Source organism: Lithobates pipiens, unplaced genomic scaffold, assembly GCF_037356315.1.
Source record: "Lithobates pipiens isolate NorthernLeopardFrog02 unplaced genomic scaffold, aLitPip1_a1.2 Scaffold_25, whole genome shotgun sequence".
In the NCBI taxonomy this organism is placed as follows: domain Eukaryota; kingdom Metazoa; phylum Chordata; class Amphibia; order Anura; family Ranidae; genus Lithobates; species Lithobates pipiens.
This window is the reverse complement of record NW_027507787.1, coordinates 13,066,029-13,354,386: the sequence shown is the minus strand read 5'-3', so window position 1 is coordinate 13,354,386 and position 288,358 is coordinate 13,066,029. Positions and strand designations below refer to the sequence as shown.

General features: G+C 42.6%; 1 protein-coding gene across 4 annotated transcripts; it reads right to left on the bottom strand.

Moving 5' to 3' along the window:
- Positions 1-56,776: 56,776 nt before the first annotated feature.
- On the bottom strand, positions 56,777-196,920 carry RHOBTB1 (Rho related BTB domain containing 1). 4 transcript variants are annotated; one of them, XM_077454063.1, is made up of 11 exons: positions 196,784-196,920; positions 181,834-181,932; positions 92,249-92,450; positions 88,250-88,353; positions 75,763-75,948; positions 72,148-73,109; positions 70,132-70,250; positions 69,523-69,673; positions 68,100-68,188; positions 65,306-65,411; positions 56,777-63,193 (listed from the first exon to the last, which is right to left on the bottom strand). In XM_077454063.1, exons 3-11 carry the CDS (start codon positions 92,438-92,440, stop codon positions 63,021-63,023), a joined length of 2,082 nt encoding a protein of 693 aa, XP_077310189.1. In that variant the 5' UTR covers positions 92,441-92,450; positions 181,834-181,932; positions 196,784-196,920; the 3' UTR covers positions 56,777-63,020. The 4 variants fall into 4 exon arrangements, with proteins under 4 accessions (XP_077310189.1, XP_077310190.1, XP_077310192.1 ...); XM_077454064.1 differs by lacking the exons at positions 181,834-181,932; positions 196,784-196,920 and adding an exon at positions 115,278-115,434; XM_077454066.1 differs by lacking the exons at positions 181,834-181,932; positions 196,784-196,920 and adding an exon at positions 108,034-108,055.
- Between the last annotated feature and the right edge of the window lie 91,438 nt (positions 196,921-288,358).

Genomic DNA, 288,358 nt, shown 5'->3' with positions numbered 1-288,358 from the left:
TTTGCTTATATCTAACGCACACAATCTTCACACCGTTATTTGCTTAAAAGGAAACTATAATATTTTCCCAGGGATGACACACTCTGACTTGGTATTGTAATTTTGTCCTTAAACAGTATTAAACCTAAAAGCAAGCTTACAAATACTTAGGTGTGATGGCTGCATTAGTTTCCTTTTTTAGGCTTTCTTTCAATCTGGTGATCCAGCCAGCAAGTCTTGTTTGTCACAGCATAAGCTCCCCAGCAGAATGTATCAGTTTTCATAGATGAGACAAACCACCTAACACTGGCAGGGGTGATTAACCACTTCCCGACCATCTCCCATACATATGCTGTGGCAGGTTGGCTCTCCTGTGAGAATCCCCATACTGTATATGTACCTTTAAGAGCCATAGCATGCACCCGCCGGCCACACGCTTCAGGTATCCGTGATCGTAGGAACGAGAGCCAGAACAGGGATTCGTGTGTATAAACACAAAAATCCCTGTTCTGATTGTTCCTAATAAGTAGGAACAGTGATCCAGCTCCTTCTCTAGTCTGTCCCATTCCCTCACAGTTAGAAACACACATGAGGGAACACATTTAACCCCTTGATCATCCCCTAGTGTTAACCTATTCCCTGCCAGTGACATTTATACATTAATCAGTGGCTATTTTTAGCACTGATCTCTGTATAAATGTCAATGGTCCCAAAAATGTGTCAAAAGTGTCTCTGTCTGCCGCAATGTCGCAGTCCTGCTAAAAATCGCATGTCGCCGCCATTGCTAGTAAAAAAAATAAAAAAAAAATAAAAATGCCATAAATCTATCCCCTATTTTGTAGACGCTATAACTTTTTCGCTTATTGTCTGTTAAAGCGATGCAGTACCGTATCACAAAAAATGGCCTTGTCATTAAGGGGGCTGAAATGGTTAAAATTATCAGCTTTTAATTATTCAGCAAACCCTTTATCCCAAAAGTAAAAAAAAAAAGAAGTTTAAACTGGAATTTGGCTTTTTTTTGTAAATGAAATGGTTCTAAATCGAAACCATTTAACACTACCCCCCTCCCCTCCACCTCCCCAATGCTGCTGTCTGCTGTGCCTCCTTTTCCCATTCCTCCAGAGTTGTCTCACTAATACAGATGTGTTACTGGTCATATTTCCAGGTCAAAACACAGGGAACAAAGCCAAAGAAAAGAAAACTGCCACATCTAATGATTGGTAAGCTGTCATATGATACATTTTTGGTTTTGGGTTTAGCCTTGGTTCACACTATGAGTCACATGAGTGGGGTTTTTTTTAAACACAAAATTGTGCTGAGAATGCAGGCCCTGCACACTTTCAGCACAGTCATCGGCGCGGACCGGAAATCTCCCAATGCATATTTTCATGCTACTCCTGAAGAAGACCACATCTAAGCGCAGGAAAATGTTTGTCAGTAGCTTTCCGATCATGTGACTGCTAATCACAGTGGTCACATGACCCCAATGCCTGCAAAAAATAGACACATTTATCAGTGAAACTAGACCAGGGACACAATATCAACAAAGCATTACAGACTTGCAAAAGTACAAAAATAAAGGTCTGTGTTGCACTAACTCTTAGGCCTTGTACACACGGTCAGACATTCCGACAACCAAATCCATCGGATTTTGTCCGAAACTGTTGCATACACACGGTCGGACAAAGTTGTCAGAAAATCCGATCGTACTTAACGTGATGACGTTATTTCGTTAGGACGGGACTACGTTCAGGCTAGTAGCCAATAGCTTTGGTCTAGGAATTTGATCTGAGCATGCGTGGCATTTTGTCCGATCGGAATTCTCTACCCATGATCAGACAAAGTCCGATCGGATCATGTTGTCGGAAAATTTTATGGCCAAGTTGGAAAACTTGGTCCGTCGGTTACTCCGACGGAAACAGTCCGATGGAGCCCATACACTGTCGGATTATCCGACAACACGGTCCTATCGGACATTGTCCATCGGAATGTCCGACCGTGTGTACAAGGGCTAACACTAAGGCCCCTTTCACATTGTCAGTTTTTATAAGCAGACCTGAACTGACGCTCCATGCAGGTCTATGGAGCGACGGATGTCAGCGGTGACATGTCTGCTTACATCTGATCCGCTAAAATCAGACGTACGCAATACGTTCGCCATCCATCCTGACGGATCGGATCAGATGAGATCTGATGAAAACGTCCGATCCCTCCATAGAATCAGCGGCGCTCTAAAAGGCCCCTCTCAGTGAACAGAGAGGGACCTGTCATCTGCAGACTCAGCGGAGATCAACAGAGAGATCTCCCACTGAGCTGGTGGACTCCGCTAAAAAGAATTTGCCTTGTGTGGAAGGGGCTTAAGGGGTCCAGTGATTCTGAATGTACTTTCATTCTGTGCAAATTGGGCAAAAATGTAACTGGACCCTTTTTCTATTGCTGAGGAGGATAGGAAATACATATGTCTTTGTAACACGTGATACAATGTAACTGTTCTAGACAACTCTAGGAGAAATGAGCAAATGTAGCAATGGTTACATTTATTTGCTTATTCCCTCTTGCATGCTTGAGAATTGTTACATTGTATCTCTTCTTACAAAGACATGTATTTCCTATGCTCCTTGGCTCCATCAAGTGGCCATAATGCAGTATTCTACTATTGCCCATAGTAAAAATGCTCAGAAGAGAAAAGAACATGTGTTTTAGCATAATTTACACAGGACAAATGTAATTTTTTTATAAATAAATTCTTAAGCCTCAGTTTACTCTCCCTTATGCCGCGTACACACGATCGAATTGTCTGGCGTACCTAGTCCGACATACAATCCGGCAGACTTTCTACCGAATGGACTTGGCCACACACGGACACACAGAAAGTCCGACGTTCGCTTGCGCGATGACGTACAGCACGTACGATGGGACTAGAAAAAGGAAGTTCAATAGCCAGTAGCCAATAGCTTCCTTTTTTGTACTTGCTTCTGAGCATGCGTCATTCTTAGTCCGCCGTACTAGCATACTGACGAACGTATTGTCCGCTGAAACCCAAGTCCGACGGGAAGATTGGAGTGCAAAAATATTTTCTTTGTCCGCCGGACTTCACACTGGAAAAGTCCGCTGAAGCCCACACACGATCGAATTGTCCGCTGAAATGAGTTTCGGCGGACTAAGTACGCCGGACAATCTGATCGTGTGTACGCGGCATTAATTTAACTTAATGGCTTGGTGCATACTCACTTCTACGATTTTATGAGGAACCTGCAATGAAAGATACCAGTGCGGAGGTCCTGGTGCTGGAAGCCAATGACGCTTAGACATAAAATGACTATTGCAGCAGAAATTCTGTTTGTTAGAATGAATGGAAATCGCTAGTTCAGATTGTGCGACTGGTGCTGAGACCAGTATAAGGTAAACTCATTCACTGTACTCACTGGGGAGCTGCATGTTAGGTAAACATGATATATTGCAAAACAAAAAACGAGGTGAGGAGAATGATAGGGGCACTAAACCTATGCTTCGAGACTGCCATACTGACCACCTTCAAAAAAATTCTCACTGCCCGGAAGTGCCCCATCCTCTGATTTTAGTACTTTCTGTGTCCTTGACCTAAAATATGCCAGTGATGACAGAGCATAGTCATAACTCCTCATTTGCATACCTGATCTGCTTAAAGCGGATGTTGACACAAAAATTGAACCTCTGCTTTTCGGAAACCCTCCCCCCCTCCGGTGTCACATTTGACACCTTTCAGGGGAGAGGGGGGTGCAGATACCTAAGACAGGTATTTGCACCCACTTCCGGGCATAGACTCCTACGGGAGTCTATGCCTCTTCCTATCCCGCCGCGCTGTCTGCTGGGACACACACGGGTCCCCGAGACAGCGCAGACCATTCTCATTGCGCTGCACGACTCGCGCATGCGCAGTAGGGAACCGGGAAGTGAAACCGCAAAGCTTCACTTCCTGATTTCCTCACCGAGAATGGCGCCGTCAGCAGCCGAGAGTCGAGCGATTGCTTGGCTTAGGCTGCCGACATCGCTGGACTCCAGGAAAGGTAAGTGTCCATTTATTAAAAGTCAGCAGCTGCAGTATTTGTAGCTGCTGGCTTTTAACCACTTGCTTACTGGGCACTTAAACCCCCCTCAGTCCCAGACCAATTTTCAGCTTTCAGTGCTGATGCAATTTGAATGACAATTGCGCGGGCATACAACACTGTACCCAAATTAAATTTTTATAATTTTTTTCCCACAAATAGAGATTTCTTTTGGTGGTATTTAATCACAGCTCGGAGTTTTATTTTTTTCTAAACAAACAAAAAAAGATGCAAAAAAAAAATCATGTTTAATAGTTTGTTATAAAATTTTGCAAACGGGTCATTTTTCTCCTTCATTGAAGTGCGCTGATGAGGCGGCACTGATGGGCTGCATTGGTGGGCACTGATAGGCTGCACTGGTGGGCACTGATAGGCATAGTTAAGGCGGCACTAATAGGCACAGATAAGGCGGCACCGATGGGCACAGATAAGGCGGCACTGATGGGCAAAGATGGGCACAGATAAGGTGGCACAGATGGGTGGCACGGAGGGGTGGCACGGATAGATGGGACTGATGGGCACTGATAGGTGGCACTGATAGGTGGCTCTGATAGGTGGCTCTGCTGGGCACTGATGGGCGGCACTGCTGGGCACTGGTAGATGACACTGATGGGCACGGATATGTGGCACTGGGGTGCAGCACCTTTGTTGAGGCAGATTGTGGGCACTGCTGGGTGGCACTGGGGTGCAGCACCTTTGTTGAGGCAGATTGTGGGCACTGCTGGGTGGCACTGTGGGCACTGCTGGGTGGCACTGTGGGCACTGCTGGGTGGCACTGCTGGGTGACACTGTGGGCACTGCTGGGTGGCACTGACGGGGGGCACTTACTTTTTATTAATGTGGCACTGGCAGGGGGCAGGTGGGCACTAGCAGGGCTGGCCATGATCGGGACTGATGTCCCGATCACGGCCGCCGGTGATCGGCTTTTTTTTTTCTCCTCGCGCTGACAGCGCGAGGAGGAATAATAGCCGATTACCGGCTCCGTTATATCACATGATCAGCTGTCATTGGCTGACAGCTGATCACGTGATAAGGGGTCGGGATCGACCCCTTGCACGGATCGGTGATCAGGCGAGTCTCATAGACTCGCCGATCACAGAGCGCGCAGGCCGCTCGTGCACGGGACGACGTCAATAGACGTAGTCCCGGAAAAGGAGATCCGCGCTGTAGCCGTCATTTGGCTATAGCGCGGATCTCAAGTGGTTAATAATTTTGTTTTAGGTGGAATCCCTCTTTAAAGACCCAGGACTTGATGTCACCATTAGATCAGCATGAGAGCCAGGAATATACTATTCTCAGAAGCTAGATGTCTTCTATAGCAGGCTTCATATTTCTCTTAGCACAGGATTAGAGCATGGTTCACACAGATGCGATTTCAGATGCAACTTGAGTTGCACTGAATTGCATGACAATAGAAATAACATTGTTTCCAATAGTGCCTGTTCACATCAAGGAAGCACATCTGCAATACAACTTCCTGTGCTACTTTGGTGCGATTTACAGTGCGTTTTGGCCCCATAGTATACACAAACCACATCCAAAATGTAACCAATGTCACACTACAAATCGAGCAAAACTGCATCACAGCAGTGAGAACTGAGCTTAAAGTAGAACTGTAGGAAAAACATTCTTTTTTATTTTGGATAGAGTAAGGGAGGGTTATAACCCCTGTGAGATTTTTAATCGCCATCTGTGTCCTATTGCAGAGAGTTTCCTTCATTTCCTGTCCCATAGCCAAAAAGGAAGTGGGAGGAAATGCCTGAAAATGAAGGAATTAGGTTGTCAGACCTAGTGTCCCCATTGGAAGATTCCCCCTCCTATTACTTTTTTTGGGGACAACCCAAAATTTGGGATTTTCTTTTACTTTTATGTTCTATGATAATAAACAGGACAAATAGAGAGGGTGAATCACCCTAACGTGGGCTCAGACAGCAATAAAAACTGACAGGCGTTCTATCCAAAACTAAAAAAAAAAAAAAAAATTTTTTATTTTTCTGTCATTTTAAATTAAGCTGTAATCATTTTCACCACTAGATGGCACTAAAGTAAACAATAATCACCTGCCTGATTTTTCTTGATTTATACAGCAGAATTCAGCAAATGTGAAACAATATATATATATATATATATATATATATATATATATATATATCTATATATATATCTATATCTATATATATATAGATATATATATATATATAGATATATATATATATCTCTATCTATCTATCTCTATCCATCTATCTATCTCTATATATAGATATAGATATATATATCTCTATATATAGATATAGATATATATATCTCTATATATAGATATAGATATCTATCTATCTATCTATCTATCTATCTATCTATCTATATATATATATATATATATATATATATATATATATACACACACACATACAGGGCCTTGAAAAAATATTCATAACCCTTGAAATTTTCCACCTCTTGTCATGTTACAACTAAAAATTTTAATGTATTTTATTGGGATTTTATGGGATAGACCAACACAAAGTGACACATAATTGTGAAGTGGAAGGAAAATTATAAATGGTTTTAATTTTTTTTTACAAATAAATATCTGAAAAGTGTGGAGGGCATTTGTATTCAGCCACCTTTACTCTGAAACCCCTAACTAAAATCTAGTGGAACCACTTACTTTCAGAAGTCACCTAATTAGTAGTTAGTAAATAGAGTCCACCTGTGTGTAATCTCAGTATATATACAGCTGTTCTGTGAAGCCCTCATGGGTTTGTTAGAGGACCTTAGTGAACAAACCGCATCATGAAGGCCAAGGAACACACCAGACAGATCAGGGATAATGTTGTAGAGAAGTTTAAAGCAGGGTTAAGTTATAAAAAAAAATATCCCAAGCAGTGAACATCTCACGGAGCGCTGTTCAATTCATCATCTGAAAAGGGAAAGAGTATGGCACAACTGCAAACCTACCAAGACATGTCCATCCACCTAAACTGACAGGCCGGGCAAGGACAGCCTTAATCGGAGAAGCAGCCAAGAGCCCGATGGTAACTATGAAGGTGCTGCAAAGATGCACAGCTCAGGTGGGAGAATCTGTCCACAGGACAACTATTAGTCGTGCACTCCACAAATCTGGCCTTTATGGATGAGTGGCAAGAAGAAAGCCATAAGAAATCCCACATGTGGAAGAAGGTGCTCTGGTCAGATGAGACCAAAATTGAACTTTTTGCCCTAAAAGCAAAACTCTATCTGTGGTGGAAAACTAACAGTGCACATCACCCTAAACACACCATCAACACTGTGAAACATGGTGGTGGCAGCATCATGTTCTGGGGATGGTTTTCTTCAGCAGGGACAGGGAAGCTGGTCAGAGTTGATGGGAAAATGGACGGAGCCAAATATAGGACAATTTTAGAATAAAACCTGTTAGGCCGCGTACACACGGGCGGACTGTCCGCCCAACTAGATTCGTCAAACAGTTTGACAAACAGTCCGTTCAAAATTAGCATGAACGGACTTGACCACACACGACGAACGAACAGTCCGCTGAAAACTTGCGCGATGACGTGAACGGCACGTACGACGGGACGAGAAATTCGAAGTCCAATACACTGCAATGCAACCTTCGCCGTGTAAATTCTTTCTGAGCATGCGCGAGACTTAGTTTATCGAACAAGCCTACACATGAGCGGACTGTCCGCTCAAACCAAGTTTCAGCGGACAGTCTTACGGAAATTCCGAAAAACTTTGTTCGTCAGACTGTCTGCTGAAACTGTCCGCTGAAGCCCACACACGAGCAGACTGTCCGCTGAAACACTGTTCAGCGGACAAAGTTGGGCGAACAGTCCGCCCGTGTGTACGCGGCCTTAGTCTGCAAAAGACTTGAGACTGGGGCAGAGGTTCTCCTTCCAGCAGGACAATGACCCAATAGAATGGTTTAGATCAAAGCATATTCTTGAGTTACAATGGCCCAGTCAAAGTCTAGACCTAAATCCAATTGAGAATCTATGGCAAGACTTGAAAATTGCTGTTTACAGACGCTCTCCATCCAATCAGACTGAGCTTGAGCTATTTTGAAAGAAGAATGGGCAAAAATGTCACTCTCCTAGATGTACAAAGCTGGTAGAGACATCCCCAAAAAGACTTGCAGCTGTAATTTCAGTGAAAGGAGGTTCTACAAAGTATTGACTGAATACAAATATACACCACACTTTTCACATATTTATTTATAAAAAAAAAATGTAATACTATTTATCATTTTCCTTCCACTTCACAATTGTGTGGCACTTTGTGTCTTTGTGCCTATCACATAAAATTCCAATACAATTTATTTACGTTTTTGGTTGTAGCATGACAAAATGTGGAAAATTTCAAGGGCTATGAATACTTTTTCAAGTCACGGTATGTGTATGTGTGTGCATATATATATATATATATATATATATATATATATATATATATATATATATATATATATATATATGAAAAACAACGGGACTCTTACTTCAATGCGATTTCTTCTTTTAATCCAATGTAAAACAGTTACATGATGTACACAGCAGCCACTGTACAGTTGCGAGCAAGAAACTGCTCTTCATCAGGCTATATCTGGCTTATGTAACGTCCTACTGAACACACTAACATACATATACAAAAATCAAGGGTGTGCCGCACAGATGTCCGACCCAAATCACCAATCAATATAATCAAGAGCACCAGAATTAACCCCTTCAAAACAAAACAGGCCTGGAAGGAAGATTTGGGTCACTCCATTTCACCTTTAGACTGGCAAAAGTGCTTCATTCTGACTCACAAAATATCCTTAGCCTCCAAAGCTCGAGAAAAGTGATTCAAGTTGTTGACCCATTGGTACAGATGCCCCTCGACTTTGCACAGAATAAACCCAGCACTTCCGGATAGCTGCTGGCGTGGCATGTTATTCGAGGGAACATTACTCCACATCTGGTGGGAATGCCCCCCTTCATGCAAAAGGAGCCCCGACCAAGTATTGAATGCATACTATACTGTACATGGACACACTTTTCACTGAGCCAACATTTCTGTATTAAAAATCCTTTTTATATATTGGTCTTCTGTAATATTCTGATTTCCTGAGATACCGAATTTTGGGTTGTCACTCGCTGTAAGCCATAATCATCAAAAGTAAAAAAAAAAAAAAAAAAAGAAATGCTTGTAATATATCACTCTGTAACGCTTCTATATAAAATATATGAGTTGACTTTTTGAATTGAATTACTGAAATAAATAAACTTTTTGATGATATTCTAATTTTATGAGATGCATCTGTATATATCCCATCATTTATAGACACTATAACTTTTACACAAACCAATCAATATACACTTATTTGGATTTATTTTTATCAAAGACATGTAGCAGAATACATTTTGATCAAAATTTATGAAGAAATTTAGATTTTTTTTTTTTTTTAGTATATAGCAGAAAGTAAAAACATATTTTTTTCCACAAAGTTTAGGTCTTCTTTTATTTATAGGTATACATCCATGCCACCTATCAGCACCCATCCATGCCGCCTATCAATGCCCATCCATGCCACCTATCAGTGCCCATCAGCGCCTCCTTTCTGTACCCATCAGTGCCCCATCAGTGCCGCATATTAGTGCCCATCAGTGCCGCCTTATCAGTGCCTGTCAGTGCAGCCCCATCAGTGAAGGAGAAAACGTACTTATTTACAAACATTTGTAACAGAAACAAAAAAAATTCCCTTTTTTATTTATTTAGCAAAAAGTAAAAACCCCAGTGGTGATCAAATACCCCCAAAAGAAAGCTCTATTTGTGTGAAAAAAAATATATACATTTTGTTTGTTTACGGAGTTGTCAGTTAAAGTAGCTCAGTGCTGAATAGCAAAAGAATGGCCCGGTCATGAAGGGGGTAAAAACTTCCAGGGCTGACGTGGTTAAAGTGGAGGGCCACCCTGAAAAAAAAAAAATTAAAAATTACAAAAAAATCTAAAAAAAAAAAATGAGAACATTTTTTTTTTTTTACTTACCAGAAGTGCCTGTTGCTAGGCACATAATCCTAATCTTCCTCTTCCTCCTCCACGGAGATCTTCTGGTCTTCTCTCCTCGTCGCGGCGTCTTCTGGGTAATGGGTCGCGCTGTGTTCTGGGAACTGTGTGTTCCAGAACACAGCGCGTCCCATTCACAAAGCGCTGCGTGACTCGCGCATGCGCAGTAGGAAACGGGCAGTGAAGCCGTAAGGCTCCACTGCCTGTTTCCCTTACAAGGAATGGCGGCGCCGGGACCCGAGAGCCGAGGGACGGGTCGGCCTCGGGCGGCCGACATCACGGGCGCCCTGAACAGGTAATTGGGCTGATTAAGTCTGCAGCTGTAGTGTTTGCAGCTGCTGACTTTTTTTTTTTTTTTTTTTTTTTTAAACGGCCCTCCGCTTTAAGAGCCCCCGTCACCAACTTACTACATTAAGGATTTTGTGGGATAGACCAACACAAAGTGGCACATTATTGTGAAGTGGAAGGAAAATGATAAATAGTTTTCAATTTTTTTAATAAATAAATATGTGAAAAGTGTGGGGCGTATTTGTGTTCAGCCCTCTTTACTCTGACACCCCTAACTAAAATCTAGTGGAATCAATTGCCTTCAGAAGTCACCTAATTAGCAAATAGAGTCCACCTGTGTGTAATTTAATCTCAGTATAAATACAGCTGTTCTCTGAAGCCCTCGGAGGTTTGTTAGAGAATCTTAGTGAACAAACCACACCAAGAAGGCCAAGGAATACACCAGACAGGTCAGGGATAAAGTTGTGGAGAAGTTTAAAGCAGGGTTAGGTTAGAACCAAATATCCAAAGCTTTGAACATCTCATGAAGCACTGTTCAATCCATCATCCAAAAATAGTAATAGTATGGCACAACTGCAAACCTACCAAGACATGGCTGTCCACCTAAACTGACAGACTGGGCAAGGAGGACATTAATCAGAAAGCAAACAAGAGGTCCATGTTAACTCTGAAGGAACTGCAGAGATCCACAGCTCAGGTGGGTGAATCTGCCCACATGACAACTATTAGTCTTGCACAAATCTGGCCTTTATGGAAGAGTGGCAAGAAGAAAGCCATTGTTGAAAGAAAGCCATAAGAAGTCCAGTTTGCAGTTTTCAAGAAACCATGTGGGGGACACAGGAAACATGTGGAAGAAGGTGCTCTGGTCAGATGAGACCAAAATGTAACTTTTTGGCCTAAAAGCAAAACGCTATGAGTGGTGGAAAACGAACACTGCACATCACCCTGAACACACTGTCCCCACTGTGAAACATGGTGGTGGCAGCATCATGTTGTGGGGTTGCTTTTCTTCAGCAGGGAAGCAGGGACATGGGAGCTGGTCAGAGCTGATGGGAAGATGGATGGAGCCAAATACAGGGCAATCTTGGAAGAAAACCTGTTAGAGTCTGCAAAAGACTTGGGAGTGGGGAGGAGGTTCACCTTCCAGCAAGACAACGACCTTAAACAATGGAAAGGTTTTGATTAAAGCATATTCATGTGTTAGAATGGCCCAGTCAAAATCCAGACTTAAATCCAATTGAGAATCTGTGGCAAGACTTGAAAACTGCTGTTCACAGATGCTCTCCATCCAATCTGACAGAGCTTGAGATATTTTGTAAAGAAGAATGGGCAAAAATGTCTCATGCCCCTGTTGAAGACACTCTTTGTCGAAACGCATCGAGCTCGCATCTAGCACCCCACATTGCTTTTATTTTGTCCTTCTTGTGATCACTTGTCATAATTCATGTCCTTTTTTATGACTTTTTAAATAAATACCTAATGGTAATTTTTTTGACCTGCACCATATGGAGCTTTCTTTTTTCTTCATTACCATTCTTGTGAACCTCACCTGCATCCGGGGCCCGAAATCCAATTGGGTCGCACCCGATCCGGACAACTTGAGGAACATCCTGAGAGACGCCCCCCACGGCTTTTTGACTGTTTGGAGCCTTCCGAGAATCCGGTTTGACTACTTCCAATCCATCATCCGCTCCCATGTGTAGACCCCAAGCGTTTTTGACTCAACTTTCGTAAGACTGGCGAGTCCACCCCATCTGGTAAGAGTATTCCACCTACCTTCTAGATCACTTCAGACAAGTTGATACATCTGGTTACACCTGATCAGTGAAACGTCTATCTTTTCTGAAGAAATTTTTTTATCACAATTCACGTGTATTAGTTATATTATAGAGGACTTTATCCACTGTTTTTTTTTTCAGCATACATGATTGTCTATACACAGATATTTTCCCTTGTGAATATATAATTATTTAAATTAGCGCTACACTATTTGTTGCTTTATATTTTTGAACTTTGTTTGTTTGAAGTGTTGGCAGCTGGTTTTCACTCTTTCTTTAGTTTAATATAGCGCAGTGTTTTCCCCCCTACCTCTACAATGTAAAGTAGTGAGTGTACAGCTTGTATAATGGCGCGTACACATGACTGGACTTTTTGTGTGGGCTCCATCGGACCTTTGCTTGCCAAAAATCTGGCAGACTTTAGAAATAGAACATGAACCGAACAAAAACCGACGCTAGGGCAGCTATTAGCTACTGGCTATGAACTTCCTTATTCTAGTCCAGTTGTACGTCATCACGTTCGAATCCGTCCGACTTTGGTGTGATTGTGTGTGGCCAAGTCCGTTCATTCGGAAAGTCAGTCGGAACTCCACCGAAAGTCCATCGGACCTAGTCCCTCGAAAAGTCCGGTCATGTGTACGCGGCATTACAGTGTAAATTTGCTGTCCCCTCAAAATAACTCAACACACAGCCATTAATGTCTAAACCGCTGGCAACAAAAGTCAGTACACCCCTAAGTGAAAATTAGTCCAATTAGCCATTTTCCCTCACCGATGTCATGTGACTCGTTAGTGTTACAAGGTCTCAGGTGTGAATGGGGAGCAGGTGTGTTAAATTTTGTGTTATCGCTCTCACTCTCTCATACTGGTCACTGGAAGTTCAACATGACACCTCATGACAAAAGAACTCTCTGAGGATCTGAAAAAAAAAAATTGTTGATCCACATAAAGATGGCCTAGGCGAGTGATGGCGAACCTTGGCACCCCAGATGTTTTGGAACTACATTTCCCACGATGCTCAACTGTACTGCAGAGTGCATGAGCATCATGGGAAATGTAGTTCCAAAACATCTGGGGTGCCAAGGTTCGCCATCACTGGCCTAGGCTATAAGAAGATTGCCAAGACCCAGAAACTGAGCTGTAGCAAAGTGGCTAAGACCATATAGCAGTTTAACAGGACAGGTTCTACTCAGAACAGGCCTCGTCATGGTCAACCAAAGAAGTTGAATGCACGTGCTCAGCGTCATATCCAGAGGTTGTTTTTGGGAAATAGACGTATGAGTGCTGCCAGCATTGCTGCACGTGCACTCAACTTCTTTGGTCGACCATTAGTTCCAAAACATCTGGGGTGCCGAGGTTCGCCATCACCGGCCTGGGCCACCTTTATGTAGAGCAACAATTCTTTTTTTCAGATCCTCAGAGAGTTCTTTGCCATGAGGTGCCATGTTGAACTTCCAGTGACCAGTATGAGAGAGTGAGAGCTATAACACAAAATTTAACACACCTGCTCCCCATTCACACCTGAGACCTTGTAACACTAACGAGTCACATGACACTTGGGAGAGAAAATGTCTAATTGGGCCCAATTTGGACAATTTCACTTAAGGGTGTACTGACTTTTGTTGCCAGCGGTTTAGACATTAATGGCTGTGTGTTGAGTTATTTTGAGGGGACAGCAAATTACACTCACTACTTTACATTGTAGCAAAGTGTCATTTCTTCAGTGTTGTCACATGAAAAGATAGAAGAAAGTATTTACAAAAATGTGAGGGGTGTATTCACTTTTGTAATATACTGTATATATATATATATATATATATATATATATATATAAAACATATATGAACAACATAGCCCAGTGTACAACATATACAATTACAGAAACATCAACACATCACCATAAAACCATAGATATCCCTTAGCAACCGGTACAGCCCATAGCAACCAGGCAGACGCCATAGCAACAGCAGAAAAACACAAGTCATCCCCATAGTATATACCAGACTGAATGTACAATACATATATATAATGATCATATTCCTCACAGAGAAGTAAAAATAAATAGATTCACTTTTTTTGTGGTAAATATGATTATTATTAGGACCTGTGTGATGTATACCCTAAAAAAAGATACACCGGACCCCATCAAATGTCCTCTTATCCAGCTTTTATGTTTTTTTGTATTTGCTTTGCAGGTATGGTATTAGCCCCCGTACACATAAAATCCATCAGATTTTTTCCGACGGGTTTTGTCCGAAACTGGTATTGCGTACACACGGTCGGACAAAGTTGTTGGAAAATCTGATCGTTTAGAACGCGATGACGTTTGTTCGTTACGACGGGACTACGTTGCGGCTAGTAGCCAATAGCTTTGGTCTCGTAATTTGATCTGAGCATGCGTGGCACTTTGTCCGATCAGAATTCTCTACAAACCATCGGACAAAGTCCGAACGGATTTTGTTGTCGGAAAATTTGAGGTCCTGCTCTCAGATTTTTTCCGTTGGAAATTCCGACAGAAAAAGTCAGATAGAGCCCACACACAATCGGATTTCCTGACAATATAATCCGATCGGACCTTCTCCGTCGGAATTAATGACCATGTGTACGGGGGCTTACTGTTATACTGTAATTTTACTTTATTTTATTGTTAACCATCATTTGCATAGCAGGTATGTCATTCAGCTACAGCACTGATTTATTTATCTTGACAGCAACAGCGTTTGCTCCCATGATATGTAAAGCCGTGACTCCAGTGCTGTCGGAGGTGATTTCACCACCACAGTTAAATAAAAGAGCATCTATGCCGAAGCATGGGGGCAGGGGTGGAGGAGTGATTTGCTCCTAACATTAGGGGCGGATTGCCCCCATGCTTCAGCATATATTTTTTAGGCACAGATTGCGTTAAAGAAAATGTTTTAATTTTACTATGTTTTATTGTATTTGCTTTGCAGGTATGGTAAGTCTTACTGTTATACTGTAATGTTACTTTGTTTTATTGTTAACACTGTTTTGTATGCCAAGTTTACTAGAAAGGGCATATAGTGGCGTGCAGAGGGGTCATGCAGTAATTTTAGTGTCAACATTTGCGACACAGGAAGTGATGTCATCATGTGGAGCCTTTCCAGCGTTAAGCAGGTTCTGGGCCATTTTCACTTTATAAGCGATGCTGTTGCAGGGGGTCCACAGCCCAGATGACGATTTTGGACTCACATTCATTATGTGTTAATCCTTGTTTATTTGATGTGTTTCTGTTCAACATTAATACCCTAATTTCTGTCTCATTTATGGTATAGTTATCATACTAGCACATTTTTCACCATAACTACATTTTTTTTTTAGAAATGTCACTTTTTCTTTGTTTGATTCACATTTCACCATGTATGAATTTGTTTATTTGATATATTTATGTTTAAGTCACATTTATATCATTTATTTGTAGCACTGACCCCCCAAAGGAGCTGCTGGTTTTATTTGGGCCTGCACTTTGCTAATAAAACCCACTGACTTGGCTCAGCCCCCTTGACACAGCTGTGGTGCAATACAATACAGTACAATATAATATAACACAATATACCTGTATTAACACTTCAGGATCCACTGGCTCCACCTGCTGGGAGAAAACAATACTCCACACAACCAGGTACTTAACCAAAGTATATTTTACTATAAGTATTGGCAAACAGGTGGTTACAATAATTGTGCTGTCATCCCAACATAGAATGACAGAACAATGACTTTTGATATAACAATTATAAACAATATAATTACAAGGGAGCTCCCTTTACTTTTATAGCTATGTGTGAGATCTCACTTAGAGTACTCAGTCTTTTTGGTCTTCTTGTCTTCACTAGCAATGATAATTCCTTATCATTTGTAATCCAAGGGTTAACGTAATTAAAGTTGAGTTAAGGATGATCTTAGTGTTGCTTCTGTAATTATAATACAATACTTGAGATGCGATAGTAAGTAGGCCTTATGCCTGCCTAATGTCAGTTGCTATACTCCTCCTCCGTGGGACTATGGATCCCAGCGAGGCCTGTATATAAGTCTGACTAGGTGCAAAGTTTAGTAAACCCGCTCACCAACTGGATCAAAAGCTTGGTATGGTAACTTTGGTCCGGTGTTTGGTGCTTGCTTCTATGTCAGCCGTCTCCGTCACGTTCCGTTCCAATAGGTGGACCTGGTCTTCCGATGCTCAAACGAGTGTCTCTGGATCTTCCCAATCCGATCACTGTGTCTCTGGCACTTCAGGTCACTCCCCCAACCGAGCAGGGTTGTGCTCCGCAAGGGCAATTGGCCACTTCCTCTGGGAATATTAAGGTGGTAGCTATGGCGCTCTCCTGTAACAGTGCATGAAATGCATACTACATATGAATTACAAATGCTGAAGTTGTTACCAGCCTTCTTAAAGTGCTAATACTACATAAATTCTTATGTGATAATCACAGTGCAAATTACAAGTGATAAATAAAAACAAAAAATGTTACAAAATACCAAAAAATACTGAAAAAAAATGAAAAAAATGTGAAATTATTTAAAAAAAAAACTGAAATTAAAAATGCTCTATATTTCACAGCTATGTGCAATCGAAAGTGCTCATGTGCTTTAGTGCAAAATACGCGCATATAAAGCCTATGGAACTTGTATCATCTTCACAGAATAGAATTCATTCCAAAACAATAAAATAAAGTTCATTTAGAATTATTGAGAAAAAAACAAAAAATCTTCAAAAGAATTCCACAAAAGTTCAATTAAAGTGACTTGTGCTCAGTGCCTGGTGTATCCTGAATCACAACCGGTGCGTTTTCCGTGCATAGGACAAATTGCCGCACTCACCAGCTCCCCTGCCCCTGCAGGGGTTAACTCGCCTCCACAGTGTGAGCCCCTGTGTCGCTGTATAAAGCTGGTCCGGTTAATGTTCAGTTACTCCTCATTTCCTCGTGTTTATATAAAAAATAATAAAGCATCCATAGTGTAGTACTGTTTAAAATGAATGCCTTTATTACATTCAAAAGTGGCTACTCGCATAAATCAGAGGTAAAAAACATTCGTAAAGTACAAACACCGCCGCCGCCTCGTGAGAGAGAGTGTGTACACGTTAGGCCACGCCCTACGCGTTTTGTCATTGGACGTCGTCTGGAACCTCTGATTTATGTGAGTAGCCACTTTTGAATGTAATAAAGGCATTCATTTTAAAAAGTACTACACTATGGATGCTTCACGCCCGAACATTAGCCTATAAGGTGAATATCCAGTGGTGTCACTCTTGGTAGTGTCCCCAACATGTTCAGGAGAGTTCTGTTGAACCTTTCCGGTTGAAGGTCCCCTTGTGGGTGATAGGGAGCAGTCCTGGACTTCTGTATGCCTAGTAGATCCAACAGTCTTTTTATCAGTGTGCTCTCAAAGTCTCTTCCTTGGTCTGAATGTATCCATCGAGTTAGACCATAATGGACGAAGACCTTTTCCACAAGAGTCTTTGCTGCTGTGGCTGCTTGCTGGTCTCTAGTAGGGAACGCCTGGGCATAGCGGGTGAAGTGATCTGTAACTACTAAGATGTCCCCTTGCCCACTCAGGTCGGATTCCAAACATAGAAAGTCTATGCAGGCCAGATCCACTGGCCCAGTGCTCTCTAAGTGACCCATTGGGGCAGCCCTCTGGTGCAAGGTCTTCCGTTGAATGCACCTGAGGCAGGATTGACAATAACTCTCCACTTCAGTCCTCATGAGAGGCCAGTAGAATCTGACCCTTATGAGTTGAAGAATCCTCTCAGCTCCCAAATGACCATGGTGGTTGTGCAGAGCGATCAGCACCCTCTCTCTGTGTTTTTCCCGGCAGGAGCAGTTGCCACTTCTCTTCGGGATCTTCAGAGGGGCCCCTTTGGTAGACCATCCCTTGTTGTACCTGCAACCGATCCCACTCTTTCTGTAGTAGCCAGGCTTCTTTCTGGGGGCTCTTCTGCAGAAAATCAGGCTGTTTGTTCTCCAACGCCTTCAGTACTAGCCCACAGAGTGAATCTTCCTCCTGGTGTCTCCTGAGATCCTTTTTTAGATAGCTTGGGAAGACCCTCTTGCATAATCTGGGAGACGTTACACCTGGGCATCCCCACTGAGGACACTCCCACTTCTTCAGCTCGGGCCCCACCTTTTCCTTGCTGTCCCTTCACAGTGAGCTCTTACTCCTTCAGGGGTAAGGTGAGTTCAATCTTCCGAGGGGTTTTGGGAGTCATGGGGCCTTCTTGACAAGGCGTCCGCATCTCGGTTACCAACCCCTGGTCTGTACTTCAGGCTGAACGTAAACGCCGAGAGAGCAGCCAGCCACCTATGGCCGGTGGCATCCAGCTTCATGGTGCTGAGCAAGTATGTGAGGGGGTTGTTGTCCGTCTTTACGACGAACTCCGCCTCGTAAAGATAATCCTTCAACTTGTCTACCACTGCCCACTTCAGAGCCAGAAATTCAAGTTTGTGAGTGGGATAGTTTCTTTCAGCAGGAATTAGACTTCTGCTCACATAGGCAATGGGCCGCAGATGTCCATCACATTCTTGGTAGAGCACTCCTCCTAGCCCATCTCGGCTGGCATCCATATGTAACTCGTAGGGTTTGGCGGGATATGCATAGGCCAAAACCGGAGCAGTGGTAAGGCTCCACTTCAATTGCCTAAAGGCTTCCTCACAATGTGGGGTCCACTGGTCCTGGATGGACTCTTTCTTCTTCCTGTGCCCTTCCTTTGGTTTCCAAGACTGATCTGGGTCTACACCAGCTTCTTCCTGGTTCTCCAGGAGCTCAGTGAGTGGGCGGGCTATTTTGGCAAACCCTTCCACGAATCTCCTGTAGTACAAGCATAAATCTAGGAATGATCTGAGTTCAGTCACATTTGTGGGCCTGGGCCAATAAGTGACGGCCTCCAATTTCTCTGGATCTGTTGCCACTCCCTCCTCAGACACAATATGTCTTAGGTAGTTCACTGAGGGTTAATAGAATTGGCATTTTTCCATGGAGAGCTTCAGGCCTTCGTCATGAAGCCTCTTCAGGACTTTCTCCAGGTGTTCTTCGTGCTCCTCCAACGTTCTCCCAAACACTATGACATCATCCAGGTATACCAGCACTTCAATCAGGTTCATGTCACCCACTGTCTTCTCCATCAATCTCTGGAAGGTTGTTGGGGCTCCAGGCAGACCTTGCGGCATCCGATTGAACTCGAAGAAACCCACAGGGGTGATAAAAGCGTTTTTTCCCCTATCTTCAGGACACATGGGGATCTGATAATACCCGCTTTTTAGGTCCAACACACTCTCCATCCAGGCAGGGGTAAGAGGTGTGTTCTTCAGGGAGAATTCTTCCTGGGGAGTTTCTCCCATTGAGCCACACACGAGACTGGGGTTGCTGGGCTGTCACTTCCTGTACCAAGTTCAATGCTTTGATAAAGCAAAAATCATTTAAGTCCAATATCAGTGTTTGGCTGCTAGATGGCGCCAAACACTAAGCCATAGAAACATCCGTAGACTTTCATTGTAAATGCTAACATAATTTAGTAGGCAAGGATGCTCCATATTTATGCAAATTTGCTTTTTGCAACCTTAGTGCTGCACTTATTTATTCTCAACAATTGGTCCCTTTAGCACCTGATGGATTATACAGTATATATATATATATATATATATATATATATATATATGTATGTAGAAGCTAATTGGATTTGAGCCTGGCTATATATGATTTCTTTTGCATAGCCCAGGTCAGTGACCAGACTTGAACCTGTAGCTTTCCTACAACTTTTGTCTATCTGCACCATACTGGCTCTATATCCACTGGAGCATTTGCAATTTGCAGAGTAGAGTAGGGACTGGCCAGAGAGGGGTTACTTTGAAGCAGTTGGCCAGCTTAAATATGCATTGCAATGTGTGTGAACGAAAAATCCCTGTTTTTTTATTCAGTTTTTCATAGTAGTGTGTATAAAAGGGTTCATTCTGTTCTTTTTATTTAATCCCGGACAGGGTTTCTGACAGGTGGTTCCAAACCTTGTGGAGAACTAAGCACAGAACTTTTGCGAACATTGGCTGCCTCAAATTTTTCTGTCTCTTTATGTCAGCCCAAACAGACTCCATGATGGTGAGAGCAGGGCTCTGTGGGGGCCAAACCATCACTTCCAGGAACCCTTGTTCTTTATACTGAAGATAGTTCATAAAGCGGGGCTCCACCCTAAAGTGGAATTTCCGCTCATCTGCTACCCCCTCTCCCTCTGGAAGGTGCCAAATGTGACACGGGGGGGGGGGGGGGGATTCAGAAAAGATAAGATGAGATGAAGTAAGCTCAGACGGACGTGTATTAAGAAGAGTTACTAGTGGGTTGTGTGACAATGTGGTCTGAAAAAGAGTTGACATCATTACAAAAATGTTAGAGCAAAATTTGGTGACCACCAGGTATGTCCACCAGATGTGGTGTTTATGCATTCCCATGTCTCCACAGCCACTGAAGCATGTGGAAGGATAATTTAGTATGTAGTTAGCAACATCCAATAGGACTAGATGGCAGAAGGTCAGTATTATATGTTTTTTGTGCTAGAACGTTTTAAGAGGACCTAGTCACTGACAAATCTCCCTCCAACAATATAACTCTAAGCCCTTGTACACACGGTCAGACATTCTGACCACAAAATCTGTCGGATTTTTTCCCGACAGATTTTGTCCGAAACTGGTGTTGCATACACACAGTCGGACAAAGTTGTCGGAAAATCCGATCGTTCAGGACGTGATGACGTTCGTTTGTTACGACGGGACTACGTTCAGGCTAGTAGCCAATAGCTTTGGTCTCGTAATTTGATCTGAGCATGCGTGGCACTTTGTCCGATCGGAATTCTCTACAAACGATTGGACAAAGTCCGATCGGATCATGTTGTCGGAAAATTTTATATCCAGCTCTCAAACTTTGTTGGTCGGATATTCTGACGAAAAAAGTAGATGGAGCCCACACACGGTCGGATTATCCAACAACACGGTCCGATCTGACTTTTTCCGACCGTGTGTACAAGGGCTAAGAAGATATCAAGGTCTGTTACCACTCAGTCATATATGCAGGTGGGGCGTTGTAGGATTAGTTAAAAAAAGTTTTTTTTCAATACAACACCAGTAGAAATTTTCCTTAAATCAACCCAAAGACAAATAAGTCCACTGGAACTTGTTGATGGTAATATTTATATACAGTAATGAGGATAAGAATTGCACTGAAGATCAAGAAACAATACAATGTATTAGGAAATTGGTTTGTTGCTAAGGATTACAATGGAAAAGGGCTAAAAAGGAGTTGAGGGGGAGTTGTTAAAAGAAAAAAGTATTAGGAATAATAAAAGAAATAAGACAAATAATGCTTTTATTACTAGGTTTGGAATGCAGCATAATCAGCTTAAATGGATTATGAATAAATATTGGTCAGTATTGGTGCATTCTTGTAAACATGTTTTATTTTCAAATTTTTGCATAAAACAATGCAGAAGCTAAAAGTAATTTACAGAAATGTTGTCATGTAGAACATTTTAGACAAATGAGCCATGATCACAATAAACACAAAATCCCAACCAGGCCAGACATCTACAGTCCATAACCAGTGTCCTGCCATAGAGGAATATAGCAAAATAATCATGCTATTCAAATATAAAAAAAAAAACATCTGGGACATGGCAAGACCAAGTATCATTTAGGTGAACACAATTCCTAAATTTCTGTAAGAATATACTTCAGGCACTTTAGCTCCAGAAGATTTGGCTGCTCAATGACCTGGCCATTTTTTGTGATACTACACTGCGTCGCTTAAACTGACAATTGCATGGTCGTGCGACACTCTACCCCAAAAAAATTGCCGTCCTTTTTTTTCCCACAAAAAGAGCTTTCTTAATCGTACATCATGGGACACAGGGCCATAGTAATTACTATGTGGGTTATAGGCCACCTTCAGGTGATGGACACTGACAAACCCTAAACAGGAAGTTGCCTCCCTATATAACCCCTCCCACTACTGGGAGTACCTCAGTTTTTTTCGCCATTGTTTAAGGTGTTGGTCACGAGTAAAGATGTACTGTGCTTAGCTCCACTGGAGCAATCCTTGCTGGGGCTAGCTATGCAGTTGGATCCATTCAAAGTGTCTTTTCAGGCCGAATTGAATGGCACCCGGGCCTCATGACGGAAGTAATGAGGTTTAGCCTGTAACGCTTCTCTTTTTAGAGAGCTGGACCCTGGGATACAGTGCTTTGGTGTTTTCAACCATAAAGTTTTTACTGGCAGGGTGCTTTACGGGTCCAGGAGTGTGAGTTCCCCAAGGGTCCCCGGTTCCTGAAGGTTTTGTAATGGAGCCCACCGTGAGGGGGGTGAGGTTTCTAAGGATTTTTTAAATTTTCTTATGAAATGTCTCCTTTAACCAGTTGCCGACCGCCGCACGCCGATGTACGTCGGTAGAATGGCACGGGCAGGCATAAGGACATACATGTACGTCCCTTGCCTCCCGCGGGTCGGGGGCCCGATCGGGCCCCCGCCCGGTGCCTGCGGCGGTCGGTTTTCGTCCGGGAGCGATCCGGGACGAGGGGGCGGCCATTCATTCATGGCCACCCCCTCGCGATCGCTCCCGACGAATAGAAATCCCCGGTGACATCACTTCCTCTCCTGTAATGTAAACACAGGAGAGGAAGTGATGTATTCTCTCCTCCGTGTCGGTATTTTTCGTTCCGACACGGAGGAGAGCGGATCGGTGAGTTGCACCAACACTCTACACACACAGTAGAACATGCCAGGCACACTCACACCCCCCCTTTACCCCCCGATCACCCCCCCAATTACCCCTGCCCCCCAGTCACAGTGACACCAATGTCATTTTTTTTTTTTTTTTTGCATTGGTGTCATTTGTGACTGTAATAACTGTTAGGGCAGTTAGAGTTAGCCCCCTTTAGTTCTAATGTACCCCCCTAACCCCCCCAATAAAGGTTTAACCCCGTGATCACCCCCCGTCGCCAGTGTCACTAAGGCTGGGTTCACATTGCAGCGGTTTATGAGAACGAATGTGATTCGCACCGCACTGCAGTGCAAATCACATCCGATCTCTGTGCGATTCGAGTTCAGCCATTCGCCGCACCCGCCACACCCGCCGCACCCGCCGCAAATTCGCACGGGACCCTTTTTTTGGCCCGCAGCAGAATCGGATCGCATGGGTGTTCACACCATGCGATCCGAGTTTGCAGATCGCACTGCGATATGCGAACTGATCTGGGGGTGTCAGTAACATTTCACTGACACTCCCAGCAGTTCGCATAGGGCAGTGTGAACTGCCGCCGGGAGGCATGCGATGCGGGAACCCGCCGCGGATTCGCGGCGTTTCCGCATCGCTCCAGTGTGAACCCAGCCTAATAAGCGATCATTTTTCTGATCGCCGTATTAGTGTCACAGGTGACGCTAGTTAGGCAGGTAGGTATTTAGGTTCGCCGCAGCTTTTTATAGCGCCAGGGACCCCCATATACTACCGCATAAAGCCCCCTGATTGCCCCCTAGTTAACCCTTTCACCAGTGATCACCATATAACTGTTACAGGTGACGCTGGTTGGTTAGTTATTTTTTTATAGTTTCAGGGCACCCGCCATTTATTACCTAATAAAGGTTTAACCCCCTGATCACCCGGCGGGTGTCATTTGTGACTAATAACTGTTAGGGCAGTTAGGGTTAGCCCCCTTTAGTTCTAAGGTACCCCCCTAACCCCCCCAATAAAGGTTTAACCCCGTGATCACCCCCCGTCGCCAGTGTCACTAAGGCTGGGTTCACATTGCAGCGGTTTATGAGAACGGATGTGATTCGCACCGCACTGCAGTGCAAATCACATCCGATCTCTGTGCGATTCGAGTTCAGCCATTCGCCGCACCCGCCGCACCCGCCGCAAATTCGCACGGGACCCTTTTTTTGGCCCGCAGCAGAATCGGATCGCATGGGTGTTCACACCATGCGATCCGAGTTTGCAGATCGCACTGCGATATGCGAACTGATCTGGGGGTGTCAGTAACATTTCACTGACACTCCCAGCAGTTCGCATAGGGCAGTGTGAACTGCCGCCGGGAGGCATGCGATGCGGGAACCCGCCGCGCATTCGTGGCGTTCCCGCATCGCTCCAGTGTGAACCCAGCCTAATAAGCGATCGTTTTTCTGATCGCTGTATTAGTGTCACAGGTGACGCTAGTTAGGCAGGTAGGTATTTAGGTTCGCTGCAGCTTTTTATAGCGCCAGGGACCCCCATATACTACCGCATAAAGCCCCCTAATTGCCCCCTAGTTAACCCTTTCACCAGTGATCACCATATAACTGTTACAGGTGACGCTGGTTGGTTAGTTATTTTTTTATAGTTTCAGGGCACCCGCCATTTATTACCTAGTCTCACTAGTGTACCCCTAAATTTAGGGGTGTCTACTTTCCAAAATGGGGTCATTTGGGGGGGGTTTGTGCCATCTTGGCATTTTATGGCCTTCAAAACTGTAACGCCCTTAGAAAGCCTGAAGGCGGTGCTTGGTTTTCGGGGCCCCGTACGCGGCTAGGCTCCCAAAAAGTCCCACATATGTGGTATCCCCGTACTCAGGAGAAGCAGCAGAATTTATTTTGGGGTGTCATTTCACATATGCCCATGGCATGCGTGAGCAATATATCATTTAGTGACAACTTTGTGAAAAAAAAAAAAAAAAAAAAAAAGTTTGTAATTTTCCCGCAACTTGTGGCAAAATATAAAATATTCCATGGACTCAACATGCCTCTCAGCAAATAGCTTGGGGTGTCTACTTTCTAAAATGGGGTCATTTGTGGGGGTTTTGTGCCATCTTGGCATTTTATGGCCTTCAAAACTGTAATAGGTAGTGAGAAGTGAACTCAAAAATTTACGCCCTTAGAAAGCCTGAAGGCGGTGCTTGGTTTTCGGGGCCCCGTACGCGGCTAGGCTCCCAAAAAGTCCCACATATGTGGTATCCCCGTACTCAGGAGAAGCAGCAGAATTTATTTTGGGGTGTCATTTCACATATGCCCATGGCATGCATGAGCAATATATCATTTAGTGACAACTTTGTTAAAAAAAAAAAAAAAAAGTTTGTAATTTTCCCGCAACTTGTGGCAAAATATAAAATATTCCATGAACTCAACATGCCTCTCAGCAAATAGCTTGGGGTGTCTACTTTCTAAAATGGGGTCATTTGTGGGGGTTTTGTGCCATCTTGGCATTTTATGGCCTTCAAAACTGTAATAGGTAGTGAGAAGTGAACTCAAAAATTTACGCCCTTAGAAAGCCTGAAGGCGGTGCTTGGTTTTCGGGGCCCCGTACACGGCTAGGCTCCCAAAAAGTCCCACATATGTGGTATCCCCATACTCAGGAGAAGCAGCAGAATTTATTTTGGGGTGTCATTTCACATACGCCCATAGCATGTGTGAGCAATATATCATTTAGTGACAACTTTGTGTAAAAAAAAAAAAAAATTTTTTTTTTTTGTCATTATTCAATCGCTTGAGGCAAAAAAATAAAATATTCAATGGGCTCAACATGCCTCTTATCAATTTCCTTAGGGGGTCTACTTTCCAAAATGGGGTCATTTGGGGGGGTTTTGTACTGCCCTGCCATTTTAGCACCTCAAGAAATGAGATAGGCAGTCGTAAACTAAAAGCTGCGTAAATTCCAGAAAACGTACCTTAGTTTGTAGATGTGACAACTTTTGCGCAAACCAATAAATATACAATTATTGACTTTTTTTTTACCAAAGACATGTGGCTGAATACATTTTGGCCTAAATGTATGACTAAAATTGAGTTTATTGGATTTTTCTAATAACAAAAAGTAGAAAATATAATTTTTTTTCAAAATTTGCGGTCTTTTTACGTTTATATCGCAAAAAATAAAAATCGCAGAGGCAATCAAATACCATCAAAAGAAAGCTCTATTTGTGGGAAGAAAAGGACGCAAATTTTGTTTGGGTACAACATTGCATGACCGCGCAATTACCAGTTAAAGCAGCGCAGTGCCAAAGTGTAAAAAGACCTCTGGTCATTTACCAGCAAAATGGTCCGGTCTGAAAGTGGTTAAAAAAAGTAAATATTGTCATGCCTAAGAGTCATCTCTGGGGCTGTATAGAGCACGTACCTTGTCATGCTTTCCTAAATGATCACGCTGTGTCAGCAGAAGCATCAGGCTTCCTTCCGGTGAGAAACTCAGACCTCTGGTAAGATTGGGGGGGATTTTTTCCACTAAAAACCCCCCACCTGGACAAAGCTCTCCCCCTCTCCCTGGATAGGGGGAAGCCAAAACGATCTGCGATGCCACTCCATTTTTTTCACAGGCCCCACACGGTAGCTTGTCACAGGTCTCCTCATCACCTCCCCCCCTCCCCCCCCACACACACACACATGATCACACACGCCAATCCCGTCAGTTTGTAGGCCCGCGTGGGAAAACCCTCTTTTGAAAATGGGGCCATGAAATGTTTGCAAATATTACTAAAGAGGAAAAGGTTAGCAGGTTTAATCGCATCCCAGTGTGGGACAAAATGCAACAGGTTCCCTTCCATTACCCAGGACCCTCAAACTAAGGAACTGGGGGTGGGAGAAGATGAATTCCCTCAGGGGATCATGGTGAGGCTGATGACTCCTCTTCTGAGGGGTCAAATGCAGGGGGATCAGCTTCACAATCTGTAAGATTGATGGTGCAATTTCTTACTGAATGGTCCGCTCCACATTTATGCTACCCTTAACTGAGTGTTTGGGTTCACTAAAGCCTCCTCAAGCTGTGCATGCCTTTTCTGTCCATTTATTACTGGAAAAGATTTTTGTATCTGAGTGGGTTCACCCAGAAAATATTTTTTTCCCTCCTAAAAAGTTTTTTCATACTTTATCCTATGGGCGAAAAAATTCACTAAAGGTGGGGATACCAGCAATTGACGCTGCTATATCCTCTGTGAATAAAAGCTTGACTTGCTCAAGGTTATCCTGTTTAGCAGGCCCAGGATCTGGCAAGCTACTAGCAGCTTTATGTTTGCAATAGTCAGTATGAGATATTCTATCCTTCAGATCTCGTGCCTTTTCGATAAGCGCCATGCAATAAGCTCCAGGCTAGTCTTCCTTTTTGCAGTGAAATGGTTGTTTGGGGGTGATTTGGGTAATACATCCAAAGATTTTCTAGTGGAAAAAATACACCTTTGCCATTTAAGAAAAGGAGTAAATGTATTTCATTTAAATAAGGTCCTTCTCCAGTGCCAGGGGCATCAGCCTCCAGGCAGTCACAACGGCCTCCGTCGTCAATTATCAGGGTCAACCCCAGGGACAAAATATAGATACACCCAGAAAATTGTACTCTTGCCCCAGGGAAAGATCAGCGCCATAAAGAAACTGATTCAGGTGGTCGAAGCAAAGAAGAATCCCTCTATTCAGCTTTGCATGAGGCTGTTGAAAGATAGTGACTTAATTCGAGGACATTCCTTATGCTCAGTTTCTTTCGAGGCTGCTGTAGAACAGTATCCTATCGGCTTGGAACAAGAAGGTCCAAGCTTTAGATTTCCCAATGTGTCTGACTCCAGAGGTGCGCCGTTAATAACCAAAAATCTGCAAAGGAGAAAATCCTTCCTACAGTTTCCTAGGAAGTGGTAACAGCAGGGCTCGAGTCCTGCGGGAACACGTGGGAACGGCGTCCCTGCACTATTTTCACAGCGGGAACGCTGTTCCCTTTGCAGGACTAGAGCCGCCCGAATGAGATCTAAGCAGAGTAGCGTCTATAGAGTGTCTATGGTCTATCCCAGATGATGTCACAAGCCAATGGGGATAGACGAGAAGAGAGGAGGGGCCGCCGGGGAGCGAACAGTGCTGTGTGAAGTGAGGGAGAACTTACTACAGCCAAACGCTTCCTGCACTACTCTGCATACTGTCTAGTAAGATGACGATGTGCCCCCTGGTGTGCTATGTGCCCTAATGTGCCCCCTGCCCTGATGTCCTATGTGCCCCACCATGCCCCATTATGTGCCCCATGCCGTAATGTGCCCCCTGTCCTGATGTCCTATGTGCCCCACATTATGTGCCCTGATGTGCCCCATGCCGTAATATGCCCCCTGCCCTGATGTCCTATGTGCCCCATTATGTGCCCCATGACGTAATGTGCCCACTGCTCTGATGTCCTATGTGCCCCACTGTGCCCCATGCCATAATGTGCCCCCTGCCCTGATGTCCTATGTGCCCCACTGTGCCCCATAATGTGCCCTGATGTGCCCCATGCCCTGATGTGCCATGTGCCCTGATGTGCCATGTGGCCTGATGTGCCCCGTGGCCTGATGTGCCCCGTGCCCTTATGTGCTATGTGCCCCATAATGTGCCCTGATGTGCCATAATGTGCCTTGATGTGCTATGTGCCCCATAATGTGCCCTGATGTGCCATAATGTGCCCTGATGTGCTATGTGACCCATAATGTGCCCTGATGTGCCCCATGTGCCAATGTTTCCCCATGCTCTGATGTGCCATGTGGCCTGATGGGCCCCATGCCCGGATGTGCCCCGTGCCCTTATGTGCTATGTGCCCTGATGTGCTATGTGCCCCATAATATCCCCTGATGTGCTATGTGCCCCATAATGTGCCACAATGTTCCCTGATGTGCCCCATGCCCTGATGTGCCCCATGCCCCTGTGCCCTGTGCCATGTGGCCTGATGTGCCCCGCACCCTTATGTGCTATGTGTCCTGATGTGCTATGTGCCCCATAATGTGCCATGATCTGCCATAATGTGCCCTGATGTGCCATAATGTGCCAACATTTCCACCATACCCTGATGTGCCATGTGGCCTGATGTGCCCCATGCCCTGATGTGCTATGTGCCCCATAATGTGCCCTGATGTGCTATGTGCCCCAATGTGCCACATAATGTGCCCTGATGTGCCCCATAATGTGCCATAATGTGCCACATGCCCTGATGTGCTATGTGCCCCATGCCCTGATGTGCCACGTGCCCTGTGCTCTGATGTGCTATGTGCCCCATAATGTGCCCTGATGTACCCCATAATGTGCCCTGATGTGCCATTATGTGTCCCGTGTCCTGGTGTGCCATATGGCCTGATGTGTCCAATGCCCTGATATGCCCAATGCCTTGATGTGCCCCGATGTCCTATTTTTTTTATTTTTTATTTTTTGGTGGGGGAGTGGATCTTGGGTGGGAGTTCTCACACTTTTTTCCTCAGGACTTGACCCCTGGGTAACAGCATATACCAACCTTTTTTAGGTTTGGGAGCAGTCCTGGAAGAGGCAACTGTCCAAGAGAAGTTGTCCAGATCAGAAATTACCTTGCCCATTAACATTCTAGAGATTTGGGCAGAGCACTTGGCCCTGAGGGCCTGAATGTTCAGTTTACGGAATTGTCCTGCAGGATCCAATCCGACATTGCCACAGCAATGGCCTATATCAATCACCAAGGGGGCAGAAGAAGTTGTGTGGCCAAGAGAGAGGTGAATCATCTCCTATCTTGGGCAGAAAACAATGTACTTTGCCTATCGGCAATCTTTATTCTAGGAATAGAAAATCGGCAGGCGGACTACTTGTGTCGCCAGCAGTTGTTCCTGGGAGAATGGTTCCTTCACCCTGATATCTTCCTGCCAATATGTCAAAGATGGGATATCCCAGACATAGATCTGTTTGCGTCCAGGTTCAACAAAGAAATCGATAAATTGTGTCAAGAAGAAAGGAACCGCTAGCACGTGGAACAGATGCCTTGGTGTTCCCGTGGAATCAGTTTTCACTGATTTATGCATTCCCTCCTATTCTGCCTGCGTCCATGACTTCTTTGCAGGATCAAGCAGGAAGGGAAGTCAGTGATTCTTATGGCCCCCAGCGTGGCCCAGGAGATCTTGGTATGCAGAGATCATAAGGATGGTGGTAGGGTCCCATGGACCCTAACACCACGTCCAGACCTTCTCTCGCAAGGTCCGGTATTCCATCCTACCTTACAAAGGCTAAATTTAATGGGTTGGCTATTGAGACCCACATTCTGAAGAAACCTGGGCTGTCAAGTTCAGTGGTATCTACTACCTTGGTTAATGCAAGGAATCCGGCCTCCAGAATCATATATTATAGAGTCTGGAAGGCATATGTCTCCTGGGATGAATTGGCACCCCAGGAAGCATGTCATAGGTAGAATCCTTGACTTCCTGCAGATGGGGTTAGAAATGAAGCTGTCCTTTAGTACTTTCAAAGGCCAGGTCTCAGCCTTATCGGTATTGTTTCAACGACCACTTGCTTCGCATTTGGTTTGTAGTCTTTTTCAGGGGGTAACGCGGCTTAATCCCCCGTTTAGGTGAACCCTGAAACTTGGGACTTGAATTCTGTTCTGTTGGCATTACAAAAACAGCCTTTTTGAGCCAATATGACATATTCTCTTGGACCCTTTGACAAGGAAACTAGTAAATCTGGTAACCATATCTTCTGCAAGAAGGGTATCAGAGTTGGCTGCTCTTTCTTGCAAAGAGCCATATTATTATTCACAAGGATGAGGTAGTATTGCGTCCTCATCCTAACATTCTACTGAAGGTAGTGCCAGGTTTTTTACCTAAACCAGGATATTGTTGTACCTTCATTTTTCAGAACCCCGTTCTATCGAAGAAAAATCACTACATTCTCTTGATGTGGTGAAAGCAGTCAAGGCGACTGCTGAGGTTCGAAAAACTGATGTTTTGTTTAAAGAGGTAGATTCCACCCTCTCAAATCAAAGCGCACTCCTCCAGGGCTGTTAGTGCTTCGTGAGCAGTGCATCAGCAAGCCTCCATGGCTCAATCTGCAAGGCCTCAACTTGGTCTTCAGTCTAAACATTTACCAGATTTTATCAGGTGGATGTAAAAAGACATGGGGATGTCACCTTTGGGCGCAGTGTGCTGCAGGCAGCAGTATAAGTCCTCTGATCTCATGTTGCCCTACTTTGGTTGTGTCTCCCTCTCCTCAGATGGCATTGCTCTGGGACATCCCACATAGTAATTACTATGGCTCTGTGTCCCATGATGTACAATTAAGAAAATAGGATTTTTATAACAGCTTACCTGTAAAATCCTTTTCTTTGAAGTACATCACAGGACACAAAGGTCCCTCCCCTCTTTCTGGTATACACATGTATTGCTTTGCTACAAAAACTGCTCCCAGCAGTGGGAGGGGTTATATAGGGAGGCAACTTCCTGTTTAGGGTGTGCCAGTGTCCATCACCTAAAGGTGGCCTATAACCCACATAGTAATTACTATGGCCCTGTGTCCTGTGATGTACGATTAAGAAAGCTCTTTTTGTGGGAAAAAAAAGGATGGCATTTTTGTTTGGGTAGAGCGTCGCACGACCATACAATTGTCAGTTTAAGCGACGCAGTGTAGTCTGTGTCCCGTGATGTACTTTAACCACTTGCCGACCGCCGCACGACGATGTACGTCCATTTTTTGAAGAGGGATATCTCGGTAACGGCAGCAGCTGCTGCCACAACCGAGATATCCATCTCTTCAGGCGGTGGTCGGCTGTACGATAACGGTGGTCTCCGCGGCGGATTCGCCGCGAGATCACCGCTATCGGCGGCGGGAGAGGTGCCACCCCCCCTCCCGCCGCCCTCCCGCACCTTCCGCCGCTTACCGGAGCCGTCGGTAGCGGCGGAGGCGATCGGGTCCTTCAGTCTGCTGGGTATGGAGACGAGTGAGGCTAAGATGGCCCCCACTCGTCTCTATACCATAGGAGGGCAGAAGCGACGTCAAAACGTCACTTCCGCCCATACCTCTTAAAGGTATATATTTTTTTTTAAATGTCAGATTTTCTTTTTTTTTTTGTTTTTTTTTTTTTTGTTGCATTTTAGCCCAAATATGAGATCTGAGGACCTTTTGACCCCAGATCTCATATTTAAGAGGACCTGTCATGCTTTTTTCTATTACAAGGGATGTTTACATTCCTTGTAATAGGAATAAAATAAAAAAAAAAAAAAATAAAATAAATTAAAATAAATAAGAAAAAAAAAAAAATTTTTTAAAAACACCCCGTTACGACGAGCTTGCGCACAGAAGCGAGCGCATACGTGAGTAGCGCCCGCATATGAAAACGGTGGTCAAACCACATATGTGAGGTATCGCCGCGATCGGTAGAGCGAGAGCAATAATTCTAGCCCTAGACCTCCTCTGTAACGCAAAAAATGCAACCTGTAGAATTTTTTAAATGTCGCTTATGGAGATTTTTGAGGCTAAAAGTTTGACGCCATTCCACGAGCGGGCGCAATTTTGAAGCGTGACATGTTGGGTATCAATTTACTCGGCATACCATTATCTTTCACAGTATAAAAAAAAATTGGGCTAATTTTACTGTTGTCTTATTTTTTTATTCAAAAAAGTGAATTTTTTCCAAAAAAAGTGCGCTTCTAAGACTGCTGCGCAAATACGGTGTGAAAAAAAGTATTTCAATGACCGCCATTTTATTCTCTAGGGTGTTAGAAAAAAACAATATAAAATGTTTGGGGGTTCTAAGTAATTTTCTAGCAAAAAAAACTGTTTTAAACATGGAAACACCAAGTCCGAAAAAGAGGCCTGGTCCTTAAGTGGTTAAAGAAAGGGATTTTACAGGTAAGCTATTATAAAATTCTATTTTCTTTTGGGGTATTTGATCACCTCTGCGTTTTTTATTTTTTGCACTATAAACAAAAGAAGAGTGACAATTTTGAAAAAAAAAAACACAATATCTTTTACTTTTTGCTATAATAAATATCCTACATTTTTATTTAAAAAAAAGAAAAAAATTTTTTTCCTCAGTTTAGGCTGATATATATTCTTCTTCATATTTTTGATTAAAAAAAATCACAATAAGCGTATATTGATTGGTTTGCAGAAAAGTTGTAGCGTCTACAAAAGAGGGGATAGATTTATGTCATTTTTATTATTAGTTTTTTTTTTTACTAGTAATGGTGGCAATCTGCCATTTTTATCTGCGATATTGAGGCCGACAAATTGGACACTTCGACACATTTTTGGGACCATTGACAATTATTCAGTGATCAGTGGTATAAAAATGCACTGATTACTGTATAAATGCCACTGGTAGGGAAGGGGTTAACTCTAGGGGGCAATCAAGGGGTTAACTGTGTGTCCCTCACTGTGTTCTAACTGGAGGGGGGGTGGGACTGTCTAGGAGGAGAGAGAGATCAGTGTTCATACTTAGTATGAACACACAATCTGTCTCTACTCCCCTGAATGAACCGCTTTTATGTGTGTTTACACGCACAGAACCTGGCTCTCGTTCCATCATGAGTGATCATGGGTGCCCGGCAGTCATCGTGCCTGCTGGGCACCTGCATCGGTTCTGGGCACACGATGCGGGCGTGTGCCCCTCGTGGCTAAAAAGTAAAGTGACGTAAGGTAACATCGAGTTGCCCAGCCGAGCCAACCTGCCGCAGCAAAATTGCGGCGGCTGCTCTGGAAGTGGTTAAACAGCCTTTCCTAAAAAAAGGAAAGAAAAAATTAAAAAGGAAATAGTATAGGTCATTGAAACATAGAAACTAAAGATCAGTGAATTCATTGCTAGTGACTAACACTCAATAAGCATTTTATATGTTTGTTCTGCCTCCAACAGGATATCCATTAAAGTGTTACTAAAACCACAACAGTAGAATCAGTCTGTATATGCAGTAAAACATGCTTTTTATACTCACGTTGGAACCTAAGGAGTTAAAGAGGATGTAAACGCTCTCATATACCCAGTGGAGTGAACAGCCTCAGATGATGCACAGGGATGAAACAAATCTCCCTACATAAGTTCTACATGCATATCTGCTGTCTTCAACTTGCTATATTCTTTAGAAATCTAACATTGTGTTAGAATTTTTACTTCCTCATTCAGCAGTAGGAGTGGATTCCTGGCATACACTGTGTGTGAGCTGATTGGAGAAAAGGCACCCCCCTCCACCCCTCCACATTGGCAGAAGAACAAAGATACTTGCAGAGCTTTGCTGTGACAAGGCAAGCTCTCTGCTAATCTATTTATAGCACCCACCCCAACACAAATTTCAGGCTGCTTTTATCTCCAGTGTCGGAGAACTTGTCAGAAGTTATCATACTGATAATAGAGGAATGAAACACAGAAAGACACAGGACTTAGGGTTTTGGGGAGAGAAAAGTAAACACTACAGATATATGTGCCCAGGTCAAATTACATGAATCGGGTTTACATCCACTTTAATCCTCTGTATTGTGTCTAAAGGCTATTTGATCCTGTCTTGTCTGATCCTCCCTTTCTTACACAGTCTCCAATCCATCTTCTGTTAGTACCGAGCCTTGGGGGCACTCTGCACATGCTCAGGAAAATGACAACTCCTCCTACAAGCTTTAACCACACACCGATACAAGTCACAAGACTACTCTAACTGCTGATGTGAAAAGGTATTTATATTTACTAAAATAATTGCATTTCCATGTTCTGTGTACTGTTGAAGTCTAGCTATAGTAAATTCATGGTCCTAGCTTTAGTAACACTTTAAGTTTAGTAACACTTTAAGTTTAGTAACACTTTAAGTTGTTTTGCCTGCAATATCAGATTTGACCAAAAGATGGAGCCAGTGGTAAATTCAGAAACTAGAAAGTGTTCAACCTTATTAAAGTTCCCATTATCCTTCACTCTAAGAAAAGAAAACAGGTGCATCCTGGGAGCTAAGAGACTAGAGAGAAAGAACCAGCTATCAGAGCCACGTGTACATGGAACGTTCATCCCCTTACATCAGCTAATGGGAACATTGCTGGTATGAATTGTTTACTGCCATGCATAGCTTAATTGTCTATTGTATTTTCTGTATGTTTCATATACTGATATATGCACTTTATCTGTTTATTCTCTTTTGTTAATAAAACTTAAAGATTACACTTATTGCAGAATAGAAGGGCTTAGCTACATGTCGAGTTATACATAGGAAAATGTGTAGCGAGGACAGAGTAATGTCCATCATTTGTAGGGCTCCCAGGGAATTAGTGAGCTGGGAACCTGCATACCGTGCTGTGTATTTGAATGGACTCATCAAGTGCACTAACTCCACTCTATCAAAAGTTTTTTCAATAAAGCCATCCATCTCCTGAAAAAATAAGCGGTCTGTGTAGTGTTTCGCCATCCAGTTTTCCTTATAAGAACAGTATTGATGCGTTTTGAGAGAACACATACCCAAAAATCGAATGATTGTATATGCAATTTTTTTAAATAAATACACCCTAAAGCCCCGTACACATGAGAGGACTTATGTCCGACAGACTTCCGAAGGAGTTCCGTCGGAGTTCTGCCGGAGTTCCGACGGACTTTTCGGCGGAGCGGACTTGGCCACACACAATCACACTAAACTCCGACGGATTCGAACGTGATGACGTACGACTGGATTCGAATACGGAAGTTCATAGCCAGTAGCCAATAGCTGCCCTAGCGTCGGTTTTAGTCCGTCGGAATAGCATACACACGAGCGGAGTTTTCGAAGGGACCGGGTCCGGCGGAGTTCCGTCGGGAAAATTTGAAGCATGTTCCATATTCTAAAGTCCTTCGGACTTTGGCGAGTCAAAAGTCCGTTGCAGCCCACACACGATCGAATAGTCTGACGGACTCAGTCCGTCGGACTTTGGATGTTGAAAAGTCCGCTCGTGTGTACGCGGCATAAGGGTTAGCATGGTAAACATTTGAGAAAGCACCTAGGGGTCTAGTTGCTGGCTGGAAAAATATCCATATGTAATATTTTATATATATATATAAATATATATATATTTTTGTCCTGAACATAAACATATGCACACATATATATATATATATATATATATATATATAAAACATATAATGTGTGTGTGTATATATATATATATATATATATATATATATATATATATATATATATAATGTATTTAAAATACTATACATTTCCTTGGAATCTTGTCTCTTTTGCCATGTGAAGTTAGAAGAGAAGCTTGTTGGCACTGGTCCACTGTACAACCTACTGTACAACAACAAGGTTTTCAGTAAACAGTCAAGTGGGTGGAGGAGGGCAAGGCACATACCTACATCTACTACCACTCCCATTGTATGTTTCCAAAGCTTTCTATTATGGTTGGAGATCTGACCCAGTCAGTGTTACCTGCTTCTTTGAAGCTGCGAAAAGGAACTCACTGAGGAGCTGTCCATGGTTTACACGATTTTAAAATGATTTCCTGGAACATTTGCTGCTGAGATAGATTTATTCTAGGAATAAAAAAACATTCACTTAACATTTAATGTGCATCTCATAATAGCTTTTTGCTAAAAATTTTCAGTTTACACTATTATTATTTATGTAATATTGATGTTATTTTTTCCACAAAATGACTATTAAAGCGGTTGTGAAGGCAAGACATTTTACCTTGCATTCACTGCATTAAAGGAGTTGTAAACATATCATACTTACCTCCACTGTGCAGTTCATTTTGTACAGAGTGGCCCCGATCCTCTTCTTCTGCGGTCCCCCAATGGCACTTGAGGCTCCTGCCTGCATCAGGAAACCCCCTAGGAGAAGCACTCTCAGTGGGGGTTAATGTGCAGGCACGCTCCTGAGTCCAGCATTTGCGTCCATAGACACAGAATGCTGGACTCGACCCGGGCGCCCACGTTATTGGATTTGAGCGACAGCAGCGGGAGCCAATGGCTGCTCTGATATCAATCTATCCAATCAAGAGCTGAGACAACAGGTAGAGAGGTAGAACACTTCTCCACCGTGGGAACAAGCGGTCTCAGGTGAGGGTCTGGGGGGTCTGGTCAGTGACAGAAGTTTTTTCACTTTAATGCATAGGATGCATTAAGGTGAAAAAACACGAGGGTTTACAACCCCTTTAAAGAGGATCTGCAGTCTGCACACATAATTTGTAATAAAAACATCTTTGCCTTTCTGAAGCTTCCCTCCAACCACTTTACATATTATTTCATATATACTGTGATCCTATACTTGCTAAAAATGCTGCAGAAATCTCCCTCTAAGTCTGGCTGGAGCCATTTCAACTGTGGGCAGCTGAAGCTGCTGCCTGTTCACTTCCTGGATTTATACAGACACACAGAGGCACACCTCCAGCTCTACAGCCCTTCAGCTCTTATTGACCCTCTTATGACTCACCCCCTCCCTTCCTAGCAAACTCTAAGGAGAGTGAGAGAGAGAGAGCTGTGCATGATGTCATAAGCCTAGGCTACGGCCAGAGAAGAAACAGGAAGTGGGCTGTATAAGGTATTTACTGTCAGAAAATAAAAGTTTTACTATCCAAAGTTAAAACAACAAGGGCAGAAGATTTAATAAATGGAAAGTTAAAAAAAAAATTACTGAAGGTCTGCTTTAAGATAATAAAAAAAAGGTCCCAGTCATTTTATTGTCCCCTCACCTCCACAAATACTTACCTGAGTCCTCACTCTATCCAGCATTGTGCCTGTCTGGAGGGGCTCTCTCCTGTCTCTCCCTGCATTAACAGGACAGAGGCAGCAGTGGGAGCCAATCAAATCCTGAGGAGGGACTGGGGGGGGGGGGGGTACAAGGCATCCTGTGTGTTAGTGGACACACATTGCGCAGCTTAGGAGCGAGCCTGCATGTGCACCCGCCCTAGGAAGCTTAAGGAATGAGGTAAAGCTCTGCTGACGTCCATTGTTCAAATATGCGCAAGCAAAAATACCTTTTTTTTTTTGCAGGTGATTGCATCTTCATTGCAAAGTAAATTTAGCTGATCAACCCCTAAAGCCCTATTTTGTCATGAGTTATTGTATTTCATAAAGAACTCAATTCACAAAGGTACATATAAATGCTTTATTTGCGCAGGTTATTTTATTAGCATTAGTCATATTATAGCACTGACAGTGGTATGCCGTGTACACACGAGTGGAATGCCCGACAGAAAAAGTCAGACAGCTTTTCATCATATTCCGATCGTGTGTGTGCCCCATCGGACTTTTTACATCAAAAATTCTGACGGACCTAAAAATAGAACATGTTCTAAATATTTCCAACGGAACCAATTTCTATCGGGAAAACCGCTCATCTGTATGCTATTCCGATGGACCAAAAACGGCGCATGCTCTGAAGCAAGTACGAGACGGAAGCTATTGGCTACTGGCTATTGAATTTCCTTTTTCTAGTCACATTGTACATGTTGTACGTCACCGCGCTCTTGACAGTTGGAGTTTGGTGTGATCGTGTGTACGCAAGACAGTTTCAGCGGAACTCCGTCGGGAAAAAAAACCTTCAGAGTTTATTCCGTCGGGAAAACCAGTTGTGTGTGCAGGGCATTACTCTCAAACTTCTGTTAGTATGTTGAGATAAAATAAGGAGTTAAATTAAAATAACGAGTTAATCTTAATAAACAGAGTCTAAACTGCCACTTCTAAGCAAATGGACCAGTTTATTTTCACCTCTCCAATACTCCCCTACCTCTCCTGCCATGGCCAGCATTGCAAATTAGGCTTGGCTCACACTGCTGCAACATGGGAACTGACTTATGAGACCCCAAGTTGCATGACATGTCAAATCCAATATTTCTCTATGTCAGCTGTTTTCAGTGATATTATATAAGTCGCTCTGACTTTAGAAATGGTTCCTGCTCTACTTTGGTCTGACTTGGTTGTGATTTCAGCCCTTGTACAGGCTCCTAAATAGCATCCAAGTCACATCAAGTCTGAAATAAGTTGCAGGCAAATTCATACAACTTTGCTGTCACAGCAGAGTGAATGGGACCTTACCCTGCAGTTTAAGATATGGGGGGGGGGGGGGACTTCCTAACATGATGTAGTTGCTCTGTCTCAAAGCCTGAGAGCTGTCACATGACAGAGGGGATAATGTCTAGTGTCTTGGATAATGGATAATGTCTTCTCCACTGAGCTCTGACTCTGGCTATTTTGGTGGTAGCCACTGAGGAATAAACAATTACCGCTGTTAACACCAGCACTAACTGTGGTTTATGATATCCTCTGCTGAATATCTGTCTGTGTTTAGGGATTTTTTTTTCTGCTATTTTACTCATTTCAGAGATAGATGTAAAAAAAAACACAGATTTTTACATACTGTCCCTGGTTTTACTGAGACTAGCAACCCTGATGGGGCCCCCTAGTGGCCCGGGGCCCTTGGGCAGTGCCCGAGTGGCCAAATGGTCAGTCCGCCCCTGCCCGTGGAACAAATAAAGATCATGGATTCTCAAGGATTTTTGTCTGATGTTCTCATTGATCTATTACACATTCTGCCATTTCACTCAGCCCTGATGAAGGGAAAAATTATCTCCCCCTGAAATGCATTGGCTATCCTTTACTCTTCATGATTTAACCAGCTGAACAATAAAAGATTTGGTACTTTCAGGGATTTTTGGTTTTCTCATTGACCTTTTACATTTTGGAAGATACAGCAATGAAGCGATGCAAAGGTGAGCATAAATTGGTTGGGATAGGCCTTTAAACAGACACCGGGGTTGATTTACTAAAACTGGAGAATGCGAAATCTGGTGCAGCTGTGCATGGTAGCCAATCGGCTTCTAAATGCAGCTTGTTCAATTAAGCTTTGATAAAATATCCTGGAAGCTGATTGGTTTCTATGCAGAGATGCACCAGATTTGACACTTTCCAGTTTTAGTAAATCAACCCCATCAATCCGATAACCAGCTTGTGTTAAAGAGACAGCTGCACTGATTTTCATAGAAATGTAGAAAAGTGATGGCAGAAAAAGACCTAGTAGTCCATCAAGTTGGCCCATTTTTTTTCGTCTTTAAAGCGGAGGTCCACCCTAAAGTGGACCTTCCGCTCATCGGAACCCTCCCCCCCTCCGGCGCCACAATTGGCACCTTTCAGGGGGGAGGGGGGTGCAGATACCTGTACAGTACAGGTATCTGTACCCACTTCCGGGATAGCTCTCTGCGGAAAGGGGCGTATATTACGCCCCTTTCCGCAAGTGCCCGCCCCTTCCCGAAAGTGCCCCGCTGCCTGCTGGGAAAACACACAGATCCCAGAGGCAGCGGGGACCGTCCTTATTGCGCAGCGCGGCTCGCGCATGCACAGTAGGGTACCGGGAAATGAAGCCGAAAGGCTCCATTTCCTGATTCCCATACCCAAGATGGCGGCGGCAGCACCCGAGATACGATCTACAGATCGGCTTCGGGTGCCGACATCGCGGGCGCGCTGGACAGGTAAGTGTCACTATTTTAAAAGTCAGCAGCTGCAGTATTTGTAGCTGCTGGCTTTTAAAAAAAAACAAAAAAACGCGGAGTCCCGGTGGACTCCCGCTTTAACTACTTTCTGCCCCCACTGTAGCCAAAAATTTGAAACGGCGCAGGCTCACTTTGCTGGGATGTCTTTCTGTGCATGCCCTGTGATAGGGGTAAAAGGCCACATGATCAGCTGTGTCCAATGACATGTGTCCGATGTAAACACAAGCCAATTATTACTTTCCTTTCCTCATGCTGACAGAAAGAGGCGGGGAGAAGAGAGCCAATAATCGGCTTGTGTTAAAAGGACATATACACTGATAATCAGGGCACTGATTATCATAGAAAAGTGACGGCAGAAAAAAGACCAAGTAGTCCATCAAGTCTTTCCATTTTTTTTTTCTTAACATTTTTGTCTGAGTATAGATCTATGTTTGTCCCAAGCATCTTTGAAACCATTTACTATTGGCTGTCTCACTACCACTGTTGGTAGTTTTTTTCCAAGCGTCCACTACCCTTTCAGTAAAATAATACTTTCTAAAATTGATTTTGAACTTTCCTCCAGTTAGTTTGAGGTTCTCTAACTGTAGGGGGGATGGGCTACCTAGGACATGACAAAGATCGCTGTTCCCGATGACTGGTAACAGAAGATCTCTGACATGCCACTAGGCAGAATGGGGAATTGCCTTGTTCACATAGGCAGTTCTCCATTCTGTCTGTGTACACAGCGATCGCGGGTCGCTGGCAGACATCAATTCCATGGGACCCGAGGGCACGCTTCCGCGGCATATGCATGCCTGATTGCCTGAGCCTGACATTTAGTTTGCTCTGTGCACTGTGTATCATAAAAAAATAAAATGTCATGCTTTGTTACAGTTTGGTGATGTTGATCTCATGCAGACACTTACTGCCTACATGCGCCCCAGCGATGGGGGCAAAGCACACAGACCGACATACACCTACAGTGATTTGCGCAGGAGAGCTGACCTGCCGCAGTATAAAGACGGCGGCTGGTCGGCAAGAGGTTAAAGGTTTCAGTGTCATTATTATCAGTGCAGTTCAAACAGTGCCCACCAGTGCTGCCAATCAGTGTCACCTATCAATGCCCTTAAGTGCTGCCTATCAGTGCTGTCTATAAATGCAGCTTCATCAGTACCTCCTCATCAGTGCCCACCAGTGTTGCCTCATCTGTGCCCATCAGTGGCAACTCATCAGTGCAGCTTCATCAGTACTTCCTCATCAGTGCCCACCAGTGCCCACTTATCAGTGCAGCCTCATCAGCGCACACCATTGAAGGAGAAAAATTACCGGATGCAGCGCAGGCTCACTTGCAAAATTTTAAAACAAACTATGAAAAAAGATTTTTTTGTTCAAAATTTTCAGTCTTCTTTTGTTTGTTTGGCAAAAAATAAAAAACCCTGTGGTGATTTGGGTACCACCAAAAGAAAGCTCTATTTGTGAGGAAAAAAATAAAATATGATAAAAATGTCATATATGTTAAACATCTGTCTTCTTCCTCTCCTTGCTAAAAATCTCACCAAAAGTCAGTTACAGCCAGGTTGAAGCTAGCTGTGGTTTAAAGAGCAATAATCTGTGCCATAGTCTTCATGAATTGACTTCTACTCTCAAAATACTTAAAAAATCTATAATATAACATGCTGTTCCATACAGTAATGCCTTAGGGATATGAAAAATCTATGTCCCTCAGTAAAGCAAAAAATAAATAAATATGCAAGCTATTGAAATTAGTGCCAAAAGTGTATGCATGGTCTATTATAAGCAGGTTTATTGCAGAGATGCCTAATCTTTAAATATCAAGGACATCTCCAGGGACATAGAATTCCAAGGACAAATCTCCAGAACCTTGGACTGTCCTGGAAATCCATAGTGGCACACGTTATATGTATGCAGTTTAGCTACACCTCTCCTGCTGAATCTTCATGTCACCAGGTCAGAGGTGGGCATGGCAATCACAAGTAATTATAGTTAGATTAGAGATGTTGTGACGGTCCCAGCTAGCTGCATCCATGACGAATCCAGTTTTCAAGGAAAAGATAAAAGCTCATAAATATTACATGCGGCTTCTCAAGGTCAGGCAGAATAGTCCCAGACACTCTAGGTTTCATTATCTCTTTGCAATATCAAAAAAAAATAATAATCCTGCATGCTGTATAAATGATGCAGCTGGATGAAGGGTTGTGTGCAGTATCCGTTCCCAGCGACTGCAGCCACTGACATTCATTGCTTGGTGAACATGTTGGCAGCTGTTTTAACAAAGAGCTCATGTGTCAGTCATAGAGGGATTTAAAATGGAAAAAAAGCACTTGAGATTTACAGTTGGGCTAAAAATACTTTCTGCTAAGAGACAAATGACAAATTGCTCAGCCAAGGTGATATCTTTATTGGCATTCACTGCTCTGAAAGCTGGATTTAGGAAGCAGGGAGGCTGAGATCATTACAATAGCAACGCGTTTAGGAAAAAAAAAAGAAATGATGATTTTAAGCTTTGCAGAAGCCGTCAGAATTGATATTTTTGGGTAGGGCTAAGAACAGTGTTGCATATAAAGCCAACCTTCATATGATTGTTAATCTAAAGCTATGTTGAATCTTACTAGAATGAATATGTAAACGGTAATAGAAGGGTTAAAATACCTATCCTGGAGAAAATGCCATTGCAGGCTCCTTTCAGTGCTGGTCACTGGACCAAAAGCTTAGAACTGGACTCCAGGATAAGCAAATATTGTGTAACTACATTCATCCTGAATCTTGGTGTGCTTTGTGTATTTCTCCCAAATCTGTACAGTAATCCAACCCATCAAGCAATCCATAAAGCATAGCCTCTGTGCAGGAGATTCCTATAATAGAGACCGGTCACTGCTGCTCCCTCTCCTTGTGCAGGGTGACTGGTCTTGTCTCCGCCCCATCTGTAGTTTCCTATAGGTAGCCTATAGTGGGTGGAGCCTGCTCAGTCCCTCCAACAGCTTTGTTCTCTGCACAGGCTATGTACAGCACAGTGGGGGAGTCACTGCTACTTTTACAAGGTAATACAGGCATACCCCACTTTTAAGTACACAATGGGGTTTATTTACTAAAGCTTGATAGTGCAAAATCAGGCTCAATTCTACATAGAAACCAATGAGCTTCCAGGTTTATTCACCAAAGCTTAATTGAACAAGCTGGGGTTAGAAGCTCATTTTTTTCTATGCAGTAGTGAGCCTGATTTTGCACTTTCCAGCTTTAGTAAATAAACCCCACTGAATACTTAAAAGTGGGGTATGCCTGTATCTAGATTTGCTATGGCATTTGGTGCTCAAGTGGTTATTGAGGAAACAAAATTAAAGTTTTTTTGTCCAGAGCTCAGCTTTAAAGTGTTACTAAACCCATAACAGTAAAAAACTGTCTGTATGTGCAGTAAAGCATGCTTCTTATACTCACTGTGGAACCTAAGTGGTTATCCTGTGCATTGTGTAAAAAGGCTGTTTGATCCTGTCTTCCCTGATGCTCCCCTTCTTCCACAGTCCCCAATCCATCTCTTGATAGAACAGAGGCTAGGAGACGCTGCATATGCTCAGTTTAGTGTATATTACTAGAGAGTTTTGTTTTTCTTGGGAGGGTGCATGTGATCAGGACAGGGCCAATCAGCACTGTCCAGACAGAGGGCCACGGGTCATGCAGCCTGATAGGACAGTCAGAGCAGAATGAAAACTCCTCCAAGTTTTAACTAGACACTAATAGAAGTCATAGGACATTTTATTATACAAACATTGATAAAAACATCATAAAACGTGTAGGTGTATGAATAACATATGGCATGTAGCCAGTAATACTTGTTCCCAACAGATGATGTTCTTGAGTATAGAGTAGTCCAATGCATTGCACAAAGCTAGATCTCCGCTTTTTCATGGAAACTCAATATGCATCTAGACTTTAAATTAAATTTAAAGGAATATAATTACAATCACAACAATCCACATATAATTTTGTCATTTTACAGTAACAAAAAAGGTTACAGTCAAAAGATATTCCATAAATATTGTTCTTGCCAATTTCATCAAATTCTGGCTGTGCATAATTTCCATCATAGAAAGGGACCAGACCAATCCCCAACCCTGTGTTCCATGGTGCCAGAACCTAGGATTCAGTCTGACAGACACTGGACCATAACTTAGATGGATTCAGGCGGGCAGCAATAACATGTCTAGTATATCATAATTTAAAGAGAACCTGTCTCAACGGTTCCAAAATGTCTATGACAGCATTCACACAGAATGTCCGGCTAGCGTGACTAAGCCTGCTTTTATAAAGAGCCATTAGCAGACATTCCTCTTTATCCCAAAATGGGGCATACTTGATGTCATCCCAAACAAAGGTAGTGTAGGGTGGGGGGGGACAGTGTAGTCTGCATCCACGAGACATCCGCAGCCAAAGCCTACCAACTCACGACCCCTCAAAAAGGTACATGCCCCCCCACACACACATGCATACATACACCACCACACATAAACCACCTAAACACAACAAAGGATTTACATGTTCTTAAAAAGCCGTAAAAGTATTTTAAAACAAACCATTACTCATCTACTGTATGTATTTATATTACAGATAAATGAATCTTGAAAATGTACAACAAAGTCACTGAAACCTGTATTTTTACCTATGATTTTCTGCTACAGAATTTTGGAAGCCTATAAGCCTTCTAATGGTAACACATAGCAGGTGTTCCTTAGCTTTGAAGAACCTTCTTGTGATCTTTGAGAATGAATTACTTTATAGTGCAAGCAGCTAGAGAGGTCGGGGAGGTCTCTTACTGCTTGTTGAGAATGTGTAAATGCTTTCATCTCCATAGTCTGGGTACAGGTGCAATTTAAAAATGGATGTAAGCCTTAACTGTTTGAAATTTTAGTGATATTTAGCTCAGTGGGGGGGGATTCAATAAAGCATAAAGCATTTACAAACACATTTCTGGTGGTATGAACCCTTTTAAACAGCCTGTGCCTAATGTATGAAAGCCTTGCAGCATGTGTGACAGACTCATGCAACAAATTTAAACAGAATTATTGACAGTTCACAGATTACTAAACTGACAGTAACTAAGACCAACTCTAAGTTGGCGCACAGAGAGATGCCAGTGCTCAGAGTGGGGCATGTACATACTGGTAAGCTGTCATGAATGTGAAAGCTTCCTGGTCAGGGATTGTGGGTTGCGTCCACCACCATCCAAGTGACTAATGAGGTAATGAGGCCCCACTCATCAGCTGCCAGCTGAAAGATTCCCTAGCCAACAGCTGAATATAATCAAAGGCACCAAGAATGTTGGCTGACATCATTACTGAAAAATGACAATTACAATATTTGGTCACTGATTAGACTCTCCCAGCTAGCAGCTAAATGAGACCAGGGATGCGTCTTTGTGTCAGGATCAGTCTACATACTAACTGGTATTCACCAGAGCTCCTGGGGGTGGTGATGGATTTTGCTGTGGGTTAGTACCAGGTTGCGGTCCTCAGGACCACCACACCAGGGGGTGAGCAGGCCAGTGTCCAGAAGTGGATAAGCAGGTAAGAAACAGAAGTGTAGTCAGTAAAACAAGCCAAAGGTCAGAAACGAGTAGCTGCAGGTTGGGATCAGGCATAAGCGTAGTCGAGGAACAAGCCAAGGATTGATAACGAATGGTAGCAAAATATGGACAGCAGCAGGGAACAGTGAGATGATGGCTGAAGAGAGCACAATAATCTGGCAAACCGGAAGTGCAGAGATATGGCTTAAAGTGGTTGTGAACCCACAAAAAAAAAAAAAAAAACCTGCAAGACAAAGGCATAGCATACTAGCTCATTATGAAATACTCACCTCAGATCGAAGCCCCCGCTGAGGTCCCCACACACTGCTCCAGCCGGCGACATTGCTCCTGGAGTTATTTCCGGGTATCGCGGGCTCCGGCGCTTTGATTGGCTGGAGCCGCCAGTAGTGGCACGTCAACTGAAGCAACGGCACGAACGAGCCATTGCTTCAGTGTGCATGTGCTGATGATGTCGGCCCATGCTTATACAGGGGATATCTCCTAAACCTGCATGGTACCAGGGTAGCTACAGGTAAGCCTTATTATAGGTCCCAGGTTCAAGTCCAGGCCCTGGCAGATTGGTTGCTAGGATGCTGTCAGCTTTGCAACCTATTATGCTGTGCAGCTGACAGCATTATAGCAACCACGGACAATGTGCAGCCCGAGGCTGAACATTCACTGAGGATGGAGTTTCCAGCATGTACACTCTGGCCTTGGAACCATGCCTTAACTGAATAATGTACCTTTTTTCAATAGGCAGGAATGTACATTTGCACAGGCACCAACCTTTATTGTGTGAAAATATAACACAATCATAAAGCGTGATTCTGACACTCTTTATGAATTTCAGGATGTATATCATAGACAACTGTCATGTGTTTTGATAAAATACTGTTTTCACCTTTTTTTTTCATTCTCCAGCCTCCCTCAGCCACTTCCTGTCTACATGTATGCCCTCCAGCACTGGCAGCACATCGTTACTCTGGACTAGCTTCCTGACCATAACAATAGTGAACCATGTCCGGGCAATGTGTTTCAGCATGGCTGCTTGTAGTCTCCACCAGAGGCTCACGTGATAGTGTGCCAGGCGGGAACAGTTTTGAAACAGCTGTCACCATATAATTGGTAGAGCCTGAACGAGAACCATTCTGGCAGAATCGCAAGGTATAATTTGATTGAAAAATGCAGATTTATAAGGACTGGAAAGAATTTTTGAATGACGTTAACATGCTAATGCCGTTAACGGGTTAGCTTCACTTCCCATTTCATGAACCTATTTATTGGTCAGTGAGGCTACTCCACATTAAAGGGCCAATAGGGATTCTCAGGGAGTGGAGGCACCCTAGACTTTTACAGAGAAAGTTAAGATTTTCATAAACCTTCAGTTGCCTATTTAGCTAAGATTACTGAACTTTTTTTGGATGCAGTTTTTGTAAACTCCACCCATGCATTTTTCACCAATAATACAGTTTCAACTCATAAGTTGTGCCCCCCCAGTTAAAATGCAATTGTTACGTTTACATTTTTTTTTTACTTTTTTACATGGGACAAGGTAATGATTCTATTCCCAAGGTTGGCGTATAACCTGATCACAAAGTTAGTTATCAGGTGATACGCCAAACATTAACTTGATCACAAACAAACTCTTTGCAATCCACTTTGATGCCAAAACACAGGATATCCAGTGTTTGATAAACAGATGTTCCAGAGCCAACAAAGATTATTTCACAATAGTCTAAAATACCTTTGCTTAAACAGACCTTAAAAAGGACTTTGATCAGTTGTTTTAGGCACTACTATTTAGTTGAGAGAGGGAAATGTTGTAAGGTTATGGGGGTAAATTATGGATATGTCCCCTTTTACTTATCCCGATAAGTATTATTTTTTTGCATAACATCTTTCTATTTTGCTCACTTTTCTGCAATGATTAACAGAAAATATAAGACCAAATTCAGATTAGTGCCCTGCCTCATAGGATCTTACAATTTACCATCACAAACCATAGTTATTAACATTCCCAGTAGAGCCAGTTTGCTTGAAAGCCAACCATTATATATTAGGATTGTGGGTGGAACCCCTGACAAACAGGACCCAGATCTTTGGAACCAGCTGGTTTGGTCCAGTTTCTCCACCAGTTTTTATTTTTTTTCTGCATCAGCAACATGTAGATCTGGCAGGTCCAAAATAACAGAATTTTGAATTCAATTGAAAAATGTAATAAATTCAAGAGAACGAAGGTCTGCTTTTACTCCCCAAAACATGCATAGCAGCCACCTGTGGAAATGGTGCTTTATTTTACAGAAGTTCTCAGAAGCCCTAAAGACCACAGTGTAGTAACACTGTATACAAACAAATGACTTAAATTTCCTTGGTGCCATCTGCCTTTTGGGTCTCACTATTGGTTAATAGGGCTGTCTACTACTAGGATAGTACAACAACAAAAGCATAAAATTATGGTGGGGGTCTCCAAGCACAGAAACTAAAGCCGCTATTTGCATGCTACAGCTACCCAAACTTTAGGTGTTTCTAGGAGAACTAGAAAACGATACTATAGATATCTGCAAAAAAAAAAACTAAAGTGAGTTCTTCATTTTTGAATACTATCCTCAGTATAGTTTCCTGGAATGCAGCTTTAAAGGCCAAATTCAGCTTTACTGTTTTAAAGCGGAACCTCACCTAAAAGTGCACGTTCTGCTTATCCTCCTTCAGCTTGTGTACTATTATTTAAGTTTTTTTTGGGGGCAGGTACCTTTTTTTCTGACAGGTACCCACTCCCACTTAACTATTATCACCTAGACGAGAATAACGGAAGTTGGTCCCCCTCCCTGCCCACAACCTCCTGGGACACGTGACAGCTCCCAGGAGACTGCAAGACCAGTCTGAAAGTGCATCGCATCATGTGCATGGGCAGGCGGGAGCCGCAGCCAGCTTCCAATAGTCAAGATGGCAGTGCTGAGGACCTGAAGAACCGGCTTGGGTGATGAACAATGCTGGACTCCTGGGCTGGGTAAGTGTCTGTTAACAGTAATTGTAGCTCCTGACTTTTAATTTTTCTAATATCGCGTACACCGGACTTTTCAACATCAAAGGTCCGACGGAACAATTCCGGCAGACCATTTGATCGTGTGTGGGCTGCAGCGGACTTTTGATTTGCAAAAATCTGACAGACTTTAGAAATGGAACATGTTTCAAATTTTTCCGCTGGAACTCCGCCGGACCCAGTTCCTGCCGAGAAATCCGCTCGTGTGTATGCTAGTCCGACGGACAAAAAACGACGCGAGGGCAGCTATTGGCTACTGGCTATGAACTTCCTTATTCGAGTCCAGTCGTACGTCATCACGTTCGATTCCGTCAGACTTTGGTGTGATTGTGTTTGGCCAAGTCCGTTCATTCGGAAAGTCTGTCAGAACTCTGTCAGAACTCTGTCAGAACTCCGTCAGAACTCCGTCGAAAGTCTGTCGGACCTAGTCCCTCGAAAAGTCCAGTCGTGTGTACGCGGCATTACACTGACTGTGGTTCCTGTTTAGTTAAAATTATTGTACTTGTGCCCCAGAAAATGTTTACTTTGAAGGATTAGTCCACCTTAAAAAAATACTCTATGCAGTTCATGAACACTATTTCATAATTATAAACTAAACCAGTTTTAAAAGTATCCATTTATTTGCTCCTCCCATGCTTGTAGGTAGGATGGATTTGATTTAAATCAAGTCAATTTAAATCATGATTTAAATCACTAGTAAAAAGGCTTGATTTAAATCAACTCAATTTAAATCAGGATTTTCAAAGAGCAACTGTCATCTCTGTCCCGCAGCGGCTCCTCCGCTGACCCTCTAACGGGGCTGTAATGCGGCAGTGACACAACAAGGTGAGGGACATGGCGGCAGTAGGTGAGTGAATGTCCGCCAACAGGCGCTGCCATGATGGATCTGAAATTACAGGTGCTCTTTAAATGTAAGGACTTATTCTTACTGGTAGTTAGAATCTTTAATATTTGCAAACAAAATGAAGGTTTCCTATTCAGAATAATAAGCTGTCAGGTTAGTAAAATAGTGATATCAGAACCGATTTTAGGTTAATCGGTTAATCACACATAGTTGGAGAACTATTCAAATTATTTTATTTAATTAAAACAATACCATTATATTATATATTCGTTTATTTGCTTAAACATCAATGTCTAGTAACTGAAGTGCATAAACAAAATATCTTTGAAAAAACTAACAAACATAAGAACTTAAACTGAATATATCAGCTGGGTCCACATAAAAAAAAAAAAAAACTTCAAACACGGTTCTTTCATCACAGCACTTCTTCTCATGATGTTGTTTCATTCAGGCCACCCTTTTTCATGCATTGACCCCAAACTGGGTCTCTTTTACGGCCTGCTGCCATTTTGCTCCTCAAGGGAGGAATAAAGCACTTCATGCTATGTGCAGAAAGATCACAAGGTTTATAGGCTGCTTTGAAGGTTTCACTTTCATTTTACTGCTTGCCCTTCCTCCTTACACTTAGAGCCTGGTATAGATGCAATTCTCTTCAAACAATCATAACATTTGTAGTGTACATAGATTTGCAAAACAATGGGATAAAGGAATATTACTGAACTTTTTTCATCTCATGGTTACTGTGATATTGAATGAATGCATCAATGCAGCGCATGTTATCTCAGCTTGCAGAGCTTGGATTCATTGAATGAATGTACCAAAAATGTAATTATTGCAGATTATACAGCCTCATGCTATATAACTAAGCTCCATTTCATGCTGAATAAATGAAATTATTAATGTATCGTAAATAGAAAACAATCTTGCGGCCAGAGAGAGCGTTGTGTCAACATCGCAAGGAAGAAGAAGAAGAGAAGAAGGCGGCAGCGACAGAAGACCAGGCCAACGCTAGTAAAAGAAGATAAGTATAAGAAGATAGCGGAGGCCTGGCAAGAAGAACCGAAGAGCGGGACAAGACCCTGAAGTCAGAAGAAAACCCCAGGACGGCAGCGACGACGAAGAAGAAAGCCAGGCTCCTCCGCTAGTAAAAGAGCTAGCAAAAGAGCAGAAGATAGCAAAGGAGTCCAGCGAGAAGACCCCCCAAGACGGAAGAAGAGAAGACCACCGGAGCTGTCTAATAAATTATTTTAAAAACTTGTGTTGTGTTTTTTTATTTACACATTTTTCACCAGGTGAATGCGTAGGGGTACATCGTACCCCATACTCATTCACATAGAGGACTCCCGGATTCCGATAAGCCCCCCACCCACAGACACCATCAACCAACGGCCCGGGTTTTCGGGAAGAGTCCCTTGTCCTCATCAACATGGGGACAAGGTGCTTTGGGGTGGGGGGGGCCGCAGGGCCCCATGTTGGGGGCACGCGGCCTGGTATGGCGTATGGCTCAGGAGGGGGGGGGGGCGCTCGCTCGTCCTCAACCCCTTTCCTGACTGGCCGGGCTGTGTGCTCAGACTTTGAGGGGACCCCTACGCCATTTTTTTGACGTAGGGGTTCCCATTTAAATCCATACCAGGTGACGGGGCTAGCGAGGTGTCAATCTCGCCGATGGAGGCGGCGACATTCACTTCCTTCGCTAGTCCCGTCTACCTGGAGCCACGTTGAAAATGAACGGACTTTATTTCGTGTGTGGGCAAGTCCATTAGACTAGCACACAGATGGGCGGATCGTCCGGACTGCTGAGTCTGGCGGACAATTTTGAGTCAAAACCTCTTTCTAAGTCCGCCAGACTTTTGGAAAGAAAAAGTATGCCGGAGCCCACACACGGGCGGATTGTCTGGCGGACTCTAGTCTGCCGGATAGTCCGATCACGTGTACGCGGCATAAGGGGCACTCATCCTAATGGCTGGTCTGAGAGGAGGATGGAGCTGCGTAAAGTGTTTGGGGCATGCTTTCCTTTGAACGAAAATGGCCTATAGTTAAAAGAGGAACATGAATGGATCATTTAAAAATCGGATTTGTTTAAAACTATGGATTAGTGTTTATGGACTGCATGGAAAGAGATGAACTAACCCTTTTAACACAGTAGCCCATGCAGCATTTCTGCCAGCAATTTTTTGGTGGTTACAATGATCAGAGTGTATCTGCTATTTATGCAATCTAAACTGACTGGTAATACTTGAGCAGATAAAAATGAATATTAATGAGAGTCTGAGCACCCCCATGTACTGACTTTAGAAACATACATGCTTTAGAAAAAAAATAATCCAGTTTAAACAGACTTGTAACTCCAGACTCATTACATAGTTCTGGTTATATTCATAATATGGGGAAAGGTTGTAGGTGATGTTTGTCATTAAACATGTGTGTATTTACTGTACATTCACTTTAAGTGTTCATAAAATGACACGTATTTATCATGTTCCTTAACGGAGTCATCTGTAAGCTTCAGTATTGCTGCCTGTGGGACTGCATATGATTCTTATGCCGCGTACACGCGACCGGACTTTCCGGGCAGATTAGGTCCAATGGTCTTCCCGACGGACTTTCGGCAGAGTTCCGATGGACCTTCTGAATGAACGGACTTGGCCACACACGAACGGACTAAGTCCATTCGAAAGTCCGTTCATTTTGAACCTGATGACGTAAACAGGACTAAACAAAGAAGTTCAATAGCCAGTAGCCAATAGCTTCCCTTGCGTCGTATTTGGTCCGTCGGACCAGCATACAGATAAACGGTTTTCCTAATAGGAATTGAGTCCGTTGAAACATGTTCTATTTCTAGGTCAGTCTGATTTTTTTTTATATGAAAAACGATCGGATTAGCCCACACACGATCGGATTGTTCGACAGACTGATTCCGTCTGATCTAGTCTGCCGGAAAGTCCAGTTGTGTGTACGCGGCATTATGCTTAAAAACAAATGTAGTAAGAGAATGGAAGGTAGGTGTATACTGAACATGTATTTAGGCTAGGTTCACATATATGTGGGTGCGGCAATGCGTGTAAATTGTACACGCTCCCCCACCCGCAGGCAATATTTGTGTAGGTAATATTCTTAATGGCGCTCCCATGCATCTGAAAACGCAACACGTTTTTGGGTGTGGGAAACTCAATTTTAAAAAGACACAGGGATCCGGTTCCTGCATTTCCCAAAGGTGCAACAGCCTATTCAAGTAAATGTACTGCTGTGTCTGCCGTTTGGCCGGCTTCTGTTGGGTGAGCATGCTGGAAAACCAGCAGTCGAAGCCAATTGCTATTGGCTGAGAGCAATAACCAGAGTGTTCTGGGGGGGCGACACATTAGAACAGCAGTGGAGGTTGATGTACTAACATTGGATTGTTGGTACAGCAGCTCTGACCAGAGCTGTCAGTTTTGTTTTCGTTCAATCCACCAGGTTGAATGAAAAAAAAAAAGTGGTGTGTACCAGGCATTACAGAGTCAGTACATGTAAATGTAAATCAAATTGGTTACTGTGTGGCCTTACAGGGCACTTCTTATGAAAGACAGTTTGGTAAATGAGAGCCTGGGGTTAGTTTTAAAGTAGGATTCCAGCTAAAGCCGAACTAGTCTTAAATTCAGTGCCTTGAAAATGTATTCATACCCCTTGAAATTTTCCACATTTTGTCATGTTACAACCAAAAATGTAAATGTATTTTATTGGGATTTTTTGTGAGATAGACCAACACAAAGTGACACATAATTGTGAAATTGAAGGAAAATAATAAATGGTTTTCAATTTTTTTTACAAATAAATATCTAAAAAGTGTGGCATGCATTTATATTCAACCCCCTTTACTCTGATACTTAACTAAAATTTAGTGGAACCAATTGCCTTCAGAAGTCACCTAATTAGTATCTAGAGTCCACCTGTGTGTAATTTATTCTCAGCATAAATACAGCTGTTCTGTGAAGCCCTCAGGGGTTTGTTATAGAACCTTGGTGAACAAACAGCATCATGAAGGCCAAGGAATACACCAGACAGATCAGGGATAAAGTTGTGGAGAAGTTTAAAGCAGGGTTAGGTTATAAAAAAAATATCCCAAGCTTTGAACATCTCACGGAGCACTGCTCAATCCTTCATACGAAAATGGAAAGAGTATGGCACAACTGCAAACCTACCAAGACATGGCTGTCAACCTAGACTGACAGGTTGGGCAAGTAGAACATTAATTAGAGAAGCAACCAAGAGGCCCATGGTAACTCTGGAGGAGATGCAGAGAGCCACAGCTCAGGTGGGAGAACCTGTCCACAGGACAACTACTAGTTGTGTACTCCACAAATTTGGCCTTTATGGAAGAGTGGCAAGAAGAAAGACATTGTTGAAAGAACGCTATAAGAAGTCTTGTTTGCAGTCTGCGAGAAACCATGTGGGGGACACAGCAAACATGTAGAAGAAGGTGCTCTGGTCAGATTAGACCAAAATTGAACTTTTTTGACCTAAAAGCAAAACGCTATGTGTGGCGTAAAACTAACACTGCACATCACCCTGAACACACCATCCCCACTGTGAAACATGGCGGTGGCAACATCATGTTTTGGGGATGCTTTTCTTCATCAGGGACAGGGAAGCTGGTCAGAGTTGATAGGAAGATGGATGGAGCCAAATACATACACAAAACCTGAGACTGGGGCGGAGGTTCACCTTCCAGCAGGACAATGACCCTAAACATACAGCCAAAGCTGCAATAAAATCCGGGGTGTCCAAACTTTTTTTTCAAAGAGGGCCAGATTTGATAAAGTGAACATACGTGAGGGACGACCATTTTGCCTGACATTCTTTGAACCATTAAAATTAGGTCTAAGTGTGTTTGTCCGAGCACTAATACACTGCCCAACAAGAATTCTCCTGCCTTTGCGGTTATGTGTGGTGAAAAGATGACTCGGGCGTGTTATTTAGATATATATATATCTTTTGTGGCCTGCTCAGGACTAAGGGTGAGCTTGGGCGTTATTTGGATATACTGTATTTATCTGCGTTTAACACGCACCTTCATGCATCATAAGAGGGAAGTTTCAGGAAAAAAACTTAAATTTTAAATAAAGAACTTTGAAGCAAAATAAGGGTCACAGTCCATCAATGCAGCCTGATCTGTGCCTTCCTGCAGCGTCAACAATGCCCATCAATGCAGCCTGCACATTGCCCATCCGAAGCCTCTCTATTGCCCATTAATGCAGCCTGTACATTGCCCATCAGCAGCCTCTCTCTCTAGATGTGCACACCTGGTAGAGACATTCACAAAAAAACTTGCAGGGAAAGGTGGTTCAACAAGGTATTGAGGGGGCTGAACACAAATGAACGCCACACTTTTCACATATTTATTTATAAAAAAATTGGAAAACCATTTATCATTTCCCTTCCACTTCACAATTATGTTCCACTTTGTTACCCCTAACTAAAATCTAGTGGAACCAATTGCCTTCAGAAGTCACCTAATTAGTATCTAGAGTCCACCTATGTGTAATTTATTCTCAGTATAAATGCAGCTGTTCTGTGAAGCCCTCAGAGGTTTGTTAGATAACCTTAGTTAACAAACAGCATCGTGCACATTGTTGGTCTATCACATAAAATTCCAATAAAATACATTATGTTTCAAGGGGTATGAATACTTTTTCAAGGCACTGTATGCTCTCTCTCCCTCATAATGCCTATGCTAACTAACCTGTATAAAAAATATGTATATGCTTACCTAATATTCAGCCCGCTTTGGCTCGTCACCTGATCCCCTGTGTTTGACAGTGCCATCTGCAGGGGAATGAGTGACAGCTCCCAACAACGGCTGGGAAAGCCAGGCGCAGTTACATCACCCATATGGTCGGTTGTCTCTCCTCTTCCTTGCAGCTGCCACTGGCTAACACGGAGTAGCCTGATCACATGATCAGATTGGTACTTGCTGAAAATAGTTAAGGATATGCATCATTTTTTCACAGGTTAGTTAGTATAGGTGTAAGGAGAGGGGAGGAGACATTTTTAGGACTAGTTAGGCTTTCTCCTGAACTTTATTGGGGAGATATCTGAGCTTGAGTTCCTGGGTCTGCATACCTAGCATTGCTATTTTGTCTGTCATTATCTATTCACTCTCCTATTTAGGAGCCGTCCACCGCAGCATTGCCTATACCTGCACTTGAGAAAGGAGCGCGCATGCCCGAACGAGGCTTGAGCAAGCTCAGAAACGCGTTGTGCTCTCGGATACCCCCCGCCTGACGTCACACGCTGTCTACGAGCCAGTCTGTGTCTCTGTGCATCACAGAACACAGCAGAGCTTCCCCTATCGCGCTGTGCAGGAGGATTCATCCAGTAACAGCACCAGCGAAAGGGAACAGTGATTTGACTATCAAACGGAGGACAATAATAATTATGGATGTGAGTGAGACTTTTATTGATTGTATAAAATAAATGCACTTTTTACTGATTTGGCGCTCTTGTATATATTATTTTATTGGTATCCTATTCATGAGATGACGTCACTCTAAAGAAGCAGCTGCCGCAGGTGATTGTGCACATACATCCCTTATCCTCTAAGGACAGCAAGCAACCTTTCTGGATTTTCAGCAAATTCCAAGTACTGTTTTCTCAGATAACTTTTTTTAAAAAAATCTTGCTTTGATAAAAACTGTTTTTAAATTTATTTTAATGAACAATACAGACTGAACTGAAAAGGACACACCAGTATCTTTTAAAGCGCTAGTATCTTGTGTTTTTTTTTTATCACCAGCTGTGGTGAAACTACAAGTCCCATGAGACATTTCAAGACCCTGACAATCACATGCATGACTCCTAGAGGCAGAGGCATGATGGGATTTGTAGTTTCACCATAGCTGGAGGGCCGAGGTCGCCTACCCCTGCTATAGTGGTTTACAACCACTTCAACACACGTGTTAACTCAATGTATAGTCCAAATGGGCCCTTAATCTTTTAGACAAAAACAAACACAAACAAAGCTTTATATTTAAACAAGTTTATTGACATTTTCTTTTTTTGCAAAATAAAAAACATAAAATAACCACAAAGATAAAGGCCATAGGCTGTATTAACCAAATGAACCAGCCACTTGGTTAAATCAATTGACATTTAAGATTACAACAGGATATTATTGCATATACCCCAGATGTGTTAGTAGAGTTGTAACATTTGGCAAGTTTACAAACTGAGCTTTGGTTGTGAAAAACCGACTGCTGAAACATTATTCCCAAAGGGTCAGAGCTGACGTTAGAGAGTGATTGTGGATTGCCGCTTCCATGTTTTCAATCAATACCCAATGTAAATTAATTGATTCGATTTCTCCCACCTAATCAGTAACAATATCTATTTTTTTTTTTCTAAGACTTTCCATTCTGTTCATTTTGCTGGTATATTGCAACAGAGTGATCCTGTTTTATTAGCACCTGTATCTACAATGCTAAACGAAGCTGTTAATGGCATTGCCAAGAATGGACCCTGTAAAAACCTGAATTTCAGTCAATAGAATATGGCTTTCTACAACTCTGGGGTTAGAATGCTTTCCTATAATTCTACAAATGCTTTATTACATACTACCAACCATTATTACTCATGATTATAGGGGAAGGCCTACAAAGGAAATTTCCTCCTACAAGAGTTCTCCATTTTCAGTAAAAAGAGGGAATCCCCTGCAATGGAGATGTGATGAGTAGGGTTTTAGACTGAAATAAGTCTTGACTTTGTTTTCAGACTAAGAAAATCCAAACCAAGCTGGTTGCAGTCGGAAGGGGTTCAAGAGGGAAGAGGGACCCAAGACCCCTTGAACACTTCCATTGAAAGCTTTTCCAGTTTTATTTTTACTGAAAGTGGCATATCCCTAGCAAATATCCATTATTGAGAAAGGATAAACCTAGAATACAAGCTGCCCGTATAACGGTCATATAGATACCATTTAAAGATATACTTAAAGCCCAAATGAAGTCACAGAACTGAACAAAAACATTTTTAGAGCAATACCATTATTTTCCCATTATAGAACTTGCGCCAGGTGTCATAAATATGACTGCAGTCCAATAGCAACAGAAAAGATCCAGTGCAGTAATGCACAGACCCCTGTTCTGACAGGTCAACAACAGAGGTCTGTGTGTGAGGACACTTGTGCTGAGGGGTGTGGCTGTTACTCAGCTCTGCCAGCACAGAGCAATGCAATAATGAAGGCAGGGAGCAGCATTTCACCAAGCATACAAGTTATTTTAAAGGCATTTCCTAGCACAAATTAGTCACAAATCACAAGTGCTATAATAAGATGAAAAGGTATGATGCTTCAGTTGGACTTTAAATAGCCTGAAATGGTGGGTAATATACAGTATAAAGTATATACTGTACACTGATGCACAAAAAATAATACTGCAGTATGTACCGTATAAGGTCTATATATAAACATTCCATTACATATATTTGTGAATGTCAGCGACTGGTACTTTATGCAAGACACCTTATCTTTTAGGATTAAAGTCTGAGACATCATTTGCACCATCTTCACAAAAATTTTACAGAACTTAAATATAAATTGTAGAGACTAAACTATCTTTAGCAGCATCATTATTTATAGGAGACGGGATAATTTAATCCTGTAGTGTCGAAGGACTTTCCTAATTTATTTAATGGTCAAAGGAAAACTGTACTAAGAGAAATATATGTAAGGTGCTGTTGCTTAGCGATCCTTTACAAAATGCTAGCTACCTGGCTGCCCTGCCTATTAAGTGACTTTAAAAATTGAAATCACTGACACAGAACAGCTTTAGCGTTCAGGAATGTCATACTTGTTCCATGAGCACCAATTCCAAAGAATCAGTATGAAAGCAAGGCATGTCGATTTTTCTTAAGAGATATTACTATTATTATTATTATAGCAGCTTCAATAATTCTCTCATGGCAAGAATAGGTTACAGTAATGAAATGGTTTCAGAGAAAATAGATTAGTGATGTACAAGCAAACACACGTCAAATTCTGTGTTTGTAATAGGGGAATCCTTAGAACTTAAAGCGGAGGTCCACCCTAAAGTGGACCTTCCGCTCATTGTAATCCTCCCCCCCTCCGGCGCCACAATTGGATAATCCAGGTAACTGCACCCACTTCCGGGATAGCTCTCTGCGGAAAGGGGCGTAGATCTACGCCCCTTTCCGAAAGTCCCCCGCTGCCTGCTGGTAAACACACAGATCACAGAGGCAGCGGGTCCATCCTTATTGTGCAGCGCGACTCGCGCATGCGCAGTAGGGAACCGGGAAATGAAGCCGAAAGGCTCCACTTCCTGATTCCCATACCCAAGATGGCGGCGGCAGCACCCGAGAGACGATCAAGAGATCGGCTTCGGGTGCCGACATCGCGGGCGCGCTGGACAGGTAAGTGTCACTATTTTAAAAGTCAGCAGCTGCAGTATTTGTAGCTGCTGGCTTTTAAAAAAAATAAATAAAACGCGGAGTCCCGGCGGACTACCGCTTTAAAGGCTAGGTTCAGCTTTTGATTAAAATGGACTATGCAGTCAAGGGGTTCCAGTAGGTTAAAACACGCTGTGCAGTTTTTAAAAATATCACCTAATGTAATTGCAATACCCGTAGGCCCCCAAAGCCTGGAGCGCTCACTTGATATTGGGGGCGAGCAGTCAACGCAGGCCAAACCCTAGCAACAGCACATTGCCAACAATGGTCGTTTTTCAGTAATTTTCATAATTCCAGCATTTACATTAGGAAATATTTTTCAAAATGGTCCAGTGTATTTTAACCTACTTGGACCACTTGATTGCGCAGTCCATTTCACTTAACAAGTGAACTTAGCCTTTAAAGTGGAACTTCACTCTCTCAAAAAACATTGACCATTTTTAATCCTTATGTTGCTAGCATTAATAAACAGATAGGAAGGTATATCATATTTACTTGTTTTAAACATTTTACACTTTTTTTAGTTACTTTCTGGTTTCCAGGCCTAGCCAAATGATGTCATATCCCAGGAGTCTTCAAAGAAGAGGCAGGGCTTTCTCAGCTAAGCACACCCTCCTGGCTGCATGCCTGAGCTAAGGGTAGCTAGATTCCAGGAAGTAAATGCTACATGAATCATCTGCCCTTACTCAAGATGGCAACAGCCAGAAATGCTAGGGAGAATTTTCGAAAGTGAGTTCTCAGCAAAATAAAGCATGGAGACCGGGATGGGTGGGCCAGTTTGCTTTGAATACTAAAAATGAATTAAATAGTGTTTTTGGTTTGTGGTGCTCAAATACAGTGTACATCTCTTTAACATATCATTAAATGTAAAGGGTCTTAAAACCTAAAATACACAAATGACTAGTAACATTCACAAACACATATATAGAATACCAGAATATGTAAAACATACCCAGCATAAGTACATCTTTATGCCTATCCCAACAGTAATCAAAGAATGTTATACGGGGATTGTATTTAAGGTTTATTTTAGCAGTTTTTGCTCATTATTTCTTTCTATTTATGGTTCTGCTTAGGCTAGGTAGGCGATTTGGGCCATTTGGTACCATGTTGCTACATAACAAAGTTGTAGATATTATTCTTAGCTGTATTAGAGCATTTATGCGGTCATGGCAAGTATAGCTCCAATAGAAGACCATACCTGCTATAATATTGATTACGATGAATTGGCCCAGAAATAGCTCTGGTTCTCTTCCTATTGTATACACATTGTTTTTTGTTTTGTTTTTAATTAACACTGAAAATTCACACAACAACCAAATTTAAATAAGAAAGAAAAGGTATTTGAAAGAAATACTGATACACATGAGCATATACTGTAAATTCACTACATAACAAAAGGGAATTTCCCTATGCACATCCCGAAGATAGTGTCTGAATGAAATGCATCGAGCTACAGCTTATGTGACGTCCAAAAATTCACTTGGAAGTATATGGTTTAATGTAAACCTGACAAAATAAGCAGAGTAATGTTTCCTGAAGAAGTCATCTATGACCATTATTAGGTCATGTCCATCCGATGTCACAGGTGACATAATTAGTGTGATTCTGTTACTATGTAACTAATCAATGCATGGGGAAAACCTGTTACTATTATGGCCTTATGTACTATTGAAGACCCATTCACGGGTCTATTACCTGCCATAAAATGCATGTATTTTATCGCATAAAAATGTGTTTCAGGTAAAAAAAGGCCATTCATTACTATGTGGCTAGTTCCCACCTATGCACTGTAGCTTATAAAATAAAATATGTAGCATTTTCCTTGAAGCCACGCTCTGGCCAACATTTTTTTTTTTTTAATTTAGAGCATGGACTACTGTTAGGTATTTATTGCCGTTGTGTCCCTATTTGGGAGATTTATTTTTTCTTTGTGCCAATTGGATTGGTTTTAGATATAACCTTTCCTCACTCTGTGCAAAACAAAAGCAAAAAAAATAAAATTGTTGGCTGCAATTGGCCCTAAAAGCATGCATAAGTGCCTGTGAGAAGACATACAGTAATGCACATCATATACTGTACATATGTTACTGCATGCACCTAGGTGTGAAAGGGCCTTGTACAGTCCCTGAGGAGTCCTGGATTTTTATTAATTTCAATTGTGACATGTCTATCACAGATAAAGATTCATAGTCTAAAAACCTATGACATGCCTGCATTGACAGGTTACAGGAAACAGCAGGGACAGGTAAGTAATATACACCTAAGAAAGCAAAAGAATCAAAAAAAAAAACATCATTCTATATATTTTTATATATATATATATATATATATATATATATATATATATATATATCATCACAGTATAAAGCACATAGAGCTTCAGGAAAAAGTCTGGCCAGGTTCACTTTAAATCATTACTTCTCTGCACAGACGGTGGAAGACCACTGCTATTAAATGCATGATTCTACATGAGAAGTAGATAAGTATTTAGGTTAGTAAGACATTTTGTCTGCGAATAGGGTATATATGTTGCCCTGAATATCCCTGTGAATAGAGCCCTTCCAGTCTAACGTAGGCATTTCACATAACATGAATATTGATATATTCAAAGACAGTATAAAAAAAAAAAAATAAGTTTCCAGTGAAGTTGGAAACCAGGTCACTGCTGGGTTGTAGTGTCCACATCCTACATATTAAGTTTCATTTCTGGTTATACAGAAAACACAAATATTATTACTTGTTTTTTGGGATTTCTTCTCTATTCTTAACACTTAACTATTTATTTTATCTACTTTTTAAAGAATTTTAGATTTTTATATTCTTAGCGAGCAGAAAAAAAATTAAAATGTGCCTTATTTGCAAAATCTGGCATTTTTGCCAGATCCTTGAGAATTCCTAAGCAATGCTTGCTAAAAAAAAATGTAACTAAGCAGAGTACATTGCTATAATGTTGACACAGGCAACAGGCTGCTCAGGGCTCGCTTAAAGGTAAAGCCATTGAGGCTAGAGGCCACAAGCTAAGCAAAACCTAATATACTCATTCAGCTTGAGTTTTTTTTATCTTTGTAAGCTCCACATTTTACATTCACTGTGGGCCTTCATATTTGTTTAGCCTGCCCTGAGGCGACCCTCCTCTGAGGAACTAGTTTGATTATTTTTTAAGTGGCACAGACAAATTTTGCATCGCTGTAACTGCTGATCATGCAGGCTAGTTATTAATTCAAAAAATACCTGAATTTGAAGATTCTTTTTGATTTCCAAGAGCTGGGATTTAAGCAGTAACATAAGTACATACAGCTTTTGAACATGATTGTCCTAGACAGAGGTTAACGTGAAACAATTATCTTGCATGTTACAGAACTTTGATCCCAACTTTTAAGAACACAGTACGAGCAGAACAGATGGAGCTTGCGCTCTGCAGTATAACAATATAATGCATAAGCGCTTGTCCTTGTATTGGCTTATTTGCTCCAAAATTAGAGATCCCTGTATTTAGTGTCATGTATTTTCCTCAACACACCTTACTTAGTCAATAGATGACCATTCTGAAAATCGGTAATTTATGCCTATTCATGCCTTAAACCTTTCCAGTGACACAAGGGGTCCACATGGACCCCCTTCCAGCTGAAAGTAACAAGCTTTTTGACCTGCTTGAAGTGAATTGTGCTTTGATCTTATAAAAACATTAAATGCACACACGTGGATTGAAATCAGTGCTTCAAAAAGGTAACTACTGTACAGCTTGTTTGAACATTAAGACAAATTCATACACATGTGTTTTTCAAGTCTGCAATGAAGTCATTGCTTAGGCAAAGGCCGCGGAGGAGGAGCTCCAGAAGCACCACTTGCGCTTTGACCGGTGTTTATTAAGGACACTGTCTTCCTTCTCCCTTTCCTTCTTCACTCGCTGGTAGTGGTCTTCTTCTTTTAGGTACCAGACGGGTGGCCATCGATGTCTTTCAAAATATTCTTGATTTTCTGCAAAAAGAAATGGAATAGTTTTACAGCAGGGAAATCATGAAAGTCTATCTTAAGGTAGTTCTAATGACAGGACACTTTTAGCCTTAATGCATTCCCTGCCTTAAGGTAAAGAATGTCCCAGTATTTGTATGACCCCCTCACCTCTATATATACTTACATGAGACCTATCTCAATCCAGTACTGTGCCTACATGCAGCAGTGCTGCTCTCACTTCCTCTCCTCACAAGACTCAGTGAGAGTAGTAGGAGTCATTGGCCCCTGCTGCTGTCAATCAAATTGTGTGGGGAGAGAGCAGGGGCAGGGCATAGTTACACTGTGCGCGTCTATAGGCACACACAGCCCGGTTCAGGAGCAAGCCTGCAGTTGCACTCCCATAAGAAGCATCTTCCTATTGTGGCACAGAGAAGTAACCGAGAGCACCAGCAGGGTACCCCAGATTTGGACGTCAGGGCTGCCCTGTGCAGTACCACTGCACAGAGCAGGTAGGCATAACAATTTATTTTAGAAAAAAAAGAAATAATAAAAAAATAAGCTTTACAACCACTTTAAAGCTAAACTACAGACGGATCGCTTTATATAAAGTGGAAATCTATTTTTGTGGACTGCCTCATCAGCTTAAAAAAATTGGCAAAGATATCTAAATCACAAAACTGGTTTGACAGAATTACAGACAGCTCAGCCAGGAGGGTGACACTGCTTTCTTTTACAGTTAGGGAATACAGTGCTGTCAGTTTGCTGATTGGGCAATAAAGGAGCAGCAACACACTGTTAAGACATCGATTCTGCTCTCTTCTCCTGTCGGCATGTTCCCGGTCAAAACATGCACATGCAACAAAGTCTGTCTGGCTTCTACTGCCCCCTCCATTTAAAGTGTGGTTGAGGAAAGGATGACAGCAGCCCAATACCAAGATACTTATGAAAGTTAGATGTACATTTAATTATTTTTAAATACAGAACTTCACTATGTGGTGTTCTAATAAATATTTGCCTGAAAATTAGCTATAAAGTTTCCATAGACTAGCAGATTTTGTTCTTTAACTTTCTAGTAGACAGGATAGGATCATCCATGTAAAACAATTCCATTGTACAACTAGGTCCAACCAAAAGCAGATAGTTATGCTGTTAAAACGAAGCAGTAAGAAGTACCACTGCACTAGAATAAAAGGTCTCCCTAAGCAGGTCTAATACGATGACCTGGTTAAAGTGAAAAATGGGGCAGATGGAAAGATGGTGTAGCTTCAGGATTGTTATAGCCAGGTTAATGAACCTCTGGGTCACCAAATGGAAATGATGGCCGAATCCAAAACAAACGAATTATGCCGCGGCTCTCACTCTAGATGTGTTTTCAGATTAGCGTTGTGCTTTCTGTAGTATATTCCCCACAATGTACAGCCAACAATAAAAGGCAGTATCGTACTGCCATCATATACATTCACAGCTGTGGTCTATGATAAATTAGGCTCTGAATCCACTAGGTTGATATATCATTCACAATCCATTATCAATCACCCATAAGTGATATATCAGTCACAACAGGTGACAATTAGCAGGTTATTTAAAAAAAAATGTTAATTAGCTAATTAGCTGGCATATCATCCACTAGGACTCTAGCCGACAAGCACAAATCATTTTAAATGTAAACAGTGGATCCATGTAGGAAGGACAATGAATGATGGTGGTAATTGCATGCTTTCATTTCCTAGCCTGCAGCAGAAAAATGATAAACTGGAATCTAAATGGTTGCTATAGGCCACACCTGTACTATTCTTCACTCCAGTTTTTTCCCACATGAGGTCTAGTATGTTGCTAAGTAACCATACTGACTAAAATGATATTCCCTTAACCCCTTCACACAAGCAAATCTGATATGCTTACTATCTTTCCAAGTTTAATAGCATTGCTTAACATCTAGAATGTTTAATGACTTTGTAAAAAAAAAGGATAAGGTTAACAAAATAAGTGGTAATAGTGAATTTAGGGAAATGCATTAAATAATCCAAGCTCATCGTGTTATATAATATAGTAAATTTTCATGAATATTTGTCATACAAGGCTACCTACAAAGAGTGCAAATAACAGGTTTGAATAAACAGCATTAGATTTACCCACCAGCAGATTTTGCTTTGATGTCTTTGCGGAACTTGGAGCAAACGCTGTTATAATTGGTGCAGATATGGTGCAGGCACCAGGCAGCCAGCTGATGTGCATTGTGAAACTGGAAGTCAAATATTCAGCTCAGTTAATACAAAGCCCAATAAGTAACATGATTATATTTGACATTGTTGCAATTATTTTGAATACATTTGGTCAGAGTAAGCACAGCGGGGCAACAGCTTTTAAGTTTCTCAGTTTATCTCACTCTTTCCTTAAAGTGTTTGTTAACCCAACAAAAAAAAATGCTGCCCCTGTCCCTTTAATGTGCAATTAGCAGCATGGTGCTTTTACTTTTTAAATGATCCCTCTGTATCACCTACAATAGTAGTTTGATAATGCTAAGTCCTGACTCCCCCTTGAGTTCTGACCACGATTACCATGTCTACTAAGCCGAGAGATCGTAGTCTGTGCGTGTCTGCATCACACACAGCTCTTCTAGTCTCCATTGTGCCCGTCTTCACCTCCTCCACCTACTTAAAGCGGAGGTCCACCCTAAAGTGGACCTTCCTCTCATTGGAATCCTCCCCCCCTCCGGCGCCACAATTGGCACCTTTCAGGGGGGAGGGGGGTGCAGGTACCTGTACAGTACAGGTATCCACACCCACTTCCGGGATAGCTCTCTGCGGAAAGGGGCGTAGATCTACGCCCCTTTCCGAAAGTCCCCTGCTGCCTGCTGGGAAACACACAGATCCCAGAGGCAGCGGGTCCATTCTTATTGCGCAGCGCGACTCGCGCATGCGCAGTAGGGAACCGGGAAATGAAGCCGAAAGGCTCCACTTCCTGATTCCCATACCGAAGATGGTGGTGGCAGCACCCGAGAGACGATCGAGAGATCGGCTTCGGGTGCCGACATCGCGGGTGCGCTGGGCGGGTAAGTGTCCTTATTTTAAAAGTCAGCAGCTGCTGTATTTGTAGCTGCTGGCTTTTAAAAAAAAAAAAAAACGGCGGAACTCCCGGCGGACTCCCGCTTTAACCTGAAAAGCTCCTATCCCCTCTGTATTAAAACAAGAAGTTCCCCTGTGTCTGTGTTTTATCATAAATATGTTTATCTGTACAGATAACACATTGGATCCCTGCGATCACATGACTCCTCAGCTCTGTCTCTCCTGTCCTCCCCAGCTGACGTCAGTGGCAGTGCTAGCCACCCCCCCCGGAACTCTCAGCTGGCAGAGGAGAGAACAGGCAACTGGTGGTAGGAAGAAGGTGTGTACAGCTAAACATATTTATGATACAACACAAGTACAGGGGATTATGTAATATATATGACTTATTGTTCCAATACAGCAGGGGTGAGAGCATTTTATACAAGTGGCTTAACAACCACTTTAAGTGTTTATGCAAGCCATTAATACCTAAATCCACACATTAAAAGTAGTAACACAGATAATTACAGTTTCTCATACAACCCCTTATTATTTTTAAATATTGTATTAACCACTGGCTCAGGACATTATACTTAAAGTGGAACTTCAGTCATTTTTTAAACTTTCCATCTATTAAATCTTCTGCCCTTGTTGTTATAACTTTGGATAGTAAAACATTTTTTTTCTGCCAGTAAATACTTTATACAGCCCAATTCCTGTTTGTTGTCTGGTAAAAAGTCTAGGCTTATGACATCATGCACAGCTCTTTCTCTCACTCTCGTGAGAGTTTGCCAGGAAGAGAGGGGGAATGAATCATAAGAGAGCCAATGAGACATGCAGAGCTGGAGGTGTGCCTCTGTGTTAATCTAGGAAGTGAACAGGCAGCAGCTTCAGCCGCCCACAGTTAAAATGGATGCAGCCAGACTCAGTGGAGGGAGATTTATGCAGCAAATTTGGCAAGTAAAGAATCACAGTATATATAAAATAATATGCAAAGTGGTTGGAGGGAATCTTCGGAATGGCAAAGATGTTTTTATTACAAATTATGTGAACAGACTGCAGTTCCTCTTTAACTTGTGTCAACTGTGCAAATTTCATTTTGGTGCCCAGGATTACCATAAACCAAATGCTACAGTATGAGTAGGTATGGGCATACCAGTAAACCTCAGGATTTGAGGCATTAAAAAGGTGCTGAAAAATTGGCCCTGATGTGCTGCCTGCACATCGGGCCGTTTTTTAAGCACCTTTTAATACCTCAAATCCTGAGGTTTACTGGTATGGAAGTGCCAGCTATTTGTGGACAGTGGCAAATTAGACACTTTAGGAGTAATGGCCATGGTAAAAACAAACCCGTCTTTACATAACCTAAATAAAAATATGAGCTTAGCACAACTGGCAGAATAACCCCTTGGACCTGAGAAAATTATTACTTGCATGATAAAGTATCACAAAATTTGTTCTGAGTTACAATTAATTAGGAAAACTAATGCTTTAGCTTCCGTGCACCTTTGTACTTCAGTGCTTGAGGCAAAAAGTATAGAGCAGATTAACATCAAACACGCCAACTGATTATAATATATATTATATATATATATATATATTTTTTTTTTTTAAGAATATGAATATACTACTATATTTGTGGAAAATTGGTAGACATTATTAATGTATAATCTGCTCATTTCTTTCTCCATTAAGACGGCATGTCAGTATGACATTGTGAATATCTGCGTTTGTCTTGATTCACAAAATTCCATGACTGCTTGATCTTCAGCTAAGATAATCCCTACTTAACATTTACATCTGCTCTCCTTCTGCTGCCAGGTTGCCCCTAGTGCTTATACAGTAATATGCACTATGCCTGATGGAACAACTGTCATAATACTGACCTGAGCCAATTCCAGATAAGTCAGCACTTCATGATCAATATCCAGCCCATTCATTGCAGCTTTGGTCAGCTCTTGCACAGCATGCTGTTCTGCAGGACAAAGCACATTTTATGCTGTATTACAACCATTATAAATAATATAATGATTTGCTGATGTAAAAAAAAAAATACACAGGATGCAGAATCTATTATTAATCTTTATGCAAACTGACCTAACATTTAGCCGTATGTTGCAAAGTATAAAAAATTTAGTTTCATCTTTATAATAATTTGAAACTAAAAGTAGCAGTGAGATTATTCCATTAGTAATTAGCATTTGTAACTTTATTTACATTAATGCAACTAGGATTGTACAGGCTTTGAAAGTATCCGTGCTGCCCAGTGGTAAAATCACTGAAATTTGCTTGCCCCCCAATGACATATCGTCCACATGTGTGAGAAAAACTGCACCATTTTTCATTAGGTATACAAATACTTAAACTATCCTATAAAATGCGTTCAATAGTTAAAACATTTATGCCTTTCCTGCCCTGCTCACTATCTCAAATTTCTTGGAGAGAAAATGTTAAATTAGCCACATTGGGAGGATGATTTGGAAATAAAGAATCTGAACCTCAGGGGACCTTGCTCCCTCTTTTTTATTTAACATACACATTGACTATTCAGTGTATATCATTTTTCATTAGCAATTCTATACAGTATCATGCTATCAGTAGAACTAAAATAAAGACAAATATTTCCCAGCCACTTAACTGACCATAACTCTTCTTCGGTCGACCGAAGTCCAAAAAAAGTAATTACCTGTGTGTTTTGTGGCACAACTGCACTACCACTATTCATAATGTATGGCTGTCTCATCCCATGTAGTCAACACAAACTTCAGCTGAGACCAATGTTTTAATGGGATGTTTTCTTTTCTATCTCAGTCATTTCTTTGCTTGTGCTGTCTTTATTAAGAAACATTGGAAAAATTCCCCCCTGAAGTAGCTGGGTCTAAAGATGCCTATAAACAGGAAATTTTGACCAATTTTGGCCATTCGGGAATGGTCATCTTGTCTAGGGGTAGCGGTAGGCCCCAACAATCGAGAACTAGAGTTTAGCTAGTTGGATTTCTCTTCCATGTGGATAGGCTGTAGTCTGCATTTTTATGGAACGATCGTTTATTCAAATAATTATTTGGCAGTCAGAATGTCTTTTTGGAATTTAGTGATTAATGTACAGGGATAGGGATAACTGTAGAAACTCACTCAGGTTGAACTGGATGGACCGGTGTCTTTATTCAACCTTACTAACTATAAAACTAAGATTATATTCAGGTTACCAGATTCATGTAAGAAGGCTGAATTTCAGTAAAGCTTTACCACGTTATCATTAGTGTGCTTGTATGAATTATGATCCATGTGCACATATTACTTTGTTCTCACCTGTGAGAGCAACCAAATGTGGAAGGCAGATTCTGTTGGCCAATGCAATCAGCTCCAATGGATCCATCTCTGGTGTGCATGATAGCTGCTTAGTATACAGATAGTCTAAGACTGCTTGCATTGATGATTTGCTTACATTAGGAAGTATGACCTGTAAATATGAACAAATGTAAAGAAATCAGCTGAATATGCATATGCAAGCAGCCAACCAATTATGATCATCACTCTGATGCTATAATATCTTTTTGCTGTTTATGTGCAGGAGACTTTGTATATTGTAAATCAAAAGTATGCCTTTAAACAGTACAGACAGTTGTTAACTTGGGATCATATTAATATTTGTGGAAGAATGTTTAGTGAAAGCTTCTACTAATGGACAATTGGGAACCACAAAAGGAAGCGGCTTACTTTGCATATTATAAAATTTGTCCTTGCTTGAACATATGCCAAAGTTATATTTAGTTTCACCAGTAGAATCAAAATAGCTGAAACAAGCCAGCTCACAAGAGGTCATTAAAGAGTTTTGATAATGAGTATATTATAAAGCAATAAACAGCAAATCATACCATACAAAGGCTAAAAACATACTGTATAGTTACTGCCACATACCTCATTATTTGCACTTTCTACAAAGGAACCCCCAAACATTGCAGACATCCATTCACAGCTGCAGATTAGAAGTGGTTTATGGGCACTGATGCTTCCATCGTCCAATTTAAAGGTCACATCTGAAAATATGAAACCATGGTCACTCAGTTTGTGCTCCCTACAGTGTCCTCAATGCTAGCAGAAAATTCCCCTCCCCTTATTTGTATGATATATTAGGATGGTAGGCATATTGCACTTGAAGAGGAGCTACAGTCATTTTTGTGTTTATGAAAAGTCAGCAGCTACAAAAACTGTACCTGCTGACGTTTAATAGACAGACACTCACCTGTCATAGGATCCAGCGATGTGCTCACTTAAGCCACCCCTTCCCTTTGGTCTTCTGTCCCCAATACTGGGATCCCAAACGTGGGTACCCAGCTGTGTCAGCTAGCGACTTCACAGCTGCCTGTCCACTGCATATGCACGAGCCGCGCTGCGCATTGTGAATGGCCCTGCAGTCTTTTAGGACCTGTGAAGTGTCCCAGAAGACTGTGGGGAGGGAGGTGAAGAGAATAACTTTTGCTTGGATTGTCTCTAGGCCTGTCAAAACCAGGTACCCCCCCCCCCCCCCCCCGATGTCATTTGGTGAAGAGGAGGGGGGAGGAGGCCTGAAAGCACAACTTTGCCTTTTGGGTGGAGCTCCGATTTAAGCAATTTTCTTTTTGTACTTAAAGTGTGAACAGCTACAGAATTAAAAATGTACAAAAAATGTTACCTTAAATATACCAAAATAAAAAAGAAACTACAACTAAGGGCCTAAGTTCTGGTACAAGAGATATGCACCATGTGATGACATAACTGCAATTTGCATGCTACTAATGCTACTAAGTCATCACACATTATCCCCATATGCTCTCATTACATATTGTTGATCAGTGGGGGCTGTTTTTTTTACACAGAGATTTGCAGAAGCTTCCAGTTACAGAAGGCGTTTGTATTGAATCAGACAGCTTCTGTAGTTATGCCACTGACTGTCAAACTCTACATTGTTTTATCTGCAAAGCATCCTTGAAAAATTGTGTACCCCTTTTGAAATCACAAAAGTGTAAAAGCACTAGTAAACGCACTAGAGCTCAAGCTGGGATGCCCAGAGTCATTAAGGACTATGGATCTACAGATGTGACTTTACATTGTTCTAGAGCAACTTCAAAAAGTTTGATCCTAATGCAATATACTTCATATCTAGAAAACTAAAATAAAAAGTATATGGCACAATTTGCGCCCTTCTGCTTTTCAAACAAAGTAACCTTTCTCTCAAGACACAATGGGGGTTATTTACTAAAACAATTTCATGCAAAATCTGGTGTGGCACTGCATAGAAGCCAATCAGCTTCTAGGTTTTATTGTAAAAGCTTAATTGAACAAGCTGAAGTTAGAAGCTGATTGGCTACCATGCACAGCTGCACCAGATTCTGAGTGCTGCAGTTTTAGTAAAACTCTCCCAGGTAGAACAATCAAGCTAAAATAATCATCTTTGAATGTGTTCTTAACAGGAGAACAAAAATGATGGTCTCATCTCAATGATCTTCCCATTAGCTTCCCATTATGGGAAGACAGAACATACACATATAAACATCAACACAAAATAAAACCCTTATACTGTAATCCCTCAATCAGTATGTGTAGAATGTTTCAAAATGACATTCTCCTTTTTAAAAGTTAATGAGTTGCATGGGAGGAAAAAAAATAGTATGACCTTTGAAAAGATAATGAAACATACTTATAAAGAAAAGAGGACTGCAGCTCCAAGATAAAGAATACATGACTACAGGCAAAGCATTTGACCAAAAAGTCAGTTAGTATTTGATATTCAATTTGACCAATAAGGTTTTCGAAGTGAAAAGAGGTCAATAATGCTGTTGCAAAGCTGTAAATTTGACTGGATGAAGGTGCAAAATTTGCAATTCTAATTCAGACTGAGGTGCTCAATAGATGATTTAGCTGAAAAGAGCTGCAACCAAAAGGCAATTTACTCACCAGAAAACGTTGCCTTAGAAAGACATTCCTTGATTCGATTTGCTTTCCTGACGTGGAATGCTTTTGTGATCTCCTGGTTCATAAAGGCTTCTTTGTTTGTAATGTTTTCCACCATCATTCTCAAGTCAAACACTTCTAAGATTTCTGCAATTTGTGCCACTCTCATCAAACCCTTCTCATTTTCATCTAACTGTCCTGTGTACAGAAACCGTAGCACAGTCTTAAAAGGCCCATACTGTATTGAAGAGTCCATTCGGACCACAGTCATTGAACAAGTTCTGTTTGAAATTGGGTTGACCATCAATTCTTGGTGCATGCTAAGAAAGCCTTTGCTCCATGTCGACAGTGCAACACAAGCTTCTCCTTCACAGTCTGTAGTGAGTAAAGTATCATCACTTCTTGATATCCGAAGACAGGCATTTGAAGGTTTCAAGGAAGCCCCATCTGTGTCCTCATCTGTATCAAGACTTAATGTCCTCATTAGCAAGTCCTTGGTAGCCTTTTCTTTCTTGCAGTGCCTGTCAGCAGAATTCTGAGACTGTTCGTATTCCATTAAAAAAAGGTCATAAAATTTTGAGGAGGAGGTAGCAAGGTAAATTTTATGAGCGAAGATCTGTTTTTGGCCCTGAAGTACAAACATGATATCTGCACACAATGAATTGTCCAACAAATTTCCAGCATCATTCACGTTAGACTCACTGGATTCAGGGATTTTAATAACTGGTGGTGGTGATTTGGGTGGAAGAAATGGCGCTTGGAGTAAAGGTTTCTGAACTCTCTTTAGATGAGACTTCCAAAACTGGAGATGTCTTCTAGAGATCAAAGCTGCTCTGATTGCATTGTCAAAAACATCCTTTATCCCAAACTGATCAAAAACACTGGTTTCGTAATATGGAATACCAAGTTCCTTTGCAACTTCTCGTCCTCTCTCTGGTGGTAAGATGTCTCCTCTTTTTATAGGTCTGCAAAATCAAAATAAATATGAAATTGAGTATACCTAATTCAAAAATAATATCTTAAAGACGAACCCCAAGGAATAAAGAAACGTTGCGTAATAAATCTTGAAATAGATTTGCATGTCAGCTAGTAATATTATCTGCTATTTGTCTTTAAACCCCATAAAATAAAATAAAAGAGAGAGAGAAATGTAGCCCATCAGTCAACACACTGGCATCACTGGTCTAAAACCTTGGTGGAGGGCACTCTACACAGTATATTGATGCAGAGGCTAGAAAAGACGCAACAAGGACCAGGACCCTGTGCATAGCAGAAACTGTCCAGAATATACCTGAAAGGGTAAGTATATGAATAAAATGCAAAGAAATGCATCAGGAGAGTGGAGATGGACTTTAACCACTTGCAGACCGGACCAATTTGCTGGTCAAAGACCAGACCCCTTTTTGCGTTTCGGCACTGCGTCACTTTAACTGACAATTGCGCGGTAGTGCGACGTGGCTCCCAAACAAAATTGACGTCCTTTTTTTCCCACAAATAGAGCTTTCTTTTGGTGGTATTTGATCACCCCTGCGGTTTTTATTTTTTGCGCTATAACCAAAAATAGAGCGACAATTTTGAAAAAAACGCATTATTTTTTACTTTTAAATAAATAAATAAATATCCCCCAAAAATATACAAAAAAACATTTTTTTCCCTCAGTTTAGGCCGATACGTATTCTTCTACATATTTTTGGTAAAAAAAAAATCGCAATAAGCGATTATTGATTGGTTTGCGCAAGTTATAGCGTTTACAAAATAGGGATAGTTTTATAGCATTTTTATTAATAATTTTTTTCTTATTTTTTTTTTTACTAGTAATGGCGGCGATCAGCGATTTTTATTGTGACTGCGACATTGTGGGGGACCCATCGGACATTTTTGACACATTTTTGGGACCATTGTCATTTATACAGTAATCACTGCTATATAAATGCAGTGATTCCTGTGTAAATGACACTGGCAGTGAAAGGGTTAACCAGTGGGTGGCAGTGTAGGGGTTAAGTGTTCCTAGGGGTGTGTTACTAACTGTGGGGGGGTTGGGCTTTCATTTAGTGAACACTGATCTCTGCTCCAATCACATGGAGCAGAGATCAGCGTCACTAGTTGCTAGGCAGAATGGAGAAATGTTGTTTACACAGCATTTCCTCCATTCGGCCGCTCCGTGAGACGATCGCGGGGATGCCCGCGGCGATCGAGTCCGCGGGTCCCGCGACCGGACTCACGGGGGTCCCGACCAGCGCGGGAGCGCGCCGCCAGCGGCGCGCTCCCGATGGCAGGGCGGCATTGAATATTGGACGTACCTGTACGTCAATATGCCTGCCCGTGCCATTCTGTCGACGTACATCGTCGTGCGCTGGTCGGGAAGTGGTTAAATTAAGTTGTCAAAACTGAAATTTTAAATCAGGTTCTTAAGTTGGCTTACAAGAGGAAAACATATTAACCCCCCTAGCGGTAATCCAGTCTGGCTCGGGTTGGGATTTTAATTACAGGAGCGGTAACCCCGAGCCAGACTCTGGATCGCTTCGCTCGATGCAGGGGAGGACACAGGGAGAGTTGCTCACCTTGTCCCCTGGATCCAGCGATGTCCACCGCGCTGTGTGATCGAGCCGTCCTGCGCTCGATTCACAGTGCCGAATGCCGCCGAGCTCCGTTCCCTGCGGCGTTACGGCGCACGGGAGCGGAGAATGGCGGCAAATTCAAAAAAGTAAAAGTACACAAAACACACACAACACTGTAATCTTACAGATTACAGTATACACACCCCCTTTGTCCCTAGTGGTCTGTGCAGTGCCCTGCATGCACTTTTATATTATAAATACTGTTTTTTTCTGCCTGAAATTTGGAGATTGTCCATAGCAACCAAAAAGTGTCCCTTTTTCAGTGTTTTAGGATTTGATTACATTATTGAATAATTTTTATTATTCTTTATTATATTATAAACTTTATCATACCCGGGATGTCTGCTAGACTCTGGTTTGAACAGATTTAAGAGCGTTATTCCTAAGAATTACAGGACTACAAAATAAAACGCCAGATTTCCATGCAAAATAATTGTACCGCTTTCAGCACCTTATTCCAGACTGAATCATACCGCCAGGGAGGTTAAGGTAACTTTCATGCATGTGCTAATACCTACTCGTAGTAAACAGATAAAGAAAAAGATGGGGCAGTGATAAGTAAGAAAAACTGTTTCCATCCTCCAAACACAAGAGCAAGGGTAGGTTATATAAAGCCCTGTGTGTGCATTTCCTTTGCTAGTATTTTGGTAAGTAAAATAGTTTAAATATAATTTTTTTTCAATTCTGTAGAATATCGCTTGACAAATCAAAATAGTCAAGTGAAAAAATTTCCTCACTTAGAGCACAAGAGAAAGTGAGTGGAAGTCTCCCACATACGGCAATTGAATCCGGCAGAGGATCTAAAATTTCCTCACTCTATCCAAAACAAAAGATAAAAAATAGTTTTACTGAAGTTCTACATTTTTATTCAAGGAGTTATCTTGAGTCATCCGAGTTACACCTTGCATTAGAAATCATGAAAGGTGTTCAGCTGATCTTCAACGGTATAGCCTTAATATAGGCAATGGCAATGGGGAGGATTATTTGTTTAAGCACTTACCTAGCCAGTGGTCGTCTTGCCCTATTAACTGCTTCAAGATCGGCATATCGCAGGTCCAGCTGGCAGCCAACCAGTATGACAGGGGTGCGAGGACAGAAATGCTTTATCTCCTGAGCCCACATGGTTTTTACATGATTTAGGGAGTTGGGATTTGCGATTGAGAAGCACAGGACAACCACATCAGATCTAGGAAAACATACAATAGGACATATACAATTACTAAACTCTATTCTGTATGCATAGGTTACCAGATATCATAAATAAAGAAAAAGAAAGCAAACAATTACTTGATTGTACAAGTTAGGCAGTGTTGGAATGTTGTATAAGATTATATGTGCATAGTCAACATCAATCCATCATAGAATAATTATACATTGAAAATATTATAGTAGGAAATCTGAGATCCTCCGGAATCTCTGAATCAAGGGAATGTTGCAATTGGCCCTTCACACAAGTACTGGCAAAAATAACTCTTCATGTATATGTGCACAGTCAAATCTGTTTCTCTAGAGCAGAGAATATGACCAAATTTTATTAAAGATTTGGCTACCTTATGCCCCCTCTCAGGGATGGTCCTTATTTGTCACTGCACATTAAAGTGGTAAAGTGTGGTAAAGTGGTAAGTGGTACATTAAATGTAGTCCTGTTTAAAATCCAGTAATACATGGTCTCATCCCGCTCTCACATGTTCAGTTGCTCTGCATTTTTAGGCACTGACGAATTTGTAGAGGCCGCTCTGCTGACAGCCTTAAAGCGGAATTAAGCCATCCTATCCTTTACAGCTAGGGAAGCTGCTTCTGTTTGATCGCCAACTGCCATGGTGCTGAACATGTAATCAGTTATGACGCCAGCTATTTGATGGTTTGACAGTTTGGTTGAGCACATAAGCAAACGTGACAGTTATCAATCCCGGCATTCCAGGAATGTAACTTTTTTGAAACCATTAAATCAATAGGTTTAGTTCCGCTTCTTTGATTTACTGCTGTTCAGGGGCTCTGCGTTTCAGCAAAATGGCAGCCTCCAGCAAGAAGAAACAGGAGCAATGCTGGAGGCAATTTACAGCACACACTCATTTTGGTAGCATAATTATTAATATGCAATGTATGTTGCTTGCTAAAGAACAATCATCTTTTATCAAGCTGTTATGGGAAAAGTTCCGCTTTAATGTTCCAATTTTTCTTCCTTTGCTAGAATGACACACAATGAATAACTGAGATTACTGTGATCATTCCATACAATGTAAAAGACTGAAAAAATCTTACAATTTGCATTACGGAAGGCCCCTGACTGTCAGCTGTCTCTGCACAGACATGGGTAGCCATCACAACCAGTAGCATGTTCCACTCTATATAGTCTTTACATGCCAAGTTCTCTCAATACTGTACGAGTTAATACTGAACCATCAGAGCTGAGATCTAAATGCCTTCTGATCATACGCCCCCTGTTCTTTTTCTAGATCTCAACAGAATGGCAGGAAGATCACGTTAGACACTCGGTTTCTAAAAATAATATGCTAATACACTAACACTGCAGGTTTCTCCTTGTTAAAATATGAAAAAGGGTATCTATGCCAATTATAAAACTTAAGAAAATGCTTTTTTTTTATTTTTTATAGTTGTATTAAAATTGAGCAGCATCAGTTGTCTTAATTATTACATGTATTAAGTAAGGCACTGCTGGATCAATGATGTGTAGTAACCCCCAAGAGTGCATGTCATGCGTTTAAAAGATGCAGAAGATGGATGCAGAATGCTTGCCATAGTTCGCTGCTCTTTTCTTAAATAAATAAAAGCACGTGAATGAATTACAGCATTATCTTTCTTTTTGGTAGGATAAAGAATGTACAGTATACCTAGTGATAAGCACAATTAACTTGCTGTAGTTATATGCATGAATGCTTCATACTATGGGAACGCCCCATTAAATATTGGACGCGTAAGATAAATCTGTTCCTGTCCTTCCAGCCTGATGACATTAGCTTCCCTAGTACAGACTTGTATCACATGACCAGCTTTGATACACAACTGCTGATCTCTACAGCTCTGCTCTAATAATCTTCTATTCACGTCAATTCAGACTTTACAATGGTAATTATAGGGGGCTCAGGAACATAATAACCACTTTATTCATTGTGAACTGCAGTTAGTCATCTATTTTGCTCTCTTTGCTGCTTATATTTCAAGCGTCGCCTCTACATTATTAAAAAGTAAATTATAAAAAAAAAAAAAAAAAAAAAAAAAAAAAAACAGGTCATAGTAACTGAATTTGTCATAGTTTTACTAGCTTATTATGACCTTTCATTTGTATGTGACAGAAACAGGCCTGAATTCATCATGTCTGCAAATAAACGTATTATAAAGTTGGAGAAGATCTTTCGAATGCCCGTATCTTGGCGCTGCATGTTTTTAGCTCAGGATTGCTTACTACCAAAAAGGCCATAACTATAAAGGATTTCAGCATTGAGCACACTGCCAGTCTGTAAATGACTTAGCCCTTGTACACGCGATCGGAGATTCGGACGGAATGTGTCCGATCGGAGCGTTTTGTCGGATATTCCGACTGTGTGTGGTCTGCATTGGACTGTTTCTGTCGGAATATCCGTCGGACCAAATTTTCCAACTTGCCTAAAATATTTTCCGACAAAATGCTCCCATCGGACATACTCCGATCATGTGTAGAGAATTCAGATCGGACAAAGTGCCACGCATGCTCAGATCAAATTCCTACATCAAAGCTATTGGCTACTAGCATGAACGTAGTCCCATCATAACGAAATTACGTCATCACGTTCTGAAAGATCGGATTTTTCGCCAACTTTGTCCGACCGTGTGTATGCAACAGTTTCGGACAAAATCCGACGGATTTGGTTGTCGGAATCTCAGACCGTGTGTACAAGGGCTTAGAATGATGACTTCATACTAGTAATCATTTAAAAAATGTTTGCTATCCGACCGCTGATGCCTAAATACAGATAGTGAGTATGCATGGGGCGGTTACACTTTATTCTGGCCTCCGATAAAGCTCCATCTTTAAATGTTTTCTACAACATCCTCATAACACAAGAAATCCATATGCTAGGCATCTGCAAACTCCGCTTCCAGTAAATGCTTATACAGTATGCAGGAACCAATTGCCTTGACTTCTTATATTAAGTGTCACACTTGGGTAAAGCTGTTTTTGATATTCTGAACTGCAGCAACTCTAGTGAGAGTCTTTGTTTGTTAAGAAATGGGGGACTGAGACAGCAGAGGGTTTTGGCGGATCAGGGGTTCCCCCTCACCCTGTAACACTCTTACACTATTCAGATCGAATTTGACTTTGAAATTCTTCAACTTCACTTGAAATCGCACAATTTCAAAGCCCTATCTCATTGCGACTTCAGGTGCAACTTGGCTGACATCTGTACGACTTCATCCACAGATATCTAAGCAAGTCGCACCTGAAACCGCCAAAAATATCGCAGGAACCTTTTATCAAAGTTGGCGTCTCACCTATTTGAACAGTTCCCATTGCTGACACCCCACTCTCCCACACCAGTACTTCATTATCAGTGTCCACCAGCAAGTAGTGATAGGAGTCCCCTTTTTAGTGCAGTTTAAAGTGGTAGTAAAAAAACCCTGCAGTACAATAGCATAATGCATCGCATACTAGCACATTATGAAATACTTACCTCAGAATGAAGCTCCCGCAGTGCGCCCGGTCACCGCTGAGGGAGCAGACATTTTCCGCTGCGTTTCTTCTGGGATCGCTGGCTCCGGCACTGTGTGTGACCGGAGCCGTGATGACGTCACTCCCGCACATGCACGTGGGAACCCTCCATTTTGGCAAGTTTCCGACAGCATACATCGGACCTGCAGAGTGCCTGCACCGCAGACGTCAGCAGCTGCATGCAGGCTTAGGAGATTATTTTTACCTACAGGTAAGCCTTATTATATACAACCATTTTAAACAGTGGAATATACACTAGCACACTTCTCCCATGTAAGGAGTGAGTATCTCCCATGGTTAAGAGAAGTGGGATTTATCTTTTATTTTATGAAATGTGTAGGACCCACTGAAAATGAGATACTTTGACGCAGTGGCGGGCTTAAGCATGGTGTAGCCATATGGTGTGACCAAATACCCATATCTACTTATTAAGATCAGGTGTTTTAAGTAGCCTTGTAAGATTTGAAAGTAACTTTTTTTTGTGTGTGCGCGCTATTCTCTGTGGTTGTAATTGCCAACAATAGGGTGAGATTTGTCATGGAGTGAGAGGAGAGGCTCTTTACGGGTGCTATGCATTCAATATTTTTAGTGCTATAGCACCTGTAAAGCATCTCGGTGTGAAAGCAGCCTTAATACTCCAATGATCTACTGTTCCACTGGTGCTGTAGGTGGGTTGGATACCTGCTCCCCCAGGCCCTATGCAGTGATTTCTCCCGCCGTCTGGTATATCCCATAATCATGAACAAGCTGGCATGAAAAATCACTGTGTATGGCAGGAGAAGCAGATATTCACACACCTGAAAGTGTGGAATACCTGTAGTGGCCGTTGGGCAGTGACTAGGTACACACGGTTATTTATTCACATTAACTGCTGCTATAGTCATAAAAATAAATAAAACTCCACATAAAACTTGCAGAGCTTTATTCATATTTATTTTTATTGTATTTTTTGGTGTGGGAATACATGACAACAGCTGCAGCAATCATTTATATTATTTGAATTTGGTTCACAATTTGCATGGTAGTGCGATAGTCATGTTAAACCGGGTTCATTTTCACATTGCTTGTTTCTAAGTAAGAAACCCTACACAAAAGGATTATGGATGGATTATACCAATTCCTACATAGTTGGTGCATCTCAAAAATCACTTTTTTTTTTTTGCTCTGGGTTGCAGTGAAATATAAAAGCTCAAGGCACAAATACTAATACCACTTTAGACATACAGAATTAAACTTTTCCCCTTTTGTGACAATGACAATGTAGTTGAGCCACATTAAAGACAGAAAAAATAAAGTGCTTTATATAACTGCTCTACATATTTCTAACCTCAACTTAAAAAGACTTCTAAAGCTATAAATATCAAAACCAGGCACTGCTCCAACTATCTAGATGATATCCAGTAACTTTTTTTTTTACGAAAAAAAATAAAAAATTCAATCCAAGACTTTGCCCAGGGGCTAAGTACTGATTAAGCTAGAAAGTGCGCTGTAAAGTGCTTAGAAGCACAATGAAAGAATCCAAACCCGTCTGTTGCTTAAGTGTATACATTGCTTGTTCAGATTACCCGCAGCCATTATAAAAAGAGTTTGTACCTTTCAATACTGCTCCATCTTGTTACAACATTATGTGGCTCTGTATATATTGTTGCTTTCTCATCTGTTTAATTCACAAACTTTGCCAACATTACAACCAATGCTTTTTGATGCACATGGATTCATGGAAACCAGCTCCCTATATGTACAGTCATTATAAAGAGGCCATGGATAAGCACCCTTCAAAAAAAAAAGTTAATAAATGGTAATCCCTGCTCTTCTATTAAGCATCCAGCGTTATTAGTCAATGCTCCACTGATCCTGTCATTTAATGCAGCATGGGAGTGCAGGACCTGAATGAACCCGCAAGAGTCTACAAGGGTGGAACTGGGAGTGACGGTGACAGTTTGCAGATTAAAAGAGTAGCTTCAGATGCCACAACCGCCAAAGAAGTAAGTTCACAGAGAAAATTGGGATAGGGTTGCTCATATTTAACAATGCTGCTTAATAAAACTCAACTGAAAAATACCTTTAAAACATGAATGACATCATGGTGAATGAGAAACTGACGGCTATCCTTTCAGATATACATGACAAATTTCGGAGTTTGGCAACCGTGGATCACGTATACCTTCTCGGTTTGACAGTGGGCTTCTCTCGATTTAACACTCCTCTGGCGCACAGCCTGTGGACTCTTTCTTCCTCTCATCTACTAGCTTGTTCCTCTTTCTTCTCCCCATTATACTTTGTTCATTGAATCTATACGTTTATCAGGCCGCCAGATGGTCGTGCACTGGTCGGGACGGTTATACTTATAATCTAACATTGCATCCACTTTGATATGGAGACTCTTAATTGCAAACTTTATGTATCATTATTCTAGGTTCTATAGATGGACTATTTTGTTTACAGGTATTCTATAGCCTTGTACACACGGTTGGAGAATCCGTCGGAATGTGTCCTATCGGACCGTGACGTCGGATAATCCGACTGTGTGTGGTATCCATCGGACTGATTCCGTCCGAATCTCCGTCCGACCCAATTTTCCAACATGTTGGAAATATTTCCCGACCAACTGGGCCGGACGGACCTAATCCGATCATGTGTAGAGCATTTTCATCGGACCAAGTGCCACGCATGCTCAGATCAAATTCCTACATCAAAGCTATTGGCTACTAGCCTGAATGTAGTCCCATCGTAACGAAATTACGTCATCACGTTCTGAAAGATCGGATTTTTCGCCAACTTGCCCCGACCGTGTGTATGCAACAGTTTTGGACACAATCCGTCGGACTAAATCCGACGGGCAAAATCCGACGGATTTGGTTGGCAGAATCTCCGACCGTGTGTACAGGGGCTATGACTCCTAGGGTACCTTGGAATGTTCTACAGGATGTTTCATTAGAAACTTCCATAACTTTACTGTTTAGGTGTCCTTTATACTGCTGTTCGGTTATAATTTCTGACTGTCTACTACGCAATGTAAAAAAAGAAAAGAAGGAGGGCGCACCGACCTAGTGCATTACCACTAGTAAAGCTTTATTCAAATATAAAAACAGCAAGATGTATACTCACAAACGAGTATTGATAGAAGGCAAAATCAATAAAGCAAAATCCACTGTTCTGAACATCGGCAAGCCAGGACCTGACGTCGAGTGGATCGAACGATCGACCCACTCAACGTCAGATCCTGGCTTGCCGATATTCAGAACAGTGGATTTTGCTTTATTGATTTTGCCTTCTATCAATACTCGTTTGTGAGTATACATCTTGCTGTTTTATATTTGAATAAAGTTTTACTAGTGGTAATGCACTAGGTCGGTGCGCCCTCCTTTTCTTTTTTTACATTGCGTAGTAGACAGTCAGAAATTATAACCGAACAGCAGTATAAAGGAGACATAAACAGTACTTTTACAATCTTTGAGCTTTCCTGAAGTATGATTATCCCATTACTTATTATAATATATTACTTTAGCTGTTAAATACATTAAAATATAACACTGCCATAAATTAAAAAATGGTTGTAAAAAACTTATATGTAGGAACCTAACTACTCCATAAAAAGTTTAACATTGTAAAGCAATCTGCTAATAACCTGCAGTGCAATATAAGCCAACAATGTCTTACTTACTTAACTGTGCAGGCATTGGCAGAAGTTACAGTAGCAAACGACGTGCTTAATACAAGAGCATGCACCGGCCACATCTGATGAAACCCTGTGAAGGACTGCTCTTTTCAACCTGTGCCAAACCACACATACCAAATGGATGCAGATCACTTAGCCATTCAAATAAACCACCACTATGTGAACAAGCCTCTGTAAAGCTGCTCACTGCATGTATACCCATCTGCAGCTGATTTCAAGTGTTCTTAGTCTACTTCAGTGTTTCTCAACCTTTTTTCAGTCAAGGCACCCTTTACAATTCCACACAATTTCCAGGCACCCAATTCTAAAATTTAAATTAACAAAATGAATAGTTTTACATAATGCAGCAACACATATGCATAGGACACCCAACATCAGCAGAGATGTATTCTTCCAAAGCAAACACTTTTGCACACTGGTACTGACTAGTATTACAATGTTTCTCTTCTCCCTCAGTTTTTCTCTCTCACTCAGCTAATGTAACCCCAGTTCTGATGGAGAGGGTCAGGGGAGGGGCAAACAAAGGTGTTGTGCCGATGCCCAACGTACTCCTTGTCACGGTTTGTTAGTACACCGGTGGCTAGAAGGTTGTAATGTGCACTATGAAAACTTGTGGCTTTATATAACTAATAGGCTGGCTTGATCCACCTGCTGGCTTGTACACAATTTTTAGGCAGTTGCTAGGCATTTTGCCAAGGCATCCCTGAAGGCACCCTGGTTGAAAAAGGTTGGTCTACTTTTAGGATATGTAAATATCCCACTCAATCACCACACCTAGAAACAATAGTGTAACAAAATAGAAGAAGAAGGGTTGATAAGTACATTATAAAATTAGGCAATAGCTGTATCTTCTTTAACAATAGCCAACCACATTGCTTTTCATGTACACCTACATGGACCTAAAGCCAATGCCATATTGCTGTGTGCGCCACTAAGCTCACAAATTCTAACACTATAGAAAATGAAGACCTTACTGCAATAGGAATCTCCAGTACTGCAAATTACATTTCTTTTGCAGAAAAGAAGAAGAGTCAAAATGCCAATTTCAGGTTAGGTCTTTTTGTGGAAGCAGACAGAGGTGTAAAAATGGTGAAGTTTAAAGTAGATGGGCTTGAAGACTAAACACGAAGCCTAATTACAATTAAGATTAATTTAGCAATTAAAAACAATACATTTGTGGTTTTTGTTTATTACCACTTTAAGTGTAAACCAGATTTATATATCAACCAAATGTATGCGTGAGTTAAATCAAAGCAGATAAAGTTAGGACAGCAGCCAGTAAAATTCTTTAATTTATGGTGCTATATAGTTACATGCAAGAAGACGAGAAGGCGAACATAAAATGAGATTATGTATCGGTTACTTGTTTACTTGGTGTCAGCTGACAACCTCTGCAAAATCAGTACAACTTCTAGGCTCATGGTAAAGTCAATTTTAAATGTCAATTTTAAATTTTAAATTTGCTATCAAATTTAGAGAATTTTGTTAATACATAAGCTACAAAGGTCTTTTAAAGGAAGCCTCTAAAGAAGACAAAAAACATTGCCAGTAACCATCTACTAGAGGGTTGATTTACTAAAGGCAAATAACCTGTTCACATTGCAAGATAATTTTCCTTAGCTTAGTGAATGTGGTTAAAACTCCCTTTGCAAAGAATACCCAATCACATGCAAGGTACATTTAAATATTTTTGCTTGCACAGGATTGGATGATGGAAATTAGCAGAGCTTCACCTCATTTTTTAAGCTACGAGAAAACACCCTTGCAAAGTGAACAACCCATTTGCCTTCAGTAAATCCAACTTCATACAGTATACTATGTAAAGCATAGAATAGAGTCTACTGATCAGTTTATACAGAAGGTAATACCAACTGATTCTACAAAGGTAACATTTTGTACAAAGGTAAAAAAACAAAAAAAAAAACAAAAAACCACATTACCTAATATAATTTCAGGTAATCAAATTTGATGTTTGTCATTTTACTCATATTTGCAACAAGTATACGTGCAGTCTACACTTTAGTTAAATTCTAGTCAAAGTCTGTACATGCTTAAGCTAGCCAATGGTTTGTCATACAATATACAGTATATTTATTTACATGGCCTAGAACATCCCACATCAAGAGGGTATAAAGCACCTGCTAGTGTTGAGCTGCCCTGCATTTCTGCACGTAGACTCCAGCCTATATTAATCCTAAGTATACACTGTTAAGTAATTAAATCTGTGTGTGTGTGTGTATTCGAGGAACGCGACCCTTCTTAGGGACAGCCTTCTGTCAACAGATTACTTGGAAGACTTATTCCAGCTAGTGACCCTCGAAATAAGTAGACTAGGGTCCAAAGACAGGTGGCATGGATTTGATGTTGGAGGAATTAACCTCAAAGTGTACCTGCCACACAGACTCGGCCAAAATCCTGGTTTTATTTGCTTGATGAAGGATTTAGAGAAAGCCGTCTATCAAATCACTAGGTGCCAATTATGCTGCTGTGGTGCCTCAGTGATACCTCTACTGCCTGATGAATTGGTATGCTGAATATCTTTTACAATGACTCACTTAAAACCAGAAACTCAATATTAAAGTGGTTCTACTAAAGCCTTAAGGCTTTTTACCCTAATGCATTCTATCCCCCCAGCCCACTGCCCCCCCCCCTTTCCTTATACTTACCTGAGCCTGATCCAGCGATGTGCACGAGAGCAGCACTTCTTACCATCAGGGAGTGGAGGGCAAAGCCAAGCCATCAGGCCTGTGTCAATGGATGCAGACAGGGTGGCTTGGGAGCGAGCCCGCATGAGTGTCCCCATAGAAAGCAGCTTTTTATGGGGGCATTTGCCGAAGAGGAGGAGCCTGGATTGCTGATCGGGGGACCCCAGTAGAGGAGGATTGGGGCTACTTTGAGCAAAACCCTTGCACAGAGCAGGTAAGTATAACATGTTTATTATTTTATTTTATTTTAAAAAATCTGAAGGGCTCATTTTACTTTAACATGACTACTTACACCTAGGCCCATGCCTAAATGTCTGTGTTGGTCATGGCAACCAGTCAATGTTAACTGTGCACGGAAGGCTAAATTGTATTGGTTGCTTTAGGCAATAGAGTTCTCCCTTTAAAGTGTATTTTTAGGCAAAAACCTTTTTATATTTTTGGACAGAGTGGGGAAAAGGTGAAACCCTCTATTCATTTTTTATTGTCATTCACCCTATATTTGTACTTGTGGCTGTTGCCCCAGAGAAAAAGTGATTGGAAAGCCAACATTTTCCAGTTGTTCCCAAAAACAAGGATGTCAAAGTCTTATAACGAGGAAAAAAAGGGCAATTACTCCCATTTTGAGAGGTTTCCACTAATTTCCTGTTTCTTCAAAGGTATCCAAAGGTTTAAAAAAGATATCCAAAGGCTATACATAGACTTAAATCACCTTAATATGTATAGTCTCCCAAAACTGCACATTGGAGTGCGCCAAGAACAAGAACTCTATATGAATGGGGACCTTGGCTTGTGGGCTCCGTGAGGGTAGAGACCAATGTGAGTGTGCAATGTACAGGGATATGGACAATTGCAGACACTCACTCGGGTTGAACTGGATGGACTGGTGTCTTTATTCAACCTTACTAACTATGAAACTCCTCAGACTGACCTGTTTGGCATAGTGGCCAGAGAAAGCTCCAGTAACTGGAATTAAATTTTCATTCCACCCATGACCCAACAGACTTCGGTGTTGGCAAAATAACAAAAAGACTTCCTTTAGACTGCATGGATGACACTGTCCACATAACACCTGAGAGAGAGAGACATTTATCCAACAATGTGATGGATAACATGCAGTTGTAATAAAAAAAGAAAAAAAAAAACATGTATTTTCTAGACCAGAACGGTGTTTGTCTGCCCTAGGCTGTAGCTGAGGAATTTATCAAGTGATTGTGTCAAAGTTTCTACAACACCTGAAGACAAGTGAATCTGAATCCTTCATGGTTTTCGTAACATTTTCCACCATGTTGACTTTTTGTCTCTGATAACCTTTTTTATGTGCAGAGGTAGGTTACATTTAAAGTGTATCGTGTTAAGTATACCATTAATCAGATCCTCTGTCAATAATAAATCCTGTGCATCTTTTTTTGGGTAACGTTCATTTTTAGCAGCAAGTCCTTGGTGATCCTGCCAATTCAATTGCTGGAGCATTCTGACCACGCTAAGCACAAAAGCGGATCCATGCTGGTTTGGTCAGTTTGCGTCCACTGGCTTCCAACCCAAGCTTTAGGATGTCGTGCTGACACACACGGTGTGCCTGATGATTCCGCGGTCAGTATAGATAATAACCCCAAATACAGCCCTGCTTGATTGACAGCACCTGCTATCACGGGTCTTACTGTCAATACATCAGCTGAACACCGTGTGGCTTGCAGCAGCCCTGATCAACACAAAGTAGAAAGACTACAAAATTATTTTCCCACCTGATGTAAATGGGATCTACTTCCAATTTTCCAGTGCATAAACATGCAGGCTTCAGCATACGTGTTTATGTAATGTATGTTAGGTTACCTACATATCTGACCATCGTCAAATGTCTACATGGGTAACTTTACTGTTGAAGCGTAAAATGCGAGAAGTAACATACTGTGGTCGATTTACTAAAACTGGAAAGTGCAAAATCTGGTGTAGCAACCAATCAGCGTTTAACTGCAGCATGTTCAATAAAGCTTTGACAACAAAATAAATAAACAAATAAATAAACTGGAAGGTGATTGGTTTCTATGCAGAGCTGCACCAAATTTTGCACTCTCCAGTTTTAGTAAATCAACCCCACCGTCTAAAGCCTTCTTATGAGCACCATGTTGGTATTAAGGGGATGGTGACATGGGCTGCTTTATTAACCTTTTTAAAGATTAAACATTTACAGACATTAAAGGATTTCTATGTTCCTGTCATGCCAAACTGTGCTAAATGGAAATGCATGGTGTATTCGGGAGAACATGCATACTTTGTGAAATAGGATACCAGTCATTGTAATCCTAATGCTTGTACAAACCGCTGTCCTTTGGATATTGTCAAATTAAACTTTGCTTCCCCAAGCCAGCAACATAAAGGGAAAGTAGTATTAATTTACCGTCCATAGGCAAAACGTCTGTCCTTGTGATGGTCTCCAAAGGTGTCCCACAGCCTTAACGAAACACTCACTTCATCGACCACATCCCGGGAGCGCTCGAGGACCTAAATGAAAGCCATAAATACAAGAAATGCAGGTTTACTGCTGCAACAACCTCCACTTTTCTAATAATCCTGCAGCATGTGCACTATTTAAGGTGACATCACAGAATCTTTGCTGAAATGCACTATGCTTGGACTACTAATGAACTATTCATTCTATGTCTGCAGTTTCTTCTATATATTAGCAAGCTGAGATTAAAGGGCCTCTTAATCTAAAATACAGCAACGCTGCAAGGAAACCTGGAATACTCATTAACATGCTTTAAACATTTCAGAATTTACAATGCATAGCTCAGATAAATGCTGTATAGTAAGCATAACTTTCTTACAGTAAACCACCCTTTTTTGTCATCGATTCTTTAAGGTTATAAAACAGTAACTCTATATGGTGACTGAATGACAGTGGAAGAACAGCAAACATAGGAGGCCAATGCTGAAACATTAAGACCCCTTTCACACTGGGGCGTTTTTCAAGCGTTTTTCAAGGGATTTAGCGTTAAAAAAAGCGCATGTAAAGCACTTGAAAGAAGCCTCATCTGCAGTCCCAATGTGAAAGCCCAAGTGCTTTAAGAGCCCTTTCACAATGTCAGCACCCGAAAAACGCTCGTAAATCGCCGCTTAAACTAGCAGCGCTTTACCAGCGTTTTTCGAGCATTATTGGGGCGCTTTTAACCCCTGCTAGTGGCCAAATAAAGGGTTAAAAGCGCCCACAAAACGCTGCTGCCAATAGCTTTGTTTAGGCGTTTTACAGGCGCTTCCCATTGATTTCAATAGGAAGGGGCGCTTTAGGAGCGTTGTATTCACCGCTCCAAAAGCGCTGCAAAGAAGCTGCTTGCAGGACTTTTTTTGACGCTTTGCCAGCGCAGCGCCTCAGTGTGAAAGCACTCGGGCTTTTACATTGGGATTGCAGTTGCAGCTTCTTTCAGGCGCTTTTTTTAACACTAAAGCGCCCGAAAAATGCCCCAGTGTGAAAGGGATCTCGGTGTGAAAGCACTCGGGCTTTTACATTGGGATTGCAGTTGCAGCTTCTTTCAGGCGCTTTTTTTAACGCTAAAGCGCATGAAAAACACCTGAAAAACGCCCCAGTGTGAAAGGGGTCTTAGAGGCAGAGAGATCCATACTAACCAATCAGATTTCAGCTTTTTTTTTTTTGCTTTGAAACAAGGATTCGGATTAGTTGCTGATACTGCACCTTCTGCATTATTCTCTTACCCCTTTCAGTAAAATCAAAGTGGCTCAAATAGCTGCTACTGTAACTGTCCACTAATGTGTCAGTGGAGGGCAAATAGACTGTTCATTTTGCAAAAGATGTTGTACTTTGCGAGTGAATTTTCCCCAGAGCTTAAAAAGTGGAACTTCACTCTCAATCAACATTGACCATTATTATTCCTTATGCGGCTAGCATTAGTAAATTGATAGAAAGTATATTAAACTTTATTTTACATTTCTTCACTTATTTCCTAGTTTGCAGGTCTAGGCAAATGATGCTATACATCCTAGGAGTCTTCAGGAGGGGTTTTCTCAGCTAAGCACACCCTCCTAATGTACCCATCAGGGCTGATTCATTAAAACTAGAGAAAAGAAAATGTGCACTAAATGCTTGCTTCCCTTTTCCATAGAATTGGTTACTAGTGGCAACAACACGTGGAGTTTTTTTTTTTTTTTACCAAATTGACCATGTGATATTTTTGTGCTACTATACTTGTGGTTGTATATACATTATTACCAGTTTTTTCCTTCAATTCCAAGCTTGTCTTCTAAGGGCTTATGCATTTGCCAAAATATAATGTACAATATTAGAAAATGCAAATATGTATGTACAATTGTACAGTTCTGTAGTATATATACTACTGCATGCATGCATACATAAATACATACATAAGTACATTTTCAAAATTTTAACAATGTAATCTTAATACCTAAATCAAAATGTTATATTAATATATTTAATAATTAATAATAGTTAAATACTTTAATAATTAAAATGTATTTATTTGTAATATTTTGCTACCCTAAAAATCACTGAGGGGCTGCATGAACAACTATTATTTTTGTAAAGGTAAACATTAAAGACAGAGCCAGCAGGTGAATGATCTGTCCCTGGAAGGTTATAGATGTAACAGGGCGAACTAGAGAAGTGATAAAGCCATTTGCCAAGACAACAAATCTGTGTTCATTTTAAGAACTCTATCAGATTAAGGGGGAATTAAAAGAAATATCCTTAACTGGGTGTTTGTGGCAAATACAAAGTTACTGGACTGGTGAGAAACATGCTGTTGAAGTTGAATGATATTCAATTGCAGCAAAGCAAACAGAAGTAAAGGATCAGAATTAAATTTAGGAGTTCAGTCTGTTATTCAGTTTGAACTAACAAAATAAAATCTGAACAGGATATGAGTATAGCCTCGTACACACTACTAGCTCTGGGTTGAACGAAAAAAACAACAACAGTTTAGGTCGGAGCTGATGTACTAACAACCTGCTGTTAGTACAGCTATCTCCTCTGCTGTGCTATTGTGTTCTGTTCTGACACTCCGGTCAGTGCTCTCAGCCATTGACTGAAAGCGCAGACCAGGAACCGGTTCAGCAGACCTTTTTTTCGGTCCTGACGCTTCAACAGAAGCCGGCCGAAGGACCTGCTTCTGATGGACCGATTGCCATACACACGGGCTGAATGTCAGAGGGATTCTACTGAACTGGCCAATGGTGCCCGACATTCGGCTCATGTGTACTAGGCTTAAGGATGAGAGATATGCAATTAGAGGATTTAAAAGGCAAGGGGAGATCAAGACAAAGCCAATATATTTCTTCTATCAAGCATTCCCTATATATCAAAACATCAAAAGATATGTGTATGGGTGGCCATACAAGTAACAATCTGATCGAACGATACAGCATATGCCGCGTACACACGAGCGGACTGTATGGCGTACTTAGTCCGTCAAAACACATTTCAGCGGACAATCCGCTCGTGTGTGGGCTTCAGCTGACTTTTTCAGCGTGCAGTCCGGCGTACTAAGAATTTCGGATTTTTCGAAATTCTGTCCGTCGTACTTTGGTTTCAGCGAACAATCCACTCGTCAGTAGGCTAGTTCGACGGACTAAGAATGGCGCATGCTCAGAAAGGATTTACACGGCAGAAGGGTGCTTTGCTGTGTATTGGACTTCCTATTTCTAGTCCCGTCGTACGTGCTGTACACGTCATCGCGCAAGCTTTCGACGGACTGTTTGTGCATCCGTGTGTGGTCAAGTCCGTTCAGTCGAAAGTACGACGGACTGTCCGTCGGATTGTATGACGAACTAAGTACGCCATACAGTCCGCCCGTGTGTACGTGGCAATAGAATCTATGAATCATCAAATTGGCACATACTGTTTTAAGCAAAACCAAATGATTTAATTGAAATTATTTTTATAAATCTGCAAGTAAAATCCAATTTTAGGGAAGTGGATGTGATCGATAAGTGTATAGCACATCAAACAATCCTTTCGATTATATTTTAGAGCGGACAGTAAATCTAAATTGACAAAACCCTCATATATAAAACCGTTCAGTATACGGCCACCATATTTTGGAAGCCCTCCTAGCCCTCTTCCATTAAATTGTATTTTAAATGTAACTGTCCCCTATACTGTAAGTGTTGACAAGTTATTGGCATGATATTTCCCATATAATGATAATGTTAAAGATCTATGGATACCAAGCAGTTTGACAAGCAACTACTACATAGTTCAAAGAAATTTTAAGCATGCCAGAGAATTTCTGTAACTGTATTTTTTAACTTGAACTAATCACCAAAACATTGCTTGATTTAGAATATTATGGAAAATTTGGGTTTCACGAAACAGCTAGGAAATCTATTTAGCACAAGAAATCTTAAAGTGTGTAGCAAGACTTACCTCTTGGCAGACCCGGTACTGATCAATTGCCCATACTGTAGGTACATGGGTGGCCAGGAGTTGGTACTGCGTTAAGGTGGTGTTGCATGCCCTTGCGCAGATGAGCCGTGTCTTTCCCACAGCATTGTCTCCCACGACCACACACTTTATGGTTTCCACATTGGGCCGTTCGTAGTCCATATCAGTGTCCATTTATACAGGCCTGAGAAGGAAAATTGTGACGAGTTACTACAAAGCATTCAGTCATCAAGTAATGAACAGAATAAGCATGTTCCTGCTTTTAAACTATCTGAACCGCCCACAGCTATTAGGTCAGCCTATGACAAAGTACACCTCGATGAGGTAAATATTTTGACACCCTTTGTTCTTTCTAAAAAAAAAAACTGTCACATCAGGGACATATGGAATGTGGTTTGGTTTCTTCAGTTCATCTGAATAATATAAACATATATACACATACTCATAAATCTTTTCTCCAAGCACTACGGAAACTACCTAACAATTTATGTCACTCAGATAGTAACCATTATTAACCACGTGACCTCTGGAAGGTTTTACCCCTTCACGACCAGTCCATTTTTCGCTATTCAGTACTGTGCTGGTATAACTGGCAATTGCTCGGTCAAAGGCAATACTCCTTTTGACATTCTAATCTTTATAATGTCTTTTCATGTATTTACCAATTTCTTCCCACTATTGTTGGGAAGTGCATTAAGGACTGATTCACACCATGTAGAAACCAGCATTTTTGCACCTGATCAACACCAGTCACCACAAGGCTTCATAGGAAAAAAAACAAAAAAAAAAACATTTTTTTGTGTTCCATTCGTACCACAATACTGATGTGTGGTGTGGAAAACTGCAGACATGCAATATTGGGTAGAGGTAGACCGATATGAGTTTTTCTCTGGCCGATGCCGATATTTAGAAATCATGGCGGCCGATGGCCGATATATGATGCCGATTTTTTTGGGCCGATATGTTAGGCCGATTTTTTATTTTTTTTAATCCCCCTTTATCTCATAAAATCTAACACACCTTTCCCACTGGGGCGTTTTTCAGGCGCTTTTGGGCTAAAAATAGCACCTGTAAAGTGCCTGCAAAATGGCTCCCCTGCAGTCTGTGTGAAAGACAGAGTGCTTTCACACGGAGGCGATGCGCTGGCAGATCTTAAAAAAAAAGTCCTGCAAGCAGCACGTTTGGAGTGGTGTATACCGCTCCTCCACCACTCCTGCCCATTGATATGAATGGGCATCACTGCCGAAGCGCATGCAATACGATTTGGCAGCGGTGCTTCACGGGCGCATTTAACCCCTTCCTCGGACGCTAGCTGGGTTTTATGTGCCCCACTAGTAGCCAAATAGCACCACTAAAATGATGGTAAAGAGCCGCTAAAACTTGCAGCGTTTTACCATCAATGCCTGCCCACTCCAGTGTGAAAGCAGCCTTCATGAGTGATATAGAAAATTTCTTACATTTAAACATTTATTAAACAAAACAAACCTCCAATCAGTTTACTTTTATGTATGATTTAGAAAAAAAAAAAAAAAAAAAAACACCTATATATTAAATAAAAACAGGTAGTCAAAACTTTTGGACGAAAAAAAAATTGGCTAACTTTACTGTTTTAATTTTTTTTTTAAATAGTGTATTTTTTTCCCCAAAAAATCCTCTGTGCAAATGCTGTGTGACATAAAATATTGCAACAACCGCTATTATATTCCCTAGGATCTCTGCTAAAATATATATATATAATTTTTGGGGGGTCTAAGTGATTTTCTGGCATAAAATACAAGACTTTTACTTGTAAGCAACAAGTGTCAGAAAAGATTTAGTCTTTAAATGGTTAAACTGAGAACTCTACACACAGAGATGAGTTCATTCATTCAAGTGTAAACATTGTATCTTTTTGTTCTTCTCTTGGCAGGCTGCCCAGAGAGGAGGAAAGTCGTTTCTATGACGACTCAGGCAACTTACACTGACTTCTATTACAGAAGTCATTTCCAAGTCCCGCTAAATCGGCCTTTTTATCAGCACAATCGGCCGATGCTGATTAATTAAAAAACGGCAAATATCGGCCGGCCTATATATCGGTCGACCTCTAGTATTGGGTGGTACGTAGGCCACAGCACTGCATCATGCCATGGTGCAAAGACTTCAACAAGTCTCGAAACAGTACATTGTACCCCCACCCCCCTCACCTTCCCTCAAAACAGACTTCAACATGCACGCTAAAAGAATGCAGATATTGGGAATGGGCCCTAAATGTTCAACCCGGCCAAAGCAAATATTTACGTATTTGAAGCCTACTTGACAATATCACAGACCTGATAATTATGGCTGGGATATCTTGCAGTTAACTAATGCAAGACATATTAGAAGCCCCAGGCTTTATAAGCCAATAATATTCTGTTCATTACTAAAATATCACTTCTAGGTGGGCTGACTATTCAATGGTTAAATATATTGCATGCAAAACTGCTAACTTGAAAATGAATTCCATGCATGTTAGATTTTTACACAGTTACGTTGGTCCAGCTTGGACCAATGTAACTATGAATATACCATACCTGAGCCTAGAAGCTAAAAATCACTAAAGTACACACCACTACTCCAACAATCTCCAGTAGCTTCCAAGTCTTTTGCTGAGTGGCCATCCTGATGCATTGTGAACACAGGAGGTTGGCTACTCAGCACAGAGAATTGTTTGCATTTTCTGAATAAATGCAAAGTGTTCTTTGATTGGACAAGGTGGGAAGTATGACGTCACCAACCCGCCTCTCCTCCTTGTTCAATTAGAGATTGCTTTGCATTCATTCATAATATGCAAAGCATTCTGTGAATTGCACCCAAGCTTAGTGGCTGACCTCATGTGTTTACAATGCATCAGGCCAGCAGCTCTACACAGGACCAAGAAACAAGTGGAGACCACCGGAATAGTGGTGTTTACTTCAGTGGTGTCCAGCTTCCAGGGCCACCAGCCAGGTATGAAATATACATTGATCCAAGCTGGACCAATAAAACAAAATATACCATGTCTGGAATTAAAAAATGTATAAAAACAAAGGGGTTGATTTACTAAAACTGGAGAGTGCAAAATCTGGTGCAGCTCTGCATCATCTCCTAACTTCAGCTTATTTAGTTAAGCTTTGACAAAAAAACTCTGAAGCCGAATGGTTTCTTTGCAGACCTGCACCAGATTTTGCACTCTCCAGTTTTAGTAAATCAACCCCAAAAGGTTTCATTTTTTAGTTTTGATAGAATAATAAAATTAGACAAGAGTAATTAGAACTTAGAAATTTTTTTTTCCTTCTGTGTTCCTCCTTTTTTTACAAAGAGTGAAAGTATTGGAAAATCCAAAACAGAAAATCTTCCATTGGGGACACTTGTTCTGTAGACAACACTCTAAGTCCTTGTACACACGGTCGGAGATTCCGACGGAATGTGTCCGATCGGACCGTTTTGTCGGATATTTCGACTGTGTGGTCTACATCGGGCTGTTTCCGTCGGAGTATCCGACGGACCAAGTTTTCCAACAAGTTTTCGGACAAAATGCTCCGATCAGACATACTCCGATCATGTGTAGAGAATTCAGATCGGACAAAGTGCCACACATGCTCAGATCAAATTCCTACACCAAAGCTATTGGCTACTAGCGTGAACGTAGTCCCGTCGTAACGAAATAACGTAATCACGTCAGATTTTCCGACAACTTTGTCCGACCGTGTGTATGCAACATTTTCGGACAAGATCCAACGGATTTGGTTGTCGAAATCTCTGACCGTGTGTACAAGGGCTTAGTCCTTGTACACATTGTCGGACATTCCGACAACCAAATCCGTCGGATTTTGTCCGAAGGATTTTATCTGAAACTGGTGTTGCATACACACGGTCGGACAAAGTTGTCGGAAAATCAGATCGTTCAGAACGTGATGCCGTTATTTCGTTACAACGGGACTACGTTCAGGTTAGTAGCCAATAGCTTTGGTCTAGGAATTTGATCTGAGCATGCGTGGCACTTTGTCCGATCGGAATTCTCTACAAACGATTGGACAAAGTCCGATCGGATCATGCTGTCGGAACATTTTTATATCCAGCTCTCAAACTTTGTTGGTAGGACATTCCGACGGAAAAAGTCTAATGAAGCCCACACACGGTCGGATTATCCGACAACACAGTCCGATCTGACATTTTCCGTCGGAATGTCCGATCGTGTGTACAAGGGCTAAGAGGGCATTTTCACTTCTGAAATATTTTCTAACTTCCTTCTAAGTCTATAGGACAGGACGCAAAGGGAAATTTCCACAACATGAACAGGAGTGTTAAACATTTCTACTCTAGCCAAAATGGAAAAAAAACTTTTGGCTTTAGATATACTTGAAGGTGTCCATGCATGTATCAATTATCAATAATTCATTTGACATCTGCTCAGATACCATTGTGATGGAATGAAAAGTTAGCTGCAATCGGCAACCATATATCATCTTGCTTCTTCATCCATTCTCTGGCAAAGAAGTCAAGTGACCACACTGCACAGGCCTGGCCATATGTGTGTTTAGACACATGTGATGGATACTGCACCACCCAAGATACGTCTTGAATTGGATCTCATGGCCATTTTTGTAACAGGTCAGTGGTGATTAAATTGTGTCTGATAATTACATTACCATTAATAAAAGATTCTTTATAATAACAGAAGCGTATTTACCGCTAAAGTAAACAGCTATAACAACAAAAGCACGCAAGTAAACTGGAAAAAAACATTTAGGGATATCCTGCTGTTTAGTTGAGCATTGCTAATAATCAGATTTTAAATTGTTTTAGTAAATGCAGAACCATAAATTGCAAATAAAACATACGCTCTACCTGAGGTTTTACTGCAGTGCAGTAATTATACCTGTTCGTTTTCTACACGTACTCCCATAGGAAATAGTTATTACACCACTTCAGCGTCTTTGCTTTCTAGAACACGTATCTATTCTCAGAGCTTGTTAACTGGCACCAGGAGAAATTATGCTAAATATTACAATGCCTTATGAGAGGCAATCTGTGCAAGCTTTCTAGAAAATATGATCTATATTTAATTTTCGAAAACAGTGTATGCAATTACAAGAACTTCAGATTTCTTTAAAGCAGCAGAGGTTGTTTAGTCAACCTCTTGGATCTCGGTAAAGTTCTCACAGCTAAGACAACCTGAATCCTCTCTTTTATAGCTGTTGTTGGATCAACTGCGGGGAATGGAGGGGTGCAGGCCTGGCCTCCTGACTAGGGCTGGCACTACATGTACTTTGTCCCTTTAGGAACAGAGTATTAAAATAGAATTTATAATGATAGATCTTCTTCAAAGTATATCTAAATTCAAGAGACTAGAGGGGAGTTAAAGCTGAAAAGAAAAAAAAATCCTCTCTTTCAGTTAGGCTGCCCCTGCCATGCAAAGCCTAGAGGGCCGCCAAATGCAGTTTTCCTTCTGCTCCCTCCAGGCAGTAGTATTGGTGCCCGCAGCCTCTTTTCTCCCATGCTTTGGTGGTCGGATGCCCTCTAACATCATCAAGACCAATGCAGAGCCTATTGTAGCCCTATCCTGGATGTGAGGACGCTGAGGGACAGTCCACTGCTGGAGCGTAGGGTAGAAGAGGAGAGTGTGGGATGTCTGAGAAATAAAATTGATAAAAGTAACACTGCTTCCCCTAGACTTAAATTAACATTTATAAAGAGAAGTTCACATTTAAAAAAAATTAAATAAATGCACACCTTTTTGCAGGAGCCTGTAAGAGCCGGTTCACACAGGGGCGACTCAGATCCGACTTCAAGTCGCCCCAAGTCACCTCAGGTCGCACAACATGTAGAAATCAATGTAAGTGAATGAGAGCTGTCTTAATGCACACTACTGAAGTCGCTCCGACTTCAGAAAAGGTTCCTGTACTACTTCAATCCGACTTGTAGGCGACTGGTACCCATTGATTTCAATGGAGGTCGCCTCCAAGTCTGATCTCCGTCTATACGGTGGCGACTCTCAGAGAATTATTAGCTCTCAAAAGGAGTTCCCCCCCTGAGAGCTCATTCTCTGATTGGCCACGGCAAGTCGCCTGGCCTGGGGCGACTTAAAGTAGTGTTGTAAGTCACGTCCAAGTCGCGTCCAAGTCGCCTCCAAAAGTCGTGTTGAAAGTCGTGTTGCCCCTGTGTGAACCGAGCCTAAAGCATTGCACTCATGATCAGCAGATGAGCAGAAGGTCCACCACTTGCTGTCACTAGAAGCAGGCTGGCGGGCAGCGGCTGCACCCTTACAACGGGTGGAACATGTTCCCAAGGGTGAACTTATCCTTTAATCTGTGTGGGGGCAGCCTCATCTCAAGGGAGGGTTTTTTTTCCTTCTCCCTGCTGTTAATTTATTTTTGCTACCTGTGTCTCATTAGGGAGTTTTCCCTTCACTTCCTATCCTGTAAACTCAAAAAGAAGTGAGAGAATATATTTATGTGAAGCTATCCCCTCTCTTCATGGGAATATGGGTCCCCAAGGGAGGATTTCTTCTGGTGGCAACTCAAGATTTTTCAGTTACCCTCACTTTCATCCCCGGTGACACCGGTGATCAGGACAATTAGAAAGAGTGACATAGCGCAATGAAAACCTGATACTGGTTCTAGTTCCCCACCACACCAACCAAATAAAAAAAAAAAAAATTTTGCCTGGAGTCATACTTTAACGACATGTTACACTTGACAGCGCCTTCAGGCAGAAGTGGAAAAAATGTGAGGGCTGTCACTCCATTTTTTTAAGCCTAAAGCTGCTAACCCAGAACAATAATTCCGTAAATCTATAGTTGCGTTTGAACCAGATAGTAGGTTGTTATTTATTAAACTGGCCAGGTCCAGCTTATTACTGGAGTAATTATCAAAGTCTCAATATGGCAAGCCTGGAGCGCTCTATTGATAGGAAGCAACATACAGCAATTAAAGTGGTGGAGAGTTTGTGTCAACTTCTGGATATTACAGAACTTCCGAAGAGGCTAAAAACTCAGAGTATCATATAGTGTAAAATAGACCAAATATATAATACTTCTATATAAGAAATGCATGGGTAAATCCAGCCTGTGAGCGTGCTTTATTACGCCAGAAAAATCTCCAACTCATCCAATCAGAGAACACCCTGCATTCATTAAGCAAATGGAAAGTGTTCTCAGGCCTGCACTTCATGGGTTACCTGTTCACTTTTGTCTAGGGGATTTTTCAGAGTGGCGATATACTTACCTAATCCACGGCCGCTCCTGTCCCACTGCACACTCACATCTTGTGAATTGGCTTTTCCTGACGTCATCACGCCCATAGAGCGGTGTACTGACAAAATGTCGAACCTGGCAGAATGAGCAACCCGTGTCACTTCTGTTTTTTTTAAACCATCATGAATTGCAGATTGTGAAGAATTGCTGTTTATTTCCACAAATTGCTGTTTGGACACAACACCGGCAACCAAATAGAGTCCGGTGGACGATATGAGCGGAGATTGTTACTCCGCTCCAAAACAAGAAAATGGCTGCCGCTGAGGCGGCGACAACTTTGTCCTCATTAGCCACTGTGCTGTGAAAACAGCAAACTCTTCCCATAGTGGACTGTATTCGGTAGGTGGTGTTGTGTCCAAACACCAATTCGTCCAAATCAGCAACTACTGCTGGTTTAAAGAAAGAGGAAGAAATGTGGTTCGATTTTCTGCCGAGTTGCCTATTTTGTCAGAGTACCAGCTCTTGATGTAAGGACAAACACCAACAGTCCTGGATGATGGGGAGCGCAGTCTTCCGGAGGATCAAAGGACTAGGTAAGTACAGCTTTTCCTTGCACCCCTGGACAAAACGAGCAGTTAGCCCATGCAGTATGGAAAATACTTTTTTCTTCCATGGCGTTATGCTTTAAAGCTCAATATTTTGCCTTGCTTTGTTCATCCCTCCCTTCTTCATCAACATGCTTGCTAATTATATTTTTTATTTACATATCGTAATTAAGACACATTGGGGTTGATTTACTAAAGGCAAATCCACTTTGCACTACAAGTGCAGTCGCTGTAGATCTAAGGGGGGCACGCAAGGAAAATAAAAAACAGCATTTTAGCTTGCACACGATTGGATGATAAAATCAGCAGAGCTTCCCCTCATTTCAGATCTTCCCCTCATATCTATAGCAACTGCACTTCCAAGTGTACTTTCAGCGCACTTTCAAGTGCACTTGTAGTGCAAAGTGGATTTGCCTTTACTAAATCAACCCCAATGTCCTCATCACTGAGACTCTTTGATTCTCTATATAACGTAGGCAAATCAAGGCTGGTGGGAGGGGCTACATATGAAGGAGGAGGGGCTCCTAAAAAACAGCCAATGTATGATACAGAGCCTTCGTGATGGACAGAACTGAAATCCAGTAAATGAAAGGGGCAAGCCAGGGACAGTTCAGCTGAGATGGAAAAGGGCTAGATGATCTTGGGTATCCTCCAGCCAGCAAATGGGGCAGGCCCTGACATGCTGCAGTTTCTAGTGCATACTGTGGGATGCTCACAGGCTGCAATAAAATCAGAGTAAGCAATTTCAATACAGGAGGAGTCAGATGGTAAGGCTGGAGTTTTGCTTTAAGCAGAGTGAGCGCTGATTTATTACCAGTTACTACATCAAAAAAATAGCACTCTATTGAATAAGAACAATATTGTCATCTTTTTGTTCTTAGTTGCTTTTGTAAATGCTTACTGGATATTTATCATATTATAATATGAAAAATACTTTGACAATACTTACACCAGGAGCACGCACATACATCAGTACCATGCTCTCCCGAGCACGGAATACCAAGACAAAGTGTTCTACTTCATGTTGCAATCATGATTACAATGTGTGACAGCAGATAAGGGAGGGAAACCAGGAAAGAGACGTGCAACTTTCATCAGCTAACTATTAGAACAAATTGTCACAATAACTCTCACGTGGAGCTGTAAGCTGACCATACACATTATGAATGACACAGGATATTTATTTATTTTTATTTTTTTGTGTTCCATTTTCTGCCACTGGTAAAATAGAAACTTCCCCGGGGATAGATCATGTGCTAGAACTTCCCCCAAAGTCATTGCCATTTAATTAGTAAACAATTGTTTATGTCCAAAGTCTGAACGTGTTACTCTTTACACTAATTTGAAATTAGTACTTTAGTTTTAGTTACCTGAACTTGGCAAAAAATAAAATAAAAAAAAGTGTCCTAAAGAAGGCTGTTCTTTTTCATTTTTTCTATATATATATATATATATATATATATATATATATTTTTATTTTTTCTTAAAATCATATAATAATAAACGCAATACACAGTATAGGCTCTTTTTTTAAATACATGTTTCCCTATTTTTTATTAATATATATATATATATATATATATATATATATATATATATATATATATATATATATATTTTTTTTTTTTTTTTAAATAAACCAGCACACTGGAAAAAGTGTTAACATATTGTAATTGGTTCCCATAGTGTTCCCATTCCCAATCTGCTACCTGCTCCAACATGGTGTGATTGTCTGTACTGGCTTGAAAAGAAATGAATGAAAAGAGGGAGGATAGGCAGCGGCCTGATACAGATTCAAAACTAGGTTCAGTCTGTTTCTGTTGAAACAATTTCACAGACTTGGGACCCATGTATAAAAAAATAATACCTCGCAAATATCTTAAGAATTGGCACAGACACGATGATTGATCCCCGTATTATTTATAAGAAGATTTTCTCTATCTAGTGGACTGGTGCCTTTTTTGATTGAGGCATTTCAGAAAATGTCCACATTGTGGCCACTAGATGGAGCTGACAATCATAAATGCATTACAGGCAATTAGGGGGGATCATGTGTTGTGCCAGAGCAAATGCTTAGGACATTCACACAACAAATTTCTATACACAGACCCCTAAAGCTGATCATAGATGGTACGAATCTTGGCCTGTTCCTACTAAAGCATGTATGGGCAGGCTGATTGTACCCAAGTCGATCCATCGACTCGAGTACAACCAGTATGTCAGATTTTTCATGCAATTTTTTCCAGCGGATATAGCTGCTAACAATAATCGTTGTGTGTTCTCCAGGCAGTACCCCCCCTCCCTTTCCGGAGAGAACACAATAGTTCCACGACTGTGTTGATGGAGGAATCAAGTGATTTTCTTTCCTGCAACCTCTGGTTGCAGGAAAGAGAATCACACCATCTATGTTTGGCTTTAGTCTGGGTGGGAAAGGCATTTGGATAACCTGAGTTTATACAAAGCTTAGTGTGGTTTAGTGATCAGAAGACCCCCTGGAGTAATAATTGCCCCACTGTAAGCCCCTGTACACACGGTCGGAGATTTCGACAACCAAATCCGTTGGATTTTGTCTGTCGGATCTTGTCCGAAACTGTTGCATACACACGGTCGGACTAAGTTGTTGAAAAATCCGATCGTTCAGAACGTGATGACGTAATTTCGTTACGATGGGACTACGTTCAGGCTAGTAGCCAATAGCTTTGGTGTAGGAATTTGATCTGAGCATGTGTGGCACTTGGTCCGATCAAAATTCTCTACACATGATCGGAGTATGTCCGATCGAACCAGTTGGTCGGAAAATATTTCCAACAAGTTGGAAAATTGGGTCCGACGGATATTCAGACGGAATCAGTCCGATGCATACCACACACAGTCTGATTATCCAACAACACGGTCCGATAGGACACATTCCGACGGATTCTCCGACCATGTGTACAAGGGCTCAGACAGCCATATTAAGTGAAGCTGGAGACACACGTAAAGAAAATATTACCACTGAAGCTGGCCATACAAAACACTCATTTCATCTGAATCCTATTAACTAGCTGAAGTCCCAGCCATGGTTGTCCCTGCTGACACCACCCAGCTCGGGAGGAAAAGTCAAATAGTGACCGCCACCAATCAGCTGCAGTCACTGTTTGGGTATACAATAGCTGGGAAGGGTCACTTCTCTATCTCTTCTATTTATCCTAGTTGGGGGAAATCTACGGATTTATCTCACCCAGGCTGCTGGGATGAAATGAGAGAAATCACTACATGCATGGCCAACTTAAGGTGCCTTGGACCCATATGGGCATAGCTCAAGGTACCCAAACGCAGTCACCAAAATGTTCAGAGAAGTAACACAATAACCCAAATACATGTCAGATAGCCTTACTATTCCCCCTTATTTATGGCGGTGCAAAACCGATGTATTTTGGAAATATACATACTATATGCATTGGATTGGAGTGCGTGAATTCAAGGCCGAAGCTGTTCAGGAAACCCGATTGTACTATACAACCAGCTGTAGAGCGTCTCCATTATAGCTGCTTGAAAGGAGACTTTCTAACTTGAGCGTCTCTGAATGTTACGTAAGAAACACTATCACAAATCTGGAATTTACCTCTCCACAAACTATATAGTGTCAGCAAATTGGTACCAGGTAATTTCCAGTAAAGAAGCCATGGGAAGCCATGACTCACTATTACTAAAAAGGAAATGAAGGTACAAAGTTCAAGAGCATCCTCCGTTACATTCTGAGGGCAATGTCACATTTCAGCATTGGGTCTGCAGCAACTAAACAGTGACAGATGCAGTTATGATTGTTAGGCAGTAATCTGCCAGCATACTGTCATACAAGCATGCAGGCGGATTATATGCTACATAGAAAAAAAAAACAAAAAAAAAAACACACATGTAGTGTCTTAGTACAACGCTCCTTGTGTGCAAAAAATATGCTGAGTTATGCTGTTCAGCATTGAATTCTATGATCCTGGTCCATTCACAGGATTTCCAAAACCTTTTGCGATTACAGATACCCATCCGATTGCCCAATATGTTCACAACCGTAGGAAAACAATCGGGGGGGGGGGGGGGCAGGGAACAGGTACATACCTGGTCAGATCTGTATCTTAGAATTTTAGCCCCCCTCACAAAGCACCCCCCTACAAAGCACAGCACAGCGGGAAGCCACCTGGCTTCACTGCCGGTTTCCCATGATGCCAATACCTGGACCTGAGACCGATTGAAGAATCAGTTCAGGTGAGGACAGCACTGGATCCCTGGGCAGGTAAGTGTCCTTATATTAAAGGTCAGCAGCTACAGTATTTGTAGCTGCTGACTTAATTGGGGGGGGGGGGGGGGGACTGGAGCTCATCTTTAAGGAGATGCTGGGGCTGGGCAGAAAGGGAATAACATAGAAACAACAAATCAGTAATAAAAGTATCTGTAATTAGTGAAATGATCACTGTTTTTGTGCAATCAAAACATGGAATCGAGGTATAGTTACTGGCAGTGTTACTAGATGTCCCTCTCTAGTAATGTAGGAGGGGTAACTTCACTCTGAAGAACATAAAGCAAACATGTCAGTGACATCAATGGGGGTTATTTACTAAAAATGCACGGTTCAAAGTCTGGTGAAGCCCTTCACAGAAACCAATCAGCTTCCAGTGTTATTGTCAAAGCTTAATTGAACAAGCTGAAGTTAGATGATTGACTATCATGCACACCAGATTCTGAGTGCCCCAGTTTTAGTAAATCTCTCCCAGTGTATTGAAAGTAAAGCTGCCCATACCTGGCTAGAATCAAACCAATTCCTCCATCCTTGCTATACAGTAGAGATGGAAGAATCTCCCTCTGTGCCCATTGTATTTTGGTCCTGTATACCTGGCCCTGCCAGCTGTCAAAATATCCATTTGATCGGAAGCAGCCAATGTCTTTCACCTGGCAACTTTGTATTGAAGGATGTTGGGTGGGAAGTGGCTGACAGGGCCACCCACTTAGCAAACTTCAGTCAGTTCATTAGGAACCGGATGAAATTCACATAGTGTATGACCAGCTTAATATTTCAAAGTGCCAGAACCACAAGACTTTGATACTCCTCTAATTGATCTTCTAGATCCCAGGAGGCCACCAACACAGGGTCTTGACACCTGCTAAGCTAAGGCTTAATGTACACGGAATGTTTTTACAACCTCTCCTGAACAATTTAACTTGACAGATAGTAACCCACAATTAAAACATCCATTTGCCACGTTTTTTTCCCCCCAAAACAGTCAAAAATGAAAAATGCCCGTAAGCGAAATGTGAGTTTAGAAGCGTTTGGTTCTTGAAATCCCTCTAAACTCAGCATCTAAACTCATTTTTTTGCTTTTACAAAAAAGGCATAACAACATTAAATGAACCTGTGTACATGTACATACAAGATAACATTGGATGAGTTCAGGGGCAGCTGAAAAAAAGCATCCAACTGCCTCTGAACGTCCGTTTACCAGCAGCATCTCTAAGGCCTCTTTCAAGCTGTGCTGCCCATTTGCAGTGCATTTCGGCCACTACCGGGGCGCTTTTAAACCCCGTTAGCGGCCGAGAAAGGGTTAAAACCGACCGCAATAGCACTGTTTTGCCGGCGGTATAGCCCCACTGCCCTGTTGATTTCAATGGGGAGCAGCGGTGGTGGAGCGGTAAACACACCGCTCCAAAGAAGCTGCTGGTAGGACTTTTCCTGATGTCCTGCCAGCGAGGGCTTTCACACAGGAGACAATGGAGCAGCTGTTTGAAGCTATAGCACCTGCAAAACACCCTCGGTGTAAAAGGGGTCTTACTCCTAATTTTCCCTGCCTTAGGCCCCTTTCACACTGACGATCCGTTCAGGCCCGCCTGTCAGTTTTTCAGGCGGACCTGAACGGATGCTCCATAGAGGTCTATGGAGCGTCGGATGTCAGCGGTGACATGTCCGCTGACATCCGACCCCGAAAAAGTCTGACGGAGGAAAAAGCTATTTTTCCATCCGTCTGCGGAGCGGATCGGGTGACGACGGACACTGCGGTCCGTTGTCATCCGATCTCCCATAGGGGAGAGCGGCACTGTGACAGGTCTGTCCCTGCGCAGTGTGCAGAGACGGACCTGTCATCTCCCTGCTCAGCGGGGATCGACCGAGTGATCCCCGCTAAGCAAACGGATATCCACCCCGTGTGAAAGGACCCTTAGGCTCATACTACTTTTAATGTATTAAAGTACATTCTCACCAACAGCATTTTCCACAATATTAAAATCTAACAGGGACAGCGTGCCTTCTCTTGTTGGTCTATATAAAAGAAAAGTTGCAGGGTGATTTGTTTGGCGGGTGATTTGAATTAAGAGTGTAACTGAAAATCTCTAACTGAAATAGACCTTTTTTAACTGAAGTTTACAAGTGGAACTAAACCCTCCTATCAGTTTCAGCCAATGAAGCTGCCATCTTGGCCTCTATTTGATCTGTAACTGCCATAATGCTGCACATGTGATCAGTTATGACACCAGCCATTTGATGGTTTGGTAGACAGAACAACATATCATAAAACTTATCAACGATTATAAATGTTACAAAAATCGTTTAAAAAATCAAGTATGGACAGCAGCCAGAGCAAGTACGTAGACCCCGCAGTTAAAAAAAAAAAAAAAAAAAAACATCTGCCAAAAGCTGAAATATGACCTTTGGATTGTTTAAAATGTCTATGCCAAATTCCTGCCCAGCTTGATGAGCTCTCCAGCCACAGTACTACTACTACTACTACTACTACTACTACTACATGTCCCTGTATATCAGCTGGTAATGAATACAGTCTTTATAGCTCCACAGCAGCTGGAGTGACAGTGTGGTTGGTTTACTAAATCCGATGCGCTCCGAATCTGGTGCAGCTGTACATGGTAGCCAATCAGCTTCTAACGTCAGCTTTTTCAGTTAAACTGTGGTAATAAAACATGGAAGCTGATTGGTTTCTAAGTTGCACTAGATTTTGCACTCTCCAGTTTTAGTAAATCAACCCCACAGGCGTGGGCGTGTGCAATTTTAAAACATGACATGTTTGCTATCTATTTACTCGCCATAACATCATCTTTTATATTTAATACAAAAAAAATAGTTATGTATTGTTTTTTTTTTTTGCATTAAAAAAAAAAAAAAACGTATATTTCCAAAACAGTTACTGCTGCGTAAATACTGTGTGACATAAAACAAATTGCAACACCCACCAATTTATTCTCTAGGGCCTCTCTTTTGAAATATATATACAATTTGGAGGTTCCAATTAATTTTCTAGCAAAAAAATACTGATTGTTACATGTAAACATAAAAGTGTCAGTAAAGGCCTGGAGCTAAAGTGGTTAAAGAATTGCACTAACATGGATCTTTGCAGCAAGTCCCCTAAAAACAAAGTCGCCTCACCTGGTCTCCAGCATGCGGTCAGCACATAGGATTCTCAGTCTGCCTTGATTGAACTGTCAGTGGAGATGGACCTCTGATGCTGGCATTTACAATAATTGAATGCTGCCTCACTGGACAGAGGCTGCTCTCTGAGCGAGAGGCAGACGGGAGCTGTTCATTTGTTGAACTTTACTATATGTATATATAAGCTCCAATCCAGTCATAGAATGCAGTCAGTATGACTCACGTTTATAAGACAGGCTTACAGGTGTGCCCGCTACCTAGTCATCTCCTGACATTACCTGAGCACAGGGTGCAGCTTCCATCCTGCTGTTCAATAATTAAACACTGATACACGCCACAGACATTTCCGTCCTCACCGCCATCCCTTTCACCTTTTTATGTGCTTGGCAACATGTACATATTTCCACCATTGTTTTGTTTACAGGTACAGCATGTGTAACAAAGCAGGATAGGGCGCTTATTAGGCTTATATAACAGTAAATATATACAACCATACTATTATCCATGTGCAGAGCCTAAAATAAAAATAAAACACCATAGCAGCTAATCGTTCTTTACTAACCTGCCAGCAGCAAGCTGGATTCTGATTGGTTGGTGTAGGTTTGGGGCCCATTCACACGCAATGAGCTGCATTGGGCAGCACTGTAAAGACAAGGCACAGGCAAGTCCTATGAGTTCAGTTCACATTGCTGTGTTGGACAAAAAGTAGGACATGCTCTGTACAGTACACAGCTTGCTACGGTATACAAGGATGAATGAAATGTCATTTTGTGACATTTCAATAAAGTTGGGGGAAAAACAAAACAAAAGGAAACCGTGTCATGCATTATTTACAACTCACTGACACCACCGCTCCCTTCACAACACCCACCAGCAGCTGTGCTATGAGGAGTCCAGCACCCTTTGAATTGACTTATTAAATGCGTCAGTGCTCTGTACTATATGTATACATACACGCAAAGTACTGTATATCTGACAGTGGATGTAAACCCAAATTCCAGTTTTCGCTGTGTCTTTCTTATTAAAAGTGTATTAAACCCAGTGGCGGCTGTTGGTAGATTTGTTTGGGGGGGGGGCACAAAAAGTGCACCCACAGCCACCCCTCTCCCTCAGCTGGTCACCCCATCAGGTTCCCCTTCCCCTTCTCTCCTCCTTGGCATCCCAGGCGGCTTCCCCTTCTCCTGCTCCCTGCTCTCCTCCGCAGGCATCACGGGCAGCTTCCCCTTCCCCTGCTCTCCTCCGCAGGCATCCCAGGCGGCTTTCCCTTCCTCTGCTCTACTCCTTGGCATCACAGGTGACTTTCCCTTCCCCTGCTCTCCTTCACAGGCATCACAGGCAGCTTTCCATTCCTCTGCTCTCCTCCTCGGCATCACAGGTGGCTTCCCCTTCCCCTGCTCTCCTCCTCGGCATCACAGGCGACTTTCCCTTCCCCTGCTCTCCTTCACAGGCAGCTTTCCCTTCCTCTGCTCTCCTTGGCATCACAGGCGACTTTCCCTTCCCCTGCTCTCCTCCGCAGGCATCACAGGCGACTTTCCCTTCCCCTGCTCTCCTCCGCAGGCATCACAGGCGACTTTCCCTTCCCCTGCTCTCTTCCGCAAGCATCACAGGCGACTTTCCCTTCCCCTGCTCTCCTTCACAGGCATCACAGGCAGCTTCCCCTTCCCCTGCTCTCCTCCGCAGGGACCACAGGCGGCTTTCCCTTCCTCTGCTCTACTCCTCGGCATCACAGGTGACTTTCCCTTCCCCTGCTCTCCTTCACAGACATCACAGGCAGCTTTTCCTTCCTCTGCCCTCCTCCTCTGTATCACAGGCGACTTTCCCTTCCCCTGCTCTCCTTCACAGGCATCCCAGGCAGCTTTGCCTTCCTCTGCTCTCCTCCTCGGCAACACAGGTGACTTTCCCTTCCCCTGCTATCCTCCGCAGGCAACACAGATGGCTTGCCCTTCCCCTGCTCTCCTTCACAGGCATCCCAGGCAGCTTTGCCTTCCTCTGCTGTCCTCCTCGGCATCACAGGCAACTTTCCCTTCCTCTGCTCTCCTCCGCAGGCATCACAGATGGCTTGCCCTTCCCCTGCTCTCCTCTGCAGGCAAACTGGGTTTGCTCAGAGCCCCAAGCTCACTCTTTTTTAAAGCCTATTCATCACGTGCTTCAAACCCCCCCCCCCCCCCCCATTAGAATCTATGCATCCGGCGCCCTGTATGTAGACCAGGGAGCCGGATACATGGATGTGGGAGGCGGCACTTGTGCGCCCCTAATGGAAGGGCCACCACCGATTAAACCCAAAACAAAAAATGTAATATATTGCAGCTTACCAATCATTAGCTGTGGTGGCTGCATTTGTTTTCTTTTTTTCTTTAGCCTCCAGCAGATTTAAATACACTAACAAACTGAAGCTAAACTTCAGCTAATACTTTTTAATCAGTTACAGCAGTTTGTTTCTTCTTTTGGGACAAAGGTTTTACATAAAGAAATAAAAGCTGATCAATGTAAGTATCTCTGTCAGTGGTAATTGGTGTGTCTCATCTCTAACTGCAGGAGGGCTTGTTCTTTTGAAAAACAACAGACTTACTGGCTAGATCATCCAAAGAAAATATAAGAAAGCCAGTCATCACATCTAAGAATTTATAAGCTGCATGTTTGCAATGTTTGCTTTTGAATTTATTACTGCTTTAAGCTAGGATTTATAGGAGGAGATTTACTAAAACTGGAACAATCAGAATCTGAAGATATTCATAGTAGCTAATTAGCTTCCAGGTTTTTCTGTCAAAGCTTAACTGAACAAGCTGAAGTTAGAAGCTGATTGGCTACCATGCACAGATATACCAGATTCCGAGTGCATCGGTTTTTAGTAAATATCCCCCACTCACCCAACAGCCAACTAAATGAAATGGCACAGCAGGCTCACAATGATGCTGTTAATTATGAGGTAGTGACTTAGGCTGCGATTTTTTTGCTGCGATTTTACTGCTTTTGCAGTGCAGTTTTTAAACGATATGTGACTCCAAAACCAGACCAAAAACTCATCGCGGGTGCGTTTTTGACACATTTTCCATTGCCTTCAATGAGAAGGTGCGTTATTGATGTGTTTTTTTTAACTCCCCAAAAATGCTTCTCAGTGCTTAAGCAGCCTTAGTCTTGTCATCCTCCAACAGGAAGTGTTGTTAATGGCAGGATCTCCAGGTAAAACATTTTGCAATAAATAAAATATTCTCTTAAAGTCTATCTATACCCTGTTGTTAGTTTTGGATAGCACGGGGAACGGTTAGAACCCTTGTCAGGTTTTACTACTACCCATGGCGCTGTTATTAGGCCGAACTTAGATGGTGCGATTTCCTTTCCTGCATCCACAGGTTGCAGAAAACAAAATCGCTTGATTCCCCCATCAACACTGACATCCCTCCCTTGAAACTATTGTGTTCTCCCGGGGCTGTCCCAGCCAGGAGTACTGTGTGTTCTCCAGGAGTACACACAGTGATTATTGCTAGCAGCTACAGCCGCTGGCAATAATCACATAATAAAGCCACCATGCTTGTTGTACCAAAGTCGTTCGATGGGTCGACTTGGGTATGATCAGCCTGCCCATAGATGGTTCAAATCTCAGCCAGTCTCTGCTGAACTAGCCAAGATACGATCCATCTATGGCCGGCTTTAGAGACTTTCCTCACTTTCTGTTCTGGGGACAACCTTTTATGCCCCGCAAACTTGTGAATGAGGCCATTTGTGATTTCCTGTGGGAAGCTCAGTGGGGATCTCTGTAAATAGGTGTGGGCAGGAAACCCCATTAGAAGCAATAGGAGCCCCAGTGCCAGCAGCTATTTGCATGTAATTGGACATGCAGCGATTACCTGCAGATGATCGTCCCTGAATGCAGACTGTGTGCATCTAGGGCTGATTAGTTAATGCTGCAGACAATTAAAAAACGATTCCTCCCACTGACACCAACGAAGGGACACCATTCCTCCCACTGACACCAACGAAGGGACACCATTCCTCCCACTGACACCAACGAAGGGACACCATTCCTCCCACTGACACCAACGAAGGGACACCATTCCTCCCACTGACACCAACGAAGGGACACCATTCCTCCCACTGACACCAACGAAAGGGACACCATTCCTCCCACTGACACCAACGAAAGGGACACCATTCCTCCCACTGACACCAACGAAAGGGACACCATTCCTCCCACTGACACCAATGAAAGGGACACCATTCCTCCCACTGACATCAAGGAAGGGACACCATTCCTCCCACTGACACCAACGAAAGGGACACCATTCCTCCCACTGACACCAACGAAGGGACACCATTCCTCCCACTGACACCAACGAAGGGACACCATTCCTCCCACTGACATCAAGGAAGGGACACCATTCCTCCCACTGACACCAACGAAAGGGACACCATTCCTCCCACTGACACCAACGAAGGGACACCATTCCTCCCACTGACACCAACGAAGGGACACCATTCCTCCCACTGACATCAAGGAAGGGACACCATTCCTCCCACTGACACCAACGATTGGACACCATTCCTCCCACTGACACCAACGAAGGGACACCATTCCTCCCACTGACATCAAGGAAGGGACACCATTCCTCCCACTTACACCAATGAAAGGGACACCTTTCCTCCCACTGACATCAAGGAAGGGACACCATTCCTCCAGCTGACACCAACGAAAGGGACACTATTCCTCCCACTGACACCAACGATTGGACACCATTCCTCCCACTGACACCAACGAAAGGACACCATTCCTCCCACTGACACCAACAAAAAGGACACTATTCCTCCCACTGACACCAACGAAAGGGACACCATTCCTCCCACTGACATCAAGGAAGAGACACTATTCCTCCCACTGACACCAACGAAAGGGACACCATTCCTCCCACTGACACCAACGAAAGGGACACCATTCCTCCCACTGACGCCAACGAAAGGGACACCATTCCTCCCACTGACATCAAGGAAGAGACACTATTCCTCCCACTGACACCAACGAAAGGGACACCATTCCTCCCACTGACATCAAGGAAGGGACACTATTCCTCCCACTGACACCAACGAAAGGGACACCATTCCTCCCACTGACGCCAACGAAAGGGACACCATTCCTCCCACTGACATCAAGGAAGAGACACCATTCCTCCCACTGACACCAACGAAAGGGACACCATTCCTCCCACTGACACCAACGAAAGGATAACCATTCCTCCCACTGACATCAAGGAAGGGACACCATTCCTCCCACTGACACCAATGAAAGGGACAATATTCCTCCCACTAACACCAACGAAAGGACACCATTCCTCCCACTGACATCAAGGAAGGGACACCATTCCTCCCACTGACATCAAGGAAGGGACACCATTCCTCCCACTGACATCAAGGAAGGGACACCATTCCTCCCACTGACATCAAGGAAGGGACACCATTCCTCCCACTGACACCAACGAAAGGATAACCATTCCTCCCACTGACATCAAGGAAGGGACACCATTCCTCCCACTGACACCAACGATTGGACACCATTCCTCCCACTGACATCAAGGAAGGGACACTATTCCTGGCTTTAAGGTTTACATAGAGTTGCAGAGCAGGTCCAGAACATCTAGAACACCGGGTAATGTCAGCGACAATTGCTCGTGTAGGGGGGTGCTTTCCTTTGTTAGAACTGTTTAACTTTGGTGGAGCATGTACACTTCATTCACGTCCATGCACCTCTGTATGTTGCGACATTTGGTGCACTAAAGCAGACGATGACCTATACAATCTCTGTACAGTCTGACTTTCTTTCCAACTTTATTAAAATGTCACACAACGACACATCATTCATTTCTATGCACCTCTGCACATTGCAATGCACTGCTGGGACATGTGGAGCACTAAGGCTGATCCCTGAGCATTCAATATGATTGTAGAATCTCTGTGTGATCTTATAAGTATTTACAACACAATGATTACCTTTTTTTTAATAAAATCTTTATTGTAGTGTCACACAAAGACACTTCATTCACATCTGTGCACCTCTGCATGGCGTCATGCACTGTGGTGACTGTCAGTTACACTGCATACAAATGTAGCATGTCTAAGATTCTGCGCTGCATTGTTGTGTGAACAGAGATAACACGGATCTCTGTGTGCTCCTGTATTGTTCTATGCAGAGATGCTGTGAATGAGCCCCGTCCATGGAATTGTCAACTCTCTGATGTATGACTACAAGGATTGCTCCTTCCTAAATAACACAACCTCCTGCACACACGGCTGGAGCTGTTAGCGGTTGTGTGGAGGAAAGGTGAGGATTGATTTGTAGTGCTTGTCAATCCTGTCTGCAGCATGCCATCCCATGGACCCCCTGTGTGTGTATACACCCCCTCCCCCCCCCCCCCCCACCATCTGCTGTGTGTATTCACAAGTCATACGGCTGAGTCCCGTCATGCCTGCCTACAGGAGGGTTGTCACAGCAACACACAACGCACTCTACAGACACAACACACACAGCACACTCCACAGACATAACACAATCCATAGAAACAATGCACAACACACTCCACAGACATAACACAGTCCACATACATAACACACGCTATAGGCACAATACACAGCACACTCCACATACAGCACACTCCACATACATAACACACGCTATAGGCACAACATACAGCACACTCCACACACATAACACACGCTATAGGCACAACACACAGCACACTCCACACACATAACACACGCTATAGGCACAACACACAGCACACTCCACACACATAACACACGCTATAGGCACAACACACAGCACACTCCACACACATAACACACGCTATAGGCACAACACACAGCACACTCCACACACATAACACACGCTATAGGCACAATACACAGCACACTCCACATACATAACACCGCTATAGGCACAACACACAGCACACTCCACACACATAACACATGCTATAGGCACAACACACAGCACACCCCACACACATAACACACTCCATAGAAACAATACACGGCACACTTCACATACATAACACACTCTACAGAAACAACACAAAACACACCCCACATACATAACACACTCTATAGACACAACACACAGCACATTTCACATACATAACACACTCCATAGACACAACACACTCTAAAAACACAACACACACAGAACACTCCACAGACACAACACACTCCATATACATAATACACTCCATATACATAATGCACTCCATAGAAACAACACACAACACACTCTATAGACACAACACACACAGAACACTCCACAGACATAGCACACTCCATAGAAACAACAAACAACACACTCTACATACATAACACACTCTATAGACACACAGTGCACGCCACATACATAACACACGCCATAGACACAACACACTCCATATAAACAACACACAAACTACATAGACACAACACACAAACTACATAGACACAACACACAAACATACTCCCATTGAGACAACACACTCTATTGACACAACTTACACACACACACACACACAGCATGCTCCAAAGACACAACACACACACAAACTACATAGACACAACACACCACATAGACACAACACACACTCCATACAAATAACACACACACTCCATAGACAGAAGGTCCATGGCACATAGGAAGGGGACAGAGATCCTGCTGCCATCCGCCCTGATCTCCTGGATTTCCTGCCCCCTCCTCCTCCTCCTCCTCTCCCGTTATGTCTCCCCATCATCAGTGTCCAGGAATCCGCTCAGCATCCCTCCACACCACTGCTCAGGCCGGCGCTATGCCCCTCTACACACCTGCTGTGTCCTCTCCCCGCTCCTCAGTGCTTGTCCTCCAGGCAGGTCGGCTAGGATCGGGCTGCAGCCGTCTCATGGTCCTCTCCCCGCTCCATCTTATGGGGTGAACGTTCCCCTTCTCTCCATCCCCGCCCCTCTCTGGGTTCTAGCCCCGCCCTCCCGCGGCACACAGACAATCTGTGAATCGAGCACACAGCCGTCTAATGCAACCCGATCTCCAGCTGCAGCAGCAGCAGCAGCAGCTCGCCTCGTGACGTCAGCGCCCTCCCGTGCTATTTATATCCGCCCGATTGGATTTCATTCATGAAAAACAACGAGGGAGGCGCGCGCACCGGGGGAGCTGGGCGCGCTCGCGGCAGGCTGGAGGAAGCAGAGGCTGTGTATGTGTGTGAGAGAAGGACTGTGCACGGGCCTGCTACGGACAAGGGTGCAGGAGAATGACGTCAATGCCATGACGGCATGACAGTCTGCCCTGGGGAGGGGGGCATTGACAAGTAAACAAAGAAGTGGCATTAGGACATGAGGGAATTGTCCCCACCTGCAGCAGGTGCCACCATTGACACACATTCCTATTATTATACAGGATTTATATAGCGTCAGCAGTTTGCGCAGCGCATTACACTATTTCAATGTACAAAAAAAGGAAAATAAGTTGCTGAATCCAAAAATCCCCCGCTGCATTTATGTGCAAAAGTGCAGTTTGACACATACAAAAATATGCGAGTCTGCAGGTGAGTGGGGACCATTCACAATTATTAGGACCACCGTGCGTCCTCTGAAAGGCAGCGCGTTTCTAAGTGTTGGGACAACATACAATTGTGTGTGCATTCCCCAAACACAAAGGTCTGAATGTATCCGTAAACATCTGCAACACTTTTCTAGTGGTATGGTCCCTTTATTATTATACAGGATTTCTATAGCACCAACAGTTTGCGCAGCACTTTACAACATGACAGCAAGCATTACAGTTACATTACAATTTAATACAGGAGGGATCAGAGGGCCCTGCTCCTTAGAGCTTACAATCTAAAAGGGAGGGTCTAGGTAATAACTGTGGGGGATGGACTGATGGAGAAAATAAAAGTACAGTTAGGCCTCTTTCACACGGACGATCCATTCAGGTCCGCCTGTCAGTTTTTTAGGCGGACCTGAACAAATGCTCCATAGACCTCTATGGAGCGTCGGATGTCAGCGGTGACATGTCCGCTGACATCCGACCCGCTCCGATCCGAAAAAGAGAAAAAAAAACTACTTTTCCATCCATCACCGGATCGGGTGACGACGGACTCTGCGGTCCCTCGTCATCCGATCTCCCATAGGGGAGAGCGGCGCTCTGACAGGTCCGTCCCTGCACAGTGTGCAGAGACAGACCCGTCATCTTCCTGCTCAGCGGAGAGATCGACGGAGCGATCCCCAATGAGCAAGCGGATGTCCACGGGGCAGATCATCACTGATCTGTCCTGTGTGAAGGAGCCCTTAGGTGGAGGCCTAATATGCTTTTCTGAAGAGAAAGGTTTTCAGGGATCGCGGAAAAGTGGATAGAGTTGGAGATATTGAAAAGTTGGTACCTTGCGCCAAAAAATAACAAAGTGAGTTAGAATAAATTAACAGCTGCTCCCCTAACTAAGGTAGGTGGGTCAACTTTAGATAATAGTGAGTGATATTTGAGGGGGCACTCATAGAGTTCAATAATATGGTGCAATAATATTTACGTAGTCCTATAAAGCAATACTTCTATATTCATATTAAAGTGCAATGTGCCATAAAAAAATTGATACAATCCATATACATAATAATTGTGAACAAAATAGTGAAAAATTTATAAAAAGTTAATAGCAAAAAAGTCTTAGCGAATATGACTCTTCTGTGCTGATTATCTTCTAAGTGGTATCATTAGTGAACAGTCCATCACCAACTGGAATTAATACACCCAATGTGCTCCATATGTGGGTTCTGCTTACCAGATAGACACGACCTCTTTAGTTAAAAAGCAGGTCAAGTGACGCTTTAGCCAGCCTCAACCAAAGGACTAATTTCCGAGCTATATGCCAGACTGGGGGCTAGAATAACAAGTACCTTCCAAGAGCAGAGCGGGGTGGGAGAGAGAGATGTGGGGGCAATGACTACGGAACGATGGGACAAGATCTTAGAACGAGGAGCATTGGTCTCAAATTCCCCCTCGTAGAAAGTATCCCACTTGTTTCTAATATATAGAGTTTACTATGCCCCCACAAAAATGTTTAAACGTGGATGGAGACAAAATGATGAGTGCCCCAGGCGTAAGGCGACTGGAGATTTTATCCATATGGTGTGGAAATGCCTGAAGCTATTTAGATACTGGCTGCAGATAGTAGATAGAATAAATAAAACCTTTAGGACCATATTAGAACCAGTGGCCAAGACATGCCTATTAGGAAGCACGGAGGAAGGTAGAGTCCTGACTGGTGCCACCGAAGTAGTGTTGAGGTGCCTGTTTCAGGCGAGACAACTAATAGCACAGAAATGGCAGGCACAGATCCCCCCAACTGAAGAACTGGGTTGAGACTATCAATTCAATAATTTGGAGTGAGAGAGTGGCATGTATTAGGCAAGGCAACCATGGAAAGTTTGAAGGAATGTGGAGGACTTGGCTGGACGAAATGGGGTGTCCCCTATGAGGGGAAGGTGAGGAGCAGGTGAGAGTTTCTCCCTCGTTCTCCTCCATCCCCTCGCTTTTGCCTTTCTCTCCTTCGAGACCCTGGACGTTCTCCTCCTTCATACTTCTTCTACCCCTAGAGGTGGCCTCCCCCCCCCCCCCCCAGGTGGCTATGCAATTAATAGAAATACATGTACAATTAATGATTGGGGGGGGGGGTGTAGGATGGGGGAGGGGGGGAGGGAAGGTAAAGTAATACAGGCATACCTCACTTTTAAGTACACAATGGGGTTTATTTACTAAAGCTGGAAAGTGCAAAATCAGGCTCACTACTGCATATAAACCAATGAGCTTCCAGGTTTTATTACCAAAACTTAATTGAACAAGCTGGGGTTAGAAGCTCATTGGTTTCTATGAAGAAGTGAGCGTGATTTTGCACTTTCCAGCTTTAGTAAATATACCCAATTGAGTACTTAAAAGTGGGGTATGCCTGTAATAGTTTTATGTACTATAAGACACTATATGATATTTTATGATGTTGTATGCTTTTTTTTTTTCTATTTGCTATCTGAAAAACAATAAAAAGAAAATCATTTTTTAAAAAAGTAATGCTTTTAGCAAGATAAACTTGCTGCAATGAAGGAGACTGTTGAGGCAAAAACTTCTCCTCCGCAAGACCATTAATGGGGTATGTGAGAAAAGATAAAAAGTTAAACCAATAGTGTAATCCTATTTATTAAAACATAAATGAAAAGACAAGGCCAAGTGGCTGCTAACATATATCGTGCCTTAGCCCGGCACTGAGGCTGTTCGCGTGTGTTTGGATCTAACGGTGTCTCCCGGCTCGCACTTGTGGCTGCAGGGAGAAGAAACAAATAGATCGCCATTTGTGTACAGAATTCTATATGTTTGTGACTGACCACAGCCAATCAGCAGGTGTACAGCCATAGCCATTGGCTGTAACCTGCTGACATACTTGTGCTGTGTAAAACCAGCACAGGTCAGCAGGGGGCGAGCGCATGCTTGCTGCATGCTGCAAACCCAGAAGTTCAGCAGCGACATACAGTTATGCTGCCTAGCCTGCAGCTGCCGTCCATCTGCAGTAAATGTACTCTGGGTGGGCAGCAAGTGGTTACCATGTGTATTTTAATTAATTATAATAAGAAGAAATAAACAAAAATATTTGAAAATACTGTATATTCCCTTTGATGCTTATGCTGCCAAGGTTTTGGCGTTTTTGCTCAACATAGTTTGCAGGAACTAGAGACATATTTTCAGACGATAAAGGCTTCGTTCTCACCATACATGCATAAAAACCAATGGACAAAAAAAAAAAACCACAGGGGTTGATTTACTAAAACTGAAGAGTGCAAAATATGGTGCAGCTCTGCATAGGAACCAATCAGCTTCCAGGTATTTTTGTCAAAGCGTAGATTGAACAAGCTGAAAGTAGTTTATTTCTTCTTATTATAGTTGTTTATTTCTTCTTATTATATTTAATTAAAATATACATGGTAACCGCTTGTTCCTCACCCAGAGTACATTTACTGCAGATGGGCGGCAGCTGCAGGCTAGGCAGCATAACTGTACGTCGCTGCTGAACTTCTGGGTTTGCAGCATGCAGCAAGCATGCGCTCGCCCCCTGCTGACCTGTGCTGGTTTTAAACAGCACAACTTTGTCAGCAGGTTACAGCCAATGGCTATGGCTGTACACCTGCTGATCGACTGTGGTCAGTCACAAACATATAGAATCTTAGATTGGCTACCATGCGCAGATACACCAGAGCTTGCACTTTCACAGTTTTAGTAAATCAACCCCACAGACTTGACTTGTAAAGAATATTTTAGGTTTGTTCACACTATGTGCAGAGATGTGCATTTTTCTAAGGTAGGTCTCTGCAAGGACACAAGGAAAACAACTGTTTTCCATGTGCCCCGTTCACACCATAACATTGGTTTCTGCACAGAAAAATGCATACATGTTGCCTATTTCTCCACAGTAGAAATATGCACAGGAATACCAGGGTTGTGGTATTGTTCTCTGTGTCCTTGCAGAGACAGGTGCAGAAAAACGCATGTCCCTGCACATGGCGTGAGCAAGGCCTGTGACAGATAAGCCATAATACGTTATTAACAATACAGATCATTTAACAGAAAATGTCAAAAGAACACGAACATCCTGAATTTCTAGAACTGACCAAAGTGTTAGTTTCTTTCTAAGAATGATATATAAGATAAAAACTGATAGAGACATCCTGTCTACAACGACGCAGGAAATCAGGCAGCGTACCATATGCAGCTTAGCTGCTAACATCAGTACAATGTACATTCAGTTTCAGAAAAGGGAAGAAATTCTCAGAATTGGGATGCTTTTCAAATAGAACATTTGTAAATTTCTCAACACAGATTACCCCAAATACGTCTATATTATTATGTATCCAATGCTCTCTTCTGGCAGGAAGGTCTGTAAACTAATAAATGAATGCAACAATTCATAGGGAAAATTAACAAATTATTAGCAAGTGACACATTCAGTTTTAGTGATCACTTGTTATTAAAGTGCCCCTCTACTGATAGGAAAAAACAATATACAGAAGAGGAGCCAGCAAGGAAAAGTGGGCATTGCAGTTCATTTAAAGTGGAACTTCACTCTCCAAATCAACATTGATTATTTTTAATCCTTACGCTGCTAGCATTAGTAAATAAATAGGAAAGTATATTATATGTACTTGTTTTAAACTTTTAATTTTATTTTTTTATATTTCTTTAGTTACCTCCTGGTTTCTTGCCTAGGCAATATCCCAGGAGTCTTTAGCAGGGGAGGAGGGCTTTTATTAGCTAAGCACACTCTCTTGTGTGCTTGCTTGACCTAAGGGCAGATGGATTCCAGGAAGTAAATGCTACATGAATCATCCGCCCTTACTCAAGATGTCCACAGCCAGAAATGCTAGGGGGCTGTTTTTCAAAAAAAAATTCTCAATTCAAATAAGGCATGGAGACATACATGGATGGGGAAGTTTGCTTTGAACAATAAAAAAATGAATTAAATGGATTGAAAAGTCTCAGGGCTTTTCACCTTAATGCATATGCTATAAGGTGAAAAGACTTCTTTGCTACAGCTGCCCCCAGAGCCCCCCTTTTTCCTACCTGAACCCATCTATTCCAGCACACCAGTCGCTGTCTCTGTCCTCATTGGATAGATTGATAGCAGCAGAAGCCATTGGCGGCAGGGTGGAGTCAATTGACGCAGCAGTGGGAATAGGGAGCGCGTATGCACAGGTGTCCCCATGGAAAGCGGCTCTCCGTGTGGGGCATCCTGATGAAAAAGAGGGGCCAGGAGTGCCAACAGGGCACCCCAGAAGAGGAGGATCGGTGCCACTCTGTGCAAAACCCTTGCTCAGAGCAGGTAAGTATAACATGTTTGTTATTTTTATATTTAAAAAAACACTTTAAATAGTGTTTTTGATTTGTGGTGCTCAGATACAGTGAAGACCTGTTTTAATGAAGGCAAACAGGCTGTTCACGCTGCAAGAGGAATTTTCCTTAGCTTAGTGAATATGGTGGAAATTCACTTTGCAAAAATACCCAAGTAAATAAAAAAACTGTATATTTGCCTACACATGATTGGATGGTTGAAGCCAGCCGAGCTTCACCTCACTCACTAAGCTAAGAGAAAATTCCCTTGCAAAGCCTATTTACCTTTAGTAAATTAAACCCATTGACTTTATTATTTTCAATAAAAATATGTTTGTGTATGTTTTGAGAGTATTATCCCCCACCTCCAACAGACTGTTTGAACCACTTCCACCAATACTGGCTGTCTGCCTTCTCTACCCTTCTTTTGCCACAGTGCAAAGTTCTAGAGCAGGTAAATATTAAACTCCAGATAAGGCAGCCAAGAGAGGTTGCATTTGGCACTATGGTAAATAGACTCATCTCTATCCAAACGTGGGTTTTTGATTAACAAATCAGTTTAAAATACATAGTCAATGCCCCATAAGTCTATAATATCCCTCACATACAGATACTTAGTGGGGTTCTTTAACATATTTGAAAAGTTTTTTGGGGTCACAATCAGGGAAAAAAATAATATATATTGTCTAGTATTAGCTAATATACAAATTTGCACTTCTAAATAATGTTAACATTTTTTAAGATGTATTTTTTAAGGACATATACTTTTCTTTTAATTCAACTACTACAACAATTATTATTTTTTCTTAAGGACTGGCAAATGCAAAAAAAAAAAAAATGTTAAAATGAATGTTTTTATTTTTAATAATGCAATTGTATTTGACAGTTACACTATTAAGTAAATTTCACTGCAGATGTTTATTGCATCCTGAGGGTGGCAGTGTTCACATTTATTTATTACGGGTACTTGTGTAGCGCCATTAGCCACATTCACATCAATCTTAGCCCTCAAGAAACTTCCAATCTAAGGTCCTTAATTCAAATTCATGCATACACATATTAGGGTCAATTTAGACAGGAGCCAGTTAAACCTACCGGCATATCTTTGGAGAGTTGGAGGAAACTGGAGTACCCGGAGGAAATCCGCACAGGCACAGGGAGAACATTCAAACTCCATGCAGGTAGTGTCATGGTTGATATTCAAACCGGTGACCCTAGTGCTGCTAGGCAGAAATGCTAACCACTTGCGGGCTGAAGAGTTTTTTCAGCACAACCTCTACTTTGCATGTGATCATTATTTTGGAGCTGATATAGTGATGCAATGATCACAAAACACTCTGATTGATTCTTGATCATCAGTAGGGACACCAGCAGTCATTGACAACTGATGATCACTATGATCACTATTATTTAGTAAAGGCAAATCCACTGTGCACTTTTAATGCATTTTTGCTTGTACATGATTGGATAAAATCAGCAGAGCTTCCCCTGCTTTCAGGTCTTCCCCTCAGATCTACAGCACATTTGCAGTGCACTTTTAGTGCAGAGTGAATCTGCCTTTAGTAAATCAACCCCCAAGTCATGTGTCAGTTGCTCACTTTCATTGAAGTGAATGTCTTTGGCAAGGGACACTGGGGTTTATTTACTAAAGGCAAATCCACTTTGCACTACAAGTGCATTTGGAAGTGCAGTCGCTGTAGATCTGAGGGGAAGATCTGAAATGAGGGGAAGCTCTGTTGATTTTATCATCCAATCATGAACATGCAAAAATGCTGTTTTTTATTTTCCTTGCATGTCCCCCCCAGATCTACAGCAACTGCACTTCCAAGTGCACTGGTAGTGCAAAGTGGATTTGCCTTTAGTAAATAAACCCCACTGGAAACATTAATGCATAGATTGCAGGTGAACAGGGATTGAATAGGGCTTCTGTAGTTAAACTCCCTACAAAGATTAGACAGAAACTGGCCATATGCATAAGCAAATAGTGATCTGGCCAGTAAGTTTGTTATTTTTCAACTTCCTTTGCAGAACAAGCATATTTGTGGGAGGAGTGCTTAAAGCAGAGCTTCCCCTTTTGGGTGGAGCTCCGCTTTAAGGATTGGTAAGCTGCAAAATATTGCATTCTCATTTTTATATTTAAAATATCGCTTTAACTGTGCCTGGTGGAGCAACAGACTGGAATATCACAAATGAGATAATAACCTACTGGTAAATATTACATTCATCTATCAACAAGGTCAAAACACAAGCCTTTATATTTAAATAAGGCAATTAACCGGTACCCGACCAGAGCACGACGATGTACGTCGACAGAAGGGCACGGCAGTGCAAATGGGCGTACCTATACGTCCCTTTGAATTTGCTGCCATGCCACCGCGTACGCGCCGATGGCGGGGCGTGCACCCGCTGCGAGCTCCATGAGTAGGATCGTGGGTCCCGCTGACTTGATGTTCGCGGGGATACTCGCGATCATCTCATGGAGAGGAAGAACGGGGAGATGCAAGCATTTCCCTGTTCTGCCTAGTGACACTATCACTTATCATAGCTCTCTGTAATCGGGAGTGGTGATCAGTGATCTGGCCCCTCCTCCCCACAGTTAGAATCACTCCCTAGGACACACTTAACCCTTACAGCGCCACCTAGTGTTAACCCCTTCACTGCCAGTCACATTTACACAGTAATCAATGCAATTTTAATCGCACTGATAGCTGTATAAATGTGAATGGTCCCAAAAATGTGTCAGAATTGTCCGATGTGTTCGCCATAATGTAGAAAGTCACGATAAAAATCGATGATCGCCGCCATTACTAGTAAAAAAAACTAAATATTAATAAAAATGGCATAAAACTATCCCCTATTTTGTAAAGGCTATAACAGTGATGGCGAACCTTGGCACCCCAGATGTTTTGGACCTACATTTCCCATGATGCTCCACGACGCTGCAGTGTAGTGGAGCATCATGGGAAATGTAGTTCCAAAACATCTGGGGTGTCAAGGTTCGCCATCACTGGGCTATAATGTTTGCGCAAACCAATAAATAAACGCTTGTTGCCTTTTTTTTTACCAAAAATATGTACAAGGATATGTATCGGCCTAAACTGACGAAAAAAATAATTTATATTTTTTTGGGGAAAATGTTTTTTTTCAAAATTGTCGCTCTTTTTTGGTTTATAGCGCAAAAAATAAAAACCGCAGAGGTGATCCAATACCACCAAAAGAAAGCTCTATTTGTGGGAAAAAAAGGATGTCAGTTTTGTTTGGGAGTCACGTTGCATGACTGTGCAATTGACAGTTAAAGCAACACAGTGCTGAATCACAAAAAGTGCTCTGGTCTTTGGCTAGCCAAATGGTCCGGGGCTGAAGTGGTTAATTGAACAAGCTGAAGTTAGAAGCTGATTGGCTACCATGCACAGCTGTACCAAGTTTGCACTCTCCAGTTTTAGTAAACTAACTGGGTGTCTAGCCCGTGTGCAACCAAGCCCGGCATTTTCATGCACCCAGGAGGCACAGGTACAACGCCCAGTCCCTCTAACTGCAACTTGTCAATGTCTAGTGAGGCTGGAGGCTGTACCAAGTGTTACCTGAGCTAGTGACCAAGCTGGACATATTTGATCATTTTTGTCTGTATTAAAGCGTTTGTTACCCTAAAAATTTGGCCCCCTATATCACCTGAAATACCTGGCTGATCCTGCCTGGTTCTGCCCTCCCCCTGTAAACTGACCATGGATTATCATGGCTGCTGAGCCCTGATACGGTGGTCAGATTATATGCCTCCATCATCCACAGCTCTCCTGTCCTCCTCTCCCCCCTCCCTCCCTACCTTTCTTGTGACAGGGCCCACCCTCGCCCCTCCTGCTACTGAAATAATGATAATAATAATAATTTTATTGTTTCCATATTATCCTCTGTGTTTCCTAATCCTTCAAATGGAGTCATAAACCTCCATTTATCCATGTAACCAATTAAAGTGGTTGTTAAGCCACTGTCATATCTTCATATTATACTTTGTGTTTCCTAATCCTGTGTGCCCCAATCTCTGTTTTATAAAAAAAAAAAAAAATGGCGTCTATACCTGATTTCAGAGCGCCGCTTAGCACTCACGTGACCGGCTGCCTCTCCTCCTTTCGTCCCGACTGACTTCAGCAGGGGATTCTCGGCCCCTACCACTCTAGCTGTCAGATCAGGAGAGGGGAAAGGCGGTGGGTCACGTGAGCGCCAAGCTGAAATCAGATATAGATGGCATTTTTTTTTTTAGAGACAGGGGCACACAGGATTCTGAAACACAACGGATAATATGAAGATATAACAGTGGCTTAATAACCACTTTAAGTGGTTACATGGAAACATTTAGATTTATGACTCCCTTTGAAAGTCTGGGCTGCTACCTGAACTGGTCTCACTGATGTCACTTCAGTAGAAGGGATATATAAATAGGAAAAGAGGAGCGCTTGGTGCCTGAGTCATGCCACACTTGATGAAAGGCTATCAGTCGCTTATTGAGAATCAAGAATAAACACATTGATCCAATGCATTTCGGGGGAGCTACCTTCCCCTTCTTCAGTGCTATTAGAACATATCAGCAGAGATAGGTGGCCTCCGTGATGGTGCTTGTGTCTCTGTAAAGAGTTTTGTACTGACAAATGATGGCTGGAACTGTACAGAGGTATACGTCCCTGAACACATAGGGCCCTGAATGTGAGCACCATAAGCACACCCTAATCACCCCACGTGGTGCAGATTCCCCCTGTTTAGACCCCTGATTTTTCACCAAAGCACTCCTAACGGGGCTCCTAAAATAAATAAATAAATAAAAACTACTGACACTGTTCACTGCCCTACTGGCACAAATCTCTGCCCTACTGACACTGTCAATATATATATATATATATATATATATATATATATATATATATATATATATATATATATACATATACATGCACACACATGCATATGTGTTTGAGCTTTGGGGTGCACACCCTAATGCAATAGGCTGTGCACACCTGTGCATATACCTGGGCAATGTCCCTATGAGCTGGAAATCACTGAAGTACAAACCACTACTTCAGTTATCCCCACTTGCTTCCAGGTTCCATGCTGAGCGACTGGCCCGCTGTATTCTGAACATAGGAGGTCAGCCGATGGACATAGGCACCATTCAGAGAATGCTTTTCTTTTGAATGATGGGGAGGATGACATCACGGCCCACCTCACCAACTTAGCCAATTGGTTCAATCCAAACTCTGTGAATGGCACCCATGCCGAGTGTGTCTGAGCCTCTAACACTGCACCAGGGTACCCGCTCAGTCCAAAACAAGTGGAGATCACTGTAGTAGCAGTGTCTTTTTAAGTATTTTACAGCTTCAGGGACATCGGCTAGGTATGGTATATAGCTGGACCAATGTAACTATGTAAAAAATATCCATACCTGGAAGTCCTCTTTAAAGGGAACCAGCAGTAAGAGAAATATAAAGTCTGCCATTGTTGATTTTTCTGCTAGTTACATGGCTGCCTCTGGCCACAGTACTTTCTGAGCCTTGTGACTGGAACAACAACAAGTGAAGTCAGGGGAAAGTCACAACTCCTGATCTGCAGATTTATCCCAAAAAATGGTTTTAAAGCCTTTGGATCAGCATAATAATTAGGAAACTAGCATTTTCCAAAGGAAGGTTCAACAAGTCAGTCTGCACATTTTCCCAGTGGGGGAGCCATTTAACACCAAGTTCTAGGATAAGCAAGTACAAAAAAAATACAAGAGTATTTTGCGTATTTTCCTTGAATCTTGGTGTGCTTTGTGTCTCCACTCCCCACTAGTTATACTTACCTGCTCTGTGCAATTGAATTGCACAGAGCAGCCTCAAACCTCCTCGTCTCAGGAGGCCGGCACTCAATCCTGGCCCCTCCTCTCCGTCCAGTACCCTCACCAGAAGATGCTTTTCATGGGGGCACATGTGCATGCTCGCTCTCAAGCCCCGCTGCTGCATCCATTGACACAGACAGCGGGACTTGGCCCCGTCCCCGTAAGCTCCCTCATCACTGGCTTTGATTGACATCAGTGAGAGCCAATTGCTCCTTGTCCCCCAGCAAAAGCCAGTGAGACCAGGAAGTGAGAGGAGAGAAGAGCTGCAGACGGGCACAGTGCTGGATCAAACCAGGGGGGATGCTGATGCCTAAACAAGAAATGCATTAAGGAAAAAAAGTTTAGGTTTTAGAACAACTTAAAGCGGAGTTCCAGGCTTTTTTTGTTTATTAAAAGTCAGCAGCTACAAAAAGTTTAGCTGCTGACTTTTAATAAACAGACACTTACTTGCAGGGGCGGACTGACCATTCGGCCACTCGGGCATTGCCCTGTGCCACTAAGGGGCCCCATCGGGGTTGCCTGCCTCAGTAAAACCAGGGACAATATGTAAAAATCTGTGTTTTTTTTTTACATCTGTCTCTGAAATGCCCCTTACTGACATCCTTTTAGTCTAAAAATCCCAAGATTATAGCTGCTCCACCTCTCCAGTACCTTCTCAGCCAATAGAAACATGTCTGTGTATACTGTGTGATTGTACACTGTGTGTGTGTTTGTGTATACTGTGTGGTCCCATAATCTCTAATTGCCTGGGGGCCGCATAATCTTCTATTGCCCGGGGGCCCCATGAGTTGTCAGTCTGCCCCTGCTTACCTGTCCCAGCGCCCGCACGGAGCCCCGCTCCTCTTTCCCTCCTCCCCTCGGCGCCTCCATTGATACTGCGCGCACCAGGCTGTGACAGCTTGCGGCTTCACGGCCGGACGCACACTGCTCATGCGCGTGTCGTGCTGTGCTCTCCCAGTGGACAGGTGATCTTCTGGGAGCTATGACGTGTCCCAGAAGATTTCCAAGAGGGAGGGGCCACCTAGGGGGCGAGGAGGAGTCGCCTAGGCGGAACCAGGAAGTGGGACAGGAAGTCCCCTTCAAAAACAAGCACCCACTCCCCCACAAAGAAAATGACATGCCAAATGTGGCATGTAAGGGGGCGCGGAATGCTTAAAGCGGAAGTTCCACTTTTGGATGCTTTAAGGAATATATTCAAATATACGTTTTCATGCCCAGGATTCAGGGCATGAAAGAGATCAGCGTTGTTTATGGTGTTATGACATCAACCCAAATCTCTTTGTGGCCATACAAATTCCCAAGGTACAGTATTTTCACAGGATTAGAAACAAAGTAGCTGGACAATAAGGAGAATGAGTCACAGTCACTATTTTCCAGGCTTGTTGCAGTCGGTAACGTTGGTACCTACACGGTTTAATTCTCAGCTTACATTCTCTTGTGAAGATGTTGTGAGGACATTCATGGGTCAGTCGGAGGTGATACTCTACCACAGGTTGGTATCTGGCATTATATGCCACCCCAACATAATGCAACTGGTTCTTTTTATAGATTAATAACTCCCTATAAAACTTCTCTTTATTGTTCATACCTCTCCTAAAAGCAAATATTTAGCCAAGCAGATCTGAGAGGAAAATTCCAGGCAGGCTCCGAAACACCTGGTCTGCAGAGTAAATGCATTATGGAAAGTCAACAATCTCAATGAGAAAGAAAAGAAGAAGTGGAAAATAATATCATGGCCAGAAAAAAAAAACTAAAAAACGTGAGAAATTGGTTTGAAGTGACAGGAAAGTGGCGGTTATAAAGGAATTCCATTGTTTTACTGACATGTTGACGGACGGAACATTTTTTCTATCCTTTCTAATAGGGTAAAGAAAATCAAGGCAAAGAAATAAGACAAACACTATCACAACAACATATTTCTCACATGTCTAATCAAACCAGCATAGCTGTTACCTGACCTTATCTTCAGCCACATGAGAAAAGGTCAGGCGGGTGTTGTGTATAAGTAGCAGCAGATGTGTCCAGTTTGCCCATTACAGACCATTCTTTGCAGAAAAAAAATCAGTAATCTTAACGTTGGTCTTAAAGTCACCCCAACATTTTACATTCTTGATATGTGTGTGTTACCACGTACTTGTTTTAAAAAGGATCCTCTTTGCATTGCTTCCTTTGTGTGACCTACCTGCTGTTCCTGCCAGTCCCCCTGCTTTCCTATTTCAAACTGACCACACCAGGCATGAAAGCAAGTCCATCTCTTTGGGGTCACTTTTCCTATCTGTATTCTATTTGGAAGCACAGCCTGCCCATACTCCAGTGGTCAGACTTCTGCTGACATGCCCCCTGCACAGCTCTTGACTGGGAAGATCAGTGTACTGCTGTTTCTCTGCCTCCTGCTAACACACCCTCTTGCAGTCAACACCTCCAGCACTTCAAGCCCCTTATGCAGCTGAGAATAGAGGCCATGTGATCACTTATTAAAAAAAAAAAAAAAAGTACATACATATATACCGACAAACATTTTGGCTTGCATTTCTGTTTAAAACTGTATGGGTTTTAGGTTGAATGCATTTTTATTGCCAAATATTCAAGAAACACAAAAGGTGAATAGAAAGAGATACCAAATTCACACATAAAAGTAGGAGTTTAACCAGGTGGCGGCCTGTCCATTAGGGGCACCCGGGTGCCACCCCTTCTTTTCAGGCCACCCCCTATATGCAATAGATAGATTCATGCATTGATCTATCCATGGCCGCAGTGGCCGCCCTCAATTCATGCATCTGGATCCTTTCAGGGCACTGGCGCATGAATTACAGCGCCCAGGTTTTTTTTTTTAAGCACCTGATTAGAGATAGAGGCTCTAATAGGCTTCAAAATAGGGTGGGCTTGTGTTACAGAGGATACATCCGGAGACCACCCACGTGTGTTACAACAGTGACTACATTTTTGCTGTTGCAACACTGATCCTCCTCCCAGCCAATCGGAAAGTGGATCTGATACCTGTCACCCGATTGGCTGAAAGGACATGCGATCCTATTGGTTGCCTAGGAGTAGGAGAAGAGCCGATGGCCAATGTTTGAATGCCCGGTCCCCGCTGATGCCTGGATGACGATCCCCGCCGATGCACCCCAGATGCCCGCTGATGCCGGCGGCCTAGATGGGGTAAGTGGTGGTGGACCAACCGGCAGACAGCAGGGGGGGGGGGGGGTTGAGTTGCTGTGAGGGGGGGATGTGATGGGGGGGTTCGGTTGTTTGCCACCCCCCAAACAAAAAAACACTGGCCGCCACTGAGTGTAACTGCTTGACATTGATCATACAAAAAAGATGATTGTCAGTCAGCATACACATCCAGATAGAAGGACATCAATCCCTACCAAACACTGAGAAAGGGATAGGGATGTCTTTAAATATTCACCCGGAACTAGGTTCCAAAACATGGGTGGATATGTTAACATCAGGTCAGTTATACATATAACTAGGTCATATAATGTCAAGTAATATAAAATAATCAAAGAATACTTATACTCAAGAAAAGGGATTAAAGTAAGAGGGGGAAACTAAAGAGAAAGAGAAGAGGAGAGAGGTAGTAGAGAAAAGGAAAATAATATATTGGACATGAGTACTACTGTTCCTGTTTCTGCATGGGTTTTACAAGGTAAAGGTTCACATATACTTTAAAGAGAACCACTCAGGAATGGACATTCATAATAATCTGGATATTTGCTCTTGAATTATTATAACAGCTCAGCCTTAAAATGATATTGAAGTCAATTTTTTAAATAAAGAAAGCATCATACCTGCTCTGCGCAATGATATTACACAGAAAGCACCATTTGCTGTTCTTCTGGAAGTCTCTGCTGGTGCTATCACCTGCTTCATGTGTCTCCTTAGCAAGCCAGGTACTAAAATGCGCTTGTGCACTCCTGAGTTGGGCTGTATGCGTCCCTAGACACACACAGAACCGGGAGCAGTAGGAGCCTATGGCTACCACTGACCTCTGTGTCTCCTGTGAGATCAGGAAGTGAGGGAAATGCTGAAGCCTAGACAGTGCTGGATCAGTGCCAGGTGCCAGGTAAGTGTTTAGGGATGGAGGGCTAGGAAACATAGCGGAGTGTTTTATACCTTAATGTAGAGTATGTATTAAGGTAAAGAACTTTAGAACCACTTTAAGCTGGCCGTACATTAGTCAAATTTTGTTTGAACATTCACATAGAAATTCTGAAAACGTTTGTCAGAACATTCTTTCTTGTAATCACTGGGTCAATTCATTTCATTTGGCAACCAGAGGAAGGGTCCCGTCAGTAAATGGAAGAGATCTGACGTTGGTGAGAAAAGGGGACCAGCCAACAAAGGTTAAGATACAGTACTGGGTTAGCGGTACTCGCATGTGGAAATGGCATCAGGAAGGGACCTGGATGGGGGAAGTGCTCAGGTGAGCATAACTGACTTCACCAGCTAAAGTAAAACTAGAGGCAAAAATGTTTTCTTCATTTTGATTAAAGTGAAGGGGATTTAAAACTCTGGTATGGTTTTTGTTTGCCTTCTGTGTCCCACTGGGGACCTCCTGTCCCATAGACAAAACAGGAAGTGAGAGGAAATCCTTCCAAAAGGAGGGGGTCAGTTGCCTCCAGGATCACCAAAACTAGTGTTCCCATTAGAAGATTTCCCCTATATTCCTGTTTTGATGACACCCAAAATGTGGGATTTTCTTTTCCTTTCAGTGATAACAGTAAACAGGACAAATAAAGATGGTGAAACTCTCAGTGGCCCCATTCACACCAGAATGTCGTGCGGGAAACCCGCGTTCCATGTGCAAACACACTGCGCTTGTGATCTGCAGCGGGTGTCAGTGATAACTTAACGAAAATCCAAATGCAGGTAGCAAATGCTGCATTCTTTAACTGCTTAAGGACCAGCGGCAGGTTGGCTCTCCTGGGCGAATCGCCCACTTTAAGAGCCCCTATAGCCCGTCGGCCACTTTAACGCCGGAACCGATGCGTGAGGCTGGCGGGCGCGATGCCCTTTGGTCACCCATAATCGCTCCACAGAGAGCAAGAATGGGGCCCTGTCAATATAAACAGACAGATCCCCATTCTGACAGAGGAGGAGAGAGAGATCTGCTGTTCCTTGTTATCAGGAACAGCGATCGCTCTCTTTCTAGTCCCATCCCCCCCACAGTTAGAAACACCTCCCAAGGATCACAGTTAACCCCTCGATCGCCCCCTAGTGTTAACCCCTTCCCTGCCAGTGACATTTACACAGTAATTAGTGCATTTTTAAAGCACTGATCGCTGTATAAATGTCAATGGACCCAACAATGTGCCAGAAGTGTCTGATCTGTCTGCCGCAATGTCGCAGTCCTGCTAAAAATCGCAGATCGCTGCCATTATTAGTAAAAAACAAAAATAAATAATAATAAAAATGCCATAAATATATCCCCTAATTTGAAGACGCTTTAACTTTTGCGCAAACCAATCAATATACGCTTATTGCGATTTTTTTTACCACAAATATATAGAAAAATACATATTGGCCTAAACTGATGTAGAGCTTTACTAGAAAATGGAAGAACACAACAAGACGGACTATAACGGTACCTAAACAGGATTTACACCAAATGTTAATTTCTAATAATTTTATTATTAATCAAAACATATATTAAATATGTATCAAAGTTAAAACTGCAGACATATGTTCATTTACAGCTGAATGATCACAGTTGTACTTCATGTCATATACGATGGTTGACGCGTTTCGCAGTTAGCTTCTTCTGAAGACATTTTTTGGGGGGGAGTTTTTTTGGATATTCATTATAGCAAAAATTAAAAAAAAATTTTTTTTGTTTTCAAAATTGACGCTCTTTTTTTGTTTACAGCGCAAAAAATAAAAACCGCAAGGGTGATCAAATACCACCAAAAGAAAGCTCTATTTGTGGGAAAAAAAGGACATTTTGTTTGGGTACAAGGTCGCACAACCAAACACTTGTCAGTACTGTATTGCAAAAAATGGCCTGGTCATTTAGGGGGCAAATCCTTCCGGTCCTTAAGTGGTTAAAGTAGTGCATTCACTACTTTTGGTGCAGTCTGGTGCGATTTTATCCCATTGAAATGAATGGGCTGAAATCGCACTGCACCCAGATTGCATATGAAATCGCACAGGGATGCACAGTGTGTTCCTTTGAAATTCATGGTGTGAACCGGCCCTAACAGGGACACACAGCAATAAAAACTGACAGGTGTTCTAATCCTTCTCCACTCTATGCAAAACTAAAGAAAAAAGTTTTGCCTTTAGTTCTATATTACGGAAAACATTACGCCCAGCAGAATGGGTTAGAGGGAGGCAGGAAAAAAATAGATTTTGCGGAGTTGAGCTTTAATATTTTGTGATGTTAGTTTGATTTTCAACAACCTTACACTTGTAATATTTCCAAAAGATAACATTGGGGGTCAGCAATAAAGCAGAAAGAAAGAATGTTAAGGGATGGAATCTATATCCAATGCCTTATTGTTCCAGATTTAAGCCGGCTATACATGGGTCGAATTCTGAACAAATTTTTATTTGAAAACCGTAACTAAGCGTTTTCGTTTGAATTTCGCACCATTAGTGGGCTGCAACAACGACCGATTTTCATGCCGGTATCGAACTTAAAGTGATCGGGCATGTTGGAAATGTTTGGAAAAACAAACAAATTTCGAATCAATGATGAGAGAATCGTGTGAGAAACATAATTAAAAAAGAAATGCCCATGACCTGTAACCTAGAAAGAAAAGAAGATTCCTGGCCACGCAAATTATTTTCTGTAGCAACATGAGCTGAAATTGAAGGCGTGGTTGGTGGAATTTCAAAGTCAATAGTGGCACCATTGCATCACAAAATGCACAAAATTTCAGTTGTTTTTTTAACCACTTGCTTACCGGGCACTTAAACCCCCCTCCTGTTGAGACCAATTTTCAGCTTTCAGAGCTTATGCACTTTGAATGACAATTGCATGGTTATACAACACTGTACCCAAATGAAATTTTTTTCCCCACAAATAGAACTTTATTTTGGTGGTATTTTATCACCTCTGCGTTTTTAATTTTTTGCTAAAAAAATGTAAAAAGACCAAATTTAAAAATTATTTTTTTTTTTTAAATATTTTTTCATAAAATTTAGCAAACAGGTAATTTTCTCCTTCATTGATGTACGCTGATGAGGTGGCAGTGATGGGCACCGATAGGTGGCAGTGATGGGCACTAATGGGTGGCAATAAGGGCACTGATTGCTTACACTGATAGGTGGCACTGATTGTCACCACTAGTGAGCATTGATAGGTGGCACTTGTGGATATTGATAGGTGGCGCTTGTGAGCATTGATAGGTGGCACTTATGGGCATTGATAGGTGGCACTGGTGGGCACTGTGGGCACTGGCAGGTGGCAATAGCAGGTGGCACTGGCAGGGGGTACTGGTTGGCACAGATGAGGTGCCTTTGATGGTTCCTCTTGGGGACTAATGTCCCTTTAACATAAGCCGGTGATCGTGATCATGCTGTCAGAGTGAGGAGAAAAAAACATTACTGAGCTTTTGTTTACATCGTGTGATCTGCTGTCATTGACTGACAGCTGATCACATGGTAAGGGGCCAGGACTGGTCCCTTAGTCGGATCGGTGATCACCCGAGTCTCAGTGACTCAGTGATCACAGCGTGCTCCCCGCGCGCCCTGCAGGGAGTGTGCACAGGGGAGGATTTCCTATGACGGCCTCCCGGAAATTGAGGTCCATGCTGTGGCCATCATTCGGCTATGGCCCAGACCTCAAGTGGTTAAGAAGATTAATTTGAAATTCAACCCATGTAGGCCCCGCATATCTCAGGGCTTTACTTTATCTGGGGAGTTTGGTCATATTTTTTTAAATAAGCCCCTGATGCCCTAAATCGCTCCCCTATAACATGTAAAAATGTGCAAAAGGTTCTGTTCAGCCCTTGAGTTGATCATTTCTATATAAAAGAAAGATGTCTCCATCTAGGAAAAGCTAATGAACTAGCTACAGGCTGGAATTAAACCTGTGATGATATAAATAGAGGAGCTGAAAATGCAGATGTGTAAAGGTGCAGACCACCTTCCTGATTCTAGTTTCACTACCTAAAATGAAGTCAGATGCTAAACAGTTCACATTGTTCTGACTTCCCTATTTACACGGCTTTTAAAGATCTGTGGCTGACCATGTACTAAAGCCAGCATCAAGATTACATTAGGAAGTGATCCTCTTTTTCTGTTTTCGCAGATTTACTTGCGAATGCACAACTAGAAGAAAATGGGACAAAGAAGTTGTGCTTGGGCCCTGTAACTTCATCAGCCAAGAAGCAGTGCCGGTTACTGCACCCTTAAGCTGTCCAAATGCTATTATGCTATTCAATTTTCCAATAAACGTTAGTACAAACAGTCGTACGAAAATTTGTAGAATATTTTCAGCATATCCATGGCTAGATAAATGTTGTTCAAAAGTACTCCAGAATTTCATTTGCTTTTAACATGCGATTTTGACAAGAATAGATTTTACCAAATGAAAACCACATACAGTACATTGTTAGAAATTCATTTACTGCTGCTCCTTCAAACGAATGACAATTTGACCCCGCTAATGATTAGAAAATCGAACAAATGATCTCAAAGTGGACTTCCACCCATTTTTTAGTTTATTAAAAGTCAGCAGCTACAAAAAGCATAGCTGTTGACTTTTAATAAACCGACACTTACCTGTCCCATGGTCCAGCGATGCGGCCGCCCGGAGCCTCGCTCCTCTCCCCCTCCTCTCCTTGGCGCCTCCATTGATACTGTGGTCACCCGGCCGTGACAGCTTACGCCTTCACAGCTGGGCGTTCACTGTGCATACGCTGCACTCTGCTATTGGCCAGCCAATCTTCTGGGACCTGTGCTGTGTCCCAGAAGATCGCTGGCAAAGAGGGGCCGCCTAGGGTGAGAGGAGGAGTCGCCTGGGCAGATGAGAACAGAAAGTCCCACTAAAAAGAGGGTACACACCCCCCCAAAAAAATGACATATCAAATGTGGCATGTAAGGGGGCGAGGAGGGCTTAAAGCGGAAGTTCCACTTTTGGATGGAACTCCATTTTAAAACCAAAATTTTTCAACTAAATTCTACTAGCGTATGGTTAGCTTTTCGCATAATACTTTCAAGCTCAATACTAGAATAACGTTAGCCTGTAATAGAAGATGCTATATACTTACAGTACCTTTCTGCTAGCCCGTGTCTTCAAACACCATCATAGTTATCCCACCCTCACTTTCAGGTGTGTTGAATACTGGCTTTTCCCCACCACAGTTTGTATTTCTTCCTGGGATACTAGGAGGAGCAGTGATCATTAGCCTTGGTTTGATTGTTTTCCCCTGCCTCTGGGAAAAGCTACCGGAACTTAGGTTGGGAAATTCAATTTGACTGACCTGAATACTTACTATGCCCTGGCTAATCCCTGGGGAGGTGTGCCCAGAAGGTGCTCTGGGAAGTGGTAAATAGCCTAAAGACTTGAGGAGATTGTGTTTTTTATCCCGTGAGGTATGGATCTGTGAACTTCTGGGGGATGCTTGCCCCTGAAGCACCTCGGGACCGAATATGGGACCCTTCAATCAATGTATTGAGTCTGATGAGCTGGCTGCTTTAGGACTTGTGAGTAGAGAACCTGACTGACTCCCCAACTATAAGACTTTATCTATTCTGGATCTCATGGTCCCCAGCTATGAAGCTTTAAAGGGTAACTCCACTTTCATGGGATACAAATATCAACTAAAAAAAATATAGTATATACAATTTCAACACAAGTCATATTGTAATTGAATGTTTTTAAAAATGGCCTTTCCTTTTCATTCTACAGTGCTGTCATTTTCTGTAATGTACATCAATATAGCAATCAACTTGGGTAGGACCAGCATGTTGGATTTTTATCATGCGAGGTACTATAGCTGTAGCAGTAATCACTGTGTTCTCCCCGGGAGGAGGGGGCTGTCCCTGCTGGGAGAACACAATAGTTCCATGGGAGGGATTCCTCCATCAACACTGACTATGGGGGGAATCAAGCATTTTTCTTTCCTGCAACCCATTGTTGCAGGAAAGAAAATTGCAGGATCTATGGCCTGCTTAAGTTCCTCCTTAGTAACATGTTACATCTTACGTCAGTATTTAGGGTGTAACATGTATCATGTTCCTAAGGACCTGCGTCCCACTCCCAGACCTCCATGACAGTGTGAGGGGGTTCTCCTCCCCCCGCATCCACTGTCACATTTAAAATCGGTGTGACTATGCAGCTCCACCCACATATCATTCACGTAATCAGCACACTCGTAATCCATTGACACTTTTTCCAGCTGAAAGCCTGCACAGAGGTACGGGCAGAAAGCTGGAGGAAGTGCCTGCAGGAGCCCAGCATTGCACCCATGATCCATTTGTCAATGCTTTGGAGGCTCCTGTGTAAAAAAAATAATAAATGCACATTCTTTTCCTGCAAAAATGTGTGCATTTATAATTTTTTTCTTAACCACTTTAAGACCAGCCTTTTTTTGGCACTTTTTGTTTAAGCTTAAATCAGTATTTTTTGCTAGAAAATTACTTATAACCCCCAAACATTGTACATTTTTTTAACAGAGACCCTAGGGAATAAAATGGAGACTGTTAAAAAATGTTGTCATACGGTACTTGGGCAGCGGTTTTGCAAACACAGATTTTGTGGAAAAAATACACTTTAATTAAAAAACAAAACACAATATATACTCCAATTTTTGATGTTGGTAAATAGATACCTAACACTTTACGCTTTAAAATTGCGCACACACATGGAATGGCAACAAACTATGGTCTTAAAAAGTTCCATAGACAACATTTGACATTTTTTTTTGTTACGGTTACCTGTTTAGAGTTACAGAGGAGGTCTATTGCTAGAACGATTGTTCTCACTCTAACGTTCGCAGCGATACCTCACATGTCTACTATGAATAATGTTTACATAGGCGTGTGCGACTTAGGCCGCGTACACACGCGGGGACTGTTCGCCCAACTTTGTCCGTCAAACAGTTTCGGCAAACAGTCCGCTCAAACTTAGCATGGACGGACATGGCCACACACGACGGACGAACAGTTTGCTGAAACCGTGCGCGATGACGTGAACGGCACGTACGACGGGACGAAAAATACGACGTCCTATACACTGCATTATAACTTTCGGCGTGAAAATCCTTTCTGAGCATGCGCGCAACTTTGTTTGACGAACAAGCCTACACACGAGCGGACTGTTCGCTGAAACAAGGTTTCAGCGGACAGTTTTTCGGAAATTCCGAAAAACCTTGTCCGTCAAACTGTCCGCTGAAACTGTCCGCTGAAAGCCCACACACGAGCGGACTGTCCGCCCAAACACTGTTCAGCGGACAAAGTTGGGCGAACAGTCCGCCCGTGTGTACGCGGCCTTACAGATGGGCTTTCTTCTGAGCGTGTTTCTTATTTTTTTTTTTTTTTACACTGTCCCTTTTTTTAATCACTTTTATTCCTATTACAAGGAATGTAAACATCCAAAAGACCCCAAATCTCTCCTTTACTGTTAAAAGCAAAAGGTAAATTAGATCTTTTGCTGAAAACAAAAAACAACTGTTTACTTCCAGCCTGGACTGGAAGTGATGTCATGACGGCAATCCGGTCCTCCAAGGCCATAGAGGCGCTCAAACGCGCTCTACTCTTTTGATCGCCCCATGGTTGGATTGTTTCTTGGGCGAGCTAGCGGAAACGATAAGCCCGTGAGACATCGGCGGTGGGAGGAGACGTCCCACTCGGAATGCATTCATGAGAAAGCCAGCCACCGGCTGAAAAAACAATACCGGGGTTATTGATGATATCTTTAGCCATAATCCCGGTAAACCACTTCTAAGCTGCAACGTATATATATATATATATATATATATATATATATATATATATATATATATATATATATATATGATGTGGTCTTGAAAGTTGAATGTAGCCTTGAACATGACAGAGGTAAGCAATAACTTCTAATGAACCATTGGTGAGGCTTAGGGTGCTTGGATCAAGTTCTCCTCAGATAGCACTTCCTTTAAGGGATGGGCCTTATCATGGGCCTCAATTGTGTCAATAGAACCTTGACCCCGGGTTACTTTTTTGTCATTAGTTTATACTATACATACATATTTTTCTAGGATGTTTCATAAACAAGGTGTGCTATGACTGTAAATAGGTGCAGCAGGGACAACTAGTTTTTGAGTAGCTTTCTTGGTGAAAACACTCGCAGGTCACCGCAATTCACCTACAATAATGCTTCATTTTTTTGTACTGGATTGGCACATCTCACATGCCTGTGACAAGAAACAGTAAGAATCTATTGAATTCTCTTTGCTGAAAGTAATGTGAGAGGGACAAACATTCCAATTACTCTGAAAGGTCACATGATGTGAAACACTGCACGTCTCTCCATTGTAAAGGTGAGTATGGAAATGTATTTGTTATTGGAGTGCTACATACTGCTGCATAGCATTTGAAGATTCAGTATTACTTCCATGTATGCAATGTTACCATGATTTGATTTATCAGATAACTTTAACAATCTCTCTTTTATTGAATCTTGTAATACAGGACCTAAATTTTCACAGTGAATAAAAATGGTCATAAACCAACAGATTTATTTTACTCAGGGCTGAAGAAGAGAAATATAATAGATTCCATCATCCATGTAGAACAGGGGTTGGAAATAAAGTCCCTTTTGGGGTGACATTTTTCTACGCAGGTTATTCAACAAAGGCCGACCACACACGGTTCAAACTGTTAATGGGCAGGCTGATCAATCAACTTGGGTACAACCAGCCTGCCGGATTCCTTTGCGATTCTATAGTAGCTGCTAGCGATAATCACTGTCTTCTCCCAGCAGGGATGGCTTCCCCTGCCCAACCCCTTGGAAGAAGACAATGACCCGTGGTTGCAAGAAAAAAAAATTGCTCCGTGTATGGCTGGCCAAAAGTTGCTTGAAAAATTGACCTTTCTTGAGTCAATGGCCACCCACAGCTTGAAAGTTGGCCAGTTTAGCAGGAATCAGCCAAAATTCAACAATCTATGTCAATAGTAAAGTACATTTCCATATTTTCCACCAAACTGGGATAACACCTACTTTATAATTGTCACATCTTCTCATTCACATAGCATAACTTATAAAATATATAACAATTTTTGCTTACCATTTACCATGCTCTTTTCTCATAACTCCAACACTGAAAAATCTTACTATGTTTTCTTTGTTTACGAGGGAGCTTGGGAGCTGTGCTTGTGATTATTCTGTTTCACAGTATGGATCATCAAATCACTATTCAAACACGATTCACAAGCCTGCCAATTGAAGTGAGGGCTCGGACTTGATGACACTATTGGACCTTCTTCTGGTGTGATTATTCATTACAAACTGCCCCATCATATTGCCACCATCAAAACTGCCCCATCATATTCCTATTATAAATCCGTACATGGTGTGTCTGTGCTCTCCCCCAGGCTCTGTAATCTGAGATGCTCCAGCCGCCTCCTCCCACTGCCCATCACTGTGTATAAGAAGCTTTGGTAACCATGGAAACAAAACAGACAACAAAAGCCTGGATGCTCTAAATTTAATGAACTTTTCTGAAATGATCACTAAACTTAAACAGCTTTTTCACAAAAACTGTAAAAGATATCAAACTGATATAGCCAGATAGCTGAATATTTCGTGAACATTTTAAAGTTTGTTTGGCGTCTGTAGGTGAAAGTATGAAGGAGCTGAAACTTTTGGTAGCGGAAGAAGATTTATGGATTTTAAGTGTGCTCTAATTGACTTCAATGTTAAAAAAAGTGTTAAAAAGCTTAATATTTTGAAAAGTATAAATAGTAGAAAAAAAGTTGAAGAGGTCCCATCATCAGCTGAAAGAGCTGAACATTTTAAAAGTTGAATGGCTTTAATAGCTGAAAGTATGCAGAAGTTACGCAGAGCCAAAAAATGTACGGAATAATAATAATAGTAAAAAGATGATTATTAAATAAAAACGAATAACAATAGTGCGACTGCTAAAGCATTCCCACTAATAAAAGTGTTGTTTGGTAATGCACTAATCCTTTGCACCCTCCTGCTTTTTTTTCTCTTTAAGATAGAATATATAACCAAAGAATTGAAAAAACTCAGCTGCCTACTTTTTGCTGCAAACCATTCAATTGACAATTTGATCCCACTAACTATTAGAAAATTGAAGGAATGCCCTAAAAACAAAGAAAAGAATTCCACTAGTGCATGGTCATCTTCTTTAGTTGTCTTATCAGTTTGGCATCATATATTGCCATGTTAAAAGTAGCAAAAAGAAGTGGGTGGGGTTGGAAAATATAGCTAATCGTTTTTTTCTCATTTTTTTTCCATGTAGGATCCATTTCAAATATTCAATCAAAAGAAGGTACAAAATTATTCATTAGACATATTAAAAAGATTTTTTACAAGAAGTGTCAACATTTTTTTTTTTTTTTTCAATCTGTGTTAAAGGAATTTCATGGGGCAAATTTCTTTAAATCTGCAGACACTTCACTATGAATAGCACCAAGACACATAGACAAATATGTACACAGACCAAGTATATGCCAAATAGGGCATACAAGGATAAGTATGCAATGACTAATCAGGCATCTTTTCAATATAAAAAGCCACTTCTGCAATAGACAGAATAAAGAGATTAGGTCTGTCTAGAACGTCTTAACATGGCAGAACTGTGTGAAAAGATCAAAGAAGTTATCAGTTAATATTGTCAGATGAGTAAAGTATAAAAAAAAGCTGAATTACAATTTTTCCATTGTACTTGGTTTAAAACATTTAACTATGGAAGACATGTTATAAAAGACTTCAGATAAGTATTTAAGGGTTTATGGACAGAAGCAGTTTCTGAACTTCTATGCAGAGTTGGTTCATTGGGGTTGATTTAATAAAGGCAAATAGACTGAGCACTTTGCAAAATGCAGTTGCACTCGGCAAGTGCAGTTGCTCCAGAGCTTAGTAAATGAGGTTAAGCTTCACTTTGCAAAGAATACCCAATCACATGCAAGGAAATAAAAAAAAAAACAGCATTTTTGCTTGCACATGATTGAAGTCAGCAGAGCTTCTCCCCATTTACTAAGCTCTGGAGCAAATGCTCTTGCAAACGGCAACTGCACTTTGCAAAGTGCACAATCTATTTGCCTTTAGTAAATCAACCCCATAGTTGTCACCTTGTAGGACAAGGTTGGCCTCTTCTGCATGACTGTATGACATCCAGTCCTGCCCCTACCTTGCTGATGTTGATCTCTCACAGCCCTTGCCCAGTGGCCTCAGAAAAGAAAGGGAGCATTACATATTTAAAAACTTTTCCTAATGAATTTATTACAGGATAATTATAAAGATAGATAAGACTGATGACTGTTTGAAATAATGACTTTAGTAATTATTAACACCAGTGCATTCCAATGCAAGACAAGGCAAAAAGCCTTGTTCCCTATCAGGGAAGTTCACAATGCTCACCCGATCCACGCCAAGGGAGCTGACATGTTCCCTCTGCGTGTCTCTCGGGTATTGCGCTCCGGCGATGTGAGTGGCCGGAGCTGTGATATCGTCACTCCCGTGCATGCACGTGGGAGATTTCTTTCTGCAATGAAAAAAAGTACGGTACACAGTACATTTTTCAGGGCAGTGCAGTGCAACACAATCCCCCACATTGCACTGTGCTGCAGCCAAAAGAATTTAAAGGCTTACTCCACCTTTTAAGACCATGTTACATGTTACACCCAGATGTAACATATAACAAGGTATCTTCTCCCCCGCCGCTGCCGGTAAGTTTGAAATCAGTGCGGCTGTGCATAGTTCCACCCACACAGCCGCATCATTCACAGATACCTTTAAATAAATAAACTACACGTCCTGTCCTGTCTTCCACTGTGGCAGATGGACTCAATGCAACATGAGTGTGGTGATTACCACACTTGTAGTCCATTGACACTTCCTCCAGCTCTCCAACTGAAAGTAGATCTGAAACAGGAACCTGACGATCCACTGATAATAATAAAATAATAAATGTACATTTTATTTCTGCAAAAGGTAGACTTGTCCTTAAATGGAATGATAGTGATATTTCAATAAAGTTAGCAGGAAAAAACAGTGCCGTTTACAGCCCATCAGCACCACTGTCATCACACCAATGAAGCTGCTGGTGTGGATGGACCCAAAAATATTTGCTGTATACAGTAAAACCTTAGTTTGAAAGTAACTTGGTTTGAGAGCATTTTGCAAGACAAGCAAAATGTTTAAATACAATTTGACTTGATATACAAGCGATGTCTTGATATACAAGTAGCGTCATGTCACAACCGAGTATAAAAGAGAAGAGAGGCATCTCTAAGTGTAGCAATATGGTTACATTTAATGATGGTACAACATTTCACATGGTTGTTGATTAGAAGAGGCACATCTTTGTATGCAGGCATCCAGAGTAAAGCTGTTCACATAGACTGTCCTCCGTACCGCCATCGACGTCATTCCTTCCACTCTGCGCTTCGTGAGCGCTTCAAACCTCGCTTTCAGATCGCTCAACTGCAGAGTAGTCTTCCGGGTCAAGATTGAAGACTGACATCGGTAAGAGCCGGCAGTGCAGACGACCGTCTATGTGGACAGCTTTACCCCAGGTGCTTGCATACTTAGATGTGCCTCTTTTAATCATCAACCATGTGAGTTGCTAAATGTTGTACCTTCATTTAAATGTAACCATATTGCTACACTTAGAGGCGCCTCTCTTCTTTTTTATACTCTGTAGCTCCTGCTGGATTTTGCTTCTAATCCCCTTGTAGAGGCTTCCATTTGTGGATGGACCTTTTATGGTTATAAACCTATTACATTGCTATAATCTTTTTATATGGACTGTAAACTGAAAGACTTAGGCCGCGTACACACGCGGGGACTGTTCGCCCAACTTTGTCCGCTGAACAGTGTTTCGGCGGACAGTCCGCCCGTGTGTGGGCTTTCAGCGGACAGTTTCAGCGAACAGTTTGCTGAACAAGGTTTTTCGGAATTTCCGAAAAACTGTCCGCTGAAACTTGGTTTCAGCGAACAGTCCCCTCGTGTGTAGGCTTGTTCGTCAAACTAAGTTCCGCGCATGCTCAGAAAGGATTTACACGCCGAAAGTTGTAATGCAGTGTATAGGACGTTGTATTTTCCGTCCCGTCGTACGTGCCGTTCACGTCATCGCGCACGGTTTCAGCAAACTGTTCGTTCGTCGTGTGTGGGCAAGTCCGTCCATGCTAATTTTGAGCGGACTGTTTGCTGAAACTGTTTGACGGACAAAGTTGAGCGAACAGTCCCCGCGTGTGTACGCGGCCTCATGAATAAATTGTTGTGGAACAAATCATCTGAGTTTCCATTATTTCTTAGGGGGAAATTTGCTTTAATATAGTGCTTTGTGATTACAAGCATGTTTCCGGAATGAATTATGCTCACAATCCAAGGTTTAGTGCCGGTTCACACTAGTGCGATGCCAGACATTGCATGTAATTCGCAGCGCACTGCTGTTCACATTACATGCGATGTCTGTGCGGGTGCGATGTCAGCCATACAGATAGCATGGCTGATATCGCACCGCATTCGGTCCAAACACGCACAGGACCCTTTTTTCTGTTCGGACCAGAATCGGATCGCATGTGTGTTCACACATATGCGATCCGATTCATGTCCGGACTGTCAGTTTGCAGTGCGATACGCAAGCTGAAATGGGGGTGTCGTCAACATATAATGACACTCCCCAGCAGTTCGCATATGGCAGTGTGAACTGCCGTGCGTGTCGGGAGCGAAGCGGGAACCCGCACATGATTCGCAGGGTTCTCGCATCGTGCTAATGTGAACCGGCACTAAGGCTGGGTTCACACTGCTGTGGCTACGAGAACCGGATGTGATTCGCACCGCACTGCAGTGCAAATCACATCCGATCTCTGTGCGATGCGAGTTCAGCCATACAGATAGTATGGCTGAATTTGCATCGCACCCGCCCCAAACTCGCACAGGACCCTTTTTTTGGTCCGCAGCAGAATCGGATCACATGGGTGTTCACACCATGCGATCCGATTCCTGCCCGAGTTTGCAGATCGCACTGCGATATGCGAACTGATCTGGGGGTGTCATTAACGTTTCACTGACACTCCCAGAAGTTTGCATAGGGCAGTGTGAACTGCCACCGGGAGGCATGTGATGCGGGAACCCGCCGCGGATTCGCGGTGTTCCCGCATCGCTGCAATGTGAACCCAGCCTAACTGTATTTTTTTTTACAAGTTTTAATATATATATTTTTTTGGGGATGTTTATTTACACTTTGTTTTTCATAATATTTTCTCTTTCTGTTCCCTTTTAACATTTTATTGTAGTTTACAAAATATGTTTGTTTACAAAATAAAGTAGTAGTACAAGTTTTATTCTTCTGAAAATCTGGTTTGCACTACAAAGTGTTAGTTACACCAGATCATTCTGCTTCATACCATCTACATTATATTATTGGATATGTACAAATGTGAAAAGGAAGGTTTGCATTCAGAGCGGCTATTATATTATCCTGCCATTCATGTTTGATAGCTGGCTTCTTCTGTACCTATATCTAAAGGTACTTGTATGCTCATCTCTAAATATTTTTGAAATAATTTTGTAAATGCAAGGAGTTCTAGAGTTCCTCCGTGCCCATGGCATAAAAGCATTAGAAGGAAGTTGTCCCCTAATTGTATATTACCATATGTTCTGCGCAATAGAAGCTTCCTATGTATAAACCTGCTTCACAACTATAAAGGTAAGAAATATTCAAAAAAATCATTTTAAGCATACTGTGTGAGTGGGAAACACTAACAAACATATAGTGGAGGGTTTCTCAAATTTGACTGCAAAGGTAGAACTACACTTTACTTTGGTAAGGTTATTGTGCCCGAATTTGGGCTTTAATATTTGTCAATATGCCTATGCATTAGCTCCCTCTAGAGGCTAGTCACACTCCTTTTATGATGTTCAGGCTTTGCAATGGTCTTGTGACTTTCTTCTATTACATTTGATTTACAATACCTACAAGGATGACACCCAAATATAAATTAACACTAGACAGAAGAATTCTTATTGTAGTAAGCATTGAACTTTAGCGGACTTAACATAACCAAACATTATGTCTTAATTAATATTCACTTTGTCAACTTAGACTTGATTTGCATTGAAGCTAATTTGTTCTGAACACAACTGTTATAATATTCATTGTAATTGATAATGGTGCTTCCGACACCGTGTTCAAGAGCATTACAATCCTACTTTTCTTTATTAATAAAATATTGTGGGGAAAAAAAAGGATGAAGGCAATCAATAGATAATCCCATACATGGGTTAAAGACAGAACCACTAAATGAGTTATTATTATAATACAGGATTTATACAGTGCGAACAGTTTGCACAGCGCTTTACAAAAAAGAGGGATACATTATAGTTACTATACAATTCAATAAAAAGAGAGGCCCCTAATTTCACTTAAAGCGGGAGTCCGCCGTTTTTTTTTTTTAAAGCCAGCAGCTACAAATACTGCAGCTGCTGACTTTTAAAATAATGACACTTACCCGCCCAGCGCACCCGGGATGTCGGCACCCGAAGCCGATCTCTCGATCGTCTCTCGGGTGCTGCCGCCGCCATCTTGGCTATGGGAATCAGGAAGTGGAGCCTTGTGGCTTCATTTCCTGGTTCCCTACTGCGCATGCGCGAGTCGCGCTGCGCAATAAGGATGGTCCCCGCTGTCTCTGGGATCCATGTGTTTCCCAGCAGACAGCGGGGGACCTTCCGAAAGGGGCGTAGATATCTGCGGAAAGGGGCGTATATTCTGCAGAATATCTATGCCGGAAGTGGGTGCAGATACCTGCACTGTACAGGTACCTGCACCCCCCTCCCCCCTGAAAGGTGCCAATTGTGGCGCCGGAGGGGGGGAGGGTTCCAATGAGCGGAAGCTCCACTTTAGGGTGGACCTCCGCTTTAAAGCTGAATTAAACTAAAGAAAAAAAACAAAACACAGACAGGTATGATTTTTATGCCAGAAGCAACTCTGTTGGTCTCTACTGTCATAAACCCTACTCGTCATTGTTTATGTACACCGAACCCCACATGTGCAGCTCAGCGTACATTTACAGCTCTGCTCTGTGCTGTGACGCATGGGAGTGATGTTCTTAGCGGCCCAGCCAATGAAAAATCTGAACCCAGAAGGAAGACGAGGTGGAAGCACCTGTGACAACTGAGAGCGCTGACACTGCAGCAGTAGAGTGGATCTCTTGGAATGTAAATCTGCCATAATGTGCTAATATGCTGTGCTTACTTGTACATTATGGCATAAAGCTCCGGGGGGCTATTTTTTATGTTCATTATTTTTTTTTTTATGGAGAAAATTCATTCAGTTTTAAAGATTTTTTTTATTATTATTATTCTTTTCAGCATTTCAGGGAATTCCAAACAATGGAGGTTATTTACGAAACGCAAATCCACTTTGCACTACAAGTGCACTTGGAAGTGCAGTCACTGTAGATCTAAGGGGATGATCTGAAATGAAGGGAAGCTCTGCTGATTTTATCACCCAATCATGTGCAAACTAAAATGCTGTTTTTTTTTTCCTTGCATGTCCCCCTCAGATTTACAGCGCCACTTGTAGTGCAAAGTAGATTTGCCTTTTGTAAATAACCATTATCTTGAAACACACACAATGTACAATGAAATTTATCTTATTAGTTCCCGTCCTCTCCCCTCCGATAGCAAGGTAGAGGGAGGAAGGCGGGAACAACATAAAAAGAAACATAGAAGAACAAACAAAAGAAAAATTCCCAAGGGAAGAAAAAGATAGAGGGAGTTAAGGGGGGCCTACGATAAATATAGATATAAAACTGTCGGGAGGGTACAGAAACAATAAGGTTAATCAATATTGATTAATAAATCTAATTCTGACTTACCATTGGAGTCTGAAATTATTTCATAATTTAACTTTGTTTTCTTAAATTCAAACCAATTTGCCGATATCTTAAGATATTTCTTGGTCAGCCCTTTTTTTCATTTTAAATATGCTCTGCTCTTAGAAGTATATTCAAGGTGCGGAAGAATCTAGTTTGAATGCCACTGTTACTCTATATCCTCTTAGAAAATCGAATTGAAACTTCAATACATGTTTCAGTGGTGCTAAACAAAATTAGATTCTCTGTTGTAATTGAATTGTTTGCAGGAAGTGTCCTCTTGTTGAAGCCCAAAGAGATTCTATAGTAGGTGCCCCTTTTACCTTAAAGCTGAATGGTAATTTTTGCATAATTACATTTCTCCAAGCCTCCTTCACAATATGTGTAGGCAGCATCAATGCAATGCATTACTGTGAGTCAAGGTATACTTTGTTAAAGTGGCACTCCAGGCACAGACGTTCTTAGAAGTTTGTATCTGCCGGATACATAGACTGCATTAAGGTAAAAAACCTTAAGGCTTTACAACCACTTTAAATTGTATGGAAATTATTATTTTTTTAACCACTTCCCACCCATCCACTGCACATATATGGCCGGGTGGGAGTTTCCTCCTTATAAGTGGACGTTTAGGAACGTCCCTCAGAAGGAGGGGGATCATGCATGCGCGTGCCGTCGCAGCGGTGCGATCCCGATGCGCTCATGTCACCCAGACACGGCGCATCTCTGATTGGTAGTAGGGCTCTGTGATTGGCCCTCCTGATCACACGATGGCTGTGTCCAATTACAGCTGTCATGTGATGTAAACAGAGATCTGGTTGCTAGGCGATCGGCTCTCCTAACATGGAAGTTGTCAGTGAGGAGAAGAGAGCGGATCGCAGCAGGCAGCCGGTGTTCAGTGAGTATTAGTTGTTTTTTACAGCTTTTTACACACTGATCACCAGCCCAGTGTCCCCACACAGTGTAAACACACAATGTCCCCTACATAGTGGCCCCAAAACACTGTCCCCACACACATGTCCCCACACATGTCCCCACACAGTAAAAACACCGGTCCCACATATGTAACAGTAAAATCACATGTCCTAATGATCATCTGCACACATATGTACATGATCATCTTCGTACATATGTCTGTGATCACACAAAGCAATTATTATACACTTAACGGAATTTTTTTTTTACCAAAGACATGTAGCAGAATACATTTTGGCTTAAATTTATGATAAAATTAGATTTTATTGGATTTCTTTTAAAACAGAAAGTAGAAAATATTGTTTTTTTTTTTTTTAATTGGCACTTCGCTTATATTTCAAAAAAATAAAAAACAGATTTTTGAATAAATACCACAAAAAGAAAGCTCTATTTGTGTGAACAAAATGATAAAAATTTCATTTGGGTACAGTGTTGCATGACTGCGCCATTCTTATTGAAAGTGCGAGAGCACTGAAAGCTGAAAATTGGCCTGGGAAGGAAGGGGGTGAAAGCACCCTGTACTGGAGTGGTTAATAAATACAATCTGAGATGGGAATAATTCGCAGGCCACCTTAAGGCTGGGTTCACACTGCTGCGGGGGGAGATCCGGATGTGATTCGCACCGCAAATCACATCCGATCTCCGTAGCGATGCGAGTTCAGCCATACAGATAGTATGGCTGAATTCGCATCGCTCCCGCAGCAAACTCGCAACAGAATCGGATCGCATTGGGGGTTCACACCATGCGATCCGATTCCTGTGCGAGTCGGCAGATCGCACTGCGATATGCGGACGGATCTGGGGGTGTCATTAACATATCATTGACACTCCCAGCCGTCCGCATAGAGCAGTGTGAACTGCCGGCGGGAGTAATGCGATGCGGGAAAACGCAGCGGATTCGTGGCGTTTCCGCATCGCAGAGGTGTGAACTCGGCCTAAAGGAAGGGAAGTGATGCAAGAAGCTTGGAAGAGGTATGTCAATAAATACCATGGCTGAAGAGAAGAAAATAAAAAATTGTGGATATTGCACCGCACAAGTGTTACCAGCGTAAGTCGTTCTATTGTTACAGTAATACATGAATATATATTCTGGACTACAGAAATGTTTACAATTTGTGAGCTCAGCATGATGCTATAAGGCTGCCAAGGAGCTCCAGGTGACAGTTGGAATAATGACCCTTATCAGTCTTCAGATCTGCTTAACATATCAGCAACTGAAAATCAACAAAGCATTACTGCCCTTGAAACTGTCTCTAATTGTCTGATCAGCAGAAAGATTACTAAACATATAAATAAACATTGTAGACTTTAGGAAAAATAGGTTAATACATTTGACCTAGAAATTAAAGAGGAACTACAGTAATTTTTTCATATTTCCATCTATTAAATCTTCGGCCCTTGTTATTTTAACTTTGGATAGTAATATATTTTTTTTCTGCCAGTAAATACCTTATACAGCCCACTTCCTGTTTTTTTGTCTGGTAAAAAGCCTAGGCTTATGACATCATGCACAGCTCTCTCTCTCCCTCTCCTGAGAGTTTGCCAGGAAGGGAGGGGGAATGAGTCATACGAGGACCAATGAAAGCTGCAGAGCTGTGCCTCTGTGTATCTGTGTAAATCCAGGAAATGAACAGGCAGCAGCTTCAGCTGCCCACAGTTTAAATGGCTACAGCCAGACTCAGTGAAGGGAGATTTCTGCAGCATATTTGGCAAGCACAGAATCACAGTATATATAAAATAATATGCAAAGTGGTTGGAGGGAAGCTTCAGAATGGCAAATATGCTTTTATTACAGATTATGTGTGCAGACTGCAGTTCCTCTTTAATACCCCTTGATCGGGTATAATACTGTGTGCATCATGTCATTACTAAATAGAAGATCTGCATAACAACATTTCAAATGTGTTGGATCACCAGTATAAAGTTAGTAAAAGATGGCCACAGCAATATAATGTTCCTGATTTTAAAACATTGGTTAAGATAATGGAGTTGTTTCTGCTGTCCTGGAGAGAGGAAATGAGGACCTCTGACAGTCAGATTTGCCAGTAATTGGTCAAGTAGATCTTGGGATTTACTAAAAGCAAATCGTCTCTTTACTTTGCATGGGGATTTACCCCCGAGTTTAGTGAATGTGATGCAGTTTATCTTTGCAAAGAATACCCAATCACATGCAAGGAAAAAAACAAAAACAAACAAAATAACAAAAAAAACAGCATTTTTGAATTCACATGGTTCGATGATGAAAGTCACCAAACCCACAGCAGTAAAAATCAGTCTGTATATGCAGTAAAGCATGATTTTTATACTTACTTTGGAACCTAAGGGGTTAATCTTCTGCATTGTTTAAACAGGCTGCTTGATGCTGTCTTCTCCTACTGTCCCCAATCTATCTGCTGAAAGAACAAAGCCTTGGGGGCAAGCTGAACATGCTAAGTTTGCTGTGTATTGCTAAATATTTTTTTTTTCTTGGGAGAGTGCATGTGATCAGCACAGGCCACTGTCCAAACAGAGGGTCAGGGGTCCTGCAGCCTCATAGAACAATCAGGGAAAAATGAGAACTCCTCCTACAAGCTTTAATCAGACACTGATAGAAGTCACAAGACTGCTTTAACTGCTAATGAGAGGTGTAAGCTCTTGTACACACGGCCGGACATTCCGACGGAAAATGTCTGATCGGACCGTGTTGTCGGATAATCTGACTGTGTGTGGGCTCCATGGGGCTGTTTCCGTCGGAATATCCAACCGTCAAAGTTTTAGAGCAGGGTTATAAAATTTTTAGACAACATGATCCGATCATTTGTAGAGAATTCCGATCGGACAAAGTGCCACACATGCTCAGATCAAATTCTTAGACCAAAGCTATTGGCTACTAGCCTGAACGTAGTCCCGTTGTAACGAAATAATGTCATCACTTTCTGAACGATCGGATTTTCCGACAACTTTGCCCGACCGTGTGTATGCAACACCAGTTTCGGACAAAACCTGTCGGACAAAATCCGACGGATTTGGTTGTCGGAATGTCCGACCGTGTGTACAAGGGCTTAGATGAAAGGTATTTAGCAGTTTATATTTACTAAAATAATTGTATTTACATATTCTGTGTACTGTGGGAGACCTGATATAGTGAATGCAGGGTGCTGGGTTTAGTAAAACATTAAGTTCTGGGGCAAACTCCCTTGCAAAGTGCAACTTCCCTTGAAAACTGAAGAACCTATTTGCCTTTAGTAAACCAACCCCTTTCCAATTTTATATCTAACTAAATACCTATATTTAAGTTATTCTTCAGGAGTTATGTACCCTTCTATGACAACCCTAAGTGACTCTGCTGCTAAAACTATAAAGCTCCCAAGCAAGGAAAAAGTTAAAGAGGAACTCCAGTCATTTTTGTGTTTATTATAAACTGTAGCTGCTGATTTTTAACCTCCCTGGCGGTTTTCCAGAGTGTGGCTTGGGGTTAAATTTCAGTACCATTAGCGGTAACCCCCAAGCCACACTCGGGATTGCATTGTAGAATCCTTGTACAGTGTACTTACCTTGTCACCAGGATTCTGCGATGCTCTATATCAGTGATGGCGAACCTTGGCACCCCAGATGTTTTGGAACTACATTTCCCATGATGCTCTACTACACTGTAGAGTGGATAAGCATCATGGGAAATGTAGTTCCAAAACATCTGGGGTGCCAAGGTTCGCCATCACTGCTCTATATTCTGGGCTCCGTTCCCTGCAAGCGTTGTGATGCATGGGGGAGGAGGCAAATTCAAAAAGTACAAAAAACATAACATATGCAGTATACTGTAATCTTACAGATTACATTACTGTAGGAAATCATTTCACATCCCTTTTTGTCCCTAATGCTTTGTCCAATGCCCTGCATGCAGTTTTATATTATATATACTGTTCTTTCTGCCTGGAAACTTGAGATTGTCCACGGCAACCAAAAAGTGATTTTAGACCAGCTAGAAAACAGCGATAGTAAATTAGAACACTTGCAGAATTGAACGATAGTGATTCTCGGGGAAATTAATTGTTTTATTATTATACTATTATTTTTTATAAATATCTAAAGTTATTTATTATATTATAATTTACGATTTTGTGTTTCAAATTTTATCATACCCGGGATATCTACTAGACTCTTGTTTGGACAGATTTCAGTGTGTTATTTCCAAGAATTACAGGCCTAATATAAAACGACAAATTTCTATGCAAAACAATGTACCGCTTTGAGATTCAAAAATCTGACATAATCATACCGCCAGGGAGGTTCCTAAACAGACACTCACCTGCCCTATAATTCAGTGATGTGCTCACCCGAGCTGTCCCTTTTCCTGGTCTTCTGTCCCCAGCACTAGCATCTCAACTCTGGGCACCCGGCTGTGACAGCTTGTGGTTTCACAGCCGGGTGGCTATTGCACATGTGCGAGCCACACTGTGCACTGTGAATGGTCCCAAAGTCTTATGAAATATGTGATATTTGGGGGGGGGGGGGTGGGAGGAGAACTTCCGCGCAGATTGCCTGGGTGGATAAAACAAAGTAACTGCTCCCCCACCCAAAAAAAGTGCCATTTGGGGAAGAAGGGGTGTCATTAATGGCCATTCTGAACACCGGATTGCTGGCAGGAAAACACTTTTAGCCGTGTTTCTCTGCCTCTATTCAAAATCAATGGGGTCAAAAATATAACACACTATACAGGTTTGTAAAGTAATTTATTAGGCAGCTCCGGGGGTCTCTTCCAACTTTGGGGTCTCTTCCTTCTTCTCCCACTCTCCGCTATTTTATGCCAGGCTTCTCCACTATCTTCTGCTCTTTTGCCCGCTCTTTTGCTAGGGGTGGCCAGTCTTCTCCATCGTCTTCCAACGATGTTGATATGGCACTCTCTCCCACTGTAAGGCCGAGTGCACGGTGAGCAACGACTTATATTGGCATGGGCCGTGGTCACCAGGAGATGCCATCCCGTGACCCCGTCCCCTTTTGACGTCATCATCCCATCATGCCTAGGGTGGTGACGTCATGAGGGGGCGTTCAGAAAACAGCCCATAAGCTCCACTGCTGATAAACGTCCAAAAACGTCCATGTGTACATGAACACATAGGATAACATAGAGTGGAGTTGATGGGCTTTTAAAAAAAAACACCCAAACTCCAAAAAACTGACATTTTTGAGCTGCAGTGTGCATGGAGCCTTGAAGCGGAACTTCCCTTTTTGGGTGGAGCTCTGCTTTAGGCACTCACCACTCCTGCTACAGATCATTGCCACAGATCATTGCAGTAGTAAGAAGAAATCATCCACTGAAGAAACTTTAGAAACTGACACTTCTTTAAGTGTCAGATTCCTTGGCCCCTGCTGCACTCAGTGGTTTCTTCTGCTGTCCCCTATGTCACTATAAAACACAGGAGTGATGTAAGAACTAGAGTATTGATTAACTGAGAAATTAAGTGAACAAGAAATCTGACACTCCAGGAAGTGTCGACTTCAGAATTTCTCCTTACAACTCCTTGCTACTGATTATTACTGCAGCAATTAGAGTGCAGGTAGCAAGAGTGGTGAGTATGCAATTTCTTAACTGCAAGGAACTCTTTTGTTTAGTTTTAATTTTCGAGACAGAGGCAAATTGAGTCCATTTCAACCACTTCCCATCCAATGGGATTCATACATACAATTGCAAATAAACTCCAGAAACCAAGCAATCCATTACCGATAAAGCCCCATACATACGGTCGGACACTCCGACAACAAAATCCTTCGGATTTTTTCAGTCGGATGTTGGCCCAAACTTGTCTTGCATACACACGGTTGCACAAAGTTGTCTGAAAATCCAAAACGTTCAGAATCAGGTGACGTCAAACACGTACAACGGGACTATAAAGAGGCCAGAAGCCAATAGCTTTCATCTCTTATGCCGTGTACACACGATCAAACAATCGGGTGGAAAAGTCCGGCAAACTCAAGTCCGCCGGACCATTCCCCCGTGTGTAGCCTCCGGCATACTTTTTTGACCCGAAAGTACGGCGGACTTAGAAAGTAGTTTTGCACTCCAATCTTCCCGTACTTTTGAAATGAACTAACTTTTCCCGCCCGGAGAAAAGTCCGCTCATTTCGAGCGGGTCTCCAGGTAGGCGGGGCCCGCAAAGGAGACCTCGCAGGACCTGCCACCTGGTATGGACTTAAAGGGAAAAAAATCGGTGTGGGGGTTCCCCCAGGTCCACATCAGACCCTTGTCCGAGCACGCTACCCGGCCAGCCAGGAAAGGGGAGGCCGAGTGAGCGCCCCCCCCCCCTCCTGAGCCATACCAGGCCACGTGCCCTCAACATGGGGGGTGCCTTGGGGAGGGGGGGCCGCGTGCCCCCTCCCACCCCAAAGCACCTTGTCCCCATGTTGATGAGGACAAGTGCCTCTTCCCGACAACCCTGGGGGTTGGTTGTCGGGGTCTGCGGGCGGGGGGCTTATCGGAATCTGGGAGCCCCCTTTAATAAGGTGGCCCCCGGATACCGGCCCCCCCACCCTATGTGAATGAGTATGGGGTACAATGTACCCCTCCCCATTCACCTGTAAAATAAATTACAAAAAAAACACAACACACAAGATAAAATAGTTTATTGCACAGCTCCGGGGGTTTTCTCGCCGGACTCCTCCGCTATCTTCTTCTAGCTCTTTTGCTAGCGGAGGAGCCCGGCTTTCTTCCTCGCCGCGGCCTCTTCTTCCGACTTAGGGGGTCTTGTCCCCCTCTCCGGTTCTTCTGCCGGGCCACCGCGCCTTCTTCTAGCTCTTTTACAGGCGGTGGCCCAGTCTTCTGTCGCCGCCGCTGCCGCTGCCTTCCGTTCTTCATCTTCTTCTTCTCCTTCTTCTCCTGGAGATGTTGACTCGACGCTCTCTCCGGCCGCAATGCCAGGGACGCGCTGCGCGGCGACTTATATAGGGACAGGGGGCGGGGTCATCGGTTGATGTCGCATGGTGACCCTGCCCCCTTACGATGTCACAGTCCCGGAGGATGCTGGGACTGTCGCCATGTGACATCAACCCATGTGACATCAACCGATGACCCCGCCCCTTGTCCCTATATAAGTCGGCGCGCAGCGCGTCCCTGGCATTGCGGCCGGAGAGAGCGTTGAGTCAACATCTCCAGGAGAAGAAGGAGAAGAAGAAGAAAGGAAGGCGGCGGCGGCGACGACAGAAGACTGGGCCACCGCCTGTAAAAGAGCTATAAGAAGGCGCGGTGGCCTGGCTGAAAAACCGAAGAGGGGGACAAGACCCCCGAAGTCGGAAGAAGAGGCCGCGGCGAGGAAGAAAGCCGGGCTCCTCCGCTAGCAAAAGAGCTAGAAGAAGATAGCGGAGGAGTCCGGGCGAGAAGACCCCCGAAGACGGAAGACCCCCGGAGCTGTGCAATAAACTATTTTATCTTGTGTGTTGTGTTTTTTTTGTACTTTTTTCACAGGTGAATGGGTAGGGGTACATTGTACCCCATACTCATTCACATAGGGTGGGGGGCCGGTATCCGGGGGCCCCCTTATTAAAGGGGGCTCCCGGATTCCGATAAGCCCCCCGCCCGCAGACCCCGACCACCAACGGCCAGGGTTGTCGGGAAGAGGCCCTTGTCCTCATCAACATGGGGACAAGGTGCTTTGGGGTGGGGGGGCGCGCGGCCCCCCCTTCCCCAAGGCACCCCCCATGTTTAGGGCACGCTGCCTGGTACGGCTCGGGGGGGGGGGCTCGCTCGTCCCCCCTTTCCTGGCCGGCCGGGCAGCGTGCTCGGAAAAGGGTCTGATGTGGACCTTGGGGGGACCCCCACGCCAAATTTTTTTCGGCGTTGGGGGTTCCCCTTTAAGTCCATACCAGGTGACGGGGCCTGCGAGGTCTCCTTCGCGGGCCCCGCGTACCTGGAGACACGCTCGAAATGAGCGGACTTTCCTCCGCATGTGTGGGCGAGTCCGTTCATTTCAAATGTAGGGCGGATAGTACGGCGGACTTAGTACGCCGTATTAGTCCGCTGAAAAAGTGCTGTGTGTGGGCAAGTAGCCCGTTCGGAAAGTCCGACGGACAGTCTGGCGGGAAGTCTGCCAGACTAAGTCCGTCGGATAGTCGGCTACATGTGTACGCGGCATTAGTCTATTCTGAGCATGCGGGGCACTTTGTCTGTCGGAATTGTCTACACACGATCGGAATTTAAACAATCTGATTTTGTTGTCGGAAAATTTTAGATCCTGCTCTCAAACTTTGTGCGTCTGAAAATCCAAAGGAAAAAGTCTGATGGAGCCCACACACGATCGGATTTTCCGACAACATGATCTGATTGCACATTTTCCATCAGAAAATCTGACCATGTGTATGGGGCATAAGTGTGAGAGACTACCAGAATTTGGTTGATTCTGAAGTTGAAAACTTGGCAGCTTCAATACACTGTATTGAAAGGTCGAAGACAGAAAAAAATAAACCCTACAGAAACATAGTCTAAAGCAGGGATATGCAATTAGCCAACCTCCAGCTGTTGCAGAACTACAAGTCCCATGAGGCATAGCAAGACTCTGACAGCCACAAGCATGACACCCAGAGGGAGAGGCATGATGGGACTCAGTTTTGCAACAGCTGGAGGTCCGCTAATTGCATATCCCTGGTCTAAAGCAATTTGATTATTATTTGCTGGGTGCAATCCATGCAATTTTAATCATGAATGCATGCAGTCAATTGAAACCACCATTCTATCTACTCTTCAATTGCTTTTTGAGCCGAAAAATGGAATTGAAAGTTGGATCGCTCTATCAAATTGTAACATGTATGTACACCCAGGTTGAACTGGATGGACTGGTGTCATTATTCAAACATACCAACTAAGTAATTATGTAACAATGTATGGCCAGTGTTAGAATGAATAGAAGTTACCCGTATAGAGGCATCTCCATTAACCACTTGACCACTGGGCACTTAAACACCCTTAATAACCAGACCACTTTTCAGCTTTTGGTGCTCTCACATTTTGAATGACAATTACTCAGTCATGCAACACTGTACTCATATGAAATTTTTGTCCTTTTTTTCACACAAATAGAGCTTTCTTTTCGTGGTATTTAATCACCGCTGGGTTTTTTATTTTTTGTGCTATAAAAGAAAAAAGACCGAAAATTCTGTAAAAAAAAATGATTTTTTCTTCGTTTCTCTTATAAAATTTAGCAGATTAGTAATTTTTCTTCATAAATTTTGGCCAAAATTTATACTACTACATATCTTTGGTAAAAATAAGTACAAATTGGTGTATATTATTTGGTCTTTGTGAAAGATATAGAGTCCACAAGCTATGGTGCCAATATCTGAAAATTGATCACACCTGAAGTACTGACCTGAAGTTTAATTTCTTGAGACCCTAACATGCCAGAAAAGTACAAATACCCCCCAAATGACCCCTTTTTGGAAAGAAGACATTCCAATGTATTTAGTAAGAGGCATGATGAGTTTTTTGAAGTTGTAATTTTTTCCCACAATTCTTTGCAAAATCAAGATTTTTTTTCCACAAAATTGTCATATTATCAGGTTATTTCTCACACACAGCATATGCATACCACAAATTACACCCCAAAACACATTCTGCTATTACTCCCGAGTATGGCGATACCACATGTGTGAGATTTTTACACAGTGTGGCCACATACAGAGGCCTAACATGCAGGGAGCGCCATCAGGCGTTCTGGAGCACCCAGGCCAATTCTGACATTTCTCTCCTACATGTAAAAATCATCATTTATTTGCTAGAAAATTACATAGAACCCCAAAACATTATATATTTTTTTTAGCAAAGACCCTAGAGAATACAATGGTGGTTGTGGGAAATTTTTATCTCGCACGATATTTGCGCAGCAATTTTTCGAACGCGTTTTTTTTGGGGAAAAAAACAGTTTTGTGCTTTAAAAAAAACAAAACAGTAAAGTTAGCCCAATTTTTGCATAATGTGAAAGATGAAGTTATGCTGAGTAAATAGATACCTAACATGTCACTCTTCAAAATTGCACACGCCCGTGGAATGGCGCCAAACGTCGCTACTTAAAAATCCTCATAGGCGACGCTTTACATTTATTTACTGGTTACATGTTTTGAGTCACAGAGGAGGTCTTGGGCTAGAATTATTGCTCTCGCTCTAACCTTCACGGCGATACCTCACATGTGTGGTTTGAACACCGTTTTCATATGTGGGCGGGACTTACGTATGCGTTCGCTTCTGCATGCGAGCACATGGGGACAGGGGCGCTTTAATTTTTTTATTTTTTTGTGAATCAAAGATTCTGGCTTTGATCGTATTGGCGAGTTAGTAGAAGCACCGGAGGGCGGGGCATCTATGGCTGGGTATTGCAGGGTATCACCGAGTATGGCTGGGTATGGCAGAGTATTGTCAGGGTATTGAGGGGTTAATTGTCGGTGAGCAGCGATGTGGGCACTGCAGATGCAGCCCACAGCGCTGCTGACACCGATCTCTTTCCCCTCCGCTGTACCGATCGGTACAGAGAGGGGGAGGGAGGAACCGGCGTCATAACATGACGCCGGTTTGTTTACAAGTGATCACTCCATAATTTGACGGAGCGATCACGTGGTAAACGGCCGCGATGAGCGGCCATTTACCATGATCCGTGATGCACCGGGTCCTATGGACCCGGCGGTCACGGATGCTCTCGTGTGCGCGCCCCAGGGAGCGCACGAGAGCAGAATTCTGGGAGGCCGTTAATTAACGGCCTCTCAGAGTTAAACAACCGCCCTGAAGCCGTTAATCGGCTATGGGCCAGTTGTTAAGTGGTTAAAACACAATGTAGCTAGGTATTGGAAGTATGACTTATTTTGTTCCCATGTCTGTTCCTAAAATATTGTGCCTGTAACTAGAGATGGACGAACTTCCGATGGGACGTTTCGAGAACGCGAACCGCGAACGCGGCCGAAAGTTCGTGAACCGCAAAGTTTGCGGCGGGCCCCATTGACTTCAATGGCAGGCAAACTTTAAAAACCTACAGGTCATATTTTCAGCCACAAAATACTTACTAGCTGTGCACACATAGTCCCACCACATGGCCACTGACAGAACACATGTATGAAGTGAATCTGGGATCGACAACTACAAGCATTCTTTTTTTATATGTGAAAGTTTGACAATTCAGGACTCGCATGAAGGCAATGGAGGAGAGGAAAGGTCAGGGTAGGCTATGAAGAGGGTGCAGGAGATGATCACCAGCACCGTGATTGAGTGCACTGACACCAGCACTGTGGTAGAGTGCACTGACACCAGCACCGTGATAGAGTGTACTGACACCAGCACCGTGATAGAGAGCACTGACACCAGCACTGAGATAGAGTGCACTGACACCAGCACCGTGATATAGAGCACTGACACCAGCACCGTGATATAGAGCATTGACACCAGCACCGTGATAGAGAGCACTGACACCAGCACCGTGATAGAGTGCACTGACACCAGCACCGTGATATAGAGCACTGACACCAGCACCGTCATGGAGTGCACTGACACCAGCACCGTGATAGAGAGCACTGACACCAGCACTGTGATAGAGTGCACTGACACCAGCACCGTGATATAGAGCACTGACACCAGCACCATGGTTTAGTGCACTGACACCAGCACCGTGATAGAGAGCACTGACACCAGCACTGTGATATAGAGCACTGACACCAGCACTGTGATATAGAGCACTGACACCAGCACCGTAATAGAGTGCACTGACACCAGCACCGTGATATAGAGCACTGACACCAGCACCGTGATAGAGTGCACTGACACCAGCACCGTGATAGAGAGCACTGACACCAGCGCTGTGATAGAGAGCACTGACACCAGCACCGAGATAGAGAGCACTGACACCAGCACCGTGATAGAGAGCACTGACACCAGCACCGAGATAGAGAGCACTGACACCCCACCAGCATTGTGATAGAGAGCACTGACACCAGCACTGTGATAGAGAGCACTGCTGGTGGTAGTGTCTTTGGGGGTGCACACAGCAGAGAGTGAAGAGGGTGCAGATCGAGAGGATGAGGAGGGTGCAGAAGAGTAAGGCTGAGTGAGACACTCAACCAAGTCTGGTGAGTCCTTTGACGTAATCAAACGCACCTTCTGCAATTTGTCACTTTGGCTCAAGCCTGTTGCTCCTGCCCTACCCCTACCACCCCTGCGGAAGGGCCTGCCTCTTCCTCTGCCTGTCATTTTTTAAATGACCCTGTCACAAAAGTCTCTAGAGAAGTGCAGTATGTATGTGGAAGAAGGTATATAACACCCTGCTTCAATCTGTTGTTTTTGGGGGCCACTGGTCTATCACACCAGTTATAATACTTTTTTTTATTGCGTTTGTCACTCTTTGTAGTATCGCTGCAGAACTGCTCAGCAGTCACAATGCTGCACAGTGGAAATGCACTATACTATGCTTTCTATATGTGCAAGTATTTTATACGTGTATTACACACCTATATACTGCACACCAAATAGTACATCTATACCAGTCCTTACAAGGACTGCTGCAGAATAGGGAAGAAATCTGCAGCACAGCCCTGCACCACAACCCTATATATTGTACACCTATACCAGTCCTTACAAGGACCTTTGTGGACCTAGTAGCTAGTGATTTGCAGACTGTACCTCAGTCCCTACACTGATAAAAGACTGCTGCAGAATAGGGCAGCAATCAGCAGCAGTGCACCACAACCCTATATATTGTACACATATACCAGTCCTTTCAAGGACCTTTGTGGACCTAGTTGCTAGTGATTTGCAGACTGTACCTCAGTCCCTACACTGATAAAAGACTGCTGCAGAATAGGGCAGCAGTCAGCAGCAGTGCACCAGCACCCTATATATTGTACACCAATACCAGTCCTTACAAGGACTTTTGTGGACCTAGTAGCTAGGGATTTGCAGACTGTACCTCAGTCCCTACACTGATAAAGGACTGCTGTAGAATTGGGCAGCAGTCAAGTATAATATTCTTTCTATATTTGGAAGAAAGTATATTATCCGTGTACAACCCTATATACTGTACACCTATGCCAGTCCTTAAAGGGACCTTAAAGGGACCTCCCCCCCGGCACTGACAAAATACAGGCTGCTGCAATCACCAGCACAGCAGTGCACTGAACCCTATATACTGTACACCTATACCAGTCCCTAAAAGGACCTTTGTGGACCTAATAGTAATAGCTAGTGATTAAACTGACTGTCCCTGCTGCACACAACGTCCTGTCCCTCCCGGCACTGACAAAAGACAGGCTGCTGCAATCACCAGCACAGCAGTGCACTGAACCCTATATACTGTACACCTATACCAGTCCTTAAAAGGACCTTTGTGGACCTAATAGTAATAGCTAGTGATTAAACTGACTGTCCCTGCTGCATACAGCGTCCTGTCCCTCCCTGCACTGACAAAAGACAGGCTGCTGCAATCACCAGCACAGCAGTGCACTGAACCCTATATACTGTACACCTATACCAGTCCTTAAAAGGACCTTTGTGGACCTAATAGTAATAGCTAGTGATTAAACTGACTGTCCCTGCTGCACACAGCATCCTGTCCCTCTCTGCACTGACAAAAGACAGGCTGCTGCAATCACCAGCACAGCAGTGCACTCAACCCTATATACTGTACTACATCTATACCATACCAGTCCTTAAAGCGGGAGTCCGCCGGGACTCCGCGTTTTTTTTTTTTTTTTAAAGTCAGCAGCTACAAATACTGCAGCTGCTGACTTTTAAAATGGTGACACTTACCTGTCCAGCGCGCCCGCGATGTCGGCACCCGAAGCCGATCTCTAGCTCGACACTCGGGTGCTGCCGCCGCCATCTTGGGTATGGGAATCAGGAAATGGAGCCTTTCGGCTTCATTTCCCGGTTCCCTACTGCGCATGCGCAAGCCGCGCGGCGCAATCCGGACGGTCCCCGCTGCCTCTGGGAACTGTGTGTTTCCCAGCAGGCAGCGGGGCACTTGCGCAAAGGGGCGGGCAGTTGCGGAAAGGGGCGTAATCTACGCCCCTTTCCGCAGACAGCTATCCCGGAAGTGGGTGCAGTTACCTGGATTATCCAGGTAACTGCACCCCCCTCCCCCCTGAAAGGTGCCAATTGTGGCGCCGGAGGGGGGGGGGATTCCGATGAGAGGAGGTCCATTTTAGGGTGGACCTCCGCTTTAAAAGGACTTTTGTGGACCTAAAAGTTAGCGATTTATGTCACTACAGTCTCTCCCTGCTCCACACAGCAACCTCTCCCTATAATGACATAAGACAGAATGTAAAATGGCCGCCAGATCAGGTCTATTTATAAGGTAGGGGGAATGTCCAATTGTCCATGTGCTGAAATATCTCAATTGGCTGTCCTGTACCCCATGATGGAGTGTTAGTGGTGTCATCATGGGTCAAAGTTCTTTCACACTGTAAACACATATGTTCGCTGGGCGAACAGCGGCAGTAGTCCGCCAATAGGGTGAATCGCGAGCACGCAAAATTTGCCGCAAAACGACCGCCAGGCGAACAGTTTGGCCATCCCTACGTGTAACACATTAGAATAATTGAGAAAATCTGATTAGTTGCTACAGCCAACAAGAAATTGACCCCTGCACACTTTTCAGATATCAGGCTCAGATATGACAAAAAATTTTGAACTATGCTTTTGGAATTCTGTAAGTTGCATACTGCATATTCTAGCGTTAATCAAAACTGAAGAGTCTGGGAAACTGATTGCCTTTCTTTGCTAGATTTGGTAAGGTTTAGGAAATTTGTGATTAGACTGGTGCAGCTAGAAGAAAGAAAATTTGAAGCAATACACAAAGCCCTAGATCAGGGGCCTCAAACTGGTGGCCCTCCAGCTGTTACGAAACTACAAGTCCCATGAGGCATTGCAAGGTTGACAGTTATAAGCATGACTCCCATAGGCAGAGGCATGATGGGGCTTGTGGTTTTGTAACAGCTGGAGGGCCGCCAGTTTGAGACCCCTGCCCTAGATAGTGGAATTAAACAGACTTGGCCGTGCCATACGTAACCTAGTTTTTATAGCAAGTCAAAGATTTGAGCATCGCTAACAATAATCAAGCTGCGTAAGGGATAAAGCACAGCAATTTCTTGTGGAATTGGTCTAGTTAAAGTGATTTTCTGTTCGAGTGCAATTGTTTTCAAGGAAGGGCAGACCTTTTAATCTTCTTATTTGTCCATCTATGGTCTGTCTAATACCTTCATGATTTATGGCTGTAAAGTTCAGTCAGCATAGCCGGGCTTTGATTCGCTTTTTATCTCCAGAATAAGGCCATAAAAATTATTAGTTTTAAGTGTGTCTCTAGGCAAATAGTTTTTTTTGAATTGAGTATAGAAGGTATTAAATAAAAAGAGAAAACACCAGTTTGGTGCAAAGTCTTTAACTAAAACTTTATTAACCACTTCCCGCCGGGCCTATAGCAGAATAATGGCCGGGCGGTGGTTCTGTTATCCAGACTTCATATGACGTCTTTCAGGATAACATGCTGACACGCACCCATGGGGGTGGCCAGCGCGGGGATTGATGGTGCTGTGTGCCACTCTGATACACTGCATCTCTGATCGTGGTAAAGAGCCTCTGACGGACCAATCACAGTGTGAACCAGGCTTTCCTCGGTTTGCGCTGACAGGGAGAACCGATCGACAGCTCTCCCTGTCAGTAGGGGGGTCTGCATTGATAATGAGTATATTGATTATCAGCACAGCCCCCATGAGAGGTGCTCATCAGCTGCCAATCAGTGCCCATCAGCTGCCAGTTTGTGCCCCATTAGTAACCATCGAAGTGCCAATCAATGCCCATAAATGTGCCAATCAGTGCCCCATCAGTAATGCCTGTCAGTGCCCTTCAGATGCCAATCAGGAATGCCTGTGAGTAGCTCCTCATCGGTGCTGCCTATCCAGTGCCATCTATCAGTGCCCATCAGTAGGGATGGGCCGAACAGACCCCTGTTCAGTTCGCACCAGAACTTTCGAACCCAATTAAAGTCAATGGGACCCGAACGTCAAAAATTAAAAGTTCCCATTTTGAAGGCTTATATGCACGTAATTGGGCATATAATAAGTGATTTTTTTTTTTTTTTTTAAAGTGAAAGCATAAAAATGAAAAAATCCTTCCAATATAGTGCCTGGGGGTCTCCTTAGTCTACCTGTAAAGTGGCAGATCTGTACCATGTCGAGAATCTGCTGCAGCAATAACTGCATTTATAAAGCCAAAAAATTTAAAAGCCATTTTCCCTGCAAGCTGCCTTTATTTTGCTCAGCAACAGCTGGGGAGCCAGTGTGTATAGTGAGGTCACAATGTAGTGCACTGGGAACAAGAGTAGACATTTTTTGGCTACATTCTGGTGTCACTTTGACTTTGGATAAAAGTAACGGGTGCGTAAAAATTGGTCTTTGGGTGTTGGTGGCGCCTTCCCACCGTAACCCTATAGAGATAATCTTGATGAAAGCAAGAATTGGCCTTGCTGTAAAAAATTGCAATAATATGCACCTGTCAAGCAGGTGCAGAAAAATTGGTCTTTGGGTGTCTGTGGCACCTTCCCACCGTATGTGGTGCTACACTTTTCCACTACAATTGCGGAGGAGGAGGAGGGACAGATTTGTCCCCATTTTGTGTGGCTTTTAGGTGATCTTGCCAATGGGCTGAGTGGTTGGACATTAAGTGGCTGTTTTTTTTTCCACGTTTGATGTGCCTGAGACACAGTTTGTAGATAGCAACAGTGCAAACTGCTGCAGATGTGCTTAAAAAGGCCAAGACAGCTGAGCTTTGGGGAGTGGGCCAGGAGATAACAACTGCAGAATGTGATGGAATAGGATGGCTGCTCTCTATTCTTTCTTGATATCAGCCTCCTTGGGGTTGTGCCACCTCACCTTTAGTTTCCTCCTCTGCTCTATCTGGCACCCAAGTCGCATCAGTGACCTTTATCATCATCATCATCATCATCTCCATCTCCTCCATCTTCATCGTCATCATTACCACTGGAAACAACTTGGCAATATGCTGCGGCTGGGGGAACATGAATGCCAATTTGTCTACCAGTGTTCTCCCTTCTCATGTTCCTGTCATCCTCAACCTCAGAACCAACATCTGAATCCAGTAATGGCTGGGCATCATCAAGGAGCAAGTGGCTGGTGCTGTGGTCAAATAACTCAGCTGACTCCTCAATGGCTGATGTTGGGGCTATGGCAAGAATAGATGTGGACAAGGAGGTAGGTTTATCCACTCTGGCAACTGCAGGGAACTGCACACTTGTCTCTGCTTGCATGACAGAGGATGAGGAGGATGAGGAAGGTTTAGTAAGCCAGTCCACCACCTCCTTTGCATGCTGTGGCTGGATAGTACAGGCAAACTCACTAAACAGAGGAAATGATGCCCTGCCTGAGGACTAACCACCACGTCCACCTTTGCCTGTGGACACATTTGTTGCTGGCCCCCTTAAAGTGCCAAGGGAACGTCTGTCTCTCCTTTTTGTCCTCCCAGACATTATTGGGAGGAAGGGGGTGGTGCTTATAAGCAAATGTAAAGAAGAAGTGGAAATCTGTAAGTAGATGCACTTTAATCAATATAGTAATAAGTGGTATTTGGTGCACTTTAATTTGCAAAATAGCACAGTATAGCACACTAACTGATAGCACCGAACAGAGCCCTGTTCTACCTCTCTCAATGCCGGAATCACACTGAAAATGGCTGCCACTGAAAGAATACTTTTATTCTGTGGGGCAGGAATGAGCCATGATTGGATAAAGTCATGATGACAGTGTCCAGTCATGACTCGGACAGTGCTCTGTGCCCCGATTGGCTGAAGCTTTCACTGCTTCAGCCAATCAGGGCTTGCACTGCACTGTTCTGCGCCACAATGCATTGCGGTCAGTTTGGGGAGCCGAACAAATGGTCGAACGACCTGTTTGTTTGGACGTTCGCCAAACGACCGAACAATGAAAGTTCGGCCCGAACTTATGCTCGGGCCGAACCATTTGTCCATCCCTACCCATCAGTGCCACCTATGAGTGCTGCATATCAGTGTAGCCTATTGGAGGCAATCAGTGCTACATATCAGTGCCGCCTCATCAGTGCCCATTAGGGCAGCCTCATCAGTGCCCGTCAGTGAAGGAAACAACAAAATTTTATAACAGAAACAAAGAAAAACTTTTATTTTTTCAAAAATTTGGGTATTTTTTAGTTTGTTTAGAAAAAATAAAAACCCCAGAGGTGATCAAATACCACCAAAAGAAAGCTCTATTTGTGGGAAGAAAATTATAAAAATTTAGTTTGGGTACAATATTGCATGACCATGCAATTGTCATTCAAATTGCGACAGCATTGAAAGCTGAAAATTGTCCTGGGCAGGAAGGGGGGAAAGTGCCTGGTATTGAAGTGGTTAATAGATTGTTGTCATACTCAAAAAGATGCTTAAAACTAGAGCATATCAAACCTGGCATCCAGCCAAGCAAAGGTACTCTAACTACACCGGATATAACCAATTTCCCTATCCAAACCCAGAATGATTCACAGTTTAAATACTTGCCTAATGCCCACTTTTACTCCCTTCTTGCCCAGGCCAATTTTCAGCTTTTAGCGCTGTCTCACTTTGAATGACACTGAATTTGATCATGCAATGCTGCACTCATATGAAATTTGTATCATTTTTTTCACACAAATAGAGCTTTATTTTTGTGGTATTTAATCACCACTGGGTTTTTTATTTTTTGCTAAATAAACTAAAAAAGAACATTTTGAACAAAAAATATATATTTTTAATATTTTGTCATAAAATGTTGCAAACAGGTACTTTTTCTACTTCTCTGATGTGTGCTGGTGAGGCTGCACTGACGGACACTAATAGGCTGCACTGATGGGACCTGATGAAGCAGCACTGATGGGCATTGATAGGCTGCACCAATGGGCACTGATGAGGTGGCACTGGAGGGCACTAATGAGGCGACACTGATGGATGGCATTGATGGGCATTAGTAGGTGGCACTGATAGGCGGCGCTGATGGGCACTGATAGGCGGCGCTGATGGGCACTGATAGGCAGCACTGATGGGCACTAATAGGCAGCACTGATGGGCACTGATAGGTGGCACTGATAGGCAGAACTGAAGGGCACTGGTGGGCGGCACTGATAGGTGACACTGATGGGGAGGCATTGGTGGGCACTAATTGGCACCACCAATGGGCACAGATTGGCAGTACTGGTGGGCACTGTTTGGACTGCACTGATAATCAGGACACTGATAATCAGTGCCCTGATTATCAGTGTACATGCCCTTTTTTACTGAAGCTGGTTATCAGCTCTCTTCTCCCTTCTCATGCTGTCAACCTGAGGAAAGGAATGCTGATAACCAGCTTCTGTTTACATCGTGATCAGCCGTGATTGAACACAGCTGATCACGTGATTAAGAACCGCTAATTGGCTCCTTACCTCAATCTGTGATCGGCAGTGTCCAGAGGACAGAGAGTATGCTGCCTGTGTCCTGAAGCAGGCATGATCACAGGAAGATGTCATATGACGGGCTACCAGAACTGGCTGGCCACGCTGTAGCCGACATTCAGCTATACCGTATTCGGCAATCAAGTTAACATATTTCGAGGACCGAACCCTCTTTTTAAGAGTTGTGCATCACTAAGGCAGGCCATAGATGATGTTATTTTCTAGTTGCAGGAAAAAAAAAATAGCTTGATTCAACTATCAGCCTGTTGGGTTTACAAAAAAAAAAACTCCCCGTGCATACCCAGCATTTTAACGCAAAAAGATAGAAGGTGTCTGCCTCTAATAACTTGAAAATGTTAAAACTTAAAGTTTGTTACCGATATTAGTGCGCCAATCTCTTTGTTGAGCTGTTATGTTCTGCTGGGTGACTGCTCCCCCCTGCAAGAACATAGTGATCAGTGCTCGCAGCAAATGTACACATGGGCCGAAAGTCAACTGCTTCCTGCTGAACCAGGCTTACCTTTAGGCAGTGGCGTAACTAGAACCTTCAGGGCCCCGATGCAAGAAACCATGAAGGGCCCCCCTGAACCCCAGCCAGGACCCTTCCCTCCGAGTCCGGCGGTGGAACTCCAGGGCGTGGTCACAGGTATGACCTTTGTGAGCCCTGTAGTTCCACCACTGGCATCAGTAGTTTTTTTTTTATTTAATTTTTTTTAATTTTTAGGTGCCCCATTGGGGGACTGTTCCTAGGCAGGATGGGGTCCCCGTCCCCAGAAGAGATGAGGTCCTATTCTCCAGGGCAGATGAAGTTACTGACCCCAGGTGAGAAGGGGTCTCTGTCCCCAGGGGAGATGGGGGTCCCTGTCCCCACATGAGAAGGGGCCCCTGTCCCCAGGGGGAGATGGAGGGGGTAAGTAATGGTGTGTGGGGGATTGGGTCCTCTCACTCACCATGACCAAGCTGCAGGCTTCGCACTCATCCATGTTGGCCTGGGCTCCATCCAGTGTGCTGGACGAGTGATCAGCATATCTCCCAGAAAGACCTTTCATCATCTGTGTATGACGGGGGAGGAGGGGGGCTGGCAGACAAGCCTGCAGTGTCCTCCGGGGAGCCGGCTCTCATAGGGCTGCACTGCATCTGTGTGCTTAAAGTTTGTTTACCCGGGAGAAGTATGCAGTGCAGTGTGGGGGGGGGGGGGGGCGGGACTCTGGCTGGGGAGAACAGACATCGGACTGAGCGGCAATGCATGGAGCAGGAGAGGGGTACTCTGAGGAGCCAGCCGAGGACACAGGTCATGCTGGGAATGCACAACTAAAGAGCAGCCGGTGCGATAGTCGAGCATGGAGCTCTGCTAGTCACCCTCCACCTCCAGCCACCCATTTGCATGGTGCACTGGTACCCCTAGCTGCCTATGCTGCTGCCAGCCACATGTAGAGGGGGCTGCATGGGCCCCCTGCAGCACAGGGCCCAGTTGCGGTCGCAACTGCTGCACCCCCTATAGTTATGCCCCTGCCTTTAGGATAGTTGGGAGGTTGAATAGGCTGTCCCCGTCCCCCACATCGGTTTTACCACACAGTAAGCAAAGAGATGGCTGCTATGACACGTTTCTCTGCCTCCAAGCTCAATATGAGGAATACAGGGGAAGTAGGTGTGTTATCTAAAATGTTCAAAGCTAGCAGGCAATGCTTAGGAGTGGAGAAAGGTAGCATTTTTCAAAGCAACAGTCTCCTTACTATTTGTGTTGTTGGACAGCCATGAAGGGAGGAGGGGTGCCGTGTCCAACTTCAAAGCTAACCTTAAGCCTGGGACACACAGGCCGAATACCAGCCAGTTCAACAAACTTGTGTGTACACCAGCCTGTCCTACAGAAGCCAGCTGACCGGCAGTCCCCATGTCAGAAAACAATAGCTCAGCAGGAGAGATCGCTGTACTAACATCAGATAGTTAGTACTTCAAGTTCCTCAGTTTCAGTGGGCTGAACGAAAAAAAATATATATTTAGTGTATACCAGACATTAGACAGCACCTAGGAAAGAAAGACAAAATACTACATATACTTTGTGTCCTGGGAACAGAACACATGAATACAAAACAAAGATAGTTGTCTTCTTTATAATGGCCATTTGAAGTCTCCACCAGAAGTCTACATGCAAATGCAGAAGCACAAGTGGATGTCAAGGACAGAATGCTGTCACTCTATACCTAAACCGGGACCTTTGTGGTAAGATCACCTGATATTATTTCAATGAAAGCTGCAGATTTAAAGCGATTGAAAACAACCTGTGAAGGCCCCTTCATTTTTTTTGTGTGAATTAATGATTTTGCTCCACTGATTTACAAAACCACAAAAAGAGATTTGTCTGTCTGATGTATTTCAAGCAGAAGTGATCTAAACATTAGTAGGCCAGTATTTTACACAGGTCACAGATAAAGTAAAATATACTTGCTTTTCATTACGCTAATCCTTTGAGATTGAAAATATAGGTCAAGTATTGGTCCTCAAAGACTTAAGTCATGCAACCTTGTTACAAACATTCCCTGGCCAATTATCTTATGCTTGATTTGGAATCTTGGCTTGGATCGCATAGTTAACCACCTGCTATTCCATTGTGCTTATCTTGCCATGCACTTTGAATTTAAAGCCAAACTCTAGGATTAAATAAAAGCAGGTAATGCAGGTATACATTCATTACAAATTTAGTAAACGTGTTTTTTTTTTTAATGCAATTAGTGTTTTAACTTACATTCATCAGCTTGTGTAAAGCAAAAAATGAAAATAATATAATCGTATTATTAATATTATTTTAATAATAAATACAAATATTATTAACTTTATTTTATTTTTTGCTTTACTTCCTACTGATGTATATTCCACATAACCTTGTGAGTTACTATACTATATTGTTCTGTTTCTCTGCACATTAGCCCTGATGAAGGGAAAGGTATCTCCCTGAAACACATTGGCTTTACCTGTTATCTGTGAACTATAAACGTCACTAAATGTCTTCCATTTACTCCAAGTGTGACGAACCTTAATACTGGAAGTGCTTCTATATCCATCTAAAAACAATAATCCATATGGACATTGCAATGGTGATGTAGTTGTCAATGCTGACTTGAAATTAAATAAAAAAAAATACCTTTGAGTGGTTGGTCCCTTTAAAATGAGAACAACCGTGGAGTTGTTACCCATAGCCTATAATGTGTTCTAATTATTTTTTAGTTTTTTTTTAGTTTTAATGACTCAACTTCAAAGGAGCTAGAAGGGATTGCATGAACTATAGACTTACTTCAAATGGAGTTACTCATACTTGGCATAGCAAAGCTATCATATATAATTAAATGTGATTATTTTATAAGTTGTGCAGGATTGTTGTTGCACTGATGTAAAAATCATGTGATGTTATGCTGTGAATAGCAACTATAGTTCTCTATGGAAGGACAAGTATACATTTACATTGGACGTGTATGCAAATACAATTATGCTAATTGGTTTCTAACAATGCATGTAACAATTCAAGATTCACTAATCTGCATAATTATTATGTTTGGGGTTTCTCTACCATACTATTACATTTCTACTTGTTTTTAAGTTAATGCGTGTATTTTCAGTGAACAAATAAAGCTGTTGATATGACTTTAATATTTTTGTATACATACTCAATATACAGTGGTTTATAGATTATAGGGCAACTTTTTTAGTGTTTCACTGCTTCTCAACTATTGAACTGTCAGCTACACAGAGTGATTATGGTTTTGCAGTAGGTTGTCTAATGCATACACTTCTATTGTGAGAAGTCACAGTACAGTATACATATTGTGTAGCGCTGCAAAGCAGGATGAAGAATCTGTATACTTAATAAGCTAATATAGCAGCCCCATGTACAGAAAATCTTATTATTTTTCTAAGCACTATTTATATGTATGTAGCACCCTTCCCTAAGCAGGTTTAATTTAGTTTTTAGCTTAGCTGTACTTGGTTGAGCAGCAATTTATTTTTCAGGTCTGGTCAAGTTTGGTTGCTCCTTGGCAAAGGAGCGTGAACTGTGTACATCCTGTGTACATGCTCCAAAAAGCATTGCGAGCATGCCAGTGATGTCATCGCGGCCAACACAGCAGCCCAGCCCGGTACAATCCAGCTCTAGCTGCGTTCCAACCCTTGTTTTTGGCTCTACTCCACCGTAGCAGCATCCTGCTGACCAGGACAGCCCCCGCAAGAGGTCACATTAGTTGCAGAAACAGCATACAGCCCGGACCGATGCAATGTCCAACACTGGACAACATGTGCCTGTTTACCTCAATGTGAGTTTTTATTGTTCTTTGATCTATATTAAATGCTTACAGCCTACGCTCAGAGGCACCTGTTTTCTCTCATCTTTCCACGTGTTTGGAGATCACTTTTACTTCACTTACAAGGCCGGCCCCGTACATACCCTTTATACAGAGCTGGAAGCTCAAAGGATTATTTTGATGGACTCTTGTTTTATTTATATACTATTTTGGCTGCACCACTAACCATTTTTTGTCTGGTGGTTGCTGGTGCCGCTCTCTGGGAGAAACTTCCATAAATAGAGAAGGAGGGTCAGCCACCGAGTTATGAAAATGTATCTGATATTAGCTAATCCTGAGGGGGTGGACAGCAGAAGGTGGCAGGGGAGATGATAAAGGTTTGGGAAGGCTTGTTCAGTCAGGATTCTCCTGAGGGCTGCTGTTCTTGGGAGGCATCCTGTGTATTGTTGCTAGGCCTCAGTATGTGTTTGACTGAGGGCTTGGAAGAAATTGTTTTGAAAGCTATTAGCTGGAGGGCACTGCCTGAGGAAACTGGGCCTGAGAAGATCCCCTTTATCACTGAAGAGTGTCTCATGGAAGATGGTTGGGGAAAGCTGTCCTTGGATATTGTGAGTAGGACCTTGGCCTGGGACTCCAAATGTGCTTGTGCTTTGGGATTTCAATGCCAAAGGTTGCTGTAAGGACTGGGACTGCTCATACAGAGTCTCTACCTCCAGCAAAATGCTGCTGCTAAAGAAATATCTGTCCTCCTGTACCTACTGGCATATTTTGAGTATCTTGATATAGCATGGACTTACTCCAAAGAGTCCTGACACACTTACAAACACATACACAGATACTAGGGTCAATTTATAGACAGGATCTGATTAAGCTACCAGCATGTCTTTGGAGTGTGGGAGGAAACCAGAGTACCAGGAGGAAACATGCAAACTCCAGGCAGATGGTGTTGTGGTTGGGATTTGAACCAGCGACCCCATTGCTCCTAGGTGAGAGTGCTAACCACTACACTACAGTTGAATTTTTACTACAAGGTCCTCAGTTTGAATTTTGACCAGGACAGTAGCTGTATGGACTTTGCATCTTCTTCCTGTAGTTGTATGGATTTCCCCTCCCACACTCCAAAGACATGTTGGTAGGATAATTGTGTTCTGATTAAAAATGGCCCTACTATGCATATGTATGCATGGGATGTAGGAAGCTCATGTTTTAGTGTGTTACTACAACTCAGTCATGTGAATCCACCCCTAGTGTGGTACTTTTGTACTGCTTGATATCAAAGGTCCTCCTTTTAGTTTGGGAGACCATACCTCTCGTTTAAATATTCAATGGGCTCCTGCGCTTAAATGGAATTTGTGAGGAATGTTTTTATTGAGTGGATGCCGCAGGCACTTTCACGAGACACCAGCTCATGTATATAGACTAAAAGAAAAATTGATGGTGCTGCGCTTCCAGAAAAATGGAACCTTACAAGAAAACGCTAGAGAGCTAATTATTCAGATGGAGATATATCAGATGGTGTGTATTCAAACTAGTATGGTAGAGGAGAACTCTTCTCCAGGTGTGAAAATTATTCTATCAAAAGTGCTTGCAGCAGTGTGTACACAATGATAACTGTCACAATACAGGGTGCAACTTATATCTCTATGACATAATAATAGTGCTAAGTGCAATAGTACATATAAAACCACATACAGTGGTCTAACTATAAATCAAACTTCTACGGCAAAAAGTGCTGAGTGCATCACAGCAAAACCAAAGTGACTGAAATATAAACAGTTACTGACTAAGTAGGCGCAAACTAGTGACAATGGCCAGCCACGTAGCGTGCTCGGATAAGGGTCTGATATGGACCTAGGGGGGGCCCCCATGCCGTTTTTTCGGCGTAGGGATTCCCCTTTAAGTCCATACCAGGTGACGGGGCCAGCGAGGCTTCCTTCGCTGGTCCCGGCTACCTGGAGCCGCGCTCAATATGAGTTGACTTTTCTCCGGGCGGGAAAAGTCTGTTCATTTCAAAAGTACGGCGGACTGGCACACACACGGCCGTACTGTCCGCCGAAATGTGAGTCCGGCGGACAGATTGGTGTGCAAAACTCCAATCTTAGTCCGCCGGACTTCTGGGTAAAAAAAGTCCGCCGGAGCCTACACACGGGCGGATTGTCCAGCGCACTTGAGTCCGCCGGACTTTTCCACCAGATTGTTTGATCATGTGTACTCGGCATAAGTCAGTAAGTATTCTGAATGGCCTTTGCACATACACGCAGAAGTGTTTCATGTGTACCTTATTAGCACTAATGTCATCTAAAATGAGACATGCACTATGCTCTTTTGGTAAAAGGAAGGACTGAGTATTTTTATTTGTGGTTTACATTTTAAAAAAATATTTTTTTTTTGCTGATTCATGCCTCTCCCGCAAAAATAGATCAGTCATAATAGTGATCTGTTTCTCATTGTCATCAGCCATAAATAGATTATTATTGCAGTAATCTGTTTCTAAAGAAAGTGGCTCTGCCCTCCTTTAAATAGGTGCAGAAAATCCATAAAATATCAATGGGTGTAACTGGGATTTCCCATGTAAGTACAAGGCAGATAAATTGCAGTTTCGTTCTGCCCTGGGAATGATTTTATCTTCTGATCTTCATAAGCTTGGAAACTGATCAATTTCATTTTTGAAACTAGTGTTGGAATGTCTGGACCTAGCATTTAACCCTGGCCACCAGCAGCTGCCTGAATTCAGCTTGTGTAGCTGACAGCAGCATCTGAAGTCCTACTTAAAAAGTAGATTGGATAAATTGATTAACAGTCTATGGCTTGGCACTGTATTTTGTGCTTTCTAATCCCTCATTTGACTATCCAAGTGTATTCCTGGGACATTGATCTAATACAGCCCTTTTCAACCAGGGTGCCAAGGCACCATGGTGTGCCTTGAGGTTTCTTCAGGGGTGCCTTGGCAAAATGCCTAAAAATTGCCCAAAAATTGTATACAAGCCAGCATATGAATGAAGCCTGCCTTTTAGTTACACAAAGCCACAGATTTTCATTGTGCAATATTACAACCTTCTAGCTGCCGGTGTCCTAATGACCAATGGCATCAGTTGATAAGGAGGATGTCAGTTGCCCGCATAGCATTCTTATGTGACCCTCTCCTGCCTCTCTCCATCAGCATTGGGGTCACATTAACTGAGTGATAAAAAGAAATATTGGAATACTAGTCTGTACCAGTTTGCAAAAATGTATTTGCTTTTGGAAGAATAAATCACCTCTAATGTTAGGTGACCTGCCTGTGTGGATGTCGCTGCAATATGAAAAACTATTAGAATCATTTTAACATTTTAGAATGGGGTGCCTCAAGACTGTCCATAATTTTAAATGGTGCCTTAACTGAAAAAAAAAAGTTAGGTAACACTGGTCTAATAGATAGCACTGTGGTCACACAGGAGCAGGCTGCAGAAGCTGGATGACGACCACACTGGTGACTTCAAGGTTCAGATTATATAACAAATGAAATGCTGTGGAATTTATGCACCAGTTTCTCCTCCCTAATCCCTGTCTGGTAAAGTGGGGGTACTGTTTAATTTGATGGATTATCATAAAAAATTTGCTTTTTACCGTTGTGAAATTTTGAATTTCTTATGCCGCGATCGGAATTCTCGTCGGAAAAAGCACTTATGGTTTTCCCGTCGGAATTCCGCTCAAACTGTCTTCCCTACACACGGTCACACCAAATTTCGACCGCCAAGGACGCGGTGACGTACAACACGTACGATGGGACTAGAAAAAGGAAGTTCAATACCTAGTAGCAATAGCTTCCATCTCGAATTTGAATCTGAGCATGCGCAAGTTTTTGTGCGTCGGAATTGCATACACACGATCGGAATTTCCGATAGAAAGTTTTTCCATCCGGAAAATTGAGAACATGCTATCAAATTTTTGCTGGCGGGAATTCGGCCAGATAAATTCCGATGGAGCATATGCACGATCGCATTTTCCGATAAAAAGCTCTCATCGGTCTTTTGCTGGCCGAAATTCCGATCGTGTGTACGCGGCATAAGAACTGTCAGCCATTGCAAACACAGAAAAAATTGATTTGCTGGAGTAAATAAGAGCAAATGGATTTTTATCCCAGGCTTTCAATTTTCTCTGCTATTATCATAATGCGGAAGCTGTTCATGCTATATCATTTAGCATGTGCGTAGACAGAAATATTACAAGCCTTTCCTAACAATCCTTGCCCAGTTTTCTAAGAATTATGCCTAAGGGTGATAGAAGGATGTGTCCTACTTTTTTTTAAAATAAAAACACAGCTGAGGAAGAATGCTGCAACTGATACAAAACTGCCATTTGTATCTCTTGTAGTAATGTTGGTAGTTTGTATTGGAAAAAAAAGCACCTATAAACAGAATACTATGAGAGATATAGGGGGTTATTTACGAAAGTCAAATCCACTTTGCACTGCAAGTGCACTTGGAAGTGCAGTCACTCTAAATCTAAGGGGTAGATCTGAAATGAGGGGAAGCTCTGCTGATTTTATCATCCAATCATGTGTAAGCTAAAATGCTGTTTTTTGTTTTCCTTGCATTTCCCCCTCGGATCTACAGCAACTTTACGTCCAAGTGCACTTTCAGTGCAAAGTGGATTTTCCTTTAGTAAATAACCCCCATAGTGTATGTCTTCCACGCATCTGGGAAATACAAAACAGGAGCAGTGAGATCGTTTACTATAAGATTGTAGTTTGATTCATAAAATATTATACTGCTTGAAATTTGCACTGTGCTAATACAAAATGGGAGAGTTTTACTAAAACTGGTGCAAACAGTAGCTGGTGCAGTTGTGCATAGTAACCAATCAGGTTCCAGATTTTATTGTCAAAGCTTAAGTAAATAAACTGAAATTAGCAGCTGATTGGTTACTAATCACAGCTGCACCAGATTTTGTATTCCCCAGTTTTAGTGGCCACTTCACTGACTCGTGATGAGTATGCAGGCTAGAAGTACGGATTTAAGATTTTGTTGGCTGCATTCTCTCTCCAGGTCAGCCACCTACTAGGTAATTAACAACTTTAACCCCTGGAAGGATTTACCCACTTCCTGACCAGGCCATTTTTTGTGATACGGCACTGCGTTGCTTTAACTGACAATTGCATGGTTGTGCGATGCTGTACCCAAACAAAATTGATGTACTTTTTTTCCCCACAAATAGAGCTTTCTTTTGGTGGTATTTTATCACCTCTGTGGTTTTTATTTTTTGCACTATAAAGAAAAAAGGAGTGACAAACAAAATTGTTTTCTGCTATAAAACATTAAAAAAAAAAAAAAGTAGAAAAACAAATTTATTCATCAGTTTAGGCCAATATGTATTCTGCTACATATTTTGTTTAAAAAAAATCCCAATAAGCGTATATTGATTTGTTTGCACAAAAGTTATAGTGTCTATAAAATAGGAAATAGATTTACAGCATTTTTATTATTTATTTATTTTTTACTAGTAATGGTGGCGATAATTGTTTTTTAGTGTGACTGCAACTTTGCGGCGGACAGATCGGACACCTAACTGACATTATTTTTTTTTTAACAATTTCTGTTTATTATCATGTTTTCATAGAAATTATACAACAACATCTGGGTTATGTCAGCATGACATTCACCCAGCAATAACGGCCACGCAGGGCCTAACAAGTCATCCTGACTAACATAGTCTCCTAGCTCTTAACCTTCCCCAACATTTTCCCTCCCTCACCTCCCCCTTGTCACAGCTCAACCACCCAGATGCGACCTGATGCATATCATAGGTAAGTTCACCTAACTGACATTTTTTACACTTTTTTGGGAACCAGTGACATTATTACAGTAATCAGTGCTAAAAATATTTTGTACTAATGACACTGGCAGGGATTGAGTTAACATCAGGGGTGATCAAGGGGCTAAATGTGTTCCCTGCAGGGGTTTTCTAACTGTATGGGGGACTGTGTGACTGGAGAAACACAGATCCCTCTTCCTGCTTAGCAGAAAGACAAGAACTGTGTGATCTCCCCTATCAGAACGGAGATCGGCCTTGTTTACACAGGCAGATTCCTGTTCTGTCACTGCGGGGAACGATTCAGGGTGGCTGGCGGACACTGAGTTCCCTGGACCCGCTGATTGGCTGGCCAATGGGAGTGCTCGCGCACACACAAAATTGAGTTCACGTGCCGAAGTACACGTGTCAATTCGCAAAGTACTTACGAAGTACGAAGTACTTACGTCAATTTGCAGAATCATGCCACCTTGCCACAATACAATGACAGCGGCTGGTCAGCAAGTGGTTAAGTGAGAATTAGTGATCCTGATTTAAGAGTAAAGCATTTTAAAATATAATTAACTTTTTTTTTTAGTTCTGGACAGAGTGAAGAAGAATTAGAACGCCTGTCAGGTTTTTATTGCCTTATGTTCCCTCATTCGGGAGATTCACCCTCTCCAGGTGTCATGTCTATCATTGTCATTGAAAGAAAATACCAAATTTGGGGTTGGCTCCAGAACAGTTATAGGGGAAATCTTCCAATGGGGACACCAGTTTTGGTGCAAACCAGGGATTCCCATACTTTGGAGGGATTTCCTCTTACTTCTGTATTGGCTATGGGCAGGAAGTGAAAAGAAATCTCCCCAATGGGACAAACCTATAACCCTCCCTTACTTTTTTCAAAAGAAAATTTTTTTTTGCCTTTAATTATCCTTTAAAGTGAATTTTCACTTTGCAAAAGTATTTTCCACTCATCTTGAATTAGATTAGAAACAAAGTAAAAATGTATTTGGCAAAGAATACCCAATTATGTGCAAGGGAAATTAAACAATCAATGCTTGCACATTATTGGGAGTTTTAAGACAGAACTACTTAACCTCATTCACTACGGTATGTAAAATTTAACTTTGCAATAAAAAAATCCACTATTCACTAGGTAAGATTAAGGCTTACCTGTAGGTCCAAGAAATATCTCCTAAACCTACATGGTTTAGGAGATATTTGCAAATGACAGGCACCTCTGTCTATGGCGCATGCGCGGTAGACAGCGGCGTGCAGGCGCGCACTACGCATGCCATTGCTAACGGCAATCTTGCCGTTAGTGGCGGCTCCCGTGCGCATGCGCGGGGGTGACATCATCCCGGCTACGACCAGTCACAGAGTCAGAGCTGCAATACCTGGAACTCACTCTGGGTATCATGGCGGCGTTGGAGGAGGACGACGAGGGTCGCTTTGGGGGCTTCCATCTCAGGTAAGTTATTCATAATGAGCTAGTATGCTATGCATACTAGCTCATTATGCCTTTGCCTTGCAGGGTCTATTTTTATTTTTATATTTAGTAAGGCTCTTTAAAGGTTATGTAGATAGGTGAACAAAGAAGCAAACGATCTTAGCCAGCTCATTAAGTAATTCCACACTCTCAGAAAAGGACTGGAAAACATTCATGAAGGGAGGGGAATGTCCTGGGGAATTGACTTTTCCTGAAGTAGTCAAATTTTCTAGGAAGTTCAAAGGCACATTGCAAGTAATTAAAAAGCAGTTTATTGAAACTACTGAACTTTACTGTTCAAACTTGTTATGGTTATGCCATCAACTACTCACCAACCCAGTTTCTCTTATATCATGCCCCCCTTCCCCAGAAACAGTATGCTAAATCCCTGGCTATGCATGTGGTTAATGCAGCCCGAATGGGCATACCACTAAATTGGCTTTCTTAACACCCTCCTTCCTTAACGGAATGGTTCAAAAGATTAGAAAAGCTGATAAGGAAGAACTGATCCATATATTGCATTACTATTAATACATAATATTGCAAGTAATATTTTTGTTGCAGGGGATGCCCAATATATGACTTGTATCTTAGTGCAGACTTCTGGGAAAATCACTATGCCAATAACACTAGCACCTTCTGTGTACTGGAGTGCTGGGCTGTGGAGGGGACAGGAAGGGCTGGCTCAGGCTCTCAATGGATCACTGATAAGATGAGCCAGCTGTCAGTCCAGGCTTCTGGGTGGATCCTGACCATATGGTCAGGGTCTTTTCAGAGCCTGGACCAGCTCTGTAACTTCAGCCAACAGCGGGCTTCAGATCACTGTCATCTGAAAACAGATTGCAGGAGTGCAGAAAGAACTAGCTTTGACTATACTTCTCCTTTAACCTACATTTATGAAAACCTTCACAGATGTATTGGAAGCTGACTGACTTACCTGTTTTGCCCCGTACACGCGATCAGATTTTCCAACAACAAATGTTGGATGTGAGCTTGTTGGTGGAAAGCCCGACTGTGTGTATGCTCCATTGAACATTTGTTGTTGGACTTTCCGCCAACAAATGTTGGCTAGCAGCTTCTCAAATTTTCCACCAACAAATTTTGTTGTCGGACTTTCCAATCGTGTGTACACAAGTCTGTCGCACAAAAGTCCACGCATGCTCGGAATCAATGCTCACCAAACACAACATTAGCAGAAGGAGCCCAAAGGGTGGAGCATGACAATTGAACTTCCTTTTTATTGGCTCACCTTACGTCTTGTATGTCACTACGTTCGTAATTGTTGGCCAACATTTGTGTGACTGTGTATGTGCAAGACAAGTTTGAGCCAACAACCTTTAAACAAAAATCCACGGTTTTGTTGTCAGAAAGGCCGATCGTGTGTACGGGGCATTTGGCTTTAAATAATGGCGTATGTTACCCAACACAAATCTGAGCTGAGGAATCTCCTTGGATTAGTGTCTTTAATATTATCGAACAAGTCCAACGAAATATGACTTACTACCACTAGCTATGCTTTGACCTGTTCAAATGAAAACCTTTAGCAACATTCTACCAAAACTATTTATGGGCCTCTACCATTGTGCAAGGTGATACCCTACAATGATCAAAATACTACAGGCCACTGTCACTGTGGGTGGCCTCGGCAAACACATTGTTAACAGTCATAAACATATCATGAGGAATGTTCTCTTACCACAACTGAGAAAGAAACAATAGCCATGTTGAAGAATTCCTGCAGGGTAAACTGTTTAATGAAGTGTTCTCAGGGAGTCTTTTTCCTCGTAGTTGGTAGCTACAATATAAACACAAGCAGAAAGTGAACCGGATTTATGCTGTGCAAAGCAAAGATTCACATGAAGTAATGCTAGAAACAAAGGTGTAAGAGGATCTGTAAAAGTCTCAGACCTGATGTAATATGTGGATATTTCCTAGACATCTATGTAGTCTTAGATTTCATTTTAATTCCTTTATCTAAAATCACGAGAAAGCAATATGCAGTACAAACAAAAAAATCAAGCCTCCCTTTAACCCTCACTGTAAGGCCAACCCTAAGGCCAATTAAATCCGGGGACATTTTTTTTGCTACTAGTAATGACGGCAATCAACGACTCATAGCTGGACTGTGATATTGTGGTGGACAAATTGGACACTAAGTGACACTTTTTGTGAACCAGTGACACTAATACAGTGATCAGTGCTAAAAATATGCACTGTCACTGTACTAATGACACTGGCTGGGAAGGGGATAACATCTAGGGCAATCAAAGGGTTAAATGTGTGCCTAACAAGTGTTTTCTCACTGTGGGTGAGGTGCTTTTACTAAAGGGAAGGCAAAGATCCCTGTACCTGCTTTGCAGGGACACAGGATCAGTGTCTTCCACACTGACAGACCATCGTTCTGCCTATGTACATAACGATCAGTGGAAACTGGTGAATTTGGAGTCCGCCGGAGCTGCTGATTGGCTCCCAACTGAAGAAATGGTCCCTCCGTTCTGACCAGTATATGATCATCAAATACAAATAGGGGCACAGATAATGGAAAAAATACACCCCTAGCTAGGTGCGGTGGAGCGGGGGGAGGGGGTGTAATTCAGAATTATTTTTTTAATTCTGCGCTAACTGTCTTTGAAATTGCCCCAGCCCCTGTTCAAATCCAATCAGGGGACAAAACCGGGGACAGACTTGGTCCGGGACAGTGTCCTCAATCCGGGGACTGTCCCTGGAAACCGGGGATGTCTGGTAACCCTACTGTAATTCCAACCTTTCCTGTAACGCCAACCCTCACACTAACCGTACCTTCAATTCCAAGACTAAACCTTGTTCTGTACCAAAAACCAACCCCTCTGCACTCATAGACTCTTATGTGGAATAAGTAGGGCTATAAGTATAAACTGTTGTTCTACTTACAGCTAGTAGGAAGCCCATATCATATATTGGCTTCTGTTGTCCTAGTGCAGTCAAATGCATTGTATATGACATTGCTTTGTTGTTAAAGGATTTTGCTCAGGATACAGAAAATAAAGTTATGGCACATACATATAGAACACTACCTGACATTTCAAACTCGCTGAGGAGAGAGCTTCATAAAGAAAACACTTGGGTTGTCTTAGAGGAACATTACAATGACATATTATATATATTTATATTTATTTATTTACTGTCAAAAGTATTGGGACACCTGCCTTTACACAAACATGAACTTCAATGGCATCCCAGTCTTAGCCTGTAGGGTTCAATATTGAATTGGCCCACCCTTTGCAGTCAGAACAGCTTCAACTCTTTTTGAAGGCTGTCCACTGATGAGAACGAGAAGGCCTGGCTTGCAGTCTCCGCTCTAATTCATCCCAAAAGGTGTTCTATCGGGTTGAGGTCAGGACTCTGTGCAGGCCAGTTAGGTTCCTCCACCCCAAACTCGCTCATCCATGTCTTTATGGACCTTGCTTTGTCCACTGGTGCGCAGTCATGTTGAAACAGGAAGGGGCCATCCCCAAACTGTTCCCACAAAGTTGGGAGCGTAAATTTGGCCAAAATTTCTTGGTATGCTGAAGCCTTAAGATTTCCCTTTACTGGAACTAAGGGGCTAAGCCCAACCCTTGAAAAACAACCCCAACACCATAATCCCACCTCCGCCAAATGATTTGGACCAGTGCACAAAGAGTCTAAGCTAGTGATCAGCTTGATTCCCGATCATGTGATCACCATGTCAGCTCTAATATAATAATCACATGTCTTTATTTATAAACAAAGCCATATGAGTTAGGCCCCTTTCACATGGGCGGACCATTCAGTTTTTTAGGTGGACCTGAAAGGACGCTCCATAGACCTCCACTGACATCCTACCCACTCCGGATCGGATGAAAACAGATTCTATGGTCGGTCTTCATCCGATCCCCCATAGAGGAGAGCGGTGCTCTGACAGGTCGGTCCCTGCACAGTGTGCAGAGACAGACCTGTCATCTGCCTGCTCAGCGGGGGATCGACAGAGCGATCCCCCGCTGAGCAAAGTGGAGCCCATACACGGACACGTCCATGTGAAAGGGCCCTAACAGCTGCAACTCTATTTTATTCTAGAAATAAACAAAGTTAAACAATTAAAAACTCCTTAGTCCATTCATACATATGGAAAAAGAGAAAGCCACCGCTCTAGGCCAATCCACCAGAAAGACGGCTTGATTTCCAGGCAAAGGGAGTCCCAGGTGCTGGCTAATTGCACAAGCAAATAGACAGGGAGAAAAGAAACTCTGGACAGCCGCACTCCGGATAGAATCTGAAGTAACTTGTGCCTTTATTTTTCAAGTAAAAATCACATCACACGAACCACAGCAAAAAAGAGAATATGGAACAAAAATTGACGCGTTTCGCACTGAAATTAGTGCTTGCACATAGCTCATAGTAAGCACTGATTTCAGTGTGAAATGCGTCAGTATTTTTTGTTGCACCTCAGCATTCTTTCTCCTCCAAACATGACGAGTTGTGTTTCTACCAGACAGTTCTACTTTGGTTTCATCTGACCATATGACATTCTCCCAATCCTCTTCTGGATCATCCAAATGCTCTCTAGCAAACCTCAGATGACATGTACTGGCTTAGGCAGGGGGACACGTCTGGCACTGCAGGATCTGAGTCCCTGGTGGCATAGTGTGTTACTGATGGTAGCCTTTGTTACGTTGGTCCCAGCTCTTTGCAGGACCAAATACTTATTTTCCACCATAATTTGCAAATAAATTCTTTTTAAAAAATCAGACAATGTGATTGTCTGGATTTGTTTCCACATTTTGTCTCTGATAGTTGAGGTATACCTCTGATGACAATTACAGGTCTCTCTCATCTTTTTAAGTGGGAGAACTTGCACAATTGGTGGCTGATTAAATACTTTTTTGCCCCACTGTATATATTTATAGTATTTTGGCATAATAGCAGTATGAACCAAGTTAATAATTATTTTACTACTGATATTCCCATTTATTCAGTTTAAAATATTTGAACCGGAGAAGAAAACACACAGAAGCTAAAAGGTGGACAGGCGGATGATACCCCCCCTCTTGTTTTTACAGAAAGTTGCTGACACAAAATTATTTTTACAATAATCAGCAAACCAGAAGTGCAAGTACTGTAAAAGCTCAATTGTAGGCAACTGCTCACTGTACTACGTCAGCAGTTACACAAGGTATTCAATATTTCCTTGATTTTTATGCTTACAGCTAATATTGTTCTGAAGAGAGATAGATCCCACTAATATAAAGGTACATATGACTTCCGAGATGAAGGGGTTGATTTGCTAAAGGCAAATAGACTCTGCACTTCGTAAAGTGCAGCTGCACACTGCAAGTGAAGTTTCGCCAGAGCTTAGTAAATGAGGTAAATATTCACTTTGCAAAGAATACCCAAACACAAGCAAGCAGTGTTGCCAACCTACCAGATTGAAATTTACTGACCCAACACCCAAAATTTCCTGGCACAGCCACGTTTTTAATGGCATTGCCAAAAGTTACAAACAGTTTTAAGTGCAAATTTGAGTATTTAGGCTACAAACAAGTACACTTTACAATTATCAATGTGTTTTAAGGTAGATAATAGGGCAAAAAAACATATTTATTATTTTATTTTCAATATAGTAAGTAAGTAGCTCAGGGACAGGACTCAGGAGGGCAAGAAATTAGAATAGGAAGGCACACACACATGATGTTGGTCCCTTCAGCCCACTCCAGTCTAAACAGCCCTGATAATCCCACTCCTGACCTGCCCTGCCCCTGTAATGCAGATGCACACACGAGGCTCTGGCGGCTCTGCTTGGCTCCCTTGCACCATGACATCACATGACACGCTCGGATACCGCGTCCACCAGAGCTGCCAAACACACTGTAGCAGGGACTTGGATGGTCTCGGACGGCTCTGGACCGAGCCAAACATCACAACCATATTTTTTACTGGCAACTTTTTCCTTTTACTGCCATTAACTGGAAGGAGAAAATTGCCTGTTTTTTACTGGCTACCAGTAAAAATACAGACGGTTGGCAACACTGCAAGCAAGATAACATTTTTAAAAAAACTGCATTTTTACTTGCACGTGATTGGATGATGAAAGTCAGCAGAGTTTCTGCTCATTTACTAAGCTCTGCTTACTAAACTTTGCAAAGTGCACAGTCTATTTTCCTTTATACAGGGGCGTTGCTAGATGGCAAAAAGACCAGGGGCTTCAGCCCAAAGTCGAAGAACCGCGGGGGGCGCAGCTTTTTTTTTGGCCTGGGTGGTGGGGATATGTGACTTACTGAATAAACACACTTGCCTGACACTGACCATTACACTGACCTGCCTGACCTACATACACTGATCTGCCTGACCTACACGCACTGATCTGCCTGACCTACATACACTGACCTGCCTGACCTACATACACTGACCACTGACCTGCCTGACCTACACACACTGACCTGCCTGACCTACATACACTGACCTGCCTGACCTACATACACTGACCTGCCTGACCTATATACACGGACCACTGACCTGCCTGGCCTACACACACTGACCTGCCTGACCTACATACACTGACCTGCCTGACCTACATACACTGACCACTGACCTGCCTGACCTACACACACTGACCTGCCTGACCTACATACACTGACCACTGACCTGCCTGACCTACACACACTGACCTGCCAGACCTACATACACTGACCATTGACCTGCCTGACCTACACACACTGACCTGCCAGACCTACATACACTGACCACTGACCTGCCTGACCTACACACAGTGACCTGCCTGACCTAGATACACTGACCTGCCTGACCTACATACACTGACCACTGACCTGCCTGACCTACACACACTGACCACTGACCTGCCTGACCTACACACAGTGACCTGCCTGACCTAGATACACTGAACTGCCTGACCTACATACACTGACCACTGACCTGCCTGACCTACATACACTGACCACTGACCTGCCTGACCTAACCACACTGACCTGCCATATCTACACACACTGACCTGCCAGACCTACACACACTGACCCGCCTGACCTAGATACACTGACCACTGACCTGCCAGACCTACATACACTGACCACTGACCTGCCAGACCTACATACACTGACCATTGACCTGCCTGACCTACACACACTGACCTGCCTGACCTACATACGCTGACCACTGACCTACATACACTGAACACTGACCTGCCTGACCTACATACACTGACCACTGACCTGCCTGACCTACATACACTGACCACTGACCTGCCTGACCTACATACACTGACCACTGACCTGCCTGACCTAACCACACTGACCTGCCATATCTACACACACTGACCTGCCAGACCTACACACACTGACCCGCCTGACCTAGATACACTGACCACTGACCTGCCAGACCTACATACACTGACCACTGACCTGCCAGACCTACATACACTGACCATTGACCTGCCTGACCTACACACACTGACCTGCCTGACCTACATACGCTGACCACTGACCTACATACACTGAACACTGACCTGCCTGACCTACATACACTGACCACTGACCTGCCTGACCTACATACACTGACCTGCCTGATCTACATACACTGTCCTGCCTGACCTACATACACTGACCTGCCTGACCTACACAGACTGACCTGCCTGACCTACACACACTGACCTGCCTGACCTACACACACTGACCTGCCTGACCTACATACACTGACCACTGACCTGCCTGACCTACATACACTGACCTGCCTGACCTACATACACTGACCTGCCTGACGTACACACACTGACCTGCCTGACCTACATACACTGACCACTGACCTGCCTGACCTACATACACTGACCACTGACCTGCCTGACCTACATACACTGACCATTGACCTACACACGCTGACCTGCCAGATCTGCACACACTGACCTGCCTGACCTACATACACTGACCTACATACACTGACCACTGACCTGCCTGACCTATATACACTGACCACTGACCTGCCTGACCTACACACACTGACATACATACACTCTGTGTCTGACCTACCTCAGCTCAGCCGTGGTATGCGGTCACAGCAGGCAGTCAGTCACTGGGGAGAGGAGAGGAGAGCCGAGCCGCCCGCCCGAGTGGGGATGTAGCGTTTACGCCTTCTTGAGCCTGCAGGCTAAGATGGACGTCACGTCACACGTCCCGCTCCAGAAGGCCGGTCCAGCGGCACTCAGCCACTTTCGACCACTTTGGGCCGCTTTCGGCCACTATGGCACTGCCGCCGGGGACCGATCTGTTAGCGAGTACGGCCGAAATTAGCCAGCCGACGCTCGGGGCTAACAATGGAATGCAGCATTCCATTGACTCTGGACTTTTCGGGGTCACATTCGGGGCTTCAGCCACCCCTAGCCACCCCCTCCCAACGCCCCTGCCTTTAGGAAATCCACTCTGAAGACACTATCATTGTCTGTGATCTCCCTGCAGCAGACTCCATGCCTTGTTTTGCACTTTGTCCCTGTGTGGAGGTGGCTATCATGGTAAAGGCAGAAGCTGTGGCTTATAATGTCACTGCCTCCAATGCAAGCACAGTAGTGATACCACCAAATATCCTAATAACACTAGCAGTTAGAAACAGCAGTGCCTTAATCTCACATTGCAGATTTACAGCTATGGAGGCACAGAGTTCTTACATAGCTGTAAAGACACATACCAAGTAGTTACCTGCTAATTTTCAGGGGGAATTCCAAACAAAAAAAATTTTTTTAGGGTTTGTCAATACAGGGCTCTGGGCTGTGATTGGACACAGCTGATCAGCAGGTTTCAGCCATGAATCATTGGCTGAAACCTGTTGACAAAATTGAAGTCGGCTAGAAAGAAGGGGGGGGGGGGGGTATGCATGCATGTCTTGAAATCGGAAGATACTGCCAACATACAGGTACGTGATTGTGCTGGTACAAACTGCCCCTCACAGTAAAATTAGGTTGAGCAGTCCTCAAAGTGGTTAAAGAAATAACCCCATTTTTGTTGAGAAAATAAACATTCCCCTCTGGGTGATCAATGTGTGTAAAAGGATTTTAACAAACTTTGTTGCAGATTACTACCTGTTTCTGCTTTGAAGAAAAAGCTGTTTGTTTGCTTATGTTGATGTGGAGAGTAAATCTGAATGAGAGTGACTTTTTTATGATCAATCAGCTAATGCACTTTCAGTGTTCTAATGAAGAAAGTTTCAGGATCTCCATTCTTTTAGGAATGATTAACCCTCTGGGACTGGGAGTATGACTCTATTGCAGAGGATGACTAAAATCTGACATGGATCTTAGGGCACACTTCTGAACAAGCAAGCTATTGCATGCAAAATATGTCAACTGCTTGTCCTGTTTTTGTCTGATACACTTGTGACAATAAAGGTAAGAAAAAACCATTGAGCTAATCACACAAACAGGAAATAATATAGGTTACTATAGTGCATTGAATTTTACAGAAAATTACAGTGCTGCATATTGAAAACGAATGGTATTTTTTATTAACATTCTACTACAAAATGGTTTGTGCAGCAATTATATATGCTATATTATTATTTGTATTTTTTCCTAAAAAAGTGGAGCTACCCATTAGCAAGCAAGGGCATCTCCTCTTCGGGCACCCAGGCTTTTGTAGAAAGTTTTATTAATTGTGCACTGTGCAATAGGGGGGTTAAAAGTTATAATATTTTCCAGAATTTTAGCTCTATCCCCTCCTGTGAAGATATTTAAAGTACAACTAAAGGCAATACTTTGTTTTTAGTTTTGGATAGAGCGGAGAGGGGTTTGAGTACCTATCAGGTTTTTATAACTGTCTGTGCCCCTCATTTACCTCCCTGGCGGTAGGATTATTTCAGATTTTTGGTGCTGAAATCGGTACAATTATTTTCCGTGGAAATTTGGCATTTTATATTGTAGTCCTGTAATTCTTAGGAATAACTCACTTAAATCTGTCCAAACCAGAGTCTAGCAGACAGCCCGGGTATGATAAAGTTTGAAAAATGAAATCATAAATTATAATATAATAAATAACTATAAATAATTATACCAAATAATAATAATAAAAATTATTCAATAATGTAATCAAATCAAAAACACTGAAAATTTTCTCAGTTGCAGAATTGTCGCTGTCATTACTTTTCAGTGTTTGATGACGGATCTCCCCACAAATCACTATCGCTCAATTCTGCGAGTGATTCTAATTTATTATCGCTGTTTTCTAGCTGGTCTAAAACCACTTTTGATGTAAAGGGACAGTTTTGGTTGCTATGGACAATCTCCAGTTTCCAGGCAGAAAGAACGGTTTTTATAATATAAAACTGCATGCAGGACACTGGAGAAACCACAAGGGACAAAAGGGAGGTGAAATAATTACATACAGTAATGTAATCTGTAAGATTACAGTGTACTGTATGTATAGTGTGTGTTTCACTTTTTGAATTTGGCGCCGTTCTCCGTCCCCGTGCGTCACAACGCTCACAGGGAACGGAGATCGGCTCCGTGATGAATCGAGCGGAGGACGAGCCACTTGCACTGCAGTGAGGATATTACAGGGGACAAGGTAAGTAAGCTCTTCCTGGATCCTACGATGCAATCCCGAGTCTGGCTCGGAGTTACCGCTTTTGGTTCTGAAATTCCACCCGAGCCAGACTCGGGAATACCGCTAAGGAGGATAAGGAGATTCCCCCTCTCTGTTTTTCCTGTTTACCATTATCATTGAAAGTAATAGAGGGGAAATCTCCCAATGGGGGCATTAGTTCTGGTGACCTGGGGTCCCCAAGGGATTCCCTTAGTTTCTGGGATTTGTGCTGTGATGCTAAAAGTGTTTATGATAACAAGTGAAAATATGACTCAGAATGAATCACTCTTGTCTGGATCATGAAACCTACAATCACCACAAGGTGTTTGAGTCATTCATTTAGTGTCCATAGAAGCCGAATGTATTACTCGGCCCTGGCATCCAGGTCAATGTCTGTACTGCTATCAATCCATCCAATCAGGACCTGAGGCTCCAGCTTTTGCTGGTGTACTCATCCCTGGGACGAGATAGAGGGGGTACAGGTAAGTAAAACGGGGGCTTGGGGGGGGGGGGGGGCTGCAGCATTACAGGAGGTTTTTCACCTCAATGCATAGAATGCATCGAAGTGAAAAACCTTGAAGGTTTACAATCCCTATAATACTACCTGTTGATTTTCCAAACATTTTTTGAGGTGATAACTGTGCTCCATGTCTATGCACAGGGAGGGGTTATGAAGATGAGAAGTGGGAGGAGATTGGGCGAGGTATGTGTTTATTGTAATCCATCAGAAGCTAAAGTGGACCTTCACCCTCCATATCAAGTTCCCCCCTCTCCCTCATCTACATTAATCGCTCATTGTTTGTTTTTTAAATGTACCTTTCTTTTTTGACAAACAGTGGGACCCCATTCCTCAATGCACGTCATTTGTTTGGATGAATGATGTGCATAGTGCTCACTTGGCCTCCGGGGATATGCACATCACATATCTCAGGAGGCCTTTAGTCATCCACACAGTAAGTAGGGAAGGGTGGGCCTAGCGGCGTGTCATCACGAGGTGCCGCTGGCTGAAGCAGGAAGAGCTTCTCGATGACATCACAAGTAAGATGGCGGTGCAGGACCCAGCTGTGTCTGTTGACAGAAAGATGTCCCTAGGAAAACTTTGGACCCAGTGGCTGGGTGAATATCCGAACTGTACAAACAAATGACCACTGCCCTTACCTATAACTGGCTTTAGCAGCAAGGAGCACAAAGATATGTGTTAAAAACAGGAGTTTAGTTTACACACATTTGGAAATCCATGCATGAGCTACAGAGCCCTGTCAAGGTACCCCAATATTATCGGCAGTCCTAACTCAAAATTTTGGAAGCCTCCACAATGGAAGCACAAGCATTATAATAGATAGGCATACTTTGTTTTGGTTGAGTATCCGAACTGTGCCTACAACAAAATCTGAAGGTCCCCTCTAAGTTGGCAAGACTGACGCCACATGTTTAACCACTTCAGCCCTGGAAGATTTTACCTCCTTCCTGACCAGAGCATTTTTTGCAATTCAGCACTGCGTCGCTTTAGCTGACAATTGCGCGGTCGTGCAACGTTGTACCCAAACAAAATTGACGTCCTTTTTTTCCCACAAATAGAGCTTTCTTTTTGTGGTATTTGATCACCTCTGTGGTTTTTATTTTTTGCGCTATAAACAAAAAAAAGAGCAACAATTATGAAAAAAAAAATATATTTTCTACTTTTTGCTATAATAAATATCCCCCAAAAAATATAAAAAAAACTAAATTTTTCCTCAGTTTAGGCCAATATGTATTCTTCTACATATTTTTGGTAAAATAATCCCAATAAGCATTTATTGATTAGTTTGCGCAAAAGTTATAGCGTCTACAAAATAGGGGATCGTTTTAGGGCATTTTTATTATAAATTTTTTTATTACTAATGGCGGTGATCTGCGATTTTTATCATGACTGCGACATTATGACACATCAGTCACTTTTTTTTTATTTTAGTTTTTTTGTTACACAAATTCAGTCACTTTTGACACTATTTTAGGACCATTGTCATTTATACAGCGATCAGTGCTATAAAAATGCAGTGATTACTGTGTAAATGACACTGGCAGGGAAGGGGATAAACACTAGGGAGCGATCAAGGGGTTGAGTGTGTCCTAGGGAGGTGTTCTAACTGTACGGGGGTGGGCTACCACTGACATGATAGTGATCACTGCTCCCGATGACAGGGAGCAGTAGATCCCTTTCATGTTGCTAGGCAGAATGGGGAATGCCTTGTTTACATAGGCATCTCCCCGTTCTACCTCTCCACACTGCAATCGTGGTCTGCCGGCGAACATTGAGTTCCCAAGGCGCTTACCTGATAGGTGGCAGATTTAAAGGGACGTACCTGTACGCCCATTCGCCTGCCTGTGCCATTCTGCCGATGTATATATGTGTGCAGCGGTCGGCAGGCAGTTAAGAAATTAGAGTGAGCAGCCTTATCATGTCATAGTGTATTGCAAGTGCATTCCATATTTCTGCCACATCAATAGTTATTTTTCTGCACTTGCAGCATGTTTAAAGGGATAAAATGTAGGGAGATTTGGAGATTTATTAATATTTTTTTCGCACTTTAACCCCTTTCCTGACCAGCTGCCGCAGTTGAACTGCGGCAGGTTGGCTCCCCTGGCCGAACCGACATAACTGTATGCCTTTTCTGCAGTGCCATGCTATCTCGCGCATACACAGTGGGGATCTGGTTGTGATTCCTTTGAAAGTCAAAGTTGACTGCCATATCCAAAATGGTGGTACTAGGGTCCCACGGCGGTAAGAAGAACCAGCTGCAGGAAGATAGTGCAAGAGCCTAGGCACTGCTAAGTACTGGTACCTTATTTTTAAAAGTCAGCAACTACAGTATTTGTAGCTGCTGTTACCAGCAGCTTTATAGGACAGATGTGATGGGTAAACTTGCTTTTTTACATCCAAAATTCACCTTTTATATGTTAAAAAGTAAATCACTTTGAAAGAAAAAATATAGCAAATAAAAACAATAACCTCTATACAATTGTGACACAAACAATATTGTAATTTAATATTATTAAAAATTATCTTTCCTTTTAATTCTGCAGCTGCTGTAATTTGCTGTAGAAATCAATACAATATGGCAGTGATGGTGAACCTTGGCACCCCAGATGTTTTGGAACTACATTTCCCATGATGCTCATGCACTCTGCAGTGTAGTTGAGCATCATGGGAAATGTAGTTCCAAAACATCTGGGGTGCCAAGGTTCACCATCACTGCAATATGGCAACCTGGAGGTGTTCTGTACCTACAAATGTAATTTCTTTCTTTGTGTGATTGGCTCACTAATTTTCTCATGTTTGCAGTAAAATACAAAGTCAAATTACTTATAAAGTAATGCAGATACTGTAACTTTCCTTATTAAAAATCTGAAAATGCACCAGGTGGTTATAATAAACCAGTCACCCACATTCAGAATCAGTCTGGTGAAACAAACAGGTATAGCTTCACAGCAACAAAAGATAGGCACCTGGTACAAAGTTTCCTCAAATCCCTACACATCCATGTACTTTACCCAGAAAAGATTGTGGAGTTACTCCCAAAAAAAGGAAATGTACATGCAGTTGTTTAAATTAACCTTAATTCATTTCCATTGTTCTTGCTCAGACCTCTTCAAGTGGGCAGTATGGTGACAACTGTAGAGTAATGTCTCTGCCATGCACTTGGGCAAACTCACGTTCACATCTTGCTTGGCTCAATTATACAATTTAGTGATATGGAAATTCCAAGCAAGGAGAGTTGAGCCCCTTCAACATATTTTACATTACTAAAACTTTTCTAAACTTGTACAGACAGAACAGTCTTCCCTTTCATAAGAAGAGTTATGATAATGTCACAGTGTGGAATTCCATCCTGGGAATACTAACATCCTCTATGAGAAATAGAAATAGTACATTGTGTACTACATCAACAAAGCAGAGAAAACATACTTTTGTAGCGCTACTCCCGTGAGAACTGCAGGATTACTGTCCATGTCTTCCCCTCGGGCTGGTGGGATACTCCAAAAACAAGGACTATATACAAATTAAAGTGGATCTAAAGCCTTAAGGTTTTCCACCTTCTGTGCTGCGGCTACCCCTCACACCCCCCCTCCCCCCAGCAGCCCTGCTGTCTCTCTCCTCATTGGACAGATTGATAGCAGCGGGAGCGATTGGCTTCCGCTGCTGTCAATCAAGTCCGGTGATATTGGAGCAGGGGGAGGGCCGAGTCCCGATGTCTGTGTCAATGGACACAGCAGCGGGACTCGGGAGCGAGCACGCACATATGCCCACAGGTAAAGCGGCTTTCCCGGGGGCAACCGATGCAGAGGGGCTTGGAGTGCTGGAGAGGGACCCCAGAAGAGGAGGATAGGGGCTGGTCTGTGCAAAACCATTGCACAGAGCAGGAAAGTTTAGGCATGTTAAGGAATTTGGTATTCTTTCTGAGCAAGCTATAGTGAAGTCCAGGCTTGAAACAAATAATAGACTTCAGCTTCCGAGTAGTAGTAAGAGCCACAAGAGCAGTGTCCCTTAACCACTTCAATATCTGCCACTTTCGTCCCTTCCTGCCCAAGCCAATTTTTAGCTTTCAGCGCTGTCGCACTTTAAATGACAATTGTGCGGTCATGCTAACACTGTACCCAAACAATTTTTTAAATCATTTTGTTCCCACAAATAGAGCTTTCTTTTGGTGGTATTTGATCGCTGCTGAAATTTTTATTTTTTTGAGCAACAAATTTGAAAAAAAAAATTGTTTCTCTTTGTTTCTGATATAACATTTTGTAATTACATTTCTCCTTCACTGACGGGCACTGATGAGGCTGAATTAATGGGCACTGATGGGCACTGATGATGGGCACTGATAGGCGGCACTGATGGGCACTTATGGGTGGCACTGGTATGCAGTACTGATGGGCATTGATAGGCAGCACTGATGGGCACTGATAGGTGGCACTGATGGGTACTTATGGGTGGCACTGATTGGCACTGATAGGTGGCCACTGATGGGCACATATGGGCACTGATGGACACTGATGGGTGGCAATGATGGACACTGATAGATGGCACTGCTGGGCATCACTGATGAGCAGACATCTGGTAGGCACTGACTGGCAAGATGTGTGGGCACTGATTGGCACTATTTGGGCACTTACTGGCATCCCTGGCAGTCTAAGTTGGCATCCCTGGTCATCCATCTGTTGTGGGCATCCCTTGGGGTCCTGGTGGCGTCCCCGGTGGTCCAGTGTGGGCATTCGTAGGGGGGGGGGGGTGTTGCACTGATAAACAATCAGCGCAGACCCACCCTGTCAGGAGAGCCCCCGATCGTCTCTCCTCTACTGGCGTCTGTCAGACACTAGTGATCCTGATTTGACACAGGTATTTGCTGCAAATTGCTGTACTCCATTATGTAGCCATTAAAGATTTACTTTTATGGATGACATAGTGTAGCCGACTCCATTCTATCATTGGATCGTTTTAGAAGAGAGGGGGGAGGCACCCTGAGCCAGTGCACCAGTTCCCGACCCCTAAAGGGTGGTATAGGTTTGAGCACGTGTCCTGCTTTTTTATCTGTAGGAAAATGTCCAACTTTTTAGCAATCAAATCGCAGCAGCGAAAGCGCAACGCAGGACCTTTTTTGTCAGGCATGGGATCATTTTCTAGGGTTACTAGATTCTTTTCAGTAGTGGAATTATTTAATTATAAAAATTAGAACAGTTTTATACAAAGTTCACATTAGAAGAATTACAATATTGCTTAACTGTAACAAAATCAACTATTACTATTACTTACTGTTACTTACTATGTCACTTTTTCAGTACTTTCACTTTGTTTCACTTTTCCAGCATGCTGCTCTTTGTAATGTAACAGTCGTAATATTAACAGTTAGCTGCTGAAAAAATAAACCTCATCATTGTACTGTGCCAGTACAGCTACTGCGGAACTAACCGTCCACCCTGTGGCTGGCAGCACATACTGTCATTATTCGTGTTACATACATTTTCCTCGGTCATGTGGAATGAAAAGGACATATCATGAACACAGACAACATTTGCACATAAAATCTCAGGAATAAGCCATACCTGACGTAAGATTTCCCAGCAGTCGCTTGCAGATTGTTGCTATACCTGGCTTACCAAGCTTCTCACCTGTGTAGCTTTTTACTCTGCACAGGACACGCCCTCTCTGCCTTAAACCCCTCCCCCAAAAACACACCTACCTTCTCTCATGCAACCCAGTTTGTAAACACAAGAGCCTCTGTGCACCTTATCTGAAGCGCTGACACAGTAGACTTTATTCCCTGATGTGTAAAAAAGGTCGTTACCTTAAAGCAGTCAAAACAAGCAGCTTGTCACCTGATACGTTCTGCTAGCTCTGGCATTTTTTACGAGGGGCGTCCAAGTCAAACCGGGATTTTTGAGTTCACATAATAAAAGAACAAACATTTCAAGTGGAAACTGCGTTTATTTTTTTCCCCTGCTACATTTATATGCTTATCCCGGTGTCGAATCTCTTGACCTCTGGAAGATTTACCCCCCCCTTCATGACCAGGCCATTTATTGCGATACTGCACTGCGTTACTTTACACCCCATTCACACCTGAGCGTTTTGTAGCTTGACGCCTGAAGCTACAAAACGCTGGAGGTGAAAAAATCCATTATTCTTAATGGAGATGGTTCACATCTCCACTCCAAGTCGCCTGAAGCCCTACGCCTGAGGCTGGGTTCACACTGCAGCGTTTACGAGAACCTGATAGTATGACTGAATTCGCATCGCACCCGGCCCAAACTCGCACAGGACCCTTTTTTTGGTCCGCAGCAGAATCGGATCGCATGGGTGTTCACACCATGCGATCCGATTCCTGTCCGAGTTTGCAGATCGCACGTTTGCGATATGCGAACTGATCTGGGGGTGTCATTAACGTTTCACTGACACTCCCAGCAGTTCGCATAGGGCAGTGTGAACTGCCGCCGGGAAGTATGCGATGCGGGAACCCGCCGCGGATTCGCGGCGTTCCCGCATCGCTGCAATGTGAACCCAGCCTGAAGCTCAATCAAGTTCCGGACCGTTTTTTGGCATGCGAATCGGGCTGATTTGGGCATTTTTATTCCCATAGAAACTAATGGAAACACTCGATTCAAGCGTTTAGCGCGACAACGAGCGTTTCTATGGGCGTTTTGTCGCTGTATCTGCTCAAGAGAAAATTTACATAATTTACATAAGGAAATGAAAGATGAAAAGCAGAAAGCAGAAAAGGAAGCAGATGAAAAAAGAGATGAATATTTTTCCTATTGGCTGAAAAGAAAAAAACGCAGCAAAACGCTGTATGCAAACGTGCGCAAAACGCGCGACAAAACGCCGGTAAAAACGCTCAAAAACGCTATGCTGAGGTGTGAATGCAGCCTTACTGATTTATTGCGCTGTCATGTGACGCTGTACCCAAATAAAATTCATGTCCTTTTCCCCCACAAATAGAACTTTCTTTTGATGGTATTTGATCACCTCTGTGATTTGAATTGATAACTTGAACTGATAACTTTGAAAAAAACAAAACAAAAAAAAACAATATTTTTTACTTTCTGCTATAAAACATATCCAATACATTTTTTTTTTAAAATAAAAAAATCCAATTTCTTCATAAACGTTGCTACATATTTTTAGTTAAAAAAAAAAAAATCCCAATAAGCGTATATTGATTGATTTGCACAAATCTTATAACGTCTTCAAATAGGCAATATTTTTTTTTTTTTACTACTTACCGACTTATAGCGGGACTGCGATATTGTGGCACAGGTTCTGACACGAATGCTGACTATACACTATACGAACAATCGGTCATTAGACTGTTCGTTCGTTTTTTCAGCCAATTAGTGGGCACAAAATCGATAATCATTTGGGCGTTTTTGAGCCAAAAAAACGAAGTTTGGAAATTTTCTGCCGAACGAACGATAAATTGAAAGGTTAATGTGTTTCCCGTCCGACCTGTTTGCACTAGGTATATGTTAAAAAAGAACATAAAATGTATTTATTTATGTCCACTGAACGATTTATTGGTCATTACATGATGGCACCATTGTTTGCGCTCACGACCAAACGTTTGTTTTTCAAAACTGGGTTCGGCTGATTTTTCATAGTGTATGGCCAGCATAACTGTCACTTTTACCACTTTGTGGGAACCAATGACACTAATACAGTGATCAGTGCTAACAAATATGAACTGTCACTGTACTAGGAAGTGCAAGTGACAAGCTGGGAAGGTGTTAACATCAGGGGCGATCAAAGGGTTAACTGTGTGCCTAACCAGTGTTTTAGTACACTGCGGGAGGTTCTTTTACTAGTTTAAGAGATTAAATGTATTGCCTGCTATGCAGGGACACAAATTTCATCTCTTCCCTCCTGTCAGAACGGCAATCTGCCTTATTTACATAGGCAGACCACCGTTCTATCTCTCTGCTCAATGATCAGCAGTTGGCAGCGAAAATCAAGTCAGAGGTACCCGCCGCTCCGCTTACGCTGTGTGTGTGATCATAGCAAAAGCAAGCCTGTGGCACCACGGGGTAGAGAATCCACATGGATAATGCCACGTTTGTCCCAGGAAACACTTGCCATCACTTTACCTTGAATTTTTTTAGTGGGGGTGCTTCCACTGCTTTGATGCTAGTTTTGATTATGAAGCGAAATTATGTGTCCAGGTTTCATCTCATGTAATGATGTGATCCAGAAAATCCTGTCCTTCCCTGTAAACTCGCTCGCTCAACGCAGTGCAGATAGGGTTACCACCCCATGCCTTTAACCACTTGCTTACTGGGCACCTAAACCCCCCTCCTGCCCAGACCAATTTTCAGCTTTTAGCGCTGTCACTCTTTGAATGACAATTGCACCGTCATACAACACTGTACCAAAATGAATTTTTTATAATTTTTTTTCCCACAAATAGAGCTTTATTTTGGTGGTATTTGATTACCTCTGGATTTTTCATTTTTTATTTTATTTAAAAAGGCTGATTTAAATAAATTTTGCAAACAGGTAATTTTTCTCCTTCATTGATGTACACTGATAAGGCTACCCTGATGGGCACTGATAGGCCGCACTGATAGGTACTGATAAGGCCGCACTGGTGGGCACTGATAGGTGGCACTGGTGGGCACTGATAGGTGGCATTGGTCAGCACTGATGGGTGGCACTGATGGACGGCACCAAAGGGCATTGATAGGTGGCACTGAAGGACACTAATAGCTAGCACTGATAGGTGGCACTGATAGCTGGCACTGATGGGCACTGATGGGTGGCAGTGATGGGCACTGATCGGCACTGGTAGGTGATACTGATAGGCAGCACTGCAAGGTGGCACTGATGAGGCACTGATTGGCACCATTGATAGGTGGCACTTTTGGGCACTGATAGGTGGCACGAATGTACTGTGGGCACTGATTGGTGGGCACTGTGGGCACTGATTCGTGGTACTGATTGCTGGCATTGGAAGGCAGTGCTGGTGGGCACAGATGCTCTTCCTCTTCGGTGATCGATGTCCCTGCAAACAGAAGCCGGTGATTGGCTTTTTTCTTCTCACGCTATCAGCATCAGAAGAAAACAAACAAAACGATTATAGAGCCTCTGTTTACATCACGTGGTCAGCTGTCATTCTGCTAATTTCGTGTTAGTAGAAGTTTGGTGAGTGTTGATTCACGCTTTTATTTTCATCTTTTTAATTTAGCGATTTTCAGTCTGCGCTTTTCATTTCGTGCTTTTCAGTTCATTTCTGAATGGCCGTTCGTCAACCAGACATGTTGCGGAATCAGAGGAGATAACGTGTTATTTATTATTGGCCTTGGAGTTATTGCTTTGACATTATTTTTTTGGCTGAATAATTATTTGATTTGATATATTTTCTATATTTTTGGATGCATAGAATGCACTTTTTGATGAAGTTCTATTGGCAGATAGCATATCTATTTTTTTTTTTTTTTTAATGCACAATAAAAAAATTGTGGATAATAATACTTGGCTATGTGTTTTACTTTAACCACTTCCCGACCAGCGCACGACCATGTACGTCGACAGCATGGCACGGGCAGGCATATTGGCGTACATGTACGTCCAATATTCGTTGCCGCCGTGCCATCGGAACGCGCCGCCGGCGGCGCGCTCCCGAGCTGGTCGGGACTCCCGTGAGTCCGGTCGCGGGACCCGCGGACTCAATCGCCGCGGGCATCCCCGCGATCGTCTCACGGAGCGGCCGAATGGAGGAAATGCTGTATAAACAACATTTTCCCATTCTGCCTAGCAACTAGTGACGCTGATCTCTGCTCCATGTGATTGGAGCAGAGATCAGTGTACACTAAATGAAAGCCCAACCCCCCCACAGTTAGTAACACACCCCTAGGAACACTTAACCCCTACACTGCCACCCACAGGTTAACCCTTTCACTGCCAGTGTCATTTACACAGGAATCACTGCATTTATATAGCAGTGATTACTGTATAAATGACAATGGTCCCAAAAATGTGTCAAAAATGTCCGATGGGTCCCCGACAATGTCGCAGTCACAATAAAAATCGCAGATCGCCGCCATTACTAGTAAAAAAAAAAATAATAAAAAATTATTAATAAAAATGCTATAAAACTATCCCTATTTTGTAAACGCTATAACTTTTGCGCAAACCAATCAATAATCGCTTATTGCGATTTTTTTTACCAAAAATATGTAGAAGAATACGTATCGGCCTAAATTGAGGGAAAAAAATGTTTTTTTATATATTTTTGGGGGATATTTATTATAACAAAAAGTAAAAAATAATGCGTTTTTTTCAAAATTGTCGCTCTATTTTTGTTTATAGCGCAAAAAATAAAAACCGCAGGGGTGATCAAATACCACCAAAAGAAAGCTCTATTTGTGGGAAAAAAAGGACGTCAATTTTGTTTGGGAGCCACGTCGCACGACCGTGCAATTGTCAGTTAAAGCGACGCAGTGCCGAATCGCAAAAAGTGGTCTGGTCTTTGACCAGCAAATTGGTCCGGTCTGAAAGTGGTTAAATAACCGTTGGGGAGTAGGCAGTTACATTTTAAAAAATACAATGTAAAATTGACAAGGGACACCAACATAGTTGTATCTTTGATCTTAAAAACTACGGGATAATGGTGTTGTGGTAACTTAAAAAAAAACACATAATAATATAATTCTTGATATCACTAGAGAAAAAAGCCTTTGAAAATTTGTTTGCAATAATTCCATCAGTATCACCAGCAAAGCAGCTTCATTATTATCCCATTAAAGAAGAAGAGAATTGCACGCTACATTTGGAGATTTCATAATTTGCCGCATCACGAATGTTAATTCTTCATTACGAACGCTAGTTTACAAGACCAACCGCTTCTGCTTCCGAGCATGCGTGCTTGTACTTTGTACTTTTGTCTGACGGACTTGTGTACACACGATTGGAAAATCCGACAACACACATTTGTTGGCGGAAAATTTGAAAACATACTAGCCGGCAACAATTGTCCGATGAAGCGCACACACGGTCGGGTTTCCTGCCAACAGCCTGACATCCAACATTTCCCGTCGGAAAGTCTGATCGCGTGTACGGGGCCTAAGACCCCTTTCACACATACAGACCATTCGTCCCTTTTTCATCCATCCATTGATAGATGAAAAACGGACATCAATGCATTCCTATAGAAAAACGAATGTGAATGGATGATCATCCATTTACATCCGTTTTCATCCGCTTCCGTGAACCTCTATTTTTTTGAACAGATGAAAGCCCTATTTTTTATCCATTAAAATAATGGAACGGAGGATAAACAATGCAAATGGACAAGCGGTCCATTGTTGCATTCATTTTTGCATTGGTTGTTAGATTCAACCAGTCACTGTGGGGGGAGGGGGGTGGGTTGTGGCGGAGAAAGGCAGGAGAGGAGAAGAGTAGTATACACAGTAAGGGAGCAGTCTGTACAGACAGACTCCCTCGCTTGCCGAAGCTGACTGTCACTGTCAGCTTTTAAATAAATATTTAATTGTCAGCTCTTTTTTTTCTATACTTCATAGAGCCAAGAAGGAGCTGTCATTCGGGCCCGCCACTAAATTAAGACATCATGCGGTAACCCCGCCCCTTTGTTTAATTCAGTGACAGGCCCAAATAACAGCTCCTTCTCGGAGCTATCAAGTATAGAACAAAAAGAACGGACAATTACATTTAAAAGCTGCCAATGACAGTCAGTTTTAACAAATGAGGGAGCCTCAGGGCCGTTGCTACCATTAGGGAAACTAGGCAGCCGCCTAGGGCGCCCAGCCACTGGTGTTCCTACTTTTTTCTCTCTGCAGCAAGCAGCTAAGTCTCAGCATCAGCAGGCAGCCGCCGCTCCATTTGCACATAGTGTCAGAGGCGCAGCAGCGGTGGAGGACTGTGTCTGTGTCCTGATTCCCGAATGAATGGAAGCAAGCAAACATTCATGGTTGATGAGGCTACATTTGATGGGCGCTGGTGAGGCTGCATTGTTAAGCGCTGGTGAGGCTGCATTAATGGGCGTTGGCGAGTCTGCATCTGATGGGTGCTGGTAGGCTGCATTTGATGGGCGGTGGTGAGGCTGCATTAAAGGGCGCTGGTGAGGCTGCATTGATGGGCGCTGGTGAAGCTGCATTGATGGGCGCTTCATTAAAAAGGTGAGGTTTGCTTGGGCTGGAAAAAGGGGGTGGAGTTGGGGGTGGACTCAGTGAGAGGGTGCCAAGGTGGCTGGCAAAATGAGGTTTTGCCTAGGGTGTCAAAAATCCTTGCACCAGCCCTGGGGAGCCTGTCTGTACAGACTGCTCCCTCACTGTGTATACTGCTATATTTCTCTTCACCTGTCCTCTCCTTGCACACGCTGCCCCCCCCTCCCCCAAAGAGGACCTGTCAGGGTGCTACTGGTCCACTATGTGATAGCAATAAAATAATGAAAAGTAAAAAAAACAAAAGAATTGCACGAGTAATCATTAGAAAAAGATCTCGATTCAACCCCCCTCTCGATCTTAACTGCCATTTCCCCCCAATTCTATGTACTTAGTGCAGAGCCAGAGCTGTCCAAAAAAAAAAAAAGACATTCCTCAGCACAGCGCCATATAGAAAAGAAGAGATACAATGTATCTCTCAATTCTTTTAGATCAAAGGTAAGAACTTCGGTCTGTAGATGAGGTCAGTTTAACCATTTAAAGACTAAAAGCCTTTTTCTGACACTTGTCGCTTAAGAATTTAAATCTGTATTTTTTGCTAGAAAATTATTTAGAACCCCATATTTTTAACAGAGACCCTACAGAAGAAAAATGGCGATCGTTGCAATATTTGATGTCACATGGTATTTGCGCAGCGGTCTTTCAAACACAATTTTTGGGGAAAAAAAATACACTTCAATGAATAAAAAAAAAACTAAACAGTAAAGTTAGAAAACATTTTTTGCATAATGTGAAAGATAATGTTATGCCGTGAGAATCATGAGAGAATATTGATCTTATGCTAAGCAAAAGAAATTTGATTCTCAAGTGGTTAGGTGGATGCAAAGAACGGGTGTAAAAACTGATGAATAACTGATGTAAATGGATACGTTTTTTCTTTGAAAAAACGTGACAGAACTGATGAAACAAACTGAAGGCATGTGTGAAAGGGGCACATTGCTACTGCTTTGATGTCTCAGACTTCTGGATGATATTTGTTTGTTTAGGCGCATGAATTGATGAAATATGGTAAGTTTGTCACCCATTTATTGAACAGGTTGGGTTGGGGTTGAACTCATGTTCAGCCTTAACTCAAGTTTAACCCAAGTCCGAATCTGGATCTCTGGATTTTTTAAACTGATTCCTAAAAGAAAAAAGAGGTTGAGTTTAGACAATCACTCAAAAGCAGGGGAGGGCTGGCAGCCTTAGGCCTAGGGGGCAAGTCCAGTCAAGTGGCCCATTGATCCACCGTATCAGCGCAGCCTCACCAGTGCCCATCAGCTCAGCCTCACCAGTGTCCATCAATGCAGCCTGATCAATGCCCAACAATGCAACCTCACCAGTGCCCATCAATGCAGCCTCACCAGTGCCCATCAGCTCAGCCTCATCAGTGCCCATCAATGCAGTCTGTTCAGTGCATGGGGATTAGAGAGAGGCGAGCCACCGGACTACAGAGTGGAGATCTCTTGCTTACCCAGCATGGCCGCTGTCATACGAAGTCCCAGCTCCTATAATAGACATCATCAGTGTGCTGTCTATCATAGGAGCCAATCCAGGAGGTGGGACTACGTATAACAGCAGCTGCCAGGAAAGCGAGAGATCCCCTAATCTGGCAGCGCTCGCCCCCCTCTGAGGCAGCCCAATGGGTCCAGCGGGACCAATGGTAGGACCAGCCCTGAGTGCCCTCCCACTACTCCAGCTCACAGTGCACCCACCCCCAATTGGCCCTGCAAAGCAGGGACAAAACTAGACTTGGTCCAGGGACAGTGTCCTCAGTTCGGGGACTGTCCCTGGAAACCAGGGATGTCTGGTCATCCTAGGCTAGTGGCCAGCAGGTCCCAAAGGCCATGGCCATCTCCTAGCAGGACCCACAGCTGCCTAAGGGCCTGTGGGTTCTGATGGCCATGGCCTGTGGGTCCTGCTGGCTGCTGGCCTGTGGGTCCTGCTGGGCATGGCCATCTCCCAGCAGGATCAACCGGCCATGGCAAGCTCCCAGCAGGACCCACAGTGTTGAGGGTTATTTTGAGGTTACTGGGTAGACACTGGCCTGGGGCAGGGTAAATAGGATGTATGGGGGGTAGATGTGGGGTTCAGCTGTGGGTGTCAGAGTCTCTCTCCTCAGCAATGGCAGCTGGCCATGCCAGCTCACCAGGTCCTTGCATGGCCTCCTTCGTTCCTGGGTGTTTGATGCTCCTTTCCTGGGGTCAAGTAAAATTGCAGCCCGAGACAGTCACGTGGGTCCCGACTCCCTTATGTGCCCTGCTGCCTCTGCCTGCCTCCAAGCTCTGGGAGTTGTAGTTTCCTGGCTGTGTTGCGCTGCTCTTAGTTCTCCCCCAACCGCAAGCTTGAGCATACTTGGACTACAACTCCCAGAATGCCCCTGGCCCGACTTCCTCAGAGAAAAAATGTAATTGGCATTAGGCAGGCCGCCGGACGTTTTGGATATATAGTTGGGACAGCCTGGGGGGAAATTGCCACTCTACCCCCCTGCCCAGCCTGCCCCTGCTCAAAAGATATGCTTTCCCTTTTCCCTCTGCTTATTTCACTCTACCTTAGAGAATTTCAATCAGTTTATGCCTGGTTGCTCATCTTATACCACACACAGGAACTGGTGACTGTGACTGGTGGCAGGCAATGAAGCATGTAGGGAAATATATATTGGATAGCAACTTATTTTCCACTTAGGTGCTAAATGACCTTGTCCCACCACTGCTCAGTGCTCAGTGCTCGTTGGTGATCCCTGCCCACAATGCTACATGTCATACATACTGTAAAAAATATAATACCTAATTTTGACATGCTAATGTCACATATTGCAGTTAAGTTTGAATGATGCAGACCACAAGGTTTTCAATTAAGTTTATAAAGTGCAAAAGTTCCCATCCAAACTTGCCCTTACTCTTATACACACGGCCGGAATTTCCGATGGAAACAGTCCGATGGGAGCTCTTAATCGGATTTTCTGGCCGTGTGTATGCCCATCGGTCTTTTTCTGTCTGCGTTTCCGACAGTCTTTAGATTGAGAGCCTGTTCTTGATTTTTCTGACGGAAAGCCTTTCTATTGGATTTTTCGATCGTGTGTATGCAAGTCCGACACGCAAAATTCCGACGTATGCTCGGAAACAATTCTATGCATGCTCGTAAACATTAAACTTCCCTTTTATAGTGCCCTCAAACGTATTGTATGTCGCGGTGTTATTGACCATCGGAATTTGGTGTGAACGTGTGTAGGCAAGACAGTTTGATCGAAATTCTGTCGGAATTCCGACGGGAAAACCATCTGAGCTTTTTCCGATGAGAATTCCGATCGTGTGTACGCGGCATTAGATATTAATTTACCATAGTGTAAACGAAATTCTACAAATATTAAAGCAGTAATAAATCCAAAAGCAACTAATTCTTAGAGGTGATGGCTGTATTCATTTTCTTTTTTAGGCATACTTTCTCCTATTTTCATCTGGTGATCCAGCCAGTAAGGCTGTAGTTTTTCAACAGAAAAGATCACAGGGATGAGACAGACCATTTAAAATTGGCAGGGGTGCTGAAAATGATTGGCTTTTGTTTATTTATGTAAAAACATTATCCCAAAAAGAAAAAAAACCTGTTACTGTAACTGATTATAAAGTATTAGCTGGGGTTCAGCTTTAAATTATTAGTGTATTTAAATCTGCTAATACTTCTAACATTCCCCTCTCCACAGACTGACAACGCTGCTGTCAAAATGCCCCCTATGCTCATTTATCCAGAGTGACATCTGTATAATACAGAAGGTGTGTTGCTGACCAAATCACCAAGTGAAACAAAGGGAAAAAAGCCTAAAAAAGAAAACAAATGGAGCACTACCCCACAGGAGCCACTGGTGTTAGTTGGTCCCCTATCCCCTTTAGAGCACACACAGCCTTTTGTAGTTTTATTACTAATGTAACTTGGATAGGTATGGGAAGAAATGAAATACCCCAAGGGAACTGAAGAAACTGAGGACTTTTTCTTCTGTTCTGGCAGAGGACTCCCATAAGGTCTCTGCTTGCTAGGGGAAACACTGAAGCTTGTTTCTTTGTAGAGCTAAGAACTGCATACAGTCTCTGGGGCATAGAACATCCTGAGGCCTGTGTGTACTGTAGGTCAGAACACACAGGCCTCAGGATCATCAGGTGCGACCTTCCAACTTCCATCGAATGCTTATTAGTGAGGGAGATGCTGACTCACGATACCACAACAGGACCTTCTTCCATCCAGCCTCCATCTGGTATCCTTTAGATTGCTTCTCAAGACCAAATAAACAGGAAACCCCAGACCTTAGGTAATAGCCCCCCCCCCCCAGACAAAGTCATGGTTTGCACCTCAATGATCACATATCTGCATCTCAGAAGACTCTTCATAGTGGCAAAGTCCCTCACACAGTGGACTCCCACAGCAGGGCTCACCCAGGATCCAAAGACCTCCTGCTTTGGTGCTTTGCATTGGGGGCTCTCCAACCACCATCAGGACACACCCCTCCAGGGATTGGCTGGTTTCCCATAAATATTTATTTCTATTCTTCCTACTACTGTAATTAGAATCTTCTAGAATAAAGGGGAAAGCAATCGGACCAGCAGCCTCTTTAACACTGATTACAGAGGAGCTAAGATAAATAACCTAGCAACTTATGCCGCGTACACACGACCGGACTTTCCGGCAGACTTAGTCCGGCGGACCGGAATCCGTCGGACAATTCGATCGTGTGTGGGATCCAGTGGGCTTTTTTTCCCCAAAAGTCCAACGGACCTAGAAATAAAACATGTTTCAAATCTATCCGACGGACTCAAGTCCGACAGACTAAAATCAGGAAACCATTCGTCTGTGTGCTAGTTCGACGGACCAAATACGATGCAAGGGCAGCTATTGGCTACTGGCTATTGAACTTCCTTGTTTAGTCCCGTTTATGCCATCACGAACTGACTTAGTCCAATCGTGTGTGGCCAAGTCCGTTTCTTTCAGAAAGTCCGTCAGACCTTTGCCGAAAGTCCGTCGGGAAGACCGTCGGACCTAGTCCGTTGAAAAAAGTCCGTTCGTGTGTACGCGGCATTACACTAACTAAGAGGATGCTACACCAATACAGTCACCACATCCAATGATTGGTAAGTTGCACATTATTACATTTTTAGTTTTGGGTCTAATACCACTTTTACTTTTGAAAGAATTTGTGATAAAAGCACATACTAATACCTAAACATAAAATTCAATATAATTCAGATTACAGGATAGAAAGGGTTAATCACTTCTTGACATTTTACCAAGCTGTGAAGATTGCACAAAATGTTTCTGTTAAAACCAAGAGTTAGAAGCCACTGGTTCCGTTAATGTAAATATAAATATTTTAGATGGTGGTGTGCCCATCTAATTATGTCTGCTTGACTGCTGGCTTGTCTAAAGTATGGACAAAGTAGTGGCTTGTAAATGGAACTCAATTATCCAAAACTCTGTAATAAAGAGGTTAATCCTTTGAAGAGCTCCTCCAATTATCTGCTGAATAATTACATTACAACTCTATGCTGAGCCTTGCCCAATGATGAGAAGACAGAATTATATTACAACATTTTCATAATTAGGTATTAAGAACATTCATTTAGTAAAAATTTAATTCATAATTTAACCATGAGAAACATTTCACAGCGTGGAGTAAGAATGCTACAGAGTGATGTTGTTACTGCTCTTTCTAAGCATGAAACGTCCATAGATTTTAATGGAGAAATCATTTGACATACTAAAAAATGTCTGTATCTTGCATTAGAAAATAAATGCCAAGGAAGTTGATCTCTCTCTAGGCTGCTGTAGGGAAGGTAGAGCATGAAAGCCTATGACACACTAAAGATCTTGCTGCCCAAGACTGGCCATAGACGGAGAAATTAGCTTGATTCTCTCAACAACACAGAGAGTGTTGACAGGGAAATCCTTCCCGACAAGCCATCGCATTCTCCCGGTGGTAGTGAGGGAGATGCAGACTCACAATAGCAGTAATCACATGTAAAATCCAGCAGGCTGGTTGTATCCAAGTTGATCGATCGATCAACTTGGGTACATTCAGCCTGCCCATACACGGTGTGAATCTTGGCCGGCTCCTGCTAAACTGGCCTAGATTCAAACAGTCTATGGCCAGCATAACCAGCTGTTGAAACCTGGGCTTGTAATCACACTGGAAAAAATTGTATTAAAATCTTTGTCTTTGTATAGATCTGTTTTTAAATTTTTTTGATTTATCAATTTCAATGTGCTTAACCGGTCCTGACGAAGGGGACAACCTGCGAAACACATTGACCTTCTCAGCAGACCTTATGCACATATTTTTGTAATGTACTATATTGATAGGAACAGGTGCTTTTTATATTGTGTAAAATAAAGACAACATTCTTTTAGACATATTGTATATTATTAGTCCCATTACCCATTCTCCCTCTCGCTACCATTAACATCCAAGTTCCCTTCTAGTTCTTGTACAGTATATTGTTTTTAATCCCAAACCCCAATGAAGGGGTGGTTTTGGACCCCCAAAACACATTGGCAACTCTTTTGATTGTCCCCCTAAATTTATTTTGTAATTAAGTTGTATCTGGCCTTTTAGCTGTGGTGTAGCATTTTAATTTACATAGGGATTTTGCCACTGACTGCAAATTGACAGCCACAGGATCTGCTGAACTAGGAGGCTACTCAACTGCTCTTATGGTATCACTTCCCGCAGGTAGTGATGAGATTTGAGTTCACCCTACTCTAATGCCACGTACACACGACCAGACTTTTCAACTGACTTTCTCCGACGCACTGGAATCCATCGGACAATTTTATTGTGTGTGGACTCCAGTGGACTTTTTCTTCCCAAAAGTCCAGCGGACCTAGAAATAAAACTTGCTTCAAATCTTTCTGATGGACTCGAGTCCGGTCGAAAAATCCGGTCGTCTATGTGCTAGTCCGATGGACTAAAACCGACACTAGGGCAGCTACTGGCTACTGGCTATGAACTTCCTTATTGTACGTCATCACGTTTGAATCCGTCTGACTTTTGGAGTGATCGTGTATGGCCAAGTCCATTTGTTTGAAAGTCCGGTGGACCTCAGCTGCAAAGTCCGTCAGACTGTCCGGTGGACTAAATCCATCGAAAAGTCCAGTCGTGTGTACGCGATATAAGGTTGAGGCAAAACCTGCGCTTTACAGATTTTCAGTCCTGGGCAAGGAATATTTTTTCTAAATCATAATGCACTGCATGGCATTTGAAATATGGCCAGCAGGCATAGAAGGACTAATAAGGAGGTTTTGAATAAGCCCCCCCCCCCCTCCTCATTATAAATGCTGCTATAGGTTAAAGATAGGAAAAGCTGACAAGCTGCACTGGGATAGATTAGGAAACTACATTTTTATTTTAATTGCAAGCTTATAGCTGCCAGGAGTTAACCCCTTTTCTTTTTAGTGCTTCAAATTGTAGGTTTATTTGTCTTTAGATTGATGATTGTAGAAATATTTCATTTTATTTTGTGGACGTTTTAAATCAGAGGTCAATTTAGCTGCTATCCCATCCATAGAAAACATTTCCCTTTGGAAAAATGGGCTTTTGTTTCAGGGTATGTTAAGGTTTTCATTTATTTGGGCGGTATATTGTTCTTTTATCTTGATAGAGTCTTTATTTTAGAAAAAAATGTTTTTCTCTTTTCTTTGCTACAAGTCTTTCTGCAAAAAACGTTGACTTTGTTTCAGGGGTAGTATTCATAGCATGCAGCTGCATTATTTGAAAGGCAAAATGTGGGTGAGGCTTTTTCTTGTTCCCCATATTTTTAACTTTCTCTTTTCCAAATTCCCCTCCCTTTAGGGGTTCTTAAGCTGATGGAAATTCTCAAGGATGTTTGGGTTGTGCCTGCATGCTCAACAGGTCTTTGGCCTCTTTTGCCAGTATGTTTGTGTCCTGCTTCTTACTGTATCTTCAGGCCTTGGATATTTAAGAATAAATGGCCATTCCTATTCGTGCTGGATGGCATCAGAACTAAGGGTGAGCTTGGGCATGCTTGGAACTGGTCCGAACCCACACAAATGAGCCCACCAGGAAGCTGTCACTTTACTGGGCCAATCTTCTGCAGCCGGGACATTCCCAATCCTGCAGCCGCATGTATACAAGGGGCATATATACGTACGACTGTGGGTGGGAAAAGCCTTGGCCACTTATAATTAACAGGCTCACGCACGTGGGTTCAGACTAGGATCTGTACATGCCTTAGCTCATCTCAGATCAGAACTATTTGGACAGATGAGCCCTGAGTTATAATTGGTTATAAGATCTATCTATCTAAAATGTATTATAGTCTGGTTACTACCTTCATTCAAAACGCATAACAAAACATAATCAATACCAATTTAGCATGCTGGGAGAACTTCAAAAACAAGATGGGTTAAAAGGATATTGTTATGATCTATCTTCCTCCAGGCTCTTGGCAACATATAGCTGTGCTTGTGGTTCCTGTGTCTTCAAAACATTAAGTCCATGCCAAAATGTAGTATTTCATTAATAATGGATTGGGACCAAGCAAAATATTTTCTTTCTTCTTACTAGAGAGGTCAAATGTTTATATACTGTCACGTATACACTACTTGCCTAACCAAAACACATCGAGGCTGATTTATTAAAAGAGTTTCGATTTTTCACCTAGCAAGTGAATTTTCACTTAGCTTAATAAATGAGGTGAATCTGTGCTCACTATAATTATTCAATAATATCCAAGCAAAATAAAATCTGTTTTCTTGAAAATTTCCTTGAACATAATTCGGTATTGTTGGCAAGGACCTTCTGTTTGCTGAGAGGTTAAATGCGTGATGATCAGATTCACTCACTAGGGTGTTGGAGAGGAGTGCCACAGATCTTTTCTTGGAGAAGAACATGAGGAACGGTGGATGGACATATCTATTTCATATTTCTATTTACTGTACGTTTTGAAGCTGTATAAAAACAGTTTATATCACTTTTCTAGGTGGTTTTATTACGGACTCATGGATTTAGTGAACTAAAATTTTTTTTTTTAAAGTCAGCAGCTACAAATACTGCAGCTACTAACTTTTAAAATAAGGACACTTACCTGTCCAGGGTGCCCGCGATGTCGGCACCCAAGGCCGAACAGTCCCTCGGTCCTTGGATGCTGCCACTGCCATCTTTGGTAAGGGAATCAGGAAATTAAGCCTTGCGGCTTCACTTCCCGATTCCCTACTGCGCATGCATGAGTCGTGCTGCACAATCAGAGGGGTCCCTGTGTCACGTCTCATTCGGCTACCCATCACATTTTGCTACCGCTGGAGTGCGCATGTGCAACGCCACCATATGCTTTCCAACACACGCTTCGCTCGCCACGCTTCGGGCATGGCCTTGCTTTGCTTGGCATAAATATAATCAAACTCTATGCCCACTTGGATCGTGGGGCTTGAACCTGGACTCAGGGGGGAAACGCATATGGCGGCGTCGCGCATGCGCAGTCCAGCGGGTAGCCAAATGTGATGGGTTGCCATATGTGACGAAACACCTGCTGTCTCTGGGACCCGTGTGTGCAGTGGGACGGGAAGGAGCGTAGACTACCATGGGAGTCTATGCCCGGAAGTGGGTGCAAATACCTGTCTTAGACAGGTATCTGCACCCCCCTCCCCCCTGAAAGGTGGCAAATGTGACACTGGAGGGGGGAAGGGTTCCGAAAAGTGGAGGTTCAATCTTGTGTGAGCCTCCGCTTTAAGGAATTGTTTTTTATAGATTGTTCTTCTGATTGTTTTGAGAGTGCAGCGCATTGTATAATATTATTTATTCTTTGCAAAGTGAATTTATTGCTATATCTGGTTCACTAAGCTAAATGAAAATTCACTTGCAAAGTGAGCATGAATTACTCTATAGTAAATCTATCCCAAAGATGTGGTGCTAGGCTTACAATAGTAAAAAAACAAAACACTTTATGCAGGATACATTTTCTAGCTTGCAGGGTCCACGTAGCCTTGTTGGAGACACCTTTTTTGTATGTGCCCCCAGGATAATGTCTTGTCATCTGCTCAGACTGGCACAGGCAGTCTGAGACCAATAGACACACCTCTGGCGGATGATTGAAAGCAGCCTGCAATTGCCATCCATGTGCAGTGGTGCTAGGATTTATAGGACATGTAGTCCCAAGTAAGGGGGGTCAGATTTCCTTGAAGTTCAGGGAATCGGCACAGAGGGACCTAAAGGCTGAGACTGTAACACCGGTAGGTGGTTCTGGATATCTTAATGGATGAAAAATAATAATGGTACTTTTAAATCACCAATGAGTTACTATTTGCAAAAATTCTTAAAGGCCAAGTTCACTTTTTTCGGGCAGAATTTCACATTTTTACAATAAATAGGAACCCTTTTATAATGTTTTTTTTTTCCTGTCCAAGTCATCCCAATGTATTTATCTTTTACTTAACTTAAGGCAGCAGTCTGTACCTTCTCTGTCCACATTTAAAACAAAAATGCATTTTGAGTCCTGACTTCCTGTAGCATAATGTGACCATCTAGGATACTTCATATCCCATCATGAAATGCCTTACTGCATCACAGAATAGGGTGTAGAAAAATGGGGTTCCCTCGTGCTATCAAAGTGAAAAGTATCTGAATGTGGTATGTCGGTTAGATTGCTTCTAGACCTAAAGTGTATACCATGCACTTGAACAACAATAAATAAAAAAGGTGATCAGCACAAACTATATACCAAATATTACTACAAAGATGGAAAATCCTTGTTTGATATGTATTCTACTTCATAGATAAAGTGCAATAAATCAATAATTATATCAATACTATTGGTGAATCCTAATGAAAATTGCTGCTGTGCATGCAATTATTTAGCTGCTGTGCAAAACTGCTACTGTACAAACTACATAAATAAATGAATTATTCACTGTGCATGCGATTATTTAGCTGCTGTGCAAAACTGCTACTGTGCAAACTACAAAAATAAATTATTTGCTGTGCATGCGATTATTTAGCTAATGTGCAAAATGCTACTGTGCAAACTATGCAAACAAATAATTTGCTGTGCATGCAATTTTTTAACTGCTGCGCAAACTGCTACTGTGAAACTATGCAAATAAATTATTTGCTGTGCATGCGATTATTTAGCTGCTGTGCAAAACTGCTACTGTGCAAATTACGCAAATAAATCATTTGCTGTGCATGCAATAATTTAGCTGCTGGGCAAAATGCTACTGTGCAAACTATGCAAATAAATTATTTGCTGTACATGCGATTATTTAGCTGCTGTGCAAACTGCTTCTGTGCAAACTACGCAAATAAAGTATTTTCAAAAAATGCACAACACATTACCATAAATTCATAAAGTGAATACAATAGCTGCTGCTGTGCAAATAATTAAAACAAACAGTTATTATAGTGCAAAATTGTGAAAATCATCATCAGATGCTAAACATTAAATAATAATTGAATGAACACTAAATAGTGCAAAATGGTGCAATATTATCATAAAGTTCTGAGTATCAGAGCACTGACACCAGCACCGTGATAGAGAGCACTGACACCAGCACCGTGATAGTGAGTACTGACGCCAGCACCAAGATAGAGAGCACTGACACCAGCACCGAGATAGAGAGCACCGACACCAGCACCGTGATAGAGAGCACTGACACCAGCACCGAGATAGAGAGCACTGACACCAGCACCGTGATAGAGAGCACTGACACCACACCAGCACCGTGATAGAGAGCACTGACACCACACCAGCACCGAGATAGAGAGCACTGACACCAGCACTGATACCAGCAACTCGCTGCGGAACCCAAAAATATGACACCGCTCAACCTGTGCTTTTTTTGTACAAGGAAGTGAGCCAAAGGTAGAAAAAAGGTCCGTGTGCTAGATTAAATAAATCGTTTATAGAGTTATGCATATACATGGTCTACTGGTCACATGTGTTGAATTCCTCCGAGATCCATGCCTCATTCATTTTTATAAATGTGAGGTAGTCAACACTGTCGTGAGCTAGGAGAGTGCGCTTATCGGTCACGATCCCCCCTGCTGCTCTGAACGTCCTTTCGGACAGGACACTGGACGAGGGGCAAGCCAACAGTTCCATTGCAAATTGGGCAAGCTCTGACCAGAGGTCAAGCCTGCCCACCAAGTAGTCCAGGGGTTCATCACTTCTCAGAGCGTCCACATCGGCCGTTAACCCGATGTAGTCGGGCACCTGTCGGTCTAGGCGTTCCCTGATGCTGGATCCGGATGACACCTGTCGATGGGTCGGCTGAAAGAATGATCTCATATCAGAAGTCTCCAACACATCTTCAAACCGCCCTCTTCTTGCAGGCGCCGTTGGATTGGTACCCGCAACTCTTTCTCTGTGAGTGGGAATTCCTCTGCCAGTGCACACAAAAGAAGAATGCAGCATTTCTCTAAGCAAGGCCTGTAAGTGCTCCATTCTGACAGCCCTCTGTGATGGTGGTAACATTTCTGCCATTTTGTGTTTGTACTGGGGGTCTAAGTACGTTGCCACCCAGTACTGGTCCTTGACCGTTATGCTTTTTATATGGGGTTCCCTGTTAAAACACTGGAGCATGAAGGCCCCCATTTGCACTAAACTGAAAGCGGTGTGGTGGCCTGGCTCCTGCTCATAATCCATGATAATGTCGTCCTCCTCGTTCTCCTCTTCCCATCCACAGACAACAACAGGGATTGCAGAAAGGTTTAAAGCATGCTCTTCTTGCTCCTCCTCATCTGCCCCGGCACCATCCTCCTCTGACTCCTCTTCAGACTCCTGTTGTTGACTTGTCTCAGATAGAGTAGCCCCCCTGGGAATTCATCCAGCATTGCGACTTCCTCATCTTCCGTCTCCTGCTCCTCCATGGCTTGATCAATGACACAACGCAATGCACGATCCATAAAAAAGGCATAAGGTACGATGTCACTGATGGCGCCATGGCTGCGACTGACCAGTTTGGTGATCTCATCAAATGGCTGCAGAAGTCTGCATGCATCGCGCATGAGCAGCCACTGGCACGGTGAAAAAAAACCAAGCTCTGCCAGTGCACACAAAAGAAGAATGCAGCATTTCTCTAAGCAAGGCCTGTAAGTGCTCCATTCTGACAGCCCTCTGTGATGGTGGTAACATTTCTGCCATTTTGTGTTTGTACTGGGGGTCTAAGTACGTTGCCACCCAGTACTGGTCCTTGACCATTATGCTTTTTATATGGGGTTCCCTGTTAAAACACTGGAGCATGAAGGCCCCCATTTGCACTAAACTGGAAGCGGTGTGGTGGCCTGGCTCCTGCTCATCATCCATGATAATGTCGTCCTCCTCGTTCTCTTCTTCCCATCCACAGACAACAACAGGGATTCCAGAAAGGTTTAAAGCATGCTCTTCTTGCTCCTCCTCATCCGCCCTGGCACCATCCTCCTCTGACTCCTCTTCAGACTCCTGTTGTTGACTTGTCTCAGATAGAGTAGCCCCCCCTGGGAATTCATCCAGCATTGCGACTTCCTCATCTTCCGTCTCCTGCTCCTCCACGGCTTGATCAATGACACAACGCAATGCACGATCCATAAAAAAGGCATAAGGTACGATGTCACTGATGGCGCCATGGCTGCGACTGACCAGTTTAGTGATCTCATCAAATGGCTGCAGAAGTCTGCATGCGTCGCGCATGAGCAGCCACTGGCACGGTGAAAAAAACCAAGCTCCCCAGAACCTGTTCTGCTGCAGAGTTTGTACAGGTAGTCGTTAACTGCATGTTTCTGCTGGAGCAGCCTATCAAGCATATAGAAGGTTGAGTTCCATCGCGTTGGGCAATCGCAAATAAGATGTCTGACCGGCAGATTGTGTCGCCGATGAATGTCAGCAAGGCGAGCCATGGCCGTGTAAGATCTTCTGAAATGGGCCAAGATTTTCCTTGCCTGCCACAAGATATCCTGGACACCAAGGTATTTGACAACGAATCACTGCACAACCAAGTTTAAGACATGTGCTATGCATGGCACGTGTGTAATTTTGCCCTGTTTCAATGCGCTAAGCAGATTGGCACCATTGTCACACACCACTTTACCAACTGACAAATTGAGCGGTGTTAGCCACTGATCTGCCTGTGAACGCAAAGCTGAAAGGCAGGGCCAGTGTGGCTCTTGGCTTCCAGGCACAACAGACGCAGCACAGCATGACAACGTCTCACCTGGCATGTCGAATAGGTTCTGGGGACCTTGGGGCAGCAGAAGAGACGCTAGCAGCAGAAAAGGAGGAGTCAGCCGAGGAGGACAGGGGAGGATGAAGTAGGAGGAGGAGAAGAAGAGGCAGGCCTGCATGCAATCCGTGGCGGTAAAGCCGAATCTACACGGGTGCCACGGGTTACATGCTTGACGGCCGTCAGAAGGTTCACCCAGTGGGCAGTAAAAGTGATATACTTTCCCTGCCCGTGTTTGCTAGACCACGTGTGTGTGGTCAGATGCATCCTGGCACCGACACTGTGTGCCAGAGATACATTCACTTGCCGCTGAACATGGCCATATAGCTCTGGGATGCCCTTCTGTGAGAAATACTTCCTTCCTGGGACCTTCCATTGTGGTGTTCCAATGGCCACAAATTTTCGAAAGGCCTCCGAGTCCACCAGTTTATATGGCAGTAGTTGGCGGGCTATCAGTTCTGACAAGCCAGCCGTCAACCGTTGGGCAAGAGGGTTATCCGGCATCATCATTTTTTTACGCTCAAACCTTTGGCCCACAGAAGCCTGCCTTTTTTCTTGAAAAACGTGAAGACGGCATGATGGAAGGTTGGGTGGAGGACAATTCTGAGGAGAGAGGAGAAGGAGAAGTAGAAGACGAGGCTGGACGGTGAGAGCCTGGAGTGTGGCTTTGTGGGTTCTGTTGCTCCCACTGGGTTCAGTGATGGCAGCTCATGTGCCTTCTTAAGGCAATCATCCGTAGGTGAGTGTTGGGCTTACCGCGACTTATGCGTTGACTGCAAAGGCTGCAGATGGCAACACTATTGTCAGCAGTGGACACATTAAAAAAAGCCCACACTGCAGAGCCATGTGCCGGCGTCCTGGGAGCGCCAGATGTGACCATACATGGTTGATGCCTCGCTCCTGATACATTAGCAGTCTGCTTTGTCCCTCCTGTGCAATCTAAGTTCTGCCTGCTTCTCCTCCCTTTCTGCTGGTCCATATCTCCCTCTGAAATCCCCTCCTCTTCCTCTCTTGTGGGCACCCACGTGACATCACTAGACACGTCATCATCGATGTCACCTTCCCCACCCCTATAATTAGAGATCTCGGAGTAGGCAGCAACACTGGGGACCAACCTCCTCCTTGGGCTGATCTGGGTACTGTCGTCAGACTGCTGAGTGGCGGTTGTTGCTACCTCCTCTTCCTGATCCAATGCCAAGAGTGGCTGCGCATTGGCAATGTCTTGTGATGGATCGGAAAATAATTCCTGTGACTCAAGCGGAGGGTATATGGTGGTGGTGTTGGTGGTAGTGTCTTTGGTGGTGCACACAGCAGAGAGAGAAGAATAGGGTGCAGATCGAGAGGATGAGGAGGGTGCAGAAGAGTAAGGCTGAGTGAGCCACTGAACCAAGTGCGTCCTTTGACGTAATTGAATGCACCTTCTGCAATTTGCGACTTTGGCTCAAGCCTGTTGCTCCTGCCCTACCCCTATCACCCCTGCGGAAGGGCCTGCCTCTTCCTCTGCCTGTCATTTTTTAAATGACCCTGTGACAAAAGTCTCTAGAGAAGTGCAGTATATGTGGAAGAAGGTATATAACACCCCGCTTCAATCTGTTGTTTTGGGGGGCCACTGGTCTATCACACCAGTTATAATACTTTTTTCTAATTGTGTTTGCCACTCTTTGCAGTATCGCTGCAGACCCGCTCAGTAGTCACAATGCTGCACAGTGGAAATGCACTATACTATGCTTTCTATATTTGAAAGTATTTTATACGTGTAATACACCCCTATATACTACACACCAAATAGTACACCTATACCAGTCCTTAAAAGGACCTTTGTGGACCTAATAGTAGTTAGCTAGTAGCTAGTGAATTGCAGACTGTTCCTGCTCCAAAAAACAAACTGTCCCTCCCTACACTGAGAAATGACAGTTGCAGAATCGGTCAGCAGCACAGCAGTGCAGTGCACTATAATATGCTTTCTATATTTGAAAGAAAGTATATTATACGTGTATTACAACCCTATATACTGTACACCTATACCAGTCCTTAAAAGGACCTTTGTGGACCTAGTAGTAGCTAGCTAGTAAATTGCAGACTGTCCCTGCTCCAAACACCAAACTGTCCCTCCCTACACTGAGAAACGACAGCTGCAGAATCGGTCAGCAGCACTGCATGCAGTGCACTATAATATGCTTTCTATATTTGAAAGAAAGTATATTTTACGTGTATTACAACCCTACATACTGTACACCTATACCAGTCCTTAAAAGGACATTTGTGGACCTAGTAGTAGCTAGCTAGTAGCTAGTGAATTGCAGACTGTACCTGCTCCAAAAACTAAATTGTCCCTCCCTACACTGAGAAATGACAGCTGCAGAATCGGTCAGCACTCGGCTCAGCAGCACAGCAGTGAAGTATAATAGGCTTTCTATATTTAAAAGAAAGTATATTATACGTGTACAACCCTATATACTGTACACCTATACCAGTCCTTAAAAGGACGTTTGTGGACCTAGTAGTATCTAGCTAGTAGCTAGTGAATTGCAGACTGTACCTGCTCCAAAAACTAAACTGTCCCTCCCTACACTGAGAAATGACAGCTGCAGAATCGGTCAGCACTCAGCTCAGCAGCACAGCAGTGGAGTATAATAGGCTTTCTATATTTAAAAGAAAGTATATTATACGTGTACAACCCTATATACTGTACACCTATACTAGTCCTTAAAAGGATCTTTGTGGACCTAGTGAATTGCAGACTGTCCCTGCTCTAAACACCAAACTGTCCCTCCCTACACTGATAAAAGACAGCTGCAGAATCAGTCAGCACTCAGCAGCACAGCAGTGAAGTATAATATGTTTTCTATATTTGAAAGAAAGTATATTATACGTGTACAACCCTATATACTGTACACCTATATCAGTCCTTAAAAGGACCTTTGTGGACCTAATAGCTAGTGATTTGCAGGCTGTCCCTGCTGTAAACACCAAACTGTCCCTCCCTACACTGATAAAAGACGGCTGCAGAATTGGCCAGCACTCAGCAGCACAGCATTGCACCATAATATACTTTCTATATTTGAAAGAAAGTATATTATAGGTGTATTACAACCCTATATACTGTACACCTATACCAGTCCTTAAAAGGACTTTTGTGGACCTAATAGTAATAGCTAGTGATTAAACTGACTGTCCCTGCTCCACACAACGTCCTTTCCCTACACTGACAAAAGACAGAATGTAAAATGGCTGCCAGATCAGGTCTATTTATAAGGTACGGGGTATGTCCAATTTTCCATGTGCTGAAATGTCTCAATTGGCTGTCCTGTACCCCATGATGGATGTTTAATGGGTCAAAGCTCTTCACAATGTAAACGCATATGTCTGCCGCGTGAACAGCGCCAGAAGTCCTCCGGTATGGCGAATCGTGAACGAGCAAAATTCGCCACGAACCGACCGCGGGGGAGACCCGCAAGGCCATCTCTAACAAGCATGCTATGCTGCATATACAGACTGATTTTTTGCTGTTTTGGGTTTAGTAACACTTTAATGTTATATTGGTACAGAAGTGAAGCTGGAATTTAGAAAAAAATAAATAAAAGTTAAACTTTGACTTTAACTGTTACCATGGATTTATTATAAGAAGTAGACATAACTTCCCACCGACCACCACGGACTGGCTGCGGAAAGTGGAGGATATAAAAAGAATGGAAGATCTAATTCTCACAGCGCAACATAAACGGGAGTAATACACAGACTTGAAGTCTCTGGAATGTGTTTACTGTCTCTGACAAGGGAAAGGCCCTCTTTGGCACATAGGTAGCTTAAAGGATATTGCTACTTATTACTGTAGTCCCGGGCCATCATCGTTTCTCCCAAAATCTCCTTGTCACCCCCCCCCTATTCTGTTACTTCCTACTCTACCCCTTTTCTTCTCTTTCTCTGTTACTATTTAAGAAAATGAGAAATGGAGTTTGGGCAACCATATTATCTCTGTGTAATGACGCATTAGTCACCACTGTGATAAAGGTTACTAATGAGCAAGCCAACTGTAAATTCTCTATTGATGCTTACTGACGTTTGCTGTGACTCTGTCCCTTTTATACATGCTGACTATAATCTGAGATATGTGATTACAGTCTCAATTATTTTTATGTCATTTCTGTAATGATTGGGTTCCGTCCTTTACTCAATAAAAATTATATTTGAAAAAAAAAGTAGACATAACAACTGCAGAAGAACCATTGGAACTTGCATCTCACAGCATCAACAAAGGATTTTAATGGCTTACTAAGATATGTTTGAAGGGTAAGCTCGCATAATTTTTATTGTTATCATCAAGTGGTGAAATTATTGAAATTATTAAGGTTGCTAAATATTTTACTCTAGTGTTAAGGGTTTACACACTTATTTATTGACATTGAGTAAATTTGCTCAATGCCATAATAGCCAACTCTGTCTAGACATTTAAAGGCCAACTCCACTTTTGTTAGGAAACATATGTAATTGCCACACAAGAATGATTTAACTGCCAAAAGTTCAAATACTTTTTCTTGTCAACTGAGAACATTGCATACTCTCTGTGTATGCCCCTCTTAATTGTTTATGCAATTTTCTAGAAATGTTTCCTATTATAAGATTAGGGGTGATCATATGACGTCAGGAGGCAGACCCTCCCACTTTTGTCAGTTACCAGAAATGTGCATTGACCTTGTGGGATCAAAGCTCTGTATTAAACTGTACTGTATTCCCAGACTTGCACCAGGTTGGTTACTCAAAACATTTTCAAAAGGAAAGATCAGCAATTGTAACAATGGAAGCCTCCATAATTTTCTCAATATGGGCTTATCTGCATTGAGCAGCTTATTCTCATTATAAATATACTGTATATGAGAAAGGGATGGAAATCATTTTTCTTTTATTGCTACTCCCCAGTACGGTTTTAAGAAGCAGACTTAACCTTGATTTGTTTTTTTTTACTTTAGGTTTTATCTTATACACGTCAAACATTAAAGAACTGACCTTAAGCTAATTCATCTGTGGAATATATGTTTTGGCAGCCCAGAATATAAGAGACACTATTACCTTGCAGGCATCTGATAAAAATAACATAATAAAGCCCTTTTGTTATATATATAAAAAATCCTCTTTTCTTTGTTTAGACAGCCAGGAAGCTATTTCATTTCCAATGGCCCAGGGCAGGATGTCCTTTTCTAAGGGACATTATGTTACACCCTGTTCCTATGAATATAAATCCATATTTCTATGTGCTTGTAATGGATAGCATTAATAAATAAATAAAAAAATGCAAAGGTGTATTACGTCTGACTAGGTTAGGGTTTACAGGTTTATTACATGTTGGTTCTCAGATAATATAATGGAAAGAATGAATACATAGCATTAGTATTTATTCTGGAAATGGATGAAAAAAAGTACTTAGTTTCTCATTTAAGAAAGTGGAACTGATTTATTCTAACTGGAGCCATAGGGGAACTGTTAGGCACGGAACCAGTTTTCATCTGAAATATAAAAAAAGCAACGCACATGGTTGCTCTGGGCAAAATATCCTTTCTGTGCTCCATTTTTTTTGCTCCCGTTTGCAGATACAGTATCACCATCGGTTTTCCAGTAACTGTAGATAGATTAACTATTTTATAATCACAAAAACATGGTTATAATAGGTACAAAGTGGTGATGGGTTGGAAGGAGTATTTTAGTTGTACATTGCCCAGAAAAGAGGATTTTTTTTTTCTTCAATGGTTAAAGAGAGAGAGATGGATGGATTGATGGATGGATGGACAGACGGAAAGTAAAACATATTTACTTTTTCCAATAAAACAAAATGCAAACACATAAAAATAAAAAAAATAAACCTTTGACCCATAGCAATGAAATCTTTGCAGTTGTTCTAAAAAATAACTTCTGAAAATCCACGCACATTAGCACCGTCCAGATGGCATGAAGCAAGAGGAGAGAATATATGTATTAAAACCCTTACAAGGGTTATCTAGGCCAAATGCGGGATTCAAATGAAGAATATTACATTTTGGCTGCTAGAGAACTTGATTTCCTACGTGCTTTATTGGGCTTATGCCATTTTACAACATCTGCTGTGGGGAGCACTTCTTCTCTGGAGGAATACTCAATAAATGAATAAGCTTAAATATGTATTTCTGTATTGTATTATTCCTATATAGGATTTTTATGAACTTTCAAAAAATAAAAATAACATTGTCTGTAAAATTGTTAAAGTGAATTATACACATAATTTGATAAAAATAAATGTTCATGGTGAACAGCTATGCATAGCCCTTTGTAGAATGTTAGACGGAATCTTGAAGATGAGTGAATACTAAAAAATGCACCCTATTTTGCAAGGATGAATATTTTCTAGCCTTTTTGCTCTTTTGGATATTTAATAGCTTTTTAAAACCCCCACATCCCCACAATGGGATCTGGGAGCCCTACAAGTTTACTTGCACTTTCAAGATGGCAAGATTTCTATGCAGTATGCAGCCTGGAAGTGAAACACTCATCTTCTTGAATTCCTTACTCCTTTGCCTCGACGTGTATGACAGAATCATTTTGAATGACAATTGATTATGGCTTCATTTGTACTCTCTCTACCACAATGTTTTTTACAGATCATTAGAAAAACAAACTGTAGAAAAACAGTAGTAGAAAGACAGAGGGCATAGGTAGTGCCATGAACAATTGCCAGTCAGTGGTGAATGGAGTGACATCCTACCCGATGCTGGCTATGTAGTTGTGGAGTGACGTCAGTCAGAAGAGCCTGTGGAACAGGGCCTCTGCAGCTACTTTCAGGTAAGTAACCATTAGGGGTGAATGAATCTGCCTCGGTTCAATTCACTGCCAGTTTTTCCTTGAACCCCCATTGAATCTGTGGGATGAAGAGTAGGATGCAAACAAACATGCCACCTGTATCTTGTTTTCAGTGCCAAACAGAAATAAATAAATAGATATAAGAAAATAGAATCTAATATTACAAATGTGTGGAAATCTAGAATTGTTCTCGCTGTTTATTAATCTGCCACTGATCTACATCTAGATAATGCAACATCCTGATCAGGGCAAACCTGGATGTGCCCTGAAATGACAGTGGTCTGTGGCTATATTACTGAACTTCTCAAAGCAGGTAGAACAATAAACATTTCTGCATGGATACCACTACAGCCCATTGTGTGACCAGAGATCTACATAGCATAAAGTTGGCCATATTACAAGAACATGCATGTTTGAAGATGATCAGCCTATGGGAGCTCACACCAACTTCTGGCCTTTAGACCCTCACAGACTTTTAGCTGTCAGTCGTGGACTTACTGCCTTTGGAGGATTATTACCAGATCATGGACTTTGAGGGATTGCTTGCTTCTTGTGGATTTACTGCCTAAATGTACTCTTGCCTTGAAAGGATTGCTTCATGGACTTTGTCATCTGTATAAGGTACGGTCACTTTATGGGGCACTAGAGAGCTTTGTGTAGGAAACTGTGTGGACTATATCTTTGAGAACTGTTACTTATTACCTGCAGCTACTTCAGTAAAAGCTTTTTATTTATTTATCTTACTGCCTGATCTGAAGTCTCTAAAAAGGTTACCTGCATGGTGTATCAAAAGAACAGGACTTACAACAAGGGGACTAAAGTTAGAGAAGACACAGTACAGACATCTAATGAGCAGAATGCTGTCCAGAGGAGGCTAGATTGCTGTTACTAGAGACTGCAGTAGTTGTGTCATTTGCTAAACAGCCAACCAGCCAGGAGATGTGTGACATGACCAAGGTGATGGTTAATCTGTGGACCAGTCACTGGGAGTGAGGGGACAGGATTTCTGGTTATATGCTTTTCTTGCTACTGTAGAGCATGTGACTACATACAGTCACTCATAATAAGTATTTTTGTTTTTGGTTGGTCTGGTTGCATTGAAGTAGAACTAAAGGCAAGACATTTTTTCACTTTGAATAAAGTAAGGAATTCTTATAACTCATCAGTTTTTTATTCCATCTGTGATCTGAGATTTTACTGCACTTCCTGCCCCATAGCCAAAATCGGAAATGTGAAAATATTGCTCTAAAATGAGGAATCCCTGGCTGTCACCAGACCTAGTGTCTTGTGACATTGTGTCATTGTAAGATTTCCACTCTATGCCTTTAGTGGCACCTATGAGTGCCCATTAGTGCCACCTATCAGTGCTGCCTATTACTGCCCATCAGTGCCACATATCAGTGCCGCATATCAGTGCCCACCAGTACTGCATATCAGTGCAGCCCCATCTGTGCCTCTTCATCAGTGCCCACCAGTGTCACCTATCAGTGCCAGCTCATCGGTGCACATCAGTGCCACCTCATCGGTGCACATCAGTGCAGCTTCATTAGCACACATGAGTGAAGGACAAAAATTACTTGTTTGCAACTTGTTTGCAAAATTTTATAATTTATAATTAAACAAACTAAGAAAAAGTTTTTTTTCTAACTTTCTGGTCTTTTTTTGTTTATTTAGCAAAAAAACAACAACAACCCAGTAGTGATTAAATACCACCAAATAACAATCTATTTGTATGAAAAAAATAATAAAAATGTCATATGAGTATGGTACTGCATGTCCGCGCAATTGTTATTCAAAGTGTGACAGCTGAAAATTGGCCTGGGCAGGAAGGGGTAAAAGTGCCAGTAGGCAAGTGGTTAAAACCAGCTTTAGTCAAATCATTGTTTCGGTAATTTAGGTTACAGTTTGCATGTATTGGGGCTAATCTAAGGTATGAAGGGAAGATTTATGCATTAGTGCTCATTTGAGGTCTGAAGGTGCATGAACTTGGATTGACCTAGGGCAGGGATATGCAATTAGCCGACCTCCAGCTGTTGCAGAACTACAATTCTCATGTTGCATAGCAAGACTCTGACAGCCACAAGCATGACACCCAGAGGCAGAGGCATGATGGGACTTGTAGTTTGGCAACAGCTGGAGGTCCGCTAATTGCATATCCCTGACCTAGGGTATGAATGTGCTGAAATTAGGGCTGATTTGAGGTCTGAGGGTGCAGAAAATGGAGCTAATTTGTAGTGTTAAGGTGCAAGCATTAAGGCTAATGTGTAGTGTCATGGTGCATGCAGGCTAATGTGTGGTGTCAAGGTGCATGAATTGGGGCTGATCTGAAGTCTGATGGTGTATGGTTTGGTGCTGATCTGAGGTCTAAGCCCTTGTACACACGGTCGGAAAATCCGATGGAAAATGTCCGATCGGACTGTGTTGTCGGATAATCCGACAGTGTGTGGGCTCCATCAGACTGTTTCCGTCAGAATATCAGACCAACAAGGTTTGAGAGCTGGATATAAAAATTTTCCGACAACATGATCCGATCTGACTTTGTCCGATCGTTTGCAGAGAATTCAGATCGGACAAAGTGCCCTGCATGCTCAGATCAAATTCCTAGGCCAAAGCTATTGGCTACTAGCCTGAACGTAGTCCCGTCGTAACTAAAAAACATCATCACGTTACGAACGATCGGATTTTCCGACAACTTTGTCCGACCATGTGTATGCAACACCAGTTTTGGACAAAATCTGTCTGAAAAAATCAGACGGATTTTGTTGTTGGAATGTCCGACCGTGTGTACAGGGGCTTAGAGTGCATAATTTGAGACAAAACAGGTCTAAAAGTGCATAAATTGGGGCTGATCTATGCATGGGGGAATCTGAGGTCTGAAGGTGCCTGAGTTGGGACTGATATGTTGTCTAAAAGTACATGAATTGAGGAAGATCTGAAGTCTCAAGATGCATACATTTGCACTGATCTGAGGTGTGAAGGTGCATGAACTTGGGCTGATCTAAGTTTTTAAAGTGTCCAGGTAAAGTCTGATCTAAGGTCCAAAAATGTATGCTTTGGGGAGCATCTGAGGTTTGAATGTCCTTGCGTTAGGGCTAATATGATATCTGAACGCACATGAACTGGGGCTGATCTAATGTCCAATGGTGTATGAACTGGGGCTGCTCTAAGGTCTTAAAATGCTTGCTTTGGAGCACAGCTGAGGAAATCAATACGTACCCCATGCAAGAGCCATGTTTACCCACATGGGGAAGCACAGGTGTTCCATGCATGCCTGGGCAGGCAGCCCCAGCAATGTCTATTGGAATGCTGCCACTGTTCCCAGTGTGACACCTGGGAAGGTGCAGGTACAAGACCCCAAACAAAGACAGTGTGATCAGTCAGTCAGTGTCCCCGATCACCATCATACTAGTGACAGTGTTGCCAGACCAGTGAAGCCAGCAACAGTGTCTCTTATCGCCACAACACCAGTGCCACTGTCACGAACACCAGCGCAGTCAGCAATTGTTCCTGATCACCACGCCATCAATACAGTGTCACCAGAGCCAATGCAGCCAGCAACAGTGTTCCTGATCACTGCCACACTCCCAGGTTCAATGCAGTGTTCCCTCTACCTGCCAACTGCATTGAACCTGGCCTGTTTATTGACCACATTGCTGCCTACTGTCTGGACTGACCTTTGACTGTGTATTGACCATGTCCCTGTTTGCCGCCTGAACTGACCCATCCGCACATGCCACTATGTTTCTGCGAGGTAACAGCCATCCTGCTCAGAAAACTGCACTCCTGGAACCACAGGAACTGTTTTGTTCACCCTGTGTTTAGCTTCCTATACCTCCTTGCCAGTGAATATGGCATTCCTGGAGCAGCCACGTACCCGTAGGTGAGGCTTGTTAGGCCTATTGGAATGGAAACTGCTATAGGTGTTGCTACACTCCGCTATATTCAATGACTACTCATGCAGATGCGTCCATTACAGTACAGCCTGTTGTTTTTTTTTTCATCTTAGCACTGCCACTGGTTATAACCACCAGCAGTGATCATTGTATTCTGTAGATGGGGAAGGCTCCTCATGCTCCCCGCTGGCAGAACACAAGCTGCATTTGATTAGCAGAGCAGGAGGGATTCCCCCATCAGCAATGACTGCATTGATGGAGTAATCAAGCAATTTTCTTTCCTTCAACCTTAATCAATGGCCTGCCTTAGCGAAGGTTCTGGTTCTCTTATTTACTTACACAGGGCTGGGCCAAGGATTTTTGACACCCTAGGCGAAACCTAATTTTGCCGCCCCCCGGCTCCACCCGTTTTTCCCTGCCCATGTGAACCCAACCTTTTTAATAAAGCACCCATCAAAAGCAGCCTCACCAGCACCCATCAAATGCAGCCTCATCAGCACCCATCAAATGCAGCCTCATCAGCACCCATCAATGCAGTCTCACCAGCGCCCATCAAATTCAGCCTACCAGCACCCATCAATGCAGCCTCACCAGCGCCCATCAAATGCAGCCTCACCAGGGCCCATCAATGAATGATTGCTTGCTTACATTCATTCGGGAGTCGGGACACAGACACAGTCCTCCGCCGCCGCTGCGCCTCTGACACTATGTGCGAATGGATCGGCGGCTGCCTGCTGTTGCTGAGACTTAGTTGCTTTCTGCAGAGAGAAGAGAGTAGGAACACTAGTGGCCGGGCACCCTAGGTAGCAGTGCACCCTAGGTGGCTGCCTAGTGTGCCTAGTGGTAGCACCAGCCCTGTACTTACAGGTTTAGCTCTTTGGGGAGGGCCATTTGTCACCCCCCCCAAAAAAAAAAATTAGCTATACTACTGTAAAGATTCTTTTTAGGCTTCATTTAGACTTGCAGTTGGAGGGCGGTGTGGTTAAGCCACATTTCTGCCACCGTCAAGTGTCTCCCCCTTAAGCTGCAATAGGCAGCAGGACAGGGATGTTTACATTCTGTGGCCGTAATGCATTGCACCCCCGGCAAAGTTTACCTAACATGTAACAATTGGCGGGCAGCAAGCGGGTTTGCAATGCACAAGTCCTGGCGCATTTGTCAGCAAAAATGGGATTAAAACAGACGATGAGGAGGTGTTGCATCTCTTCCTCGCTGGCTGCCAGTAGCCTCTGAAGTGCAATTCAAACACTGATCAGACTTCAGAGGGAAGGGAGATTTAGACACATGTCTAAATCTACCCTTAAATCACAATAATATTATGTCTGAAGGAAGAACAGCACGAGTTTTCAATTTTACATACTTGTGATCACATTTTCTACTTATCTGGAGCTGAACTGTGTTTTTCCAAGGTGTGCCGTTTTGATTAATTGTCTACAAGCAGTTGTTAGACTAGACTCTGAGACAATACAGAACAGTTTTCCTAAACCTGCTATTTTAAAGATAAATAGCCTATTGATAACGTAAGTAGCTCTAATGGCATGTGATGATTGATTAATGATATTGTTTTACTGCTTTTAGGCGCTTTACAATTATGTGCTGTCCTTGTCCTTAAAACCCAATGTACATAATAAAGGCTATTGACAAAACTGCAGATAAGGTCACATAGGAACTCATTAACAAAGGTCTCAACATTTTTCCTTACATTATTCCTATGCAGAAAGGGACAGAAAAACCACTGACTGGTAAACTGAGCATGTACATCAGCCCCTTAAAGTGACACTAAATAATATTCTTATTTTCCAAAAATAATCCACACTTCACCCTAAAAGGGAAGTTCTGCTTTAACACCTGCTCTCCCCCCTCCCACTTTTGGAGGTTTTGATTTTGGGTGGGGGGTACCTAGTTTTAACAGGTACCCGCTCCCACTTATGCTCCAACCGTCTAGATGGTCGAAGTGGGAGTTCTTTCCCCTTCCTGCTTACGAGATTCTGGGATGTCACAGGTCACAGAAGACTGTTGGTCCATTCACGATGCACAACACAACGCAGGCATGGGCAGTAGGAAGCCACAAAGAGCCACAGCCATCAACCCTCGGTAAACATGCTGGTGCTGAAGACCAGCAAAGAACTGACCTTAGTAAGGACGGGGCTGGATACTTGAACAGGTGTCCTTTTTTTAAAACTCAGGAGCTACAGTATTTGTAAGCAATAGGAAAAAGAAAATGCCGTTCCAGGTGAGTGATGGAACCAGGTAGGCTGGGGAATGGACTCCTCCCAGGGGTGCTAGCCTGGGCTCGCCGGCCATGCAATATGAATAAAAGGAGTGGATGGCTGCACACCGAGGTAGTGACGAATCTCTTTATTGTAAAATTTGTAACATAAATAACACCACAGGATAGGCAAACAGGTACAGGTAGACACGTTTCACACAGCGACGCTGTGTTTAATCATTATCTTAGACCCCTTTCACATCACGCCGCCCATAGCGTTTTATCGCCGGATTTGTGGCTCGTTTCGCCTGCTAGCGGGGCGCTTTTACCCCCCCGCTAGTGGCCGAGAAAGGGTTAAAACCGCTGGCAATACGCTGCAATAGCGGCGTTTTGCCGGCGGTATTACTGCGCTGCCCCATTGATTTCAATGGGGAGCAGCGGTGGAGGAGTGGTAAACACACCGCTCCAAAGAAGCTGCTGGCAGGACTTTTCCTGACGTCCTGCCAGCGCACCGCTGTAGTGTGAAAGCCCTCTGGGCTTTCACACTACAGACAGTGGTGGAGCAGTTTTAGGGCGGATTGCAGGCGCTATTTCTAACGCTATAGCGCCTGCAAAACGCCCTTGGTGTGAAAGGGGTCTTAATCAATAAGCTCAGCGTCACTGTGTGAAACGCGTCTACCTGTACCTGTTTGCCTATCCTGCGGTGTTATTCATGTTACGGATTTTACAATAAAGAGATTCATCACTACCTCAGTGTGCAGCCATCCACTCCTTTTATACAGAATTTGTAGCTGCTGACTTAAATTTTTTTGTTAAGACTGAAGAACCAATATTTTGAATATGAATCTATCTATATGGTGTCAGATAAGATAGAAATAATTATAGATAATTATAGATAATTTATGTATATGAAACAGTTTTTAAGGGCTTGTTCACACTTAACTAAATTTCTAACGCTTAACAAATGCTTCTATAGGGTTAGTATGGGCGTTAGACTGGCGTTAATGAGCTTTAGTATGGGCGTTAGACTGATGTTTTACAAGCATTAATGACGAGTTAAAAATGCTCCCCGAATGCCCTATATGCAGTTTTGAAGCATTTCATGAGTGTTAAGGCACCTTAAAACTGCTCCACAAACACCTATGATTAAATAGGAAGTGAGCTTACAGGAAATAAACAAATTTAACTTCCTGCAACCGCACCACAAACGTGCCGCAAATGCCTGTCAGAGCATTTGTGAAGCATTACATTAGACTTGAATGGGAGGTAATGAAAGGCTTCAAACGCCCCCCCCCCCCGACTTGGCTTCGGTTTTGAAGATAATCGATGCTAACACTTCATGTTTTGGTAATGTAAACAGCACTGTGTACTGCCCATTGTATCATTTGCGTAGGCATTTGAGGGGCATTTGAGGGGCATTTTAAACATCCTTAAAACACCTGCTTTTTTTGCCATTGTGAACTTAGGTTGGTCATACATTATACAATTTTCTTTAACAATTTTTCTTTAAATTTACCAAAACCATATAATGTGAGGTCAAACCTAAACAATTTCAATTTGTACGCAATCTGGCAGGCCCTTATACTTTCTAGAAATGCCCTCTGGGAGCTCTCAACCCCCCCCCCCCCCTCCCCTCACTTTCTGCTGTTTGGAATGAGCAGCGCATGTCAGTTTGCAGTCCTGTGAACTGGTCTCTGCACACTACAAATGCCATCGCCCATAGTACACAGTCCCTAATCCATCTCAAAAGCAAGCAAAAGAAGGTGGCTACATTTCTACATACAGTGGGATCATGGAGACCGAACGTAACCACCCTCTAACAGGAAGTTGGATCACAGCAACAAAAAAACAAAACAAAAAAAAACACTACAACCACTTGTACCCCCTTCAAAACAGGTACATTTTCAGCTTTGAGCGCTGTCACACTTTGACAATTGCACGGCCATGCAACACTGGATCCATAAAACTGTTTTTATGATTTTTTTTCACACAAATAGAGCTTTTTTGTGTGGCATTTAACCACTTCAATACAGGACATTTATACACTCTTCCTGCCCAAACCAATTTTTAGCTTTCAGCGCTCTCATACTTTGAATGCCAATTACTCAGTCATGCAACTGTGCCCAAACAAAATTGTTATAAATGCTCTCACTGTTATCTACTCATACAGTGTAACATAGTTGTGTCTTTTACTTCCATGTGACATTATATGTACTTTATATACATGATTTTGTCTGTTATCCAAGTGCTCAGGTGAAGCTCATGTTTGTTTTTACCAATTATTATTATTAAAATACCTTTTATACTACTTCTATTGGCTTCTATTACTGTCTCTTGCTGCCTAAAAACCCCGTTTGTGGGGGAACTAGTTTTATTTGTATCTACTTGGGGTGAGCAGCACCCTCCTAGCTTTTTATAGCACTGTGTTCTTATTTGATTGTTAAACAAAATTGTTATAATTTTTTTCATATAAAAACACTTTTTTTAAATTTCTATGATAACATTTTGCAAATAAGTCATTTTTTTCATAAATTTGGGCCAAAATTTATACTGCTACATCTCTTTGGTAAAAATTACCCAAATTCGTGGATATTATTTGGTCTCTGTGAAAGTTATAGAGTCTACAAGCTATGGTATAAATATTAGTTAGAGGCATGGTGAGTTTTTTGAAGTTGTAAATTTTTCCCACAATTCTTGGGAAAATTAAGAATTGTTTTCCCACAAAATTGTCATAATAACAAGTTATTTCTCACACACAGCATATGCATGCTTCCAATTACACCCCAACATACATTCTGCTACTCCTCCCGAGTATGGCGATACCACATGTGTGTGACTTTTACACAGCCTGGTCACACAGAGAGGTCCAACATGCAGGGAGCACCATCAGGGGTTCTAGGCACATAAATTACACATCTAATTTCCTAATGACCTATTACATTTGTGAAGACACTGAAGCACAAGGACAATGGAATTACCCACAAAATGACCTCATTTTGGAAATTAAACACCCCAACGTCTATTCTATGAGGCATAATGAGTCTTTTGAATGGTTCATTTTTTTCCACAAGTCTTCAGAAAATGTGGAAAGAAAATTAAAACAGATTTTTTTTTTTACACAAAGTGGTCAGATTATATAAGATATTTCTAACTCAAAGCATGTATATAGCAAAAATTACACCCCAAAACACATTCTGCTACTCCTCCTAAGTATGGCGATACCACATTTGGCGCCCAACATGCAGGGAGCGCCATCAGGCGTTCTTGGAGCATAAATTACAACTCCAAATTCCTAACGACCTATTACATTTTTGAAGGCCCTGGAGCACCAGGACCGTGGAATTGCCCACAAAATGACCCAATTTTGGAAAACAAGCACCCCAACGTACATTCTGTGTGGCATTATGAGTCTTTTGAACAGTTATTTTTTTTGTTCTACACAAAGTTGTCAATTTATAAGATATTTCTAACACATAGCATGTATATAGCAAAAATTACACCCCAAAATATATTCTGCTACTCCTGGGTATAGCGATACCACATCTGTGAGACTTTTATACAGCCTGGCCACATACAGAGGTCCAACATTGAAGTAGTACCTTCAGGCCTTCTAGGAGCATAAATTGCACATCTCATTTCATTCCTACCTATAACACTTTTGAAGGTCCATGATACTCAGATGAACTGTGACAGATACTCAGATGGGCTGTGACAGGTGCTCAGGTACTCGTGTACTCAGATGGACTGTGACAGGTACTCAGGTACTTGGGTACTCAGATGAACTGTGACAGGTACTCAGGTATTCAGATGGACTGTGAAATTGACTCAGGTACTCAGATGAACTGTAATAGGTACTCAGATACTCAGATGGCCTGTAACAGGTACTCAGGTACTCAGATGGACGGTGACAGGTACTTGGGTACTCAGATGAACTGTGACAGGTAATCAGATAAACTGTGACAGGTACTCAGATACTCGGGTACTCAGATGGGCTGTGACAGGTACTCAAGCACTTAGATGGACTGTAACAGGTACTCGGGTACTCAGATAAACTGTGACAGATACTCAGGTACTCGGGTACTCAGATGGGCTGTGACAGGTACTCGGGTACTCAGATGTACTGTGACAGGTAATCAGGTACTCGGCTACTCAGATGAACTGTGACAGGTACTCAGATACTCAGATATACTGTGACAGATCCTCAGGTACTCGAGTACTCAGATGGGCTGTGACAGGTACTCAGATGGGCTGTGACAGGTACTCAGATGGACTGTGACAGATACTCAGGTACTCAGATGTGCTGTGACAGGTACTCGGGGGACTCAGATGGGCTGTGACAGGTACTCGGGGTACTCAGATGGGCTGTGACAGGTACTCAGCTGGGCTGTGACAGGTACTTTGATGAGTGGTGACAGGTACTTTGATGGGGGATGACAGGTACTTTGAAGGGTGATGACAGGTACTTTGATGGCTGGTGACAGGTACTTTGATGGCTGGTGACAGGTCCTCTTTATTGGGGGGGGGGGCAATCAGTGTGTGTTGGTGTACACTGTGAGTGGTAACGAGATGTTACCGCAATCTCCTTCTCACATACGATTGGTGTGTGAGGAGGAGAACCCGGTAACATCTCGTTAGCAGGGTTTGTTGACATTCTGTGACCGGCTGTGATTGGACACAGCTGGTCACGTGGTAAAGAGCCAATTTCATTGGCTCTTTACTGAGATCGGGGTTGGGCTGTGTCAGGGTGACAAGCCTCATACCCGATCAATGCTCTGTGTGCACCCTAAGGGCGCCGTGCACGTGGGCAGTAAGTGACCAGCTGTGATTGGACACAGTCGGTTATATGGTAAAGAGACATTTTTTATTGGCTCTTTACACAGATCTGGGACACACCTCAACCCTGATTGCCGCACTGCAGATGGGTTGGGAGATTTCATCTGCAAACATCATATGACTATAGCCCAGTTTTGAAGTGGTTAATCACCACTGGGTTTTTTATTTTTTGCTAGATAACAAAAAGGGGCGTAGCTAAGATGATGACTTGAGCAGACATGTTTCTCTGGGCTCTGCTGGAGAACTTTCTGAAATTGATCCTGTTGATGTCTCTTCAACTCTTTTGAGCCCAAATACCACTTCTGCATGCCCTATAAATCCCCTGGATGATCTCAGTGGGGGAAACTGCCAAACTTATGGATCTGACTCCTACCTCTTCCACGCCAGTAACGCCGACACGTGTGTCCAATATGGCCTCCCAGACTGATCTTCTCCCTTGCAGACAGCTGGCATCCTGGAGGTAATAGCGGCGATCACTACCTGTCAGACCACAATCACAATTTGCCAGACTGCGCTGACCTCCAAAATAGAAGAGGTGCAGCTGGATGTTGGCCTGCTCTGCCAGGATCTTGACAAGATTCGATCCTGGCTGGCTGCGGCGGAGCAACGGGTCGGTCATGTGGAGGACACCGTGACAGAGCAGTCTAATTCAGACCACACTCTCCAGACCAAGATGAGGGAGCTGGAATGCTGAGGACGCCGAGAACAGAAGGCGGCGTAACAACCTATGAATTGTGAGCCTTGCTGATGGGGGAAAGGTAAAAATCCCATGGTATTCATGGTATGGAAGAATTGCTGAGATCCTTACTGCCCACAGCCCAATACTCTCCATATTTTATGGTTGAACGTGCCCATAGAGTCCTCCCGAGACCGGAACCGGAGGTGTCTCCTCCCCGCACCTTTATATTGCACCTCTTAAATTTTCGGGACCGGGGTGAGGTCTTGCGGGCTATGCGTGAGTGTGAAAAATATCTACTACAGTATCCTTTTTCCTGCAAAACTAAGGGTGGTCTTTACCACCCAGAGAGATGCATCTGCCTACAGATTGCATACTTTCCATTTTTCTCTGTTTCTGTTAATGTTGCTCGCACTCTGCTAGTTACTGAACCATGTACTGCTTCATATACTGCTCTGTCTTTGGTTAGTAGCAGCTCAACTTTGACTATGTTACGCCATCGAGGAGGGGCTATCATGCTGGTGAACAGGGCGCCTGCCCTGAGATCTGTGTTTGCTGCCGAATCATTCTGCCTTGTGTTTCTTGGATATCTATGCACTATCTTTTGCCCTCGGCCACTTTGAGTGCTGGGGGCTGATGCTTCAGATAAACACGTATGCAAACAGCACCAGATGCATGCCATCCTCAGATGTCTCACTGTTCAAGTTTGTGCCCCTGGCTTCTGACAGGAGATTTTTGTGCCTACTCTTGTTATCTGCAGAGACTCTGCGGTTGGAAACACCTTGAGGAATCTCCTTAATAACATTGTTTTTTATATTCCATTTTGTTTTGGACCATACTATGGCCTGGAGATAATACTGTGCCCTTGTTCCTGGGTACACACCTCTTGCTCAGCTAACTGTTCTTTTGGGGAAAACAGTTGCTGCTATGGTTTGGGTTGTTCTACTGTTCTTTTTTTATTTCAGTTTTGCTATGTTGTTGCTCTTTATGATGCAGATGATGCTATTGATTCACAGGGGTGCTATATGTAAATTTACTGCAGGTATCTAGGATGGGGTTTGTTTCCCCTCTGAGTATTTGCCATGTTGGACCCTTCTCCTTTTTATATTATTCCCCCTTTTCAATGGCTAAGGTCAATGTCATTTCATAGAACGTACGTGGCCTAAATTCTGCTATAAAATGATCCTTGGTTTCCACCTTTCTCAGCAGATTCTCCCCTCATATCTGTATACTTCAGGAGACCCACATTTGCCGTCGCCAACTGATGTGGCTTTACTTACCAATGTTATAATGTGTTAATTGCAGGTGACTTTAATTTGGTTCTGTCCCTGGACCGGAACAGGGACAGGTCTTATAAAGATATTATGCTGGGAGGAGGTTTAGGCCCTAGGTCGCATGCAATAAGGTAAGACCCCCGGGCCGGATGGTATCCTCATCGAGTTTTACAACTGCTACCAAGAACTTTTGGCATCTATATTAACATCTTTACTTGATAAATTTGCAGACTTAGATGCCCTCCGGGACACTACAGTGTCTTGAAAAAGTATTCACACCCCTTGACATTTTCCACATTTTGTCATGTTACAACCAAAAACATAAATGTATTTTATTGGGATTTTATGTGATAGACCAACACAAAGTGGCACATAATTGTGAAGTGGAAGAAAAATGATTAATGGTTTTCCACATTTTTTACAAATAAATAGCTGTAAAGTGCAACGTGCATTTGTATACAGCCCCCTGAATCAATGCTTATAACCACCTTTGGCTGCAATTACATCTGCAAGTCTTTTTGGGGATGTCTCTACCAGCTTTGCACATCTAGAGAGGGACTTTTTTGCTCATTCTTTGCAAAATAGCTTAAGCTCTGTCAGATTGAATGGAGAGCATCTGTGAGCAGCAATTAACTCACAGATTCTCAATTGGATTTAGGTCTGGACTTTGACTGGGCCATTCTAACACATGACTATGCTTTGATCTAAACCACTCCATTGTAGCTCTGGCCATATATTTAGGGTCGTTTTCCTGCTGGAAGGTGAACATCCCCCCCATTTTCAAGTATTTTGCAGGCTCTAACAAGTTTTGTTCTAAGATTTCCCTGTACTTGGCTCCATCCATCTTCCCATTACCTCTGACCATTTTCTCTGTCCCTGGTGAAGAAAAGCATCCTCACAACATGATGCTGTCACCACCATGTTTCACGGTGGATACCAGAAGTGGAACTATGGGCAAAAAAATGATGTATTCGATGGATTCTGCCACTAGCATTGACACAGTAATCTTTGTTTTTCTGAGTCCCCCCCATAATATAATTTTATTGTTGTTGATCTTGCCAGTAGATTCATTATTTTTCAACAAGGTGAAAATGTTGCTGCTTCTGCAGTAAAATCGAGCAGTGTTGTCACTCTGTGGACAGTGTAATTTTACATGAGCAGTTTAGATTACAGAAATATATATATTTTTCTTTTGGAAAAAAGGTTTTGGCCAAATGAAGAAAAGTTAATCATTCTAGGCAATTCTGCCAGTGTAATATGGATTTTCCAATCACTGGAAGGACTCATTTACACTTGTTGGGTGAGTGGGACAGTAAAAACACACAGTTGAGCCACCATTTTACTGCCCGGCCTTAAGCTGCATAGGCAGTGGATAGGGGATGTACATATTTAAAAATCATCCCTCATCATGTACTTGAACATGACCCATTCAAGCAAATGGGGCAATGTACGAGGTTGTGGTGCAGTGAGGCACCATTTATAGGGCTAAAGCAGGCAGCATAATATTGCCTCCTTGCTGCCTGTTAAACACCTCTGAAAAGCAACTCTTTATACCTCTTTTGTCTAATTAGGACTCACAGAGTAGTATTACAACACCTGGAAATCTGGCTGTTATGCTCTCTCCACCTAGGGCAGTGATGGCAAACCTTGGCACCCCAGATGTTTTGGAACTACATTTCCCATGATGCTCAACTACACTGCAGAGTGCATGAGCATCATGGGAAATGTAGTTCCAAAACATCTGGGGTGCCAAGGTTCGCCATCACTGACCTAGGGCATGCCTGCAATGAATGTCTCTCTGTTCTCTATACAAAACAAATACATTTTATATTGTTTTTTTTCTTTTTGCTATTAATATTGTTTAACCAAGAGGACACAATATTCTGATGATTTACAATGATATCAATGTATACCAATTTTTATTTGTTCTTCTCAATAGCAGATACTGTATATATGTATCATAATGAATAATGTGTTGTTTGATCAAAAAGCAAAGCTATTACTGGTATTCTGGAGTTCTGAGAACATCTTAAACATGTGCTTGAACATAGTGTGGGGTGCTCACAATCCCATCTAATGTGCTGCACCAGATTCTTTTTTGTTATTGTAGCCATCACGCCCTAAGCAGGGGTGGTTATCTAAATTTAGTATGCTAGTTGGTAAACAGCCCAAGCTGGTTTGTAGTCTGTACTCATTTTGTCTTCCTCTAATCTCAGTGCTGCTGTTGTTCCTGCTTGCTGTCAGTAGGTGTCAGTATTACCCATGGCAATAAAGTTAGAGGCCACAGTAATATTGGGTTATGAATATTTGTTCTCCTAGGCCAGTGATGGCGAACCTTGGCACCCCAGATGTTTTGGAACTACATTTCCCATGATGCTGAGCTACACTGCAGAGTGCATGAGCATCATGGGAAATGTAGTTCCAAAACATCTGGGGTGCCAAGGTTCGCCATCACTGTCCTAGGCCAACCTCTAGGAGGTTTGTTTGCCTGTGGTGCATGCTGGGGGAGGGCATATATATTTGGGGCTGACTTTGTGAAGCTCTCTTTCCCCTGGGCTTTAGTCTGGGGAGGGTGTATGTGCTCTGCTGTTCAGGCCTTTGCATGTGCCAGTGTGCAAGGTCTGGAAGTGTTCTAATGGAAGCCTGCCTGTCCAGGGTGGTGATGTCTTGAATGAAGTACCAGAGGTCAGGTATAAATAAGTATAAATCCACCCATAGGGGTTAGTAGGTTGCCAATCCCAAATTGAGTATAGAGAGACAACTACCCCCCAGGGAAAGTGTAAGGGACTTTGTAGGCAACAAGGGAAAGATATAAACAAAAATTATATAAATTATATTTTATTTATCGAAAATATGAAATTATTAAAGTGCAAACATCACCAAAAGTATAGTTGATAAAAACAACAAGTTACAATCATGAATCGTTAGTGCGTGATAATTGCAGATATTCATCCCGATGCGTTTCAGGACAATTGTGTAGTCCTCTCTGGGGACCCTGATGTAAGGGGGGGCTCTCTGGGGAGCCTGATGTAAGGGGGGCCTCTGGGGACCCTGATGTAAGGGGGAGCTCTCTGGGGACCCTGATGTAAGGGAAGGCTCTCTGGGAACCCTGATGTAAGGAAGGGGCTCTCTGGGGACCCTGATGAAAGGAAGGGGATCTCTGGGGACCCTGATGAAAGGAAGGGGCTCTATGGGGACCCTGATGTAAGAGGGGGCCCCCTTCAGACCCTGATGTAAGGGGAGGCTCTCGGGGACCCTGATGTAAGGGGGCTCTCTGTGGACCCTGATGTAAAGGGGGCCTCTAGGGAACCTGAAGTAAGAGGGGCCCTCTGGGGACCCCGATGTAAGGGGAGCTCTCTGGAGACCCTGATGTAAGGAAGGCTCTCTGGGGACCCTTATGTAAGGAGGAGCCCTCTGGGGACCCTGATGCAAGGGGGGCTCTCTGGGGACCCTGACTTAACGGGGGCTCTCTGGGGACCCTGATGTAAGGAAGGGGCTCTCTGGGGACCCTGATGTAAGGGGGAGCTCTCTGGGGACCCTGAAGTAAGGGGGGCCCTTTGGGGACCCTAAAGGAAGGGGCTCTCTGGGGGCCCTGATTTAAGGGGGGCTCTCTGGGGACCCTGATGTAAGGAAGGGGCTCTCTGGGGACCCTGATGTAAGGAAGGGGCTCTCTGGGGACCCTGATGTAAGGAAGGGGCTCTCTGGGGACCCTGATGTAAGGGGGAGCTCTCTGGGGACCCTGAAGTAAGGGGGGCCCTTTGGGGACCCTAAAGGAAGGGGCTCTCTGGGGGCCCTGATTTAAGGGGGGCTCTCTGGGGACCCTGATGTAAGGAAGGGGCTCTCTGGGGACCCTAAAGCAAGGGGGTCCTCTGGGGACTCTGAAGGGGGGCCTCTGGGAACCCTAAATTAAGAGGGGCCCTCCTCTGGGGACCCTGCTGTAAGGGGGCCCTCTGGAGACCCTGATGTAAGGGGAGTTTCTCTGGGGACCCTGATGTAAGGGGTGGCTCTCTGGGGACCCTGAAGTAAGGGGGGATCTCTGGGGACCCTGAAGTAAGAGGGGGGCTCTCGGGCTGGTGGTCCCACATGCTAGAGTCTACTTCCTCGCCTTCCAGTTACAGCAACTGGGAGGATGGGAGGACACACTAGAGGACACACTAGACCCAAGTGTGTCAGTGTTAGAGGACACACTAGACCCAATACGTAAAATTCTAGGCAAATCAGCAGATGATTCCACTGCATTGTCCGCCTTAGAGGCATATATACTAGACAGGGGAACCCCATCCGTAACTTTACTAAAAACACTATGGTCACATATTAAACGCTATTAGCTATAAGAAGTTTCCTAGCACCTACCCCCATCTGGATAAATGCAAACTATAGAGAACTACTGAAACTGAGAGGGTTCAGAAATTGGAAGGCGGTAGGGATCCAATTTCTGACACACCTGTACAATGGTCATGTTCTCAAGTCCTTTATGGAAATCCAAGCAGAGTTTGGAATCCCACACACTGATTTTTTTAAATATCTGCAACTGAGACATGCACTACAAATGCAATCTAGACTTACGCCACTTTGGCTGACTGACCATGCCATTATACAGATGATTCTAATGGAGGGCGAAAAAAAGGGCATGCTTTATAGAGGATATGGCATTATACTCAATGCACTTCAGAACCCCACCAGTTTACCCTGCAGATGTAAATGGGAGGAAGATATAGGTCCAATTGATGAGGAAACTTGGAATCTTTGCCTTGCCTCTTCTCCCATGGTGTCATTATCAGCCTCGCAAAAATTGTCGCACCTTTATTTACTACATAGGGCCTACAAAACACCTGTCAGACTTCACAGCTGGGGACTTCGTGATAGGCCCCTATGCCCAAAATGTATGAGAAATCATGGGGACCGTCTACATATGTTTTGAAAATGTCTGAAACTCTTTCGGTATTGGACGGGGATCCTAGAGGTAATTTCTCAGGTATTTACTGTGGTCATTCCTAAAACTCCCACAGTATGCCTATTGGGCGCCTTGGATGAGGAGACGTTGACCCCTGCTGTCCACATGGCGATAATTTGGCTGCTTTATGTAGCCCGAAAGCTAATAGCAGAACTCTGGATCACTCCCAGTAAAAAAAATGGTAGAGAGAAACTGACATATCAGCACAGAAATGCACCCTGAAAATTTTACACCATGTGGCAGGAATGGTAAGAGGTTACAGGCTTAGCTCCCCACCAGTTAGTCAAATACAGACTATTGCAAGGTTAAAGTGGTTGTGGTTTACAAACCACTTTGACCTACAGGTAAGCCTAGATTAAGGCGTACCTGTAGGTCCAAGAAATATCTCCTAAACCTACACGGTTTAGGAGATATTTACTAAAAGACAGGCACTGCTGTCTACGGCGCATGCGGCGTAGACAGCGGCGTGCAGTCGCACTATCGCCATTAGCAGCATGCCGCTGCTAACGGCGATATGCCGTTAGTGGCTGCTCCTGTGTGCATGCGCGAGTGTGACGTCATCGCTGCTCCGGCGCTGTGAGTGGCTGGAGCAGCGACACCCGGAAGAAGATGGACACTCCGTATTACAGGGGACAGCGGTGACATCGCTGGCTCCTGTGTCAGGTAAGTGACACATAATGGACTACTATGTGATGCATAGTAGCCCATTATGCTTTACCTTTGCAGGTAGACAAAGAAGAAGTAAACCCATTAGGGTTTACTTCCTCTTTAATTGTCAAACCAAAGCAGGTATCTCTGGGATTAAAATGAGTTATATGACCTCTATAGGGAAATAAATTGGTAATGGGCTGGGCAGCCTTAAAATTTGTGATATGTTCCCAGGGCTCTGGGAACTGGTCCAATCCTTTATTATATACCAAGTGTGTATTCTGAATGTTTATATGCTCTCTTTTTCCTTTTCTTCTTTGTGTCCTTTTTGAACCACGCCGCTAGAAATATGAGACTCTCCCTTATGTTCTTAGACAGACCAATGAAACCTTTATGCCAGATGACAACTCCTATTGTTATGTTATTGCATTATACACTTATATGTGGCACTGTGGTAATTCAAATAAAACCTTTTTCTGATTTAAAAAAAAAAAGAGGGGGGCTCTCTGGGGACCCTAATGCAAAGGCAGGCTCTCTGGGGACCATGATGTAAGGAGGAGCTCTCTGAGAATCCTGATGTAAAGAGGGGGGCTCTCTGGGGATCCTAATGTAAGTAGAAAGGCTCTCTGAGAATCCTGATGTTAGGGGAGGCTCTCTGGGGACCCTGATATAAGGGGGATCCGCACTATGTAACAATATTTTATATATATATATATATATATATATATATATATATATATACATATACATATACACACAGACACACAAACACACACATATGTATATTATATACATGTGTATACCCACCCAAGTGTATGATTTTCTTCACTTCACTGCTATGGGCTCTAGCCCGAGATCTTTTGTAGACCTAGCAACAAACCTGGTGGAGGCCCTTCATGGTTTCTTGCTCCGGGGCCCTGAAGATTCTAGTTATGCCTCTGACTGAATTTTGATTTCAGCTTACTTAGTACATTACATATTAAAAAGTACTGCCTGGGAACATGCTTATGTAAGTACAGAGATGACTGCATCTGTGGCACCTTTAGTGTTATCATAGGCTTGACCAGAAACATGTAGTTTGCAGAGAGGCTTGGGGCCTTGCCATGTTGCCGGGCAGTTGTATCTGAATTTTACAACTAAATACAGCTACAAATCCTTAATGCATACATTTGAAATGCAGGGGCGAAGATAAGGGGGGTGGTCAGGGGTGTTCAAACCCCACCCGGAGCATCCTGGCAAAATGCCCAGACAGTGTCCCTGCTGTTTAGCCTCAGCATCAGCACAGTAGAAGCAATCAAAGTTTCAGAGAGCAGCAGCCAGCCCCCCTTCTATTGTGCCCCATCCCCTGTCCCCTGGAAAAGCATGAAATTACTGCGAGGTCTCAAATGCTGGCAATTGACAGTGCATGGTTGAAGGAACTCCTAGACTCCTCCTCAAGGTCAGGGCCGGTGCTACCACTAGGCAAACTAGGCAGCTGCCTAGGGCGCCCTGCTGCCTAGGGCACCCGTACCCGGACACTGGTGTTCCTACTCTCTTCTCTCTGAAGCATGCAACTAAGTCTCAGCATCAGCAGGCAGGTGCCGCTTTATTCACACATAGTGTCAGAGGCACAGTGGCGGGGGAGAACTGTGTCTGTGTCCCGACTCTCGAATGAATGGAAGCAAGCAAACATTGTTCGATGGGCGCTGGTAGGCTGCATTTGAGGGGAGCTATGAGGCTGCATTTGATGGGCACTGGTGAGGCTGAATTGATGGGCGCTGGTAGGCTGCATTGATGGGCACTGGTGAGGCTGTGTTTGATGGGCACCAGTGAGGCTGCATTGATGGGCGCCGGTGAGGCTGCATTGATGGGCGCTGGTGAGGTTCAATTGATGGGCACTAGTGAGGCTCAATTGATGGGCGCTGGTAGGCTGCATTGATGGGTGCTGGTAGGCTGCATTTGATTGGTGCGGGTGAGGCTGCATTGATGGGCGCTGGTAGGCTCAATTGATGGGCATTGGTGAGGCTGCATTTGATGGGTGCCAGTGAGGCTGCATTGATGGGCGCCGGTGAGGCTGCATCTGATGGGCACTGGTAGGCTGCATTGATGGACGCTGGTGAGGCAGAATTTGATTGGTGCTGGTGAGGTAGCATTTGATGGGCGCTTCATTAAAAAGGGAGCAGGGCAAATGGGGCAAAGTCAGGGATGAAGCCAAGAGGTGGGGCGGCGAAATTAGGTTTTGCCTAGGGTGTCAAAAATCCTTGTACCAGTCCTGCTCAAGGTATCATCATCTCAGATGTTTCAATCTCTACTCAACCTGTACACCTGAGTGATGGGCTGAAAAAAAAACAAAGCTTGCTGCTGCTGTAAACATGTATCCACATGTATCTGTACATCCAGTACCTGCAGGTAGGGATACATTTTTGCCCTTGGATAAAATCTCTTTGCATCCAGGGTCCCTAACAGCAGGTAAATGCTGTGACCCACAGTTTGTTATTGTGTCGCTCAGGCTCAATCAATATGGGGAGTAATGTAGATGATACATAATGTGCTACAGGAGTGTCAGCCAGGGATGGAGCTCATCCCAACTCTTGTAGTCACTTAAGGGAAGAGAGAAAAAAAATCCCTGGTGCCGCACATCCATGGAGTCCGATGGTAATGTAGTAGTGATGGGAGAGACCTCAGCCTGGGTTCCCGCCAGGCCACACCCCGATGTGTTTTTCTTTGTACCCCGGAGCTTAAATATGGGGACCACTGGATGTGCAGATACATGTTAACAGCAGTGGCTCTTTTCAGCCCATCACTCAGGTGAACAGGCTGAGCAGCTGACAAAAATTGGAACATCTGGGATCCTGGCTGTAGGTATTCATGATATATTTGCCATTCCATGGTAAGTTTATTTTTTTTGTGATTTTTTTATTTTTTTTATTTGTAACAATGTATTCTTATTCAAAGCAATTTATTTATACATTATTTATACCTAGTCAGTATTGTTTTACAATTGATTGAACTGTAGAATTGCAACATATCAGTTGATGTGTTTTTGAAGGTCATTCAGTGTACTTATCTTGTAATTTAAACATTGATATTTAGAATGATGATCATGTGCAAGATTTGCTGTGGCAATTCCAAACACATACTGTATTTATCGGCATATAACACGCACATTCATTTTAAGAGGGACGTTTCAGGAAAAAAACTTTTTTTTAAATTTTTAAATAAGGAACTTTGAAGCAAAATAAGGGTCAGTGCCCTTCTGCAGCCTCGCCATTGCCATCAATGCAGCCTGATCAATGCCCATCTGCAACCTAGAGGGGACAGGGAGGGGGGCGGGATAAACACTGACAGATTACATACAGTGAGAATCTCCTATGATAGAACAGTGGTTCAATGGCAGCCCAGGAGACAAGACTTCCTATTACCGAGCCCGCCAAGTAAAGAGGAGATACTCACTGTATGTAATCTGACGGCGCTCATCCCACCTCCCTCCCTGTCCCCTCTGAGGCAGCTAAAATGGAAGTATTGGCGTATAACACGCACGTGCTATTTGCACCCGATTTTCATGGTGAAAAAGTGAGTGTTATATGCCAATAAATACAGTAATTTAGAGATGAGCCACATTTTAGATATTTAGAATTGCTACAAAAATTACTTTCTCACCTAATAATTTAAAGACTGATTTTTGGAACCAACAGAAATGCTGTGCTAGCTTCATAAACTGCAGATGCTCAACTTCAAAGATAAATTTTTTTGTAAATTAAAGAATATTAGCTGATGTATCATATTGCCTATTAAGTTTTTTTTTTATTGCTACTCACAGCCAGTGCTAGTCTTCCATCTGAACTGCCTGCTTCCACTCTTTATATAATTGTATGTGGAATCCACGAATAGAGGGCATAACTGGCATTTTGGCAAACATTATTATTAGAAAAGTATACCCCACTAAAATTCCTTGCTTTGCAGTACTTGGTAAGTTATTCACCAAAGATGAATTCTTGGTACCAAATTCTCATTGGTTCGCCTGTAAATTGACCTGTGTGCAGATTTCTAAGAGGGTGAAAATTCTGGGAACTCATGAGTATTGTTGCCATGGTTGCAAGGGAAAATGAGAATATTTTTTTTGTCAGCTTTAGAAAATCATAGCTGGCTACAGTTTGAAATATAAATGTAGGATTAAAAACATCACATTACACATACAGTACAGTATTTCACAAAAGTGAGTACACACCTCACATTTTTGTAAATATGTTATTATATTTCATGTGACAACACTGAAGAAATGACACTTTGCTACAATGTACAGTGGTGTGAAAAAGTGTTTGCCCCCTTCCTCATTTCCTGTTCCTTTGCATGTTTGTCACACTTAAGTGTTTCGGAACATCAAACCAATTTAAACAATAGTCAAGGACAACACAAGTAAACACAAAATGCAATTTGTAAATGAAGGTGTTTATTATTAAAGGTGAAAAAAAAATCCAAACCATCATGGCCCTGTGTGAAAAAGTGATTGCCCCCTAAACCTAATAACTGGTTGGGCCACCCTTAGCAGCAACAACTGCAACCAAGCGTTTGCGATAACGTGCAATGAGGCTTTTACAGCGTCCTGGAGGAATATTGGCCCACTCATCTTTGCAGAATTGTCCTAATTCAGTTACATTAGAGGGTTTTCGAGCATGAACTGCCTTTTTAAGGTCATACCACAACATCTCAATAGGATTCAGGTCAGGACTTTGGCTAGGCCACTCCAAAGTCTTCATTTTGTTTTTCTTCAGCCATTCGGTGGTGGACTTGCTGGTGTGTTTAGGATCATTGTCCTGCTGCAGAACCCAAGTTCGTTTCAGCTTGAGTACACGAACAGATGGTCGGACATTCTCCTTCAGGATCTCTTGGTAGACAGCAGAATTCATAGTTCCTTTTATCACGGCAAGTCTTCCAGGTCCTGAAGCAGCAAAACAGCCCCAGACCATCACACTACCACCACCATATTTTACTGTTGGTATAATGTTCTTTTTATGAAATGCAGTGTTCCTTCTACGCCAGATATACTTGGACACACACCTTCCAAAGAGTTCCACTTTTGTCTCATCGGTCCCCAGAATGTTGTCCCAAAAGTCTTGGGGATCATCAAGATGTGTTGTGGAGAAATTGAGACGAGCTTTGATGTTCTTTTTGCTCAGCAGTGGTTTTCTCCTTGGAACTCTGCCATGCAGGCCATTTTTGCCCAGTCTTTTCCTGATGGTGGAGGCATGAACGCTGACCTTAACTGAGGCAAGTGAGGCCTGCAGTTCCTTGGACGTTGTTGTGGGGTCTTTTGTGACCTCTTGGATGAGTCGTCGCTGCGCTCTTGGGGTAATTTTGGGGGCGGCCGGCCACTCCTGGGAAGGTTCACCACTGTTCCATGTCTTCGCCATTTGTGGATAATGGCTCTCACTGTGGTTCGCTGGATTCCCAAAGCTTTGGAAATGGCTTTATAACCCTTTCCAGACTGATAGATCTCAATTACTTTCTTTCTCAATTGTTCCTGAATTTCTTTGGGTCTCGGCATGATGTGTAGCTTTTAAGGATCTTCTGGTGGACCTTACTGTGTCAAGCAGCTCCTATTTAAGTGATGCCTTGATTGTGAACAGGTGTGGCAATAATCAGGCCTGGGTGTGGCTAGAGAAATTGAACTCAGGTGTGGACAACCACAGTTATAGTATGTTTTAACAAGGGGGGCAATCACTTTTTCACACAGGGCCATGATGGTTTGGATTTTTTTTCACCTTTAATAATAAACACCTTCATTTACAAATTGCATTTTGTGTTTACTTGTGTTGTCCTTGACTATTGTTTAAATTGGTTTGATGTTCCGAAACACTTAAGTGGCACAAACATGCAAAGGAACAGGAAATGAGGAAGGGGGCAAACACTTTTTCACACCACTGTAAAGTAGTGAGTGTACAGCTTGTGTAACAGTGTAAATTTGCTGTCCCCTCAAAATAACTCAACACACACTCAAGTGATGGTGTTGTGCTCCAATGTGAACTGTGATAATATAAATACCCACTTATAACGTGGACACGGATATTGGACACAAAAAATATATAGGTAAAATAATAAAAACTGTGATCAATAATGTGCAAAAAAGCAAAATAGGAGTGAAAACGGGCTAAAAGTACTTAGCAGCTAGCATAAATACAATGAAAAAATAATAAAAAATTTGTCCAAATGTGCAACATAGTGCAAACAAACAAATTAAGGTGCAAGCGATCTAAATAAAGTGGCTGAAAGTCCTTTACAACTCATAAAACAATAATAATCACACCATAAATAAGGCGAAGCGTCAGAATGTCCAAATGTGCAAAGGTGCAACAAGTGGTATAGATTCCACTTAGTATTAAGAAAGAATTGGAGTGAAAACGGGCTAAGTACAATAGATAAAGAGTACTTAACAGCTAGCAAAAATGCTTTTTTGCACATTATTGATCACGGATTTTATTATTTTACCTACATATTTTTTTTGTCCCATATCCGTGTCCACGTTGTAAGTGGGTATTTATATTATCACAGTTCACATTGGAGTGCAACACCATCACTTGATTGTTTTTGCATATTTTTTTTTTTTTTTTGGGTAGTGTTTGGCCCATACAGTGGTCGCAGCACCATTGACCATTATTTATTTATTCATATTCCATTGGAGCGCAGGAATAACTATCCTATTTACACAGCCATTAATGTCTAAACCGCTGGCAAAAAAAAGTGAGTACAACCCTAAGTGAAAATGTCCACATTTGGCCCAATTAGCCATTTTCCCTCCTGTGTCATGTGATTCGTTGGTGTTATAAGGTCTCAGGTGTGAATGTGGAGCAGGTGTGTTAAATTTGCAGGTATTGCTTTCACTCTCTCATACTGGTCACTGAAAGTTCAACATGGCACCTCTTGGCAAAGGACTCCCTGGGAAACTGAAAAAAAAAATTGTTTCTCTACATAAAGATGGCCTAGGCTATAAGAAGATTGCAAAGACCCTGAAACTGAGCTGCAGCACGATGGCCAAGACCATACAGTGGTTTAACAGGACAGGTTCCATTCAGAATAGGCCTCCCTATGGTTGACCAAATGGTCATGTTCTGCACGGCTGTCATCCCAGAAGGAAGCCTCTTCTAAAGATGATGCACAAGAAAGCCAGCAAACAGTTTGCTGAAGAAGTAGACTAAGGACATGGATTACTGGAACCATGTCCTGTGATCTGATGAGACCAAGATAAACATATTTGGTTCAGATGGTGTCAAGCGTGTGTTTGTGTCAACCAGGAGAGGAGTACAAAGGCAAGTGTGTCTTGCCTACAGTCAAGAATGGTGGTGGGAGTGTCATGGTCTGGGGCTGAATGAGTGCTGCCGGCACTGGGGAGCTACAGTTCATTGAGGGAACTATGAATACCAACATGTACTGTGACATACTGAAGCAGAGCATGATCCCCTTCCTTTCGGAGACTGGGTCGCAGGGCAGTATTCCAACATAATAACGACTTCAAAGACACCTCCAATACGACCACTGCCTTACTAAAGAAACTGAGGGTAAAGGTGGTGGACTGGCCAAGCATGTCTCTAGACCTAAACCCTATTGAGCATCTGTGGGGTATCCTCAAACGGAAGGTGGAGGAGCGCAAGATCTCTAACATCCACCAGCTCTGTGATGTCATCATGGAGGAGTGGAAGAGGACTCCAGTGGCAATCGGTGAAGCTCTGGTGAACTCCATGCCCAAGAGGGTTATGGCAATGCTGGAAAATAATGGTGGCCACACAAAATATTGACACTTTGGGCCCAATTTAGACATTTTAACACTTTTGTTGCCAGTGGTTTAGACATTAATGGCTGTGTTGAGTTATTTTGAGGGGACAGCAAATGTACACTGTTATACAAGCTGTACACTCACTACTTTACATTGTAGCCAAGTATCATTTCTTCAGTGTTGTCACATGAAAAAGGTATAATAAAATATTTACAGAAATGTGAGCGGTGTAATCACTTTTGTGAGATACTTTAATCCTCATCTTCTACAGGTTGCAGCTGGTGGCATTTTTTTTTTGGAGTTCTGAAACTGTCATTGTCCACTGGAGAAAAACATATCCTGTCCATCACTGGATATTAGAACTACATTTCATGGAGGCTTGAAACTGTCGATTATCACTTTGAGTTGTAGATATTGTGAAAACCAACATGCAGATCAAGGTGCACATATTATATCTTCTTTCTCGTAAACAAGTCAAATCTCCTGAGGCTCCTTTTTGGTATAAAAACAAGAAATAACTGCAATAGCATTAACAAATTCCAACATATTTTGGAGGCCACTGATTTAAAAAAAGTACATTTTGTAGTACCAGAGTACAGAGGAGTGGCTGCAATTTTAAGTGGAGTTTGACAGGTGTCTCACGTGCCAGGGCTAAACACCCAGTGTGCATGAGGCCTTAAAGTGTTACTAAACCCAGTAACATGAAAATAGTTTATCTGCACCCCCACAGCTTAATAAATATTATTTTTACATTAAAATACTGCCACTATATACCTGTTTGGATGATCTGTATACCACGGTTACATCATAAATGGTATAGTTTCTTCAGTGCTTAGAGTTCAGGAAGGAGGAGATTTTGACTGCAGCCTGTATACACGCCCACATATGTCAATATCATGTGACCTGGCTATCGTGGAGAACAAGAAACTGTTCCCTCCAATTTAAAGACACAACTGAGCATGTGCGGGTCGGCTACTCTGGCCTTCCCCAGATAGACAGTGCAGGAGGGAAGAATCTATGCATACATGATAAAACTGCCGTTTTACACAATGCAGATGATTAACCCCTTAACCTCCCTGGCGGTATGATTATTTCAGATTTTAGGTGCTGAAAGCGGTACAATTATTTTGCATGGAAATTTGGTGGCGATATATTGTAGTCCTGTAATTCTTAGCCCTTGTACACACGGTCGGAGAATCCGTCGTAATGTGTCCATCGGACCGTGTCGTCGGATAATCCGACTGTGTGTGGTATGCATCGGACTGATTCCGTCAGAATATCTGTCGGACCCAATTTTCCAACATGTTGGAAAATATTTCCCGACCAACTGGGCTGATCAGACATACTCCGATCATGTGTAGAGAATTTTGATCGGACCAAGTGCCACGCATGCTCAGATCAAATTCCTACATCAAAGCTATTGGCTACTAGCCTGAATGTAGTCCCATCGTAACGAAATTACGTCATCGCGTTCTGGATTTTTTCGCCAACTTTGTCCGACCGTGTGTATGCAACAGTTTCGGACAAGATCCGACGGACAAAATCCGACAGGGGCAAAATCTGACGGATTTGGTTGTGGAAATCTCCGACCGCGTGTACAGGGGCTTAGGAATAACTCACTTAGATCTGACCAAACCAGAGTCTAGCAGACATCCCGGGTATGATAAAGTTTGAAAAATTAAATCATAAATTATAATATAATAAATAACTATAAATAATTATACCAAATAATAATATAATAAAAATTATAAATTAATGTAATCAAATCAAAAACACTGAAATTTGCTCAGATGCAGAATTGTCATGATCATTACTTTTCAGTATTTGACGGATCTCCCCACAAATCGCTATCGCTCAATTCTGCGAGTGATTCTAATTTATTATCGCTGTTTTCTAGCTAGTCTAAAACCATTTTTGATGTAAAGGGACAGTTTTGGTTGCTATGGACAATCTCCAGTTTCCATGCAGAAAGAACAGTTTTTATAATATAAAACTGCATGCAGGACATTGGAGAAACCACTAGGGACAAAGGGGATGTGAAATAATTACAAACAGCAATGTAATCTGTTAATTACTTTTTGAATTTGGCGCCGTTCTCCATCCCCGTGCGTCACAACGCTTGCAGGGAACGGAGCCCGGCGATGTGATGAATCAAGCGGAGGACGAGCCGCTCGCACAGTGGGGGGGACATCACTGGATCCAGGGGATAAGGTAAGTAAACTCATCCTGGATCCAGCGATGCGATCCTGAGTCTGGCTCGGGGTTACCGCTAATGGTACCGAATTTTCCCCCTGAGCCAGACTCGGGAATACCGCCGGGGGGGTTAAGTTCCACAGTGAGTATAACAAGTATGCTATGCTGCATATACAGACAGATTTTACTGTTGTGGGTTTAGTAACACTTTAACCACTTGTAGACCAGGCCTTTTTTATGTAACACATACATGTAAAAATCTATATTTTTGTTTAGAAAATTACTTAAAACCCCCAAACATTATATATATATTTTTTAAAGCAGAGGCCCTAGAGAATAAGATGGTGGGTGTTGTAATTTTTTATGTAACAGTATTTGCACAGCTGTTTTTCAAATGCATTTTTTTTAAAGAAAAAATACACTTGAATTAAATTGAATGGTTGGAGGAGAGCAGCAGCACTGAGTTGCAAAACAGGATGAAAAGTGATGAATAACTTATTCTCAAAAAAAAAAAAAGTAGTGATGACTTAAAATACAAAGCACTTTAAGAAACAAAATATTGACTCAGTTTTGATCTAACATTTTTTTCAGCTGTTTTTAAATAGGCAAAATAGGAGATATTTAAGAAAAAGTAAAACATGAAAGAAGAGAAAACATTTTTATTTCACCTCTTTCTAAATTGTCTCCAGTGCTTTTTATCTATTTTACATATTCTAGTGTGTTTATTTTGCAACCTTTTACCATAACAACTTTTCTATCAAACACAATATACATCATACCATTTGCTAAAGTGCTTCTAATGTCTAAGAATTTTTTTTTTTTACATGTGCTCCTCCCCCCTACCTATGCCACATTTGGCATGTAATTTTTTTTTTTTTGACAGGTGCCCCCTTCCATTTCCGCTTGGCTTGCCTAGGGGATCCCAGCAGGACTTATCCTCTTCCCTCCCTATCTACAATCTTCTAGGACACGCCCCAGGTCCCAAAAGATTGTCCAACCATTCAGGAGGAGCAGCGTGATTCACCTGGCTGTGAAATCACAAGCTGTCACAGCCAGGTCACAGTTGTAATGCCGGTGCCAGGAAGAGGATAGGGAGAGAATTGAGGGTTCTGGGTGGCAACATTGGTGGATCCTGGGACAGGTGAGTGTGTGATTATTAAAAGCCTGCAGCTACAGTTTTGTTTTTTAATCAATAGTTTTTATTAAAGTTTACATTTTTATCAAGACAAATGACAGAAATTATGACTAAATAACATATCAGTTACAGTATTTAGATACATAGATAATAGTATCCAAAAATAATAAAAAATATAATATAAAGAAAACCATATTAATTATCTCAATTATAATAGGGATAATAAAGGTAACCATCGGGAGGTTATTAATACATCCATTGTGGAGACAATACACAAAAGTAATATCAATATTATTTTCATATATTTATATACTGCCAATTCAAGTAATTCAAAGATGATGAACCTAAATATATTCCCCGAACATCCCTATGGCCGCGTACACACGGGCGGACTGTTCGTCCAACTTTGTCCGCTGAACAGTGTTTCAGCGGACAGTCCGCTCGTGTGTGGGCTTCAGCGGACAGTTTCAGCGGACAGTCTGACGAACAAAGTTTTTCGGAATTTCCGTAAGACTGTCCGCTGAAACTTGGTTTGAGCGGACAGTCCGCTCATGTGTAGGCTTGTTCGTCAAACTAAGTTCCGCGCATGCTCAGAAAGGATTTACACGCCGAAGGTTGCATTGCAGTGTATAGGACTTCGAATCTCTCGTCCCGTCGTACGTGCCGTTCACGTCATCGCGCAAGTTTTCAGCGGACTGTTCGTACGTCGTGTGTGGTCAAGTCTGCTCATGCTAATTTTGAGCGGACTGTTTGTCAAACTGTTTGACGAACAAAGTTGGGCGAACAGTCCGCCCGTGTGTACGCGGCCTAAGAGTGCTAAACTGTGTTCAGGACAGTAATAGTAACCTGTCATTTAATAGATACAAAACAAAGATTAAAATATTAGAGCAGGGTAAGTAATTTTTTAATTCAAGTTATCTAGGAACAAAGAACTCCTGCAATGTTTTGGGGACTAGCCCATTTTAACCATGGCTGCCATATTTTATGAGTATGTTCTTTTTTGTGAGGTCGAAGAGCTAGAATTGATTCATAAATGTAATGAGTTTGAGTTGATTCTATCACTTCTTTTATGGAAGGAAGATCCGGATTTTTACAGTTCCTCGTTATACTGATCTTGGCTGACAGCAAAATATGTGTAAACATTTCTAAACTGGATAGGATATCGATCAAGATCAATGGATAATAGAGCCAGTGAGGGATTTGGAGGAATTACTGTTTTGGTAATTTCAGACAAAACTTGAAAGATTTGTTCCCAATACTTCCCATAATCTCCAACATTTGTCGTCAAATGTGCCGTTGATTTTAGATATTTTCTCAGGAGTAAGATACCAGCGTTGAGTCAATTTAATGGATACTTCCCATAATGTAGAGCAGCATGTGGCTTTATATGTGGTGTTACAAGCTTTTTCCCATTGGTCAACTGTATAGGTGTATCCTAAGTCTTCTTCCCATCTAATTAAAGGGATAGTCTTTATAAACACACTTTTTTGTTGAAGAAGATTATAGAAAAGAGAGATCCCTTTTTGTTGATGTATGGGGGATCTTAAGGAAGGACCAAGCCGATTGGGGAACATTATAGGTCCATGATGGGAGTTTGGAAATCCAATTCTTAGTTCGGATGTAGAGGAATAAATCTGAATTTGGCAATTGAAATTTATTTTGAAGTGTAGGAAATGGTTTGATCACCCCATTATCAAGTAGATCAGATAGATATTTAATTCCCTTCTCTATCCATGGTGTAAATGAGGTTGTCTTCATGAAATTATGTAGAGTAATTAGCAGAATTTGGACTTTGGTAGGAAGAGGGTGTGAGGACGTTAGATGCAGAAATTGAACCCAGGATTTAAGTGTTACTAATATTGTTGGGGAGATGCGAGAAGGTATCTTGGCTCCAAGTGCCATGGAAGGAATCCATATTGATAGATTATTTCCTGGGATCTTAGCAGTTTCCATCTTCCCCCAAATTGTAGATGGAGGAGATAGAAACCATTCCTTAGACTGTGTGAGAACCGAGGCTAAATAATAATCTTGAAAATCCACATAACCTGTTCCTCCAGCTTGATGTTTCTTCACTAAGTTTGAATGAGCACATCTAGATTTTTTACCCTGCCAGATGAATCTAGAAAACAGAGTCTGAAGGGATTGGAAAAATTTTAACGGAATTGGAATCGGGAGAGTTCTAAAAAAGTATAAAATTTGTGGAAGGTGAAGCATTTTAAATGCTGCCAAACGTCCCATCCATGAAAATTCATGGGATGCTAGTTTAGTGAGATTTTCTTGTAATGCATTACGAAGTGGAATATAATTATATTGGAACAGTGTTTTACATGAATTTGATAATTGAATACCCAAATATTTAATTGTACTTTCAGTCCATGTATAAGGGAATTTTAATTTAAGATGTTTAGTAGTATTTTCATCTATCCCCAAGTTCAATATACAAGATTTATTTGCATTAAGCCTGCAATAAGAAACTTTGCTGAACATATTTAGTGTTTCCTGAAATTCCGTTAAGGATTTCACAGGATCAGTAATCATAAGAACAATATCATCTGCAAAAAGGTTGATTTTATGTTCTTATTCAGCAATGGTAACTCCTAAAAAAAATTTGTTGGACCTAATACTCTCAGCTAGGGGTTCGATAACAAGGTTAAAAATTAGGAGGATAAGGGGCATCCTTGTCGTGTACCATTTGTTATTGGGAATGGAGGTGATAAAGAATCCGTAGTATACACTCGAGCCGAGGGGACAGAGTACAGGGCTAATATTGCTTTGTTGATTTGACCTGTTAAGCCAAATTTAGTCAGAACTGACAGGTATCCCCAATGAACTCTATCAAAGGCTTTTTGAGCGTCAAGCAACAGAAACAGGCATGGCAATTTGGTGAGTTCTACATGGTGTATTATATTAATCATTCTTCTAGTAGCATCCGATGCTTGTCTTCCTTTGGTGAAACCCGACTGATCTCTATGGATAAGAGAGGGTAACAAACTATCTAGTCTTTTGGCTATAAGTTTCGCAGAAATTTTAACATCTAAATTGAGTAAGGAAATTGGTCTAAAATTTTTAGGTGAAGATGGTTCCTTATCTGGTTTTGAAAGAGTTACAACAAGAGCATTCAGCATTTCATTGGGAAATGATAAAGAATTGGCTGAAATAGATGGAAGATTGACACTCTCCAAAAAGGTGTCAATTTCCTCCTGAGAAGGTTGATGGGTATCACCATCATTCTTAATGTTATATACGGTAAATCATTATAATATGAGCTAAATGCTTCAGCTATTGAAGAAGGCTTAAGCAATTTTTCATTAGTGTGAGGATGGTAGAGGAATGGGATTTTAGTCTTAGATCGATAACCTTTAATGCGTAATGCCATTGTTTTCCCCGCTTTGTTCCCTGTTGCATAAGTGGTAGCTCTGACTTTTTTTATAGGATTTCTCATGTGTCTCTAGAAGTAGGGTTCTTAATTCATTACGTAACTGGAAAATGTGTGTTTTAATGAAAGGAGAAGGATCATTTTTATTGTGTTCCTCAGCTATTGCTATCTCCTTAGTAAGTTCATCCATTCTCTGAGTTCTCTTTCTTTTAGCTTTAGAACCCAATTGCATAAACACCCCTCTCATAACAGCTTTATGAGCATTCCATAATATCATTGGGTCAGATATAGACATCAAATTAATTGAAAATAATTCAGTAAGGTGTTGTTGGAGTGTTGTGGACTAATTTTCATTTTGGAGAATATAGTTATCAGCTCTCCATATATATGAATTTGGTTGCGATGATGTGGTTGTTATAGACATGCTAATGGGTGCGCGATCCGACCACGTGGCCGTATGTATATGGGAGGATGAAATCTTGTCAAGCAGCCATTTATCTGTCAAGAATAAGTCAATTCTGGAGTAGGTATTGTGCCGTGGTGACAAATATGTGTAATCCCTTTCATTAGCATGTCCACATCTCCACACATCAAATAAGTCGTTCGAAGTTATGAACTTATCAAGGGGAGAAGCATAGCGTTTGGACTTAGCAGAAGAATCCATATCATTTTTTGGAATCAAATTGAAATCTCCACATATCAGGAGGTGTCCTTTTTGAACTTTCTTCGCCTCCTCTATAGTTTTTTTTATGAAATGCATTTGCCTCATATTAGGAGCATAAATAGATACAAGGGTGTATTGAATTTTGTTAATGGTACAAATCAAAAAAATATAGCGACCTTCAGGGTCAGTGATTCAATTATCTAATTGAAATGTAATAGTATCTCTAATAGCTATTAACACCCCTCTTTGTTTTTTGGAGAATTTTGTTTGAAAAATATGAGGAAAATGTTTATGTTGACATTTGGGAGATGCATCTTTAGCAAAATGTGTCTCTTAAACACATAGTATGTCAAAATTAAAGGATAAGGCAGACCTCCACATAGAGGTTAGTTTCGCTGGGTGATTCAGTCCCCTTGCATTTAGGGACAATATTTTGAAAGACATTAATATATAGCAAAATTAGATGTTACTATAATTCTATATATTGCTAAAAGAATATTCTCTAGTTTCTATAACGCTTAAACTAAATATCTAAGTATTTGTTACATGATCAGTTCACAGTTACTATTAAATCATGCACACAACAATGTAGATTTTTTTTTTAAACCTATGAAAAAACGAGTTATTACTCTATTAGTAGTTATTTGGCAATATATATTGCAAGAGAAAAAAAAAAACTGAGAAGAAAAAAAAAAAAAGAGTAAAGAAAAAAATATTTTCCAAGAGTCCCCAGTAATCCACTTAAAGGAATGCTGACCAAGATAGGGGGTGAAGTTCAAGTAGTAAGGTATTGAGCATCAAACCAGACGTATATGTCAGTAATACATATGAGTTAACAGGCAGGAGTAGTTCATTTGTATTTAATTCTATTTTGTTTACGTTTTTGTCAAAAGTGGAAAAAATTTGGTTTTTCCTTCAAGGCAGGGGTGTTATGTGGAAGATCAACTATAATACCCCATGTTTGGAGTAATTGCATGCCATCTTCAATGGTAGATATAGCAAAATGTTTCCCGTTGTAAGTGGTCAAGATAGTGGCTGGATGTCTCCATTTGTATGTGATCTTATGATTAGATAATGCCTTCATTACAGTTTTGAGCTGTCTTCTCATTTGTAGTATAAATTGCGAGAGATCGGCGAATAATTGTATATCTGAGTATGGTGGTGGGAGAGTAATTAGCTCCCTCGCTTTGGAGAGAATTTGCTCTTTAGCTTGATATAAATGGATTTGCAAGAATAAAATCTCTGGGAATTAATTCAATCGGTGATAATTCTGGTAATAATGTAGAAAATAGTGTATTTGCATAGTTACGTAAGTCCATAGGTAGAACTGACTCTGGTATTCCTCTCATTTTAATGTTTTTTCGACGTGATCGGTCCTTGAGATCTGCCAATTTCATCTTGACCCACATGGAATCATCTTTTTGTTCTGTACATGCATCCACTAGCTCATTCACTGTTTCAGTGCATTCCTCCATTTTGTTTTCAACGTATTGCAGTTTACCATCCATATGTTTCATATCAAGAGAGAATTTATGAATCATGGAGGATAGATTAGATATAATAGATGATTGTAATGACACAAGCATTTCTTTCATTGTGGTATCTAGTACTGGCTGACCTGATGTTGGGAAAGCAGCTATAGATGTCTGTAATGAGGACATAGCATTATCACTATGCAGAGCTGTGTTCACAGTGTCAGCTGCCTGACAAGATGAATCCAGCTTCATCCACGATTTTGCGGGTCTCTGGGTTGTTGGGGATAGATGAGAGGAGCCATTAGAATATGAGGATGATAATTCCTCATCCATTTCAGGTGGATGGCTATCAGAAAGGTTTGTGTGAGTTTTATTATTTTTCCTCACAGCTCCGGCAGCGCCATCTTGGATTTTTGTCAGCTCACCGCTCTGTTTAAATGTAAATGATGACAGCTTTTTTGGTCCCCTTTCTTGTCCTCTTTTGCGAGACATTATTGACCCTACTGTCCCAGGAGTACTGCAGAGTATTTAGGTATGTTTTTAGAGGAGAATACCTGCCTGTTTTTTGCTGTTACACGGCCGGCTATGGAGAGCTCTAGGTTTAAGCAGCCATCTTCTTCAGCGCGCAAGCCACGCCCCCCTGCAGCTACAGTTTTTGTAGCTGCTGACTCTTATTAAAAACAAAAATGTCTGGAGCTTTGGTTTAAAAATAATTCACCTCTATGATGTCTGTCCCAGAATAAAGGGCATGTTGTGATTGAATAGAGGGGTTGGAGATTTCCTCTCCTCCAATCAAAGAATGCCTTGTATTCTTTAAAAATATAACAAAATGTTTGGTGAATGGAGGAGGTGGTGTGTGAGTGACCCACTATTCTTTACTGTATGCGCTGTACGAGAATTAATCAAGGTAAAAAAAATATGGGTTCAGTCAGCGCAAAACCAAAGAACAATCCTAACTTAAGCAGCTGAACACTCAAGGTCAATATATAGCAATCCAATATATCCAATCTTCACATGCAAGGTTCTGGAGGTCCTTAGTACATACTGCAGGCCACATTCGTATTCTAACATGTAGATGACTCCTGCCGTACAGCATTTTATCAGCTCTTTGATTTGATAGCATTTGTTAGTGGCAGAGGCAAAACACTTCCTAGCCCCAGGAGTCAATGACCCCCCCAGTTCATTTTGATAACTGGATTTTCAACTTTCTAACAGGTTTTCACACATGTGGCTGTTGCCCTGCATGCAAGCGGGCTAGGGGTAATATTAAAAAAGGAAAAGAGTTTGTTGCCTCTGCCACTAACAAATGCGATCAAATCAAAGAGCTGATAACATGCTGTATGGCATGAGTCATGTTCATGTTAGGATGCGAATGTGGCCTGCAGTATGTAGGGAGGACCTCCAGACCCTTGCATGTGAAGATTGGAGAAAACATGAAACAACATAAAAAGGGTCTTATAACCCATAATGTTTCTAAACATTTCAGATTGTTTCACAATTGCAACCCCACAAAGTTTAAATTTTGGGGGCTTGAGAAAGTGACCAATCATTGGAGGGGAGGCAACTATATTCAGCGACTGAGCCGCCGGGAATCCTTTGTGTATGAAACCAAACCTGGAGTGCCTACAGGGTTAAACGTCTAATTCGATCTGAATTGCTTCATTCCAGATCGTTAAATATAGATGATATTCAATTCAAATATTCATTCAGGGTTAATTATCAGATTTGCACAAAAAAATTCCTTATTTGTAATGTTTAATAGTTTTTTAAAGAATTTTTTTTATTTTAAATTTATAAGCATATACTGTATGTATGTGAAAGGTGGCTGTCATGACGTTTAATTTAAATTTTTCATATAACTTTTTATATAATTAAATAATCAATAGATCAGGTTATGATAATGAAAAGGAAGACATTGGGACTTTGAGCGAAGCAGTGGACTGGTAGGGGTAAAAAAATGAAATCAAACAGATGGTGTTGCGTACGTGTATTGAGTAATGAATGACATATATACAGGTAGCATATACATAAACATATAGCATGATGCCTCTGTGGTCTGTTATTGGCTGGGTTTTCTGCCACCTCAGTTCCCGGAATGGACAGTTTTGTTTGGCCCGGTTCTCACACATATCACAACTCGGTATAATCTGTAAGTACCCAGAATTGACACACTGGAGGTTATTTACTAAAGGAAAATCCACTTTCCACTGCAAGTGCACTTGGGTGTAAAGTCGCTGTAGATCCGAGGGGGACATGCAAGGAAAAAAAAAATGCATTTTAGCTTGCACATGATTGGATGAAAAAATCAGCAGAGCTTCCACTCATTTCAGATCTGCCCCTTAGATTTAGGTCAAGTGCACTTGCAGTGCAAAGTGGATTTGCCTTTTGTAACCCCCAATATCTTTTACTTTTTGCTATAATATATATCACACATTTTTTTATCAAACAAACATATTTTTTCCTCAGTTTAGGCTGATATGTATTCTTCTACATATTTTTGGAAAAAAAAAAAAAAAAATCGCAATATTGATTGGTTTGAGCAAAAGTTATAGCGTCTACAAAATAGGGGATAGATTTATGCCATTTTTATTATTTATTTATTTAATTTTTTGCTAGTAATGGCGGCGATCTGCAATTTTTATCGGGACTGCGACATTATGATGGACACATCGGACACTTTTGACACATTTTTGAAACCATTGACAATTATACAGCTATCAGTGCTATAAAAATGCACTGATTACTGTGTAAATGTCACTGGCAGGGAAGGGGTTAACACTAGGGGCCGCTTAAGGGGTTAACTGTGTTCCCTATGTGTGTTTCTAACTGTGGGGGAATGGGACTGTCTAGGAGGAGAGAGAGATCAGTGTTCATACATAGTATGAACACATGATCTGTCTCCTCTCCTCTCCCCTGTTTACACACACAGATCCCAGTGCTCGCTCTGTCATGAACGATCGCAGGAGCCCGGCGGTCATTGCGCCTGCCGGGCACACGCATCAGCTCCGGGCATGCGTGAGGCTGGTCGACAAGCGGTTAAATAACAGCAGCATCCCCAAACATATTAAACACATCAGAGAGGAGATTTATTTTTACAAAGCAAATGGGTAAAAATGGTTTCTTCCTGGTGTTCAGCTTTAGGAACTATTAAGAAGTCCAGTACTTCCTCATTTACTCAGAAGAAAGTTGTGTAATCTATGGAAATAATATTTCCTGGGGGTCAGAAATTGCTCTACTACATGTATACATTTTATTCGGGTACATTTTCTATTTACAAAGCAAATGTCAACATTTTTTCCTTGAGTTCAGCTTTAAGAACTACAGTATTAATAAGTCCAGTACTTCCTGATTTATTCAAAAGAAAGAGCATTTAGTCCTGTTTGTAGCTGTGTAATCTATGCAAATGACATTTCCTGGAAGACAGAAAGGGCTCTACTGCATGCATTCGTTTCCTCTTTAGCATATACAATAAATCACTCCTTATATTGCGATAAGGCAATACTAGACTGGATTATAAACAGCAAGAAACAGAGGTCATGGGTTTTGTTACTCTTTGTTTGATTTTTAAAATCAATAATCAATATGCTATCAATTACAGTATCTCACAAAAGTGAGTACACCTCTAAATTTTTTGTAAATATTTTATTATATGTTTTCATGTGCCAACACTTAAGAAATTACACTTTGCTACAATGTATACGTAGTGAGTGTACAGCTTGTATAACAGTGTATATTTGCTGTCCCCTCAAAATAACTCCACACAACCATTAATGTCTAAACCGCTAGCAAATGTGAGTACACTCCTATGTGAAAATGTCCAAATTGGGCCCAAAGTGTCAATATTTTGTGTGACCACCATTATTTTTCAGCACTGACTTAACCCTCTTGGGCATTGGGTTCACCAGAGCTTCACAGGTTGCCACTGGAGTCCTCTTCCAATCCTCCATGACAACATCACGGAGCTCCACCTTCCATTTCAGGATGCTCCACAGATGCTCAATAGGGTTTAGGTCTTTAGGTCTACTTTACAAAAAAAGGATCATTTGGGGGATATTTGTACTGTCCTGGCGTTTTTCGCTCATCAAGAAATGAGATAGGCCATCAGTACAGAGGATTGATCAATTATACTGTATATATGAAGAAAGATTATTTGCTAAATTTTATAACAGAAATTAAGAAAAACATGCTTTTTTTCAAAAAAGACTGTACATTTTGAAAAAAAAGCATGTTTTTCTTAATTTCTGTTATAAAATTTTGCAAATAATCTTTTATTTAGCAAAAAGATAAAAACCCAGTGGTGATAACATACGAAAGAAAGCTCTATTTGTGGGATATAAATCTCATATGGTGTGTTGCATGACCACGCAATTGTCATTCAAAGTGCGACAGTGCTCAAAGCTGAAAATTATCTTGGGCAGGAAGGGGGGGTCAAAGTGCTTGGTATTGAATCATAGGTATTTCTATGATATTTGGCATCCCCTAGTTTCCCAATGCAGAATTTTCCATTTTAAATTATTGAAAAACTTTTAACCATTACAGGAAATAGCTTATTAATATTTGTTTTTACCCCATTCACACAGAACAAATGTACATGCACTTTTACTGGGCAACTTGCTATGCAAATTTTCTAAAATGGTATTGGTGACCCCCTTCTGGTCTGTGAACAAATGCTGCCTGAATTAAATGAAATAGAATCAGAAACAAGCGGAGAATTGGCCAACACACTAGAAATTATGTCAAATGCCGACGATTCCTTAGCCAGTGTATCTCTTTAACCTCCCTGGCGGTATGATTATTTCTGATTTTAGGTGCTGAAAGCGGTACAATTATTTTGCATGGAAATTTGGCGTTTTATATTGTATGCTTGTAATTCTTAGGAATAACTCACTTAAATCTGTTCAAACCAGAGTCTAGTAGACATCCCAGGTATGATAAAGTTTATAATATAATAAATAACTATAAATAATTATAACAAATAATTATAACAAATAATAATAAAAATGATTTAATAATGTAATCAAATCCAAAAACACAGAAATTTGCTCATTTGCAGAATTCTCGCTGTCATTAGATTTAGTGTTTGATGACGAATTTCCCCACAAATCGCTATTGCTCAATTCTGCAAGTGATTCTAATTTATTAACGTTGTTTTCTAGCTGGTCTAAAATCACTTTTGACATAAAGGGACACTTTTGGTTGATATGGACAACCTCCAAATTCCAGGCAGAAAAACTGTATTTAGAATATAAAATGGTATGCAGGGCACTGGATAGACCACTAGGGACAAAGGGGATGTGTATTTTTTTTTATACAGTACTGTAATTTTACAGATTACAGTATACTGTATGTTTTTTGTGTTTTTACTTTTTTGAATTTGGCGCCGATCTCCGCTCCCATGCGTCGTAACGTCGCAGGGAGAACAGAGCTCAGGGGCACTCGGGCACTGTGTGAATCGAGCGGAGGACGGATGGCACACACAGCGGGGAGGACATTGCAGGATCCAGGGGACAAGGTAAATAAGTCTCCCTGTATCCTGCAATGCGATCCTGAGTCTGGCTCGGGGTTACCGCTAGTGGTACTGAAATTCCCCCAGAGCCAGACTCGGGAATACCGCCAGGCAGGTTAAGGAAGCAAAGATCTGAATTGTGGACATTGAGACAAGTATAAACTTTCTTCTTTTACAGGGTCAAAAGTTTCACATATGAGCATGCAGCGGCTCACAGCAGGAGTCCGGCGTGTCCTCGTTATCCCAAATTTCGGGCTGAATTCAGACCAAAAGACATAGCGTTCATGTGCGAATTGTAAGGGAGCCCCTGCGGAGATATATAAACCAGCTCCATAGAGAGACAGTCACAATCTCCTGCTTGAGAAAAAGAAAAAATGGTAGCACATCCAAAAGGTTCCAAAACAAAATGCCTTTAATTGAAAATGACCAGGATACACCAGGGTATTAGTCACGTAGACGTGTTTCACACATCTGGCCTGTGCTTAAAGTGGTTGTAAACACATTTTTATAACTTTATGCTACAGGTAAGCCTATATTAAGGCTTACCTGTAGTTACCCTGGATATCTCCTAAACCTGTACTTTTTAGGAGATATCCCCCTGTTTCTGCATGTGCCGAAGTGATTGGCACATGCACACTGAAGCAATGGCACGTCGTGCTGTTGCTTCAGTTAGATGTGCCGTTACCGCATGCGTGGGAGTGACGTCATCGTGGCTTAAGCCAATCATATCGCTGGAGCCGCAATACCTGGAAGTAAGCTCCAGGAGAGATGTCCGCGGCCGGAGGGGGGGGGGGGGGGGTCGAGGACAGCTGCAGGGTCTTCGATGTAAGGTAAGTAATACATAATGAGCTAGTATGCTATGCATACTAACTCATTATGCCTTTGTCTTGCAGGTTTTTTATTTTTAATTTTTAAGTGTTTACAACCACTTTAATCATTACAAAACTATACTGAATTCTGAAGCTTAAAAGGACTGCCCTGACATCAACAACAGGTGCTCACTAGGCCGTTAAAATAAGGAACAGCTGCACAACATGATTGATAAATACGTATGTTAAGGAACAACTTTTATCCTTCAAAATAACTGTGTCTTTGCAAGACACTTGCAGCCTTTGTGAGTGCACAGGTGTGCAGGGTCGTTATAAGCCAGGTTTGAGAGTAGCTCAGAACAGTGGGAGTTGCAGTTGATTCTGTTTGGAGACAGAGCCCTGTAAGCAGAGCTAGAAGTTCCTGCTGGAGACTGCATCTCTTGTGAGGGGGATTATTTTCCCAAGGACTGGGAAAGTCAGGACAACTATGTGGGTCTGGGAGACTGAAAAAACTGAGGCAGATAGCAGATCCAGGGAGCTGGAAGGAATCTGGAAGTCACTAGTCAGAGTAAGCATGAGAAACTGGAAAACTCCGTCAGGAGGTAAGGGGTGGGCTCATACACAAGGTGATGCAACCAAGGCTTGGAGAGCCTGAATAGCCAATGGTCTGGGAGACCAAAGAGAGCAGAGGTGTTGGTGACAAGACAGCCACGTGGCTCGACTTTTCCAGTGATTGTTTTTTTGTTGAAGTTGGAAAATCCCCTGTATGGGAAGCTTTGTTGGAACTTTTACTTTGCTTTAATTTCATTTAGTAAAAGTGGGCTGCCGTGACCTTTTGCATTGGTATCTCCCTCAAGCGTCACCCACGCTTCCCTGCTGGGTCCCTAGCTTGGCACTTTGGATACCTTCAAGCTTCACCCCTGCTGACGGGCTCAGTCCCTAGCTTGACAAACCAGGTGCTCTGCAAGCGTCACTTCCGCTGGTTGGGTCCTTGACTTGATTACCACCTGAAGTTTTCTGATTCTCCACTGTGCCCATTCGGTGAGAATACTGCTTTGGTACTTGATTCAGTTACTCACCGGGGTCCCTTCGAGGCGACAGCTTTCCTTCTACCTCTGACCACAGCCTGGCAGCCTGATGCTCCTGGGATAGGCCCCATCTCGGGCCTAGAAGCTCAGGGCATTGTGGGTGGCACACAAGCACATGGATCACCTGACCTCCCCCAAATATATAGGCTCTCCCAGCAGACCAAGGGATTCAACGAAATCCTTTCCCATTGGCTGAGATACCCCATATACCCATAACCTGACCTTGAGTTGTGCTTCTCAATCTAATACCTCCAAGTGCCCGGCCGCCTAGTGGTATAAGAGGAAATTACAACCAGGCCAAACTTAGAGAGAAGTCAATAGATCCTTAGTAATTAGCTACTCCTGACAAGTAATTTGATGAGGAGCTCCCTGACTAACCCCCAGGGAGCTACATATCTATCTATGTATACATTATCTATCTGTATAAACAGTGTTGAAAGAATACAGCCACCAATCTTTTGGGTCATTCATGTTTAAAGTGGACTGTGAAAAAAAGTAACAAATTAAACACCGGTATAGCATATTTATAGGTAGCAGAGAAGCAAACAAATAGTTTGTCCCTGCATGTTGGCTGTTCATGAAACAAACACTTGTAATAAAGAATCATTGTTTTATTTTATTGGATAGTCTTTTTTAGCGGCACCATTAAAGTCCCATTCCCCGTACACTAGAAGCTTAGGCTGGGTTCACACTAGTGCAAATTGGACACGGGTTCCCCCCCATCCAATCGCAATAGCAGGAGATTGTGTCAAGAGAAAAGAGATCCGCTGCTCCAGATGTATGCAATACTGCTATTGGAACCAAGTAGGAGTGCTAGCCCCGGCCTGCCTCTGTGAAAACTTGAGAAAAAGAATAAATGGCTGCACATCCAAAGGTTCCAAAACAAAATGCCTTTTATTGAAAACGACCAATGTTTTTTTCTCTAACGATTGCGGCAATACCTCACATGTGTGGTTTGAAAACCGCTTACATATATGGGAATTATATAACGAAAAATCAATCAGCGCTGAACACAACAAATAAATAAAATGATAAACAATATGCAGCTAGAATACTATAGGTCAAAATACCAAATCCCACAATACAAAGTAAAAAAGTAACAGTACAGCACATAAATAAATAATATAAGTGAATAATAATAAAGTGACACTCTATTAATGCATCTAAACACAAAAGTCCATAGATACAACAAAACAACAAGTAGAGTTGTCAAGGAAAAGATCCGCTTGTGCAGTGTGCCTTCAATCGACAAAACAAGTGATGATGTGATTCCTTCACCCATAAGCAAGATGGACTCTCACCTCAAAACATGGACCCCTGATTTAACAGACAGGTCAGAAAACGCACGTTCCCATCATGGGTTAATCACAGCATTCAGTAGATGTAGCGGTAGTGCTCAAAGGCTGAATCCTTTTCAGTATCCTCAAGATAATATGATTCCATATAAAAACATAAAGAACAAAATCTAGTGCTCTCCGTTTAAACAAAGTTTAAACAAAAAATGAAAACAAATGTAGCACAGCGTCCATGCATGGATCAGTATAGCAGCTTGCGGATGACGTCACGGCTTAGGTCACGTGGTCCGTACGCGTTGCGTCCCCGAAAGTAGGCGGGACTTCATCAGCGGCCTCTGATGAAGTCCCGCCTACTTTCGGGGACTCAGCACTGGAGATCAGTGCACCAGAATGTGAGTGTATCTCTTTCATTTCTGTTTTAAAATAAAGTTACTTTTTTACATATATGGGAATGACTTAAGTATGCGTATGCTTCTGCGCGTGAGCACAAAGGTGTAGGGCTCTTTAAAATATATATTTTATTTATTTAACTTTTTTTTTTACACTGTCCCTTTATTTATTTTGATCACTTTTATTCCTATTACAAGCAATGTAAACATCTCTTGTGATAGAAATAAGGATGACAGGTTCTTTTATTTGAGGGATCTGGGCTCAAAAAAGACCCCAGATCTCTCGTTTACCTTTAAAAGCAAAAGAAGAAATTTGCATTTTTACTTACTTTTTTTACTTTTTGGGAGGTTGTTTGTCAAGCAAAATATGACACTTTAAAGTGACACTGCCTCTTTGCCTATCCAGACTTAAAGGCTCCATTCAAACTTATACAAATTCAAAGTTCGCTTTGACTTTGGAGTGCAACTTTGGATGTGTGCAACTTCGATACGACTTTGGCTTTGACCAGTGATAATGGACAACTGTTGCACACAAGTTGCATTGTATAATATTGGGGTACAACTTTCATGCCACATCTGAGGGTTAACATTGAAGTCTACGGCCCTGAAGTTGAATGACATTTGGACCCAAGTAGTGCATGAAATACTTTGAAGTTACTGCAACTTTAAGTCGTGCATATATGAATGGGTATCATTGGAAAACATGGGGAGCATCTTGTCATGCAACTTTGATGTCCAAAGTTGCATGCCAAGTTGCATAAGTGTGAATGGAGCCTTAGTGATACTTGCTTTTCCAGTGACCCCCCACCACTACTTCCTCTTGCAGCTGCCACCAACGTATCAGGTGTCAGAGCCTAAAGGAAATGGTGACGTCACTTCCTTTTTTGACAGTGTGACAGTGGTTTATGATAGGAGCTCACATGCACCACCATACCTGGAAGCACTGGGTATATTGTACTGGCTGTGATAGAGGCAGGGGCCTCCATGGGAGTTGGATGCTTCTGTTATACATCTAGTGTTTGTGGAGATTCCGTTTTAAGAAATACACTGCTTTTAGACAAAAGCCCCTTAAACAAATCAAAGCAGTTGTTAAGCAAGTATACTACCTGCTTACTCAGGATGTTTGAACACCATTGCATGCTTGCTTCTTGACAAATCAAACAGCATATATGGGTATATTTACTACAAGTTTAATATTTACCGCAATGATCTCACTATAACATTTGCAGTGCTAGTTAATGATTAAAACTGCATCAGCAGAACAAAAAAATTGAGCTGTATGTATAATGATAGGTATATTTACACTGACCTTGTGAAAATGAAATATTTGTCTTTTGTGTTTATTTTTAATAGCCAAAAATGCCATTAATCAGGACAGAGGTTAATGTGAATGCAATCATGATATCGTTCAATCAGTATTAAAACAGATGACAAAGTGACTCTTTACACATTGGTTTGCTAAAGCAAATCAACAAAAGCAGGTATACATCGTTATTGTGCATTAACATGTGTGATTATGAGCAAGTGTACGGGTATTTATCTTTAGAAATTCCATTGTAAAAACCAGCAGTTGTGTGAAATACTGTGAAATCACATACATGCATGTGCAGTAAAATGGCCCTTCCACAATTATGGTTCACTAATGCCGTGTACACAAGGCCGGAATTTCCAATGGAAACAGTCCGATGGGAGCTTTTAATCGGATTTTCCAACCGTGTGTATGCCCATCGCTCTTTTTCTGACAGTCTTTAGATTGAGAGCCTGTTCTTAATTTTTTCCGACAGAAAAACCTTTCTATTGGATTTTTTCGATCGTGTGTATGCAATTCTGACATGCAAATTTCCGACGCATGCTCGGAAACAATTCGATGCATGCTCGGAAGCATTAAACTTCCCTTTTATAGTGCCGTTGAACGTAAGTCGCGGTGTTATTGCCCGTCGGAATTTGGTGTTATCGTGTGTAGGCAAGACAGTTTGAGCGAAATTCCGTCGGAATTCTGAGGGGAAAACCATCAGAGCTTTTTCCAATGAGAATTCCAATCGTGTGTACTTTTAGACTTTTTACAAATTAAGATCTCTTAAAAAGTTCTTTAATAACAGTAGGGTGCCCCTAATACAATTTTATTCTTGCATGGTATGCGCAGCCTGTGGACACGTGTGTGCGCATCGCATGATAAATCCTGTGAGACTACAATTTCATTTTGTCTATGCATTATGTATTTGCTGGTGTACTAGAATATGCTTTAATATGTCATCCCAAATCTGATAAAATTACCTTCAACAATATCTATAGTTTTGTAAGTTTTGCCTGGGATAATAATTAACCACAGCCCCCAAGAGATGATAAGGGTAATATACTAATAGAAATGAGAATCTTCAACCAATTAATAGTGTGAATATTTACATCAGTCACTTAGTCATGTAGAAAGCAAATTGCTGTTGTCTTATTTCATCTAAGTGAATAACTGACGTGAATATTCACATTTTATATTGTTTGGAGATCTTAACTCTTCTAGTAAATCAGCCTAAAGAAACTGGAAAGAGAAGAGTAAGTTAAACTAACGAGTTAAACGGTTGGTTCTCCTTTTGAGAAAAAAATGAAACGGTGAACTAACACCATACACCCTCTCTATCCCCCAGATCCCCACTGTACTTACCTCTGTGGATGCTGAGCTGTCAGTGCCCACACAGCCTGTGCAGCAATCTAGGGATTTGTAATGTCCGCTCCTCTCCCTCTTCTTTCTGCTTCTGTGACAGATTAGATTGATGCTCTGTACTGGCGCTGACCAATGAGAATTGGTCTGATCTGACCCGGAAGCACTGCAGAAAGATAGGAGATGAGCAAATTTTCAAATCCCCACACTGCTACAATGGCTTCGTGGGCAGCTCATCACCCACAGAGGTGAACTTTAAAGCAGAACTAAAGGCAAAACTTTTCTTTTCATTTTGGATAGAATAAATGACGGTTATTTATAATCCCCTGCCTGTTTTTCTTTTCTTTTTTTTTTTTGCTCTCTGTGTCCCATTGTGGAGATTTGCATACACTTCCTGTCTTATAGACAAAACAGGAAGGGAGTGGAAATCCGTCCCAAATGAGGGAATCCTTTGTTGTCACCAGGGTCACCAGAACTAGTGTGCCCATTGGAAGTTTTCCCCTCTGTTCCTGTCCTGGTGATAACCCAAAATTTTTATAAAGAGAGGGTGAATCTCCCCAATGGGCGTACAGATAGCAATAAACACCTGAGAGGTGTTCAAAGCTCTATCCAAAGCTAAAAAAACATTGGGATTTATTTACTAAAGCTGTAGAGTGTAAAATCAGGCTCACTGTTTCATAGAAACCAATCAGCTTCCAGGTTTTAGGCTTGTTTTACACCTATGCATTTTTAGTGATTTTTGCATTTAGCAGATCTGCACTACAGCCCATTTAACCTGGTTTCCTATGGAACACGTTCTGTAGAGCAAATCTGCAAAATTCAAAAATTACTAACAATGCATAGGTGTGAATCAAGCCTAAGGTCTGATTCACACCTCATGCAGTGCAAATTTAAAGCAAAAATCGCAGAAAATCCGCACAGCAATTGAGATCGCAACCTGTTTATGCAAACTGATTGCGGAGTGTATGTTACGTTAACGACAACCCACAACTAGATTGCGAAACGCAGCGCGATTTGCAGAATCAGATTGCATGGGTGTAAACATTCTGGTGCCGAAAAAAAATGGTCCTGCGCAAGTTTTTGTTCCGCATGCGGCTGAATTTGCATTGCACAGACATCGCATGTGATCTGCACAGCAAAGCAGTGCCAATCATATGATGTCTGGCATCACACCAGTGTGAACCGGCCCTTATTTGCCAAACTTAATTGAACAAGCTGAGGTTAAAAGCTGATTGATTTCTATGTAGAAGCGATTCTGATTTTGTACTCTTCAGCTTTAGCAAATAAACCCCATTGTGTCTTTAATTACACTTAAATATTTTTAGAACCTTGCAGCATTTTTATATACTCTCTATATTAAATGGGAATGCTGGCATATTATGTTAGCCAATAGCCGCTATATTATGTGTCACTGAAGAATTCTTATTTTTTCAATGATTAAATTTTATATACCGTACACAGAATTTATTGTGTGAAAATTCTTAACTCCTTCAATAAATCAGCCCAATTACATCAGAATCATTTTTAATACATTATTTTTTAATGATTATCTCAATAATTTTTCCAAACCTATAAAATGCATCACGCCTATAGGTTGATCAATTTTTGTAGTGACAATCACAATGTAAAGTTCCTTGAATCTTAAAAAAATGAAGAAACTTTGTCTAATGCCGCGTACACAGGACCGGACTTTCCGGCAGACTAGGTTTGACGGGATCAGTCCGATCGTGTGTGGGTTAGTCCAATCGTTTTTCAAAAAAAAAATCAGACGGACCTATAAATAGAACATGTTTCAAATTTATCCAACGGATTCAATTCCGACAGACTAAAAATCGGGAAAACCGTTCGTCTGTGTGCTAGTCCGACGGACCAAATACGAGGGCAGCTATTGGCTACTGGCTTCCTTGTTTAGTCCCGTTTACGTCATCTCGTTCAAAACTAATGGACTTTTGAACAGACTTAGTCCGTTCATGTGTGGCCAAGTCCGTTCGTTCGGAAAGTCTGTCAGAACTCCGCCGAAAGTCCGTCGGAACTCCGCCAAAAGTCAGTCGGACCTATTCTGCCGGAAAGTCCGGTCGTGTGTACTCGGCATTAGGGTTCATTCACATCAGGTGCAATGGGACTGCATTGGGCAACTATTTCAGCACAGTTCCCCCACACAACAAGGTAAAATGCCTTGTTTCCTACTTGCCCAATTCATACCACCACATTGTGGTGGCATGTAGGCAGTGTGCGTTAAAAAAAAGTACGGCAGGCTGTACATTTTCCCAACGCAGTGCAGTGCAAAACGTTCCACTACCTCACACCATGCTCCAGCCAATGCTGTGTGACAATCAATAAAGTTTGTTAAAAAAAAGGAACAGTGCAATGCGCAGATGCTGGTGCATAGGCAGTGCAGTTGTCTCCGCACATCACCGCACAGCAGTGGTTGGTGTTAATCAGCCCTTATATTGTTTGAGATACGCTGACTGCAGCTTTATCAGTTAAATCCTTCTCAAAATAGACCTATTCAATAAAATAGTATAAGCAAGGATGTTGTGCTGTAATGCACATTAGTCATTCAGATTCAATTTCTGGACTACAGAATTCAGATCAGGGAAGAATTGAGTGGGATTGCTTGCTATAGGTTATTGAACTCTTCACACTGGACCATACAGTACAGTGCACATGCAATTTATATCTTTGATGCTTCTGGCCTGGAAATATATTATATATGTATATGAATATTTTTCTTTTGAAAAATACAAAGAAATGTAACTCTGCTCAGTCATTAGGCTTTGATGACACTTACAAGTAAGCAAGATAAATAAATCAAATACTTGCTAAGCAGCTTAGATAGCACCTGAAAAGACATGGTGAAAAATGTCTTTCTCTGGGGACTGCTAGGGAAAATATAAATATGGAAATTTATGGTAATGAGCCAACATCTCAGAAATGTGTCATTCTGTCTGCCTAACTGTTGAAGAGTTCTATTTTCAGCTATAAATTGTTACCTTCCTCATGTGTCCAGAGGCATTGTTATAGATTGTGACCCCAGTGCAAAATTTGCATCTAATTCTCTGTATTCCTTTTTTTTTTTGTTATAATTGTGATGTACCAATATTAGATTTCCTTAAATATACAGTGCCTTGCAAAAGTATTCACCCACCTTGACTATTTTGTTGCATTAAAGTCTTTAGTTTTTTTAATCTGAATTATATGTGATGGATCAGAACACAACAGTCTAAGTTGGTAAAGTAAAATTAGAAAATATATACATAAAACAATTTTTCAGAAATAACAAAAAATGATAATAGGCATGTGCGTATGTATTCACCCTCTTTGTAATGAAGCCCATAAAAAGCTCTGCTGCAACCAATTACCTTCAGAAGTCACATAATTAGATGTCCACCTGTGCAATCTAAGTGTCATATGATATGTCATTACATACACACACCTTTTTGAAAGGCCCCAGAGACTGCAACACCTGAGCAAGAGTCACCACTAACCAAACACTGCCATGAAGACCAAGGAACTCTCCAAACAAGTAAGGGACAATGTTTTTGAGAAGTACAAATTAGGGGTTAGGGGTTTGGATCATCAAAATCCAAATCTTTGATGATCCCTAGGAGCACCATCAAATTTATCATAACCAAATGGAAAGAACATGGCACAACAGCAAACCTGCCAAGAGACGGTCGCACACCAAAACTCACGGACCGGGCAAGGAGGGCATTAATCAGAGAGGCAGCACAGAGACCTAAGGTAACCCTGGAGGAGCTGCATAGTTCCACAGCAGAGACTAGAGTATCTGTACATAGGACAACAATAAGTCGTACGCTCCATAGAGTTGGGCTTTATGGCAGAGTGGACAGAAGAAAGCTATTACTTTCAGCAAAAAAACAAAATGGCACGTTCTGAGTTTACAAAAAGGCATGTGGGAGACTCCCAAAATGTATGGAGGAAGGTGCTCTGGTCTGATGAGACTAAAATGTAACTTTTTGGCTATCAAAGAAATTGCTATGTCTGGCGCAAACCCAACACATCACGTCACCCAAAGAACACCATCCCCACAGTGAAACATGGTGGTGGCAGCATCATGCTGTGGGGATATTTTTAAGCATTATTAAAATCACTGCTCCCGAAAAATCGTCAGTTTTTAAAACTTTTTTTTGGCATTAATTCATGTCAACAGGGGTAGGACCCGAGTCCTCAAACACTTTTTATGACAATAACTTGCATATAAGCCTTTAAAATTAACACTTTAGATTTTTCACATTCAAGTTCCATAGACTTTAATGGGGTTTGCGTGTTTGCACTAATATTTGGTCTGTTAGCATGTTCTGCCGTGAACCAGGGGATGTTCAGCTCATCCCTAGTAATGAAATGTATTATATATACCGTATATACTCGAGTATAGGCCGACCCGAATATAAGCCGAGGCCCCCAATTTACCCCCCAAAAAACTGGCAAACTTATTGACTCGTGTATAAGCCGAGGGTGAGACATGCCTGTCCATCCCTGTGTGTGTGTCCGTCCATCCCTGTGTGTCCGTCCATCCCTGTGTGTCCGTCCATCCCTGTGTGTCCGTCCATCCATCCCTGTGTGTGTGTGTGTCCATCCATCCATCCATCCCTGTGTGTGTGTGTCTCCATCCATCCATCCATCCATCCCTGTGTGTGTGTGTCTCCATCCATCCATCCATCCATCCCTGTGTGTGTGTGTCTCCATCCATCCATCCATCCATCCCTGTGTGTGTGTGTCTCCATCCATCCATCCATCCATCCCTGTGTGTGTGTGTCTCCATCCATCCATCCATCCGTGTGTGTGTGTGTCTCCATCCGTGTGTGTGTGTGTGTGTGTGTGTGTGTGTGTGTGTGTGTGTGTGTGTGTGTGTCCAGCCTACCTGTGTCCCGAGCCTCCGTCCCGTGTCGTGCCTTGCCTTCGTCCCGTCCCGTCCCGTCCCGTCCCGTCCCGTGCCGTGCCTTGCCTTGCCTCCGTCCCGTGCCCTCTTCGTCGGCGGCCATTGTAAAATTCAAAAGCCGCGCCTCCTCCTTCGCCTGTGATAGGCGGAACACTGAATTTCCCAGCAGCCTGTGTTCCGCCTATCACGGACGTCGTATCATCCTCGTCCGTAGTACGAGGATGAGCGGATGCCCGTGATAGGCGGAACACAGGCTGCTGGGAAATTCAGTGTTCCGCCTATCACAGGCGAAGGCGGAGCCGGAGGCGCGGCTTTTGAATCATAGAATGGCCGCTGTCTGTCTGCTCGACACGCTGATCGAGCGGGCAGACAGCGATGACTCGAGTATAAGCCGAGGGGGGCACTTTCAGCCTCAAAAAAGAGGCTGAAAATCTCGGCTTATACTCGAGTATATACGGTACTTTACAGACTGCACTATATACTTTGCAGAAAATTTGGGCCTTGGATGTTGGCGGTCCCTGAACACTGTAACCCCTCACAGTTACTCTTGTTGGGCAGAGGAATGAGCCCTGCTTTTAACTATTATTTAAAAAAATTAAATTACATGCCCCTGTTAAACAGGTGCAGAAAAAATGGGCCTTAGGTGTTGGTGGTGCCTGAACACTGTAACCCCCCCACATTTACTCTTGTTGGGAGCAGGAACGAGCCCTGCTGTTAAAAATTATTTAGAAAATTGGAATGACATGCTCCTGTTAAACAGGGCAGAAAAATTGGCCTTTAGGTGTTTGTGGTGCTTGAACACTGTAACCCCTCACTGTTACTCTTGTTGGGTGCAGAAATGGGCCCTGCTGTTAAAAATTATAAAGAAAAATTGTAATTGCATGCCCCAATCAAACAGGTGCACAAAAATTGAGCCTTGGGTTTTGGTGGTGCCTGAACACTGTAATGTCACTTACACACGACCGGAGTTCCGCGGAAACTGTCATGCATACACACGATCACACTAAAGTCCGATAGTCAAGAACGCGTGACATATAGCACGTACGATGGGACTAGAAAAAGGAAGTTCAATAGCCAGTGGCCAATAGCTTCCTTCTCACACTTGATGGATGGAACACTGTTACAGTTTCCCAGCATTGTGTCAGTGTTCAGTGTTCCATCTATCACGGACAAGGAGGAAGCGGGGCTTTGTTACAATGGACGGCCACTGAACAGACTGCATGACACAGTGGGAGACACCCGCTGTTTTAGTTATCAAAGGTACAGCTGCAGATGGGCACAGTGAGGCTGCAGATGGGCACAATGAGGCTGCACCCTCACTCAAGACCCTCACTTGAGTATAAGCCGAGAGGGGGTTTTCAGCCTAAAAAATTTTAGGCTGAGTATTCGAGTGTGTATGGTAATAATAATACATTTTATTCAATAATATAATTAAATCAAAAACACTGACATTTTTCCAAACAAGAATGCAATATTACTAGTCACTGTAATACTAGACACTTCATACCTTCTGACATCGCAATCAGAACAATGGAACCTGGTTTCCTTTCAGATTTTCTTTTCACTGTCATCTTACTTTAAGCAACAAACCATACACATCCTTGTAGGTGCTGACTTTTTCTCAGTTGATGAGATGTAGTCCATGAAGTGACGATCAGTCAGCCGTTCCGGGTTCACAACGCCAGCAGCACAACTTCCAGCTCTATTCACAGTCATTGGTGTTTGGTGGTTCACAAAGAACAGTTCAGTAACTTTCCAAATAAAGTCAGAATGAATAACAGGCTTGTCCACAGGCTTCCACAAGCATTGCTCAAGAAGTTGCCTGAAGATCTTCTAGTAGTACTTCCTTTGCTGTTTCCTCATTGCTGGATAGAATGTCATTGTTTGGTTGGCTCTGTCAACACCTCCCATGGTGTTATTGTAGTCTATCACCACTTGTAGCTTCATGATTTCTTTCTTTCCTTTTGTGCGTACCATAACAGTGGAGGTATTATGGACTATACTCATTAGGCACACATCTTTCTTGTCTAGCTGTCGCAGTGCCATCATTTTGCCATTCTGCCAAGCAACCATTTCTCTGGTCTTCAGCTTCTTACTGCCAAACATTGGCAGCATGTCATGCCAGTAAGCCCGGTTCCATAGGCATCTGTTTTATTTTGCAGAAAAAATTAATAAAGTTCAGGATGTGTAAAAGTTGTCAGTTGTTACGCAATAGGCCCGATTTAACAATGGCTCAATCAGTGAAAGAACGGAAGATGTTGCCATTCCATAGTTGCTGTATTTTGGGTGGAATTTTGTTCCTTTCCCAGTGTACAGAACTTAATTCCAAATGTAGCAAGTTGACGATTCACATAGCATGAAGGATTATACGCCAAATTGTGCTCTCTTTGATGCAATGTATTGTATCCAGCTGAGCCTTCCCTTGTAGGCCATTAGACTTTCTTCTATGCCGATGTCTCTTTCTGGCACATAGCTTCATTGGAAAGTTTTTAGAATCATTTGAGATACTTCCCAAATTTTCTTGAGTTTTGGTGCAGGATCAGTCGTTTTATCAAATTCTTAATTTTTTTCGAAGTGCAAATATTCCATGATCAGGGATAATCTGTACTCTGACATGACTTTGCCAAAGAATGGAGTGGCAAGTAATTTGTTATTTGTCCAATACCACTTCTGCATGGGTTTTTGCCACCACTCCCTGAAGTATTATTAGGCCCAGAATTTCCCAAATGTCATCTTTGGTCACTGGTTCCCACTTTCTTCGTTTTGGAAACATTCATGCGTAGTAGCTTGTTGCTCTTGGTACCAGTTTATCTCTGTAACTATTTTTTCAATAACCTCATTGGTCAGAAATAGTTGTAAGTATGCCAAGGGGTTATCATCTTTAACGTCCACTTTCAGACCAGGTGCTCCAGTAAATGGGAATCTTTGGGGTGCTGCGTGATCCGTACCGCAGTCAATAGAGCACCAAGTTCGCACATCACTGATCTCAGTTGCAGAATTGCTGCTGTCATCACTTTCATTGTCTGATGATGAATTTCCCCACCAATCACTATCGCTCAATTATGCAAGTGATTCTAATTCGCTATCACTGTTTTCAAGATGGTCATAAACCACTTTTGATGTAGAGGCATGCTTTTTGAATGCCATGGATGTTCTCAAGTTTCCAGGCAGAAAGAATGGCAGAAAGAACAATAAAACTGCAGAGAACTTGACAAAGCACTAGGGACAACCTGAGGTCAAATGATTTGATACAGTAATGTAATCCAATAAGATTACAATGTATTGTGTATGTGTTGTGTTTTATACGTTTTGAACTTGCCGCCCATTCTGCCTCCATGAGTCTCAGCGCTCGCAGGGAAGGAAGCCGGAACAGACAGAGCATCAGGCGAAGGATCCAGCCGGGGGACACAGCAGGAGTATATTGTGGGTTCCTAGGGACAAGGTAAGTACCATGTTCCTGGATACTGCAATGCAATCCCGAGTGTGACTCGGGATTACCACTAATGGTACTGAAATTTAACCCCAGAGCCACACTCGGGAATACCGCCAAGGAGGTTAAGCAACTTTTAAGAGTATTTCTACTGTTACAGACCATAGTTTCTGCTTATTTGCTAGGCATGTTGCTATAGATATCGGCCAGTATTTATTTGTATTTCTAATATTGTAATAGTTTTGCATGTACAGCATTTTTGTTACGTAAAAGCACATTTGAACACTGTCTTAGCTTCCTTGCTTATAACGCAAATTAAATTTGCTAGATAGACACAAGCAAAACAATATGGGGCTCGTGCCACGATCTGCCCTATTATTCAACTGAAGCAAACCTGTTTTTTCTGTGGTGTGTTGTGTAGCTTGTGCTAGGTAAAAATGCTGCGTAAGCTGTTTAGTAAAAGCAAGGCTGCAGAGGGTCCTGGTGGCCAGAAGGAATGGTGCAGCTTACCTATCTGGGCTAGAGACAATGAGTGGAAGTCTCTTGCTAAAGAATTTGTAATGCCTTTGAATATGACTTGGTGTGATAAAATCTCAGATCATTTGGTAGATTTTAGCCTTAAGGGGTTGGATTTAAGTAAAAAAGATACGAGGACAGTGTCTACAGTGGGTTGGTACTTCCGTCATGCTATCTATACTGAATCACAAAGGAGGGGGAAGTCAGAGGCAGAAGTTAAGGTATTAAAAGACCAGCTAGCAGTTGCTTTGGAGTGTGTTCATTCAACTGCTAGTCGGGTGGATGATTTGCAAGAGTGGTGTTCTAGCCCTCATGACCAGATCAATTAATACCTTAGGGAAAAGGAAGGGTCATAAACCTGTTAGTACAGCCAGGGTATGTGCCATTGTCACATCCCAAAACTGGTATCATGAGGATGTACTCTCTGCAAATGAAGATGAGGAGATAGAGTTTGATATCTTACATAATGATCTGCTAGTGGGAAAGAAAAAGTGTGCCAGACCTCTCATTACTAAGCATAGGAAAAACATGATAGAGAGGATATGACAGATGAGGAGGTGCATTATCGCAACCCCAAAGATGTGGAATTTGAAGAGGTAGGGGAATTTACACAAACTGAATTCCATGAGCTGGCTAAACAATACAAACAAAGGCACAGAGGACCCCTATCGGGTTGCCTCCTATGTTTATGGGATGGAGGGGTGGACAGTGTTATTTTGTATTTTGTATAGTCCGAGTATACGCTAGTGATTTGGAAAATACTTACTCCTGGAGAACAATGGGAGAAGGCATTTCCAGGTTACGTGAGATGGGTTGTATGACTGGATTAAATATGTTTCCAGAACGGATGGGTCCAGATATGGAACCCTTTACATCTGCTCTGTGCTCTAAGCTGATGAAGTCTGCGCCATTTAATCTCAGGGCTCCTTTATTGTCTTTGCTGGGAGGCCTGTGATTAAACAGCAAGATTTATGAAGCTACTACCCTCTTAAACCAACTTGGGGAGCTATAGAAGACTAAAACAAAACCTGTCAGGGCAGTAGATAAGGTCAAGGCCGGACCGGAAGAATACAAGCAGAAAGAAACAGAGAAGAAAGGGAATTGGGTAGAGAAGACGGGAGGTGAAGCGAAAACCAGGCTACTTATTTATAGGAAAGAAATGGGGGTGGACCTATTAAAGTCAGGAGTACCTAATGATGATAAAGATGGGATTTTTATTTCAGAAATGCTGAAGAGGTGGAAACATTTAGTGGGGAAATCTGTCAGGGTTAGAAACACTACTCCTAGTGAAGATAATATCAGCCTAGACTTAGAGAGAACAGAACAGACCCTTCCTGTTAGCCCCAAACCAATTCCCCCAAACGGCACATGAACCCAAATCCCTTTATTCATGGGAGGAGTTATAGAGACTCAGAAAAGGGGATTGGGAGGTTCCTAATCCTTTATGAGGGGAAGATGAGTCTCCTGTAATAGCAGTGAGGGCAGTGACAGCAGAAAACCAGCGTCCATATGCACCTGTCACTGTATGGTGGGGAAAGTCATCTTCTCCTGCACATCTGATGGCTTTAGTTGATACTGGTGCTGAAGTTACACTTTTGCAAGGAGATCTTTCCGATCACAAAGTAGAATTGATATATGTAGAAGGTTTGGGAGGGCAAACCACACCAGCAGTTAGGACACGGGTAAAATTGGCTATTGGCAAGGGACCAGGATTTTGGACAAATGTTTTGGTATCAGAGTTACCAGAAAATATTCCTGGGATGGATGTACTTCAAGGACAGTCTATTCAGACTGAATGGGGTACATTCAATTTTGGATATCCCGATAAAGCGTATATGGTTAGAGCAATGAAGGCTGTAGTCAGAGGTCATGTGAAATTGACCCCTCTCTACACTCCTCCACCAGAGATGCTAGTCTGTCTCAAGAAGTACAGACTTCCTGGATGCCACAAAGAAATTGGCGAGACTATTAAAGAACTGTTAAGAAAGGAATCTTTAGACCTGCTGTAAGGCCTTTCTCGTCTCTGGTGTTCCCAGTAAGGAAACTGGATGGGACATATAGAATGACTGTGGATTACAGATGTCTAAACAAAGTGGCACCTCCATTGAAGTCAGCTATACCCGATATTATCTCAATTGTTGAGAAAATTGCTAAAGAGGCAGGAGAATATCATGCTGTGATAGACCTGGCTAATGCTTTCTTTTCAATTTTGATAGACCCAGAGTGTCAAGACCAGTTTGCTATGGTGTGGGACGGCCGTCAGTACACTTTCACTGTGCTTCCTGAAGACTATGTTCATTCTCCAACAATTTGTCATTTACTGATTTCCCAATATTTAAGTACTCTGAATTTCAAAGTCAATGTGTTTCACTACATTGATAACATTCTGATCTCTGGGATGAAAGAAGATGTAACTAAAGCACTGCACCTGCTAATACAGCACATGGAGAACAGAGGGTGGGCTATCAACAGAGACAAAGTCCAAGGACCTGCCACAGAGGTGAAATTCCTGGGAATGATGTGGACTGGGCCACAGAGGAAAATTGAGGAGATAATTGTGCAAACTATCCAGTCGCTGTTGCCCCCTACTACCAAAGAGGAGGCACATAAGTTCATTAGAGTTGTGGGATTCTGGAGATCGTTCATCCCACATCAGATCACATCATCAGAGCAGAAGACCGCATTCCTTGCTGCTAAAGAAGACATTTTGCAGCATCAGGGATTTTGGCACGTGAGACAAGAAGTACCATTTCAGCTGGATGTAGTGGAGCAGGATGGTACCATATCTTAGAGTCTGTGGCAGCCAAATAAAAAGAAAGGACTGAGAGCAATACCCATTGGATTTTGATCCAAGCAACTGATAGCAGCACAGAAGAGATACATACCCCTAGAGAAGTACCAGTTTGGGGCCTACACAGCATTTCAACATGTAAAGACCATTACAGGAAAGGAAGCAGTCACTATCCATACTGCATTGCCGATAGCAGGATGGGTGAGAGATAATGGACTGGGCTGTAGCCCAGAACCAGACACTGATGAAATGGAAGTGGTACCTTCAAGAAAGAGGGGATATTGCAGCTGAGGATGTCAGAGACATTTTAAAATAGTTAGCTGGGCTTGTTAATTTTACTAGCACCCAGCCAGAAGAAGAAATTCCAGTGCTGCAGTCATCTTCAATTCAAGAGGCCCCCTTTGAGTCTCTGTCAGAAGGCATGAAGGAGACAGCATGGTTCACTGATGGACAGCAGCATCCTACAACCCAAGTACAGATACAGTCCTGCAGGAGACTGGAATTGGAGGGTCCAGTCAGTATGCAGAGTTGAAAGCTGTAGTGATGACTCTTCAGGAGGATCCTTCTTCCCCTGTCACTATCTACATTGACAGCTGGGCGGTCTTTAAAGGACTGACAACTTGGATGCCCACGTGGAAGTCTAATGAATGGATGATTCATGGAAAGGTGGTGTGGGAGGCAAGGCAGTCTAGGACTACATCAGGAAGGAAGCTCACTCCTGCATCATAAAAGTGGGGCATGTTGACACACATTTGCCCCTGGTCCCAGACTTTGAGCAGATGAAATCACCAAAGTGAATGCAGTTGTGCCAATTGATCCTGTGTTGATGAACTTGGCCAACTGGACCCACAAGCAATCTGGACATTTAGGGCAGAAAGCGACATGTGAATGGGCTAAGCAGAGAGGATTGCCTATATCCATTGACATGATAAATTTAGACTGTAATAGGGATCTGTACAGTGTGTGGAGAAGTGCGACAATGGCCATTGCAAACTCCACTGGGTCTCAAATAAGAGGGATGAGATGCCTGCAGAGATCTGTCAGATTGAGATATTGTTGTACCGTAGTGGACACCTATTCAGGACTTTTGCTTGTTCATCCTTGCAAATGTGCAGATCAAGTCGCAACACTTCAACTGCTCCAGAAATTTGTCGTTGCTTATGGTTGTCTCAAATGAGTCCAAAGTGATAAAGGCTCACACTTCACTGGATCAACAGTACAGCAGTGGACCAAAGATTCTGGAGTGTACTGGTTGTGCCACATCCCATACCATCCACAGGTAGCTGGTTTGATTGAAAGATACAATGGGCTATTGAAGGACCAGATACGCAAGCTTACACCCACACATACACTAAGGGGTGGGATCGGGTCCTCGCACAGGCAGTCATGTTGTTAAATTGTAGGCCAATAGCCAAAAGCACACCATATGAGAGGATGGTAGGGGCTGGGGCACAGATTCCCCAGCTGGAGTGCAGAGTTCAGAATTTACATAAGGTTCCTGAAAGAACAGGGATTAACAGGTATCATGTTACTGCTTCCCATGACATAGAAACCAAGAGCGACCTATCTAAAGCTGAAGCATCTAGGAATGAGAGGGAATCTGGTAGGAAGTTTTGAAGTGATATTTGCATTGGCAGATCAGCTTCAGGGTAGTGACTTGGACTCTGATTGGTTAGTGGATACTTCTCAGCAAGAGTGGGAAGTGAGGCTGTATAGCATCAAACCTTCCAAAAGAAACAGCAGTGATCTTATGGTAAAAATATCTATATTTCCATTCCTCCCTATTGATGTTCTTTGGGAGGGTCAGAAGTGGATATAGGCAGGTGGAAAAGTGTTGGTCAGAGATCCAGGCAAGAAGGTAGTTAGTGGAGAGATTGTAGCTGAAGGGCCAGGGGCTACTGTTGATTAATTATTAGAAGGAACAGATAATCTGCTTTGTTTTCCACTTCACAGGCTGTCTCCGATTCGATCTACCTTGTGGTACTTGGCGATGCGGATAAGTCTGCAGGACCTCAAATTCTCGAAAGACATCTCCCCCCAGGCTCTGGGGATCATTATACCAGAGACCTGTTCTGCCATTATTCAGGTCCTGCAGAAGGACTATATTAGGATAAGTTTTTATCCTTTATTAACATCACATTCTATGTATTTAATGTTTGCTAATGTATTGTGTTTATTTCATCATTCCCTAATTACCATTATTCGAATATGCTGTGAATGTCCCCTCTATCATCATGCATGCTGAATTTTTTTAATGCTCCTTTTTTGGCCTACATGCATATTTGCCTTCACTAACCTCCGCAGCATGCTATCATGGGCCCATACACACCTATAGCCTAGTCACTTAACAATGTATTTTGTCAGCTCCATTGTACTGCTTTACCCTAAACACCCCCTAAAATGTGTACCAAAGTTATGTGTGTACTTAAATTCATGCAGAGTGCCAGAGGCTTTTTTTTGGGGTCCCAAAATCATTTGGAACCCTCCCTTCCCCCAACTGCTAAGTCAACTGATACCAATCCTCTATTTGCTCACTTTGCCAAACCCATACACACTATACCTACCTTTTTTGTGGTCAGATTTAGGGATGAATTCCCCAAAGCTTGTAGTGCCAGGGCCTGCCTGAATACTTTCAAATGCTAAAAATGTGTTTCCATTTGTACAGTGTGTATTTTTAATTTTTGTATTATGAGACTTCTTACCTGTCCAGTGGGCTGGCAATAGTGTAAGTAAGAAGGGGCTGGCCAAAGTAACACACATTATGCATTCAGCTCTCAATGAAGTGGAGAGGGTTACCTGTCCAAAAAATCCTTAACATTTTTACAATGGGCCATCGGAGGGGGAAGGAATGTAATAAGTGGACCTTAGATTTTTGTCTTTAATAACTCCTTCAAATAAAATGTTAATGCTGATGTTGGCCAGGAATGTTTGTGTCTGATCTGCTTGCAGTGCTATGTGCAAAATGACTAATATTTTTTTTTCTGTTTTGACTCCACAGTTTCCTTCAATGCCACAGGAATGGCAGACTGTGGCATCCCACTTTGCCAACCGTTGGGGGGGCAATTGATGGGAAACACGTCCACATAGTCCCACCACCCCATTCGGGGTCATACTATTTTAACTATAAGGGGTTTCATAGTATCATGTTGATGGCGGAGGTGTCGGCGACATATGAGTTTCTCTATGTGGACGTGGGGAAGAATCCCCACTCTTTGCCCAGACCAAGTTCTACAGACGTCTCCAGAATGGTGGCTTAGGATTGCCACTTGGAAGAGAATTTCGGACTCCTATTTGTTTTTTTTTGCTGATGAAGAATTTCGTCTGGGTGATCATATGATGAGGCCATTCCCCCAGAGGGCCCTCACCCCAGAAAAGAGGGTTTTAAATTACCAGCTAACCAGAGCCCGAAGAGTTGTGGAGAATACCATTTGAATAATGGCCAGCCGGTTCTGCCTTTTTCTGACACAAATAAATCTTGCGGAGTACAAACTGAACCACACTGTATTATGCTAGTGCATACTGCACAACTTTTTAAAACAAAATGCACCAACTTTTTATGGGTAGGGGGGCCATTGCTATGCCAGAATTTTTTTTTATATCTTAAAAAATATTTTTTTGATATGATAAAAGCTTGATTTTGATTTACTGCTTGTGTTTATTTTATCTGTCTCCTAGGTTCTCTTAGTGCACTTGTAGTGCCAAGTGGCTTTAACATTATTTAAATTATACCCATTGGCACTGTAAACACCAACTTAATACAAAAAGTTATATTGAGCATTGACAGAAGAAGCCACACATTGTTGATTAGAAAACCTTTTACTCTATGCACATTCACATGTGCATTCTAAAACATTTTGTGGTAAGAAAAACAATTTTTTTTATAAAAGTTTTACCTTGAAATTTTAGAAAAAGTACATAAACAGACGTTTCCAAAAATAACATACACAACTCTGGAACTTACAAAGTTCAACATTTTCTAAAATGAAGGCAATATCAGACATTATAGTGTCAAAAATGTCTTGATCTTGCCTTCATCAGATAGGGTGAAGTCACCCCTGTAAAAGCCAAATTTAGAAGATGCACACAAATTGTGAGTCCAAATGGGGATTTCCTTTCTGATCCCATACCTCATGTCAACATGTGCCATCTCCCATCATGGGGGATCAATGGATGTGTTTTGGGGGTGAAACCACTTCCTCTCACCTACTAGAGTTGAGTGTCCTAAACTTCTTTTATACATATTAGCATGACCAAATGTAGTTAACCCTGTATCTGCCAAAAACATTGTATTTAATTGGCAAACGAACAATGTTTCCTACAGACGATTACAAACAGGAAAGTAGCCATTTTAAACTGTACAACAGTAAAGAAAAGCACATGGAGCAGCATGCAAGTATTAATGATATTATTAACACACAAGTACTTACTTTTTAGAAGAACTTTCTTGATCCTTCTGTACTAATCCTGATCCCTTAATTTGAGGTCTGACCAGCATTTCCTCAATTACTCCTTGGATCGTCGTACCCCAAAATTCCGCCTCAGACTCTTCACAACTTTAGTCATGATTTTGGCTTTTCTCACATTTGAGTTTAGGTATGGTCCTTGCTTCCCATCATAGTCGGCCCTCTTCAATATGTCAACCATCTCCACCATCTCACCAAAGGACATATTGGAGGCCTTAAACCTCCTCCTGGATTGGGACTTTTTGACCTCCAGGCTTTCCTCCTCCGCGTTACTACTAGCAGTAACCACCTGCTGTGTCTTCACTATGTTCATCTCCCACTGTGAAGAAAGAGACGGGGCAGGGAATATTATAGAAAGAACATCAGGGACAGGTGACAGAGGCGGAGTTTCACACATGCACAGTTTATATAAAGTTAACACGGGTGTGTCGTATGTACGTTCGGTGTGCTGAGGAAGGAGGACGAGCGTTCTAATGAAGGTAACATTTTAACTTTGGTACATCAGTGGCCTATACTGATTCGAGATTGATCCCTATATTGGGATAAGATACTGAGAGTTTAGCCTGATATTTAGGGTTTTTGTCTTGTGTTTTGTCTTGCAGCAAATATGAAACAATTCAAAGAACCTGAATTCATGGGCCAGTTCATCAACAAATACAGGGATATGCAAAATTTGTGGGAGGTTAAAACCCCTTATATCGCAATAAACCAGCTAGGAAGGCATTGCTGAAGAAACTGCTGCAATTTGTGAAGATGCAGGTCCCAGACACAAACGTCGAGTTTGTGGAGAAGAAAATTGGTAGCTTGAGAAGCACGTATAGGAAGGAGCTTAATAAGGTCCAGGCCTCCACGAGATCAGGAGCAGTAGCAGAGGAAATGTATGTAACCAGTCTGTGGTACTACAACAGGATTAGGGATGAGCCGAACACCGCCCCCCCCCCCCCCATTCAGGTTGGCACCAGAACATGCGAACAGACAAAAAATTTGTTCGAATGCGCGAACACCATTAAAGTCTATGGGACACGAACATG

What these genes read in the sequence shown, in the direction of transcription:
- RHOBTB1 (XM_077454063.1), bottom strand. Translation starts at nt 92,440, where the DNA reads ATGGACACTGATATGGACTACGAACGGCCCAATGTGGAAACCATAAAG. An exon ending in TTCTAAGGCAACGTTTTCTG is followed by an intron (nt 70,251 to 72,147) that starts GTGAGTAAATTG and finishes TCATATTTTCAG; the next exon opens with ATGTGACCTTTAAATTGGAC. An exon ending in CTTATCTGGAATTGGCTCAG is followed by an intron (nt 65,412 to 68,099) that starts GTCAGTATTATG and finishes TTTGACTTCCAG; the next exon opens with TTTCACAATGCACATCAGCT.